At 41.1% G+C, this 286,534-nt stretch overlaps 9 protein-coding genes, 3 long non-coding RNA genes and 2 other non-coding genes across 32 annotated transcripts; 5 read left to right on the top strand and 9 right to left on the bottom strand.

The window, feature by feature from the left end:
• The first annotated feature begins 12,662 nt into the window (after window positions 1–12,662).
• On the top strand, window positions 12,663–26,187 carry Hspa9 (heat shock protein family A (Hsp70) member 9). Its single transcript, XM_005327259.5, has 17 exons — window positions 12,663–12,867; window positions 13,745–13,803; window positions 14,035–14,122; window positions 14,871–15,052; window positions 16,052–16,176; window positions 16,735–16,808; window positions 16,893–16,999; window positions 17,446–17,608; window positions 18,317–18,409; window positions 21,000–21,209; window positions 22,513–22,740; window positions 23,160–23,264; window positions 23,800–23,917; window positions 24,187–24,281; window positions 24,767–24,859; window positions 25,031–25,171; window positions 25,442–26,187. The coding sequence occupies exons 1-17, from the start codon at window positions 12,787–12,789 to the stop codon at window positions 25,517–25,519; spliced, it is 2,040 nt and encodes a 679-aa protein (XP_005327316.2). The 5' UTR covers window positions 12,663–12,786; the 3' UTR covers window positions 25,520–26,187.
• Window positions 22,789–22,860, top strand: LOC120885987 (small nucleolar RNA SNORD63). The gene has a single exon (XR_005728772.1). It is a non-coding gene; the product is annotated as a small nucleolar RNA SNORD63 (small nucleolar RNA).
• A 4,295-nt stretch (window positions 26,188–30,482) lies between the features above and the next one.
• LOC106144950 (uncharacterized) lies at window positions 30,483–35,201 on the bottom strand. Its single transcript, XR_001229819.4, has 3 exons — window positions 34,475–35,201; window positions 32,350–32,498; window positions 30,483–31,222 (listed from the first exon to the last, which is right to left on the bottom strand). It is a non-coding gene; the product is annotated as an uncharacterized LOC106144950 (long non-coding RNA).
• Window positions 35,202–35,362: 161 nt separating this feature from the next.
• Etf1 (eukaryotic translation termination factor 1) lies at window positions 35,363–64,450 on the top strand. 2 transcript variants are annotated; one of them, XM_005327257.4, is made up of 11 exons: window positions 35,363–35,520; window positions 35,681–35,784; window positions 54,344–54,519; window positions 54,820–54,959; window positions 58,105–58,243; window positions 58,453–58,643; window positions 59,648–59,777; window positions 60,360–60,515; window positions 60,852–60,916; window positions 61,585–61,732; window positions 62,145–64,450. In XM_005327257.4, exons 2-11 carry the CDS (start codon window positions 35,699–35,701, stop codon window positions 62,225–62,227), a joined length of 1,314 nt encoding a protein of 437 aa, XP_005327314.1. In that variant the 5' UTR covers window positions 35,363–35,520; window positions 35,681–35,698; the 3' UTR covers window positions 62,228–64,450. The 2 variants fall into 2 exon arrangements, with proteins under 2 accessions (XP_005327314.1, XP_040129613.1); XM_040273679.2 differs by lacking the exons at window positions 35,363–35,520; window positions 35,681–35,784 and adding an exon at window positions 35,859–35,982.
• LOC144377017 (uncharacterized) lies at window positions 55,545–80,300 on the bottom strand. Of its 5 annotated transcripts, none has more exons than XR_013437545.1 (6): window positions 79,980–80,300; window positions 79,012–79,732; window positions 76,855–77,045; window positions 75,081–75,143; window positions 74,797–74,985; window positions 55,545–55,801 (listed from the first exon to the last, which is right to left on the bottom strand). It is a non-coding gene; the product is annotated as an uncharacterized LOC144377017 (long non-coding RNA). The 5 variants fall into 5 exon arrangements; XR_013437548.1 differs by lacking the exon at window positions 76,855–77,045 and adding an exon at window positions 78,636–78,695 and having other exon boundaries at window positions 79,980–80,299; XR_013437546.1 differs by lacking the exon at window positions 76,855–77,045 and having other exon boundaries at window positions 79,012–79,504; window positions 79,586–79,732; window positions 79,980–80,296.
• Window positions 80,301–98,590: 18,290 nt separating this feature from the next.
• Window positions 98,591–102,543, bottom strand: Egr1 (early growth response 1). Its single transcript, XM_005327256.4, has 2 exons — window positions 101,796–102,543; window positions 98,591–101,125 (listed from the first exon to the last, which is right to left on the bottom strand). The coding sequence occupies exons 1-2, from the start codon at window positions 102,100–102,102 to the stop codon at window positions 99,798–99,800; spliced, it is 1,635 nt and encodes a 544-aa protein (XP_005327313.1). The 5' UTR covers window positions 102,103–102,543; the 3' UTR covers window positions 98,591–99,797.
• Window positions 102,544–113,406: 10,863 nt separating this feature from the next.
• Window positions 113,407–115,259, bottom strand: LOC120885805 (uncharacterized). Its single transcript, XR_005728532.2, has 2 exons — window positions 114,943–115,259; window positions 113,407–114,004 (listed from the first exon to the last, which is right to left on the bottom strand). It is a non-coding gene; the product is annotated as an uncharacterized LOC120885805 (long non-coding RNA).
• A 4,377-nt stretch (window positions 115,260–119,636) lies between these two features.
• Reep2 (receptor accessory protein 2) lies at window positions 119,637–126,430 on the bottom strand. Of its 3 annotated transcripts, none has more exons than XM_013359573.4 (8): window positions 126,203–126,430; window positions 124,379–124,507; window positions 124,006–124,082; window positions 121,969–122,089; window positions 121,636–121,749; window positions 121,145–121,292; window positions 120,917–121,047; window positions 119,637–120,834 (listed from the first exon to the last, which is right to left on the bottom strand). In XM_013359573.4, the coding sequence occupies exons 2-8, from the start codon at window positions 124,499–124,501 to the stop codon at window positions 120,766–120,768; spliced, it is 783 nt and encodes a 260-aa protein (XP_013215027.1). In that variant the 5' UTR covers window positions 124,502–124,507; window positions 126,203–126,430; the 3' UTR covers window positions 119,637–120,765. The 3 variants fall into 3 exon arrangements, with proteins under 3 accessions (XP_013215027.1, XP_005327311.1, XP_077902043.1); XM_005327254.5 differs by having other exon boundaries at window positions 124,379–124,451; window positions 126,203–126,425; XM_078045917.1 differs by lacking the exon at window positions 126,203–126,430 and having other exon boundaries at window positions 124,379–125,583.
• Window positions 126,431–127,973: 1,543 nt separating this feature from the next.
• On the bottom strand, window positions 127,974–205,810 carry Kdm3b (lysine demethylase 3B). Of its 3 annotated transcripts, none has more exons than XM_078045836.1 (24): window positions 205,509–205,810; window positions 186,579–186,746; window positions 183,181–183,294; window positions 181,995–182,100; window positions 179,557–179,681; window positions 177,231–177,305; window positions 172,643–173,242; window positions 167,732–168,980; window positions 166,717–166,918; window positions 162,302–162,516; window positions 160,862–161,014; window positions 152,919–153,026; window positions 150,773–150,900; window positions 149,460–149,739; window positions 147,925–148,181; window positions 143,159–143,425; window positions 141,895–142,066; window positions 141,395–141,485; window positions 141,120–141,250; window positions 139,935–140,054; window positions 137,362–137,501; window positions 135,274–135,450; window positions 133,195–133,329; window positions 127,974–129,379 (listed from the first exon to the last, which is right to left on the bottom strand). In XM_078045836.1, the coding sequence occupies exons 1-24, from the start codon at window positions 205,698–205,700 to the stop codon at window positions 129,299–129,301; spliced, it is 5,286 nt and encodes a 1,761-aa protein (XP_077901962.1). In that variant the 5' UTR covers window positions 205,701–205,810; the 3' UTR covers window positions 127,974–129,298. The 3 variants fall into 3 exon arrangements, with proteins under 3 accessions (XP_077901962.1, XP_077901968.1, XP_077901964.1); XM_078045838.1 differs by lacking the exon at window positions 127,974–129,379 and adding an exon at window positions 129,556–132,278; XM_078045842.1 differs by lacking the exon at window positions 172,643–173,242.
• A 3,269-nt stretch (window positions 205,811–209,079) lies between these two features.
• On the bottom strand, window positions 209,080–222,943 carry Fam53c (family with sequence similarity 53 member C). Of its 4 annotated transcripts, none has more exons than XM_040272060.2 (5): window positions 222,919–222,943; window positions 219,238–219,467; window positions 218,825–218,882; window positions 213,629–214,413; window positions 209,080–212,139 (listed from the first exon to the last, which is right to left on the bottom strand). In XM_040272060.2, exons 2-5 carry the CDS (start codon window positions 219,313–219,315, stop codon window positions 211,882–211,884), a joined length of 1,179 nt encoding a protein of 392 aa, XP_040127994.1. In that variant the 5' UTR covers window positions 219,316–219,467; window positions 222,919–222,943; the 3' UTR covers window positions 209,080–211,881. The 4 variants fall into 4 exon arrangements, with proteins under 4 accessions (XP_040127994.1, XP_040127995.1, XP_005327307.1 ...); XM_040272061.2 differs by lacking the exon at window positions 222,919–222,943 and adding an exon at window positions 222,465–222,708 and having other exon boundaries at window positions 213,629–214,410; XM_005327250.4 differs by lacking the exon at window positions 222,919–222,943 and adding an exon at window positions 222,465–222,699.
• Window positions 222,944–224,524: 1,581 nt separating this feature from the next.
• On the bottom strand, window positions 224,525–227,502 carry LOC101960488 (oocyte-specific histone RNA stem-loop-binding protein 2). The gene is made up of 5 exons (XM_040272062.2): window positions 227,341–227,502; window positions 225,943–226,038; window positions 225,733–225,837; window positions 224,981–225,133; window positions 224,525–224,837 (listed from the first exon to the last, which is right to left on the bottom strand). The coding sequence occupies exons 1-5, from the start codon at window positions 227,382–227,384 to the stop codon at window positions 224,627–224,629; spliced, it is 609 nt and encodes a 202-aa protein (XP_040127996.1). The 5' UTR covers window positions 227,385–227,502; the 3' UTR covers window positions 224,525–224,626.
• Window positions 227,503–227,823: 321 nt separating this feature from the next.
• Cdc25c (cell division cycle 25C) lies at window positions 227,824–257,126 on the top strand. 7 transcript variants are annotated; one of them, XR_013437467.1, is made up of 15 exons: window positions 227,824–228,062; window positions 228,483–228,678; window positions 229,519–229,613; window positions 231,065–231,110; window positions 231,972–232,005; window positions 232,112–232,201; window positions 235,471–235,569; window positions 236,984–237,139; window positions 241,577–241,729; window positions 249,574–249,675; window positions 251,364–251,426; window positions 254,102–254,200; window positions 255,239–255,394; window positions 256,118–256,229; window positions 256,426–256,444. XR_013437467.1 is itself a non-coding variant. In XM_078045853.1 (15 exons), the coding sequence occupies exons 2-15, from the start codon at window positions 228,494–228,496 to the stop codon at window positions 256,573–256,575; spliced, it is 1,518 nt and encodes a 505-aa protein (XP_077901979.1). In that variant the 5' UTR covers window positions 227,824–227,961; window positions 228,483–228,493; the 3' UTR covers window positions 256,576–257,126. The 7 variants fall into 7 exon arrangements, 6 of the variants coding, with proteins under 6 accessions (XP_077901979.1, XP_077901973.1, XP_077901983.1 ...); XM_078045853.1 differs by having other exon boundaries at window positions 227,824–227,961; window positions 255,239–255,372; window positions 256,426–257,126; XM_078045847.1 differs by having other exon boundaries at window positions 255,239–255,372; window positions 256,426–257,126.
• Trnaa-agc (transfer RNA alanine (anticodon AGC)) lies at window positions 230,633–230,705 on the bottom strand. Its single transcript has one exon. It is a non-coding gene; the product is annotated as a tRNA-Ala (tRNA).
• Window positions 257,127–263,611: 6,485 nt separating the features above from the next.
• Gfra3 (GDNF family receptor alpha 3) lies at window positions 263,612–284,491 on the top strand. The gene is made up of 8 exons (XM_021727733.3): window positions 263,612–263,845; window positions 270,765–271,052; window positions 278,378–278,470; window positions 279,924–280,236; window positions 282,703–282,806; window positions 282,971–283,105; window positions 283,477–283,565; window positions 283,768–284,491. The coding sequence occupies exons 1-8, from the start codon at window positions 263,770–263,772 to the stop codon at window positions 283,852–283,854; spliced, it is 1,185 nt and encodes a 394-aa protein (XP_021583408.3). The 5' UTR covers window positions 263,612–263,769; the 3' UTR covers window positions 283,855–284,491.
• Window positions 284,492–286,534: the final 2,043 nt, after the last annotated feature.

The raw sequence follows: 286,534 nt of genomic DNA, 5'->3' as shown, positions 1-286,534 counted from the left end.
CCAGAAAGGGTTGGCATGAGGTCACAGGGGGCTGATGTAAGGGTGCAGGTGAAGTACCCACTAAGTTTCAAAGGTTGAGGGAAAAAAGGGTTTTGATTCTATTTCTTTGATCCCAGAGTGTGAGTTAAAGCTGGTGTTCTGTGCAGCCTGGTTATCTACATGAAGATACCCTCACAGAATTGCCAAAAAGAGGATAACAGACATTCATGTTTATAACCACAACTTGTTGAAAGGATGATTACTTTGAGCAGGTGTCAAGGAGCTTGATTTGTTCAAGAGGGGTTTGGCTAGTTTGCATTTTTAACAGAGAAATCTCTGTTGAGGACTTGGCAAGTCAAGCAGCCTGCAAATAAACCAAGGAGAGCAAAACCAGAGTGACCAGTGTCCAGAGGAGCTCTGGCCCACATATTCTGATAAATGGAACTTTTACATCATTATTAGGGAAAATGCCTCTTCCTGTGCTGGCAGCAGGACACAGAGGCTACTCCTCAATGATACTAATCAGTGAAACAATCATGACTGAAAGGCAGTAATGAAACCTGGTCACCTCCTCTCTTCATTTTTCTTAATTTTCACTATATTACAGCACTGGATGTGCTCAGGAAGGGCTCCATGTCCGTGTGACCATCATCATTCATTAGCATTTAGTAAGTACCCTACACTATGAAGAGCCTTGTGATGGCTCAGGATACAAGAACATGGAGATCTGCCCTTGAGAAGCTCACGAATCTACATGAGGAGGTAGAAACAGATAGAAAATAAACCATAACTGCTATAGGATGTAGTGATAGGGGCTTTCAGTATCTAAAAAATTACCAAAAACTATTGTAGAACAATATGAGAAAAACTAGATCTTAAAGAAATTTACCTCAGAGTAGCATGGTGCAGGAAGGTACTCAATACATACTAGCAAGAGATTCCCTGGGACTGGGAATGATGATGGCTCATAGGTCCTGAAATGGGGAACCAGATCTTGCTTCCTGGAAGCACCTGAAGAGAGCACAAGGCTCTAGAGAGGGCTGCCTAGGAGACAAGACTCCAGGCAGCAGGATTCACACTTGCAAATGATACCTGTAAGATAAGGATGAAGAACATTTGGGATGGTACAAATGATGGGACAGCAGGTGTCTCAGCCATAACCAGCAACTCAAAGCCCCTTCCAATCTCATGCAAAGTGTAAGATCCTAGAATTCAAGCCTGAAGAAAAAGATAAGTGAGGTTAAATTTCCCACCATTCAGATGCAATCAGAGCATATAGTTGGAGTTTACCTTTATTTAAATAGATGTGGTCCTTCTTACATACATGAATTCATAAATTGAGAGTCACACCTGCTATAATTGCTAAAGTTTAAGTGTAAACAAATGACACTTAGATGAGAATGACTACAACGAGAAAACAAAGGCATAAAATTCTATTAATATGATGCAGGAATAGGGCTGGGTTTGTTGCTCAGTGGTAGATCGCTTGCCTAGCATGTGTGAGGCACTGGGTTTGATCCTCATCACCACATAAAAATAAATAAATGTCTATCGACAACTAAATTTAAAAAAATGATGCAGGAATAAAGAACAAGTCTTGATCTACCCCGAATATACAGAAAATCCCAAGGCACATAGAAAATACAGAAAGTTTCTCCTTGCTTCTGTTCTGTCTACCTCTAGGCATTCCAATAGGGGACTCAAGTAAATGCTTTACAATTTAGTCTTAGCATCTATAAATTATGATGAAATGTAACTTAAAAAAGCTTTGTTGGGGGGGCTGGGGGTGTGGCTCAAGCGGTAGCGCGCTTGCCTGGCATGCGTGCGGCCCAGGTTCGATCTTCAGCACCACATACAAAGATGTTGTGTCCTCCAAAAACTAAAAAAATAAATAAATATTTTTTAAAAAGCTTTGTTGGGGAGAACTATATAAAAATAAATAAATAAATAAATAAATAAAGGGATCGTGTCCATCTACAACTAGAATATATATAAAGTAAATAGGGGCTGGGATTGTGGCTCAGTGGTAAAGCGCTCGCCTAGTACACATGAGGCTCTGGGTTCGATCCTTGGCACCACATAAAAATAAAATAAAGGTTATTGTGTCCACCTACAACTAAAACAAATATTTTTTTAAAAAAGAAAGTAAAATGGTTTTAAAAAACAGCTTTGTTCTCTACCAAGGATGTATGTTAGTGCTCAGGTAAGCAGGGTAATATAAAAAGAGAATATTTAATTGCTGAATTTCCACTTCATGCCTTATACAGGGGGTACTAGCAATACTGAGGTTACTAAAATCTCTGTTCCTGTTCTTGAGATGCTCACCATCAGTGAGAGGGATGGATATGCCAATAAATTATTAAAACCCTTTTAATATGTCTGAACACTGTGGATGAATGCTCTAGAATCACAGAAAACCAAGTGTTAAGCTCTGCCTCAGGAAGCCAGAGAACTTTTACAGAGAAGGTGAAATTTAAGTGGGTTTTACAGGATGAGTAGAAGTTCAGCATTTGGATAAGGATAGAAGAACATTACAGATAGCTGGGAAAAGTATAGAAGCATAAAAAAATAGTGAGACTGCAGTGGGAAATAGAGAAATGAGGAATGAAGAAGTTGGCAAGAAATTATTTTCTCAGTGTTTTTGTAAGATAAATTCAATTACAGAAAGCACATACATGATTTTGCAAATTCATAAGTAGGAAAGGAGTTATTTACAAACCCCAGAGTTAGGACTCACAGAGTAAGTGGGATTATTGTACTATGATATGGCTCATTCATACAGTACCCCTTGGTTCTTGCCCCAGTACTGCAAAAACAAACAAACAAACATCTAATAGCCTCCTTCAAAACTAATTTTCTCTCTGTTTTCTTTATTGAGTGCTTCTCACCAAAAGTTGTAGGTTTTCCTTCCTCAATTATAGCCATCCTCATAGCTTTCTTCATCTACCAAGTGAGGAACTTTCAGAAAAAAAAAAAAAACACTTCAGTTTAATGTGCATGTTTCAGGAGTCTGTATAAACTATAGAACTTAGAAGGACTCATCCATACTGCCCAGCCTTGAGTGTCCTGGGGATCACATCTCTTTAGATCTACCCCGAATATACAGAAAATCTACTTCCCTTCATTTGCCTGGAGAGGCAGGCGGTGTGGAAGAGGACTATCTATACTCAACTCCTTGGTATATGTTTAATCCATGGCAACATCATATAAAATATAGAACAAGAAGAAAACAACCCCCCAAAACTCCAGGATTTTTTTCTAATAATGTGCCTCAAGATTTATTGAAAAGTCTAAATCTCATTTTCAGCACATTAAAGATCTGGATTGCAAATGTACAGGTAATGTATTTTGTGATGTATTTCTGACAGAATTCAGGGACCAGGGAAGAAAAGATATTATTGATTATTTGAGGGTGAGGAGGATATCAAAAAATTGACTTCAACTTTAAAAAAAAAGATAATTTGGTTTTAATCTTCAAATAAAAAGTGCATTTGATTTTGAAAAACAATCATGGAGACTCTCATTTTTGTGTTTAACAACCACCTTGAAATTGGTCTGCCTCAGAGGACAGCAGATTCTGGGCTACCTTAGCATGAATGATTTACGACATTCATGAACTTGGCAACTACATTAGTTTTTCTAAACCTGGCACCCAACATCACCTGCATGTTAAGTGAAGATTTATGATTTATAAAACTCACCTCATTATGCAGAGGTACATGAATTGTCTTATATGTATAGTCTATAACTCCCCAGATAGATAAGAAGGCAGCTATGTCACAGAATTTATGGTTCCTTCCTGCTGAAGCTGAAGTTTTGGAGAAAAACTAAAGAAATAACCAGCCCTTTGGAGAAAAATAGCTTTAGCTAACCATTATACCCTCAAATGATGAAATGGCTCTAGTCCACCAGTATATCTTATGAACAAAGAGGCTAACGGCAAAAGTCACTTTAATCACAGCATTGAACTATGTCTATGTTTTGAACGCTGCAGTAATAGACAGAACCTAAGTGACTCCTTCAAAATATCAAGCACTATGTCAGTTTAATTTTTTCCCCAGTATGGTGTATGAGCCCTCTTGCTGAGATTTCTCATCAAGTGATCCTGCCAGATCCACAGAGGTAGACTTCAGAGAAGACAATTAGATACCTTGTTGCATCCAGTGGCTTCCTGTGTACACCCTTAAAGTAAATCAAACACTAATTTGGATTCTGAAATGCACCCTTTTTTTCAGAAACATTTTAAAAATGCAGATCCCCTAGGCGTGGTGGCACATGCCTATGATCCCAGAACTTAGGAGACTGAGGCAGAAATGCAAGTTCAAGGAAAGCATTGGCAATTTAGTGAGACCCTGTATCAAAATAAAAAATAAAAAAGGCTGGGCATGCTGATGCACACCTGTAATGCCAGCAGTGTGGGAGGCTGAGGCAGGAGGATCACAAGTTCAAAGCCAGTCTCAGCAACTTAGTGATGCACTTAGCAACTCAGTGAGACCCTGTCTCTAAATAAAATGTAAAAAAGGGCTGAAGATGTGGCTCAGTGGTTAAATGCCTTGGGCTTCAGTCCCTGGTACCAAAAATAAATAAATAAATAAATAAATAAATAAATAATAAATGGGGCTGGTGATGTGGCTCAAGCGGTAGCGCGCTTGCCTGGCATGTGTGCGGCCCGGGTTCGATCCTCAGCACCACATACCAACAAAGATGTTGTGTCCGCTGAGAACTAAAATAAATAAATATTAAAAAAATAAATTAAATAAATAATAAATAAATATATATAAATATATATATTTATATATATATAATGAAAATAAAAAGGGTTGGAAATGTAGTTAGTGATAAAGCACCTGGTTTTACTCCCCAATACCAAAAAAAAAAAAAAAATTAATAAAGGACTGGGGACGTAGCTCAGTAGTAGAGTGCCCTTGGGATCAATCCCCAGTGCCACAATAAATAAATAACAAACAAAAGTTTGAAAAAGAAAAGAAATGCGGCTAGGGATGTGGCTCAAGCAGTAGCGCGCTCGCCTGGCATGTGTGCGACCTGGGTTCCATCCTTAGCACCACATACAAAGATGTTGTGTCCACCAAAAGCTAAAAAATAAATATTAAAAAAATCTCTCTCTCTCTCTCTCTTTCTCTTTCAAAAAAAAAAAAAAGAAAGAAAGAAAGGAATGCAGATTTTTTCCTATACCCTGAAAAAAAAAAGGAGGGGGGAGTAAACAAGATTCAGTGGAATAAACTTATGTATCTCAAGAAAGAATAAGATTATATAGACAGCCATTAAAACTGACAAGTATATGGGATCCTGAAAATTAACTCCCCAGCTCAGGCCAGAGATACGCCATAATGAAAGAAATGGGCAGCACAATATACATATACACAAAGGCAGATATCCCCACACATTCCAGGGAAGATTAGAATTTTTTCTGGGAAGCTATGCAAAGCTGCAGAGTACAGCAGCTAGATGCATCCACAGCCTCTGTGGAGTCTCATTCTGCCAATAGCTGGATGCCACAGCACATGCCTGTCACCCTAGCTACTTGGGCAACATAATGAAACTGATGAAACAGTCTCTTTCAAGAAATGAAGGGAAAAAAAAAAAAAAAACTAAGCGTGGTGGAACATGCCTGCAATCCCAGCAACTTGAAAGACTGAGGTAGAAGGATCCCAAATTTGAGGCCAGCCTCAGCAAAGTAAGACTCTGTCTCAACATAAAATAAAGTAAAATAGGTTGAGGATATAGCTCAGTGATAGAGAGTCCCTGGGTTCAATCCCCAGTATCCCTGCCCTGCAAAAAAAAAAAAAAAGAAAGAAAAGCTAGTTAATTATTCTATGGAGGACAGGTGTTCATGAGACCCTTGGTAGGTAGCTATCATGCTCACATATCCTCCCCAACTCCCAATAAGTGGTCATAGGGTTCCTTTCAGATAAACTGGCTTCCTTCAAGTTATGGCATGCACATACACAACTCCTTGCTCCACCCCACTGCACTAGCTACATAAACAAGGAATTGGCACTTAAACCAAAATCTGGGCTGAGGTTAACTCGGGGATCCTTGACACACCTTGGAACTTAACTGGACCTTTCCTCTGCCTAATAAAAGCACTCCATACAGGATGGTATAATTCAAGGGTGGTATAGCAAGAGTAGTACAAGTAACTTAGGAGATACATTGGGATATAGGAAAGAAATATCTAAATATATTTATATTTCTTTTCCATTTTCATGTATGTTTAGTAATGGTTCTATATACATGTAGGTAGTTTATAAATACACACAAACACACACACATCTTGGGGTATAAGTTCAAATATTTCTCTCTCTCTCTTTTTTTTTTTTTTTGTGTGTGTGTGCGTGTGCGTCTGGTGCTAGGGATGGAATCCAGGGCCTATGCACATACTAAGCATGTGCCCTATCACTAAGCAACATGCCTAGCTCCACATGTATTCTTCTACTAGGGATATGTAATGAAAAAGTTTAGAGGAAAGAAGATATCACAGTGCTTGAGATGTTTCTAAATAAGGTGTGGACTTTAATATCTACTCCTATCAAAATCCTTTGGAGAAATTTTTCCCCATATTTTTATTGGCACATTATAATTATACATAATGGTGGATTCACTGCTAAATATTCATACATGTACATGATATAACAATATAATTTGGCCAATATCATTCCCCAGTATTTTCATTTTCCCTTCCCTCCTTCCTGTGGAACTTATTAAACATGCAGATTCTTTGACCCACCTCATACCATCAGTGTCTGAATGTCGGGTGCTAGGGCTCTCAATGCTTAATAAGCTTCTGACTTCTACTGAAGTTTGGGGACCACTGCAGAAGAATTAGGGAAGACATGAAGAACCTGAGCTGGGACTGGTGGGGGCTAGTTTCATAGTAGAATACTTGCCTAGTATGAAAAAAAGCCCTGGGTTTAAACCCCAGCACCACAAAACAAAAGGAAAAAATCCAAAAAGTGCAGTCAGTACTGATAGAATACCAGGAGCCCATTTCTTTTCTTGGTATTGGGGATTGTACTCACGGAGCTATACCTTCATACTTTTTATCTATTTACTTAAAGACAGGCTCTCACTTGATTGCCCAGGCTGTCCTCAAATTTGCAATCTTCCTGCTTCAGCCTCCCTAGTAGCTGGGATTACAGGTGTGCACTACCATACCCAGTCCAGGAGCCCATTTCTGAGAGGAAATGGGTAACTGGCCAGTAGGGGTCTTGCTGGTCCCACCAAGGAGGAGAAGACATTCTCTGTTCTTTCAGAATTCTAGATCTGTGAATATTGAGACCATGCCTGTACTTCCCCAAGTAGTTTTCCATTAAGACCTTTGTCACCTGTAGAAATCTAGGCATTTCCTCTACTGATAGTTGAGAAGCAGGGGTGGGGAAGCTTAGAAACTATCTTGATCAATTCAGGTTATAACAAAACATTATAGATCAGGTGGCTTAAACAACAAAAGTTTATTTCTTACAGTTTTAGAGGTGGACATCCAGTATTAGGATATGGCTGGGTTCTCTTGAGAGCGCTCCTCGTGATAAAGGGAAATCTCTCTCATCACTCTTTCTATAAGGCCACTAATTCATTATGTGGGTCCATCCTCATGACCTAATTACCTTCCAAAGGATGCACCTCCAAACAATATTATGCTGGTAAGGTTTTACCATATGAATTTTGTGGGGACATAAATGTTCAGTCCAAAAGCCCTTCACATAAAGCAAGTAATCCATGCAAATTGAAAAACAGCTGACATAATTTCACTGATCATGTGCCTTAAGAAGTGAGGAAGTGGATATATGAACCAGGTTATCTGTAAACATTTGAAAAGATACTGTACTAATTGAGTGAAATCATGTGGGCGATTTCTAAAAAGCATTAAAAAAAAAAAGGAGATGGTAGAGCAGAAGCTAATACTGTTTGTGTGACACTGGGCAATTCATTGTTTCTCTTCAGTCTTTAAATGACACTTAAGGTCCTTTGTGTGTGTCTCTAGAACCCAAGTTCTGGCTCACTCCTACTTTAAAACTTCTTTTTGCTATATTATGCTGGACAAGAATGAATAATCATTCTGGCTTTTTACACTAAAAAATTTAGAAAAGGTCACTACATCCTTAAAAATTAAGCATTAAATGGATCTTCATAAAGAGCCAAATCTCTGGTTTTGTCAGTCCTACTGTAGGGGCTTCATGTCCTTTGTCTGTCCTATACCTGAATACGTATCCAGAATGAGACTGACTGCCTGTGTGTGTGTGTGTGTGTGTGTGTGTGTTGCCAGGGATTGAATGCAGAACCTTGTACATGTGAGGTAAGCACTTTGCCAACTGAGCTATATCCCCAGCTCCCAAGATTGTTTTCTACCTGTGCAATGTAACTGATTATCACTAGAATATAAATGTCCTATCTAATGAAAGTGACATCTTATTTTGATTTATTGTTCCTCTACTTTTCTTTCACGGTCATTCTATTTCTTTCCTTCTCCTACTAGAAAGCAGGCAAGTTGGTGGATTATTAGACATTCAACAGAGAATGAAACCTACTAGTTGTCATCAGCCCTGGGGACAGAGACATCACCCACCCACCCTAACACTTCCTACGTTTCACTGGGGCAAGCTCTGCTTGAGAGGAGCAACATCGCATAAGGCATTCTGATAGTGATGCCAAAGAAGAAAGGTGGGAACTATTTCCTGAAATCTGATGCAGCTATAAAAAAATTCAAGAACAAAGTGACAAATCATCATTTTAAGAGAAAAGTTTTTTTTTTTAATGTTGATGGACCTTTATTTATTATTTATTTATTTATTCATATGCAGTGCTGAGAATCGAATCCAATACCTCACACATGCTAAGCACTCTACCACTGAGCCACAACCCCAGCCCCTACATGCCTCATTTTTATTTTTGGAAGTTGGAAATTACCACATATGACATTCATCTTTCAGGAGACTGAATAAAATGTCTCCCGAGACATCAGTTTAGAGACTTTGCTTTAAAAATACAAATTTGATCCTTGAGTTATATTAATTTTTTTCCAACCTTTTTTTGTTGTTGTTTGAACAGTACTGGGGATCAAACTCAGGGCCTTGTACTGGCTAGGTAGGCCCTCTACCATTGAACTATATCCCTAGTCTGGAATTTTCTTTTATGTATGTATGTAGGAGTAGGGGTCCTACAGATTGAACCCAGGGGCTCTCTGACCCTGAGCTATATACCCATATCTTTTTACTTTATTTTTCAGACAGGCATGAGCTATCACACTTGGTTAGCCCCAAATTTTCCTTAAGGTTGTTTTGGAACCTAAACTACATTTTTTAAAAATATATTTTTTTAGTTTTAGATGGATACAATACCTTTATTTTATGTATTTATTTTTACGTGGTGCTAAGGATCGAACCTGGTACATGTTAGGCAAGCTCTACCACTGAGCTACAACCGCAGCCCCTTAAACTACATTTAAAAAATTTAAAGTATTTCTTTTTATTCCATTGTCAGAGTAACTGCTGTTAATAATGGATTAAGCCAGTGTTATAAAACTCAGATTTTATAAATGTAAATGTAGAGGTGAAACATCAGATCCTGTTTGTTTATGAGGCAGCAGAACAGTGGTTGTTGGCAGTGTAGATTCTGGAGTCAGACTGACTGACCCAGATTCTAACTTTACCATTCAATTGCCATAAGACCCCAGGTAACATATTTAATCAATCTTAAGCTTCAAATTGTACATTTGCAAAATGAGAATACAACCTTTACTTAGGTCATGTTTTGACATTCCACTATAAAATGTACATGAATCTAGAGCAGTTTGTGGAGCTTAAGTAAACACTTAACAGCTACTATTAATTACTAGAGAAAATTCCTACTAATGGCTGTAGCCCCAGAATATTATTAAAAGTATGATATGGGGCTGGGGTTGTAGCTCAGCGGTAGATCACTCGCCTAGCATATGCGAGGCCTTGGGTTTGATCCTCCGCACTACATAAAAATAAATACATAGAATAAAGATATTGTATCCAACTACAATTAAAAAAATATTTTTTTTAAAAAAAATGATATGCTGGACACAGGGGTGCATGCCTGTAATCCCTGTGACTGGGGAGGCTGAGGGAGGAGGATTGCAAGTTCAAGCCCAGTATAAGCAACTTGATGAGGTCCTGAGCAACTTAGTGAAACACTGTCTCAAAATAAAAAATTTTAAAAAACGGGATGGGGATGTAGCTCAGTGGTTAAGTGTCCCTGAGTTCAACCCCCTGTACTAAAATATATATATACATACATACACACTATGCACAGGTATTGGACAGCCACTTGTTCTGTTTAGTAAACATTCATGCAAATTATGCACCACTTCCTTCCATTTCCCAATTTAACAGTGAGATGCCAATCTCTATTTAGAGTTCTGTGATGTACACTACTTGGCTGAGGATTTGTCTGCTCTTATTCATTTGAACCCTTATGTTTTCTTAGAATCAGATTCATTTCTTCCAGCCTTCAGGCTGTAGGCTATGGTAATTTGCAAGGCAGTGCAGAAGCCTGTCTTTTATACTGGCAAATATTAAAAGCCTTCATTCTCAGGTTCATGCTTTGAATATCTAGCACTACCACATCCCCCTTGTGGTTATGGAGAATATTTGCAAGACGCCTGGAGAAACCACTGGAAAGTCATACCCACACAATCGTGGTCTCAGACACCCTTTAGAAAACATAATTTGATTCCAGAATTCTTTTGATTAGTACTTTGAGGCTTTTAAGTGTATGGAACAAAAAAAAAAAAAGCAAATTCTTAGCCTCTTGACTGCACAGAGAATTGAGAACAGTCTCTCCCTGTCATATACAACATAAAGATGTAATGTTGTTTCTATTTTGCTTCACTATTTAGTATTATTTCCCTTCATCAGCATTCTGTTTTAAAATGTAAATCTCTACAAATACGGTTCATGAGCCTATAGCTTTGATGTCTTAGGAAAGCCTATCTCTGAATCTTGAAAAAGAGTTTTTAAGTAGACTAGTGAGGATAATAATAGTTAATGCTTAGAAAAGAGGGTGTGGGAGGCTTTAAAAAAATCTTAGAATCTGCATAATCTATGACCAACATTACATCTGACTTTTTCTTTTGGGGGTGAGGGTACTGGGGATTGAACCCAGGGGTACTCGACCACTAAGCTACCTCCTCAGCCCTGTTTTGTATTTTATTTAGAGACAGGGTCTCACTGAGTGCTTAGCTCCTGGGTTGCTGAAGCTGGCTTTTAACTAGCGATCCTCCTGTCTCAGCCTCCCAAACCTTTGGGATTACAAGCGTGAGCCAAGTCCAGCACCTTTTCTATTTTTCACTTTCTTCCCCTCAGAATGTAAACTCTTCAATTATTTTCTTTCCTTCCCAATTTTTCCACATTTCCTTCACAATTCCTTGCAGTGATGACCACTTAATAATACAGTACTTATTTATAAGGAAGTAGGGGCTTTAAGCATTTTCCTCTTTTGAAAGAGGACTTCAAAGACAAATGGCTTCATCATCAAAATCAAGTTCAATCTCACTGTCCTCTCATCAACGAACACGTTTTGCTTTTACTGTATTCCCACCAACTAGAAAAGTGCCTAACACATAGTTTGTGGAATCAATGAATTCCTTTTATAAAAAATGTGAAACTTGTCACAAAGGAGTAACTGACATTTTACAACCAGCACAAGGTTTGAAATGGTACAGAGGAGGCCTTCTGCCAGCACAGTAAAAGGGGAAGAGCCTGAGCTCAAGTAGTTTTTTCCTTGATCGTTTGCACGATGATTAGTTTTAGGGCGACCCAAAACTCTGAACGAAACGCTGCTTTAGAGGCTGGAAACCCGAGACTCCCGAGGTAAAACACAGCAAAAGTTTTGTCTACGGTCTCTATACCTAGGTGTATTTCAAATTATGAACAAACCATGGCACTTAACATAGCCCCCAGTAGGGCGCGCAACGCACGCCTGTAATCCCAGCGGCTCCAAAGGATGTTCAAATCGCGAGTTCAAATCCAGCCTCAGCAATTTGGCGAAACACTAAGGAATTTAGCGAGGCTCCGTCTCAAAATAAAACATAAAAAAGAGCAGGGCATGTAGGTCAGTGGTTTTGCAACCTGGGTTCCAACCTCAGTACCAAAAAACAAAACAAAGCCCCAGGACAAGATGGCGCCCTCCGCGAGAGAAGGGAGCGGGGAAAACGTCCACGCGCACAGTGCACGCGCTCGGGTTCGCTCTCAGCTGTATTCGGCCCAAACTCGCTTGGGCGGGGGCATCCAATAAACACTGTTAATCTCCCACTCCGTTTTCCACCAGTCTCTGCGCGCATGCGTTCTCGAGCCTTAGCTCAATGCCACCTGCGTAGGCGCAACAAGCTCCTCCCTCCACGCAACTGACGCAAGGAGTCTGTAATCGGTTCGCAATTTATCCCGTGTGACCTTGAGTCTTTCTTGAAGCTGGGGACCGCGGCTGTCTGAGGCGCTGCCTGAATATCCATCTCCACCTCTTCGCTTTTCACTATCCTCTCAGCAGCTGCGGCCGAAACTGGAGGGCAAAGTGTTTTCAACAGTCATGCTTCGGAGCACGTTATGAGCACGCCCTAGTTCCGGAAGCGGCAGTCGGGTAGGTTCTGGTCAGGCGGCGCGGGCGACGCCTCATTGGAAAAGTGGCTCTCTGGGCCTCAGTGCCCAATCTCCGCCCCACGACCCCACGTGGTTGGAGGTTTCCAGAATCGCTGCCACCACCGCGCCGCTCTCCTCCCGTCCAGCCGAGCGCTTCTTTGCTTCTTCCTATTCCTTAGGTCTAGCCGCCATGATAAGCGCTAGCCGAGCCGCAGCAGCCCGCCTCGTGGGTGCCGCAGCTTCCCGGGGCCCCACGGCCGCTCGCCACCAGGTAAGAAACTGTCGGGCCTTCCCGAAACGGCTCACGGTCTCAGGACTCAGTAGGGCAGGCCGCGCCCTTCAGGGTCAGGTTCTTCAAGGGAAAATCACGAGGGAAAGAAGGTAACGGACTTAAGTATTTAGCGTTGTCGGCTTAAGGCCTAGTTCTGGGCCCTCTTCCTCTGCCCTTCGGGTCCTGCTGAGTCACACTACTCGTGATCTAGTCTCTTATCCCACGAATTACGAGGTGGTGGTCCTAACAGTCTGTTCTGTGTCTGGTTGGATAGGTTTCGCCTTGGGAGAGGGATGCAGCCTGTTGGGAGGGAGCCGCTAGTATAGGTTTCATTTTCAGACAGGTTTTCCTTTATGCAGAGTAGTGTGTGTAGGACCCCGGTGGTGTGGTGAATAAAGGAAGAGAAATGACTGAAGAAGTCCAAAATCAAATTTCAGCTTCAGTTTTCGTGTTTAGGAACAGAAAATCTTAAGTAGAAGATTGTACTCGTTTGTACATCAGAAAAAGTAAGGACAAGAAAGAAGGTTGTGGTTGCTCTTCATCTAAAACGAAAACTACATCTTTGGTGAATGAGAATTGAAGCTATCCACTCAGATGTGGGTTTAATGGAAGGCTTGAAAGTAGTCCTAGGTTAGATGTTAACAAAGTAATAAAACGTCTTTTATCCACATGGAAAGCTTCTGCCTAACCCCCCCTTCCCCTTTTTTTAATGGCTCTACAACATTAATACCTTGACAAGGTCAGCACAAACTTCTGATTTACTTAGAATCTGAGTACACACACATTCAGGCTGATGCATAAAACTCTTAAATAATTAGAACAAGCCTAAGTTTTCTTATGTTGTTGATGACTGATGCAACTGTTTTTTATTTTTTAGGATGGTTGGAATGGCCTTAGTCATGAGGCTTTTAGGTTTGTTTCAAGGAGAGATTATGCGTAAGTATAACTTAATTTCCTTTGACAGAGGATACATATTAACGGTCTCTATATTTACGATTAACTATTCCTTTTTTAATAACCCATCCTAGTGAGAAGCACTACTTCAACCTGCTTATTTATAATGTAGTGTACCACTATTTTCCTCCCATATCAAATATTTGTGTTTCCTTCTGATTTGGAGTCCAGTAATAAGGTAATAACTATGACATTGTTTTAAATATCTTACAGATCAGAAGCAATCAAGGGCGCAGTTGTTGGTATTGATTTGGGTACTACCAACTCCTGTGTGGCAGTTATGGAGGGTAAACAAGCAAAGGTGAGCATGATAAGAAGCTCTGGGTCACATGGAGTAGCTAGTGTCCACTCCAGAATTATGTGCTTTGGGGCTTAGATGGGAATTCTGAAGTTTGGTTTGCATTTTAAAAGCTGCTTTTGGTTTCTTAAGATTTGTGAGGTGAGAATCTTTGTGATGCTGATAACTGAATGAATTTCACTTCCCCATGGGATTGAAAAACATTCACCTGGGATAGAGGCCAGACTGGCTTGCAGTGTAATAGTGCAGCAGTTTTTTAAATATATTGAACCAAGATGAGAGGTTGCAGGCTAGAAGCAAATGGAGTCACACATGCAAGAGCTTTCTAGATAAAGGCCGTTACTCTGAACCTACTTACTCTTTGCATGTAACATCTTTATTCCCTCTGGGTTGTTACCAAGATTTAGAGCACCCGAATAGTTGTGAGTTCTTTCAAGTTAAAAGTTTAAAGATACCAAACTGTTAAATGCTTTCAAGAGTTGGTATTTGCTGAGTTAGAATTCACAGTAGTAAAGCATGCCAGTTAATGCTGTATTTAAGCCTTTGTGAAATAGTTGCTGTTAATATTCTGGTGGGCTGGAGTTGTAGCTCAGTGGTAGAGCACATGCCAAGTATGTATGAGGCACTGGGTTCAATACTCAGCCTCACATAAAAATAAATTTTAAAATAAAGGTATTATGTCCATCTACAACTTTAAAAAAAAAGATGCTGGTGGTGACTAGAATCTTAATTCTTATTTTGGGGACTTTAGGTGCTGGAGAATGCTGAAGGTGCCAGAACCACCCCTTCCGTTGTTGCCTTTACAGCAGATGGTGAACGACTTGTTGGGATGCCAGCGAAGCGACAGGCTGTCACCAACCCAAACAATACATTCTATGCCACCAAGCGTCTCATTGGCCGGCGATACGATGACCCTGAAGTACAGAAAGACATGTGAGTAATAGCAAAAAACATAGTTATTTGCAAGGGCCAAACAGAACACTCTTAGCAGTTTAAGATCCTCAAAACATCTTTCTTTAGTGGATTACATGTTGGGAATCAAGAGGGGAATCCATGCCTCCGAAATAGGGGTACATCCTTTCTTACAAAGGAAACTTCATTTTTGCCTTCTTGGATTCAATATTTGCTGTGTTGATCATGCATGTAAAGGTTTATGAGATATTCCTGAACTATGTGAATCAATGGCAGAATAAGTTAATGGCACAGGTTCTATCATGTATTGTTCAGATATATACAGATACAGGGCAGGGCGATGTGGGGTGGGGGGACGACACTTGAGTTTGCTTTTATTTCAGGTTAAAAATACCAGACATGTAGAGTTACCCGTTTTTGTATAATTTTTAAAAATATTTTTAGTAGATATTCATGGTACCTGTATCTTATTTTTTTGTTTTGTTTGTTTTAATGTGCTGGGGAACGAACCCAGTGCCTCATGCTTGCTAGGCAAGTGCTTTACCACTGAGTCACAACCTCAGCCCCAATTTTTTTTTTTAATTGGTTTGTTGAACTTTAATTGGAGTGTCAGTTCTATAGTAATCACTGGGTTTTGTGACTGTTTTTTTTCCCAGTTAGGGTAATTTAAGGTTCGTCCTTATCTCATGGCTTATATCAATTTTCATTTCTTTTCATGACTAAATAATATTCTGTGTAGATATACTAAATAATATTCTGTATAGATAAACATTTGTTTAACCATTTGTCATTTGATGGACATTTGGGTTATTTTCACTTTTGGCATCTGAATGAATGCTACCTTAAGCATTCATGTACACATTTTTATTATTTTCTAAAGATTTTCATTAAATGATGTTATAAAATTATCCTTTGTTCATGAGTCTCTTGTGGGGTGGATAGTGGACATTTGTGACATAACTTTGTTTTATGGTAGGTCGAACTAGCCAGTTATCTCATATAATTCTCTGTGGCTTTCAGTAAAAATGTTCCCTTCAAAATTGTTCGTGCCTCCAATGGTGATGCTTGGGTTGAGGCTCATGGAAAACTGTATTCTCCAAGTCAAATTGGAGCATTTGTGTTGATGAAGATGAAAGAAACTGCAGGTGAGTGTTCACATCTGGAAAAGTTTGAATATTTTGACTTACCTGAGATTACCCCACTGTTCTGTAGCTGAGTCATGCCCTTTGTACAGAAAACTTAGGAAAGGCACAACTCTTATTATTCACTATATCAACCTCCTAATTTCACGTTTTCCTGGTAGTATGTGGGCTTGCTGCTTTTGTCTTGGAGAGTTTAGCGTTCCATATTGAAAGTCAAAAGGCTATACCTTAAGCTTTTGTCCCTATTAAGTAAAGCTTATAACTTTTGCGTTTTAAAAACTAGTAGCTGTTTTAAGTCTAAAGGTTATTGTGACTTGGTGAACCTTCACTAACATACTAGAGGTGAGATTTTTTTTGAGTTTTCAGCCAGTGTCTTTAATTTTGGAGTATTTCTTAAAGGGTCTTGTCTCCATGTTAATTACTTGCTAAAACACTGACCAGTGTTGTGCGTTGTCTTTGGTCTTAAAAGGATGACACAGGTTGCGAGGCTATGTTAATAATTCTGTTGCTTGTTTTTTGTGGCATAATACCATGATTAAATTTATTCTGATTCTTTTCCAGAAAATTACTTGGGTCACACAGCAAAAAATGCTGTAATCACAGTCCCTGCTTATTTCAATGATTCACAGAGGCAGGTGAGATCAGTTAGCTTTCTTCTTTACAAAATGTTGCCTGGGTCACAAGGTAGGGGAAAATGCTTTTATCTTTGTTTTCTCTAGGCCACTAAGGATGCTGGCCAGATATCTGGACTGAATGTGCTTCGAGTGATTAATGAACCCACAGCTGCTGCTCTGGCCTATGGTTTAGACAAATCTGAAGACAAAATGTAAGTTTGTAAATACAGTCCAGCCTGGATGCATGAAACTAAGGTCATGTAGCCATGAGACTCATTCTGAATCCTCTTTTTTATTGATTTAGCTTTGTTTGTATTTAGAGTAAAAATGTGCTTCCTTTATCTTCAAGTTATTTAAGATCATTCCATTATTTACTTTGGGGCCTTGATCATTTATTTTTCTCTTGATATTCATGTTGACAAGTATTTCTCCAAAACCGGGTTGAGTGCTGTCTTACTGATACTAAAAATTGAGTTCATTTTCTCTCTGCATTTTCCATATTTTTTTTAAAATCGGGGCCTTGTGTTAATGTATGCTCAAATGTCACTTAGGCATGTATCATGATTATACTTTAATGGCTAAGTTTAACTTCCTTTGGTTGTTGAAATTCAGTCCTTGGGATAAGTTCTGTATCATAAGGCTTTCTTTTTCTTTCTAGCATTGCTGTGTATGATTTAGGTGGTGGCACTTTTGACATTTCTATCCTGGAAATACAGAAAGGCGTGTTTGAGGTGAAATCCACCAATGGGGACACTTTCCTTGGTGGTGAAGACTTTGACCAGGCCTTGTTACGACACATTGTGAAGGAGTTCAAGAGAGAGGTTGGTTACCATTGTGGTTAATAAGTGTGAACATGGGGAATTTGAGAATTTCTTTGTTCAGAATACTCTTGACATAGTACCTTTATTTTATTTATGTGGGTGCTGAGGATCGAACCCATGCCTCACGCATGCCACTCTTGGGGGTTTTTTTGTTTTGTTTTTTTGGTTTTTTTTTTTTTTTGAGATAGGGTCTCACTAAGTTGCTTTGCATATCTCTGTTGTTCAGTCTGGCTTTTAACTCTCAATCCTCCCGTCTCAGCCTCCTGGGCAGCTGGGATTACGGTCATGCACTATCACACCAGGATGCTCTTGGCTTTTTTTCTACAACTTTTTGCTCTTAACAACTACTGAAATAATTGTGTTTCACTTTCATGGGCAATGAACTATTCTGGTTATTATAGCTTTAGAATGGGAATAATGTCAATCACTATAGAGTATTTGAAAAGGCATTAAGGGATCCCTTCTTTGAATTAGGAGTTCTAGAGCCAGAAAGAGCTGAAAATCATTCATTTCAGTCTCCTGACTCCAGTCAGATAGATACCCGTTTAAGAATAAGTTCTTTTCTTCCCCACAGATTTTTACGGTTAATGAAAAATAATTTATGTTTGCTTATGAAGATATGGCTGCATTTCATGGTGTTTTGCATTGTTACTGCAACTTAAGTAGTATTTATCACCTCACTAATGGTAATGTCATATCACTTTGTAGACAGGGGTTGATTTGACCAAAGATAATATGGCACTTCAGAGGGTTCGAGAAGCTGCTGAGAAGGCTAAATGTGAACTCTCCTCATCTGTGCAGGTAAGATGTGGGAAAATCCTAGCAGTGTTTATGGTTGTACTTGAATTTGTTTGAATAGTATATTCTGTTTGTCCCAATGGAAGTGTAATCTCTGTACAGTTTTTTGGTTCGTAAAACCTTTGCCATGAACAAAGGAGCAATGCAGTCATCTAAGTTTTTATTTTAGTTTAGTTTTTGATAGACCTTTATTTATATGTGGTGCTGAGATTTGAACCCAGTGCCTCACACATGCCAGGCAAGTGTTTATTTAGCAACAGGGTCTCACTGAGTTACTTAGGGCCTCTCTGAGTTGCTGAGGCTGACTTTAAACTCAAAATCCTCCTGCCTCAGCTTCCTGAGCTACTGGGATTAGAGGCATATACCACCACACTTGGCCTAAATCTGAATTTTTTAAGTGGTTTGTATGGAGTAACAAAGTTGTGTACAGTCATCCTAAATGTTGTTTCATTTCTGCTTCAGGTAGTATGACCGAACTTCACAATGTGGTGATTAGAGATAGGGTTAAAATATTTGTCACTAAACTGCCAGCTAATGCTTCCCAGGACATTTTGAAGGGCAGAGTGCTCGAAGAGACTGGTTTTAATGTGACTATCCCATTGATAGTTGATATTATATATTAGTAAATGTCAAACCAGAAATGATATAAAGTGGAAGTTTTGTGTGATGGTTTTAGGGGCTGGGGGTGTTGTTGCTAAGTGCTCGATCACTTGCTGGCATGCACAAGGCCCTGAGTTGATCCGAGCACTGAGAAAAGCAACAGAGTGATGATTCTCCAGGCAAACTGCTGGGGTTCCTTATTTTATCAATTAACTGCATGATCTTGTATGAATTACTTATTTATCTTAATCTCTTGGATAATAGTATTACTTTTGCTGTTAGAATTGGTTTCAGTAATAAAAGTTGGGTATGGAGGTGCATGCCCATAATCCCAGTGACTTCTTAGATGATCAACAGTGTTGCTTTTTTTTTTTTTTTTTTTTTTTTTTGGTACCAGGGATTGAACTCAGGGACACTTAACCACTGAGCCACCTCCCAACCCTATTTTATGTTTTATTTAGACACAGGGTCTCACTGAGTTGCTTAGCGCCTCACATTGGCTGAGGTTGAGGCTGGCTTTTAACTCCTGCCTCAGCCTCCCGAACCACTGGGATTACAGGCATGCGCCACCACGCCATGTAGGAATTTTATTCTTGAAGGTCCATTCTGGGATACTTTTCAGAAAATGGTGGGGGCAGGGCTGGGAATTGAACTCAGGGCCTTGTGCATGCGAGACAAGGACTCTACCAACTGAGCAATATCCCCAGCCCTAGAAAATTTTTTGAACTTTTAAACAAAATATTCTTAGTAACACATTATAAGATCCCATGTTTCATTTGGGATTTATAAAATACTGGATGTTACACAATGGGACTACTCACTGCTCTGCATTAATGTAATGGCAGTGTAACTCAATTCTTGTAATCTCTAATAAGAGTATTTCTGCAGCTTTATTAACATATATAAACTTTCTGGAATGTATAAAGCTCAGGTTATTTGAGTGCAAACTTAAGGCATATGTACAAAGAATATTTTTAAAACTTGGTTAAAAAAATGTGTGCCCGGCATAGTAGCACATATCCATAGCTACTTGGGAGGCTGAGGCCAGGAGGATTGCAATTTTGAGGCCAGCCTGGGCAACCTGTCTAAAAATTTTAAAAAAGGGCTGTGGGCAATGAAGTTCAGTGACAGTGTCTCTAGGGTCACTGTCTAGTATTACAAAGAGGGGGGAAAAACACAAAACAGTGTGGTTTTAAATGTTAAGTGGAAGAACAATTCTTCCTTCTGAATGGGGATTTCCTTGTCCACTCCATTCTTAGTTGTCAATATATATAGACCTTTTTAAGAAGGATTTTGAAATGTTTGTGTCTAGAAAGATAAGTTGCAGTCACTGCCTTTGGTTAATCAATTAAAGTGGGTTTGACCCCCTTTTGTGGCATTTCAAGTTTTGTGTCCCCTTACTGAGTATTAAACTTAACTACAATTGGTCTCCCCACTAATATGCAATTTTTTAAATTAAAGCTTTATAGATATAGATAGTAGTAGGGCTCATCCCAACAAACTCAAATGCATGTAGTTCTATTTCGGTTCATGATTCCCCACCCTTTTCCTTCCCATCCTCCTTCTCTCTCTCCTTTGTAGTCTTGACTTCCCTTTGCTCATTTTTATTAATTTATATTTGATTGTTTTTTTTCCTACCTACACATAAAGGTGAGGTTCCCTGTCATGTGTTCATATATGCACATAATGTGATTTGGGGGGATTACCAGGGATTGAACCAGGGGTACTTAACCACTGAGCAACACCCCTAGCCCATTTTTAATTTTGAAACGGTCTTGCTTAGAGCCTTGATAAGTTGCTGAGGCTGATCTGAATTTGCAATCCTCTTGCCTTGGCCTCCCAAACCACTGCACCTGGCTGTTTTCTAAGAGTTCATTCTGCATTGCTTCCCCTTACCCATCCTATCATTTCCTCCCCATTTCCTATATTTTACTCTAGCTTCTACATAAAACATTAAACTTTCTAACATGCGATTTAAATATTTTGTTTGCAGACTGACATCAATTTGCCATATCTTACAATGGATGCTTCTGGACCCAAGCATTTGAATATGAAGTTGACCCGGGCTCAATTTGAGGGGATTGTCACTGATTTAATCAAGAGGACCATTGCTCCATGTCAAAAAGCTATGCAGGATGCAGAAGTCAGCAAAAGTGACATAGGAGAAGTGATTCTTGTTGGTGGTATGACTAGAATGCCCAAGGTGTGAACCCATGGAATTCTTGGCATGGAGAAAAGGGGGGCCAGCATGTAAACTGCCAGGGGGCAGTTTTAAGAGGGATGTGATTGTGTCCTCACTAGAGACTTTTTGGCTTTTTTAGTTAAAGGGAAGCAGAATGTCTTTGAGAACTGTCCCATAGAGTTGCTGTATCACTGAAATTATATCCCCATCTCTCTTTTTTTTTTTTTTTTGGTTAGAGTGAGAGAGGAGAGAATTTTTTAATATTTATTTTTTAGTTCTCGGCGGACACAACATCTTTGTTGGTATGTGGTGCTGAGGATCGAACCCGGGCAGCATGCATGCCAGGCGAGCGCGCTACCGCTTGAGCCACATCCCCAGCCCCCCATCTCTTATTTATTTATTTGGTACCAGGGATGCTTAACCACTGAAACACATTCATGTCTTTTATTTAGAGAACAGGTCTCCCTGAGTTCTGAGGCTGACTTTGAACTAGTGATCCTCCTGGCTCAGTCTCCCAAGCCTCTGAGATTAAGGCATGCACCACCATACCTGGCAGAATATATGTCTTTACAGTTTATTCATCAACATCAATCTGAAAAAGCATAGATGTATGGAGAAATAATGACTTAAGCACTAATCTATTGATACTAAGCACAGACTTCCTTGATAGTCTGAATTAGAATTATATTCTGGGTTCTGAATTAGTGATCCTTGGTATTTTCTTAGTTTTTCTGTTGAAGTATTTGTGCTCAGGAAAAGAGCACAAAATTAATGGTGGGGGGTTCTGGGACAAGAGGAGTCCTGAATTTTAACAACTTATTCATGGTCCTATTCTAGTTGTACTGATTAGTCCTAATAAACAGAAGAATGTGCCCCATGTTAGCAACAGTTCTATTATGTTGCTTCCATTATTTGGTCTTCGGTTAATAGGACTTGGATGACAAAATTTTAAGTTCCCTTGCCTTAACACCATCTGTTAAAAATGATTTCATTAATGTGCAGGAAACCAGATAATAAATATTAGGGATATTTAGGAATAAAGGAAATCAAATATAAAAGGGCAATAAGTGAGAAACTCTGGTTAAAGAATGCATTAACAAGAATTCAACTATGAAATAATTTTAATAGAATTCTGTCTTTAGATCTGACTGGCTTAATTGGAGAATTACGATATTCAGGTTTTTATTACCTACCAAATTAAGTTTGTGTTTTAATTGGAGAATATTGTGTTCTCCACTTGAGTTCTCCATCTTAAGTTTTCTGTCTCACTCTTATTGGGCAGTTACCCTAAATATTGGCTGACATTTTTCTTCTTAATGCTTAGGTTCAGCAAACTGTGCAAGATCTTTTTGGCCGAGCCCCAAGTAAAGCTGTTAATCCTGATGAAGCTGTGGCCATTGGAGCTGCCATTCAAGGAGGTGTATTGGCTGGTGATGTCACAGATGTACTGCTCCTGGATGTCACGCCTTTGTCTCTGGGCATTGAGACTCTGGGAGGTGTCTTTACCAAACTTATTAATAGAAACACCACTATTCCAACCAAGAAGAGTCAGGTAAGAGCTCTCCTTCTCTTTGCCTCATCACAGAAGTATTATCTCTTTGTGCAATGATGTTTTTGTCAACACATCATTCTGAAGGAAAAAGTATGTGATGACATCCTATGACTGAGCACATAATAACTACTGATTTTTGTCTTGACACCTTCTGTGCTAATGCTATATCGTTGTATAGTACATTTGCTTAGTTTGAACAATAACTATGCCATTTTGCTGTACCAATCCTACTCCTATTCCCTGAAAAGACATAGGCCTTTGTTCTGAGGATAGTGTACGTTGGGATCCTTCCAGAAATAAATTCACTGGATAGGAATAAATAAAATAAATTCCTATCCAGTGACTTTATTTCCCTTGTTTGCCTTCTATAAGGAGAGTGTTTTAATTAGATTGTCAACCTGTGATGCACTGTTCCCCAGGTGTTTTCTACTGCTGCTGATGGACAGACTCAAGTGGAAATTAAAGTGTGTCAAGGTGAGAGAGAGATGGCTGGAGACAACAAACTTCTTGGACAGTTTACTTTGGTAGGTATTGAAAAATCTGAAAATTGTGTTCTCCAATTGCTTCATTCTAAAGTTAGATAGTACTCCAAATCCTATAAACTGCTGATGTATATAGGATGAATTCTGCAATCCATGCCTTTGGTGTTTATCAGAGCCTTCGAAATTTCATCAAGTACTTTATAAAATGTTTCTTCTAATCATGTAAGAGTCATTTGATGATGTTACTGGCTTTTGATCAGTATTGCTTTGTTCTTAGTGATATGAACTACAATGGAGAGGTTTCCTATCATTTACCATGTCCCCGGATAAATATAGCCATTATAGTTATTATTCACTGTACATGTAACTAAACTTCACAAGTATAAAGCCCTGTTGATGCAGCAGTGAAGCTACCACCCTCACTTTTATAAACTCATGGTTTTGTGCACTGTGTGAAGGTATCACTTGTTCCTTCCAGGAAGCAAATAATTTGTTTACCTAATGATCATATAGTTGTGACAATAGTAGCACTAGACCTCCTGTTAAAGGATCTTACTCTGAGTATTGCTTACTTTAGATTGGAATTCCCCCTGCCCCTCGTGGAGTCCCTCAGATTGAAGTTACCTTTGATATTGATGCCAATGGGATCGTACATGTTTCTGCAAAAGATAAGGGCACTGGACGTGAGCAGCAGAGTAAGTCCTTATCAGTTAAGAGTAAGGTGAGGGACCTCTGTTGGGAATTAGATCCTGTTGTTACGAGCACCTCTTTTTCTTCTCTGTCCTGAGGGGAGAATGAGTCTTCTTTACAGAAGTATAATGTTTTTCAGGGAATGGGGGCAAACAGGTAAGCAGTGAGCCCTCTGGTGAATTTTAAGTAGGAAAAAGTAGATCAGTTGACCTTGGCCAGAGGAAGAACGGATATGTAATTTTACCAAAGAGCTCATAGATGTTTTTTCTTACAGTTGTAATCCAGTCCTCTGGTGGACTAAGTAAAGATGATATTGAAAATATGGTTAAAAATGCAGAGAAGTATGCTGAAGAAGACCGGCGAAAGAAGGTAATTACTTTGTTGGTTTTTTTTTTTTTTTTTTAATGTTGGTAGATGGGCACAGTACCTTTATTCGTTTCAATTTTATCTGATGTTGAGGATCAAACCCAGTGCCTCACAAATGCTAGGCAAGTATTCCACCACTGAGCTACAACCCCAGCCCATCTTCTTGGCTTCTTAATCTTAGTAAAGCTCTCACATGAAAGTAGAGTTGAACATGTGGCTGAACTTTTACCTCTATCTTCACCTTTCCTTATTACTCAGATCTCTTTTGCTTTCATATAGGGTCTTTTTATGGTCCCAAACTCTTGGGCTTAAATAATATCCCACCTTAGCTACCTGAGTAGCTGGGATTACAGGTGTGCATGACCACACCCTTGCTTGAAATGTTTTTTCTTAGTCTTCTATCAGAATTCTTATGAAAAGAGTCTAGCTCAAACCTCTCTGAGTTTTGATTGGAAAAACATTTATATTAAACTTCTCATTTCTCTAAGGAACGAGTTGAAGCAGTTAACATGGCAGAAGGAATCATTCATGACACAGAAACCAAGATGGAAGAATTCAAGGACCAATTACCTGCTGATGAGGTAAACTGTTCTCAAACAACTGAAAAGATTGGGGGAATTATCACCACTGAGTGAAGTTTGTTTTTCTGTATATCATGATACAAGTGATTGTTTTTTTAAGTGTTCTGAATATTACTGCAACACATAATGGGACAGAAGACCTGAGAAAATGAAAATTTTTGTCTTTTTAAGTGCAACAAACTTAAAGAAGAGATATCCAAAATGAGGGAGCTCCTGGCTCGAAAAGACAGTGAAACGGGAGAAAACATCAGGCAGGCAGCATCCTCCCTTCAGCAGGCATCATTAAAGCTCTTTGAAATGGCATACAAAAAGGTACAAGGGCTGACGGGTATTTTGATCCTGGTTACTTTTCTTAATTACTGTTACTGGTGTTCTCTCCATTGTCATTTATGGAATTGAGAATAGGATTTTAAAACATCTCCTGCCATCTTGATTCTATTTAGGGAATGATAGTGTCAAAGCAATCAAGGGAAAGCACTAGTGTAGAGGATGGAACAGGAGTGCACAGGATGACACTCCTTTGTTTTGGTGTTAAACTATTAGCTTAATATTCTAAATGGGTATCAAATGTTTTCTTAACAGATGGCATCTGAGAGAGAAGGCTCTGGAAGTTCTGGCACTGGGGAACAAAAGGAAGATCAAAAGGAGGAGAAACAGTAATAGTACATTGGAGCCAAAAAGACCACATTCTATATGAAGCTTAGGAGTGAAGGCACTTCCTGAGCAGAAATGGGCAACCTTCAGTCTTTACTGTATTTTTGCAGTATAATTTCCTTGATATGTAAATTTAGTGACCATTAGCTGATGAACATTTAATGGGCAGTACAAAGTTCACAATGTTCTCTCCCTGGCCTGTTAATTTTCAGCTGCATGTGAAAGGGTTAGGGGTAGACGATTTACTAATCATTATAAAGACTTCCTGTTAGTTTGTGCTAAAGTGGCAATATTTTCAAGGTGTGAAACTGTATCAAACGCAATGAAGGAGATGCACCATAATAACCTGGAATGAGACCATAATGAGGATGAAGATCCTAGTTGGTCAAGAGCACTGCTGTAATAGCCGATGTGTACTCGGGGTCCTTCGGCTGAGGCCTTGCAGTGCAAGAGAGCTAGCTGTGCTACAGTTGTAATAGGTGGGACAGAGGAAGCTGGTCAGTGGAAAACTAAGCTATTTATGTTAGGTAGCTTAAAATAAGGTAGTTCTTAAATCCCTAATGTTCCTAAGGCATACTTTTCTAGCTACCCTCTGGCGCATCTGGCACCTACATCCTTGAGATTGTTCTTTTTGATCCATTCTGGATTTTTTAAAAAATAAATATGAAAAAACATCTTGATTTCTTGTTTTTATGGTGTGAGCTGCAGTTTAGCTTCGGGACTATGACATGTCACTCTTTCCATATTTTCCAAGGAAGAAAACAGGATTTTTTAGCACTGGATAAAGGGACGAACAAATCCAAAGATTCAGAAGGATTGGTATAAAAAGTCACAGGCAAATTTTAGATGTCTATTTCAAAGCCCAGGTCTTTTATTCAGGTTGCTGTCAGCTTAGAAATGTATACAACCAAGCTTGGCTTAAGTTGAAGAAACTGATACGTAGTAATCATAAGATGTATTTTGAGTGATTTCAAAAATAAGGAACCCAGATTCTTGATATGTTTGTGATTTCCCATCCTCAGTGTATTGGCTTGTCCCAAATTTTGATGTACTTTTAAATATCACATGCCAATGACTTAAGTGATATTTTTCTTATGTCTCATTAAGTAGAATTATTTCCCATGTCTCTGAACATACTTCTCTTTGAATTTCATGGATACTGAAGTAAACTTATACCATGTGTAACATAGCTCCTTTATAATTGAATGGTATTTAGAAATATAGGGCTCTGTGGGGGGCTTGTATTTTAGATAGGGGTCTCACTAAATTGCTAAGAGCCTCAGCCTCTTATGATTACAGGCATGTACCACCATGCCTATCAGAAATTCCCATTTTTAAGGTTAATACAATAAAATGCCCTAATGTGGAGGAAGTGAGTGATTTCTACATTGCATAACTAGAAAATTCACTTGTCCACTTCGTAACACCCGTGTGAAAATTATTAGGATTTGTGTGAGTTGATGATACTCAGGTTTTCAGCCACATGAACACTTGATAGGAATCTACAATGGTTCTGTCATAAAAGATGGTTTGTTATATTGGAAGATGCTTTTCTGATTGACCTCAGCTTTTCTGATTGACCTCAGCTGTGTTCAGATCAGTATGGTAGCTAAACTGTCCTCCAAGATTTCCAAGTACCCCAACTAATCATTAATAGCAAGTTTTAATCAAGGTTTACCCTTGGGACTGAAGCATACCCTGAACAGAATCTGGGTTCTACTGGAAAGGGTACTTGAGTAGATGTCTATAGCAATTGACTTAAGGTGCCCAGTAGGAGAAATAAACAAATTGAACTGTAATTCAGTTCTCTCTCAATCTAAGCTGTAATAGCATTAAAAATTTCATTAGGATTTCCCAAAGATATAAACCAATAGGATATTATATGGTCTGAGGCTCACTATAAGAAATTTGCTCATGATTATGGAGATCCAGAAATCCTTTCTACTGTGTGCAAGCTGGAGAATACTAATGGTTTATCCAAGATGAATGCATCTGCTAAAGCAAGCAAAGAATTCCAATTTTCTTCAACCTTTTATATCCCATCAAGGCGCTTACTTCGATATTTCACACAATAGAACACAATTTCCTCTACTTGAAAGTCTCTTGTTATAAGTACTTGATAGGATAACAAGTGTAATTTGTAATTTTTCTGCTATTCCTTCTATTCCTTCCTTAAGTTGGTCTTTGCAGTACCAATATATGTATATTTTTTTAAAGTTGCTCAAACCAAAACCTGCAGTCATCAAATCTTACCAAAGTATGTAAAGAATTACCATCTCTACTACTTTTATTGTAAATTACCTTGGATTACCTGAGTTTTGACCAGTCTATCCACTTAAACCATTGCTATATTGGTACATTGGTATTTTCTCACAGCAGTGAGATGGCACTCCCCTTCTCTAAGCTCTTCCCAAGGCCTACAGCTTCACATGATGTGGCCCCTCATTACCACTTTACTCTTTTCTCCCAATTTTATCTTCTGGCTTTTATCCCTTGATGGAACAGTCTCAACATTTCCATTTGACTCACATCACTTTTTTTTTTTTGAGACAGAGAAATATAAAAATAGCCCCCCTTCTCAAGTTTGTCATTTTCTATTCCTCTTAGAATTTTTTACTATTCAATTTGTCCTTTCCCCACCTAAAATGTAAGCTACATTAACACCAAAAATTGTTCATTGACAACGTCTCTGCACCCAGAATGATTCCTAGCACATAAACACTAAAATATTTCAAAATACCTCTACTGTCCAAAATTCAGGGTGGTTTTACATTTCCATTTTAGAAATTAAAGCCTTTTGGTTATTGATTTATAAATTACATCCTTGTCTGTCAAACTCACAATGGGGGTGGGGGAGCTTATACCAAATTTAATTGATAATGTGCTGTGAATCAAATTTATACGTTCACGTATGCTTCTCTCCATCTCCAGGCCAAGATAAAAGGTGAATTTGGGTTCATTTTAAATTGGGGTCTAGGCTGGGGATGTGGCTCAAGCGGTAGTGCGCTCGACTGGCATGCGTGCAGCCTGGGTTCGATCCTCAGCACCACATACAAAGAAAGATGTTGTGTCCGCCGAAAACTAAGAAATATTTAAAAATTCTCTTTAAAAAAAAATAAATAAATAAATTGGGGTCTTCCACATTGCCCAGACTATTCTTATAATTTTATGAGCCCAGGTAATCCTTTCCCAGCCTCTGTAGTTGGAACTACAAGCATGTGTCACCATGGCCAACAAGATGAAAATAATTAGAAAAGGCTCATCTCAAACTTGCAAGTCTCCTTTCTCAGCCTCCCAAATAGCTAAGGTTACACTTCAGCTGGGATTATTGGTGTGTGCCATTCTTTTTAAGTACCAAGGTTTGAACCCAGGGGGCCCTTAACCCCTGAGCCACATCTCCAGCATTTTTCATTGAGTCTCACCAAATTTCTTAGGGACTCACTAAATTGCTGAGGCTGGCCGTGAACTTGCAATTCTTCTGCCTCAGCCTCCTGAGCCATTGGGATTAAAGGTGTGCACCACCCTGTTCAGCCATATTATTTTCCCAAGAATGTATGAAACTAAAAAAGAAAAAAAATCAACTGAGGTAAATGGCATACAATTTTTTTTTTAAGATCATACAAGGAAAGTCTGCATGGCTCATGAATTCACAAATGCCAGTTACGAGAGATTGAGGCTACAAGTTCTTTTTTCCTCTCTTGCCTGCTGCCCTTCTGTTTGGATTATGCAGCAATGCTTCCCCCCCCCCACGGCTCCCCCATTTGGTGACACTGGGGATTGAACCCAAGACCTCATGATAGGAAAGCACTATATATATACCTGAGCTAAACCCAGAGCACTTTTTAAAAATTTAGACCAGGGTTTCACTAAATTGCCCAGGCTGGCCTCAAACTTGTAATACTCCTGCTTCAACCTCTCTAGTAGCCAGGATTACAGGCATGCACCACCACACTTGGTATCAGCAAGGTGGCTCTTGATTCTGAGATTTCTCCACATTGCAGAATTGAACCAATATATTCATAATAAATTACCCAATCAGTATTGTTATAGCAGCACAAAGTGGACTGAGATAGGATTGCCATTTATTCTGGTCATTCCCATTCTGTGTGCTATCCAGAAAAACCTTGGGCCACATATTTGGTTTTAATTTTCCAGGATATAGCCCCCAAAATTGCTGGGATTACAGGTATGCGCCACTGCATCTTGCTGGGACTTACTGAAGTTGTAAGTGCCTTAGAGATAACCAAATCCACAGATACTTTTCAAACTATTTTTTTCCGCTCTACCACTGAGTATACCCCAGCCTCAATACAGAACTCTGGGGCTGGGGGCATAGCTCAGTGGTGGAGCACTTGCCTTGCATCTGTGAGGCCGTGGGTTTGATCCTCATCACCACATAAAAATAAATACATAATGAAGGTATTGTGTCAACTAAAAAAATAAATAAATAATAAAGGTATTGTGCCAACTACAACTAAAAAAACTTAAAAGTAATAATAAAGGTTTTGTGTCCACCTACAAGTGAAAATATTTTAAAATTTTAAAAATATATAGAACTCTCTGGACAGGCATGGTGGTGCACACCTGTAATCCCAGCAGCTCACGAGGGTGAGGCAGGAGGATGGAGTTCAAAGCCAACTTCAGCAATGTTGAGGTGTTAATCAACTCAGTGATATCTGTTTCTAAATAAAATACAAAATAGGACTGGGAGGGGGTTGGGGTTGTGGCTCAGTGATAGAGTGCTCACCTAGCACACGAAAGGCACTGGGTTCAAACCTCAGCACCATGTGAAAAAAAAAATGAAATAAAGATATTATGTCCATCTACAACTAAGAAATAAATATAAAAAAAAATAGGGCTATGGATGTGGGTCTATGATTGAGTGCCCCTGAGTTCAATCCCCAGTACCACCCCCTCAAAAAAAACTCTGATCAGGGGCAGAGCAGACAGACATATAACTATTAAGACACCCAGGAAAATGTTGTTCGTTTAATTTATATTAATGAAGAAATACAAATTCCATTTTTCTACCCTCAACACAGAATGCTTCTTTGGTCATGGTCAAATGGTGGGTTTTTTCCACACCAAGCACTTCAACTTTCTGCACACGAGCTGGGTATCCTATGATTCACATTTTTTTTTTTTTAAGAGAGAGTGAGAGAGGAGAGAGAGAGAGAGAGAGAGAGAGAGAGAATTTTTAATATTTATTTTTTCGTTCTCGGCGGACACAACATCTTTGTTGGTATGTGGTGCTGAGGATCGAACCCGGGTCGCACGCAAGCCAGGCGAGCGCACTACCGCTTGAGCCACATCCCCAGCCCTCACTTTTAACTTCTGATATTATCAACCTGGAATTTGAATCAGATCCCACAAGTTAATGGCTCTCCCCACTTCTGATGCCAATCACAAGTTCCAGATTGTGACCTGTTTTTGACTAAGTGACTATAAAATCAGGGATCCTTTAACCCTAATTGCGTTTGGTAATTTGCTATGGTGGTGGAACAGAGAATTCAGGGAAACTTTATTTCAATTTAGCCTTTCATTATAAAGGATATTACAACAGATGCACATGGACAGCCAAATGAAGAAGTACACAAGAGTTTGGTTCATGAGCGTCCTCTGAGTGCAGGAATTTCTATTCCTGTAGAGTTGGAGTACAGAATCTTCCTAGTTCAAGGATGCATTCACCAACCCAGAAATTCATTAAATCTGTGGCAGAAAATAAAGTTATGAGACTAAGATAAAGCAAATCCAAAGTATAATTCCTGGAGATTTGTTTATCCTGGTAGAAAGACGGAGTCTGTAGAATGGGTCTGTAGGATCTTTCATCCTGCATAAGAGGCTGATGTGTTAACAACTGTTAGGAATTTAGAGCCTTTCAGAATTACAATTTAAAGTACTGGGTCTTTATATACCCTAGCTGTGGTATACGATAAAGTTTTCAGTTCCATTGACAGCTCTTGAATCCTTGGAATTTTCTGAGTTTCTTTTGTTGTTCATATGAGCCTCTTCAGATGGCCGCAGTTTATATTGAGTTTAAGCACTTAGGAGAGGGGCCCAAAGGAAACCTCTGGAGAGGCTGATCACGAGAAAGACCAGCTGGTTAGAGGGCTGGAACTTTCAGCCAATGCAAAGACCTCTGGGAAGAAAGGATTCTAGAGATGTGAGGGTCAGGGAGTAGGAGTAATAGGGATTGAACCCAGAGTTACTCTATTACTGAGCTACATCCCCAGCCCTTTTTAAGACTGGGTCTTGCTAAGTGGCCCAGGCTGGTCTTGAACTTGCAGTCCTCCTGCCTCAGTATCCTGAGTAGCTGAGATTACAGAAGTGCTGCAATATACCCAGATAGGTTCTATATAATCTATAGTAAGTTTTATAAAAAACTCTTTTTTTTAATTTTTTATTTTTTTAGTTCTCGGCGGATACACATCTTTGTTGGTATGTGGTGCTGAGGATCGAACCCAGGCCGCACGCATGCCAGGCAAGCACGCTACCGCTTGAGCCACATCCCCAGCCCCTATAAAAACTCTTGAACAAGATTTGATAATCAAGAACAACTCCTTCATTATTCAGAGAATCAGAGGTTATATATTCTACTCTTACCATGTAGCAGTTTGAAAAATCAGCATCACCCTGACATCACAAGTTTCCTTCTCAATCCTAAATGATCATAGTTCCACTTTATTTTTTAAAATATTTTTTAGTTGCACATAGTACCTTATTTTAATGTGGTGCTGAGGATTGAACCCAGGGCCTTGCACATGCTAGGCAAGCGCTCTATCACTGAGCCACAACCCAAGCACCCCCATCGTTCCATTTTAAAAGCCTTCACTTACTAGCTTCCCGTTCCATTCCTTCCAAAATTCTCTCCTGTCAGAGCCTTTGCCTCTAATGCATTGATGGAATCCAAGTTTAAATGCAGAGATGGTGAATTTGCAGCAATTAGGCAAATGAGCTTTTGGGGATACAGTTGAACTGCCTGGAGCTGCAATATTGAAACACATTTCAAGAATTCAAAGGTTAGCCAGGCATGGTGGTGCACACCTATAATCCCAGCAGCTCACAAGGCTGAAGCAGGAGGATCACAAGTTCAAAGCCAGCCTCAGCAATGTAAGGTGCTAAACAACTCAGTGAGACCCTGTTTCTAAATAAAATACAAAATAGGGCTGTGTCAGTGGCCAAGCATCCCCAAGTTCAATCCCCAGTAACCGCCCCCCCCCCAAAAAATTCAAAGGTTGACAAATACCAATTCCACCTGAGATGTGACCAGATGAAACCATGAGCTGGTCTAAAAAGCTTGGAAAGTCTTCAAAGGAACCTAAAGATACAATATAAACATAACAAAAGGAAGGTAAAGCAAGGAAACCTAATATAGAAAGTAGGGTAAGGGAAATGAAGTAGAGAAAAGCTTAGGACACAGTAGACCCTAGTCAGTAAACAGCATATTTAAGAAGACCTCACTGGGGCGGAGGTTGTGGCTCAGTGGCAGAGCGCTTGCCTAGTATGTGTGAGGCACTGGGCTTGATTCTCAGCATCACATGTAAATAAATAAAACAAAGGTCCACTGACAAGTAAAAAAAAAAAAAAATAATAAGACCTTACTGCCAAGCACAGTGAATAACAGGCAGAGCTGGAGTACAATGTTATACAATGAGAGACAACATACTGGAAATTAAAACAGAACCTAAAGAGATTCCTTTAGGGGGAAAGAAAACTTGCCCCATAGAAGTCTGTGTTCCTAGCCTATGGAGAGATAGGTAATCAGATCATTGATATTATGCACTGAATAATGAATATGGAGCTGGGAAAGCACAAAGTAGCTGAGTGACTGAGCAAGATCTTTTACCTTTCTTTACCTCAATTTTCCCATGCACGAAATGGGGGTGACACTCCCATTTCCAAAGTGTAGACAAAGTTGAGAAAACATGCCAAAAGTATTTAAAGCCCAAATAAACAGCAACTGCATGACTGACATCACTACTTAAACATCTTATAAGCAATCTCAAACAGCAATAGTTATTTTGTGGTGCTGGGGATTGAACCACAGTCTCATACATGCTAGGAGAATGCTCTGGCACTGAGCTGCAAGCCAGGTTCCAACCATTGTAAACTTAATAGAGCTAAGATGAAATTCTCAATTATCCCCGAGCAAAACCTGTTCCTCCTCTTTCCTACCTCAGTAAATGTCATCATTTCAGTACTCTATGGGAACCTTTCTTCCTTTCTTATCCAGGCCATATATGGGTCCAATTCATACAGATTAACCTCATATATACCGTATCGTTATTCATTCACTTCCATCTGCACTGCCGCCACCCTCTTCTAAGCTACAGTCATCTTTCACATCGTACTGAAGCGACCAAAAGGGTCTATAGGTTTCTATTTTTGCCCTCTCCAATCCAGGCAAGGGCTCTAAAGTCTTTTAAATATTTAGAGAAAAAAACCAAACAGCTTAAAAGACCACTACGTGACCCCTTCCCCTGTTGCTTCCTCAAACCACACTCCCCAACCCCTGCTCCAGCACTGGTTAATTTTGTAGTTCCTCAAACGTGCTATGCGCCTCACTGACCAACTCCTATTCATCTTTTACGCCTCATTTCAGAGTTGGATCTCCCATCATCCACACTTAGAGCCTTAAGTACAATTTATCTGTACAATTAGATTATTACACCAAGATATTAGAAGCCGGGCGCAGTGGCGCACACCTGTAATCCCACAGACTTGGGAGGCTGAGGCAGGAGGATTTGCGAGTTCAAAGCCAGCCTCAGCAACTTGGCGAGGCACTTAGCAACTCAGCGAGACCCTGCCTCTAAATGAAATAGAAAAAAGGGCTGGGACTGTGGTCCAGTATGCACACCTGGATTTAATCCCCCGTACCCCGCCCCCGCGCCAAAAAAAAAAAAAAAAAAACGAGTATAAACCCAACTAGACAGTAAATTCCAATAGGGTAGGCACTGTTACCTGTCTGATGCACTCCTGTATCCTCAGGAAAACAGAATGTAGCACACGGTCTGGGTTCAAATATTTGAATGAACCCGAGATGAGAGGGACCAAATGGCCAACTAAAAAAATTTAGCTCAAATACAAAAAAGTTCTAATATATACAGCTACCAATTTTGCTCCAGACCAAACATACATGGAGTCAAGACTAGACAGCTCAGACCAAACTATATACGTGGAGTCAAAATACCGCAGGTCTCCTATCTCAGACACTCCTGCTTTCTTAAACCTCACACAGTTCCAAGTCCAGAGTGAACCCATACAGAGCGACAAGGAACGTGCCTCCTTCGCCCCTGTGGATGAGGGTCGCGGACCAGGTAGTTCAGGCTCCTGATCCGGGCTCACTGGCCAGGATTCTGAACACTAGTCCTCGAAGCAGTGACGCACACAGGCCCAAACACTTCGTCAGCGAAGTCGCTTAGCCCGAGACGTTCCTTTGAGCCTTCTGAAGCAACACTGGACGTGCGCGTCGAGCCCCAAGCTCCTCTCTTGTGTCGCAGAGCTTCAGGTGCCTACCCTGTTCACTCAAGAAAAAGCAAAATACGACGACCCCCGTGCCTCGCCCTTTAAGAGCCACCCCCATTGGAGCCTGGCGAAGCTCTAAGCAAATCGTCGCGAGAGCCGCTGGCTTCCGCCCGCTTCCTACTCTCTGCATGCCGGGACGGAAGAAACGCGGTACTTCCCGCCCCCTGCTTCTACCTCACAAGGCAGTGCGGCCGCAGCTGCAACCAATCACCAGGCCCGTTGTAGGCCGCGGCACAAAGGGCCAATGGAAAGTCGCGGCGCGCGCAGAGCTTCTCTTCATCAGAACCAGCCCCCTCCCTTCCGCCCGCCGCCTTCCACTCCGCCCCTGGCGGAGGAAGTGATATCACAGGCCCCATGTGAGCGGATTGCAACACATGCAGCTGCCTGGAGAGAGGGAGCCGGTGTCCTACGTCAGAGCCGCCGCCGCCGCGGAGCCGCCGCCGGGGAGGAGCAGCCGCTGCCGCCCAGGACTGGGCCTTTAGGTGAGACAGGGGAGGGAAAGGCCAGTGACCTATCCGGCGGTCCGCGCGGGGCGGGGAGAGGAGGGCCTTTCGGGGGTAGCAAGGAAGGGGGCCGCTCTGCCCCAGCGGCGGCGCTAACTCTGTGGTCTTGGTGTCTCCGGGCCCCGCCGGGCCGCTCTAGGGAGGAGGAGGCGAGAAGATGGCGGACGACCCCAGTGCTGCCGACAGGAACGTGGAGATCTGGAAGATCAAGAAGCTCATTAAGAGCTTGGAGGCGGCCCGCGGGTGAGCGCCGCGTCCGGCCCCCCCGTGCCCTCTTGGATCCCGGACCCCTCAGGATGGCCGCCCCCGCGCCGCATGGCCGGATGAGGAGAAGCCGGCACTAGCCAACTCCCGCCTTCTGGACCTCTGGGTAGTAGCCTCTGACTCAGGGGCGAGGGTCGGAGCTGTTGGCCGGAGAAGGGGTCTTTCCCCCACTTGGGGGTAAGGGGCCTGCGCTCCCTGGGCTCAGACCATGCGACCCCCCCCTCGTGATAAGCCACTACTACTTTTGTACCCCTCTCAGGCCCTTAAGACCTGCTCCTCACTCTTCAGGCTCCAGGTGCTGACACCAGACTCGACTGCTTTTGGGGAAAAGTACTTGGCTTTCCTTTCCGAACGTCCTTCCCTGGTTTCCTCCCTTCACATTCTTCAGCCAGGCCTTATTAAAATGGCCTCCCCCTCTTGGACTTTAAGGCCCGGGTGAAGTTTGGATGGGGCGAGAAGGAGAGGTGGACAGAGACATCCTCATTCTAGCTCCTTATGATTTCTGAGGGTCTCCCTCCTCTCCCAGGATGAGTTCCTTCAAGTCCTCTAATTATCCTGGAGCTTCCTGGTTTCTAGCTGTTCCAGGACCCGCCTATAAACTGAAAATGCCAACGTGTGCGGCATGGGTGGGTGGGGGCTGCTTTTGGTTGACAAACCTATATGTGTATATCCAGGAGAATTCCGGATAGTGGGACTGTTTGATATGGGCCATAATAATAGAGTTCCTGTTGACCTTCCGGTGGAACTTTTATGATATCACTGTAGAGGGTGCTTGTTGAAATTCAGAACTGAATTAAGTGAACTTCTTGTCTCCTGTTTTAAGTTTTAGTAAGAAACTGTAGGTGTATCCATTCTGAGAAGAGTAAACTAGATTAAGATTAGCCTTTTTTTTTCTTTTTTTTAATATTGCTCATTTGAGGAAGGTGCCAGAGTATTCCTGTTTCCTCACTTCCTGACTTTCCCAGTCGTAGAAAGTTTTTACTTACCGGAAGTGGCCCCTAAAAGTGGAACATTACATATTCTTAAGTCTGTGCATTCTTAGATTAGCATAGTGGTTTTGTCCCAGGACTTTGGAAAGTTGATTTCAGCACAAGAATCTGGTTTTCAGCTCATGCTTGTGATTGGCATTGAATTTGCAGTGATAGGATGAATATCAGATTTGCTTATTAATTTTTATGGGAATTTGTACCACAATAGAAGAAAAAAATAATTCCCAAAATGTAAAAGAGTAATGTAGGTCATGAGCCATTATGATGCTAAGTACTTTTTTGTCACTAGGATTTTCTGTCATGTTACTTGAAGCCTTCAGTTGTATATTGATTTTTGTAGATTGTTGTTTAAAGTATTTGTTCTCTTTGTTTGGAGGAAAGTTCACATTATATTCTCTGAAGCAGTCTAAAATATGAATTTATTACTAATCGGCCTGTTGTCTGAGTGAAGTAACATTGGTAATGCTACTTAATAAGTAACAATATTCCTTTCTATTCTTTGATGAAGAAAGCTTATTCTTAAATTTGTTCCTAAGCATGTCACCTAGCCATTTGAAAGTTATAAGCATCTCCTTTTAAAAGTTTGAAGGCTTTACCTCTTTGTTGGTAAAGTTTGAAGCATGCTAAAAAATGAAGCTATTAGGCACAGCTCTTCTTCCAAGTGATAGTTTGAACATTTTAGACATGATTAAACTGTCTAAAATAGTAGGGACTCTTCCTCTAAACAATGCGGTTAATGATCATGTCCTGTTTGCTTCTAGTCAGGCTTTGGTTGCATCTTGATTCCATGAAAACTTAAAATCTTAGCCATTTCTCATGTTGGTTAGGGAGTCAAGTTTGTTCTGTGACTCACAAGGTTCCTGGTATATGTCATTTTCTCTTGGGAAACAAAAAGATTGTATTTTCAATTCTTTTTTGTGTTAAAGTCAAACTCTAGTTTTTCATAGTGTATATAGAGAAATGTTTTTCTTCTTTACCTAAAGTTAATTATTTTAGGAGTAATTGTAATGAGCTTTAAAGACAAACTGAGTCAATTCATGTGTGCTGGTGTATGCGGGGCTACCGTGTAGCTTTCAGGAGAAAATGGGTTGTGTTAAAGTATGTTTATTAACACAAGACGGTGAAATTTAGAGGTGGTTAACAGAATGTAAAAATGACTTCTCCAGCGGTATAGAATTCTGAACATGAGAATCAGGAATTAGTTCATTTTTAACATTTCTTTCTAAAGTATGAGTGTTATTCTGAAATTTAGATAATAAATTATTATCTTTTGATATATGACCCAAATGTAGTGTAGCTTAAAAAGAACCACCTGCAAAATGATACATTAGAACAGAATGAGGTATCTAGATAAAATAATTTATTGAGCATTTAGTATATTACACTGTTTTAAACAATACATTGTATCATTCACAACAATAAATACTGCCACTGTTTGATAGACAAGGAAACAGACTGAGAAGTTAGATAACTTGCTGTCCATAATGTCATACAGTGATAATGTATAATAATCCAGCACTTGAACCAGTGTGCTCTACTGGATATATTTTATGTTTTCCAAAGTATGAAAGTCTGGATTTATCCAACATAATCTGAACTATAACAGACTGTGTTATGCCTGTGGAAGAACATTTATAAAGGCGACATTTCTGAAATGGGAAACTTTGCTAACATTCTTAGTATTATACTTAATCTGATTTTTTTTTTAAGTTGGGTGGAACATACTTTATTTTGGTTTTATATAAGTATGATTGAATGTTAGTCTATATTGACAAGTAAAATAACCAGCCAGCTCTTTTGCTAAACGTAAGCCTCACTTAAAGTTGATGGTAGGTTTTCCCTACTTATGATTGTTCCTGGTATATTCTTCACAGTTGGCATATGAGGACAAATGTGTACATAGCCTGAGAATAGGGCCATGTGAATTGAACCGTCCTTGGTTTCAAATAAGGAACTAAAGCAGGTGAACACGTCACAAGAAAGTTAGGTACAGATTTCTGGTTGTTTTTGTTTCCCCTGGTGTTTTCTGAGCAAGCAAGAGGTAGCCCCAGAAATGGTGTTGGAAGCTTTATAGTTTATATAATAAAATAACCAAAGCCTCATCTAATCAATGGTCATGAGGAATGTGACAAGGAAAAATATGGTGTTAGTTTGGGTTATGTCTGTAGGTCTTAGAATATTTTTCACTTATCTTCAGGAAGAAATCTTGTATATTTCAAGTATAAACTTATTGAGGCATAATTTGAATAACATGTTAAATGTGTCTTAGTACCTTCCCCAAGTTGACATTGATTCATCATCACCTAGTTGATAAAGTGAATACTTCCAAATCACTGAATTTTGGGTACTTCTTTTTTTTTTTTTTTTTTTTTTATTCCTCAGTATTCTTGGAGAGCTGATTTTTAACTAAAGTAATACCCTAGGGATTAGCAGTAGAATACATGCATAGCATGCATAAGGCCCTGGGTTTGATACAATCCCCAGCACTGCCAAAAATTATAATACCCTTTAAGGGATACCTTGTAATCTTTCATATAGATAACTGAACAATTCAGTGTTTGGGTTTTTGTTTATTTGTTTGTTTGTTTGTGCTGGGGATTGAACCCAGGCGTGCTAAATCACTGACCCACATTCCCAGCCCTTTTAATTTTTTGAGACAGGGTCTAGCTAAGTCCTTAGGGCCTCACTAAGTTGCTGAGATTGGTCTCAAATTGTGGAACTCCTGCCTCAGCCTCCCAAGCTGCTGGGATCAGGTTTTTAAAGAAGTTTTTGTTCTTGTTTTGTGGTAGGGATTGATACACGCAGATTCAATCCTCCCACCTCAGCCTCTTTGAGTCGATGCACCACCACACCTGGCTTAGCAAAGACTTCAGCTCTTCCTTCTGTATCCTAGAATCTCTGAGATTACAAGCGAGAGGACTTTTTTATCCTTTGTTCTTGCTCCTTCCATCTTCCACCCCCATCTCTGATGGGATAAAAGACCATTGAGAGAAAACTCAACGATTAGAATGTTTAAAAGTTTCTCCAAAAAAGTTGAGACTTCAGTGGCCCCAACTACCTATTTGACCTATGGCAAGTTATTCTTTCAAAGCTTTGGTTTTCACGCTTAACTATGAGCAATATCTTGGATTAGGTGGTAACAGTCAATGTGATATGGGTTTAAAAGTCAAATACTACATTTATCCCATAGAGTGTTCTGCAAATGTTAATTCTTTCCTTTGTGTACACAAATACTGAGCCTTTAGAAATAGAAGCCAGGTACAGTTGCACAGGCCTGTAATCCCAGCTACTTAGGAGGCTAAGGAGTGAGGATTGTAAATTTGAGGCCTGCTCTGGCTGCTTAGTGAGACCTTGTCTTTAAAAGAACTAGAGTTAAGTGCCACTGCATGCCTGTTCAAAGCCAGCCCTAGTAACTTAGCCCCTAAGCAACTCAGTAAGACCCTGTCTTAAAAAACACAAAAGGTCTGGGGGGTATGACTCAGTGATTAAGTGCCCCTGGGCACTCAACCCCTAATGGGGGGGGGCGGGGTCTAGGGATGTGGCCAAGTGGTAGATCACCCCTTGGTTCATTTCCCAGAACCAGAAAAAAAGTCTAAAAGAATTGTTAAGGGGTAAGGATACAAATACCACCAACAGATCTGAGCCACGAGAAAAGAGGTGATAAAGGGAAGAGGGAGATCAGAGTATATATAATGGGATGTGTTGGTGTTCCTCAGTCTTCATAAGTGTCATATAGGCTTCCTGTCTCAACTTAGAACTAGTTGTAACAGCTGTAGTATTCTGGCTTGTGTTCTGTGCATTATGGACTTAGGGAACAATCACTCTTTGAATTTCAAGTCTTGACAAACTTCTCATTGTAATAGCAGATACACTTATCCTTCCAGGGAAGGATGGCATTCTCTGAACACACTCCTAGGTAAAGCAAGAATAACTAATTAGAATACCATTTAAAGCAGAGTACATTGTAGGTTACAAGTTTGTCCTGCCCCCTGCCTCCACCAATTGGATCCTTTTGGGGGGGGGGGCTGGTTTTCTCCTAATTTGGGATTGAAGATATGCTCAGCATAGACCCCCTATCCTGGAAAGATGTGTGATTGTAAAAAAAAAAAAAAAAAACTACTAAAATTTTGAGATTCGCAGGACTAAATGGTCTTAGATCCTATTTGAAGAATAGGAAGGACAGAAGTTTCTTCTGAGTTCAGCCTATTCTCTAGGGATCTCAGAATAGAACCTTCTCCTGGGATACATTCTATAGCTGTCTCTCCATTTTTCAGCCTACTATCTTAGGGTAAGAAGAGATTGATTTTTCACCATGTTAGAAATTATGAATGTGAGGTTTCTCACTTGGCCTGTGTCCTCAGCATGATGAAAATGCCTCTGAAAACAGCTTTATCTTATGCTCTTTGGCATACTTAAGACTTGACGTTTTCAGGTACCCAGCAATTGATTCTTACCATGCAAATAACTTACATGCTAGAACCATATTTATTTCATATTTCATTTGATCTTCTAATTTCTCCTTTAGAAAAAAATTATCATTGTCAAAAGGTTCTTTTTCCTGCTATGTCTAGGTTTGACTTTGTAGTGCTGGGGATCAAGCCCAGGATTTTGACACAGGGCCTCATTAAGTTGCTGAGGCTGGCTTTGAACTTGGAATCCTCCTGCCTTGTCCTCCCTAGGATTATAGGCATGCTCTACCAAGCCCAGCACTATAATTGTATTCTTACTATTGACCAGTGAACCAACAGGATTCATCAAACACCTGCTCTGAGTTGGGCTAGACATTTTGAAAGAAGTGTGTAATAAAATGAGAACATGGTCAGCTACACATTCCTATAATAATAATACAGCCAGTATATGTTGAAGAGGTTTAGTATAAGCAGATGATTAGGATCTTGAATGAGGTGTTGAACATTGTAAAAAAGGAAAAGAGACTATGTATCTACTCAGGCAAAATTTAACAATTTCCTAGGCAAGGCAAGTGTCAAAGAATGTTACTTAGATGTTAGTATTATTGGACTGATACAGTGTCTTTGATACAGCAGTAAAGTAGAGCTATACCTGATCTGCAACTTTAAAATTGTAATTCATTCTTTTTTGGTCCTAGGGGTGTACCCAGAGCTGCTTGCTAATAATATTAGCACATGTTCTACCATTGAGCACACCCCCAGCCCTTTTTTATTTTGAGAAAGGATCTAAGTTGCCCAAGCTGGCCATGAATTTGTGATCTTTCTGCCTCAGCCTTCTGAGTAACTTGGATTACAGACGTGCCACTGTGCCTGGTACTAATGTTTCTGGTATTTTTACTGAAGAGCTTTGGTTCTGATATTTGTGGTATTTTAGGGTCTAACTCTGGTTGAGCAAGATAGACCCCCAGGAAAGATGCAGATTTAGAGATTTAGCTTGAGATGTGTTTTTGTGCTGGGAATTGAACTCTGCACATGCCAAGTGCACATTGTACCACTAAGCTACACCCACAGCCCTGAGATACATTTTTTTTAAATTTTTTTTTTTTTTTTTAGTTTTTGGCAGACACAACATCTTTGTATGTGGTGCTGAGGATCAAACCTGGGCCGCATGCATGCCAGACAAGCGTGCTACCTCTTGAGCCACATCCCCAGCCCCCTGAGATTATTTTAATCAAGTAATAAAACTACTTTTCCAAAGATAAGTAAATGAGCCAGGTGTGGTGTACATGCTTATAATACCAGTGGCATGGAGGCTGAAGCAGGAGGATTGCAAGTTCAAAGCTAGCATCTGCAACAGCAAAGCCCTAAGCAACTCAGACTGTTTCAAAATCTAAAAAGGCTCAGGGGATGTAGCTCAGTGGTTAAGCACCCCTGGGTTCAATCCCTAAGGGTGGGGGGGATAAATAAATGAGTAGCATACATTTTTGACTCCTTATAACAGATGTATGAGGGAAGATATTGCTGTTTCATGGTTGGAGAATATGAAGTATAGAAAGAGTAGGTAGCTGCCTAGTATCACAGCCTAGTAAGAGGCAGTGTCATATTCTATTCCTGATTTTCCAGTTTCAAAGCCTGTGCTTCTACTCCCTATCGCTCTTTGACAGGTATTACTTTTGCCGAATGGAAACATTCTCTTTTGAAAGGAGGATTTTTGTCTAAGGAGATTTATAATTTTCTAGAGGGAGCAGGTGTGCTGAGATTCAGGAACAAGATAAAAGGAAAACAGTCATGCCATTTGTACATCTTCCTTAGAAAGAACTTGGGTACCAAACATGTTTACTCTTAATGAGCATTGGTGATGAGGGAAATAACTTGAGGCTGCGCTGGATGTTCATTTGTATATTTTTTTTCTTTTAATATTTATTTTTTAGTTATCGGCGGACACAACATCTTTGTTTTGTATGTGGTGCTGAGGATTGAACCCGGGTCGCACGCATGCCAGGCGAGCATGCTACTGCTTGAGCCACATCCCCAGCCCCATCATTTGTATATTAAAAAGGTGATTAATGAGAAGGCTGATTTTGGGTTTATTTGAAAAGTACTTCGGTAGTGGTCCAGAAAAAATACTTTATGGGCTGGGGTCGTGGCTCAGTGGTTGAGCACTTGCCTTACGTGCCTGAGGCACTGGGTTTGATCCTCAGCACCTCATAAATAAATAAAACAAAGATATAGGGTCCATCTACAACTAAAAAAAAAATGTTTAAAAAAAAATATGACTCTATCATAGGGTCCAATGTTGAACTCTGGTAGTAAGTCCCTAATGTTGTTGGTGATTGCTGTTTCCTGGCTTTGCACTGTTGTGAGAAAACTAAAGGAAATTTTCAGCTTCTGCTGCTCCCTGGTGGAATATCCTACTAGTTTACTTTTATGAAGTTCTTTTAGTAAATGCCTATAACTATAGAAAAAGTAATACTCTACCAGATGTTACATTTTTATTTTAGATGACTGAGTAATTTTTGTGCTTTTGAGAGTAAAACACTAAAATGGTATTTGCAAACTTTCTGCTGAAATACTGGGAAATTTGAGCTATTCTATACCTGAGACAGAAGGCTGCTTTAATGTTTCAGTAAGTTCAAATCTTGATATTTCTCCCATCTGGCGGTAGTATCTGGTCAGTTTACAAACCAATTTCAGATAACTGGAATGGAAACAGAATACTCCCTTCTACATGCTATTTTAACCAAGTTGTTTTTATAAAAGGCAGCCCCATCTACCTCCTGACCTTCCTCATTGATGATTGCAGAATAAGGGTGGGGTGACATTATAGTGAAAGAATTCGCAAAATAAAAAAACACTGTTAGAAGTGATGGTTTGAGCTTTTTAATGAAGCGAATCTGGGGACAGTGAGTTATTTTTAAGGCGTGTGTGTGTTCCTTTGCAAGGAATAGAGGGGAGGGTTGTTTTTTATGACCGTTCTCACTATGTTGCTTGAACTTGCAGTCTTCCTATCTCAGCTTCTGGAAGAACTGGGATTATAGGAATGCACCACCATGGAGTGGCAGACTTTTAATTGATGTTTTATTTGGTAGTTTAGACTAAATTTCTGGGGTCTGCTTTATAAAACAGTATATAGAGAGCTGGGGATATAGCTTAATGGTAGCGTGCTTGCCTAGCACGTGTAAGGCACTGGGTTTGATCCTCAGCACCACATAAAAATAAATAAAATAAAGGTATTGTGTCCATCTACAAATAAAAATACCTAAAAAGGAAAAAGTTTATAGAGAAGACCCTAGTTTTGTTAGGAATTTTTTATTCCTCAAATGTTTAAGCACCATTATGTCCTAAAATTTCTGCTGTCAAGAAGCTTATGTAGATACAGTATGATCAGTGTTTCTTCTGTTTTTTTTTTTTGTTTGTTTTGGTTTTGTTGTTGTTGTTGTTTTGTTATTGTTGTTTATACAGGGAGTTGAACCCAGAGGCTCTCAACCTCTGAGCCATATCCCTAGTATTTGATATTTTTTTTTATTTTTGAGACAGGGTCTCACTAGGTTGCTTAGGACCTCATTAAATTGCAGAAGCTGGCCTGCCTCAGCCTCCCATTTTGCTGGGATTACAGGCATGGATTGCTGTGCCTGATGCAATGTATTTTTTCATTCTTTGATACTTGATGAAAAAGAAAACCGATATGAGGCTTCTTTGAAGTGACTGATGCACAAATAGAAGTTAACAGGACCTTGGTTATATCAAAATACTGAGCTCAAGCCACAAATGTAGAATAAGGACACTGAAGATTTTATAGCTATTTTAAAGGAAAGGAATCTCTTGTTCTCCCATCCCGTAAAGGTAGCTACTATCTACAACAGAGTCAACTCTTACCTCTTTCTTTGGGCTTACCCAAATTCAGATAAGACTTCAGTACCACCTGACATTACTCTCCTCCTCCATTATTGATGATTAAACTCAAGACCTCATACATTCCGGGCAAGCACTCTGCTACTAAGCTCCACCCTGCCTTTTTTAATTTTTTTGTTTTGAGAACAGGGTCTTGCTAAGTTATCTAGAGGTTGCCTTCAGAGCTAGGATTGCAGGTATGCACAACCATGCCTGACCTTCCTGACCTTGTGAAATAAGTAGATACAGAGACCCACACCACAGAGATTTATATGATTTGCTTTAGGTCCCAGAATAACAATAGGAGTACTGGGGCTGTAGCTCAGTGGTGGATCACCTCCTTCGCACACATGTGAGGCACTGGGTTTGGTCCTCAGCACCACATAAAAATAAATAAATATATTATGTCATATACAACTAAAAATAACAATAGGACGTGAGCCTGAATATTCATGATTCTAAAACCTGTATTTCTCCTAGTCTGTTCCCATATTTAACCTATATCTTGATTGTCTTGGTTTAAAAGTTTAAACTTAGTTTTGCACAATTTGGAGAAGAGGTAAAAAGATAGAAAACCTACAGTGAAGCAAATAAGGATGGAGTAGAAGTTGGAGGGGGATTGATTGATTTTTGTTTTGAGTTGAGCTTTGTGGGACAGGAGTAAATGTGAGTTTGGAAGAGGGAATGGTGAAAACCTTGTTCATCCATATCCTAGGCACAACCAAATTATTGAGCATTAGAATGAAAGCTTCTTAAGGTGCCTCTACTCTAATTTTTAATTTGGGATTTGGGTAAGGAGTCTCAAATGTTCCTGGTCCCTAACCTGAGAGTAATTCTGTTATTTAGATTTGATGAATTGGTTGGTATGATATTTGGCGGGGCATGGGTGTTCTGGCTGGTAAAAGTCAAGCATCTCTCAGCTATTATTCGGTGTGACTATGTTATATAGAGAGGGTATCTTACTTTGTGCTGCTATAACAGAAAACTACAGACTGGATAAATTATAAAGAAGAAAAACTTGTTTCCCCTAGTTCTGGAATCTGAGAAGTCGCAAATCAAAGTACTGTCGAGTTTGGTTGTCTAGGAAGGGTCCTCCAAGGTGGTGCCTTGAGTGCTTGGCATCCGTGGGGACAGAGTTTCCCAACACATGGATTTTGGAGCACATATTCAATCCATAGCACAGGGTAAGTGCAGTAGGTAAGTTCTTTGAGTTCCTCTTAAAGTGAGTATAGTGCTCCTGGAGGCTCTTTGCCTTTGGCAGATTATCCAGTACTAGGAGGTACAGAAAAAAGCCATCTTTTTTTAATACGAGGAATTGAACCAAGAGGCCCTTAACCACTGAGCCAAATCCCCAGCCTGAAATTTTTTATTTTGAGACAAGATCTTTCCAAGTTGCTGAGGCTGGCTTTGGTCTTGCAGCCTTTCTGCCTCAGCCTCCTGGGTTGCTGGGATTACAGGTGTGTGCTACTGCACTCAGTGGAACAGTAATTCTTGATCCTAGTTCTTCATTGGAAAATTTTTTAAATACTTTTATTTATTCTGTTTATATGTGGTGCTGAGAATGAAACCCATGTGCTAGGCAAGCACTCTACCACTGAGCCACGACCCAAGCCCCCCTGAGACTCTTATCCACAATTACCAACCCAATCAAATTTTACCTTTTTTGTTATTGATTTTGTTTTGTGTATGTGGTGCTGGGGATCAGCCCCATGCATACTAGACAAGTACTTTACTTCTGTGCTGCATCCCTAGCCACACTTTGCTTTTTAAGAAAGCTCTTCATAGATTCTGGGGTTCTGGTACAAACTGGTCAGTGTTTAAGTTTGTAGGAATCACATTTTTCTTTTTCACTTACCTTTCTTAAGTGTTCTTGAGAATCAGTAAGATGATGGGTATTCATCAGATCTTTGCAGGTAAAAAGGTAATTAGATTTTGTTTGCTCTTTTGTCTGTATATGTCAGTCCAGAGACTGAGACCCTGAGAGGCCTAAAGTTACTCAAACACCTCCCTGCATCCAGTGTGACCCAGGATTTGCTCAGATTGCTTTGAATTTTCTTCCTTAGAGATCTTTTGATCCTGGCAGTTAAGTTACCATCTAAATGTTTTCCCTGTCCACAGTGCTCAGGGACCATGAATCCTTGGATGAGTGATTGGTGGTACTACCCTATCCTCCTATCTTGGGAAGAGAAACTTTTCCTTATCAACATCCTCTTCTTGAGAGTGCAGCTATTTAAATCTTTTTTTCCTTCCTGAGTTTTGTTTCAGGTTTTGGTTTTTTGTTTTAATTTATTTTGCCTAGTTGTGATTATTTTCTGTATTTATTTTCAAATACTTCTTCCTGTTTTCCACTATTTGATTTTTTAGAAATTAATCCTCTGGATGTGGCATTGATGAAAATTTCTTTGATAAGGGTACCCCTAAACCAATGAGAAAAAGAAGGAATCTGAGAGCAGGGTCCCCTGGGAGCTTTGTGTGACATTTCGTTATATGTTGTGTCATGTTTCGTAAGAGGTTTTACTACCTGCATGTGAGTCATTGCTGTACCCCATGATTCACTGACTTTTTGGTGAGAGTCTTTGGATTTTGGAAAAGAAAAATAATGACAGCAGAAAATGGAGGAAAATTTAAGATTGCAGTTTGCCTTTGTAGCAAGCAGCTCTGAAGAGCTTTATGTATTTCTCCTCTGAGAGGTATTGGCTCTACTTGTCATTAAGCTTCCTTGACTTTATTTTGTGTTTACACAAACTGGTCTAACAACTTTGATTGGCTTGCCTGGGGGATAAAAGCATGTTTATCTTGTTTGAAAATTTTCCTAAAATTTTTAATCTTCTTGTATTAAAACAAAAACATAAAAAGTAGATGTTATTAAATAGCCTTTAAATTTTAAAAGAAGCCATATATTTAATAATCTGCATTTCTCCTCCCAGTCAATGTTTTATAATAAAGGTGAATTCAGAAACTTTAAGGTTTTCAACACAGAGTAGGGAGAGGCATGCAGAGAAAGTAATGAAAGGTAGTTTTGTGCCTAAAATTCAAAATTCTGAGAGTCCAAGACTTTAGCAACTTGGTAAAAACCTACCAAACAAAAAAGTTCTTATTAGTTACATTTCTGAATCCATTTTAAAAATAGAATCTATAACAAGATCATGTCCTTAGGTGTATTCACTACTTTGTCCTCTCTGAAATGTTAATTGGATTTGAGTATATGGCCTCCCAACTGTATTATATAGTAAAGTTGCTTAATGGATGTTTATCTTCTTAACCTATCTGCAGTAGGAAGTAAATAGCTGCTTATCTTTTTTTTTTTAAGTTGATAGAACCCAGTGCCTCACACTAGCCAGGCAAGTGAACTACCACTGAGCCCTAGCCCTAATAGCTGCTTATTATCTAAGATCTTTGCTGTGCACTCCATATCATTATCTTGCTTTAAGGATTGCCTTTAGGCATTTTTGGGTTCACTCAGTTAATTTGTCCCAACCTTCTCTTTAGCCTGAAACTTTCCAGTCCTTTGCGGTTTGGTGCCTGTTCTCACCTCAACTCTTAGCCTTCACCCCTGCCATTCTTAAGAGCCCCTTCTCATTCCATTCTTTATTGATTGCCTCTTTACCAGTTCCATCTCCTAGGAAACTACTTTGTAAATCAGAGAACGTTTGCTTTAAAAAAAAAAAAAAAACTGAGTCCTTAAGAAAGAATTCCCTTGGTCCCTACAGTTTCCAAGAGCCCCTAGGGTGGTAATGTATACCCCCTTTAGAATCTTTTATCAGAAAACAATCACAAGCCAGTAAAAGCTGGTATTAAAACTTTTTTATCTTCATTTTGCCTTCTTGTATATTTTCATGTTCTTGTGTGTATAAGTTGACATAGAAAATATGTGGCACTTGCAGTCTAGACTGGTTTGGTTGTTGTTGCTGTTGTTTAGGTGTTGGGGATTGAACCTAAGCTTCACTCATGCCAAGCATACACTCTAACACTGAGCTACTTACTCCTCCAGCTCCCAGACCAGACTTTTTTGGTACTGGGAATTGAACCAGGGGTACTTTAGCACTGAACTACATCCCTTTTTATTATTTTGAGATAGGGCCTCTCTCAGTTTCTGAGGCTAGCTTTAAACTTGATCCTCCTGCCTCAGCCTCCCAAGTCACTGGGATTACATCACCCTACCCAGTGATGTCATGGTCCCCAGACCATTTTTTTGTTTGTTTGTTTGTTTGTTTTCAGTACCATAGATTGAACTCAGGGGCACTTAACCACTGAGTCACATCCCCAGCCCTATTTTGTATTTTATTTAGAAACAGTGTCTCACTTCATTGCTTAGCACCTTGATTTTGCTGAGGCTGGCTTTGAACTCGAGATCTCCCCAAACCACTGGGATTACAGGAATGCACCACTCACTGTGCCTATCTCCAAATCATTTTTTTAGGTTAAATTTGCTTATTCAATATTTCCAGCCTCTCAGCAAATTCCTTTTCTACTCCTTAGTCTACAGAGTTTTACATAAAACTACAGAAAGGTATTTTTGGCAGTTTGGTTTTAGAAGCATACCAAGTGTGATGATAGCTGAAGCTGTTTATCATAAATTTCCTTGATTCCCTGGTTTGGCTGGAATACTTGCTCCCATATCCAAGGGGTGGCAGCAAAGTACACACCATACTCTCCACATTTATTGGCTTTTATCCAATTTGTAGTTTATTAGGAAATTTTTCATAAAGTTTATTATAAACAAGCCTTCTTGGTTTTGAGCAAACACTGCTGGTTTTGGAGATGTTGCTTGAACTCACAATCTGGGAGTAACCATTTTGATAGTGAAAAGGATTTGATAAGCAAATTGCCTGCTTGTAAATAAAACTCTGTCTAGAGGACTTGTAGAATTTACTGCTAGGAAAAAAACATCCTGGGCAAGGTCTTCTGGAAATGCAATCCCTTTTGAGGGAAGGAGGGTAATTTGGGATGGAACTCGGGGGCACTGAGCCACATCCCCAGCCCTATTTTGTATTTTATTTAGAAACATAGGGTCTTACTGAGTTGCTTAGCACCTTTCTTTTGCTGAGTGTGACCTTGAACTTGCAATCTTTCTGCCTCGGCCTCCCAAATTGCTGGGATTGCAGGTGTAGCCACTATGCCCATCTGCAGTAATAAAGTTAAATAAGGGAGCCTGCCATGGCATGGCTGCTTCAGAGGCCAAGGCAGGAGAATCATAAATTCAAGGTCAGCCTGTGCAATTTAGCAAGACCCTCTCGGAATAAAAAACAATAAAGAGCTGGAGATGGGGCTGGGGATGTGGCTCAAGCGGTAGCGCGCTCGCCTGGTCTGCGTGCGGCCCGGGTTCGATCCTCAGCACCACATACCAACAAAGATGTTGTGTCCGCCGAGAACTAGAAAATAAATATTAAAAAAAAAAATTCTCTCTCTCTCTCTCCTCTCTCACTCTCTCTTTAAAAAAAAAAAAAAAGACTTTAAAAAAAAAAAAAAAGAGCTGGAGATGTAACTCAGTGGTAGAGTACCTGGGTTCAGTCCACAGAACTGTTTAAAAAAGGAGAGCCAGGCGTGGTGGTGCACACCCATAATCCCAGCAGTTTGGAAGGCTAAGATTGATGATTGTAAATTCAAATTCAGCCTCAGTAATTTAACTAGGCCCTAAGTAACTCAATGAGACCCTATCTCAAAAGGGATGGAGGGGTGCAGCTCAAGGGATGTGGTTGAGTGCCTCAGGGTTCAATCCCCAGTAACAAAAAAAAAAAGTTTGCTTTTTGTTTTTATTCCCCTTACCCCTCACAGTCCCTCTTCTCTTTTTATTTATTATTTTTTTTAATATTTATTTTTTAGTTGTAGTTGGACACAACACCTTTGTTTTATTTATTTATTTTTATGTGGTGCTGAGGATCGAACCCAGGACCTCACATGCGCTAGTCGAGTGCTCTACCACTGAGCCACAACCCCAGCCCTCTCTTCTCTTAGTCACTTTCCATGTAAGCTCATTTGACTTGATGGTCTTAACTTTGTAAATTTTTTCTTGCCAGCTTCCACTGGATTCTGGATATGTGAGATTCTCTCAAGACTGGCATATTAGGCTACTGTGAAAATACACAAGCTCAGTAATTAGTTATAAAGCTTAAACATTCTGGCAGTCTTCCCAATTTAATGTGTCTTGATTTGACCCCACCAATTCCCCCATGACACTAATAATTATATAAGTATGAAACATGCTATAGTCTTTAAGGACCTGATCTATAAAGATCTCAAGAAGTAACTTTCTTATAGACTCACACTCAAGTATCACAGTTTGTAAAATGATGTCACAATTTTTTTAAATATTTATATTTTTAGTTGTAGTTGGACACAATACCTTTGTTTTATTTATTTTTATGTAGTGCTGAGGACGAACCCAGGGCCTCACACAAGCTAAGCCCTGAGGGCTGCTCTACCACTGAGCCACAACACAACCCCAGCCCATATTGTCACTTTTTTTTTTTTTAAAGAGAGAGGAGAGAGAGAGAAAGAGAATTTTTAATATTTTATTTTTTAGTTCTCGGCGGACACAACATCTTTGTTGGTATGTGGTGCTGAGGATCGAACCCGGGTCGCACGCATACCAGGCGAGCGCGCTACCGCTTGAGCCACATCCCCAGCCCCTTTGTTGTCACCTTTTTTTACATGCTTTGGTTCATATCAGATCAGACTTGACTCCTTGAAAGTGTAAATCCTCTCAGTTTATACTAATAGCTATTGTGATAAATAAAGTTAGCCTCTTTTTCTGGTCAGGGCAGCTTTGGGAATTAATTTTCAGTGTAATATAGTTTTCTTTTTATACAGCATTGGTAATTTAATGAGCACATTTCTCAGGAAAAAACACTTTGAGGGGCTGGGATTGTGGCTCTGGTAGAGCATTCGCCTAGCATGCGTGAGGCATTGGGTTCAATCCTTAGCACCACATAAATATAAAATAAAGACATTGTGTCCACCCATAACTAAAATATAAATTTTTTTAAAAAAAACTGACTTTTCTAGACTAAGCTGTAAAGTTAAAAGACTTTTAAAAAAAAAAAAAGAGCAATGTCTTATGTACTGTTGTTTTTCCATAGTTTTTTTGTTTTGTTTTGTTTTCAGTTGGACACAATACTTTTATTTTGTTTACTTATTTTTATGTGGTACTGAGGATCAAACCCAGGGCCTTGCATGTACTAGGCAACCACACCACCACTGAGCCACATCCCCAGCCTTTAAATAATCTTTAGTTGTCAGTGGCCTTTTTTTTTTTTTTTAAAGAGAGAGTGGGGGGGGCAGAGAGTTTTTTAATATTTATCTTTTAGTTATCGGCGGACACAACATCTTTGTTTTGTATGTGGTGCTGGGGGTCGAACCCGGGCCGCACGCATGCCAGGCCAGCGCACTACCACTTGAGCCACATCCCCAGCCCTCAATGGGCCTTTATTTTATTTATTTATATGTAGTGCTGAGAATGGAACCCAGTGCCTCACACATGGTAGGCAAGCACTCTACTACTGAGCCACCAACCCATCCCCCCCATATATATATTCTTTAATGGTAATTTTATTAAGATTTAATTTATATGCCATAAAACTTATTCCCTTTAAAATTCTCAGTACACTGATCTTTCAGAGTTATGCAACCATCACCATTAATTTTAAAATATTTCCATCAACCTGGAAATAAACCACATACACATATCCTTTAACAATCACACCCTGTTCCTTCCTCACCCCATCCCTGGCAACCACTAATCTACTTTCTGTATCTAGATTGCTTATTCTGGACATTACATATTTAAATAGAACTGTACAATATGTGATCTTTTGTGACTGGTTTTACTTATTATAATGTAAATAAAATCATGGGTTTTTTTGCTGCTGAATAACAATCCATTATAATTTTTTTTATTTTTTATAGTTGCAGATGGACAGAATGCCTTTGTTTTGTTAATTTTTTATGTGGTGCTAGGCAAGCGCTTTGCCACTGAGCCCCAGCCCCAACCTATAATCCATTGTATTTTATACCACATTTTGTTTATCCATTCATTCTTCAGATTTGTGGGTTTCTACTTTTTTACTGTTAAGAGTAATGCCTCAGGGCTGGGGATATAGCTCAGTTGGTAAGAGTGCTTGCCTCCATGCACAACGCTCTGGGTTCAATCCCCAGCACCCAAAAAAAAAAAGAGTAATGCCTCAGTGATCTTTCAAGCACAAATTTTTGTGTGTCACATATGTTTTCTTTTCTCTTAGGTATTTGCCTATGAATGGAATGGCTAGGTCATATGTTATCTATGTTTAAACTTTTTTTTTTCCTTCAAAACTCATTTTTTAAAAGATATTTATTTTTTAAGTTTAGATGGACACAACACAATGCCTTTATTTTTATGTGTATGGTGCTGAGGATTGAACCCGGGTCCCACCCATGCTAGGCGAGCACTCTACTGCTGAGCCACTATGTTTAAACTCTTAAAGAACTGCCAGACTGTTTTCCAAAAGGATCATACTAGTTTATATCATTTATATCTGTGATAAGGGTTTCAGTTTCTCCATTAACCAGTATCTTTTTTTAGTAACAGGGATTGAACCCAGGGGCACTTAACCTCTGAGCCACATCCCCAGCCCTCTTGTTGTTGTTGTTGTTGTTGTTGTTGTTTGTTAAGAGTAATGCCTCAGGGCTGGGGATGGTAGAGTGCTTTCCTCACATGCACAAGGCTCTGGGTTCAATGGTTTGCAAATATTTTCTCCCATTTCATAGTTTTGTCTTTTCACTTTCTTTCTTTTGGTCTCATAATTTGGATAGTTGTGTAAATTCTAGTGCTGTCATCAAAGCACTTAGGGTGCTAAGTCATTGTTTAGAAATGTTCAAGGCAAGCTTGGAATTTAAAGGATAATAATAAGTGGAATTTTGTCTAGACTTTGGAAAGACTTATTGTACTGTCCTGGCATAGTGTCTCCCACTGAAAAGCCCCAAATTCTAAGTCTCTGCCATGCAAAGGCCTACTTATAGCTTCTTTCTTCATCTTCGGGGAAATAAGATGTTTGCCAAGCATCCCCTTCAAATGCCTTCCTCACATGGCTAATCTTACTCAATATGCATTCAAATAATTAAACACTTTCAGTGTGAGCCAGTATATTACTAGTATAGTCATTGTCACATTGAGAATAACATTTCTATTATTACTTAAGGGCAGCTCACCCTAACTTGTGTAAATTCTGCTTTAGTGATCTTTTAACCTCTAATGAGTTATTCTTTCTTTCACAGCAATGGCACCAGCATGATATCATTGATCATTCCTCCCAAAGACCAGATTTCACGAGTGGCAAAAATGTTAGCAGATGAGTTTGGAACTGCATCTAACATTAAGTCACGAGTAAACCGCCTTTCAGTCCTGGGAGCCATTACATCTGTACAACAAAGACTCAAACTTTATAACAAAGGTAATCTGGAACTGGATCATTTTGTTCTCTGCTTTATCTTAGTTGCATTTTCCACTCGGATTCTGACATGGTGATTTATTCACTAAGGTTTCCTGCAGCCAGCGATCAACAGTGTCTCCATAGTGTTGCTGTTTAACTTTTTATTTATAGAAAGTTAACTTTACTTGAAGGAATAAATTCTACTGAAATACCTCAGGAGAATTTTTAAATTTAGGAGAGAATTCTGAGAGATTTAAGGATATTTCTGCTTTATTTTTGACTGGGAACATTTAAAGTAGAGAAATTGTTTGTTATTTGCAGTACCTCCAAATGGTCTGGTTGTTTACTGTGGAACAATTGTAACAGAAGAAGGAAAGGAAAAGAAAGTCAACATTGATTTTGAACCTTTCAAACCAATTAATACGTCATTGTATTTGTGTGACAACAAATTCCACACAGAGGTAAGAGTTTGAACACTTGGGTTGTTTCCACTGTTTGCCCTTTATAAGTAATGTTACTATGACCATTCATGTACTGGTTTTTGTGCGACCATGTTCTCATTTTACTTCATTCTATATCTAAGAATGGAACTGCTGGGTCATACAGTAACTGTATCAAACCTTTTTTTTTTTTTTTTTTGAAAAGTTGTTAGTTTTCCAAACTATGATGGGAAATAATGGTACATTTTACACAGCTGGCTATTTTTTAAAAATAAAATAACTCACATTTATTATGACACTAGTCATTCTTCATGTTCAAAGAATGTGCTAACCTGGAGAACTAATTAGAGATAAAGAAATAATTGGCTAGTTAATCTTTCTCTCCTCCTATTTACAGTGATAACTTGCCTATGTTCTCTATATGCTCAATTTTCAGCTGGCAAGTTATAATTTTTAATAATGGAAGTTTTTATGTTGTTTGTTTTTTTCCTTTACATTTTCCCATGAAACTTTTGAGTGACAGAGCTGCCATAAGATGAACTTTAATGGTGGAAAGGAAACCTCATTAGAGTGACCTAAATCAGTCAACAGTAGAACAATCAGGAATTCACAGCTGGCTCCCAGTTTATTCTCTTTCCTTTCATTGACCTAGGGAAAAATCTCTACAGTGGAATTAGAACTGACATTTGTCGACACTGTTTACAATAGATGATTTTTGCTAACTTGACAGGAAGTCCGGTTCCAGTTGAATCTTGTTTGACTGCATAGATGATCCAGACTTTTTTTTCTTAGATACCACAGTCTCCTTCTGGAAGAGGCTTTGTTGAAGAGATTCTTAGCCACTCTGGCACTTTTACCTGTATCTGGGTTGATGAAAGCAGATTTTTATTAATTTAAATAGTATATGCTACTTATGTTGTCTGCCTCCTAATTAATTTTTTTAAATCTCAGTTTCTCTTAAGACACTGTTTAATCTTATTGGCTTTTCATATTTTGGCTATAACTGATATGATATCAATAACTAGAAAGGATTGAGGTTATGTTGATGTTGCAATTTGTGTCCAGTTTAATAAGGTAATTATACATTCTTATAGAGAGTAATTAGCATGCAGAAGGCTCTGAGTTCAATTCTGGAGGAATTAATAATAATAATAAAATCCTTTTGATAAGCAGATTTGTTGAAAACCTTAATTAAGCTAACAGACATGATTATGATAATTCAAGGCTATTTTTGTTTGGGGGTATTGGGGGTTGAACCCAGGACATTGTGCATGCTGTACATGCTCTCTACCACTAAGATAAAACCCTAGCCTATTTTTAGCGTGCAGTATTCATGTCTTAATGCTAATTATTAAGCATGGTGTGGTTGAAAATAGATTCTTAGTTGGTTAATTTGGTTCCCAGACATTCCTTTGAAGGAACTATTTTCTTCTTCCTTAGTTAAAATGGAATGGATAATAATTCCTTATTTCTAAGTAGATTGCTGTCTGGCAATTAGTGATTACCAAGCCTGTAGTTTTCAAAAATCCATTGTGAAGATCAAGTACAGTGTCACGCTGCTGTATTCCTGGCTACTCTGGAGGCTGAGGCAAGAGGATTACAAATTCAAGGCCTATCTTTAACAATTTAAAAAAATAAAAATAAAAAGGACTGGGATGTTGCTCAGTGGTAGAACACCCTTGGGCTCAGTCTCCAGTGCTTGGGGGTGGGGTAAGGAATTCACCATGCAAACATATCTTATGTGGGCTCTAGGACTATATAAACATTTTTTCTTCAGAGAAATAGAAATAGGACATTTAATACTAACCCAGAAGTTTTCTGCATTAAATTCAGAATTGTTAGCCTTGAAACTATTTTGAAATTGTTTCCAGATAATATTAATGTTGCCTAAGACCACAGGAATTAAACATTTCAAAACTAGAAGATATTTTTAAAGATTGTTCATGAGTTTTGTGCTTATGTACTTCTGCTTTGGAGTTGATGGTACAGTATCGTCTTATTTGTTACGATAGATCAAGAACTCTGCTTTTGGGGTTTGGGATATATGTTACTCTGGTGGATAGCTTGCTTATTAGCATGTGTAAGACCCTGGGTTTTGTCCCTAGCACTGCTCCCAGAAAAAAAATGAAAATAAAGTCCAACTTTTGGAAGGTAGATTTGAATGTTAGTGTTCCACAAACTATCTAAATGAAATCAAGGAATAGGAAGAAGTTGAAGTTATAACCCTTGAGTTTGGATTTTGGATGGATTTTTGTTGTTGTTTTCTTTTCTCTCTCCTCTCCTCTTCTCTTCTCTTCTCTTCTCTTCTCTCTCTCTCTCTCTCTCTCTCTCTCTCTCTCTCTCTCTCTCTCTCTCTTTCTCTCTTTCTCTTTCTCTTTCTTTATTGTTGTTTTTGTTTGTTTTATTGGTACTGCGTATTGAACAGGGATGCTTAACCCCGGAGCCACATCCCCAGCCCTTTTTTATATTTTATTTAGATGCAGGGTCCCACTGAGTTTATAGCACTTCAGCCTCCCAAGCTCCTGGGATTTACAGGCATGTGCCACCTTGCCTTTCCTTTTTATGTGTGTGTGTCGGGGGTAAAGTACATAAAAAATTATTATGCCAGGCACAGTGCCACATGCCTGTAATCCCAGTGGCTGTGGAGACTTGAGATAGGATGATCATGAGTTCAAAGTCAGCCCCAGCAAAAGCGAGGTTCTAAGCAACTCAGAGAGACCCTGTCTCAAAATAAAATACAAAATATATTGGTTGGGATGTAGCCAAGTGCTCCTGGGTTCAATCCCTGGTAACCTGAAATAATTTAAAAATTGAATTAAATTTATCATAACTATTTTAAGTGTACAGTCCAGTGGTATTAAATGCATTCATGTTATTCAACCATTACTACCATCCATCTCCAAAGTCCTTTTCATCATGTAAAACTCTAAACAATAAACAAGAAATGACTCCCTATTCCCCTCTTCTCTGCAATCCCTGGCAACCACCATTTTACATAAGTTACATATTTATAGCTGAAGTCTACAAATTATTCCATAAAATGGTTTTACCACAGTATTTATACGATAGCAAGTTGGGTAAAAGGGCTCATATGTTCTCCTAGGTTTTGTATTGACCTTAGCAAAGCTATAGAGTTTATTATGTGATATTTATGTTTGTTTTTCAGGCTCTTACAGCACTACTTTCAGATGACAGCAAATTTGGCTTCATTGTAATAGATGGCAGTGGTGCACTTTTTGGCACACTCCAAGGAAACACAAGAGAAGTCCTGCACAAATTCACTGTGGATCTCCCAAAGAAACATGGTAATGCATGAGCCCCTTTAACTTTGTGTCTAGCAAGAAAGTCAGTTTCTGAAAACAAGGAGCATTTTATTCTGCTAAACATGTGGTTAAGGGAATGGTGACATTTATATTTCTCTGTTCATTTCTTGAATAGATTTTTTTGTTTTTCTCTTTTACTTTCACTTTTTGTGTTTGGATAACTTCTCAATAATCACCCTTTTGTGTCATAGGTAGAGGAGGTCAGTCAGCCTTGCGTTTTGCCCGTTTAAGAATGGAAAAACGACATAACTATGTACGGAAAGTAGCAGAGACTGCTGTGCAGCTGTTTATTTCTGGGGACAAAGTGAATGTGGCTGGTCTCGTTTTAGCTGGATCAGCTGACTTTAAAACTGAACTAAGTCAATCTGATATGTTTGATCAGGTAAGTGAGAAATAGATGGATCAATTTTTATGTGTCTCTAAGTGGGAGTAGGTAAGTCTTCTGTATTTACCCTGGGACATGCATATCTTTTTGAATTTACAGAAATATTTCCCTGGCTTTAAAAAACCTTGCTATGAGAGCTAGAGGTGTAGCTCAGTGGTAGAGTGCTTGCCTAGCGTCCATGAGGCCCTAGGTTCAATCTTGTAGCACTGCAAAGGAAAGAAAAAGAAAAAAAAAACTTAGCTCTGAATTAAACAGTAACGGGTTTATAGGCATTTATTTTAAAATGCCTCATTCTTTTCTGGATACTTTCTCTGTTGAAATCATTTTTAGGCAGATTGCCATAATTAGCTTTAAAATGGTTTGATTTCAGAGAAACTAGCAGCTCTTTTTCTTTTTTTTTTCTGAGTTATAACTGCAATTAAATCAAGTAGTGAAACTCAGCTGTATGAGACAGACAGACTTTTAAGACCAAAGCATTGCCAGGTGTGGTGATGCACACCTATAATCCTAGCAGCTCCAGAGGCTGAGGCTAGAGGATCTCGAGTTCAAAGCCAGCCTCAATAACTTAGTAAAACCCTGGGCAACTCAGTAAGACCCTGTCTCTAAATAAAATACAAAAAAAAAAAGGGTTTTGGATATGGCCCAGTGTTTGAGTGCCCTGGATTCAATGCCTGGTACCCCAAAAAAAGGATCAAAGCATTTAAATTCAGAGGATCTTTTGGTTTGTGATAGGGGTTCAGAAGTGAGAGCTGGGGGTGGGGCTGAGGCTCAGTGTTGCTTGCAACTTAAAATTTTTTTTTTTAAGTGAAAGAGCTAGCAAGACACAGTGGTACATGTCTGTGAGGAGGCTGAGGCAGGAGGATAGGAAGTTCAAAGCCAGTTTCAGAAACTTAGCAAGGCCTGTCTCAAAATAAAAAGGTCTGGGAATGTGGCTGAGAGGTTGAGCTCCTCTGGGTATTTTGAAGTGCTAATGTTTTTGTTTTTGTTTTTAATTGTATCAGAGGTTGCAATCAAAAGTTTTAAAATTAGTTGATATATCCTATGGTGGTGAAAATGGATTCAACCAAGCTATTGAGTTATCTACTGAAGTCCTCTCCAACGTGAAATTCATTCAAGAGAAGAAATTAATAGGTATCAATGAAATGCAACTATTTTGCTCATTATATTTGTGTGTAAATGTAGGTACGTACATAACTGTATGTATGAAGAGGCACTGAAAATATAGAAGATTTACCATTTTCATAAAATTTTCTGCCTTCATGGAATCATTTTTAATCTTCCTTAGTTGTTAGGTCTAATAAGTGTTTGTAGCTACAAGAGAAAATGTAATATACAATCATCCCTGAGTATCTGCAGAAGATTCACAATCTTGAATCTTCTTGAATGTTTAAGTCCTTTATATAAAATGTGCTTTAGTATTTGCATATAATCTACACACACCCTCCTGTATACTTTAAATTATCTCTAGATTATTATGTGTAATAACCACTACAACATAAATACTATGTAAATAATTGTTATGCTATGTATTGTTTAGGGAACAATATCAAAAAAGGTGTACATGTTCAGTACAGATGCATCCATCATAGACCTAAGTACATAATACACATAAGCAAATGTAACTTTTTTCTTAAATATTTTTTATCTGAAGTTCATTGAATTTGTGGATAGTCAACCAACTGTATGTTTTATTGTCCTGTCTCTATTCCACAGGACGATACTTTGATGAAATTAGTCAGGACACAGGCAAGTACTGCTTTGGTGTTGAAGATACATTAAAGGCTTTGGAAATGGGCGCTGTAGAGATTCTAATAGTCTATGAAAATCTGGATATAATGAGATACGTTCTTCATTGCCAAGGCACAGAAGGTAAGAAAACTAGAAAATAAGATTGTTATTTGTTACTTTCTTGTGTATACTGGAAATCTGGGGTGGGCATTTGGGGACATGTGGCTGATTTCAGAAGCAACCAGAAGGCAGTTGTATGTACCACTCTCTTTTAGTTGTTTGATATGTCTTTATGGTAGAAGTAGTATACCTGGTAGATGCTGAGTGCATGCTAAACTCTGTAGGAAAGAAGGTTAATACAATGAGTCTAAGAGACATTTTCTCATCTCATGTCACAGGGCTCATACCTATTAATACATGAGAGCCAGATTAACAAGTTCTTTTTGTTGTTGTTGTTGTTTCCTTTTAATAATACAGAGGAGAAAATTCTCTATTTAACTCCTGAACAAGAGAAGGATAAATCTCATTTCACAGACAAAGAGGTATGTGATTGTTTTCTTTGGTGATAAATGTAAGGAAGCACAGACTCTCAGCCTTGGGAGACCAAACCTCATACTAGTTAGGGAGTCAGCAGGAAGGGTCAGCTTCTATTTGCCATGCACTGATCTGATTCCAAGGAAGGGGGCCTAGGAATGGTTACTGCAGATCTTTTTAAGTAATTAAGCAGTCAGGAAAACATTGTTATCCTTGAAATAATTTGAATAGTTTCTGCTATCTGTGAATCTATACTGCTTTCTTTACTTTTATCAGTTCTTCCACTGCAATGGCTTCTCTGCATTTGATGTAAATGTATCACCAGTTTAAAATTCTGAGTTGGAGGACTTGGTCCTTTATGAAGCTGCTCCCAAAAGCATTTGTGGCATGCTTCTTCTGGGGTGTGAATGAGTGAGCAACAGCATGACTTCTGGAATCAACAGTAGGAATCATAAGTTGAAGAATTTGTTAATGTTTCATTAAAGGGTAGAGCCTGAGAAGTATTAATCAGAATTTCTCTGCTATTTCAGTTCTGTTACCAGAAACCAGAATTCACTTTATTTTACACACATTTTATACGTATGCATAATGAGTAGGAGAATTAGAGTGTTGGAAAGGGGGATTGAGAGGGTTAAGTTGTGTATAATTTTTTTGTTTCTCATGGTCGCATCTATAGACGGGGCAGGAACATGAGCTGATTGAGAGCATGCCCCTCTTGGAATGGTTTGCTAACAACTATAAAAAATTTGGAGCTACATTGGAAATTGTCACAGATAAGTCACAAGAAGGATCCCAATTTGTGAAAGGATTTGGTGGAATTGGAGGTGAGTAGCAAATCAGCAAATATAACTTAAATCAAGGGTTTCAGGCCAGGGCCTCTCCTGGATTAAGTAGTTTCAGGTAAAGTGTACTCATGATCTACTTGAGGCAGGTGGCTGCACAACTTGATTTGGATTTTTTTTTCCCCCTCCATTACTGGGGAATGAACCAAGGGGCTCACACAGCCCTTTTTATTTTGAGATGAAATTTAAGTTATCAATGCAGGTTTTAAACTTGGCAGTCCTTCTTCAGCCTTCCAAGTCAATAGGAATACAGGTGTGCACCACCACACCCAGCTGGAACAATTTTAGTCACTCTTTGCTTTCTATAATTCTGCAAATGAATGGACTTCCCTTATAGAGCAACCCCTCCCTATTCCATGAACTTTGGTACTTACCCTTTGATTTTTTTCTCTAGGTATCTTGCGGTACCGAGTAGATTTCCAGGGAATGGAATACCAAGGAGGAGACGATGAATTTTTTGACCTTGATGACTACTAGGTAGTCGACATGGGTCCGGCAAAATGTGCCTCACCCTCCAGCATCCAACCCAAGGAGCATACCCGTGGTGGAATCCAAACAGATCCCTGCCTTACAATTGGAACATTTCCAGAACTTAATCCATGAGCATTGGATACTGAAAAGAAAACCGAAACAAAACCAGACCCAACCCTGTACATTGGTTTGTCATGGTGTCAGCGCAGCAGCCTGCAACTAAGTTCCTAAATGCCACTTTGGACTAATTTAAAAAGAATCCCAGTTTTTACTTTTACTCGATGGTGAAATTGGTTGCTCTTGTATTTTATGAAAAAAAAAATGATTTTTTTAACCTTCATACATAGAAGCAAAATACTTTAACTGCTGTAAACCTTCAAAAGTTAATAGAAGCGAGATCATACTGGTTTGTTTCTTATTTTGATTGGAGAAAAATTAAATTGCTGCATTTCGCAGTGACCCATTTACATGGCATTCTCAGCTTAGACTGCATAAGAAGAAATACATGTGGTGAAATGTTGGAACCATTTCTCTCTTGGTCTCTGTTTAATGTTGAAAGGGTGAGCTAATAGGAGGCAGTTTCAACCTCACTTCCACACACCCCCTCCCCAAACTGTCAGTTTCAAGGATGCAGATTGCATTGTAAAATCAAACTGACTCATAAAGCATTGAGGCCAGTGCACTGTTTACTTTCATCTGTTTGGCAGACACATTTGTGCCCAATGTTCGGGAGCCCTTTGTATCATTTACTTTAACAAGGGTCCCCATAAACCTAGCCTACTAGAAATCAGTTCGGGATGGATATGGTGGGGCTTCTGTGCTATTTGCTGGGATTGGGAGAAATAAAACAAACAATTTTAGTGGAAGCAAAGAAATTTAAAGATTATTTTATTTTGCTTGGGTCTACCCTTGGTAAAAAGGGAGGTGGTCGTGTTTCCTTGTGTTGGGTGGCATGAGATTATGTGAATGTTTTGATTTTTTTTTTTTTTAAATGAACTGCAAGATTTTTCACCAGGACGACAGACAAGACATGTATGACTGTGCATGTAATTAAAAACCCCAGGTGGGGTTTGAGCATCTGTTTCAAATGTGGGACTTAAAAGCACCTCTCAGATGAGAAATTATGGGAGGAGGGTGGGAAGGGAAGGGGTGGGAAGGGATGGGACACAGCTTCTAGCACGATGGACTAAACCATGTTGGATCTAAAAAGTTGGCCTGAAAACCTGAAGCTTATGCTTCATAGCTAGGCTATAAGGTGGACTAGAACCCAGCCCATGCAAGGTCATGGCGTGCTCGATGTGGTGACATTGAACAAAGTGTATAGGATGTGCCCAGTGCTAGCAATGAGAAAGTGTATACCGAATGGACTTTGAAGGACCAAAGGTTTTTTAAGTCAATTGGTATCACCCCCACAGTGACTAGGGTAGTGGGGTGCATTCGGTTTTCAAATTGGGTACTTTCAACACTTAGTGCCTGACTGCTGTTCTTCACTGACTTGATTCAGTCACTCGTAGCTTTATTGGTCTGAACCAACTCTTTGTTCCCAGGTTACAGACCTGCCTATCGTTCCAATAATCCTGTTTCACTTGAATGAAGGGAGTATGTCTTCAATGTAAAGCTTCTGGTTCTCACACTGTGCTCTGAGGTCCAAATAACTGTCTGTCAATGTATAACCTGATGTCTCAATCCCCAGTGAGAAGAGTCAATTCTTTGGTGTTCACCGATGTGGGAGGCTTCACCGGAAAAGGCTTTTGCTTTGGGCTCTGCTGTTTGTTTGCAGAACGCCCAAGAGCAAGTAAACATGCTCTCTTCACAGCAGTACCTTAGGGTTTTGCCATTGTAAATGGGTCTAATGTGATATGACAAGACCAGAGAAATTGGATGTAAATTTACATTTTTGAATATGCTTGTTGTTTCACATGATACATTTAGGGTATGCAGCTCCTTTTGTAGTTTTTATTTTTACTATTTAAGTTTGGAAATGATGCCAAATTTTTGTATTTCTTTAATCAATGTGTTCTCTTCAGTGATATATATTGCATTATATATTGATGTGTGTATCAATATATACTGGTATGTATTACACTTACACATGCAAACATAAATAAGAGGGGGTGAAAAACGTAGCCTTTGCATTCTCTATAGCCTCTGCAGAGAGATCTAAGCAGTGAAATCTTGGTGTTGTGATGTACAGAAATGGAGAAGAGTATTAAACCATATTTAAGAATATACTTTGTGTGCTTGAGATTTTTTAGGACTGTTTCCTAGAAAAGTCTGAACTTTAGAGACAGTATGAGAGGTCTTTGAAGTTTATGTCAGATTAGTCATAGCTGATAAATTTGCAGCCTTAGACTTTAGTTTCTTCACTACATTGGCCTGTGCAAAGGTATATTCAAAGGATGTCAGGGGGTCAGGATCCCAAGATTATATTAGAGGAAAGAGATTCAAGTTGATAAGGCAAAACTATTAACAGGTGATAAAGGTAGGGAGTATGGCTCGGTGGCAGAGCACTTGACTAGCAAGCATGAAGCTTTAGATGCCTATCATCTAGGCACTGCAAAAAAGGGGGGGAGGGAAAAAATGGACCAAGAGGTTTTAATAGTGATAAAGTAAAAAAATTTAACCCAATTACAAAGTTGATTCTGCTTGCCTTTGAGTCCTATAATAGAACATCTCTGATAAAAACAGAAACTAGGCCTGAGCCTTTTCCTACTGCTTTCCCCTATCTTGAATAGGTATCTTTTAGGTAGGAGAATAAGAAGATCATCCAAGAGCAAGTTGGGCTGGCCCAGTAGAGCAAAGCTTCTAGACCAGGTTAGGAGAAGAGGATTTCTTTTCCTTCCCCAGAGTTCAAGCTGCTTGGAGCCTCTTCTGTTTAGCAGTTTAGGATGCCTGCCTAGTTGAGGAATCAAGATGGTGCATGGTTTACTTTCTCCAGATTTGAGATAAACTGCCATTACTGGTCAGTTTAACATTTTTTCTGTGACTTTCAGCATACTGTCACCCATTTTCTCATTTGATCCATAAAATCCCCTGATGAAACTAGTCACTCTGAGAAGAGGCAGGCATGCCTGTGCAAGTAGTTTTCCTTCTAATTCATCTTTAGGTGATGTTCTTGAAGCCAAATTGTTGGAAGGCAGCACAGTAGTGCCAGCCGGATGTGTGGGCTGCAGTGCTCACCTGTCTTGGCCTGCAGCTCTTGCCATCTTTTGTTCCCTGGCTCTAATTCCCATACCATGCACTCCTAGACAGGCCCAGTAGATTCAGGGCTGAATGCCAAGGTGGAATTAAAGCCTCATGCCAGCTTCTCCCTTGTTGCCAAGTTGAATGCATGCCATCTGAGACTTCTAGCTTCCAAGCCCCATCCTGATGGGACTGTGCCTAAAAGAGACCTAGGAACTGACTCCAGCCAAAGGGTGTGGAACTGATACTAGAGCCAGTGAAATAGGGCCAGTTATGTGCTCATTTTGTAGGTGTTTTGGTGCCTTAAGTTGCTGAGTATGTGGCTGAACAGAGGGACTGAGGTATAGGTGCGAACAGTTTCAGGTTGAGCCATCTTCAACAGAACTTCCCTGAACTTGCATGGCAGGTTCAGTTAAGAGGCCAGAATAAAGCCCTTTTTCTGGCTCTGCCATTAGCTGGACTTCTAACTTCAAACAAGTCCCTTCCTGTCCAGATTCCCTCTCACTATAAGGCAGGTCCTAAATCTGAAGTGCTTTTCCAGCTGTGAAACTTATCAGGCTAGCATGGTGGGGAGCAGGAGTTTCACATCTCCCTATGAGATGACTGACATCCTAACTCTCCAGGAGATTGGCAAATTATCCCATGTCCCTAAGATTCAATTTTTCTACCTGTAGTAATGCTGCCTTGGTAAGCATTAAATAGACAAAGACATATGAAGTCCACGGTACATGCTTGGCAACTTAGCTAGGGTTCAGATGAGAGCCTCGGTGAATGCTTTGTTTCCAACTGTAGACTTAAAGTGGCGAGAGTGAGTTTGTGCTGGTGGCCACAAGATGGTGCTAGACCACAATGGCAGTGGAAGAATTTTGCTTCATCTGAAGGAGAGCAGATTTCTAACAAGTTCTAAGACGTGCCTGGGACAGTTTGCTTTGCCCTTAAATTTTGGAGAAATGGAGAGGGCAGTCTACTAAAGAAAGAGGAGCACTTAGAAGTCTCACTGAGTCTGCTCAGTTTTCTTAGCACTCTGCAATCTGGGTTTTGAATTATCCATCTGTAAAATAACTACAGTCTGGGGCTGGGGATATAACTAAGTGGTAGAGTGTTTGCCTTGCATGCATGAGGCCCTGGGTTCAATCCCAGCACCAAAATAGATACATAGATTGGGTTCAATCCTCAATACCACAAAAGGGTGGGGAGGGTAAAACATTAATTTCTGGTGCTGCTGGGGACCAAACCCATAATTCTGGTGCTGCTGGGGACCAAACCCAGAGCCATATACATCCTAAGCATGCGTTCTACCCCTGATCTACAAGCCCAACCCCTTTCATTTTATTATTTTTGCAATACTGGGGATTGAACCCAGGTGTGCTCTGCCAGTAGATTACATCCCAGCCCTTTTTATGAGATAGAGCCTCACTAAGTTGTCCAGGCTGGTCCTCAATTTTTTGATCATCCTGCCTCAGTCTCCTAAACCACTTAGGGTTAAATGCATGTACCTCTATATCATCACCACCTGCATTTTTTTTTTTTTTTCCTTTTTAACAGATGAGGTCTTCCTACATTGCCTGGGCTGGGCTCAAGTTTGTGGGCTCAAGCAGTTCTGTCTCAGCACCCCGGCCAGCACGGAGTACCAGCAGGCACTACCCTGCCTGACTTGTCCCTGCTCTTAAAATTATGTCATTAATAGGACAATTAACAAAACTGAAATGTAGTCAGGCATGATGGCACACACATGTAATCTCAATGAGATAGGAGGATCACAAGTTCAAGGCCAACTTCAACAGTTTAGCAAGAACCTCAGCAACTTAGCAAGATCCTGTCTCAATATGAAAAAATAATAATAATTGACTGTGGCTGTGGCTCAGTGGTTAAAGTGTCTCTGGGTCCAATCCCCAGTACCAAAAAATGAAAACAAAACCTGACGTGGACTATAGGAAAAAGTATCAATGTTAAAGCTCCTAAATTTAAAAACTTCTGTGGTTATATATTACTTATTTCCTTAGGAAATATATATTAATGTATCAAGAAGCTTAAAATAAGACATATCCATTAAGGAAATTTTTGAAATATCAGAAATAAAGAAAAACAGCATCATTCCATTGTCTTTAACAGTTTAGGATCATTAATGAACACCCATTATAGAACCATGTGTAGTTTGGGGGTTGTAAATGGTTCACAAGTTACTTGACACTTTCATTTGCTTCTTCATGAGTCAACCAGTGGGCCTGGAGGATGAGACTTGGGAGTTGGGGCCAAGGCTGGAAGGGAGCAGGGGCAGGACCAATAAAGGAGATGCTATCATTGTGCCTTGGTGATAGAATCGGCCTTGAGGTTGGTCCAGAGCTGGGTGGGGAGATGGGGTACTATGAAATACAAGGGCTAACTGGGCAAGGGTTGACCCTTAGCTAGGTGATGGGAAGGCAAAGCTATACCTGGAAACTGAGCCCATTCTCAGAAAGGACAAGAATCTCTAAGAATCTGTCTACACTACACCCTTCTATAGTTCTTCTCTGTGGTACCCTAACACTTTCATTCCTTAAGAAATCATCATTTTAATACTGGAAAGAGCCTTGGACTTCATCCTCATCCCCTTGTTGAAGAGAGAAGAAAACTGAAGTCCAGAGAGGAACAGAATGAATGGCCTGTTGGCCCATTCAGCAAATTAGCAGAGCCAACATGAGCACCTGATGTTACAACTCCAAATCTGGATGGATGATCTTGTTATTCTTCTTCTAAGCCCCATTCTCTCCAGATACAGAAAAGGGAAGATCAGAGGGAGCAAGTGAATGGATAACACCAAAGTCAGTGCGGGGAGGGTAAAGGTGGCTGACATCTAGGTGGGGTTATGAAATCTATTTTGAAGTCACTTCCCTAAGTCAGGGTTGGCTTGACTATACATTAACTTGATTCTTCAGTCCCCAGGTTTCTAAAATAGCTCAACCTAAGTTTCCCCAACTGCCAGGTTCCCAGCACTGCTAAGATACCTTACCTGGTCTTTTCCATTCTGCTAAGATACCTTATCTGGTCTCAGGCTCTCCAACCCACCCTATGTCCTAGGGATTGAACCCAGAGAAAGTTTTAAGCTAGAGAGGCAAGATGCTCCTAAATTACAGGCAAAGCTGCAGATCTGCTGCTGCCTGGGAAAGAGGTAGGCTGGAGAATGCAGAGGAATCAAGGCTTGATGACAGGACACCTGCCCCATATTAATGGCTTTCCAGATCTAAATAAGTCCCCAGCCTAGGCTCTCTAGGGGGACAAGATGAGCCACCTGGAAGGCCTACACAATGGGTTCTGTAAGAAGATAGGAGTTGCATAAAGAGGTGGCCATACTCGTAGTAAAGTTGCATTCTGGGACTAGGTATGTGGTTCAGTGATAACAGCACTAGCCTAGCATGCCCATATGCAACGTCATATGCATATGAGTTCCATATACAACGTCAAAAAAAAAATGCATACTTGTGCTCCTTGCTCCAATTCAACTCTGAAGTAGCATGGTAATTCTGCTTCTCTCTGGGGAGCTGAGCAAAGACCTTCAGAAACTGTTTCCTCCAGCCTTCTGTTAGTGGCAATCAAGTCAGGGAACCTGCCTGGATCCTAGCTGGCCAAATTTGATCAAACTGCATAAAATCAATTTTCCCTTTGTATATCGTTTACCTATTTTTTTTTAATATTTAACTTATTTTTAGTTGTAGTTGGACACAATACCTTTATTTTATTTATTATGTGGTACTGAGGTTCAAACCCAGGGCCTCACACGTGCTAGGCAAGCACTGTACCCCTGAGCCACAGCCCCAGTCCCTCATTTGCCTATTTCTTATGTGGATAGATGGTCTAATCCAGGCAGTTGAGATCCAGGCATGCTCCCTGTCTAAACTGCTGGTAACACTTCTATCTATCCCACAAACATATCTCACTGCTACCACTACTTAAATTGGACTTGGACTTGTTTTTTGTTTGTTTCTGTTTATTTTTGGCCCTGGAGATTGAACACAGGGTGCTATATCCCCAGCCTTTTATTTTTTGACAAGGTTTTGCTAAGTTGCTGTGGGTCTCACTGAATTGCTAAGGCTAGCCTTGAACTTGTAATGTGTGTTTTTGTTTCTTTTCTGGGAGGCAAGTTGGGGGGGGAACCTGAACCGAGAGCCTCATGCATGTCAGGCAAGGGCTGTACCCACTGAGCCACATATATCCCCAGGCCTGGCCTCAAATTTGTGAACCTCCTGCCTAATATTCTCAATATTTTTTTAAAATACATCTGTTGGGTTGGGGTTGTGGCTCAGTGGTAGTGTTTTTGCCTTTTACATGTGAGGCACTGGGTTCAATTCTCGGCACCACATATAAATAAATAAAAATAAAGATTAAGTACATTTGTTATTGCATGTTTGGGTTCATTTTTATTGTTAGGTAGTATAATAAAATTATAAATATATTATCTTTTGTAGGTTAATGAAAGATCTGGTGATTGAGTGTGCACAGATAGATTCAGAATGGGGACTGTTCACCAAAAAGACTAATTGGAAACACAATCAGAGAGCTGAAATTTCAGCCTTCCACTTCCAAAGAGGGGACAGGGCTGGAAGTTAAATTAAACACTGATATCCAATGATGTGATCAATCACACCTAAATAATGAAACAAAATTTTTTGAGGAGGGGATTAAACACGAGGTGCTTATACTACAGGGCAACATCCTCATTTCTTTTTTATTTTTTATTTTGAGACAGGGTCTTGCTTGAGCGTCCTAAATTGTTAGAACTGGCCCAAGACTTGCACTCTTCCTGCCCCAGCCTCCTGATTCACTGGGATTATAGGCTGTGCCACCGTGACTCCCATATTGAAATTTTAAAACTTGACAATGTGGCACCTCCCAGCTACTCAGGAGGTCACAGCAGGACGACTGCAAGTTCAAGACCAGCCTGTGGGTGCTAGGTGGTGCATGCTAAAATCCCAGCAGCTCAGAAGGCTGAGGAGTTCAAAACCAGCCTCAGCAATGGCGAGGAGTTAAGCAAGTGAGACCCAGTCTTTTTAAAAAAAAAAAAAAGAGAGAGTGAGAGAGTGGGGGGGAGGGGGAGAGAGAGAGAGAGAATTTTTTAATATTTATTTTTTTAGTTATCGGCAGACACAACATCTTTGTATTGGTGCTGAGGATCGAACCTGGGCGCACGCATGCCAGGCGAGCGCGCTACCGCTTGAGCCACATCCCCAGTCCGGAGATCCTGTCTTTAAATAAAATGCAAAATAGGGCTGGGGATGTGAGGCTCAGTGCCCCTGAGCTCAATCCTGGGTACCAAAAAAAAAAAAAAAAAAAAAAAAAGACCACCCTGGGCAACTTAGTGAGACTCTGCCTCAAAATTAAAACTAAAAGGTGGGGGCTGGGGATGTGGCTCAAGCAGTAGCGTGCTCCCTGGCATGCGTGAGGCCCGGTTGGATCCTCAGCACCACATACCAACAAAGATGTTGTGTCCCCCGAGAACTAAAAAATAAATATTAAAAATTCTCTCTCTCGGGGCTGGGGATGTGGCTCAAGCGGTAGAGCGCTCGCCTGGCATGCGTGTGGCCTGGGTTCGATCTTCAGCACCACATACCAACAAAGATGTTGAGTCTGCCGAAAACTAATAAATAAATAAATAAATATTTTTTTTAAAAAAAAAATTCTCTCTCTCTCTCTCTCCTCTCTCACTCTCTCTTAAAAAAAAAAAAATAGGGCTGGGGATGTGGCTCAAGCTGTAGCGCGCTCGCCTGGCATGCGTGCGCCCAGGTTGGATCCTCAGCACCACATACCAACAAAGATGTTGTGTCCACCGAGAATTAATTAATTAATTAATTAATAGGTTTAGGATGCTGGGTGCAGTAGTGCAGCCTGTAATCCCAGCAACTCAGGAGGGAAGGCAGGACGATAGCAAATTCGAGGTTAGCACTCAGCAATTTAGCAAGGCCCTGTCTCAGAATAAAAATAAAAAGGTCTGGGGATGTAGTTCAGTGGTAAAGTACCTCTGAGTTCAATTCCCAGTACAAAAAAAAAAAAGGGAAGGTGCTTAGAATATAGCTCAATGGTTCAATCCCCAGTACCGAAAAAAACAAAACAAAAATGAAACCTCCCTAAAATCTCCTAAAGACAGTTCTCAGAGCTTCCAGGTTAATGAAGAACACATTAAAATGCTGGGAGGGGTCATACCCAGAGAGGGTGTGTAAGTTCTAAACCCCCATTTCCTTCCATATCTGGCCTTATGCATCTCTTCCAATTGGCTGCCCCTAAATTTTATTGCTTTTTTGGTACTTGGGATTGAACCCAGGGTACTTTACCATTGAGCGACATCCCTACTCCTTTTTTTTAACTTTTATTTTTATAGTTGTAGGTTAACAGAATGCCATTATTTTATGTGTTTATTTTTATGTGGTGCTAAGGATAGAACCCAGTGCCTTACACATGCTAGGCAAGCGCTTTGCTACTGAGCTACAGCCCCAGCCTTAATTTTCACTTTGAGACAGTCTCTTATTAAATTACTGAGGCTGGCCTTGAATTTACCATTCTCCTGTCTCAGCTTCCTGAGTCACTGGGATTCCTGCACCTCCTCACCCAGGACTTGTATTCCTTTATAATAAACCAGTAAGCAAATTTCATGAGTTCTGTGAGCTATTCTAGCAAATTATCAAACCTGAGGAGGGGGTCGTGGAAATCCATGATTTAGAGCCAGGAGTCAATCAGAAGTATAGCTGGACTGGGCACCATGGCACAGAGCTGTTATTCCAGCAACTTAGGAGGCTGAGGCAGGATCCCATGTTCAAAGCCAGCTCAGCAACTGAGCAAGGCCCTAAGCAACTCAGCAAGGCCCTGTCTCTAAATAAAATATTTAAAAAAGGGCTGGGGATGTGGCTCAGTGGTTATTCACTCCTGGGTTCAATCCAAGGTACCAAAAAAAGTATGGTTGGCAACCTGGGAGTTGTGCCTGTCTTCTGAAATAGAGGTAGTCTTCTGGGACTGATCCTTAAAGCCATGGGGTCTGCCCTAACTCTAGGTAAATGAGTGTCAGAATTTATTTGAATGGTAGGAAACCCAAATAGTGTTTGGAGAGTTGGAGAACTATTTAATATAGAAACAAAATCCCACATATCTGGTGTTAGAACTATGAATAAAATAGCAGAGAATTAGTATATCATTGTATGTATACCACATTTTATCTCTTCCATTGGTGGATATTTAGGTGGTTTCTAGTTTTTAGCTGGAAAAATTCTCATGCCACCATGAAAATTCACATGTAAATCTTTGTATAAATGATTTTGTTTGTTGTGGGTTGGCCATTTGTATATCTATAAAGAAATGTTTGTTCAAGTCCTTTCCTTGTTCTTAATTGGTTTGTCTTTTTGCTGTTGAGTTGTAAGAATTCTTTACATATTTCTGGATACTAGAATTTCACCAGATATATGATTTGGAAATATTTTCTCCCATTCTGTAAGTTGTTTTACTTTCTTGATTATGTCCTTTGATGCACAAAACTTTATATTTATTTTGTTGTGCTCTACTAGGGATTTAATTTTGGAACTCACACATACTAGGAAAGTGTTCTACCACTAAGCTATATTCCAATCCCAAAACTTTGTATTTTATTTATTTATTTTTTGGTACTAAGAATTGAATCCAGGGGCGCTCAACCATTGAGCCATATCCCCAACCCTTTTTTATATTTTATTTAAAGACAGGGTCTCACTAAGTTGCTTAGGGCCTGGCTAAATTTCTGAGGCTGGCTTTGAACCTGCCATCCTCCTACCTCAGCCTCCAGAGCTGCTGGGATTACAGGCATGTACCACCATGCTAAAACTTTGTTTTGATGAAATCCAATTTATCTTTTTTCTTTCTTTTGCCATATCTAAGAATCCTTTGGCAACTTTCAAAGTCATTAAGATTTACTTTTATATTTTCTTCTAAGAATTTTACCTTTTAGCTCATTTGTTTTACATGTGGTGTGAGATGGGAGGGTGTGTCTGACTTCATACTTTTGCATATAAATACGCCGTTGTCCCAGTCCCAGTTTTTGTTCTGTGATCCCAGGGATTGAACCCAGTGCTTTGCATATGCTAGGAAAGCATCCTACCACTAAGCTACATCTCCAGATTTTTATTTTGAAACAGGGTCTCATTAATTTGCTCAGACTGACCTCAAACTTTTGATCATCCTGCCTCAGCCTCCTCAAAGGCTAGGATTACAAGTATGGGCCACTATGTATGGCACAGCACCATTTGTTAATGAGACTATTATTTTACCATTAAATGGTCCTGACACTACTGGAGAAAATCAGTTGGCCACAGACATGTGGGATAGTTTTTAAACTCTGAATTCTATTCTATCAGTCTATATCTAATCTTAATAACAGTATATTATTTTGAATTATGTAGTTTTATAGTAAACAGTTTTTGTTGTTGTTGATACCGGGGAATGATCCCAGGGATGCCTTACCTTTTTATTTTTTTTGAGATAAATTCTCATTAAATTGCTCAAAATCTTCATATGTTGCTGAGATTGGCTTGAAACTTGCAATTTTCCTTCCTTAGCCTCCCAAGTAGCTGGGATTAGAGGTTTGCACCCCACACCCAACTGCATTGTTTTAAAAAAAGTACAAGCCCTCCAAATTTGTTCTTCTTTTTCAGTACTGTTTTAGCTATTTAGTGCTCTTTATAACTCCATATGAATTTAAGGATGGGCTTTACCATTTCTGCAAAAAAGGCCATTGGAATTTTGATAGGGATTTCAGTGAATCTATAGATTGTTTTAGATAGCAATTCCATTCTTAATAATATTAAGTCTTCCAATCCATGAACTTAGGACGTCTCTCTATTTAGGATTTCTTTAATCTATTTTAGCAACATTTTACAGTTTCCAGCGTATAAATCTTTTATGTCCTTGCTTAAATTTATTCCTAGTATTTTATTCTTTTGGATAGTACTGAAAATTAAATTCTTTTCATCTATTTTTCAAATTGTTCATGGCTGGTGTCATTCTGCTTTTGATTTTCATTTTTCTGATGACATTATCTTTTTATATGCTTATTAACTATTCAAGTTTTTTTTTTTTTTGGTGGAGTACATCTTCATTTGCATTTCCATGATTGGAGAGGGAACAGCCCCCTTCCTTTCCCTAACACCTTTCTTTTACCCTTCCTGTTTACTTTTAAAAGTACTTCAGGATTAACAATTGGACACTGGAGCCAGCAGTCCAGGGTAAAATCTTAATTCTTACACATACTTATGTGGTCTTGAACATGTTTTTTAACTTTTCTTTCCATTCAAGTTTAAATAGAGGTGTTAGCCTGGTAGATGTGTGGCCACACATGCCAATAATCCCAGTGACCTGTCGCTCAGCCCTCCAGCCCAACCACCTCCAGCCTCAACAGCAGCTACCTCAGGATCCTCCCACTGGCAGATGAGAGCAGGTCTTTCTCTCCAAAAGCTTCTTAGGATGAGGATTCCCTGGCAGCTTTCCTGGCCGTCTGAAAAGTATCTGCATCATTGAGCCAGGCCGGGGAACACTAATCACAAGACAGGCAAGCTTGGCAGGGAGAGGCTCAGGCTGATAGGGGACAGAAAGACCTGAGGGTGGGAACATGAGGTTAAGGGAAGAATTCTATAAAACCCAGCCCACTGTGCTGACCCCCACATTCTTTCTCTTTTGAAAAGCAATTTACCTGTGGTACTGCCTGGCTTGAGTCAACAGGATATGTTACATTCTTGAGCAAACCACCTGTTATCTGCAGAAGAAATGTAGGCATGAAATGTCAGTGATAAGAATACAAATTAGCTGAGCAAGGTGGTGCATGCCTATAATTCCAATGGCTTGAGAGGCTGAGGCAGGAGAATCACAAGTTCAAAGCCAGACTCAGTAACTTAGCAAGAACTTGTCCCAAAATAAACATGTATTAAAAGGGCTGGGGATGTGACTCACTGTTTTAGTACCCCGGGTTTAATCCCTGGTACAAAAAAAAAAAAAAAAAACACTGAAGGAGAGACCCTTACACCTGGATAATTCCCCCTAACCATAAAATCTGTAAGAACAGGTTCCAGCAGGGTCAGCATGGGCCAAAGTCACTTAGAGTGATAATGGCAGTAGGGACTTGAAAACCTGATGTCATCCTGCTGTCAGTCAAAAGTCAAGTGGTAGCAGACTGGGGCTATAGCTCAGTGGCAGAGCACTTGTTCACATGAGTGCGGACTGGGTTTGATCCTTAGCACCACATAAAAATAAACAAACCAAAAGACATGATGTCCATCTGAAGCCAGATTTACAGATAGGTAGTTAGTGTAGTTAGGTAAATCGGGTCTAATACCAAGTAAGAAAAATAAAATGGAGGCCATTATAGAGAATGGAGTCCAGGAAACCAAAGCAGCAATTGTGGAAATTGAAATATTAATGTCCCCAAGGCCCGGAACCCATTCTAAGGAATTGTTAATGAAACAGCTCCCAGCAAACAGGGAAATGCTAATCAAAAGCCACCCCAGACCCTTCCTGCCCAGATTAATCCTCCAGCCCACCTATCTCCCACCTTTTGGGGCCTTCCCACCTGCATTCTTTCACTGAAAGATAAAGGGAAACAAAGGACAGGAGTGTGGGAAAGCTGAAAGAAGACCTTAGTTATAAAAAAGGGAAGACCTCCCCCTTCCTCTGGGGAGAAGTCTTTTCTGCTGTCCTTTAATACAGCTTCCACTTTCCACTCTATAACATAACACTCGGTGTGCTTCTCTGGTGTTATACTTCAGCATTGGGGGAAGCAAGCAGCAGTAACACATCTATGGCTACAAAAAAAAAAAAAAAAAAGCCAAGCAGCACACCTGGGCAGGACTCTCTGGAAACCTCCCTGGGACCCTCAATAAAACTGGAGGGCAGAAACTCAGAAGGTCAAGCGTTGTATGTTTTTTCTCATTTGTGGATGCCAGAGAGGAAAAAGAAAAAGAAAGGTGGGAAGCCATGCGTGAAAAGCAAAGGAGATTAATAGAATGGGGGAAAAGGACAAAGGCAGGGTAGAAGGGAGGGAGAGAGGAAGTGCTGGGAAGGATATTAGCCAAATTATATAGTTATATTATACATGTACGAATATGTAATAACAAATCCCATCATTATATACAACTATAATGGACCAATTTTTTAAAATGTGGAGGAAAAAAACTGGAGGGCAGGAGAAGTGCACTGTCCTTCTCCTTTTCCCCATTCCTAACCCTGTTTTTTGTGTGATGCTAGGGATTGAACCCAGGGCCTGTGCATGCAAGGCAAGCACTCTACCAACTGAGCTATATCCTCAGCCCCATTCCTATCCCTTCTAATAAACTCATGCCTGTCACTCTAAGCAACATGTCTGAAATCTTTCTGATTTGATCACAAGAATCGGGGTTTGAAGAAGGTCTCTGTGTTGCCTCAGTTTCCCAGCAGAACCCAGCCAAATACCCCATGTGTCCCTCCTTACCCACCTGGCTGCTGTGCAGTCACAGGTACCAGGTTCTGACTGGATGCCAGCACGGAGGCAGCCTCCTCCTAAGCACTACTCTGAAGTCAGACACCAGGTCTTATCACAGCTTCCACTTAAGATCTATCCAGCTACTCAGGAGGCTGATGCAGAGGATCACAAGTTCCATGACAGTCAGGGCAACTCTGTGAGACCCTGTCTCAAAAAATTTTTTAAAAAGGCTCAGGGATGTAGTACAGTGGTAAATCACTTGCCTAAAATGCATGAGGCCCTGGGTTCAATCCCCACTATCACCAAAGGAAAAGAAAAAAAGATCTGGGTGAAGGCACTTAAAAATAATGATCAAAGCTAATCTTTTTTTCTTATGGTACTGGGAATTGAACCCAGGGGCACTAAGTCACAGATCCAGCCCTTTTGCTTTTTTATTTTGAGAGTCTCACTAAATTGCTTAGGGCCTTGCTAAATTGCTGAGTCTGGTCTTGAACTTGCGATCCTCCTGCCCCAGTTTCCCAGATTGCTGGGATTACAGGAATGTGCCACCACAGCCAATTTATTTTCTTTCTTTTGGGACAGGGTCTCACTACATTGCTTAGGCCCTTGCTAAATTGCTGGCTTTGAACTTGTGATCCTACTGCCTCAATCTACTAAATCACTGGGATTACAGATGTTTGGCACTACACCCAGCCAAGTTTATTTTCCAATCTATAAAACACTGATTAAATGTGACAATGAGCTGGTGAGGCACACATCTGTAATCCCAGTGGCTCGGGAGGCTGAGGCAGGAGGATTTCGAGTTCAAATCCAGCCTCAGCAACAGTTGAGGTGCTAAGCAAGTCAGTGAGACCCTGTCTTTAAATAAAATACAAAATAGGGCTGGGGATGTGGCTTAGTGGTTGAGTACCCCCAAGTTCAACTCCCGATACTAAAGAAAAACTGTGTTAATTAAGTATGTATCAAGCATTCCACAAGCAGAATTAGCCATCTCTGATTCATATTCAGTCATTCAACAATTGTTTACTATGCCACAATGGGATTATCAAGAAGGCAGATAAGTCCATATCAATAAGAAGTCACCAAATAGTAGCAAAACCAGGCAAGCAAAAGCAAAAGGCAATGGAAAGGTTTTGTAGGGTTAGGAAACAAAAGTTGCACCCAACCCAGTCTTGGTAAGGAGGGGTTGGTACCATTAGCAAGAGATTTAGTTCCTCTCTCTTTATTTCTATAGAGTATATAATTTGGTTGAGAAGGCAAGCATAGGAATACAATAAGAAAAATGCATGGAAATATCAGAGACCATCTTATTGTGCATCACATGGTATTCCCATCCCGCAAAAAAAGTCTCATTTTACCAATTCCAGTTTTCAATACTCCCCATGAGAAGGGCCTAAATGCCCAGTGCAGGGCAACTGGAGTACGTGTCCTATTTTTTAGGTCAGAAAACAGCCTAGGATCCTTAAGCTTCATAGAGCTTTCAGAGGCTCAAAGTACCCTCACCCAGAAAAGAACAGAAGGCCAGCCTAAGCAGAAGCCTGGGGTTCTTGCAAATTCTGTAGCAGCCTGCAGAAGCTCCACATCTCCTCTCAGGCCTTCCCCTTCAGTTAGGCTCAGTTATAAATAGCTAACTCGTTTCCAGCTGGGGATCTCCCAGCCTTGTAAGGAGCAAGCACCACCTCCTCACCCTGAACTGCCCTCAGCTTGGAGCAGGAAAGGGCAGTGGCCAGCAGGGGGCGGAAGGCAGGAGTAGGAGAGAGGGTGGAAAGAACCCCTTTGAGCCTGGTCTCTTACTCACAATCCTAAACAGCAGCCCAGAAGAGAAGACTTGGGGAAGGATTGGGGAGCTGCAGTCTAGGTAGAAAACAAAGCAAGAGGTACCATAGACAGTGGTTGCAAAGCCTGAAACCGGGTCTTATCTGAAATCCAATTCCTAGACCTTTGAGATCTTCTCTCAGAGGGAGTTGGGGAGACACATGAAACTCCTTAACTTTGGTGCTGTAGTTATAGCATGCATGTGTGTGTGCACACTTGCAAACTAGTACAAACTACAAGCCTGTGAGTCATTTTTATTCTGGATCAAATCCAGAGGCTACCTGTCACTAGAAGCCCCTGCTCTGGCATATTCCCCCTACCCAGCCCCAAGTTCTGCTTTCTTTCTGGTTCTCACCTGAGATAGAAAAATCAGGAGCCACAGGTTGGTCCAGCTGGCAAAATGGGAGCTAGCTTGTGTCCTCCCAGTAGAGTCTGGACTTTGATGATAGTTGTGTTGTTGGTCTCTGCTGAAGTCTGGTCCCTCTGACCTTTGCTCATGGCAGATCACAGTAACCACGTGGCTGGCCAAATTTAAGGCTTTGTAGGGAGCACCTGTGGGGGCCTGCTGACTCTTACAGAGGTGGATAGTCAGAGCTGTCAGGGTGCACAAGAGAGGCCCTCTGGGTGGTGAGGGCACCTAGTGGGCACTACCCCACCCCACTCCCAACATCCCCTACAGAGCCAAACTACTCTTGTAGGGTCCTGAGGCTTGTGAACCCCAGAGCACAGGGAGCCATGGCCAGAGATCCTGGAGACCAGACCTAAAGTGAAGAACCTCTATCCAAAGTGAAAACGGTCTGTAGAGGCCTGTTAACAGGGTCCTCTTCCTCTTCAGGCTTACTCATTTTCTGAGGTAAGAACAAGTTCAAAGATGAGTAAGACCAAATCAGAGTTGCAATAAACAAAAGATGTGTGACACTGGGAAGTACCTAGGTCTGTGGACCTATAGAGTGGGGTGGGAGGGATTTCCACAGGGCCAACGTCTGAATCAAGTAGAGGATGGGTAGCAGCAGCATTCATTTCACTAGAATGGTGCGGGAAGGGCATTCCAGCAGAGGAAACAGCTTGATTAAAGGCTGGGAGGAGTGAAAAAACGGAAAGAAAAGGAGAGAGAAATAGAAGCAATTAGATATTACCAAAGACCAACCTGCCCAATGCAAGGGGTGGAGGGTAAATCGAGGGCCAGCAGGCTGTGACACCACGCTTGGAGTGTGGGCTTCAGGTCTTGGGCTTCTGGCCGCTTAAGGATCTCCAACAAGGATGTGCTGCGTTCAGGGGTGGGGACAAATAGGAAAACGATAGAGGACAGTGGGAGCCTCTGACCTTAGCGGGGTGGAGGAAGGCGCCTTCCCAAGGGACTCCCAAGTCGGCCTGTCCAGCGTTTTCCTCAGCTGGGCCCGGACGGCGACGGGGAGAGGCCGCGCGTTCCCGGACCCTCCCGCTGGCCGCCCCCTCCTTGGCTGGGTCCCTTGGCCTCGGGCTCCCGGGCGCGGGCGGCCCCCGAGGGCTGGGCTCCTAGCCCGCAGCCGCCCGCGGGCCGCCAGCCAGACGCGCCGGGAAGGAAACGCCTTGTATGGGCCTGGGGCTGGAAGGAAGCGCCTTTTAGGGCTCGGGGAGGAAGCACCATACATGGCGCGGGGCGGCCGGGGCGGGCCGGGGGCGGGGATCCCGCCCAATAGGGAGGCGCTTCCGCCGCCGCAGACCTCTGAGCCAGCGCTGCGGCCAGAGCCCGGGACTCCAGCCCGGCGGGGGCTACGCGCACTGCGGACCGGCCCTCCGAGACCCCGCGCTGCCCTGACGCTTACGAAGCCGACCCGGAACCTCGCTGCGCCTCGCAGTCGCTGTGTTACCTTGGGCGAGAGCTTTCGTCTCTGAGCCACGGGCCCCTACTATGCGGAGGGTGGAGGGGATAAAATGAGAAGATGCCGCAGGACCACCCCCTTAGAAGGACATGGTCTGCGGTGGCCACTGGGTTATTGGAAGCTGTGGACGAGGACAGTCTGCCCAGACACCAGCTGTCTGAATCTCTTTAGCCTTTTTCCAACTAACTGGGCCTCTGGGAAGCCTAAATGAATGGGGAAACATGGAGCTGACTGCTTCGAAAAAGATCTTTCCAGAAGAAAATAAGGCACCCTTAAGGTTTGCAGTTTTTCAGGGTTCACACAGGAAGTTCCAATCCCAGCTTCTCCGCTTACCAGTGGATTGACGCTGGAAGAGGTGCTTAGGTCCTCCGAACCTCCAAGTCCTCAGTTAAATGGGGAAAACAATGCTTGTTTTGCAAGTCTGTTAGAATCAAATGAAAAAAAGTGTGTGCACTTGTGTAAAATGCCTAACCTGGAAATGCAGGCTTGTGCACATGGCCGCTCTTCTGGGAGCTTTGCCCTCCCTGGGTGAGCCTGTCCTTCTAGAAGTTTATTTTTCTTTTTTTCTTTTGATTTGGGAGATTGAACTCAGGGCCTCCAGCGAGCTAGACATGCTGTTCCACCACTGAGCCACACCCCCAGGTCTTGGGGACCTTATTGCCAAGATTTTAATGCCTTTACCAGAGCATGCCTGTGGCACTGACGCTCTTTTTCTCAGTTCAGCTACTGCTCTACCTATCTATTGTCCCTACCCTTCTCTACTTCCTCTAAAGCATAGGTGACCTCCTGTATGGTCTGAAAAGGGCAAATAGAACCTGGAAGAAGTTGAAGTTCCCATCACAGCCAGAACCTTTATCTAGGACAGCATCCCTTCCCACACCTGCTGTCAGTACCACACCCACACATTTCACCAGAAGATAGATATCAATCTCAGAAAAGCATTTCCTGATTCTCCCTCATTGACCCTGCCCTGCCCTCATCAGACCTGCCTGTCCCAAGTCCCACTGAAACCTAACCTGAATCTCCCTTGCCCTGTCTTGCTGAGCAGCAGTTAGCAGCCCCTAATAGGCTCCAAGCAAGTTTATGGATACACAATAGATGCCTTTCACCCATGGCCTTGTTTCCCTTCATCCCTGTAGGGCAAGGAAGCTATAGTTGGCATGGTAACCTTCCCTGCTAAAGTCGAAGCCCTCAAGGATGCTTTTCAATTCCAGCATGGATACAGCTCCCCAACACACACATACACACCACAGGGTGACATGGTAACTGCGTCATCCAGTCCTCCCCAGAACAGAAATGTGGCTCTGGTACCAGAAAGGAAGGACTGGTTCCTGAAGGGCAGCCAAGGACTCAAGGGAGATGCAGATTGGATCGCCTGCCCTGGGTGCCAATGCCCAGAGAAACTAATTCTGAGACAGAGAGTATCAGGGAGCCTCTGGGGATCCCATGGTTAATAATCGAAACATTTTCGCTAAAATCAAGCACCCACTCAATGATGTGATGCCCATTGCCTCATCCTATAGAATAAGCTGATAAATCACAAATCCTACAGAATCCAGTGATTTCCTTTTGTTTCAGCCTCTTTGTGGAATAAATGAACACTTATTAACCATCGCCCAGATTCCAGTTTCCTGTAGTTATTTCAACTAATTCTCCCCCACAGTTTTATGAGAAAGGTTTTTGACACTCGTTTTCTAAATTGGGAGGTTAGAATTTGAGCAAAGACACTAAACAACTTGAGGGCAAAAATCATATGACCAAGAAGTGATAATACCAGGATTGGGATTAAAGTCTTGAGACCCCAGGTACCAAATCCTTTCCATGATGTCCTGTGCTCTTTTGTATTTTCTTCTTGCTACTGAGGAAGTAATCCTTCACCAAGGCATCGCCCTTCTAGGGAGCGCTCAAAAAGGAAAGGTGCCATCAGCATCTGTCTCTGCATGTCCCTGCCTAGCTCTGCAGCAGCCCGGCAGCCTCAATCCAGAGGCTTCTCCCTGCCAGCTGCCTCATCTCCGTCATGGAGTTTCCCCAGCAGAGGGCAAGCCGAGGAAAAGTGGTTCCCAGCTGCCAGCTTCATCTAGGCAAAATCACATTAGAGCCAGCCCGGCTTCCCTCAGTCCCTCCAGAGCGAGCAGTCAGCTCCCCGGCAAAAGGGAGGGGAGAGAGACACAGATAAAAAGAGGAAACTTCCATTTCATTCTCTCCCTGGCTAGGAAGCCCTTGGCTTTGAGCTGCCATGTTATAGGTAGGGAAGATTAATACTGATCCTCTAGGGATTTCAGAAAACGCTAAAATGAACCCTTGGGCAGAGCTTGGCCCAAGAGAAACACTAATAAGAAAGCCCTGGGTTGGAGTGTTTTGAGAGGCAGATCTCAGGAAGGAGAGAGACCCCAGGATCTCCTCTCTCTACATGCTTTTTTTTTTTTCTTTTTTCTGTTTTTTTTGTACCTGCTACTGAACACAAGAGTGCTTAAACACTGAGCCATTTTTAATATTTCATTTAGAGACAGGACCTCACTAAGTTGCTGAGGCTGGCTTTGAACTCATGATCCTTCTGCCTCAGCCTCCCAAACTGCAGGGATTACAGGAGTGCGCCACCGTGCCCAGCTCCCTACATGATTTTTTCTAGATGTCATTCTTCTATCAGTGAGTCTTCCTTCAAAAAGATAAGAAGGGTCATTTCCTGGCAACTGGAAAACTTTAAGGAGGTAAGCAGTAGGAGGAGGAAACTCTTAAGCTGTGACCTTAAAAAAAAAACAGGGAGGTGTCAATAATTGATACTTATTCATAGTGTGTCAACTACTCTTCATTTATTATTTCATTTAATCCCCATCCCTCAGATAAATCCTAATCCCCAGTCAAGCCTCTGTTCCTCTGAACCATCCCTAACCCCTATTCCTGTTTTAAAGAAAAGTAAGGTTTTGGTTTTTTTTAAAGTTTGAAACAATTCTTTTTTTTTTTTTTTTTGAGAGAGAGAGAGAGAATTTTTTAAAAATATTTATTTTTGTTATCGGCGGACACAACATCTTTGTTTGTATGTGGTGCTGAGGATCGAACCTGGGCGACAGGCATGCCAGGTGAGCGTGCTACCGCTTGAGCCACATCCCCAGCCCGAAAAGTAAGGTTTATAGGTTCCTTTTTTTTTTTTTTTTTTAAAGATAGAGAGAGAGAGAGGAGAGAGAGAGAGAGAGAATTTTTAATATTTTTTATTTTTTAGTTCTCGGTGGACACAACATCTTTGTTGGTATGTGGTGCTGAGGATCGAACCCGGGCCGCACGCATGCCAGGCGAGCGCGCTACCGCTTGAGCCACATCCCCAGCCCCAGTTTAGAGGTTCCTTAATACTAATAACTCAATTAATGAGAGTGGGGACCCTATAGACATTGTTTCATTTATCCTCACAGCAAACCAATGATATGAACACATATGCCCACTGAGGCTCAGTGGTAGAACACTCCACATAAAAAGTAAGGCTCAGTGGTAGAACACTCGCCTAGCATGTATAAGACCCTGAGTTTGATCCCCAGTACTGCAAAATAGAAAACAAAAGGATAAAACAAAACTAAGGTTCAGTGACATCAGGAACTTGCCTACAATCAGTAAGTATGTAAGAGCAGAATGAAGGATTAGAGTTCAGATCTGTGTGAGCACTTGCAGTTTAACCACTTTGTCTTGTGCTTCCTGACTCACCAGGGCTTCTTCACTCCTGTGGGGGCTCCTATTCAGAAAGACTGAGATCACAAAAACCTGCCCACACTTCATTTTCCTTGTGCTCAGCACACGGATTTAAAAAAAAAAAAAAAAACTGTCCAGTGTCCATTTGACTTAATTCAAGACTCACCACCAGAGTGCTTATAGGATCAGGATATATAGGCATGGATGGGCCATTAGGGCTCTGGGTCTGGGTCTTTCTTAGAATTCAGTGTCAGTAGCCTCCCATTCCAATCGCAGACTCCTGAGGCAAGAGGCCTTGATACAGTTCCACTATCCTTCCCAAGCCTTGAGGTTTCCTGAGGGATGGATGCCAAGGTGTTGAAATTGAACAAACCTCCAGAGATCTCAGACCCAGGGAGGTGTTTCTTGAGGACAGGATGGAGAGCCCAGCAGATCTAGTCCAGGAGATGGGAGAGCTGTGCTCCTCTCTCTCTGAAGGCCTTTGGTAGCTTGATTCCAGAGCCCTTCTCAGAGCTTCTCTGCACTGATACAGGAGCATGACTCCATGGCTCCCACCCCCGCAGCAGGCCTGTGGGGGTGGGAAACACTTCAAATCCTGAGTCACAGGAAAGGTTCCACTCCACTTTCCCTGGAACAGAGAGTCAAGGATGCAGCAGTCTCTATGGAGAGGAAAGGAAAGTGGAAAGTGAGAAAGAACAGTGCTCACTTCCTTCCCTACCATCTCTTTTATTTATTTTTAAAACATCTTATTTATTTTTTATTACACCATATGTGATGCATGTTCATTGCAGACAATACATGTGATAGAAATAAAATTTTTAAGTGTGTTACTCTCTTACCCAACCACAGAAGGTTTCCGGCTTAGAATTCAGACCCACTCCCCAGTTGCAATGCTTGGCCTTTACCAGCTGTTTTGTAATGTAGATTTGAAAAGAGGAGTGCTGGGGTGCTAGTTTGTGAGAAAAAAAACAAGATGTGAGCCTAATAGGCCAAGAGGAAGGAGTGTTTGGGTAGAGAAGTTATATTGATCTATCTAGTAAAGAACAGGGAAGGGGAAAGGAATAGGGAGAGAGAGAGGTAAGCCAGGAAAGAAAAGAGGATGTTTAAAAGTATTGCTGTAGGGCATTAAGTGGACACCTGTTCAGAATAACTTTTCATTTTCTCACTCCAGAATCATAATTCTTTCTTTTCAACAATATGAAGAACTTTAACCATGTAGACACTCAAAATTTTATTAGGATTTCATACAGGAAAGTAAAAAATATCATTATTTGATAAATGAAAGGAGTCAAGTATTTATCTTGCCTTTTTTTTATACCTATGATTCAGTAGAGAAAAATTCTGGCTAATAAATGCAAATGGAATGATAGAATTACAAAATCACCATTTTGCAACTCCTAATGAGATAATGGAGTTAGACAAGTATCGTCAATAGTGGAGGAAGGCAGGTTGTGGTGGGATCCGCCTATAGTCCTAACACTTGGAGGCTAAAGCAGGAGGATCCTTTGAGTTCAGGAGTTTAGGGTCAACATGAACAACACAGCACCCTCTCTCTCAAAAAAAGTGGGGGAGGGCTGGGGTTGTGGCTCTGTGGTAGAGCACTCACCTCTCATGTGTGAGACCCTGGGTTCGATCCTCAGCACCACATAAAAATAGATAAGCAAAATAAAGATATTGTATCCATGTATAACTAAAAACAAATTTTTAAAAAGTGGGGGAGATACCTATAACTGTGGGCTGAAAAGTAGAGGGGCACTTTATATACTACCAATGATACCTGAACCCACCAATCAACTTTAACATCACAAAAACAGACAACCCCTACAGTAATTGAAAAAACATGCACATAAGGAAGCTTGTACATAAATGTTCATAGCAGCAGCATTATTCACAATACTCAAAAGGTGGAACCAATCCAAATGTTTATCAACTGATGAATGGATAAATAAAATGTGTCATGTCCATATAATGGAATATTATTTATCCATTGAAAGGAATGAGGTACTGACACATTCTACATAAGTGAATCTTAAAAACTTTATGTTAAATGAATGGAGTCAGACACAAAAAGCCACATACAATGTGATTTCATTTGTATGAAATTTCCAGAATAGACAAATCTATAAAGATAGAAAGTAGATTGGTAGTTGTCAGGTGATGCACTGATGGGTGGCGTAAGGAAAGGAGAGTGACTGCTAATAGGTAGCAGGTTTCTTTTGGAAGTGATTGTAATGTTCTCAAATTTTATAGTGGCAATGGTTGTATAGCATTGCAAATACACTGTAAATCATTTAATTGTGCACTTTAAAATGGAGAATTTCGAGCTGGAGTTGTGGCTCAGCAGTAGAGCGCTCCTCTAGCACATGCGAGGCCCTAGTTTTGATCCATCCTCAGCATCACATAAAAATAAATTAAAGGTACTGTGTCCAACTACAACTAAAATAAAAAAAAGATTTTTTTAAAAATGGAGAATTTAATGTTATATGAATTATACTGCAATTTTTAGAAATTATATCCAGGCTGGGCACAATGGCACACACCTGTAATCCTAGTGACTTGGGAGGCTGAGGCAGGAGAATTGCAAGTTCAATTTAACAAGGCCCTAAGCAACTTAGCGAGACCCTGTCTCAAAATTTTAAAAAATAAAATAAAAAGGGCTGGAGATTGGCTCAGGGGTTGAGTGCTTCTGGGTTAAATCCACACTACTGCCCCAGCCCCTCCCCCCACCAAAAAAAAAAAAGAAAAAAAATTATATCCAGGTAATTAAAGAGCTAGAGGAAAGAAAAAACCAAAAACTTATTATATAAACAAAGCATCACCTAAGTATTGCACATGAATCTGACCCACTCTCTAGGTCTAAAGTTAGTTAACAGGAAATTCATGGGATAAAAAGACATTAAACAAAAATTAAAATACAATGCAATATGACACATTCCAAAAGTGGAAAATTCTTCAGATAAATAACCCAGTTTTTTCAGTAAATAACAAGAGGAATTATTATGACTGAAATGAAACTTTAGACATATCAACTAAATGTAAAGTGCGATATTTTGAGATCCTAAATAAACAAAGGAACTTAGAATACTTATAAAGATGTACAGTCAAAGGCTGGAGTTGTGGCTCAGCGGTAGAGCGCTCACCTCGCATGTGCAAGCCCCTGGGTTGTATCTTCAGCACCACATAAAAATAAATAAGTGAAATAAAGGTATTGTGTCCAACTTCAACTAAAAAATAAATATAAAAAAAAAGATGTACAGTGAAGTTTTTACAGAAGAAATAATATAATGTCTGGAATTTACTTTATCATAATCCAGTGTGTAGAAGAAACAAGACCACATTTGAATTGATAATTGTTGAACTGGTTGATAGGGAGGTTCATTATGCATTTCCCTCCTACTTTTATGAATGTTTGAAAGTTTCCGCAATAAAAAAAATGAGGCTTGGGGTTGTAGATGTAGCTCAGTGGTAGAACACTTGCATCCTATGTACTAGGTCATGGGTTTGATCCCCAGCACCACATGAAAAAAAAAAATTTAAAAGCCCAGCATGGTGGTTCATGCCTATAAGCCCTGCAACTCAAGAGGCAAAGGCAGGAGGATTACAAGTTTGGGTCCAGACTCAGCAATTTAGCAAGACCCTAAGCAGCTTAGTAAGACCTATCTCAAAATAAAAAAAATAAAAGGGACTGGTAATGTGACTCAGAGGTTAGGCACACTCTGATACAAAATAAATAAATTATATTAAATAAAAGAGAAAGAAATGAAATGAAAGCATAGTTAGTAGGCATATCTTACTTGGAGAAAAATGAGTTAAGTTTGAATAATTGAGTTTGAGGTGGCTTATACTTTATTTGTTTATTTGTTTATTTATTTTTGGCAGTACTGATAATCGAATACAGAGCCTTGCACATGCCAGAGAAGTGCTCTGTCAATGAACTACATCCTTGGCCCTTCCCTTCCATTATTTTACTTTAAGACAGCGTCTTGCTAACTTGCCCAGACTGGACTCCATTTGCAGTCTTCCCACCTCAGCCTTCCAAGTAGTTGGGATTACAAGTATGTACTATCTCTGGTTTGTTCATACTGTATTACAAACCGAACATGAAAAGCATGCATAGAATCTGAAGTGATCAATCTCAATTAATTGTTGTTGTTATTACTGCAACAGCTGGATCAGAAGTGGAATAGGGGCATGAGGACCTCCTGAGAAGGAGGAAGTGGAAGTATGCAGCCTTTCACATACCCACAAACACAGTCAAACTAAATTGTCTTCTGGAAAAATACAACCCATTGCACTATCACTGAGGTCCTTCTAAATCTGGGCCTGACCTGTCTTTCCAGCTATTCCCTGCTCCTCCTATCCTAGTTTCCTGGCTACACTAGCTATTAATTCACCATTCCTGAGCACCTGAGCATTGTGGCCTTTCATACCTCTTTGCCTTCATGCTTTGCAGTTCCCTCTGCCTGGGAATCCTCTGTGGACTCCCAGTCTTCCTTCTCCACCCTGTTCCTACATCCCTCCTCCTGGACAGAATTAGTCACTCCCCGACCTGGACCTGTACACACCTCTAATATACCACACTGTCTGGTAATTATTTATTTCCAAATCCCCCCCCACCCAATTTTATGCTGCCCTACATTGTTTATCCTGTTTATCTTCCTGTGCTCAGTGCCTGACATAAAGCAGGTATTTAGTAAATGCTTTCTAGACAAAACTTTTTTTTTTTTTTTTTTTATACTGGGGATTGAACTCAGGGGTACTTGACCACTGAGCCACATCCCAACCCTGTTTTTTTTTTTTTTTTTTATTCTATTTAGAGACGTGGTCTTATTGAATTGCTTAGAGCCTTACTAAGATGCTGAAACTGACTTTGAACTTGCAATCCTCCTGCCTCAGCCTCCCAATCCAATGGTATTACAGGTGTGCACTACATCACCTGGACATACATAGATCTTAAGTTTGAATGGCTAAAAGAGCAACATAGACTCTGGATGGACCAGTACTGAGTGTGGTCCCAAGAAAGTTACCCAGTTACTCTTCCTTCCTAGAGATGCTCACTAAATTGGGGAACAACAAAGTAAACAGTCAGACCCAATAATCACCAGAAAGGCCACAGGACTAACATCAACTCAGCAATAAGCTGAAGAGAGAAAAATAATTTTTTTTCCCTGAGGATTGAACCCAGGGGTGCCTAACCACTGAGTTTTTTCAGCCCTTTTCAGTTTTTAAATTTTGAGGCAGAGTCTCACTAAATTGCTTAGGGCCTCATTAATTTGCTGAGGCTGGGCTTGAACTTGGCATCCTCCTGAGTCCCTGGGATTACAGGTATGTGTCACCACAACTGGTGACACCATTTTGAATTTTTTTTTTTTTTTTAATTTTGAGACAGGATCTTGCTAAGATTCCCAGGCTTGCCTTGAATTTTTAATTCTCCTATGAGCCACCTGAATAACAAATAATAGGCTGGCACCACTACACCTGGCAAAAGAAAAGGAAATTTAAGAGAAAAGCTTTGAGTCTAGTCATATGTGTGAATTGTATGTTGGAAATGGGGTGGAAAATTAATTCAGAAACACAGACAAGATCTCACCAGTTCTCTAAGAAGTAGTTGAGGAAGTTGGGTGTGTGTACACTTGAGGAGTACTTGGGCCCAGGAATTCAAGCCAGCCTGAATAATATAGCTAGACCCTCATCTCAATAAACAAACAAACAAATAGATAAATAAAAGAAAGGTGAGGGAGCACCATGAATTAACAACAACAACAATTAAAAAAAAAAAAAAAAAAAACCTTTCCTGTTTTGTTTTGTTTTGTTTTTGATACTGGGATTGAACTCAGGGATGATTAACCACTGAGCCACATTTCAAGCCCCCCTTTTTTTGTATTTTATTTAGAGACAGGGTCTCACTGAATTGCTTAATGCCTCACTAAATTGCTGAGGCTGGCTTTGAACTCACGATCCTTCTACCTCAGCCTCCTGAGCTTCTGGGATTACAGGTATGTGCCACCTCACCTAGGCCCCTTCCTGATTTTTATTTATTTATTTATTTTTTGGTACTGGAGGTTGAATCCAGGGAGCTTTACCACTGAGCTATATCCCTAGTCTTTTTTTTTTTTTTTTAAGTTGTAGTTGGACACAATATATTTATTTTATTTTATTTTACTTTATTTTTTTTAAAGAGAGAGAGAGAGAGAGAGAGAGAGAGAGAATTTTTTTAATATTTATTTTTTAGTTCTCGGCGGACACAACATCTTTGTTGGTATGTGGCGCTGAGGATCGAACCCGGGCCGCATGCATGCCAGGCAAGCGCGCTACCGCTTGAGCCACATCCCCAGCCCTATTTATTTTATTTTTTAATTTTTATGTGGTGCTGAGGATAGAACTCAGGGCCTCGCACATGCTAGGTGAGCACTCTACCGCTGAGCCACAACCCCAACCCCATATCCCTAGTCTTTTTTATTTTTATTTTGAGACAGGGTCTCATTAAATTGCTTAGGGCCTTGCTAAATTGCTGAGGCTGGCTTTGAACTTGCTATCCTCTTGCTTCAGTCTACTGAGTCAGGGGGTGTGTCCCACCACACTCTGCACCCTTCCTGGTTTTAAAAAAATCTACAGCCTAGATATTTAGAAGCCAACAGTGGCTGCCTGGTGCTTCTATTCTGCCAACTCCTAAAGACCATCCATTGGGATTAAACAGCCAATTTGCATCCAACCAGCAAAGAGCCTACAGCCCCAAATCTGTAGGAATACTTTCTCTTCTTTACTTTTAGTACTCTTCTTTCTTTCTTTCTGGTTTTGGGGTAGATGAGGATTGAACTTGGGACCTCATACATGCTAGGTAAGTTCTCTACTGCCGAGCTACATCCCCAGCCCCTTAGCACTTTTCTTTAACATATGATTATTATTATTGTTATTATTATTATGATTATTAGTATCAGAAATTGAACAAAAGTGTGCTCAAACATTGAGTTACATCCCCAGCCCTTTTTATTTTTTATTTTGTGACAGGGTCTTGCTGTGTTGCTCAGGTGCTCGATAAATTGCTGAGGCTTGCTTTGAACTTGTGATCCTCCTGCTTCAGCCTCCAGAGCCAATGGGATTACAGGTGTGAGCCTCATGGAGCTAACACCTTATTATTGAAGGAGAAGATAGTTGCAAGGGAAGAAAATAATCCATCAGAAGACCTTCATAAAGATCCCACATGGGGGCTGCAAATATAATAGCTCAGCTGGTACACTGCTTGCCTCACTTGCCTTGCTTGCACAAGCCCTGGGTTCAATCCCTAGCACCTCACACACACACACACACACACAAAAGAGAGCAATAAAGGCAAAGTGTCACGTGGGCGTGACACCAGATTCTAGAAAATTATAATTTGCGTAACTATTTTTGTTCTTCTTCCTTAAACAAAATGATTTTTTCTTTTCAAAATATATATGTATTTTTTTAGTTGTAGGTGGATACAATACTTTATTTTATTTATTTATTTGTTTATATTTATTTGTTATATGTGGTGCTGAAGATCAAGCCCAGTGCCTCATTCGTGCTAGGGCCACTGAGCCACAACCCCAGCCCAAGAATGATTCTTTTTCTAATGACAAAAACACCTGCTCATTTGGAAAAGATGGGAAAATATAAAAAATAAAATCAAGCTAGGCACAGTGGCGTATGCCTGTAATCCCAATGACTTGGGATGCTAAGACAGGAGAATCACAAGTTCAAAGCCAGCTTCAGTAACTGCAAGACACTAAGCAATTCTGTGAGACCCTGTCTCTAAATAAAATACAAAATAGGGCTGAGGATGTTGCTCCGTGGTCGAGTACCCCTTAGTTCAACTCCCAATACCAAAATAAATAAATAAATAAATAAAATTACTGCAAAATAATAAATAAAATTACTGCATTCCTATTGCCTAGATATAAAAACCATTAACATTTGATGTATGCTATAAGCATACTTATTTTACAAAACTGGAATAATGCCATGTAACATTTTATATCCTACCTTAATTACTTAGAATTATATTGTGAGTCGTTTTCAGGCCATCAATTATTTCAAAACATGATTTATAATGACTGCCTCACAGTCTATCAGATGATGTGACAATTTATTTTAGCTATCACCCATTGGACATTTATGCTTGTTGTCATTTTTTCTCCATTACAACTAATATTGTGATAAACAGCAGTCCTGGCAGAATGACGAGGAGAGAGGGCACAGACTTTATAAGGTTCTTGGCACATGCTGTTGAATTGACCTCGGGAAAACTGTCCCCTTGTAGCTCAGTGGTAGAGTGCTTGCCTGGCATGCAAGAGGCTCTGGTTCCTATCTCCAGCAACCCCCAAAATAAATCAATTCATTCTCCCTTTATCAGCCCTTAAGAATTTCATGCATAATGATTTGTCAAAGTTCTTCCCAACTCGCACCCTGTTCCCAGTACTGGGATTTGAACCTAGGAACACTTTACCACTGAGCTACATCCCTGACCCTTTTTATTTATTTTGAGACAGGATCTCGCCTAAGTTGCCCACATTGGCCTTGAATTTGACAATCCACCTTCCTCAGTCTCCCAAGTAGGTGGAATTGAAAGCATGAACCCAGCTCAGGATAATTTTTTGAATAGGTGAAGTCATCCTCTCTCTATTCAACTTCAGCACACGCTAGACTATCATCAAGTGCCAGTTTATTGATGCTAGGAACTCCGGCCAGACAGCTCCTCTAGCCTCAGTTGCACTTTATATTCTCAGGTGACTCCACAGTCCCAGACTCCCTGTGCCCATTGAGGAGAGGCACCCTCCCAGGACTCAGATGTGGAAATGTGATAGATTAGAGTCTGTGACAATTAGTGGGTGAGTGGGTCCAGAGTTCCAGAAAATCTACTGGGAAACAGAGAGCAATAAAGGCAAAGTGTACAGACAACCTCTCAGGACCAGTCTGCTGGGGCAACTCCTACACATCTGGTCCTTCACCCCTTCCTTTTTGAAAGAGGAGTGTCTTATCGGTTCAGTGGCTCACTCTCTATCATATACCTTTTCTCCATAGAAAAGTATCTCCAAAAACTTATGTATACTTGCCAAGTTGAATCAATATATACTTTGCTTAGCCTAGACATCTCATTACCAGGAGGATATAAACAAATAGGAAAGAGTTTGGAATAGAGCAATAAAAATGATGAAGGGATTGGCTCTGTTTACTCAAAAAAGATTAAAAGAAGCAGGCTGGACCCTGACTGTGATTGTGAGGGGAAATGGGTGATTATTGCTTCATGAACCAGGGAGGTGAATAAATAAGATTGTTGCGCAAAGAAGGAATCAGAAAGTTTTAGGAACACTTTGGAGTAAATGGGGACACATTCAACAAACACTTGTACTCAAATGTTCACAACAGCTTTCTTTGTAATAGTCCCGGAGGGAACCAACACAAATGTCCATCCATAAGTGAAAGGATGAACAAAGTGTGGTATAGCCATACACTAGAACACCACTCAGCAATAAAAAGGATTGAGCGATTAAGACACACAGCATCAATGACTCTCAAAAATAATGATGCAGACTGAGGATATAGCTCAATGGTAGAGTACATCACTGTACCGAGGTGAAATTGTAATATTTTTTAAAAATATTTATTTATTTTTAGTTTTCGGCGGACACAACATCTTTGTTTGTATGTGGTGCTGAGGATCGAACCCGGGCCACACACATGCCAGGCGAGCGCGATACTGCTTGAGCCACATCCCCAGTCCAAATTGTAATATTTTAAAAAATCCTTAGTATTGAGGAGAATGGGCTTGTTGGAGAATTTTACCCCCAAGGTAAATGACATAAAATTATTGGAACTGAGGAGCTGACCTACAATCTCAGCCCAAGAGATCATCTCAAGTAGGCTTAGCCACAAAAGTGTCTCCTAGATTCCAGCAATGGGAAAAGGAAGACTGGGTAAGAAAAATTGCTGAAGCAGTCAGCTAGATTTGCTACTTGGGTACAAAAATCTTATTATCACTCAAAGATTTATGGGTAAAATGTTGGAAATCTTATTTACATGACATCTGATTCTTTTTTAAAAAAAAAAAAATATTTATTTATTTATTTTAGTTATGGGCGGACACAACATCTTTGTTTGTATGTGGTGCTGAGGATTGAACCCGGTCGCACGCATGCCAGGCAAGCGAGCTACCGCTTGAGCCACATCCCCAGCCCATGACATCTGATTCTTATTTTTATTTTCTTTAAATATTTTTTTAGTTGTCAATGGACCTTTATTTTATTTATTTATTTGTGGTACTGAGAATCGAACCCAATGCCTCACACATGCTAGGAAAGTGGGACCTCACTGGGTCCAGTGTCTTCCTCTCACAAACTACACTATGTGTGCCATGAAGCTAGGATGGAGGTAGGGAGACCTGGCAGGGAATACCTCTGAACTTGTAGTACCATACCTGACTCCCTATCTTTCTGGTGGGGTTAGGGGCTGTGAGTTGGGAAAAGTAAGATGAAGCACACTACAAACAGTGTGACCACTATGCCTTCCAAAGTGCTTGGAACCTTTCAAAATGGTTGAGATTGAACACTCATGAAATTCAAGCTAAAAGAGTACTTCTCAGGTACTAGATGGAAAGGAAGGGTCAAGGGTTCTTAGGGCCTGGTTCTTCTAATTCAGCTTTAAACCTGTCTTCAGCTGGTCAAGTTTCCCCTTCCCTCCCCACCCCTTTCCACTCCACTTTTCTCCATCCTTCCCACATTCTTGAAGTCCTAGACAATGTCCACAGGTAGCAATCAATTGTTCAACATTCTCTAGGTCCTTTCCAAAACCTCAATGTTTATGATGATGAAAGATTTCTATCAGTATTCCCTGTGACTTTAGTTTCAGATTTCCCTCCCAGGAGTTAAAATCAACACTTTTGCTGGGCACTTGGTATCCATTTGACTCTGGAGGTTAACATCAAGTTCAAGGACAGCCTGGGCAACTTAGTGAGGCCCTGTCTCAAAACAAAAAATAAAAAGGGCTGTGATGTTGCTCAGTGGTAGGTCACCCCTGGTGCAATCTCCAGTACCCAAATAACAAAACACCAAACACCTCAACAATACTTTTGGGTGCTAGAGATCAAGCCTAGGGCTTCCTGCATCTAAGTGCTCTACGACTGAACTACATACCCAATCCCACATTTCACTATTTTTTTTTTAATATCAGTTAACATATTCACTATATTACAGGTCTATAAAATGGGACAAATTTTTTTTTTCGTACTGGGGATTGAATCCACGGTGCTTTACTACTGTTACATCCTCAGCCCTTTTTATTTTATTTTATTTTTATTTTATTTTTTTTAATTTTAATATTTATTTTTTAGTTTTTGGCGGACACAACATCTTTGTTTGTATGTGGTGCTGAGGATCGAACCCGGGCCGCATGCATGCCAGTCGAGCACGCTACCACTTGAGCCACATCCCCAGCCCCCTTTTTATTTTTTATTTTGAAACAGGACCTCACTAAATTGCTGAGACTGACCTCAAATTTGCTATCCTCCTGCCTCAAACTCTCAAATCACTGAGAATATAGGCGTGTGCCACTGTGCCTGATGGGGCAATTTTTTGAGTCATGCCCTATTTCAATCATGCAAAGGATATTGAGTTTGATATCTAAACCTAAAGAAAACCCTAGCAACAGGGTTAATAAAAATGGGCTGGCATGAGGTACTGTTTGGGATACTGAGGGAAGAAGATTCTGAGTGTGAGGCAGGCCTGGGCAATTTAGCAATAACTTGCCTCAAAATAAAATAAAAGAATATAAAATAGTGCTGGGGATGTATCAGTGGTAGAGCACTTGACTAGCATTTGTGAGGCTCTGGTTTCAGTTTCTGGTAACACACACACACACACACACACACACACACACACACAGTAGCTAGCAACTGGGGCTTGGTGGCACAAATCTGTAATTCCAGCAGCTTGGGAGGCTAAGGCAGGAGGATTGCTAAATTGCCAGCCTGAGCAATGAAGCAAGACCCTGTCTCAAAGTACAAAACCAAAAGGGTTTGGAGATGTGGCTCAGTAGTTAAGCGCCCCTGGGTTAAATCCCCAGTACCAAAAAAACAAAAAGTAGCTGGTGTCAGAAGGGCCTTTTATCAGGACTCCGTGCCAGATGTAAGGTATCAGTGGGATGCTCTGGGAACTGGACCTGGGAATCTCATCCTGATGCACTATAGTTTATGAGACTCTGGCTTAAAGGAATAACCTCTTAGATTCTTTTTTCACATATTACTCTTGCTGGGCTTTTTGTTTCTTGGGAGCCTGAAGTGAGATACTCTTAAGAATGTGTGACAGGCACAGACTTGTATTCCTGAGCTAATAGTGAGGACAGGTAGGTGGGGCTGGGAAGAGGTGTGTCAAGACAAATGTCCCATCTGGACCTGGCAATTTTACCAACAAGGCTTGCAGGGATGTGCCCTTGTCTAGAGAAAGTACCTGGTTCCCCCTGCTCCAGGTTGAGGAGTTAGGGGTAATGGGAAATAACAACAGTATTGGTGGGGGAGGGCTAGAAGGCAAGAGAAAGTATTGGGCTAGGGGCTGGGGATGTGGCTCAAGCGGTAGCACGCTTACCTGGCATGCTCAGGGAGCTGGGTTCGATCCTTAGCACCACATAAAAATAAAATAAAGATGTTGTGTCCACTGAAAACTAAAAAATAAATAAATAAAAAGAAAGTATTGGGCTAATACCAAGGGACTATTGAACTTCCCCTAGCCCTCAGAGGTGTGGGTTGAAACCTGGGGAACTCAGGAGAGAAGGGGTGGAATGGGTTGACCTTGATTTCACTCAGGGCCTGATAACTATACTAGATAACTATACTTCATTGTCACTCCAGTTCCAGGGCTCAGAGGTTGGGAGAAGAGCCAAGGTTTGGCAATTTCAGGACATCAAATCTATTGCACCATCTACCCGATTAATGGGTATATCTGACCAATCCACAAAACACTCGATATAAAGGCTGGAGGTAGCTCAGTACTCCATTTCATCCATACTCCTGGATTAAAAATTTAGCCAATGTCCTCTCTGCCTCCACAACAACCAAGGCAATTGTGTTGAATCTTATTCAGGCTTCTCATCTCCACTTTCCCACCTGTGCTAAGACCCTGGATGGGTTGGGTGCCCTTTTTTTTGTGCTTTCAAAGACCCATGCTTGCCCATATTGTATAACATAACATCTTGTTCTAATTTTTGGCTTAAATCTCTGTCTCTCCAACCAACAGATCCTATTCCTGGAATAGGATCTGTTCTTGCTGTGCCTGTCATGGCCAGGTTAAGCTCTCTCACAGAGTAGCCAAATGCTCACATATCCACAAGGATTGCTCCAGGGGGCCCTTAGGGAGGTGGGGCCCAAAGAACCTAGCACTGTCTGCCTACTCAATAAGGACAAATTTGGCCTGGATGAGAACTTTAGATACCAGGCTAGCTTCCTGCCCACTGTGCCCTATGTCCCAGGAAGCTGCCAAGGATGGCAGTTCCAGCTGGCAAGTGGCAAGAATTTCTTCCTGGAAGGATTCTTGGCTTGAGAACTGGCCCTTGCCTCTTCTAAGCTTCTTTGATGCCCTCAAATTGCTGGGGACATGGAGAAAGGGAGAAAGGAGTTAGTTTCAGCTTTGTTACTATTTCTCAAAACCCTTGTTTCCACCTCTTATCTACCTCAAATGCACATGGCAGGGATTCCCAAGAACAGACTTTCCATACTCTGGGTAGAGGTGAAAGGTGGCACTGGCCACAAATTTAATACCAGAGGAATGGCACTGCTTCTGGCCATACGTCCCATGCCCAGCTGTGACCTTCTTTAACTAAGATAAATCAAAGTGGAAGCCTATCAGAGTGAGGTAGAACAAGCCCAGCATCAAGAGGAGATCTTGCTTGGCTTGCATGAGGTGTGGGTTCAGTCCTCAACACCAGAGAGAGAGACCCAGACTCAGTCCTCATTAAGAATTTACTTCAGCGCTGGGGCTATAGCTCAGTGGCAGAATGCTCACGTAGCATGTGTGAGGCACTGGATTCAATCTTCAGCACCACATAAAAATAAACAAATAAAAAAAATTTCACTTCAGACCTGGTGCAGTCTCATGTGCCTATAATCCCAGGAGGATACCAAGTTCAAGATCAGCCTCAGCAATTTAGCAAGACCCTGTTTCTCAAAATAAAAACTTATAAAGCCTGGGGAAATGACTCAGTAATAGAAAACCCCTGGGTTCAAACCCTAGTATTATCCACCACCACCACCACCACCACCCCAAAAAAAATAAAAGAAAAATTCACTCCAGGGACACAGTGGACATGGTTCAGAATCTTGAGAACACCTCAAACCTCTCACTAAGAATGCGGAGCCCTTCCCTCAGCCCAGGAAATATACCCACTCACATCTACTTTATTTTCCTTTTAATTTTTCTGAAGGATATACACCACATATCCCATGGGCAATAAAGCGCATTCAATGTGTTTATAAGCCAAACAGTCACTTTGTTTAAGCAAACACAAGTACAAAGTAAAATAAACCACAAAATAATGAACTGCATGTTCATAACATACAAAAATTGCCGCCTACTCAGTAGGTAACTACAACATTCCAACTCCTGAATATATGTATAAATTTACATTTTCAGTTAAAAAAATAGACTTTTGAGAGTTCAGATTTTGTTTTAGATTGTTTTCTTACATTCTGGAGAACCAAGGCTCAGCTCAGCCCTCTTTCTTATTTTGCTCCCAAAGCCTCCCCCAAATCAGCACTCCCTGCCCCCCTTAAGGCTAGAGGTGAGCATGTCCCTCACAATTGCACATGTCAAGCCATCAGCAAGGCGCATCACACAAAAGGCACCAAGACGTGAAACTTTTTAAACCAAGAGGACGGAAGAAAATTTTCAAAAGAAAAGAAAAACCAAACCATATTTTGCCACATGTGAGAGTACAGTCGAGCAATATTTACAAAAAGGTTAACGGAACAACACTCTGACACATGCTCTGATTAATACCTAGGACTGCTGTTTCAAAAAAGCTCCAAACTTATTGTCACAGCATCATCACAAAATAGAGGATCACCATTGGTTTGCTTGGCTTTTCTTCCCCCCCACCCCAAGTGAGAATCTAACTCCAAATACAATAGAATATGCAAATTATCTTCACATCAAGAGTACCCCAAGAAAAACAAAATCCATGGCACAGACACTGTACAAGGGTACAGGGCAGGGCTCTACGGGGCCCAAACCCCATTTTGCCAACTCAATTTTCTAGCATTGAAGGGAGCAAGGGGTCAGGCATATGATGGAGATGATACTGAAATGATTTATCCAATATCCATGCAAATCAAGTTCTTTGGATAGAGGTGAAGAACTTGGACATGGCTGTTTCAGGCAGCTGAAGTCAAAGAGAACAGGAATTAGGGAGGAAGGGGAATCAGGAAGAAAGGATTGTTGGCCAACAGACCTTCCACTCTGAGTAGAGAGGGAGGACTTGGCTCTGAGAACCTCCATCTAGGAGATTCCTCCTCTTTCTCAACCATCTCCTCCTGCTGTCCTTTATGTCTCTTGTGTTTCTTTTTTCTCCCTTTTCCCTTTTTTTTTTTTTCATTTTTCCTTCAGCAAATTTCAATTGTCCTGGGAGAAAAGGTTGCAGTCATGTCCGAAAGACCTGTGGAGGCGCTGAAGGAGTTGGTGACAGCCGAGGAAGGGAAGCTGCTGACCTGGGTGGGGAATGCAGGGGGAACCGAGGCATAGGTGGTGGCCACAGAGGGTGAGGGGAAGCCACTGTGCACAGGGGATGGATAGGTTGAGGAGCCAGGAGAGGAGTAGGAAGTGGGCACTGGAGATGGGTATGAGGTGGTGGCAGGGGATGGGTAAGAGGTAGTGACAGGGGATGGGTAAGAGGTAGCAACTGGGGATGAGTAGGAAGAAAGGGAGGAGGTGGCCGAAGAGGCCACAACACTTTTGTCTGCTTTCTTGTCCTTCTGCCGCAAGTGGATCTTGGTATGCCTCTTCCGCTCGTCACTCCTGGCAAACTTTCTCCCACAGATGTCACAGGCAAAGGGCTTCTCGCCTGTGTGGGTGCGAATGTGAGTGGTAAGATGGTCACTGCGGCTGAAGTTGCGCATGCAAATGCGACACTGGAAGGGCTTCTGGCCTGTGTGGATGCGGATGTGGCGAGTGAGCTCGTCGGAACGGGAGAACCTGCGATCACAAGACTCCACTGGGCAGGCATAAGGGCGTTCGTGAGGGGGCGTCTTGCTGGGTCGGTTGGGGTACTTGCGCATGCGGCTTGGTTTGATGAGCTGGGACTGGTAGGTGGTATTGAGGGCCTTTAAGTCCTGAGAGCCTGACTGAGTGGCAAAGGCCTTTATAGTGGAGAGTGGAGTAAGTGAAGGCTGCTGGGTACGGCTCTCTAGGCCCTGGAAGGGCTTCTGATCTGGGGTGCCCAGGCCCAGGTCTCCTTGCTGCTGTGGAAACAGGTAGTCGGGGATCATGGGAACCTGGAAGCCACCCTTGGCAGCAGGGTAGGCAGGAGGCGGGTACTGAAGTGCTGTGCCTGCAGAGCCCGGAAAGGCCTGGCTTTGTGGCTCAGGGAAAATGTCAGTGTTGGGCGTGGGGAAGGTGGGTGCCGCTGAGTAAATGGGACTGCTGTCATTGGATGGCACTGCGCAGCTGAGTGGTGGGCTCTGGGAGGCAGAGGAAGAGGAGGAAGCCGCTGGAGATGGTGCTGAAGATGAGGAGGCCGGTGGGTTGGTCATGCTCACCAGGCCACTAACTAAACTGAAGAGGGGCTCAGGCCACAAGGTGTTGCCACTGTTGGGTGCAGGCTCCAGAGAGAAGCGGCCAGTGTAGGTGATGGGGGGCAGCCGAGTGGTTTGGCTGGGGTAACTTGTCTCTACCATCACCTTCTCATTGTTCAGGGAGATGTCAGGAAAAGACTCTGGCAGGAGAGAGAAAGGGGAGAGGCCTGGTTACTGGAGAACAATCACTGGAGAACAAGGAGGACTCTAGCTGACAGGCAAGAGGTCGGCAGGCTACCATTGACTCCTGAGCTGGTTAATAATTGATAGCAGCAGATTGCAATGTTCCTGGAGCTGCTCCAGTGGCAGAGCCCGTTTCAACAGCTGACGCAAATACGGAGAATCCCCCTCCACTGCAGCTCCCAGCGCTCCGCAGCAGCGGCTACGCGGGTGAGGGATTCCCGCCAGCACCCCCACGGCCAGGGCTAGTGCGCGCCCCCTACTCTGGGCTGCCGGGACATCCCAGGCCACAAATCTCGGCGCTTCCTTGGGGACAGGCAGTTGGCAAGGCAAGCCTTTCAGGAGGGGGATGGGGGCCCAGCACTGCTCATCAAAACAAGCCCTCCCCCTCTCCACCCACCCACGCAGCTCTAGAGCTCTCCATCCAAAAGCTCAGTCTTCTGCGCACCACTAGGGTCGAGGATGGGGGTTGTCTCCGGGCTTCCTTCTAACACATGCCCCTGGAGATGCACGAATGGAAGGGAAACCCCGATTGCATCCCTGTGGTACGGGAGCACTCCTGTGGTGAAGGATTGGCCATCAGAATGGTAGTAGACAAGGGGGCTCATCGTTGGCTAGGCCACTGCTTACCTGCGGTTAGGTGCTCATACGGCTGCTCGCCTGGCTCCCCCTGAGGATTGAAGGCGCTGCTGTTGCTGCTGCTGTTGCTGCCGCCCCCTCCACCTCCACCGCCCCCGCTGCTGCTGCTGCTGTTGCTACTGCCGTTGCCCTCGGGGGCCCCGGCAGCACCGAGAAATTGGGGTGCCCCGTTGCTCAGCAGCATCATCTCCTCCAGCTTGGGGTAGTTGTCCATGGTGGGCGAGTGAGGAAAAGAGCCGAACGGGTCGGAGATCTGCAGCGGAGACATCAGCTGCATCTCGGCCTTGGCCGCGGCCATCCCGAACGAGCGGGCTGGAGAGCCGGTGTTGGGGCGGGTGGGCGCAGCCCGGGGATGGAGCCGCCGGGGGGACACACTTGCGGGGGACTAGCCAGGTCACATGCGGGGTGTGGGGTGCACTGGGGAGAACGCAAGTGGAATCCCCAGGTTCGCCTTCGCCGCGGGCTGGTGTGGACGCGGCGCTGCTGCGGAGGCTGGGGCAGGGGCCGGTCCTGCGACGGCGGCGGAAGCTGGCAGCGGCGGGTAGCGGACGGCGGCGGCGGCTCCCCAAGTTCTGCGCGCTGGGATCTCTCGCGACTCCCCGGATCCGCCTCTATTTGAAGGGTCTGGAACAGTACGGATCCGCCTCCGTCGTGACGTACATGGCCATATATGGAAAGCAGGAAGCCCTAATATGGCAGGACCGGCGGGGAGGACCCGGAGTGACGTGAAGCCCCCAGCCAAGAGCGGTGGACACCTACATCCCGCACCCCGGGTCCCGCGACCGCTTTCTCATCCCCAGGGCCCAGGCTTCGGGGAAACTTAGTGCTCCAGCCGCAGCTGGCGCCTCCCGGACTCTAGAGCTTCGGAGTTCCCGACGTTACACCCGCCCCTTCCCTCCTCCTTTTTCCCCTCCTCCCAGAGCCGGAAGCTGCCGGGCCATATCGGGCCACTCCAAATAAGGCGCTGCCCAAATAAGGGCTGTTCCGGCGGGGGATCCTTCCTGCTCCTTATATGGCGTTTCCGGGTCGCTGCTGGTTGCTCCCGCGCTCCCTCCCTCCTCCCAGCTTCCAAGCCTGGAGACCCAACGCGCAGGAGCCAGGGACGCCCAGGAGGAGAAGGCGCTAGGCGGGTAGCTCTGGGCGCGCGGCTGTTCAGGCGGCCCCCGGGCGTGAGCTGGGCTGGGGAAACCCAGACACCGAGCGGAGGCGAGGGCCAGTTGGGCCGGGGTTCTGCAGCCGTCATCCAGTGCCCGCCCGCCCACCTCAGGGACCGTGGGAGAGAACTCGGAGCTGAGGGGAGGAGCGGCTGAGCCGGCTGGGGCAGGGGCCGCCCAGGATGGGCGGGGCCCTGATCCTGAGCCTCGACCAATAACATGGCGACTTTCCAGAAGTCGCTAGGGAAACTGAGGCTAGGAAATTATGGCCACATGGTTCTTGGGACACTGCGTAGCAGTCTTCTTCCCCGCTACCTGCCAATGGGCTGGGGCTGTAAGGGCTTGGGGTCTTCTATACCCCACCCAGAACCTAAGGCTGCTCCCTGGACCCTGCTGGAAAAGAACCCACCTTTGGGGGACAGTTAGAAGGAATTCGTTTGCCCTAGGACAGTCCTGAGTCCTATTCCCACCAGCTTTTGATGGATGGGCACTTCCCCACTTTTATCCAATCCCGGTGGAAGCGGGGCGGACCCTGCAGGATTCTAAAGAAGGGCTTCCCTCAGGGCTGCCTGGGGACCCCAGGTTTAGCGCGAACAGAGGACGTGCTTAGCGGCTTGGTGCTGCCCCCTAGAGGTCCCCTTGCCAGCTCCTTTACCCGGCCCCTGGCCGAGCGGGCTCTTCCGCCGCCTCCTCACTTGCCCTAGCGGCTGCTGTGCTGGGCGCGGAGCCAGGCCGGGGGAGCCTTAGACGCAGTGAGCGCGAACTGAGCAGGCGCCACTGTCTGGGCTCTCCCTGCAGTCCCTGGGGAGGCCGCTACTGCCAAAGCGCCCAGACTCCGGGATAACACTTCCCTCCTCGAGCCAGGCCAAGGGCGCGGGGGGGGGGGGGGGGGGTCGGGGGGGTGCTTGGAAAACGGTTTCCGCAGGTCTGCAGGGAGCAAGACGTAAACAGGGAAGCCCTCCCCGCCCCCACCACACAGTCAAATGCGCATCCCAAGGGGAACAAGGATTCTGGGAAGACAAGGTTCCTGCTCTAGCTCTGAATTTGGGGGAGGTAGCGTTTTAATTTAAAAAGAAAGCAGGTAATGCATGTGAGCGAGGGTGTTGACACTGGAGGGAAGCGGTTGGGTCAGGGTCTTCGTGAGCCCCAACAGCCTCAGGACACCGGGTTTAAATGAGTGTGCCTGAAACAGAGACTCTAGGCTTCATCTCTCTGAATTTGTCCTCTGCCACTGCCCCCTCCCCCGCCTCATTTTCTTATAAAATCAACTTACAGAATCCCGCAGTGATCCGAGATTCTTGTATTTGAACTCCTGGTCCTAAGAGCTAGGGCAAGGTGAGGGGCCCACTCCCATTGTTATCTACCTCCTGTTGTAGGGCAGGAGGGCCAGGCCAGAGAGGATCAGACGGTCCCCGTGTCTGCATGTCCATTTGTCACTCTAAGGTGGGTTACGCTGGCCAAGCTTTTTGTATCTCACTCTTTTCAACTGTAAAATGGGGTTAATATTCATGATATTCACAGGGTGGATTATTGTGAAGACTGAAATTTACATGGGCTGCCATCTGTTAAATCCCAGAGCACAGTGCCTGTCTTGCAGTTGGCATTCCATAAACAGTGGCTATTGTTATTTTCAGGAGCATGGGACCCACAGCATTAACCACCATTCACCCATGCATTTTGAGCCTCCAAGATAACCCCAGTGGTGATGATGATGATTCTCCTCCTCCTCCTCCTCCTCCTCCTCCTTCTTCTTCCCCCAAATATTCTTTTTAGTTGTAGATTCACACTATACTTTTATTTATTTATTTTTATGTGATGCTGAGACTCGAACCCTGTTTCTCACATGCACCAGGCAAGCCTTCCACCACTGAGCTACACAACCCCAGCACCCCCAGTGATTCTTTTCTGAAAAGTTGTGCTGATTGGGAAAAATCATTCCAGTCTTGACACAAGATCTTGTCCTTAAGAGGAAATCTAAATTTTTTTTACAGAATATCCTAACCTAGAGCAGAATATTTCAGTCTTTACTGGGCAGCAGAATCACCAGTCAGGCTCTGGAAAGGAAAGACCAACAGAATCACAATCTGTAAGTGATAGCACTAAGCAAACTCCTCAGCCTAGGATCCTTGTGCTGTCTCTGGGGAGCTGCCCACAGAACATCTTACTCCCCATGCCAGGGCAAACCAATTCCCCAATGATTCTAATGTGCAACCTGACCTGAAATATCTTCAGGTTCTTGCTGAAGCTGGACACCAGAAGTCATCACAGTCTACATCTTTGGTTTTGCATGCCCAATATCACCACCCTTCTGTTGGTAAATATTTTGCAGCCAGCAACTTCCGTTGGAACCACCCCAATTCATGTGGTTGGGGAAAGATAAGCACATTCAAAATCTAAGAGTAGGGCTGGGGGTATAGCTCAGTTGGTAGAGTGCTTGCCTAGCATGCACAAGACCCTGGGTTCAAACCCCAGCACCACAAAAAAAAAAAAAAAAACTAAGAGTAAATCTATAATCCAGGCCTGGCCATCCATCTAGGATGCTCTAGAAGAATTGCATTTCCTTCATCATAGATTGAGTCACAATGGGCACATGACCCAAACTAGGGAAATGAGATCTTGGGAAAGAATTTTCTTGGGCTGGGGATGTGGCTCAAGCAGTATCGCGCTCGCCTGCCATGCGTGCGGCCCGGGTTCAATCCTCAGCACCACATACCAACAATGATGTTGTGTCCGCCGAGAACTAAAAAATAAATATTAAAAATTCTCTCTCTCCTCTCTCACTCTCTCTTTTTTTTAAAAAAAAAAAAAAAAAAGAATTTTCTTTCCTTGATGGTAGTCAACCAATAAAACTAAAGACTGAGCCCGGTACAGTGGCACACACCTATAATCCCAGCAGCTGGGGGAGCTGACACAGGAGGATTATGAGTTCAAAGCCAGCCTCAGTAATGGCGAGGTGCTTAGCAACTCAGGGAGACCCTGTCTCTAAATAGAATACAAAATAGGGCTGGGGATGTGGCTCAGTGGTTGGGTGCCCCTAAATTCAATCCCAGATAAACAAACCCCCAATAATCCCCCCTCAAAAAGAATAAAAAAGAATGTAAACCTGGAGTGCATCTTGTCCTCTGGACTGGAGAGCCTGCTTAAGAATGAAGCTAATTCATAGGAAGTCAGCAGAGATATGCATGAGAGTAAATGCCTGCATGTGGCCTGTGCTTTTTAGTTTTGCAGGTCATTTCCTTTTTTTATTCAATAAAATCAACAGCCTCAGTTTGGTTTCTGTTATTTGTAGCCCAATAGATTCCTTTTTTTTTTTTTTTCTGTACCAAGGATTGAACCCAGGGGTGCTTAATCACTGAGCCATGTCCCCAGCCCTTTTTAAAATTATTATTTTGAGACAGGGTCTCACTAAGTTTCTGAAAGCCTTGCTAAATTGCTGAGGCTGGCTTTGAACTTGTGATCCTTCTGCCTCAGCCTCCTGAGTTGCTGAGATTATAGGCATATGCCATTGCACCCAGATCAGATTCCAATTAATGTACCCTTTAATGGCAACAACCAAAAACTTCTCTGAGGAGTTACTGTTGGCAAGATCTGGGAATAAGGTCTATGACTTAGATCCCTGCCTTTAGGAGCTTGCACTTGGGTAGAAGGGAACCTGGATTATGTGTTACAAGAAAATTAAGAATAGGAAGAAAGGAGTTTTCTAGCCACCAAAAGTTGGTGTCACTAAGAGACATAAGGGATAAAAGGAGGAAGACACTCCGGGGTTCTAGAAAAAGAGCAGAGTCAAAGAAATTTTGGAGAAAAAAGAACATGATTTGGACCTACCGATCTTTGGTGAGGACGTGAAAAATTGTTTCAGGTTAGGCTTGGGGGTGAAGTGGCCAGGAGGGCCCATGGGTGGTCTGTTTGGAGAAAATGGGGTGTAAGGTGGGGAAACAGGCTGGAGTAGAGGGTTTCTATTGGAAAGTGGCAGAGGTAAGGTTAAATAAAACTAATTTTTTGTTGTTGTTTTTTTGCAATGCTGAGGATCAAACCCAGGGCCTAGAGGATGTTAGGGAAGTACTCTACTAATGAGTTCTATCCCAAGCCCATGCAGTACTAAGTCTTACAGAGTCTTTGCCCTTGTGGAAGCTACTAGTCAATAAAATAGATCAAAAATAAATAGTTATGCAAATAAAAAGAATAATTCCATATTATAGTAAGTACAATTCATATACTTGGGAGGTGAGGGAAGGCATCTTGGAGGAGGCCAGGTAGACAATAGCCTTGCAAAGTCTGTAAGAGAGAAATAAATTGGGCCATGATCAGAGTGGACAGTGAGAATGTCCAGGGTTAAACTGTACCCCTCCATCCTCACTCTCTCCTATTTTACCCTTGAGGCTCATACATGGAAGTGGGCTTTCTTAACTGTCCAGCTCCATGGCAGAAGCCCCTGTAAGACAGCTTCTGCTGGGAACCGTGAGAGGAGCTGAGCTCATCGCCCTGCACACTGCCCAGGCTGTAGCCCTCTGTGGAGGGACAGTCAGCAAGAAAGACAACCTGAAATTTGCCCCCTGGAGAGATTTATGTTGCTGACCTGGCTTCTTAGCAGCAGTGCGGAGGGGCATCCCCATTCTAATCTGCCTTTTGGCCAATGGCACACTTAAGCTTGTTGTGATTGGGGCAGTGGGAGAGGGGAGGAGACATAGTAAAAAGAATTGGCCCCTCCCAAGGAACCAAATCTCGGCTTGGGCTTGTCAGTATCCAACTTGTGCCTAAAAACCCAGATGGAACAACTGGCCTTGGGCCTATGGGAAACCATGTTGGAGGTAAGGAAGGCTCTGAGTCACTCCTGCACCCTGGTCTGATGGGCTACTGGGCCTCAAGGGATGGTAAGGGATGACCTGGGGTTCTCAAAATTGCTGGCCAGGTGACTGGTGCAAGGAGCCCTATGGAGGGAGGCCCTGGGAAGGTCTACAAACTGGAGAGGAGGAGAAGGTAGAAGTGAGAGAAGGGGCTTGTCCAGACAGCTGAAGCTCCAGGAGAAAGCCAGTGCAGCTATCTTGTCCCAGACACCCAACCCGGGGTTTAGCAGGTGTAGCGTTCAGAGGAAAACAAGTCCCTTTTTCCATTGCCGCTTCCTCCTCCCAGCGCTGTGCTACGTCAGCACCCACATGTGCTGCTCGCTGTGGTTTGCCACCACTGTGGTTGTCCCAGGGCTCAGGAAATGACTCTCTCTTGGGTTCTATCTGGGTTGCCTGTCACACTTTCCGATGGCTGATGGGCTTCACTGGAAACATGGGGGGCTTAGCCTTGAATGGGTCTAGGAGCAGCTCCATCTTGTAGAGGATTTTGCTGCTTGAGTCAAGTCCTCAGAGTCTACCTCAGGACCACTATGCCAAACAATTAGGTTAGGCCTAAAATATTATAACTTGGCGGGGTGGTTGGCACAGTAATCTGTCTTCAAGAGGGACTATAAAGGGAAGAAGGGCAGATGAGGGGTCGGTTTGAATACTTAGGTAGGGCTGTCTGGGTCTCCTCTGCCTGAGGGTGCCTTGAAGATTCAGAAAGAGGCTGCTGCCTGTCCTTGGATGTCAGTCCCTCTGCCCTGTGCTGGGTAGCCCCTCTCCCAGGTCTGAGGCTGGCAGGATCCTGGGATCAGAGTACAATCCAGCCTGTGGTGGCTTCTTTGCTCCCCCTACCCCCTGCTGAATGTGCAGCAAAGCCAGCCTGGCTGCAGAAATCTCTGGAAGCTCGCTGGGCAGGAGAGGGAGGGGAGCATTACATAAGAGCCCACTGATGTGCAGGAAGTTGAGAGCAGCCTTTAGATTAGAAAGGCAGCGTTTCCATCCAGCACAGAAAGGCAGGAATAGCAACAGCAGTTATTTCTGGCCCCTCACCACCACCCATTTCTGGGGCTGCTCAGCTTCTTGGTGGGTGAGCTTAGACTCTGCAGCCCTGGCAGGAGGGGGAGGGTGGGAGGAGACAGGCAACCTCTGGGATTACCCCATTCTGGCAGTGGCCTCACCCATCCCCACTCTAACAAACCCCAGCATGCTGGGGATACTAACAGTATCAGTGATGCTTATTTCCTCTGGTTTTCCTTAATCTCTGGATGCATTCACCTTGCCCATCTTGACCCCAGCATCCATTTACTATGGGACAAGCTCTGTGCTAAACACTCAGACAGGTTTTTGTCTTCACTATTGCTGAAGGGACTATTCTCATCCTTTTATAATGGAGAGGAAACATGCTCAAAGAGGGCAGGTAAGATCAACAGTAGAGCCAGAATTTCAATCCAGACAGTCTGACTTCAGAATCCTCTGGATGAACCAAGAACTGTTTTCTGGGGTCTCTTAATGGATCAGGCAAATTTTTCACTTGGAAAGGATCTTAAGTCAAGTCAGAGAGGGGGAATAGACAAGTGAACAGCTCTTTCTACTCATTCATTACTCATTTATTTAATATTATCTCTGCTGTATGCATTAAAGACAGAGAATTAAGGAGAGTCTTTTCTCTTTCTCTCTCTCTCTCTCTCTCTTTTTTTTTTTTCTTTCTCTTTTTTTTGTACCAGGGATTGAACCCAAGAGTGTTTAACCACTGAACCGCATCCCCAGCCCTTTTTATTTTTATTTTTTATTTTGAGACTGGTTTCGCCAGGTGGCTTAGGGCCTTGATAAATTGCTGAGGCTGGCTTTGAACTTTGATCCTCCTATCTCAGCCTCCCCAGCCACTGGAATTCAGATGTGCATGTGCATCTTCTCTCACAGCCTAATGGGGGAGACAGAGAAGTAAATAAGCAATGACAGACATGTGACTCATGCTTTCATGAGTCATAATGAGTGGAAGCCCCTAATTCAGCTTCCAACCACTGAAGTGCTTCCCAGGTAGTCAGAGAGCCAACTTGCAATTTTATAATAATCAAAGGAGGATGGGTGGGGAAGGGCAGATGGTGAGACCAGTGGACAACCAGGCCAAAGTCCAGGAGAGAGGGGGAGGTCTAGATGCATCAGTACCAGTTATCACAGGGGTTCCCAAAGGGGCCTCCCACTCAGAAGCTGAAAGACTCCTAGAAAAATTGACACCTAGGGCTGGGGATGTGGCTCAAGCGGTAGCTCGCTCACCTGGCATGCGTGGGCCCGGGTTCGATTCTCAGCACCACATACAAACAATGATGTTGTGTCTGCCGATAACTAAAAAATAAATATTAAAATTCTCTCTCTCCCCCTCTCACTCTCTCTTTAAAAAAAAAATATTCTTAAAAAAAAAAAAAAAGAAAGAAAAATTGATACCTAAATTCACTGACAGGCAGCTCAGCCCAAAAGACCATCCATTTCTCTTGGTACAGTGATAATGGATACTTGGGAGGCTGGATGGAAGGGGCTGTTTTCTTTCCTTCTTCAACCTCTTATCATTTTTTTCCATATGGGAATGCTGTTTTAGGGCAAAGTCAAAATAAGTGTGTGGAGAGGAAGCTGGCAGCTTGCACCAGAATGAAGAGCTTCTGTCCAGAAGATCACATTGACAAGTAGCAGTAGAAGGGAGAGTCAGCTGTTGTCCCCAGGTCATTTGTGGAAAAATCTATGTCTGCGGCAAATGGAGGGGGTCTTTGGAACTTAAAGGACCCAGTTCCCCTCTAGTTCAGTTGCCTAGAAGGACAAAATGGCTGGATGACAATGTCTTAAACTGACATTGGATATATCTTTTAAATTTAAATTTGATTAATTAATGTTCATTTTTGGGCTGGGATATCTCAGTGGAAGGATGCTATAGAGGGAATTTAATGTCATTGAATTATACACATAATGTTCACATAGTTCATCCATATTGTAACATGTATCAAACTTTCATTCTTTTTTTTTTTTTTTGTGGTGCTTGGGAATTAAATCCAGGGCCTTGTGCATGCAAAGCAAGCACTCTACCAACTGAGCTATATCCCCAGCCCTCATTCCTTTTTTCAAGATTTTTTTTGGTAGTTGTAGATGGACAGAATGCCTTTATTTATTTTTATGTGGTGCTGAGGATTGACCCCAGTGCCTCACACATGCTATGCAAGTACTCTGCCACTAAACCCCAGCCCAAAATTTCATCTCTTTTTAAGACTGAATAATATTCCAAGTACATATATACCATATTTTGTGTATCCATTCTTCTGTTGATGAACAAATGGTGGTTTCCACCTTTTGACTATTGTGAATAATGCTGCTGAAAATTGGTGTATAAGTTTGTAGACTCAGAGTTTTAATTCATCATCTAAGGTAATAATCTAACTATGGACAGAGGTATTAAATTCAAATTTAGGAGAATTTTTAGAAGAATTTGGGGCTGGGGTTGTGGCTCAGAGGTAGAGCGCTTGCCTACCATGCATGAGGCACTGAGTTTCATTCTCAGCACCACATAAAAATATATTTAAAAAAAAGAAGAATTTTGTAGTTTTCCACTACCAGTGACCAAAGCAGTAGCAGCAGCATATCTTTTTCTGTATATATATATATATATATATATATATATATATATATATATATATCCTATAAGTGACAGCACTAAGCAAACATCTCAGCCTAGGATCCTTGTGCTGTCTCTGGGAAGCTGCCCAAAGAACATCCTCCTCCCCATTCTAGGGCAAACCAGTTCCCCAAGGATTCTAATGGGCAAGCTGACCTGAAATATTTTATATATATATATATATACACACACACACACACACACACACACACACACACACACACACACACCTAGGATTGACCCCAAGGGTGCTTTTTCACTGAGCCACATCCTCAGCTCTTTTTATTATTTTATTTTGACACAGGGTCTCACTAAATAGCTTAGGGTCTCACTAAGTTGCTGAGGCTGGTTTCAAATTTATAATCCTCCTGCCTCAGCCTCCCAAGTTTCTGGGATAACAGGTGTGCACTACCTCACCTGGCTATATATTTTTTCTTAGGGTCTCACTATGTTGGCCAGTGTGGTCTTGAATTCCTGAACGCAAGTGGTCCTTTCACCTCAAGCCTTCCAAATAGCAGGGACTACAAGTGCATGTCATCATGCCTGGCTGGATAGTTTTAATAACCAAAGACCATTCTGCTCCCCTCTGATCCCATCCTGACTGAGGATATGCCCAATGGCTTCTCTGGTTATAGGAAAGTGTCTTTCTAGATCCCCCTGGGGTCAGAATTCTGGGTGGTTTATTTTTAGGAGCAGGTGGGGGGATTCATGGTTTTCTCTGGGATTCTGGCTAGGTTTGCCACCATCTCCCAGCCCCAAACCTAGCCTTCTCCTTACCCTGGCAACATCCAGGCTGTCTCACTTTTTCTCTCCCAGGCTAAATTGGGAGTGTGAAGCTGCTCTTCTTCCCAATTTAGCATTTGAATTAAAGTGAGAACTGAATGTGGCTGGAAAGCTGACTCCCATCTGTGTGTGAAAGAAGGAAAAGGGGAGCGAGCGTGGGCACCTGCTGGGGGAATCAGAGCAAGGACAGCTTCTGTGTAGCTCAGACATCCATCTTCAGGTACAGGCAAGCAACTCAGCAGAGGGAGCTGAGCTTTGAAGGTTGTTTTTCCAGGCGTGAGAGAATGCTGAAGGGATATCATTCAAACAATCCACGAAAATGTGCTGAATGCTTATTGTGTGTCCAGCTAGATGTTAGAGAAATGGTGGTGAACCAGCTGGACCCATTGCCTATACTTGGCATTCAGTCTGGTGGGGAAATAAGACTTGAAAACAGGCGATAACCAAATAGGTTGATGGGTGCTGTCAGCAGGTGGCAGATGCTTGGAGGGGGCATCTGACAGCTTGGTGATGGGGCAGCGGGTGTATCTGAGTGGAGATTTGCACTGCTCCGGGGAGCTGACCTGGTGAAATAGGAAGGAAAACAAGGGTGCACCTGCAAAGATTTTTGAGTGGGTGTGGCTTCTGCAGAGCCGGGGCTCCTACTGGGTGAGTTGGCTCCAGAGCTTTTATTGCCTCCTCTTCTCCTCTCTACGCTTCTCTCCCTTCTTCCTAGAGAACAAACCAGATGAAGTGACCAGGGCCAGAGAAGTCTGCAGGCACATGAGTGCCTTGTGCTTAGGCTCCAAATAGTCCACATGGGTCCTGGAAGGCTGCAGTCAACTGAGTTGGTCACTTAGAAAGCTGGATCTGATAGGTCCAATATGGACACGGAATATAAGAAATGGCATCTGGATCTCAACATGAGAACCAAGGGGTCAGGAATCGGCTCTGCTTGCTTTAGCTTACCACATCCTCCCCAAGAGGCTGGCTGAGTTGATCTCTGGGGTTTCTTCCTCTTAGTTAATGGGACAGAGTCATGATTGTGGCTGAGATGAGATTGGGTAGAGATCTTGGCAAAGAAAGACCCTATGTTGTAGGGACAGGAAAGAGCTGTCTGGGGAGCCATGCATTTCCCTGTCAGCACTCAAGTTTCCAAATGATAGACATAGCTTAGGGATGCTGGTATAAAACTCGCCATCAATATTTCAAGCAGCATTATTTATTGATCACTCATCTGGCTGGGACAGAAAAACAGTGTAATTAATCAAGGATATAGGGCTGGTGGGGTCAGTTTGGGAGAGAGGTCAGAGAAAGATAGGTCACTGGGAAGCCCCACCCTCAGCCCCTGCAAGAATACTTGGGGATTTCAGAGTTTGGGGACTAGGGACTTAGTATTCTCTTTCAACTCCACAGTACTCTGGATGAAAACAAGGGCAGGGAAGCCTGAAGCAGGTCTCAAGAGGCCATCGTGGCCTAGTCCAGGGAACACTGCAGCCAGGTGAGCTTCCCTTCTCCTGAACCCAACTCCCACTTGAGCCCCTTTTCACTCCTGATCAATAAATAGCTCCATCAGCCTTTCCAGATGTCATTTCAGAAGCTCAGGTTGGAACCCTTGGTCTGTAGGTTTTCCCAGGGTCAGCCTGGCAATTTCCCTGCTCCCTGCTCCAGGGAGGGTACCTGACCCTGGTCACAAAACGGTGCTTTCTAGGTCTGATCACTTCTGGTGGGGAGTTGGCAGAAGGTGTGCACACATGCTGGACTTAGGCAGAGATTTCTTGAGAATCCACAGCCATTTACCTGCAAGAGATACACTTTATCAGCCTCGCACTTCACGCAGAGGAGTAGGAGGCACTCTGTTCACCAGTCTTGAGCATCTGACTGCAGGAGGATTGTCCTTTAGTCTCAGAATCCCACATTGGGAGGAAGCAGCTCCACCTAGTGGCCTTTCCCTTCCTTGCAGTCAGTCCTCTCATCCCTGCCTCTAGCCCACAGGTGGGACAGGCAGGACAGACAGGACCCAAACTGAAACTGATGCCCAGCTCTAAGAATTTGGGGTGCCCTTCTTCTCCTGGCAGGCATAATTCATCACAGAGGAAAAAATTGGGGTATTTGGAATGAAGATGATGCATTGTCTGAAATTTAAGGTAAAGTGGAAGGGTACAGAGGCTTTTGACCTGGAAATAGCTTGTCTATCATGCAGGATGCCACAGATCCCAGGATGCCACCTGGCTCAAAGCCCACAAACCCCTCCCACCTCTGACTGCCTCCTTCCAGGCGGAGCCTGGGCTCTGCTCTGCTAATCAAGTGAGAGCTGGCACAAGCCGATGGAGCTTCTGGCTTTCCTCTGACATCATGGCTTGGAAATCCCATTTTAAACAGGTTCTCTGGGTGTGGGGAGGAGGGGCCTGCTGAAGTGGCTCCAGGCCTGAGGCAGTCCTAGCTTGGGACCTCAGGTGGCTGCATGGACACAGTGCTAGATCCAAGCCCCAGCCCCTATTCCAAAGCTAGTACCTCTCAAAAACCCCTGGTGACCCAGGAAGTGATCTAATACCCTCCACCTGGTTCTGGCCATAAATCTTTGTTTTGACATCTCTTTTCCATTCCTTTGGCCTGGAGAGATCTACTGAGGCAAAAAGGAGAGGAAAGGTAGTTTAAGGGAATGAAGGGACAGCAAAGGGTCACCTAGACCCAGATGTGTCTCATCAGCCCGCCTCCTCCCAGGAACCTTTCCATACCTTCTTTCTGTCACCCTTCAGCTCTCTTCTCCTCCTCTGCACCATGGGGGGCAGGCCCTAGCCCAGAGTTCTGGAAGCCTGAGTGTTTCCATGGCAACAGACCAATGAGCTTGGAAACGCTCCTTTTGACACAAGGAAACTCAGATGTGCCTGGAGAGCCTGGCAATACAGAATTTGGCAATGACCTCCTTAGTCATTGTGGGTACAAACATGTACCTGAGTATGAGCGTGTGTGTGTGTGTGTGTGTGTGTGTGTGTGTGTGTGTGTGTGAGAGAGAGAGAGAGAGAGAGAGAGAGAGAGAGAGAGAGAGAGAGAGAGAAGCAGCTAATGAGATTTAGGTAGGGAGCTTAACCTGGTTTCCTGGCCATATGGTAACTACTAGTATGGGGCCACAGAATCTTACTCCATGAGGATATTTCTAGAATGAATCTCTCCCTGAGTTCAATCCTGGCATCTTCCTATCTCTCTTTTTGGTGGGGGGCAGTTACCATGGATTGAACTCGGGGGTACTCCACCATTGAGCCACATCCTCAGCCCTATTTTGATTTATTTAGAGACAGGGTCTCACTGAGTTGCAGAGCACCTCACTTTTGCTGAGGATGGCTTTGAACTCTGGATCCTCCTGCCTCAGCCTCCTGGGCTGCTGGGATTACAGGTATGTGTCACCATGCCTGGCCTTTCTCTTATTTTGAATAGAGAAAGAGACCAAGTTGCTCAGGGGTCAGTGGTGAAAGGGATGGCCTTCAGAGAGCTGGTTTCTTTTGGAGGAATCTAGGAAAGAAATAAGGGACCTGCCCCCACTATAACCTCAGTTTAGAAGGTTCTTGGTAGCTTGGCTTAAATGTGGTACATGTATGGCTGGGGATATAGCTCAGTGGGTAGAGTGCTTACCTAGTATGCAAAAGGCCCTGGGTTCAATCCTCAGCATCACCAAAAAAAAAAAAAAAGGCAGGTGGACATACCCTGTAATACAAAGAAATCCTTGTGCAGGGTTATTTTGCCAAACCTGGGGAGCCTGGCCTCTATCTCACCCCCAGGTTTGTTTCCTCCATTTTCCTACCACAGGCTGAGCTATTATTTCTCTCTCTGCCCTCTCTCCCTCCAAGCTTTTTTCTTTTGCTAATTTCTCTGCAGTCACAGCGTCTACCATTCTTTCCCTTCTCCTGGGTTTTGGCCTTCCAGGCTCTCTTGCTCAGCCAACTGTGTTTCCCAGGCCCTACAGCCTCTCTTCTCTCTTCCAGCCTAGCCCAGCACTTCAGGGCTCTGTCCTTCTCTTTGCTGATGCTACACTGAGCTCTCCTTAGGTCCTAGCCCAGCCCGTAAGTGTCTTGTTTCCCTTGTTTGTTCCCAAGGCAAAAGGGGCTGGTTCTTCCACAGTCCATCTTCCTGTTCTCTGCCCCTTCCCTCTACCCGCTTCAATATTTCTGACCTTTCCAGACACTGTGACCACATATTCTAGCCCCACCCAGCAGATCCCATGTCCTACCTATCTCCCCTGGGGCTTCACTGGGGTCTCTGTCCTTAGAGCTTACATCTGGCACTTTCTGTGTAACATCAGAGGATCTACTGGAGTCTTGGGACAGGATTTTGAATGAAAAGACAACTCTCACAGGCTGGGCCCTCTTAGATACCTGGCTTTATCTTGAACACCAAAACCAGTTTCTCAGACAGAACCAACCCAAGAGTGTCTCTTCCCTAGAGATCAGTGTTAACTGGGTTCATAGTCTGGCCTTTTTCATTTTCTACCACCCCTCCCCCAAGCTGGGCCTGTTTCTCACTGGGAGTCCTTTCAACCTGTGTACTGGATGGGTCAAGAACAATACAGAGCTACTGTATTTTACATCTTAAATTTCTTTTTCTTTATTGATTTAATTTCAATTTTTTTTGTCATACATGACAGTAGAATGCATTTTGATATATAATACATACATGGAATGTACATACATCAATCATATTGTCTATTCTATTCTGCTGCCCTTCCTATCCTCCCTACTCCTCCCCTCCTCTCCCATCCTTTTTCTCTATCCAATCTAATGTGACACACTTTTTTTTTCTCATTACAACATCATATATGTATTCTGTATAACAATGAGGTTATCCTTTCATCTTCTATGCAACTCCCCTTCTCCCTCTTTTTCCTTCCACCTCTATTCCTTATTTAGTGGTACTCTTCTTCTCATGCTCTTCCTCCCTATCCCATTTTGAGTCACCCCCTTTATATCAGAGAAGATATTTGGCATTTGTTTTTTAGGGATTGGCTAATTTCACTTAGCATAATCTGCTTTAATGCCATCCATTTGCCTGCAAATGCCATGATTTTATTATTTTTTAGTGCTGAGTAATATTCCATTGTGTATAAATGCCACATTTTTTAATCCATTCATTTATTGAAGGGCATCTAGGTTGGTTCCACATTCTAGCTATTGTGAATTGTGCTGCTATTAACATTGATGTGGCTGTGTCCCTGTAGTATGCTCTTCTTAGGTCTTTTGGGTATAGTCCGAGAAGGGGAATAGCTGGGTCAAATGGTGGTTCCATTTCCAGCTTTCCAAGGAATCTCCATACTGCTTTCCAAATTGGCTGCACCAATTTGCAGTCCCACCAGCAATGTATGAGTGTAACTTTTTCCCTGCATCCTCACCAGCACTTATTGTTGTTTGACTTCATAACGGCTGTCATTCTTATTGGAGTGAGATGGTATCTTAGAGTAGTTTTAATTTGCATTTCTCTGATTGCTAGAGATGGTGAGCATTTTTTCATGTATTTGTTGATTGATTTAAATTTCTTTTTAAACATTTTTTTTTTAGTTGTCATGGACCTTTATTTGTATGTGGTATTGAGAACTGAACCCAGTGCCTCACACATGCTAGGCAAGTTCTGTACCACTGAGCTTAAAACTCCAGCCCCATCTTAAATTTCTTTTTTTATTATTTTTATTTTTGGGGGACCAGGGATTGAACTGGGGGCACTCTACCATTGAGCCACATCCCCAGCCCTATTTTGTATTTTATTTAGAGACAGGGCCTCACTGAGTTGCTTAGGACTCATTTTTTTTTAATTTTAATTTTTTTAGTTGTAGATAGACCTTTATTTTTATGTGGTGCTGAGTATTGAACCCAGTGCCTCACATGTGCAAGGCACGTGCTCTACCACTGAGCCACAATCCCATCCCCTAGGACCTTACTTTTGCTGAGACTGGCTTTGAACTCATGATCCTCTTGTCTCAGCCTCCCAAGTCACTGGGATTACAGGTGTGTGCCATTGCTTCCCATGGGTTTTGCTTATTCTCTGTATTCTTATTAGGTCAAAAAACAATGAGCTGGGCTGGGGATGTGGCTCAAGCGGTAGCGCGCTCGCCTGGCATGCGTGCGGCCCGGGTTCGATCCTCAGCACCACATACCAACAAAGATGTTGTGTCCGCCAAATACTAAAAAAATAATAAAAAAAAAAAACCAAAAAAAAAAAAAACCAATGAGCTATGGCCAATGCATGGCATACACTTGTAATTCCAGTGTGCCAGGAGGCTAAAGTAGGATTGTGAGGTCAAAGCCAGCCTTAGCAACATAGTGAGGCCCTAAGCAACTTAGCGAGACTCTGTCTCTTAAAAAAAAATATAAAAAGGGCTGGGGATGTGGTTCCGGGGTTGAGTGCCCCTGGGTTCAATCCCCAATACAAGAGAGAGAGAGAGAGAGAGAGAGAGAGAGAGAGAGAGAGATACACTTTCTTTTAAAAGGTATTTTATGTTTTAAAAGAGCCCTCCTAAGCTTAATGCATGATATATGAAAATATTTCAAAATAACATTTTTACTAGTATGAATGTCATATTAACATTGAAAAACTTAGCAATATATTAGTAAATAGATGTTACCAATTATTTTATTGTTACTTTGTTTCCCAGTATATCATTATTATTTTTTTTTTTAAGAGAGAGTGAGAGAGGAGGGAGAGAGAGAGAGAATTTTTCATATTTATTTTTTTTTAGTTCTCGGCGGACACAACATCTTTGTTGGTATGTGGTGCTGAGGATCGAACCCGGGCCGCACGCATGCCAGGCGAGCGCGCTACCGCTTGAGCCACATCCCCTGCCCCCAGTATATCATTATTAATATGTTCTTGGTGTGGTTTGTTTACTGACAGTTATTACTAGTTATCTTATTTTTAAAAAATATATTTATCTTTTGGTGTAGCTGGAACAACATAATGCATTTTATTTTTATGTGGTGCTGAGGATCAAACCTGTGTCCTGCATGTGCTAGGCGAGCCCTCTACCGCTGAGCCACAGTCCCACCCCAGTTATCTTATTTCTGTAAAATGAACCTCATTGTAAAAAAAAAGCTGGAAGATTAAGGTACATTTGGAAATAAAATTTCAACTTATATATGCTTACAAACAAGGTATAATTACTTTATACCTTGTTTGTAAGCATTTATATTTCTCTAGTGGACAAAATCAATGTTTGGTTATAAATTGAATTTTGAGCTCTGAAGGATAAATTATATATTAACACATTAAAGAATAATATGTCTAATGCAGTGTAGTTTCAGCCACTTAAAACATGTTTTTTTCAAATGTTGATTTTTAATTAAATACTAATTATAAGAACTTAAAGTAAAAGCCTAAATTGATGAGTAAAATGATATTTGAAACCTTAAAAACAACAACAACAACAAAAAAACACAGAGGCCGAAATAAGTGAGGTGCCAGAATTTGGTTTATTGGCTCATCTAGTGCCAAAGGTCCAATGGCACTATCTTTCCAAGGAATTGAGAGTCCCTCTGCTCCTGCATTTCTTTTGTCACAGGTTTCTCTTGGCCCTGATGGAAGCCACAGCAGAAATGGGAGGTGGGGTAGGGTTGGAGCTGGGCTCTGACAGGGGTCTGTTTGGCCTAAGAATGGGACCCTGGGGCAAAGAAGGACCCAGTGGGAAGAGGAAGGAGCCAGCTCAGCGGGGCTTCTGCAGTGACTGGGATCTAGGAAGTCAGGACAGGAGTGGGTGAGGCAAAAAGGATCAAGGATAGAGGGGGAGCAGAGAGGTCCCTTAGAGCCCCATCCTGACCTGGGCTGGGATCCTCTGAGGCTCAGAGACTAGCAGGGAGAGTGAAGAGGGGGAAAGACCAGGGCTGAGAGTGGAAGGAGGTGAGCACTGGAGGGAGAGTCCTTCACCCAAACTGGCTCCAGCTCTAGACCCAGTAAAATAACACTCAACACTCACACACCGAACCCCACCCTCTTTTTTCAGGGGAGACATGTAGCACACAGCCTTACCAGATGCAGCTCTGATCAGGGCATCTCAGTCATTTAAATTCACACAAAACTCATGTCCTTCACTCAAAAGCTGTGTCTAGAAGCCCCATCCAGGTCCCTCAAGGCCTGTCCTATTTGCTCCCTTTCTCCCAGTGCCTTCAGGCCCTTCCTTGGTACATCTGGCTGTGACCTCCCTAACCCTCATCCTGGGGAGAACAGGGGGGCATGTCAGGGCCTCAAAGAAGGGGATGGCCATGGTCTTCAGCAAGGCACTGGGTGGGCAGGACAGGACTGGAGTGGGGAGAAGAGCAGTGTGGGCTGAGGAGCCCTCCCCTCCTTGGGAGCTTAGTGCTCAGCTCTGGGGCCACCTCTACCCACAACCCGCACAGCTGGGCCTCTCTCCTCTTTTCCAAGCCCCCTCCAGAGTGGCCACTGGGTGGGTCTCAGGAACGAGTATCTATCTGAGGGAGCCCCAGAGCCTGAGACACCTAAGCTGGTGGCACAATATAGAGCAGGGGCTAGGGATGTGGCCCTTCCTTGGGCTCCCTCTTTGCTCCGCAGCATGGGGGCATGGGGCCTCAAGCTGAGTCACCCCCGCCAGAGCTCTTCTTCTTAGGCCTGGTCTTTAGTGTCTTGGAAGCCAGTGGCTGTGGAGTGTAGAAGAAGACAGGACTCAGACCAGTGCCACCACCCCTTCTCCACTTCCTCAAGCTCAGCCCACGCTCTCACCTCAGTTTTGGGCACTTTTTTGATGGATTTGACCCTCTTGGGGGCCTTGTCTCCCATGTCATCCTCTGAGGTCTCTGTCCGGGGATCTGTCTGGTTTGTGCTAGACCTTATACTCAGGGCAGCGTCATCAGCTGGTTGGTGGGGAGGAAAGGAGAACAAAGGTCCAGGGTCTCCCACCTGGCTTCCTCCACCCTGTTCCTCCCCCATGGCCCTGACCCCTGCCTGTACCTAAGTCCTCAATGGTGTCTAGAAGGCCACCAGGGGCAGTTCGGAGACGGCCATCAGTTCCCTGCAGAGGCAGTGCATCCTCGTCTCGGATCAGCGTCAGGTCCTGCATGCTGAAGCTCCGGAGCTTCTCTGACAGCACCCCCTGGCCCTAGGGTCACCACCACACACCAAGACAGCAGGGGTGTGGGGGTGGGTTTGAGACAAAGGTCACCATGGTGCTGGCAGCAGCTCCTGGGTTCAGTGCTTTCCCCACACTGTCCTTACCCAGGCTCACTGAGAGGCCGGGTCATACTTTCCCTGTGGTCAGCTGAGGAAACTGTGGCTGGACAGCAGAAGTGACTTGGCTGGACACAGAACTAGGACTGGTAGCCCAAGCTGCTCAAGACCAAAGTCTCTATGGCCTTGAGGATAGGGTGGATGCCAAGGGACTGGCCAGGAGCAGGAGACAAACAAGGTGGGGGTCCTTGAAGTCTAGGCCCACCCCATCTCACCTTGGCAGCAGCTGTGACAGCGGCATTGGCAGCCAGGTTCAGGCCTCTCTTGCCCACTCTCATCATGGTCTCGTAGCTCTTGTCCCGGGCCTGTGTGATGTACTCATCGATCTCCTGAGAGATTTGAAGGGAAGGAGGAAGAGGTCAGGGGTGGGTACTGCTGTGGAGGCCCTGCTCTTTGCTCACTCCAGGAGGCTGGGGCATTGCCAGGTCACTTTAGGTTCTGGAGACCCAAAGGGAGGGCCAGGAATGTATGGCACAGGGTTGTGAGGCTGCAGGTGCAGGGCTGCCTTGGCTTGGGGAGGCTGGGAAGCAAGCTGAATGGGGCCAAACCTTCTCCTTGTTGGACAGTGTTGGGTGCACAAACTTGCGGTAGAGTACGCTGGAGCCCTTGGTGTAAGGGGACAGAAGCCATATCACAAAGGCAATCTTGAGCTCAAAGTAGAAGGGGAACCTGGGGGGACAGAGGCAAGTATAAAGCATGGGGCAGGGTGTCAGGGGGATACGCTAGGCTCAGCAGCAGTGATCTCTGCTTAACCCTGGAAGTTTCCCACCCCTTAGTGCACTGGAGTTCTCATGAGGCTCCCAAGGGGATTAGGAGACTCAGCTGAGAGTTCACAAAAAATGGTAAGATGTGATTTCAGAAGAAATTTACCCAGCAATGGCTCTCCTTGCTCTCTTCTCTCTTCAAGTCCTGCCCTCTCATTCCTATAGAAGACCCCTATTTTTCTGCCCTGGAGTCAAGATCAAGGCAGACTCCCTAACCTTTCAGGTTAATGTCTGTTCCTCACCCCCTTCTCTTCCTGCCCCTTCTATGAAGAGAGCTGGGATGAGTTCTGAATCCCAGTATTTGCAGCTGTGATACACATACACACATACTCACACCTATATATATTTTTTCTTTCTTTTAGTACTGGGGGTTGAATTCAGATGTGGTCTACCACTGAGCTACATCCTTACCCCTTTTTATTTTGAGACAGGGTCTCACAAAGTTGACAAGGCTGGTCTTGAATTTGCGACACTCCAGCTTCAGCCTTCTGAGTCATTGGGAGTACAGGTGTGCACCACCATGACCATCCTCAATTTTCTCAATTAAAAAAAAAATTTTTTTTCCTTAGGTTAGGAGCAGTGGTGTATGCCTGTAATCCCAGTGGCTTGGGAGCTTAAGGCAGGAGGATTGCAAGTCAAATTTAAGACCAGCCTCAGCAACTTAGTAAGACCCTAAGCAACTTAGCAAGACCTTGTCTCATTAAAAAAAAAAGGGGGGGGTGCTGGGGCTAAGTGGATAACTGTTCCTGGGTTCAATCCCTGGTACAAAACAAAAACAAAACAAAACAAACAAACAAACAAAAACACTCCAAGGCTCAAATGATCCTCTTGCCGCAGCCTCCCAAGTAGCTTAGACTACAGGCAGACACACCCAACACTCCTCACTCTTAAGGACTGTTTTCCATTTCCCCCACTGCCAAACTTTTTCAAGAAGACTCCAGTGTCCTCACAAAGCCCTCATTAAAGCCCTCTCCTTCCCTGTGTCAAAAGGATCTAGACTTACCACTATCCTCAATCTTGAAGACATATCTTGTCTAATTACCAATTTTATTAATATTATTGTTCTCAAAAAACAAGGGGCTTATCTATAAATGCTATGGTCTTTCTGTCTCCCACCCCTAGGCAAAACTCTCTTGACTTGCAGAGTACTGTTTTATTAGTTCTCCTTTCCAAGAGGCATTTGCTCATTCAGCATATATTTTTGAGCTCCTGCTGTGACTATGCAGATGATTCAGACATATTCCCTGTTCTCAACTGCACACAGTCTAGAATTACCTGGGAAATGGTTGGAAATACAAGCATCCCATGTCTATAGGATTGGATTCCATGTCTATTTCACAAATAAGGAAGCCAAGGCTTAGAGAGTGATTTGCCTAAGGTCACAGTAAGTATAACAGAAGTAAGGTTCCTAAATTCCACTACGGCTTTGGCTGCCCCCAGAAAGAAATGTGGGGGTTATGTTTTTTTCCCCCCCAGTAGTGGGAATTGAACCCAGGGGCACTCCACCACTGAGGTACATCCCTAGTATTTTTATTTTTTATTTGAGACAGCACTTCACTTAGTTTCCCAGATTGGCCTTGAACTTTAATTCTCCTGCCTCATCCTCCCAATCACTGGGATTACAGATGTATGCCACCACACCCATCTATTTGCTCTTATTCTGCTGATCAAGTCAGACAAGGAGTGAAATATTAAAGACCCCGAGAGACTGTCAGGAGTTGGGGGGACTCCACTGTGGGGTCCAATCTTCTGTCTGTCTGTCTGATGAGAGAAAGAAAGAGGCCTGGGCCCTAAGATGCAGAGAAGGATGCTGGACCTCACCAGGAGAGTACAATGTCCGTCAGCGTCTCAGCTGTAGTGAAGAAGGCAAACACGATCCAGTACATCATCCATTTCACCTGAGGGGACAGAGGGCAGCATTTGCTGGGGCCGAGGGCTAAGGGGTCAGGGACACCTAGGACGCCCCCATCTACAGACTCCTCACACCAGGACTGTGGGAAGGAACACCCAGGAACCCAAATTTGTGGGCCACGCCAAGGCTGGGCAAAAGGAACACCCAGGAACCTCCTTTATCCAGGGCCTTGTTAATGGCCAACAGTGCTGACACAAAGTCACCTCCATTTGTAATATGACCCATTGCCCTTTCCTATCTCTACAGTGTGGGTCCGATAGGGGGTTTAGGTCATCCACTCACATATTCCTTCACGTTTTTGGTCTTCACGGCCTTGTAGGAAGAATAGGCTGGGTACAAGGTGCCAAAGATGAGCCTAGGGAGGCAGGTATAGTTACTGGGCCCCTCTCCCTCCCAGCTCTGCATTGGCCCCTGGGTATAATGGGGAAAAGGTGGAGTCTGGTCAGGGGTTAGGGTCAAAGCTGTCAAGACTCAGGAGATACATAAGCATGGGGAATTCAGCCAGCAAGGGAGATGCCCCTCCCATCCACTGTTCATTTCCTCTTTTGCCCTGGAGGCCCACAAAGACCCAGGAGCCATAGTGTCCAATGTGGTCCCTTTAGTCACGATCCTTGGTTATGGACAAGCATGTCATGAAGAGTGGGGGAGTCCAGTCACTGCCATGGAACTATCTTCCCTCCTTCTGGGCTTCATGCTATTCAACCTATCAGCCCTTACCTTCTACTTCCCTGTTTCAGAGCCAGGCTGGGTAGGACCAGCTTGGCAAAAGAACCTGACACCACCTAACATGATACTCAACCTGGCAGTTAGAGGCACTATTGTGGCCCTGGAGACCAGAGGGCACAGGGTCAGGAGGCCCTGGGAGAAGCAAAGACATTTATTCCCCCATGTCAATTCCTCCAAGATTAGGTTTAGGGAAGGGCCCTAGGCTCAAGGCCTTGGCTGATGATTCCATTACAGGCCACAGACAGGACACAGGTTAGTTAGGAAGAAGAGCAATGCCTCTTGGGGGCTCCTACAGGCCACAGAGAAGCATCTACCCTGAAGGCCACAGAGAGGTAATAAGGCCTGTAGATTCCCTCTGGGTTAGAATGGGGAAAAGCAAATGGGTAAGAGGAAACAAGCACATACATGACAGCATTGAATGAGAAGCCAGTAGGGTGGGGCTGCAGGGATGTCAGTCCCCATGGTGGAGGCTGAGGAGCAGGGTCCTGAGCTAGGACAGGGGTTGGCTGAGGCCCACAAGGAGCTTCCTTGACAACGTGGGGGTTGCCTGATGGAGGCAGATTACTTCCAAACCAGCCTTTGCAGATGGGATGTGGAGTAGAATCCTCAAGGACGAAATTTGGGGTTGTGTGGGTTCAGTTTGGAGTTTAAGGGTGGTGCTAGGGACCTCGCTTCACAATGTGGCTGGCGGGTGAATGAAGGCCTACAAACATCCTTCCCGCAGTGGTTTTCACAACCCCAGGCTGAACACACGCCTCCTTTCCCAGTTACCTCCTACACTTTGTCCTCCAAGCATCTCTGCTTCCCCTCACCCAGTCTTCCTTCCTGGGGCCTTTGGGGCAGGTGTCCTCATCCTCAGTCTCCAGGCAGTGAAAGCGGGAGGAGGGCGGGAGCCCTCTGGGAGGCCCAGGGAAACGGCCATGGCTCCTGAGCTATGGAATGATGAGGCCCTGCCTCGCTCCCCACTCTGTCCTACTCTCCTCTTTACCCAGGGAGAGGAGGCCTCGTTGGAGGGGTTTTTCCAGCCCAGATCTGGAGGTGGAAAAGAAACGTGCCCACCTCCCCTTACAAATCAGCCGCTGCTTAGCCCCTAGGATGGGGGAGGGCACAGGAGCAGGGCAATTAAAAATGAAAAAAGGTTATGAAAAAATAATGTGGGTGAGGTCCCTGGGAATTCAGGCCTGCTAACTCCCCTAGTGTCCCCTTTCCAGTCCTGGGTCCTACATCTCTGGGGACCCCAAACAGAAACGATGTGCCTTTAGATGACTGTTGCATGAAGCCCTGGGATAGTCCATTCCGGGGATTTAATATCCCCGCCCTCCATCACTGGCCCCCATAGCCCCCAACCCGGGCTCGCCCTGCCGCCGCCTCCGCACTCACACCACCAGGCGAGAGATGATCCAGGACACCATGGCTGGGCCGGGCGCTGTGTGGGGCGGGGACCCGGCCCGGGTCGAGGATGCAGCTGTCTGAGGCCGAGCGGCCGCAGCAGCAGGAGCTGCAGTAGCAGCAGCAGCCGCCGCGGGGGCAGCGGAGCTCGGAGCTGCCACTGTTAAAGGGGAGGTCCCTGCCGCAGCGGCGGACCGTGGGCGGTGGCGGCTCTTAAAGGGGAGGCCGCAACAGCGGCGGCGCGCCCCTCTAGCACCTGCTGTGGCTGGGCATGCGCCTTCACCCTCTATGCCTTGCCTCTCTCTTAACCGCTTGTTCACCTTTCTAGGGCCTTCAGACCTGTGGCCGCGCTCCTGCAGGCCTTCTTGATTCCAACCTGATAACAAAGTCCTTTCCCTGCCCACATCAGGCTGAGGATTTACTCATAACAAGGAATAACAACTATGATTTGTTGAGTGTTTATTGTGAGGCAGGCCCTGTCCTGAGAGCTTCACATGCACTATTTATCGAATCCTCCAAACACCTTAGAAGTTATATTTATCTTAATTTTTAAGATAACGACCTGGAAAGTTCAGGAATATTTAATAAATTGCCAAGGGTCACAAAACCACTGAGTCACACGGCTGAGATATGAACCCAGGCAGTTTACTTCAAACTGACTACATAACCTCAACTGCTGACTAGCGAATGCTCCTTCCCCATTACAGGCAGCGTAAAGACATTCACCTGAGCTCCTGAAGTCAGAGACACAACCACACCTGTCCACCCCACCCCTTCTCCACAATCACCAATCTCTAGTTCAAAAAGGCCCTGCCTGAGCTATCTGTTTTCCCAGGTTGTCAGTAAGCTTTGCAGGGGAAAAGAGCAGGGGCTGGAGAGATGTGAGCCTTAAATTTCAAACAGGGGCTGGGAGAGGTACCTGGGTCCCAGATCAGTGATGAGTCCAGGGGCTGCAGTTCCACCCCCATCAGTAAGCACTGAGGGCAGTGTATGTCCTAATTCTGAAGACATTTATATCCAGAATGTAGGCTAGCCTGCCTCCTGATTTTCACCAAAGCAGCCAACTTCAATGCACCCCCAATTGCTCTCCTTTCCTGTTCCATTTTAAAGTTTTGTCATTTCTTTACCCTTTATGTCGAGGTGTAATCCTTCTGTTGACCACAACATGAACCTGTACCCATCCAGACTGAATGGACATGCTGAGTTCTATATTCAAATAGAGTTATGGTCTTGTTCAAACTTAGTATCCTTGAACTATGATATATTTCAACCTGGTAATTCCATTCCCCGGCTAAAACGTTCCAGAGAAGCAGCCTCTAATGACCCCTCTTGTTATTCTTTACAACTTCCCCTCTAAAAGGCCTCTACTAATTGGAATGCAGTCTGTCCTTACCACTCAAGCCTCTTTGTTGTTTAGTAAACAAACAAAAATAAATCTCAGTTGGGCCATTCTTCCCAGACATTCTGCCTAGGAAGGTAAGACTCCACTGTTCACAGAGCATAAACTAGGAAAATCCCTCTCTCTATCCACCCTCTAACTCAAGTGGCTCCTTGCCTTTTAGCCCCAAACCACACTGACTTCACCCTGGCACTTTTCCTTTCTCCCAAATGGCAATAAGTTCAGGAAGCAAAGAGCAGTAATCAGGTGCAGTGCAATAATAACAAAAACCTGGAAATGAAAACCCACCTCTAAACCAGCCCTCAATATGGCCTTGACTTTAAAAGGGTTGGTCCACAGGAAGAATTTAGTCCACTCCAAACAGATTTGTTAGATTTTTAATAAGAACATGGAAATCCCAATCAGCCCTTCGACAAAATTAAAATACAGAAAGTGAAATTAAAAGTATTCTACAGTAAATGACTTTTATTAAAAAAAAAAAAGTAATTGTGAACATATAAACAAGCCTGCAGGGCACTACAGTACAGCTGGAAAGAGATACATTTCCCAATGTACCTATGGGCCAATGAATTCCATCATTTTCAAATAAATTTTTAATAAAAACTCCACTGAGTTGGAAAGTTTTGCTGAAAATATTTCAGGACAAAAACCCAAAAAACAAAAACCTTCATGTTGGAAATCAAACTTTCCTTAGCATTTGTAAATAAGGAGTCCCAAGGGAACGCTGGTAATAGGTGAAAATGGTTCCTGGAGTCACCAGTGTGTATATGTGGGGACACACCACAGCTCAGACATGACAAAGTTCTTTCTCAGATGACTGTTCCCTCAAGATAAGACTGAGAGGGGAGAGGGAGAAACTAAAAGAATTCTAAAAAGCCAATTCTTTTAAATTCTGCTTTGGCTAATTTTGTGCTATAATGGGCAACTGATTTCTAAAAATCATATTTCTTCAAAGAGTTTTATCGAAAGGAAGACTAAATGTAATGTGCCTTTCCTCATAATCCAGGAAAACAACTGTGGTATTTCAAAAATTCTAAAAATATCTACTTTCATGAAATAGTAACTATTTCACTACAAACCTATTTTTCACTAAATACACACATTTCCTAATCCTGGAGCCTCCTGGGAAAAGCAGTGGGTTCTCCCTGGGTCCTGTAAGACTCCAGTGTTCATGGGAGAGTGTGGGGAAGAGCTGTACCCCATCTCCTGGGGCAGGCCATGTCAGAGGTCATGTGCAGAGACAGTCAGGCTTCCACCAGGCATATTTAAGCAGTCACCCCTACTTGTACCAGTTACATGATTCCCTCTACCTCCAAACACATCCCCACTTACTGAGGCACAAGAGGAAAAGAAAAAGTGTGCCCACATTCCTGGATTCCATGATCTCAAGTCAGAGAATAATGCAGGAAAGCCTAGCGATGTTCAGGCAATCCGGGTTCCCAAAAGGCCACTGGCTGGGGATGTGGCACCCTTGGCTTGGAGTCAGAAACTGTGTGTGTGAACAGTGCGACTTTCCTGTGTCAACCTTCAGTGTTGAGGCAGCGTAGAAAGAGTGGCTGGAGAGTTTGTAATACTGACCACACTGGCTCCAGGTGAAGGGCCTCTGCTCCAGCAGAGAACCCTGTGGTTCCCTGTAAGTGTTGAGTGAAAAGACCTGCTTCACAAGGGAGCTTGGAATTTCTCCGTGCCTAAGACCTTGCCAGTTTGGATTCATGAGCCTTGAGGGTACCAACAGCATCTTTCACTGCATGGTAAATGATGTTCTTCACCTGGAGAGTAATTAGCACTGTCAGTTGAATGCAGCTCCATTTTGTGTTCCACAAACACAAATGTAAAGTTCTACTCTGATTCTAAGCCAACTGGTGAAGAAATGACTGCATGCTTCCTAAATCACTCCCCACCAGGATTTATAAATTGTGCACAATGTAAGTTTTCCATGTATTCATTTTCCTTGCATTACCAGGGACTGAACACCCTGTAGCTACCCTCTGCCCTTTCTATTTTGAGACAGTCTTTCGAGGCTAGCCTCCAACTGGTAATCCTAACTCAGCCTCCCAAATCACCAGGATTATAGGTGTGTGCCACCAAACCCAGCTACAGGTCTGTATTTAAGAAAGAATGATACAGTCACTTGAAAGGCTATACAATCACCATTATCTATGTGCTGGGTACTATTACTAAGTTATTTATATGGATTTTAATTTAATCCTTGCCATAATCCTATGAGGTAGATTAATATCTATTATCATCTCCATTTTATAGGTGAGAAACTGAGGAAATACAGGTTCTAAGGTAAAGAATCTTGCCAAAGTCCTAAAGCTAATAAGGATGCAATGAACAGTGGAAGGGGAAGGGGGAAAATAACTTATAATGCTGTTTAGTTTTGTACTATTGGTATGTTGAATTTTTTTTTTTTTGTACTGGGGATTGAACCTAGGGTGTTTAACCACTGAGCCACATCCCCAGCCCTTTTTTGTATTTTACTTAGAGACAGGATCTCACTGAGTTGCTTAGTGCCTTGGCATTGCTGAGACTGGCTTTGAACTCATGACCCTCCTATCTCAGACTCCTGAGCCACGGGGATACAGGCATGTGCCACCAAGCCTGGCTCCTTTATATCTATTTTTCTTAGTTGTAGTTGGACAACACCCTTTATTTTATTTATTATTTATTATTTATTATTAATTAATTAATTAATTAATTAATTAATTATGTGGTGCTGAGGATCGAACTCAGCACCTCCCATGTGCTAAGGCGAGCATTCTACCCCTGAGTCAAAATCCCAATCCTATATGTATTTTTTAATTTGTCTAAAAGGAACAAGTGTTACATGTGAAGTTGGAAGACACAATTAAAAAGTTATTAAAATAAAGCAAAAAGGCAAGCACAATAGTACATGCCTGAAATCTCAGAGGCTGAGGCAGGAGGATTTAAAATTCAAAGCCAGCCTCAACAACTTAGTAAGGCCCTAAGCAACTCAGTGAGAGAGACCATGTCTCTAAATAAAATATAAAAAAGGGCTGTGTTGTTGTTTGTTGTTGTTCAATGATTAAACACCAATGGGTTCAATCCCCAGTACCAAAAATAAAAAAAGGAAGCAAGCAAGCAAGCAAGCTAAAGACAGTTTTTTTTTTTTTTTTTTTTGGGGAGGATACCAGGGATTGAATTCAGGGGCTAAGTGCCTCCCCATTACTGAGGCTGGTTTTGAACTTGTGATCCTCCATCCAGGCTCAGCCCCTCGAGTTGCTGGGATTACAGGTGTGCACCACCTCACCCAGCTTAAAGACAGTTTTTTAAAAAGGAATGATATGATGATTGTGGTTATCTCCTTTTTTTTGGTGGTGTTGGAGATCAAACCCAGGGCCTTGTGCATGTGAGGCAAACACTCTCCCAAGTGAGCTATATCCCTAGCCCCAAGACTGTGGTTATCTCTATGGAGGGAAAATGGAGAAATGGAAAGGGGAAGAATACATTCAACAATGTGACTGTTGTAGGTTGTATATATATATAATATCATTTCATAAAACATAAGGGGCACTTTGTAGTGGGCACACAAATCTCCCTTATGCTAGTCTCTATTAATTTTTTTATTACTTCAATAAATATTTACTGAGTACCTACTATGTGCCAGCCATCATGCTAAGGACAGCAGTGAATAAAATAGCAAAGCCAGGTGTGGTGGTGTACACCTGTAATCTCAGCTACTTGGGAGGCTGAGTCAGGAGGATAACAAATTTGTGTCTAGCCTGGGCAATTTAGCCAGACCCTATCTCAAAATAAAAATAAGAGCTGGAAATGTAGCTCAGTGGTAGAGTACTTATTACTTAGCATGTGCGAGGCTCTAGGTTCAATGCCTAGTACCGCAAAAACAAACAAAACGGTAAAATTCCTGCCTTCACAGAGCTTAAATAACTTACATTTGAGAAGGAATAGTGACAAACAGATAAAGTATATACCATATATGATGAAAACTACTACAGAAGAAACTGAGACAATAGAAGGGGATTGGAGTGGTGAAGCAGAAATCAATATAAAAAATAAAGCAAACAGGAGGGCACAATAGTGCCCAACAGGGTTCAAGAAAGGCCTTACAGATAAGGTGATATGTTATAAGTAGAGACTGAGGTGATATCTGAAATACGTATGTTTGAATATTTGTATTATATCTATAATACTAATGTGATTATACTTTGTGTAATAATTTAATGGTTGAAATGTTCCTTGAATTTTTTCCCCTGGTACTAGGGATGGAACCCAGGAGCACACTGCCACTAAGCTACACCCCCAGACCTTTTTAATGTTTTATTTTTAGACAGGGTGTTGTTAAGTTGCCCATGCTGGCCTTCAATTTACAATCTTCCTATCTCAGCCTCCTGAATGGCTAGATTACAGGTATGTCCATCACCCAGCTGATGTGTTTCAAATATTGAAAAATGAAAAGCAGATCAAGCTCAGAGTTGAAGGTGATTAAACCTACCAGCAATTAAACAACAACAACACAACAACAACAAAATTTCTTCCAACCTGATTTGTCATCAACCAAAGAAGACAGAAATGAAACAGGCATAACAGAAGAAGAGGCCAGAAGTGAAAGACGGGGAGAGTGTATATTCAAACTATTAAAACTTCTTCTGCATGGAGAATCCTGTTTCTTTATTCTTTTTGTTCCTAAAGTGAATTAATAATGAAATTGTCCTTAAAATTCGAATCCATTTCAAGACTACAAAAATCCTAATCTGAACATCCAGTTTAATTATACAAGGGGAAAACAATTTTCACCCCTACAAATGCAATTCTCAGGGATAGGAACTGCAATCCCTAGGACAGCTATAACAATTTGAATCTGCACAGAACTTTGCTATAAGGAACAGTTTTAGGTTCTCTCTTCTTTACACTGCCTTAGTGCTGACCAGGGAGGTGTGTCTAAGTCAGTTACCTAAAGTTCAAAACACTATACCTGGGCTGGACTGTGGTTTAGTGGTAGAGTGCTTGCCTACCATGTGTAAAGCACTGGGTTTGATCCTCAGCATCACATAAAAATAAATGAATAAAATAAAGGTATTATGTCCATCTATGACTCAAAAAAAAAACCCAAAAAACAAAAAAACAAAGAAACATTATACATTCCAAGGGTAGAGAAACAGGGGCTGTCATGCTGGAAATGAGGTTTTTTTTGGGGGGCATGGGGGAGGTAGTGGGATTGAACTCAGGGGCACTTTACCACTAAGTCTCATCCCCAGCCCTTTTCATGATGAGATAGGATCTCATTAAGTTGCTGAGGGTGGCCTTTTGATCCTCCTGCCTCAGTCTCTCGAGCCACTGGGATTATAGACATGTGGCACCATGCCCAGCTGGAAATGATTAGGTTAAAAGATGATTAGGTTAAGAGCACAACTGAAGAGAACTGAGGACTGATAAGGTGTTTCTGAAAGGAAGACTCCATAGGTTGAGGTGGAATTCCCTGAGTCATTCTTCCTCCTATCAGACAACTAAAGAATACCCTCAGAGAGGAGAATGTGCCTTCTGTGTAAGTATGTGAGCATGTGATGAAATGACAGTGTGAGATGAAGGAGAAGTTATTTACCTGCAGTTTATCCTCATGATTTGTATGAGTGTTGGAGAGATGCCTGAATTCCTGAGTCAGGCGGAAACAGTGCTTCACGTGTTCTGGAGATACAAAGTCTTCTGCTACTTTTATGCAACTGTATAGATTGTGAACCTGGGGGCAGTGATAGGGGTGGGGGAGTACAGAGGTAAAACATCAGACATTAGAGATCAATAACTCATGGAAAATGTCTATGATAACAAAACATCCACATAATATATCCATTCCCTGCCTTTTTTTTTTTTTTTTCCTTTTCTTTTTTGGAGACTCTTACGATGCTCAGGCTTGCCTTAAACTCCTGGGCTCAAGTGACCCTCTGACCCCAGCCTCCTGAGCAGCTGGGACCACCACATCTAGTTCTTAATTTTGATAATAAAAATACAGAGACATTGTAAGTGCAAACATAAAATTATAAATAAAAATGTTTGCTGAGTATGATGGTGGTACATGTCTGTAATTACAGATACTCGAGACCAGTGTGGGCAACTTAACAAGAGCCTGTCTCAAAATAAAAAATAAAAGGTCTGGGGATATACCTTATGGGTAAAGAACCTCTTGGTTTGACCCCTTTGTTTTAAAACAAAAATTTTAAAACAAAGGAGCTAGAGACTCAGTTCAGTAGTAGAGAGCCTGCATAGTATGTGTGCAGCCCTGGGTTTAATCCCCAGCACTGAGGAGGGGTCAGGGGAAGAAAAAGTCAGAAAATTTTGAAATAAGACTTAAAATTACAAGGAATCTTATTTATGAGCTGCTCAGAGCAGATTAAAAAGTGTGTTGACAATACAATTTGCAAATTAACTATCAACAGGCATAAAAATACTAATCAAGACAATTGCATACATATCTTTGGACACAAGAGGACCATATATTTTCTAATCTTACTTTCAAAATTAAGTCCTTTTGAAAGAGATTAATCCCACATTATCTGCAATCTCATTGTTTCAGATGAGTTCCTTTACAATTAATTTTGGACAATGCAAGTCTTAACCTCTCCCTCCAATACTGGGGAATAGAATCCAGGGCCTCACAAATGTGAGGCAAGTGCTGAACCACTAAGCTACATCCCCAGTCCTTTATTTTTTGAGTTATTTATTTTGAGACAGGATCTAGCTGAGTTTCTCAGGCTGGCTTAAAACTTTCAATCCTTTTGCCTTAACCTCCTGAGTAGCTGGGATTATCAGGCATGCACCACTGTGTCTGGCAACAATGCTGGTTTTATTTCTGCCACATAAAGTCAAATTTCTCATCATAATCTAACAGTGACCTTTCTTCCAAGCCTCACTTATCTGCCCTACTCCAGACACCCTATATTGCATTCCCTACTACCCACTAGGTATTTGCCTCTTAAAAATACCTGTAGCAATCAATCTCTAAAATAATCCCAACCTTCTGGTAGTCACAGCCTTCATACCTTTGTGTATGTAGTACTCTCATAAATAATAAGATTAGTCTGTGACCAATATAATGGAACAGATCTGTTGTAATCTGTTCCTGTACACTCCTGGGTGGCATTTTACCATATTGATAAACTACAACTGGATTGTACATTTACCTACTGATGAATATTAGGGTAATTTCCAATTTTGACAACTCTGAATAAAACTTCTGTGAGTACAGGCATACAAATCTTTTTGTGGGCATATGCTTTCAAAAATTAATACCTAAGGATGCAAATTAACTAACATCAACAGGTATAAAAATACTAATCAAGCCAATTGCATACATATCTTTGGACACAAGAGGACCATATATTTTCTAATCTTACTTCCAAAATTCAGTCCTTTTGAAAGAAAGAATGAATGTTGGCTGTCTATACTACTGCCCATTAATCACCCACTAGCTCTCTGTTATCAAAGGAACTATCACAGTATCATTGTGCTTATGTTCACATACCTATGAAAATAAATAAAATTATAAGAAAATTAAAAAGCAAAATATGGTGGTATGGTGAAGCAATCAGTCGAATTTTGCCATTTATCTCTCTTGCCAGATTAGAAAGAGAAGCAGACATAAAAAAGCCCATGGAGCTGTAGAGCCCAACCCCAATTTAGAAAATACCTGGTGTGGGGCTCCTGCAGGTATGAAGACAGCATCACCCAGGAACTGCACAATGGCCCAGCCTTGCACACCATATTCCTCATAGAGACGCTTACGGAGAGTCTGGTCCAGGTACCAACTTTGGTCATGAATTGGGTCATGATCGGGGGGATTCTCTTGGCCTTGTTCTTCTCCAACCTGAAGCCATGATCAAAATGCAAAAATAGAAAGATTAATAGTCACTTATTGGGGCTGGGGATGTGGCTCAAGAGGCAACGCACTCGCCTGGCATGCGTGGGGGGCTGGGTTCAGCACCACATAAAAATAAAATAAAGATGTTATGGCCACCAAAAACTGAAAAATTAAAAAAAAAAATTCTCGGGCTGGGGATGTGGCTCAAGCGGTAGCGTGCTCGCCTGGTATGCGTGCGACCCGGGTTCGATCCTCAGCACCACATACCAACAAAGATGTTGTGTCCGCCGAGAACTGAAAAATAAATATTAAAAATTCTCTCTCACTCTCTCTTAAAAAAAAAAAAAAAAACTGAGCTTTAAAAAAAAAAATTCTCTGTCTCCTCTCTCTCTCTCTTTAAAAATTAGTCACTTAGTCATAGTTTTATTTTCTGTGATTCTAGCTATCCACAATCAGTCATGGTCTAAAAATATTAAATGAAAAATTCCAGAAATAGCTGGGTACAGTGGTGTACACCTGTAATCCCAGTGGCTCTGGAAGCTGAGGCAGGAGGATCTCAAGTTCAAAGCCAGTCTCAGCAAAAGTAAGGTCCTAAGCAAGTCACTGAGAACCTGTCTCTAAACAAAATAAAACAGGGCTGGTAGTCAAGTGCCCCTGAATCTAAGTCCTAGTACCAATCAATCCAGAAATAATTCATAAGTTTTAAATAGTGTGCTGTTGTGAGTATTGTGTGATGAAATCCACAGCTCCATGCCACCTTGAACATGAATCATCACTTTGTCCAGAGTATGAATGTTGGCTGTCTATACTACTGCCCATTAATCACCCACTAGCTCTCTGTTTTCAAAGGAACTATCTATCACAGTATCACCATGCTTGTGTTCACATACCCTTAATTTTATTTATTTTACCTAATAATCACCCAAAGTTCAAAAGCAGTGATGCTGCCATTCTGATATGGCAGAGAAGCCATAAAGTGAAAAGGTAAAGTACAATTAGATGCCAGGTGTGGCGTTACATGCCTATAATCCCAGCTACCTGAGAAGCCAAGGCTGGATGATCCCAAGTTACTGGCCAGCCTTAGTAACTTAGAGAGAGTCTAACTCAAAATTAAAAAATTAAATATAGTACGTTGTTATACTCTTTTATTTTATGATGAGTTATTGTTAATCTCTTACTGTGCCTTGTTTGTAAATTAAACTTTATCATATATATGTATGTATAGGCAAAAACAAAAATATATAAAGGGTCTGGTACTATTTGTGGTTTCAAGTGAGGGTCTTTGAATGTTTTCCCTTTGGATAAGGGGAAACTACTGTAAGTACATTTTTTGTTGTTGTTGTTGACACTAGGAATTGAACTCAGGGCCTTGTGCACACTAAACAATACTCTAGTGCTGTGCTTTATCACCACCCTCATTCATTCATTCTTTCTTCCTTCCCTTTTTTTTGGAGACAGGGTCTGGCTAAATTGCCCAGCCTGGCCTTGAACTTGCCATTCTCCTGTCTCAGCCTCCCAAATAGCTGGGATTTCAGATGTGCATCATTGTGCTGTCATACATAAAAATCAGTAACAGCATAAATTCAACTTGCTACATTAGTGTTTATGGCAAAGCCCAAAGTTTCTAGTTTACTCTATTCAATATGCTTGAAGTCTGACTCAGATTTTCTGGTTATTCTGATAAGACGTACATGGCCACTAGGTCTTTAATACCTAGGGACTCCACATGAAAAATCTTGGACAGGTTGTCTCAAGTCTCTACACTCTTTTTAGTTTATTTATTTATTTATTTTGGTGCTGGGGATCAAACCCAGGGCCTTTGCATGCAAGGCAAGCACTCTAACAACTGAGTTATATCCGCAGCCCCTCTAGACTCTTAATTTGAGAGTTGGGAGCACATTTCACCAAGAGGCATACCTTTCGAAGCAGCTCCCGGATCTTCTCTGCATCCTTGGCTGCATAGATGTGCCATAAAGCGCCTGGCTTCTCTTTTCCATCATGGATCCTTTGCTTCGTCACCTCATCAGCATCCCCCTCATCAATTGTCTTGAGTACCTCTGAAACGAGCAAAATGACAATTTCAATGTAACTAGTCATTTCAGTATTTCTGAGTGAAATAAAATGTCCAAATCAAACAAGTTTGGTCTTTTCTCTATCTCTCTGGAGTTATATAGCAAAGAATCAAAACTCATGAGCTGGGCACAGTGGCACATGCCTATAATTCCAGTGACTCTGAAGGTCGACTCAGGAGGATCTCAAGTTTAAGGCCAGTCTCAGCAATTTAGCAAAACACTATCTCAAAAATAAAAAATTAAATCAGACACAGTGGCACATGCCTGTACAATGCCTATAATCCCAATAGCTCGGGAGGCTGAGGCAAGAGGATCGAAAGTTCAAAGCCAGCCTCAGCAATTTAGCGAGGCCCTAAACAACTTAAAGTGAGATCCTGTCTCTAAAGAAAATACAAAGAAGGAGTAGGGATGTGGTTCAGTGTTTAAGCACCCCTGGGTCAAATCCCTGGTACCAAAACAAACAAACAAACAAACAACAACAAAAAGGACTGGGAATGTAGTTCAGTGGTAAAGTGCCCCTGGGTTCAATCCCCAGCACCAAAAATAGAAAGATAGAGAGATTGGACTTGGAATGTAGCCCAGTGGTAAAGCACCCCTGGGCTTAATCCCCAGTATCCCCTTCTTCCACCAAAAAGAAATAGCAAAATTTGTATTGGTCTAAGCTCCCTACACACAGGGAAGAATAACTCTAAACCTTCTTTACTTAAGAGAGACTCAATATTTTTGGTAATCTAGTGTCTTCTTCTGCAGTCCTGGGGAATCATACTCAGAGCCTAGAACACTAGGCAAATGTTCTCCAGCTGAGTGACATACCCAGCCTGTGGTAGTTTCTTTTTAAAAAAATATTTGTAGGGCTGGGGATGTAGCTCAGTTGGTAGAGTGCCTGCCTCACATGCACAAGGCCTGGGGTTCAATCCCCAGCACCAAAAAGAAAAAAAAAAAAATTATAGACATTTTTTGTTTATTTTTATTTTTTCTGGTGCTGGGGATTGAACCTAGGGACTTGCATATGCTAAGAAAGTGCTCTACCACTGAGCTATCTCCCCAGCCCCTGTGGTAGTTTCTTTAAAAAATGTTTCTTGCTCAAAATGAATACCTATTTCTTATGTTTAACTTGTGGGTTATTTCCTACTGAAAGTAGGGGGATTCTATATATTTTTGCAAGACCATTTGAAACTCTAGGATTTTGCTGATTTAAGTCCACAAAGCATAAAGCTTCTATGGCAAATTAAGAAGGTTGGCTTCTAATACCTGTCTATTATAATCCACAAGAAACCACAACATAATGGAAAGGCCTACAGGTGTGTAGCATCAAATCCAACAACAGAATAAGAAATGCCAAAGTAATAATACTGATTATTCCTAAACCTTGACATTTCAAGTTATTTTTCAAAACTGTTCTCATTTTTCTGAAACTTCCACAAGGAACTCATTTATTTTATTTTATTTTATTTTTTGGCCAAGGATTGAACCCAATGGTGTTTAACCATTGAGTCACATCACCACCACCACCACCACCACCCCTTTTATTTTTTATTTGAGACAGGGACTCACTAAGTTGCTGAGGCTGGTCTTGAACTTGGAATTCTCCTGTCTCAGCCTCTAGAGCCACTGGGATTACAGACATGAGCCACCATGCCCAGGCACACACATTAATTTGGAAAGGCAGCAGAATACAACAGACACTAGTATGGCAATATGTAAATCAATGGAAGTGTAACTGATGTGATTCTGCAATCTGTATTCGGGGTAAAAATGGGAGTTCATAACCCACTTGAATCAAAGTGTGAAATATGAAAAAAAAAAATTTAACACTGAGATTTGAGCTGATCTCCAAGATGTCCTACCCAACTGGCCCTTAAATATAATGGAGATCACACCCTTTTTAGTGTCTTGAGATAAACATTTAGGCAGCATAAAATATTGCAAAAGAGGGCAATTACAGCAAAATATCACTTTTATGCTTCACTTTTTTCTTCTTTTTTTTTTTTTTTGTGATGCTGGGGATTGAATCCAGGATTTTGTGCATGCAAGGCAAGCACTCTACCAACTAAGCTATATCCCCAGGTCCTTATGCTTCAGGTGACCCCCCGCTTTAACATCTGTCACTCCAGAGCTGATGGATGGGCCAAGTAGATGGGTTTGTCCTTTCTTCATTCCTCATGTGAAGCTACCCCTTGGTCAAAGATACACAAGTAGCACTCTTCTCTGCTAGAACTTCTTTTTCTCTAGCAACATTCACTAGGTACCTACTACATATCAGGCCTGGTAGAAACTTAAGAAAAAGTCACTGGGGAAATAAAGAGAAAGAAAGAAAGAAAGAAAAAAAAGCCTCTGTTCCTGACTAAGGAGGAAAACACTCAGTTCTACCCGGAGGCCAAGTCGCATCACCTAAAGCAGTTTTTCTAGAAAACATACCTTCATCATGAGCACCCTCCCCGATGGGGATCCCAACATACACCATCACATTAACGGCATCAGACACATCTAAGTGTAGATTTGTTGTGCCAACTCTTCTATCTTCTGCAGTTATCAAGCCTAAAGGGTTAAGGAAAATATGCAAGGTGAAGGGGAAATATTCTGAAGAATCCACAGAGAGCCTAAAACTGAAAATATACTCAAGGACATTCTCAAATGAGTACCACTGGAGAGTGAAGTATATCTGTTCCATTTATCAAGAAATCCCAGGGGCTAGGGGTGTAGTTCAGTGATAGAATACTTTTCTAGCAAGCATGATTCCCTGGATTTGATACCCAGCACCATAAGCAAGCAAGCAAGCAAACAAAAAAAATCATTCTTCTCATCTCTCTTATACTGTCTAAGATTAATTTCTAGCATGAGTGATACTACCATAGAATTAATCCACTCCCTGAAAATGGTCCCTCCTTTAAAAGCAAAACAGATATGGGCATTAGGGACATTCACTATGGGCATTAGCTCAACTTACACAGCGATTTAGTTTATTTCTATACTTAACAAAATAATAGAAAAGCAAAATAGATAAACAACAACAAAAAAAACCCCAAAATATCTGTTTTTTCATTTTGCAGTTTTGAGATTAGACCCAGGGCCTTGCTAATGTTAGCAAGCTCATGCTCACTACCTTGTTGGCTCGTGCTAGGCACACACACTAACAATGAGTCACATCTCCAGTCCTTGGTATTCAGCCTTTTTTGCTGCTATTTTATCAAGTTTTTTTAAAAAAAATATTTATTTCTTTTAGTTGTAGCTTTGTTTTTATTTATTTATTTTTATGTGGTGCTGAGGATCGAACCCAGGGCCTTGCACATGCTAGGTGAGCGCTCTACTGCTGAGACACAACCTCAGAGCCTTATCAAAACTAAGAATACGTCTCCTTGAGTACAATTTTTGAGAGGAAATGGTCTAATTCCTGGGAACATATAGCTTATAGACTAGGCCCTCATACATTTTACACAAATCAGTTTGACAAAGTAAACATATTCAAAACCATCCTGGATACCTTAACTTCTGTAGTACCTGTCACTTGCCCTCAATCACCTTTACTCATGACCCTGACCAAAGATCTTCTATAAGTGAAATGAGCAATCCCCCAAAGGGTCAATTCTGGCCTCTCCCTCATACCATAGGCGTTGTACATCTTGGGTCCCAGATCAGGCCTTACAAAGTAGCTGGGTAGCCTAGAGGCCAGATTGAGCCTGCCATCTCGTTTGGTATATTCCGGCAGGGGAAGGTTCTCCATCAGATCTTCAAACCTACAAAACAGTAGGATAGAAAACTTAGCTATTATAGGGCAAGAAAGCAAAGAGGCAAAATTCACTTCTCTGGGATTATGTAATTACTCTGTGATGGCTTTGGCCAGGCACAAATCTCAGAAGATGGCCCAGACATCAACTTACCTTGTTGGCATCATGTCCCGAAAATCTTCCCCAGGAGGCCAGTCCTTGAGTTTGAGCACCATTGGCTGCCCATCTTCTGATCTTAGTCGTTCTGGAAGAGAGACAGTATTCTCATAAACATCTGTGGGGTTGGTTACTCCCCAAATTTTTCCAGTGACTATGTATGAGATAAAAGTTCTTATTTCAGATTTATAAACCTAGCCCACATAATGGACTAGATTAGGTGGGCTTTGTTTTCCTACCCACTTGCCATGTTTCTCCATTTTATAAGATTATATCTGGTTTTCTCTGAGTAAAAATGTTCCACATTCCCTATGGTCTTACAGGCTAAAGCCTGGACTATTTTGGGAAGCCATAGGATTGCCATGCAAGCTAAATGTTTAGCACCAGACAGAAAGTTCCTTCCACCAAGAGGATATGATCTGTTATTGCAGGGACAGAGCTGGCATATAGATGCTTCCCACTCTGCCATTAGTCAACTAGATATCAATGCTACTTACTGCATATTATCTCAAAGCCATCCCAGAAATCCCGAACTTTCACATCAGAAATTATAGCACAGTTCCTGCAGTTCACCAAATCCACATCCTGGTCTCCAAATTCCTGGCTAAAGGCTTCTGGCTTCCAGAGTTCAGACTTGAGCTTTTTATGTACTCCTGAAACCAGCACTGGCTGTGGAAACAATAATATAATCAGGGGGCTGGGGATGTAGCTCAAGCGGTAGCGCGCTCGCCTGGCATGCGTGCGGCCTGGGTTCGATCCTCAGCACCACATACAAAGATGTTGTGCCCGCCGATAACTAAAAAATAAATATTAAAATTCTCTCTCTCTCTCTTTAAAAAAAAGAAATATATATATATATATATATATATATATATAAAATCAGGGCCATTTAGAAAGTACTGGTAATTCCATGGCTAAAGGACTGAACAGGTAGGTTTCCTAGGGAGAGCTCTTCTCCACAAAACTATTGTTCTTTTACACTTTTAAGATTTATGGATTTTTAAAAAATATCTACTTTTTAGTTGTAGTTGGACACAGTACCTTTATTTTATTTATTTATTTTTATGTGGTGCTGAGGATTGAACCCAGGGCCTTGCACCTGTTAGGTGAGCGCTCTACCGCTGAGCCACAATCCCAGCCCAGATTTATGGATTTTAACACATCAGCTAAAGTGAATGGAAACTGATTCTACTTATTATTATATTAGATTCTTACTCTGGGAGGCATGCCACAGAAATACTTCTGTTGCTCTGGTATCTACCACTATTTTGAGGTAAGCAAACAAATTCAACACTTCCTCAAATGGTAAGTGAAAAACTACCTAGATAAATCCATAATCTCTTCCTTCCTTAAGCAGCTGCTAAAGTATAAAAATCACAATTGTTATTGCATCAGTTTATGGGACACCTTCAAACACAGACCTAGAAAAGTACTACCCTTTTCTACCCATTCCTTCACCCTAATAACACATTTAAGGATTCTCCTCTTAAGGTATTGTCAGTTCCAGTTTAATACCTTACAGTAATTTCAGCTGCCCTTTTAAGAACACAGAGTTGTGCAGCTTAGAAATAAAATGATACTTGATTGTACTTTTTCCTTTAGAAATTCCTTCATTTTAAAAATCTAAGATACTTCAAAGGACCAAGGAAAATCAACAATACACTTATTATGTATAAATCTCTCTGGCAAAAGATCTCCCACAGAAGCCTAGAATTATTCTGATAGCTATGCCAGGCAGGCAGAAGTTTTATTTTTACTTACCTGGCCTTGCTTCCAACACTCTCGAAAAATCTTCCAATTGTTTTTGTTGCTGGGATCATGGAGACACAGAAGCCTTCCATCACAGAGCCAGGAGTGTGAAGTATGGGGGTCTAGCACATTTAACCCCATCACCATCTCCTTCACTTCCTTTTGGGTATCAGTCAAGTTGCAGGCCCGCTTTGAAGCATCTGAGGTTTTCTTATTTTCTACCACTGAGGCAATGATGTGGTCAAGAAAGTTGGGTAGACTGGCCTTACTTTTTACTCCCTGCCAGACACAGGTAAGCTTGACTGAGATGCCATAAGAAAAGCATTCAAAAAAAACCATATCACAGTTGTCATTTCTAAGTTCTTACCTATCTGATTAAATTCCACAAAAGTTATCAGAATATCTTATACAATTGGAGGAGGAACAAAAAGTTGATATTTTTAGTACCTTAAATTCCTTTATCTTTGATATTTATCTTGCATTTATGAAAGGAAAGTATAAAAAGAACCCTTTGCTTCAAGAGACTTGAGACCTAAGAAATACCTATGGTATGTAGATTGCAGAGTTCACAAAATGATATAACTGATTGAAAAAGATCATTTAATTTGGGGAGGAGAGTTCCAAATTTTTTTTCTGGCCAGCGGAGATATTTCACCTAAGTAACTGAAGAGAATTATCATGCATCTCTCATCTATCTCAGCTGATAGCAAAGCGTAAGCCCACAGATGAAAGTGACATTTCTAACATCACAGAATGAAAGGGGGTGTAGATTTTGTAATATTGATAATCCTATTGCTGAAATATTACTAATCATAATCTCTATCTAAGGCATGTAACCATATAATATTCTGGAAAAAAAAATGTGAAATTAAGGGGCCGTGCTTGTGGCTCAGTACAACAGCACTTGCCTTGCACATGTGAGGCAATGGGTTCGATCCTCAGCACCACATACAAATAAATAAATAAAGGTACTGTGTTCATCTACAACTAAAAAGTATTTTTAGAAAAATTTTAGGGCTGGGGATGTGGCTCAAGTGGTAGCACGCTTGCCTAGCATGCGTGCGGCCCGGGTTTGATCCTCAGCACCACATACAAACAAAGATGTTGTGTCTGCCGAAGACTAAAAAATAAATATTAAAATTCTCTCTCTCTCTCTCTTAAAAAAAAAAAAGAAAAGAAAAGAAAAAAAATTTAAAAATAAAAAAACTGAGAATATGAACAAATACAAATAAAATAGTAATTTTTGCCAGGCATGATGGCCCAGGCCTGTGATCCCAGTGATTCAGGAGGCGAATGCAGGAGGATCTTAAAGATAAGAGGATAGCCTGGGCAACTTAGAGAGACCTGTCTAAAATGAAAAAAATTTTAAAGGGGCTGGGGTTGTGGCTCAAGTAGTGGAATGCACGTGTGAGGCACTGGTTAGATCCTTAGCACCACATAAAAATCAAATAAAGATATTGTATCCACCTAAAACTGAAAAAGATAGTTCAGTGAGCTGGGGATGTGGCTCAAGCCATACGCGCTCGCCTGGAATGCAAGGGGCGCTGGGTTGGATCCTCAGCACCACATAAAAATAAAATAACTCAAAAAAAAAAAAAAAAAAAAAAGGACTGGGTCTAATCCCCAATATGGGCAACAGGGGTTAGGAGAAGTAACTGATTTTTTTTTTTTTTAAATTAGAGAGAGAGAGAGAGAATTTTTTTAATATTTATTTTTCAGTTTTCGGTGGACACAACATCTTTATTTTATTTTTATGTGGTGCTGAGGATCGAACCCAGCGCTCTGCGCATGCCAGGCGAGCGTGTTACTGCTTGAGCCACATCCCCAGCCCCCCCTCCTTTTTTTAAGTTACTTTTGCAGAAGAGAAGCAACCCAATTGTATAGGCTCAATCACTTGCAGTTCATCAAATTTTAGGCATTAATCATAACATAGAATGAGAAACATATTTATATACTTGTTTGAAATGACCTGCAAGAAATATAAAGTGAGAGAGAGAAAAGCAAGTTGTAGAACATTTATGTAAATGGGGGGGACAGCATATATGACAATATTTCTGAAATGACACTCAAGAAACAATGGTGGTTGGGTGCAGTGGTACACATCTCCAATTCCAGCCATGCAGGAGGATTACAAGTTCAAGATCAGCCCAGGCAACTTATGGAGACCTTGTTTTAAAATAAATATAAAGGGCTGAGGATGTACCTCAGTTGTTAAATGCCCCTGGGTGTAATCTCCAACACTGAAGAAACAAAAGAGAAAGATTACCTCTAGAAAGGGAAATGGGTGGCCTTATCACTATAACTCTTTTGTATTTTTCAACTTTTTATATCTTGTGAATTCATTTATTCAATGTTAACTAAACATAACTATGGATCAAATACTGTGGTACTAGGAATATACTGGTGAATAAAACAATCAAAAGTGCTTTTAGGAAAGGCAAAAGACAGACAATAAATAAAACATAGCTAGTAAGATGGTAGTTAGTGATATGAAAACAAGCAAAGAACATAGTTATGAGTGGAGTATGGGACTGTGATAAACTTTTTTTTGGTGGGCGGGGGGCGGTTTAGTGCTGGGTATTTTATTTTTTTTGGTACTGGGGATTGAATTTAGGGGTACTCAACCATCAAGTCACATCCCCAGTCCTATTTTTGTATTTTATTTAGAGACAGGGTCTCACTGAGTTGCTTAGTGCTTCACAGTTGCTGAGTCTGGCTTTGAATTCTCAATTCTTCTGTCTCAGCCTCCCAAGCTGCTGGGATTACAGGTATGCGCCACCTCGCCCAGCCTGGTGCTGGGTATTTTTAACCCAGGGGCAATTTACCACTGAGCTATATTCCCAGGCCTTTTGCCTTTTAATTTTTAATTCTGAGATGGGATCTCACTAAGTTGCTTAAGGCTATGCTAAATTGCTAAGGGTGACCCTGAACGTGCAATCTTCTTGTCAGCCTACCAAGCTGCATGTACCACTGCGTACTGTGCCTAATGTGATAAACTTTTTTTTTTTTTTTTTGGTGGTGCTAGGGCCTCACATGTTAGCCAAGCCCTCTACCACTGAGCTACATCCCTACCTCTACTGTGATAAACTTTTAAAGAGTGATGTATAAAGAAAGGTTTTCTGAGGGTGACATTTTAGGAGGGAAGAAAAGAAGTTGATGATGAAGCCAGCCAAATGGTTACATAGGAGGAAAATTCTGGGGGAAGAAAACAAGTGCAGGGGCTGAGTTATAGCTCAGCAGTAGAGCACTTGCCTTGCACTTATGAGGTACTGGGTTCAATCTTTAGCATCACATAAAAAAATAAATAAATAAAGATATTGTAAAAAAAAAAAAAAAAAAAAAAAGAAGAAGAAGAAAACAAGTGCAAAGGCCCTGCAGAGGAAGCATGCCAGGTTATGTTCAAGAAACAGCAAGCAGGCAGGTATGGCTGAAGCAGAATGAACAAGAAGGAAAGAGGGGTAAGGTCAGAGAAGTGAGAAGAGGCCTAGAAAGAGTCAAAGACTTCTAGTACATTTTGAGGACTCTGTTTAGCTTATGAAAAGAAATAGGAAGTTCTTGGAGGATTTTAGGCAGAGGGAACATGATTTGACTTACATTTTATTTTTAAAAAGACCACTTTAGCTGCTGTGTTGAAAATAGACAGTGGGCTGGGGTCGTGGCTCAGTAGTAGAGTGCTCTCTTAGCACATGTGAGGCCCTGGGTTCAATCCTCAGCACCACGTAAAAATAAATAAAATAAGGTACTGTGTCCAACTACAACTAAAAAATAAATATTTTAAAAAAGAAAAGAAAATAGACAGTAACGGGCAGAATCTATTTCTCACAGAATTCTGGTGAGGAATTTACTTCAAAAATTTAGGCAAGAGAGGATATCAGCTCAGGTTAGTAAGAAAGGTGGAGCTGGAAAGAAACAGGTAAATTCTGAATATATTCTGATCAAATAAAGGGATTTACTGATAGATTGATATGAAATATAAGCAAGGAGAAGCTGGGCATAGTGCACATTGCCAGTAATCCCAGAAATTCAGGAGGCTGAGGCAGAAGACTAGCAAATTCAAAGCCAGCCTAACAACCTAGCAAGTCTTTAAGCAACTTAACAAGACCCTGCCTCAAAATAAAAAAATAAAATAAAAAGGACTTGGGATGTAGCTCAGTGGTTAAGTGCCCCTGGGTTAAAACCCCAGTACCAAAAATAAATATACGAGAGGAAAGTACCAAATGATTCCAAGATTTTGGGGACAAGTAATTGAAAGGATAGAGATGCTACTAACCAAGAAAGGGATACTAAAGAAGTGTAAGTATATTGGCAGAAGATCAAGAGTTCGTTTTAGATGTGTTAAAGATATAAGGATATCTATAAGATATCCAAGATAGTAACATTATAAATGTACTGGCTAAGTTAAAAAAAATTAATGTCTGAGGGGCTGCGGACATAGCTCAGCTGTTAGAGTGCCTGCCTTGCATGCATAAGAACCCGAGTTTGGTTGCCAGCATCATAAAAAAAAAGTCTGAAAGAAAATCAAATGGATCAATTTATTGACTTTTCCACTGATGACTAAAATATTTTAATGTTTTAATTTTACTAACTTCCTAACATGGTACAAAAGGTTCACTACTTAAACAGATCTCAAACACCCTAAAACTTAAAAGAGATATGATGTCAGCTTGATAATATAGAGAACACAAATCACCCACATGACCTCTAACCTAATTATCAGATCTTTGATGGTTCTTTCATAGAAAAGCAGCAAAGCCTAGAATTGTAGAGAGGACACTTACCGATGAGGATGTAGAGAAGACTGGGGGGAAGGGTATGCCTGAATCCAAGGGGGTTTGAGGAAGTTTTCCGGGTCCGGAGTGAAGGAGGTCTCGAAGGCTGGAGCCTTCAGTTTTGTTGTTGGAGGCAGTGGGACCCAGTAACAGACTGTTAAAAAGCTTTGGAGTCAACGGAGAGACCTTTGCAGTAGAGTTGAAAGAGTCCAGCCCAAAGGGTGAATGAGATTCTTTATTGAGCACCGATCTCAGGGACCCTGCTTCTGTAAGAACATAACCAGTAATAGCTTTAGGCACAGCAAGAAATACCCATCAGACAACTGACTCCTAAAAATCAGCCAAGCGGAAGGGGCAAAAGATGCTCTCTTTTACCTGACAAACTGTGTAAGGTTTGTTGGGACCAAACCTGACAAGCTATGAATATGGGAGATCTCAGGGCCAAAGAGACACTCTCCTATTTCTTCCTTTCTTTTCCAGATTTGGATTACTTTTGTTTCCATCCACTTCTCTTAACCCTCATTTTCTAAAACTGTTTTTCAAGTGGGTTTCCAGGGGACAGGGATATAGCATAGCTCAATGGTAAAGTGACTGCCCAGCATGCATGAGGCCCTGGTTTCAAAACTTAACCACCAATACCCCCCCCCCAAAAAAAAAAGAGAGAGCGAGTGAGTGAGCTACTCAGGTGGGTCACCAGAACATGGATATTGGAACCATCTGGAGTCCCTGTTAAAAATGGAGATTGTTGGACTGGGGTTATGGCTCAGTGGTAGAGTGCTTATCTTATATGTGTGAGGCACTGGGTTTGATCCTCAGCACAATATAAAAACAAATGAATAAAGATACTGTGTCCATCTACAACATTAAAAAAAAAAAAATGGCGATTGTTGGAGCTGGGGTTGTGGCTCAGCGGCAGAGTGTTGCTTAATACGTGTGAGGCACTGGGTTGGATTCTCAGCACCATATGTACATAAAGGAATAAAATAAAGGTCCATTAAAAACTAAAAAATATATATTTATACTTATTAAAATACATATATATACATAAACACACACACACACACACACATATATGAAATGGAGATTACTGGTGTTTTTGGCTGAAAAACAGAACCTCTGGGAAGCTTGCTAAAACTTTGCTTCGGGCTAGAGTTGTGGCTTAGTGGTAGACCACTTGCCTAGCATGTGTGAGGCACTGGGTTCGATTCTTAGCACCACATATAAATAAATAAAATAAAGGCCTATTGACAACTAAAAAAACAAAAACAAAAACAAAACAAACAAACAAACAAAAAACCCCCAGGAAACAACAAAAAACTTTGCATCAATTCTCACTAGGGAGGCCTGAAGGTGGGCCCGGTTATATGTCTTTAGAAAAGGTCTATTTCTAGAAAGAAATTGAAAGAGATTCCCTCATTTGTGTGATTAGCCAGAAAAAGCAAGACGCGTGTTTCATTAATGTGTATGGTAATGTGTGAATCTGAAGAATCCCAGAAAAACCTTCAGGTTCCTCCCATAGGAAGGGCAAAAGGTGTTTACCTCACCTTTTGTTTCTTCTTTAGCCTTCTGAGTTGCTAAATCTGCCAACCAATGCAGGGCAGAGGAGGGAGGAGCCGTGTCAGGGCACGGGGGCCTGATGGCTTTTAGCTCACTATTGCTATTTGATGCTGAACTGTCTCCCTTCAGGGGCTCTTCAGATCTGATGTCAGTGCCCTCAGGTTTGGAAACATGGTCAGTCTCTGGTGCTGTGACTGTTGCAGTTCCTCCTCCACCTGAGAAAGTAGTTTCGTTTCCAGAAGAGGCACTAGGGTTTATGCTGGGAAGCTAAAGCATGGAAAGTTAAAAGTACTTGTTAAAAGTGTGATTAAAGTTGCTGGTTTAGGTAGAGAAAATTAAACATGACTAGTAATGGCTGCTGAAAATAAATAGGTCTGGAAGAATAATTTGAAACAGTCCCATAAACTGTTATTTTACCAATTTTTTAATTTGATGTATATAGTTGTACTATGCACTAGAAACTGTGCTAGGTTCTGTGGAAAATACAGTGATAAGACTTAAAGTTTATAATCTAAAATAAAGATTTAGCATGCCCGAAATAATTTCCCCAATGACATATTGGTGATTAAAACTCATTAAGTTCTTCTGGGGGTTAAATGAGATAGCATATAGAAAGGGCTTAGCATAGTTCTGGCACACATAAATGCTTAATAAATATTATCACTCTATTACATTACTGAATTTTCCAAATTATTTGCTCTGATATAAAACCTGGCTAAAAATATATCTCTAGATCTCTTAGCATCCATCCCTGTGCCTCTTTTCAAACAAACATGGTATTCCGAGAAAGACTTCAACTGCTTGTTCAAAATAGTCACCATCAAACCAGAATGGCCCGTCTCTGAGAGGACAGTGAGAAAAATCACTACCTCTCTGGAGGATTACGATTGCTTTGAGGGTAGAACCAATCCAACTCTTCAAATTTCTGTCCTCTGTACCTAAGATGAACCCATTAATAGGACCATGTACCTTCTCAGACAGGACTGAAAAAAACCACAAGTATTCCTAAAAACCTTTTCTGTAGTTTTCACTCATAAAGACCCTGAGATACAGACCTTGACAAGATACAGAGACTCTCCATGCAATTTATCAACCAAGAACTGGTTTAAAGATGAATGAAAAGAAACCACACCTTAAAAATCCCTTCAGTAAATTTTTTGGGCTCTCTACAAAGGTTTCCCCATTCCCTAATTCCTCAGAAACCTTGTAAAAGCCTGGACAAACACTGTTGAAAATGGGGCATATTTCCTGTCAATAAGAATTGAAATTTCACTTAGTTATACCACACATACCACTTTACCTGTGACATCCCATTGGTGACAGCAGGTCTCAACACAGATTTGTTTTGCCGACTGATACAAGGGCAGTTTGCTTTAATTCCCCACTTGCCCCGGGCAGCATGTACCATGTCTCCAATATTGTAAAGAGCTTGGAAAAAATATAATAATTAATATTGGAACACTTGTATGTGAGACATATTTTGCTAAGAACGTTCTTTATATTATTTCCCTTGATCCATACCACATTTCAATGTGTTAACTGCATTTATCCTTAATTTTTGATGATCAATTGAAACTAAAAGAAGTTAGATCATTTGCTCAAGTACATAAAGTTAGTAAAAGGAAGTATTAAGACTTCAACTCACATATATAGCCCCAAAATTCTTAACCACTGAGCCACACTCTCTCTCCTCTATTAAGAATTAACAAGATTTCCTTCAGAAGATCTTGAGGGGTATAATCCTTAATGATCTCGAGTACAAACATTCTGAATTATATATACATTTTATTGTAAATTATTATTATTATTATATTATTTTTGTGTGGTGCTGGGGATTAAACCCAGGGCCTTGTGCATGCAAGGCAAGCACTCTATACCAACTGAGCTAAGTCCCTAGCCTGCAAATTATCTTTTTAAAAAAGGTGAAGAGCCTGACATAGTGGTGCATGCCTGTAATCTTAGTGGCTCAGGAAGCTGAGGCACTAAGCAACTCAGTGAGACCTTGTTTCTAAATAAAATACAAAATAGGGCTGGAGATGTGGCTTAGTGGTCGAGTGCCCTTGAATTCAATCTCTGGCTCCCCTAAAAAATAAAAATAAAAAGGTGAAGAAAAAATAGATCAATGTAAATTTTACACAAGTACATGTATAACCATGCTAAAACCAGCAGGGAACAGACATCCTACCACTGTACCCAGGAAGCCCTTAATTGAAAACAATGGAGATACCCCCTAAAGCTTCCTTTAGGAGTAGATGGGCAGTGGTTTGGCAAAATCAGAACTCCAATACATGTATGTGAAAGCTGGAGATAGAACTTCTGGAGGAATCACTGCAGAAAACTGCAATTGTGACATAAATATCATCATTTGTTCTTACTATTAAGCTAGCCAGCTTCCTCAAGGGTTCAAGGGGTTTGATTACCTTCAGCTGGATTATTATAAGCCTAAAACCAGAGATCTTTCTGGAACCCTAGGGACTGGCTTTTTCATTCTAGTCCAGCCAACCATAGGAATGTGAAATGATATCTAGAAACCCGATGAGCTATGTCTTATGACCAGAAAGACAGTACAGAATATGCAGTTGCTGCATGCACTACATATATATCTAAAGATTCAAATTCTGAGAAATCTGGTGAAGCTTTTTTTTTTTTTTTTTTTTTGTGGTGCTAGGGATTGAACCCAGAGCCTTGTGCATGAGAGAAAAGCACTCTACCAACTGAGCTATATGCCCAGTCACCCCCCCCCTCCTTTTTTAAATTTTGAGATAGGGTCTCTCTAAGTTGCTAAGTCTGGCCTTGAACTTGCAATTCTCCTGCCTCAGCCTACAGAGTTGTTGGGATTAATGGTATGTGCCAGTAGGTTCAGTTTAGGCTTAAAAAAACAAATAAAATTAAAAAACAACCAAAACCCCTCACCAAATTTTATGGAATGTGAATATTTCAATTAAAAACACTTTTTTTTTCCCAGACAGGAATGGTGGCATAAGCTGTAATCCTAGTTACTAGGGAAGCTAAGCCAAGAGGATCCAAATTCAAGGCCTGCTTGGACAACTCAGGGAGACCCTGTCTCAAAATGAAAAATAAAAAAGGGCTTGGGGGTGTAGGGTGTAGCTTAGTGGTAAAGTGCCCCTAGGTTCAATCTTCAGTAGCACAAAAAACAAAGAAAGAAAACCCCCAAACACCAAAAAAGCAAAAAACACTAGGCAGAGGCAGGAGGATTCCAAGTTTGAGGCGAGACTCAGCAAATCAGCAAGACACTGTCTTTATAAAAAATATAAAAAGGGCTGGGGATGTGGCTCAGTGGTTAATTGTCGCAGGGTTCAATGCTGGTACCAAAAACAAAACCCAACAACGTACCTCTTTTTTTTTTTTTCCCATTGCTTATATTCGAACCCAGGGCCTTATGCATACTAGGGAAAAAAAAAAAAAAAGATAAGAAATTTCCTTACCTGTGCCAGGGATGATCTGTGTGGGCATGAGATTCTCCGGTTCATGTGACTGTCCCTTTGCACATTTTAACCAGGAGAAAACCTCTTCATCACCCATCTCCTCTGTCTCTGAAACAGAAATGAATGATTTCATTTATTTTATTAGGCTCACAAGATGGATCCCTCTTAGTGAGACAAAGCTTCAAAGACTTAAAGGTAAATTTTCTCATGGTGAAAGAAGGTAACAGCTAACTTTAAAAACACCTGCTTTACTCTGATATAATTTATATAAAATAAACCAACAATTTAAAATGGTACCTCAATGAGTTTCAACAAACATTCATTCAGTTGTACAAACTCTGTTACAATCATGATACAGAACACTTTTATCCTATATCTTGAGCTAATACTCATTGTTGAATTTTAGCTACTACTGATCCATTTTCCTTCCCACATTTTTATTTTTTTTTGGGGGGGGGGCGCGGGTATGGGGAATTGAACTCGGGAACTGAGCCACATCCTCAGCCCTATTTTGTATTTTATTTAGAGACAGGGTCTCACTAAGTTGTTTAAGGTCTTGCTAAGTTTCTGGGGCTGGCTTTGAACTCCCAATCCTCCTGCCTCAGCCTCCCAAGCCAATGGGATTATACGAGTGTGCCACTGTACCTGGCCACTGATCCACCTTTTTTTTTTTTTTTTTTTAGTTATAGGTAGACACAATATCTTTATTTTGCTTATTTTTTTTTTTATGTGGTGCTGAGGATTGAACCCAGTGCCTCACATGTGCAAGGCAAGTGCTCTGCCACTGAGCCACAACGTCAGCCCCTCACTGATTCACTTTTTAATACTAAAGTTTTATATTACTAGAATTTCATATGAATGGAAGCATACAGGATGTAGTCACTTGTGTTGGGTTTTACTCAGCATACACTTTTGACATTCATCTGTATTTCTGTATTGTTTGTACCAGTAATTTTTTTTTTTTTTAAGTTGAACCCAGGGCCTTGTATATGCTGAGCAAGCACTCTACCACTGAGCTATATCCTTAGCTCTTTATTCTTTTTGGGTGTATTCTAAGGTATGGATATATAACAATTTCCTTATCTATCATTTAGTAGACTTTTGAATTGCTTCCAAGCTATAATGAGATAAGTGGTTATAGATATGCACGTACAAGTCTTTGTATAGGCATGTTTTCATTTCTTTTGTTAACAACCTAAGAGAGTGAAGCTAATCATATGATTGCCTAGGTTGACCTCGAACTCATCATACTCTGCCTCAGCCTTCTAAGTAGCTGGAATTTGCAGGTGTGAGCTACTACTGTGGGGTTGATTTTTTTGTGTGTGGCGCTAGGGATTGAACCCAGTGTCTTGTGCATGCTAGGCAAGCACTACACCACTAGTACCACCAGCCCTCTTGATCTTCCTTTTTGGATCTTTTGCTCATTTTAAAACTTGGTTGTCTTGTTATTGTGCTGTGAGAGGTCTGTAGGTATTACAGACAAAATTCTTTAGTGAATATGATTGATAAATATTTTTTCCCAGTCTGTGGTCTCTCATTTAATTTTCTTAAGAGTGTCTTCTGAAGAACAAGTTTTTCTTTTAAGTCAACTTTTACATATATATATGTATATATATTTAGCTGTAGATGGACAGAATGCCTTTATTTTGTTTATTTTTATGTAGGGCTGAGGATCGAACCCAGTGCCTCATGTATGCCAGGTGAGCACTCTACCACTGAGCTACTGCCCCAGCCCCTGAAGAACAAGTTTTAAAATTTGATATTAAATTTTTTTTTTTTTGCTTTTCATGTCCTGAGAAATATTTGTCTAACTCAAGAACACAAATACTTTCTTCACCTTAACCTTTAAATTTAGGACTATAGTCCACTTACAGTATTTTTTATAATGATTACTTACAGCATTATGGCAAGTCTTGGAATGAACGCACAGGACAATCCTTCAACTCTGTTTTTTCTTTTTATATTCGGGTTATTCTAGGTTTTGCATATCATATACAATTTTAGGCAGTACTGGGGATTGAACCCACGGGCATTTTACCACTGAGCTACATCCCCAACCCTTTTTATTTTTTGAGGCAGGGTCCCACAAGTTACCCAGGCTGGCCTTGAAGTTGTGATTCTCCTGCTTCAGCCTCCTGCTTCAGTCACTGGGATTAAAGGTGTGGACCACCATTCCATGCCCTATGGCATTTCACTTAAACTTTACTTATTTATTTGTCATTTCTTCCCCATATTTTTTATTAGTACATTATAATTATACACAATGGTGAGATTGTGTATAATTTGTACATGCACCCAATATAATTTAGCCAATATCATTCTCATCACATAAATTTTAGAATCAGTTTATCAATTTCTACAAAAACACCCACTGGGTTTTTGATTTTGAATTGTTTTCAATTATACATTATTTTAGAAGAACTGACATCTTTGTATTCAATCTGTACATGAATATAGTACATATCTCCATTTACTTATTCTATGTCTTCTATGGATATGCTACATTTATCCCTAAGGTGTTTTTTTTTTTTTTTTTTGGTGGTGCTGGAGATTGGCCTCAGGCAAGCATTGTACCACTCAGCCTCAACCCCAGCCCCATTTCATGTTTTTTTTTTTTTTTTTTTTGTACCAGGGATTGAACCCAGAGGTGCTTAACCGCTGAGCCACATCCCCAGACCGTTTTATATTTTATTTAGAGACAGGGTCTTGCTAAGTTGCAGAATCTGGCTTTGAACTTGGGATCCTCCAGTTTCAGCTTCCTAAGTCACTGGGATTACAGGTGTGCACCACAGTGCTCAGCTAACTTCATGTTTTGATGCTATTCTAAGTGATACTGATTTTAAATTTCAATTTCTAAATGTTGACTGCCATCACTTAAAAATAAGATAGATAAACAGATTCTGTAGGTTGACTTTTCTATACATTTCTTAGGATTTTCTGCATAATCATTCCATGTGAGATTAATCATTTTTTCTTTCCAATCTTATGTCTTTTATTTCTTTATACTAATCATTCCAGCACAATGATGACGACTAGGAATTCTGAAAGTGGACATCCTTGCTTTCCAGTCTTTCCAATTATGTATGATGCTCCTACTGACACTGGAGTGTTTTTCCAACTTTATCATCCTTTCAAAGAACATTTTTAAGCTTTTTTTTTTTTTTCTTTTAACTGTGCTTGCCATCCTAAGACTTTAATACCACATATACTATATGTCTGCTTATGTACTGTGGTCCTCTGGACAGGCATGAACCATTGTCACACATGTTAAGCAACCCTAACTGAAACTTTATGTGTGCTCAAAATTTCTTGGGACTTTCAGAGGTTTTTTTTTTTCTTTTCAATGCTGGGAATCAAATCCAGGACTTTATGCATACTATGTGAGGATCTACCACATATTCCTAGCTCTCAGATTCAAGATTTTCAGATTAGGAATGTTCAATCTGTAAGGTCTATGGTAAACACTACAAAATGTTTTTTAAAAAAATCTAAAATTGGAAACATTTTTGTCTCAAGGGTATTGAATTAGGGTTAGTCAACCTGTAACTTCTTAGATTCCCCTTCCCCTGAAAGAACCAATTCTCACCATTTGAGAATACATGATCTAATTTGTTGAGAATCTAGTCTATCACTTTAACCAGTTGGCCATGACCACTGCTGTTTGCTGAGAATCTTGAGAAATGTTTTTTTCTGCATTTCTTGAAATAATTATGTTTAGTGTTTACTGATAATAAATTGTATTGATTGATTTTTTAACTGTTAAATCTATACTCATGAGAGATATTGGGGGCTCTAAGTTTCCTTGCTTGTTATATCTTCATCTGGTTGTGGTATTAGTGTGTTGTAATGCTAACATCATAAAATGAGTTAGTGTTTTCTCCTATTTTCTGAAAGAGTGTGAGTACAATTGATAGTATTTTCCTTCTGAAATGTTTGTTATAACTTACCAGTAAAACCATGTGGGCCATAAGTTTTCTTCATTGGAAGTTTTTTTTTTTTTGGTGGGGGTGGGTACCAGGGATTAAACTCAGGGGCACTCAACCCCTGAGCCATATCCCCAGACTTATTTTGTATTTTATTTAGAGACAGGGTATCTCATTGAGTTTAGCTTAGCACCTCACTGTTGCTGGAGCTGTATTTGAACTTGTGATCCTCCTGTCTCAGCCTCCCTCAACACTGGCATTACAGGCATGAGCCACCACGACTGGCTTCATTGGAAGTTTTTTTAAACTACAAATTCAATTTATTTGTCCTCCCTTACTCACTACTTGGGACTGAACCTAGGGACCCTTTTTATTTTTGAGACAGGGTCTTGCTAGGTTGCTTAGGCTGGCCTTGAACTTGGTAATCCTTCTGTTTCAGCCTCCTAAGTAGCTTCAACTTCTTAAAATATTGTTATTCAGGTAATGTATTTCCTCTTTTCTCTCTCTTGGGATTGAGCCCAGGGGTGTTTTATTACTGAGCTACATTCACCACCTCTTTTTTATTTTTTATTTTAAGATAGGGTCTTGGGGCTGGGGTTGTGGCTCAGCAGTAGAGTGCTTGCCTGGCGTGTGCGAGGCCCTGGGTTCGATGCTCAGCACCACATAAAAATAAATGAATAAAAATAAAGGCATTGTGTACAACTAAAAGAAATAAACATTAAAAAAAAAAAAGATAGGGTCTCACTAAGTTTCACAAGGCCTCACTAAGTTGCCCAGCTTGATCTTGAACTTTCAGCCTTAATTTCCTTTTTTTAAAATATTTTTTTAGTTGTCAATGGACTTTTACTATTTTTATTTTTTATTTATTGATACGCTGTGCTGAGAATTGAACCCAGTGACTCACACATGCTAGGTAAGCTCTCTGCCACTGAGCCACAACCCCAGCCCCAATAGCCTTAATTTCTTAAAATACAGTTGAGTAGCCTCAACTACTTAAAATAAGGTTATTCAGGTAATCTATTTCTTCTTAAGAGAATTCAGATAGTTTGTATCTTTCATGGAATTTGTTATATTTCTTATCAAGTCTATTGACATAAAGTTCATAATTTTATTTATTATCCTTTCTAATTTCTGAATGATCAGTGGTGAGGTCATCTCATTCTTTTTTTTTTTTTAAATATTTATTCTTAAGCTTTAGGTGGATACAATATCTTTATTTTACATTTATGTGGTGCTGAGGATCCAACCGGGTGCCTTGTGCATGTGAGCACTCTACCACTGAGCCACAACCCTAGCCCTCATCATCTCATTCTTAATACTGGTAAACTGCATATTTTCATTTTTTCTAGTTTCTTTAGGCAAATGAGACATTTCTAATATAGGTGTTTATTTGATAAAATTCCCCACATTAGCTGCATACCACATTGTGGATGTTCTTATTTTCATTCATTTCAAACATTTTCTAATTTCTCTTGTGATTTGTTTTTTGACCTACAGGTTATTTAGAGTATGTTGTCTAATTTCACCAAGCTCCAACCCCAGCCCTGTTATTTTCTTGTCAATGAACTGATTTCTACATTATACCTACCAATATTTATTTGCTCTTCCTTTATTATTACGAAATGACCTACATTATACTTACTAATATTTATTTGCTTTAAAGTGTACCTTGTCTGACATTCACAGTTAACTTCTTTAAAGTCATACTAGCCATGGATATAATTTTCCATCTTTTTTACTTTTAAACTGTGTCTTCACATTTAAAGTAGGTTTCCTATAAGCTGTTTTCTATTTGTTATAGTTCATTTTAGTTTCATTTTTCTTGACTTCTTTTGAATTACTTGAAATTTCCCCACCAGTATTGGGAATTGAACCCAGGGGTACTCTACCATTGAGCTACAACCCAAATCCTTTTAATTTTTTTTTTTTTTTTTTTAATTTGAGACAGGGTCTAGCTAAGTTGTCCAACTAGTCCCAAACTTGTGATCCTCCTGCCATAGCTGGGATTACAATCACGAACCACTATGCCCAGGTTTTACAAATCTGCTAATTAAAACTAAATAAAGAATTTGTGACTTTTATGTTTCTGGGCACTGATTTTATTGTAATCTCTTAAAAAGAGATGTTGGGCTTTAGTCTAGTGTAGTTAAGTAACTTGCATGTCAGTTTGATTCTTCTGAGGCTTGTTTTACACTTTGCTATGGCAGGTCCAGAGAAGTTTTCATTCTGGTGCTATATTAAGTCCAGTATTAAGGTGTTGTTCTTTTGGACTCTACCAAGTATTTCCTTAACTCTGGTTGATGGGAATACAAATTGTAAGGTCTACAAATTACTCAGTTATTTACTAAAAGTTCACTCTTGGGCCTTGAGGAGTTTCATCTCATGCATGTGCAGATCAGTATATGACAAAAAATTGAAGGGACCTCTGTAGATTTCTCATGTTCTCTCTGCAGCTCCCTTCTCTTCAGATCTACGCTTATTCTTCTCAGACTCGGATCTCTGTCTCAATGTAGTGAGGTTGCCAGATTCTGTTTTAATTCCCTTTCCAGGGTTACAGCCTGGAAAATGGCCCTAGGTAGTAAGCTAGGATAATTGCAGGAACCACCGACTCTCCCCTTCTCTCAGGTATCATAGTCCCACACTGCCTAATGCTCAATATTTGAAACTGATTTATCTATGTTATCCTGTTTTCTTTTTTTTCAATTTGGTACCAGGGATTGAAGTTAGAGTGCTTAATCACTGAACAACATGCCAGCAATTTTTATTTTATTCATTTTATTTAGAGACAGGGTCTCACTGAGTTGCTTAGGGCCTCACTAAGTTGCTGAGGCTGGCTTTGAACTTGCAATTCTCCTGTCTCTGACTCCTGAGTTACTAAGATTACAGACATGTGCCAATACATCTGGCCAATTATTATTTTTTGAGAGGTGGTTTTGCTATGTTGCTTAGGCTGGCCTCAAACGAATGGGCTCACGAGATCTACCCACTTCTGCTCCCAAGTAGCTGCGCTTATAGGTGTGTGTCACCATGTCCAGGTACTCAAAAGGTTAAACGTATAGTTATCCTATGACCCAGTCATTCCACTTTCAGGTGTATAACTAAGACAACTGCAAACATATGTCCACACAAAAACTTATATACAAATGTTTACAGTGGCACTATGCATAGCAGCCAAAAGTGAAAACAACCCACATGTACATCAGTTGATAGAAAAAACAGTACTATATTGATACAATGGAATACTGCTTGGCAATACAAAAAAATAATTAAGGGGCTGGGGTCATAACTCAGTATATCGCTCACCTCGCACATGTGAGGCACTGGGTTCAATCCTCAGCACCACATAAAAATAAAATTAAAGTATTGTGTCCATCTACTATAAAAAAACATTTTCAAAAAAAAAAAATTAAGGGTTGGAGATGTAGCTCAGTAGTACAACTCTTGACTAGCACTCATGGGCTCTGAGTTCAGTCCTGAGTACTGAAAAAAAAAAAAAAAAGACTGAAGAACTATAAATGGATGAAACTTTAAAGCATTATGCTAATAGGCCAGTCACAAAAGATCAAATATTTTATGATTCAATTTACATGATATGACCAGAATAGGCAATCCTACAGATAGAAATTAAATTAGTGGTAGCCAAGCTGGGGGAGGTAGGAATGGTGAATGGATTCCTAAAAGATATTAAATGGAATTAATGGTGATGTTTACACAATCTTATGATTTAAATCATTTAATTATACATTTTAAAAGGGTAAATTTTATGGTGTGAATTATACTTCAATAAAGATATTTTTAAAACCAAACAGAACAAGGAAAGATGAGGAATGATCCTTCTTTCCTGGCTTTTTTTTTTTTAGCCTTCCCAGATAAACTGAGCATTGGAAATTTTAAGGTCTTACAACAAAGACAAATGGAACTAAGCAGTACAAGCTGATTACTCCTTCAATTTCTAAGTTTCACAACTCAACTGATACATAAAGGTTCCCTTTAGAATTTTATCAGACAATATTTGCTCACCACTCCGTGGACGGCTTTTCCTGAGCCGGTAACAGTCAAGGCAGACCCCAAATCCACATTTGCGACAAACCCAATGGATGTTGAACAGAGTTGTTTCACATACATCACACATCTCCCGCACACCACGCACAGCTCGCTTCCATGCAACTTTCTCTGGTGGAAAGAGAAAAATAATAATAATAATGTTAATATTATAAATAATAAAAATAATAATAATGTTGGCACTGATAATGCTAATCACTAGCAAAAGACCCTGATTAGCTGATCCCTATTCAAACCATTCTGTCTAGTAATAAAACTCAAAAGATTTATGAAGTTTGTTTCTTTCTTTTTTGAAGGGGGTACTGGGGATGGAACTCAGGGGTACTTGACCACTGAGCCACACCCTCAGCCCTAATTTTTTGTATTTTATTTAGAGACAGGGTCTCACTGATTTTCTTAGCGCCTTGCCGTTGCTGAGGCTGGCTTGAAATTCCTCCTTGCCCCTCAGCCGCCCAAGCTGCTGGGATTACAGGCATGTGCCACTGTGCTCGGCTGAAGTTTGTGCTTCTATAATTTTAAGAGGAGGAAAAAAATATATGAGGAATGTCTAACATTTCAAAGGTTTGTGGTAATACCAGGTTATGATAGCCTGGTGTTAATGCTACATGTTGTCACTTAAGACACTACAAAATTTTAACCTGGGGAAAGCTTTAAGTAAGAAGATTTGTCTCTTGAAATTTAGGACATGATTTCATGTATAGTCTTTCCTGGTCTGGGGACAGTGTATAGTAACTATAGATATGGAACTACTATAGTAGTAGTATTAATTATTATTAATTAGTAGTAGTATAATTATTAATTATCTTAATAATTATGGGAGTTCTAGGTAAAAATATGGTAGGTAGTCCACCTCATCTATTCACAAACCAGAGTATTACTTTTTAATACAAATATGTTTAAAGCAAACTAAAAATATTCAGGATAAACCAGCTGGGCATGGCAATACATGCCTGTAATCCCAGTAATATGGGAGGCTGAGGGAAGAGGATTACAAGTTTGAGGCCAGCCTCAGCAACTTAGCAAGGCCCTAAGCAATGTAGCAAGGTGCTGTCTTGAAATTAAAAAAAAATAAAAATAAAAATGGAGATTCAAATGTGTCTTATGGTACCTGTGTAACAAAAAATGACAGGCAGGGAAGGAACCTCTATTCATTGCTGGTAGGATTATGAAATGATAAAATTATTTTGGTAAGTTTTTTTTGGTTAATTGTTAAAGACTTGAAAGAATAAAGTCTGCTGGATATAGTTAAGGCCTCAGCTATAGTTACTACAAAAAGAAAACTTATTGGTCTTAATTCATTCACAGAAAAATGTCATCTTCCACTTTCACCCTCCTTTAAAGTGAAAGAAAACAGTTTACAATGAAAAGTATCTGGAAACAAGCAAGAGAATGTCTTACGGTGTGGCTCCACCATCATCATGGCCTCCTTCTCAGACATTACAAGCTGACAGAACTGGTCCCCAACATTGGCCAGAATGTATTTTGAGGTTTCTAGGTCTATCCCTTCTGCTAGGGAGGAAGAAGGAATCCACAAGTTCATGGCATCAGGGTCACTTTGCTGAGGGCTTAGAAACCCCTCCACACGAAGCACCCCCTTTCGAGTGAAGATCAACCTGAAAAAAGAAAAGTAGACAGTCAAATACCGTTGTCCTTGGGATCCAAGGAGGTTTGCTTTCAGGCCACATCCCTGCCCTGCCCCAGCTACCAAAACCTGTGGTTGTTTAAATGCCTCATTTAAAATGGTATAGTACTTGCATAAAATCTATGTATGTCCTCCTATATACTTTAAGCCATCTCTAGATCACTTACAATACTTAATATAATGTAAACACTATGTAAATAATTTTTATACTATATTAAGAAATAATTAACAAAGAAAAGAGTGTTTACATGTTTAATACACACACAGTTGTAATATTAAATATGTTTTCAATCTACAGTTAGTTAAATCTGTGGATGTGAAACCAGTAGATATGGAGGGCTAACTGCACATGTTCTCAGCTAATATGAAGGCTTAATACTTAGCAGGTATTGATTCTTTAGAAAGCTGTCACCAGTTTTTCTGTCTACCTGTTCTACACCTGCATCCATGCCACTGAATGTGAATAGAAAAAAATAAAGTATCATCATCACATTTTAAACTCATGTATAGGGCTGGGGATGTAGCTTAGTGGTAGGGCACTTATCTACCATCTGTGAGGCCCTGGGTTTGATCTACAGTACCACAAAAAATAAAATTAAAAAAAATAAATAAATAAAATTCCTGTATACCTACCTCAGGAGGATTCCCTCTCCTAGATGCCTATTTTCATACTCTCCTTCTTTTCATACTTCTGAAATTACATTCCCTGTGAGAACCTCACTTCCTGTTCTACTGGTACAAGCCAGAAGAGAATGTTCACAAGCTCCCATCCCACATATTCCAAAGTGTGGATACTCTCCTGCAAATGGGCTCATGTTCTTCATTTGATTTCCTGCTCTGAATGAGGTTCATTTGAAAGTTAATATCTTCACCTACACCCTAGTCCCTTTTCCCCAACCCAAAGGCACTCCCCTCCACTAATTTTTCTCTTTTCTATATCATCTAGCTTTTTCTCTACCAATCTTTTTTTTTTTTCTTTTTTTCTTTTCTTCATACTGGACACTGAACTCTGGGGCACTTGAACACTGAACCATACCCACAGCCCTATTTTGTATTTTATTTAGAGACAGGGTCTTACGCTGTTGTATAGGATGGCTCCTGTCTCAGCCTCCCGAGCCACTGGGATTGCAAGCATGCACCACCAAGCCTGGTTCCAATTATCATTTATTAATGCTCTACAAAATCAGCATTTAAACTTGCTACAATAACCATTACAAAAATACTCTCAACCTCACATCCTCCTCCATGTTTTTTGGCTTGTTAGACCCAAGTTTCCTTCAAGTCTGCTACCATTTCCTTTACGTTTTCCCTAATCCAGTACAATAAGACATTCTGCCTACCAAACTACCAAAACTACTTTTGACAAGGTCATTTCATCTTGCTATCAAAAGGTCACTTTCAGTCCTTACCTAACACAACCTGCCAGCATTTGACATAGTTCCTTATTCCTTTCTGGAAGTGCTTTCTTCAGTTGTCTTACTCTTTCTCTCCCTCTTTTGTACCAGGGATTGAACCCAGGGGAACTTAACCACTGAACCACATACCCAGCTCTTTTTAAAAATTTTAATTTGAGACAGGTCTCCCTGAGTTGCCTAGGGCCAAAGTTGTTGAGGTTGGTCTCAAACTTGAAATCCTTCTGCCTCAGCCTCTTTGAGTCGCTAGGATTACAGGCATGTACCACCGCACCGACCTTCCTGTTTTTCTGTCCTCAGTGGCTGTCTTTTCTCAGTCCCCTTTACTAATTCCTTTTAATACTTCTCACTTCTGGAGAATGCCAGAGCTCAGTTCTCAGACTGCTTCTGGTCCTAAGACTCTTTTTTTATTTTTTATTTTTATTCTTTATTTTTAGATGGACACAATATATTTTACATTTATGTGGTGCTGAGGATCGAACCCAGTGCCTCGTTCATGCTAGGCGAGATCTCTACCACTAAGCTATAACCTAGCCCTGCTTCTGGTCTTTATCTACATGCTGACTCCTGAGGTCTCAATTTAGACTATGGGCTTTAAATCCCTGGTGATATCTAAATTTGTATCTCCAGGTTGAATCTCTTCCCTTAACTCTAAAGGTGTAGATCCAGCTGTTATTTCAATCTCTCCAGCTGGGAATTCTTTCATACTTCAAATTTAGCCCATCAGGTAATTCTGAGTACTCTGCCTTCAATAGTCTCTCAACTTCTCTGTGCTTCTCCCCTTGCCCTCATATATAGTCTATTCCCACAAAGGTAGTCAAAGCAGTGGGTGGTAATTGGGAATTGAAACCAGGAGTGTATTACTACTGAGCTACAACCCTAGTCCTTTATTATCTGTTTTGAGACAGGGTGTCAGCAAGTTGTCCAAGTTGAACTTGTGATCCTCCTGCCTCAGCCTCCCAAGTAGCTATTATTATAATGTGCACCACCATGCTCAACTTAAAGTGACATTAATCAGTGTTACTCATCAGCTCAAAACCTCTAATGACTTCTTTTTTGTTTTTTCGAATAATATCTTATTTATAGTAAAAATCAAGGCCCTTAGAGTAGCCCCATTAAGTCTAGACTCATCATTAATTCTTTGATCTCAACTCTATTACTCCCCTTGCTTACTCTCTTTTAGCTATACTAGTTCTATGGATGTATCAAGAATATTCCAGTCTCAGAATGACAGCACTTGTCTGGAATACTTGTCTCCTGAGTAATAACTGTGTGGCTTTATTCTTTCACCTCTTATAGGTCATTCCTTAACCTGCTCTTTCTCAGATCACCTGGTTTAAAATAGTAGCCTCTCTAGCTTACCGAAATTTCAATCCTCTTTCCCGCCTTTATTTTTCTCAAGTTACTAATTGACATAATATTTACTTAATTTATTTTTCCTCTTATTGTCTATCTGCTTTTTTAATTCCTCCCCCTAAACTTTCTGAGACCAGAATGTAATGTTTTGTTCACTACTGAATCCTTAATATTCAGAATAATGATTGGCACATATTAAATGCTCAATAAATATTTGCCAAATAAGGTCATCCACACCAATAAGCCTTTATGTATTTTATTTTATTTTTTTGGTGGTGCTGGGGATCAAACCTCAGGTCCTCCCACATTTTTGTTATATAGGCAAATGTTTTACCACTGAGCTACACCTCTAGCCCTGATCAACAGCTTTTCTTTTTTTAATTTAGAGACAGGGTCTCACTGAGTTGCTTAGTGCCTCACTTTTGCTGAGGCTGGCTTTGAACTCACGATCCTCCTGTCTTAGCCTCCCGAGACATTGGGATTATAGGCGTGTACCACTGCGCCCAGGAGCCATTTAGATTTTTTAATTTTAAAAATGAAAGATTCTTAGCTGGGCATGGTGGTGCACGCCTGTAATTCCAATGACTCGGGAGGCTGAGGTTAGAGGATCATGGGTTTAGGCAAGCCTCAACAACTTAGCAAGACCCTGTCTCAAAACAAAAAGGGATTGGGGATGTAGCTCCACACCCCCCAGGTTAAATCCCCAGTATTGCCAAATAAACAAAAACAAAACAAAATCAGCCTTGAATGATCCTAAGTTTCTCATAGAGGAAGAGGAAAAGTGATTAGATATTGCTGTTTTCATTAGTTATCTCTATTTTAAAAATACTCCATTGAGCCAAGTGGGTAACAAGCACCTATAGTCCTAGCACTCAGGAGGCTGAGGCAGGAGGATTGTTTGAGCCTACAGGTTCAGGGATAGCCTGGGCAACATAGTAAAAACTCATCTCCAAAAAAAAAAAAAAAAAGAGAGAGAGAGAGAGAGAGAAAATAAAAAGAAATGTGCTTCACATCATCTCCTAACCTTTCTTCTCTTAAGTGACTCAAGTCACCCTAGCACTGAAGAAGAAGAAGTGGTCAGGCAGATTCCCAAAATAAAATGAAGTTCTTCTGCTTATACCACTGGTTTCAAATGGAACCCAAGTTAGGAACAGCTTAGTATGAATAGCACATGGCAGCAGCTAAAACTGCTCCACTTCAATCCTGCAAGGACCAACCCACGGATCATTTTATAATGATCCCAACAACTAAGTAATTACTACAACAAAGCCTCAGCATACACCCTGTGAGCAGAGGGGTTATGGAAAACTGAGAAAGACAGATTTATAGATTTAGAGAAAGAGTGGGAGTTATATGGCACTAGTGAAAACTGGGAATGACATCAAGGAGAGGAACTTAGGTACCTCCGGAAGTGAAAGAAGCGGCAGGCTACAGTAGAATCATCTTGTTCCTGTTCTTTAAACTTCCGATACCGCTCCAGGCGGCACTCACGACATTTGTGCAGGTGAGGTGCCACATTGATGCATGACCCATCCTGTAGAAAGGGCTCTCCAGACTGCTTGAGCTTCTTCACTTTGCTCACATCTTTTAGCACTGACTGGCCAACTGTGGCAAGGAAGGGAGGAGAAAAGGCTGTCATAAGAAGCATAAGTAGGGTCCACTAACAAACTCCTCATGTGAACAAACAATGGTCAAAGGGCTATTCCTCTTTGCACTGCTTGGGCACATAATCTACTATGAACCCAGAAAGGGAGAGCAAGGAACAAAAAGGCTTTGGTTGGGAGATAAGGAGAACTGTTATGTGCCTCATGCAGCAGAAGGTAGTCATCACCTGCCCTTAGTCACTCAGTATATGCCTACTGTTAATCTAGGCTTTTTGGGCTCTCATAGGATATCAATTCCTAATGAAAGCAGCTACTTTTACCACCAGACTTTCTCTTATACACTTCTAGACCATAACCTCACATCATAAATTCATAGATTTTTGGTAGAGGTGTAAAAAATCCTTACGTTTCAGAGAGGAACAAACCAAGGGAGTGAATCTTTTTAGTTCATCAAGTCTTCAAAGGGATGAAAACTAATATGGGAATGAAAACTAATTCTTAGTAACTCCCTGGAAGCAAATTAAAGATGATGAAGTAGAAAGGAATGAGATCAACACAAGGACATATAGTTTCTAATTAAAAACAACAAGCTAATGAAGATGAATAGTCCTCTTTTATGAGCAGATAACCCTTTTACATTGCTGGTATAGAGGCAACCAAGTTTGATAAGGTGCCTCTGCCAGGTTCTTTGCCTCTATAATTCTATGAGATTCTAGAACTTTCCTTCAATATGAAGGCATCTACCACACAAAAGCACAAGCATTTTGAGGCAAGTGCCAGAGCAAAGCCCACGTATAGTTCCCAGCAGGATCACCTTTCAAGGGCGCAGTCCGAGGTCGGCCTTTAGGGGCCTGTTTCCCTTTGCCCTTGCCCAACAACAGCTCCGCACTACGCTCCCCATTGGGGCCCAGCTTCCCCATCAGGTGTTCTGGAATCCCCTTCAGGCCTGTCTTGGCCTGCAGCTGTTCCTCTGAGTCGCTCAAATCTGACAGGTCACTGTTGGTGCTGGAGTCTGAGTCCTGTCTGCAAGCCAAGCTTCGCTCATCCAGTGAGAACCTTTTCACAGCTTCAAAAGGAGCTTTGTTCTCCTGCGAAAAATCTACTGGGGAGGACAGAAAGCAGCCCGAGTGCCTGCCAAAGACGTTACTAAAGGTTTTGAGGAGGGGATTGTCCTGTTGCCCAGGTCCCACAGTTGGCCTCTCCTCTGTGGGGCTTGAGGAGAGAGTAGGCATCTCAATGGGTTGGGTGAGGCTACTGGTGGGTGAGCTGGAGCGGCCATTCCCCATGGCAGAGAGGCTTGGACCCCCAGTGGTAAGAGTTGAGCCCAGAACACCAGACACCAGCTTGGAGGAATCAGTTGTAATGAAGAGGGTTTTCTTCTTTGCTAAAGATGCTGAATCTGCAGACGAGTGAGGCTCGGGCCAGCCGGTTGCTGCCTTGGAGGTGACAGTGGTAGCAGAGGAAGAGCTACCTGATGCCTGAGATGCAAAGCTGCTGAAAGGACTGTGTTCAACTTTCTCCACAAATGCCAGGAAAGGGTTAGAAGGCTCTTCTCGGGACAGTTTAGGGGGCTGTAAAAATAGATTTTCATGACTCTCTGGGGTGCGGGTATTTAGGAGGCTCCGGGGGAAGGCTGGAGTAAGGGTGGGCATGGACTCTGCAGGCACTTTCCGGTCCACAGAGCTGCCAGCCTTAGAGCCTGGCTTAGTGTCTGCTCCAAGAGTGGATCTGCCTTTGCACAGGCCTGAGCTCAGACTCTCAAGGCTTTGTTTGAATGAGTCCCGACTAGAGGAATCATCAGCCAAACTCTCTGAAACCGTAGTGAAGTAGTTACTGGTGGGTAAAGTTTGGGACATGCATTGAAAAAACAAGTTTTTGGAGAGATCAGAATCTTTCTGAGACTCTGGAGCAGAGCTACAGCCAAAAGAGAAGCCCAAAGGTTTGTTCTCTGTAGCTAAAACCCCATTGGACTGGCTCCTTCCACTTCCAAAAGTCAATGGTTGTGATAAACTTGGGAGAGATGTTCCAAATCCAGAAGAGGCCAGAATAGAATTTCTTGAATTCTGAAAGGAAGATAGCCTGAATTAGTGACACTGGCTTCAGATGACAACCTAATGAGCTCTTTCTTTGTCCTATCATTGAATCAATATTTCTTGTGGGTCAATCAACTTTTCTCTCCTACAATTCTACTTATTTGCTCTTCTGGATTTCACCAGCAATGGAAGGGAAAAAACTTGCCATAAACCACAGAGGGCATTTTAACTTTAGCAAGATGAGCCAGAGATGTCATTCAACCTGCCTCTCCTTTGGTTGTTACCCAATGGGTCAGTTCTAGAAAGGTGTGTAGGCTTTTTAGTATTTACAGTATTTGAAAACAGAGACTCTGTTAGGGAACTGTGGGAAGATTCCTGATGACAGCTTTTACTTTGAAATTTACCTACTGACCTCTGTAATATCAATCTATCTGAATGACCTTAGAAACTATAAAGTTTTGATTTATGTAAGCTATTGCAAATATCTTCATCTTATAGAAAGTAACTTCACTTCTACGATAAGCCCACTTATTAGCCTAACCAATTGGAAAATAAAATGTTATATAATGCTTTCCATGTTAACTTCTGCATGTGAATGATTATATGTATAAATAAGGGTAGGGGCACTTTCATATACATTATGTACGCATATGCACACACAGAGACACTCTTAGGTAGCTATAAGCCCTTATGTAGTACTCGTTAATTTAATAAAACTTAGATCCTAGCACTTGACTTGAAATATAGATTAACTAAAACAAAACAAAACAAAACAAAACAAAAAACACCAACCAACTTTCAAGTAGTAGAGAATGATACCTAAGCATTCATTTGTAAACATTGGAAATAAAAAATTATTCCATCACTGCTGAATGAATATGGGGTTTTATTTTAAAGGAGAAAAATTTCTGGATCTTGTAGTGGTAGTGGTTTTATAACATGGTGAATGTACTAAATGCCAAAGAATTATACATTTTAAAATGATACAATGCTAAATATCCTTAAAGGTGGCATAGAAGAACAACTAGGGACACTTCCTATGGCTTGCTTGCAGTTGACATCTGGTACAGATTTTAGAGTTAAAAAATTTTAGATTTTAGAGTTAAAAAGTTCATTTTTTTTTCTTACTAACTACAAAAGCATTGATTTAAGACCTCCCTGCCCCCACCCCCCAAAATAAGACTGACACAGCCCTGAGGTTTTGCTGTTGTTTCACTAGCAGGATTGGCTCAGAGCCTTGACATCTGTATGACTGCAAGAAACCTGCACGAGTAGCTCATGTTTTACTACTAACATTATCCTTTAAAAATAAATACACGCATGAATTAAAAATAATTTGGATGGTCTTTCATTTTCTTTTAAATGATTAAATTCCAAATCCTTTCCTTATAAGAAAGCGATGACAAACTGATTTCAACTCTAGCTTTTAGGGCAAGAAAGTCCTAGTAACTATTTCTCTATTTCAAATTAAGAATTGTAACAGAAACATTCATGTCTGTAATTTTAAATCATACTGCAGAAAAAGACAGGCTAAAACATGAGCAAAATGATATTCACAGAAGTTTCTACAACCTATTTGAAAAAAATATTGACTCCACATTTCATCTATCAGCTTTGCTACTCTAATACCAGTGACACTCACTGGATCTTTTCTTGTAGGACACAAATTTGGTTTACTTTGTAATTCTCATTTACATTCATACTGCCTTAACACAGAGTTGATTTTAAATGGTGCCGAAATTATGAAGCTTTTTTTTTTTTTTTTTTTTTTTACACATTGGAAACTCATCTATGATCCTCACCTGGTTCTTTGGAACTATAGGTCAACTAACTGAGGAAAAAATCACAAACAGTGTGAAATTTGCATTTACAGTCCTCTTTTACCTAGGCATTTCATCTCGCTCTCTATTCTTATATATCAGGGGTTAACACATTATATTTGCTAGAATTAGGAATTAGTCAGATTAAATTTATATACCATGGGTTTTTGTTTGCTTTGTTTTGTTCTTTGTGGGGCTGGTGATCAAACACAAGGCCTCATGCATGCTAGGCAAGATTTTTTTCTATTAAACCATATCACCCAGTCCTATGTCATGCTTTATCTGTGTTGTTACACCTGAAATGATTCTATTTTGGTGTGTGGGTTCCTTTAAGTAGTGATTTAAAATATTTATAATGCACAGTACTTAGCACACAGTAGTTTCCTATATATTATTTTGCTTTTTTTTTTTGGATGGGGTCTCATTGTTGTCCAGGCTGGCCTCAAATTCTTCGGCTAAAATGATCCTCCTGCCTCAGCCTCATGAGTAGCTGGGCCTACATGCACGTGCCTCCATGGCTGGCTTATGTACTTTAAAAAAATCATTATGCATTTCATCTTTTCATTTCATACTCTAGCTTGAGTTGGCCTATTGAATCAGTTTGGTGACCAAAATTAGTAAGAAATTCAATTTTTAAATATATATATTTTTAGTTGTAGATGGACCAAAAAAACCCCCTTTATTTATTTATTTGCTTATTTATTTATGGTATCAGAGATTGAACTCAGGGGCACTAGACCACTGAGCCAAATCCCCAGCCCTATTTTGTTTTTTATTAGAGATGGGGTCTCATTGAGTTGCTTAGTGCCCCACTGAATTGCTGAGGCTGGCTTTGAACTTGTGATTCTCCTGCCTCCGCCTCCCAAGCTGCTGGGATTACAGGAGTGCAACACCATGCCTGGCTTTTAGTTTTTATTTTTATGTGGTGCTGAGGATCAAACCCAGTGCCTCACACGTGCCAGGCTAGTGCTCTACCATTGAACCACAGCCCCTAGTCCCAAAAGAATAGATTTTGATACTGTCTTAAATTTGGATTACAGTGTCAACTTGACAATAACTTACATTTAACAAAAGTTCCATTTTAGCAAAAAAAAAATTCCTATCAGATAAAGACCAAAGCAATAACTGTTATGATTAAATCCATCAAGTAAGGCTTATTAAAAGAATGAAATTAGTGAGAGAAAAACTTTTATGGCCATACTAAACGATGGAAAGTAACCTAGACTCAAGGGAAAATATCACAGAAAATGATGAACTGAAAATAGGGTAATGGTAGCTTGGACTCACAGCCTTAATTATAGTGTTCACTATTACCAACACTATAATTCATTAACCTTGCCTCTCAGATTTGGTGGAGGTTCAACTACTTGGTGAACTAAATAGATAATTGAATTAAAAAGATTCCCCATCAGATCTATTTTAAATCTCATTAAATTGGGTTGTATAACCAGTTTTTGATTAGCCTAATTGTTCAGGTGACTTTTTTTTTTGTACTGGGGATTGAACCCAGGGGCACTTAACCACTGAGCCACATTCCCAGTCAATTTTTATTTTGAAAGAAGACCTCACTAAGTTGTTGAGGCTGGCTTTAAACTTGTAATCTTCCTGCCTCAGCTTCCTAAACTGATGGGATTACAGGTATGTGCAGCTGTGTCCAGATGTTCAAGTGGCTTTTAAAAACTGACAAAGTTATTAAAATGTACACATTTGCTCAAGGAGAGCAGTAAAGGCCTAGCCACAGAATATAATTTAAGGAATATCTCAGAAATATTCCTTCCTTAGGGCATTTGAGATGTCTGTGAAGGTGTTAACAATAAGGAAGGATGAGAGAGTAAACACAAATCTAGCAAATCTGCCCCTAGAGCAACTCACCTCTCCTGAGGCCTGTGACCGGCTGCCTTTCTGTTTTTCCGGCCCAGTCCCTGCTGCAAGGCCAGTGTCTGAGATCCTCACCGTGGTTGGGGTGGAGCTGGTGGTAGTGACCACAACTGCTGAAGCCACCATGCCCTGGCCAACTTGTTCCAGTGTTTTTCCTGACTCTTTGTTTTCGGCTCCACCCACCTCTGAGGCCAAAGGTGTCTGACCTGTGGCTGTAGAATATGGAGTGAAAGGTACAGGTGTGTCCCCACCTACAGGCTCATCCTGTACCACCAGAGTCCTGCCGTTTTCTTTGGTGTAAGTGGCAAAGCGAATGTTGCGGTTAATTTGGGGAACAAATGTAGATGGTGGCTGCTTGGCTCTCTGATCCAGCCCTGGCTCTCCACTGGCATTACCTCCTTTCCAGGGCCCTCGGCTTGCCTCACCTCCATCGCTCCCATTACTGTCTACTTCACCCCTGTCTCCTTTTAATTTCTTTGATGCAGAGTCACACCCAGAGTCCGAAGCACTTTTCCTCCTCCGGCCATCTTTCCCCTCTATGCTCTCTCTCTTCTTCTTTCCTTTGGAAGATTTTACTGCTTTTAACGTACCCCCCTACAAAACAAAATTCAAAAAAGATTTATTATAAAGAACCTTTCATCCTGTGAAAACCATAATCCATTAGCTCTTTCCCATCTCTAGAAACAGAAAAAGCAGGCAAAGATTGCCAAATTCTGATGCCAACTCTAAGACTCTTTGTCAAAAAGCTCCAATCTCCCTGTGATCCCATTTATACACACACATTCAAGATAACAGTTACCAGAGGTTAACTCTCTTGGCAAATCTTCTCTTACAATAAATAAACTACTTCAAATGGTATTTTATCTTTTATTTTTTGATGGGTTTTATAATTTGTGGAACTTATTTTTACAAAATAAAATGCCAGGCTAGGCTGGAAGCTTATTTGTACACTGATGAAATAACTTGCTTTATCTCTTGGTTTTGACAGAAACTTGTACTTCAAGTATTAACATACAAAATTCCTTCTAACCAAAAGTCACTAAAACCAGTATTTGATTACCAGTATTTGTAAATATATGAGCAAAGGAAAAGTGAAGCTGATAGAGAGGTTTCGATTGCTCACAGACACTACAAAGATTCAACTGATCTCCAGACCTTATTTCAAAGCATTAAACAGAGGAAAGGGGGGAAAAAAGCTGGCTACCACAGGCCAAAAATCAAATCTCTTGTATCTTCTGGTAATGTCAGACTATCTATCCCAGAAAATTTTACTTGCACCTTAATTGAAAGGCCAGACAAGATATGGATTAAAAGAGAAAATACCCATTCTGAGTAAACTCCTTCCCTGAGAAGGATAAGGAGAATGGGGCATGAGGTGCAGCTAACATTCTCTACAGCAATCTTTTTTGTGCATCAAGGACTTATATGAAGAAGGTATTTCAAAAACATGTGCTAAGATGGTTAATAAGCTAGTGAAACATTGTTATCTAGGTATTAATATTTATAAACTTCATTAATTTATTCTTACTGTCCTTAATACTTTGGGCAGTATTATTTGTAGATCTATTTTCTTTCTTGTAATCACTACTTACTATAGCTTTTCAATGGAAATGTTTTATGAATTTTAAATTTCTTATCTTCTTAGTAATAATTTCAGTACTTTTCCTTTTTGCTGTCTTCCTATCCAGTGTTTCTCCTACAAGTCATTCATATATATAAAACAGCCCCCCATATATTGGGGGATACTGGGTATTGAACCACTAAGCTACATCCTCATCCTTTATATTTTTTATTTTGACACAGGGTTTCGCTAAGTTGCCAATACTGGCTTTGAATTTGTGATCCTCCTGCTTCAGCCTCCTAAGCCACTGGGATTACAAGCTTGCACCATTGTACCTAGCTTCCCCTACAAGTCTTTATTTTATTTACTTATTTTTATATGGTGCCAAGTATCCAACCCAAGTGCCTCACACATGCTAGACAAGCGCTCTACTACCAAACCACAATCCCAGCGCCCGTCCAAATCTTAAGGCTCAAGATTTACTTCCATTTTTCCCTACTTCTGAATATTATCTATTTCTAAATATATAGTATTAAGTAATGTAATAATAAGTAACATACTTCTGGCAATATTACCCAAGTTTTTCAAATCATTCATTCAAAAACTGTTTGCTAAACGTTGTTTCATTTCATCCTCTTTGAGACAGGCTCTTGGTATGTTGCCCAAATTGGGCTAGAACTCTTAATCCTCCTGCCTCATCCTCCCAAGTAGCTGAGATTACAGGCATGCACTACCATGCCCAGCTTAAATTCATCCATTCTCTTTTAAAACTTTATCTTTTCTTCAACCTGGATTACCATCAGTTTTTTATTTTTACTTTCTTCTTAAATTACATGGTAAAGTACAGGTGGCTGAGGCAGAGAATTATTATTTCAAGCCAGCCTCAGCGATTTAGCAAGGCCCTAAGCAACTCAGTAAGACCCGGGCTCTAAATAAAATAAAAAAAAGAGCTGGGGATGTGACTCAATAGTTAAATGCCTCTGGGCTCAATCCCTGGTACCAAATAAATAAATAAAAAGGGTAAACTTGAGGATGGGCATTTTTTGTCCTTTATTTTATTTCTGGTAATGGGACTTGAACCCAGGACACTTTACCTCTGAGTTACATCCCTAGTCCTACTTATGTTTTGATAGAGTTTCACTAAAATCCTGAAGCTGGTCTCAAACCTGTGATTCTCTTGCCTCAGCCTCTGAAATCTGAGATTATAGGCTTGTGCCACTGAGCTTAGCTGAAATCTTTCTTTTCTTTCTTGCTCATTCTCTTATATTCACTGTTAAAGGAGATGAGGCAATCACAGATCTCTAAGAAGGGTTACTGGAAAACCTGGCAAACTGTAATTGAACTTGGCTAGCCAAGAATATAAGTCAAGTTAGGCACAGTGGCGCATACCTGAGCATGCAGCTCAGGAGGCTGAGGCAGAAGGATCCCAAGTTCAAAGCCAGCCTAAGTAACTTAGTTAGGCCCTAAGCAACTCAGTGAGACCCTGTCTCTAAATAAAACACGAAAAAGGACTGCGGATGTGGCTCAGTGGTTAAGTGCCCCTGGGTTCAATCCCTGATACTGGGGAAAAAACAAACAAACAAAAGAATATGTCACATCATGGCAAAGCCAAAAAGGAAAAATCAAAATTTACTGCTAAAAACCACACTTCCACTTCTAACTCATGTAGTCAACTTGAAGAACCTGGCTCATAGCAACCATTCCCAAAATAACTTATAATGAACTACTCACATGCAAGAAAGTAACCTAGGACACTGAGTATAGTACTTTTCAGTTATACTGGGCTAGCTGAATACTATTTGGCATACAACAGGTGCTTAATGAATGAGTGAAATAATGGACTAAAAATAGAGCCCAATGCAACATCAAAGTAACAGGTTTTTCAGCCATGAGAAACATAGTCAAGGGACTTAACCTATTCCTGATTAATATAATACATAAATAAGAAGCTATTAAATTTAATACTGATTCTTCCTTTCTTAGTCTGATCTTTTTCTTTTTAAATCAAGTCAAGAATAACTATATAAAAAAGATGATGAAGGACTATATACTCAGCAAGACAGCAGTATTTATAGAGGTGATAAGATACTATGAGGCATGTGTGGACAGTTTATTTACTGAAGGATACTCACACAGGATTCCTTATTGGTTCAGGTAGAGATTTATAATGCACATATTTATTTATTTTTGGCTATAATAATTCTGAATGAACCAAGTGTTGGCTTAGTCTATAATTATAGAATAATCCACTGTGTGCTAAGCACTGAACTAGGCACCTGTTTGTTTGATTCTACTTGGGAATATATGAGCATGTATGAGGTCCTGAGTTCAATCTCCAGTACAATAACACACACACACAAATTTTTTTTTTACTATGTATATCTATTAACTTAGCAATTGCAAACCAAGGAATTTATTCCAATAAATTATAAATGTGAAAGGATGTTCAAGTATGTTCACTGTGTTGTCATTTGTATTAGTGAAAATACTGGCAATGATTTAAATGTCCTCTAATTTTAGATTAAATTAGTTATGATATATTCATCTTTTGGAATAGCATACATCTATTGTGGCCCATGCCTCTAATTCCAGCAAGTTGAGAGACTAAGGCAGAAGAATTCTAAATTCAAGGCCAGTCTCAGCAACTTAGCGAGATCCTGTCTCAAGATAAAAAGTAAAAAAGACTGTTGGAGCTCAGTGCCACCTAATAGGAAAAAAGAGGATGTAGCTTTTCTTCCATATCTAGTTACTGGTAAGGTCATGATTATTACTACCATTTATTGCAGTTTTAACTACTATCTCTTTCAAATATACTTAAGAAAATATAAAAGAAAATTAGGACTTAAGACTTTACAACAACTATAGAACAAGTCAAATTGAAAGGGTTTACTCAAACTAGGTCTCTTTCTTGACACCATCCCCCTTACCAAGATAGTCCATCTGAACAACCCAAGGGGCACCCATGTAAAAGGAAACTACATAACAAGAAAATGCAACTCATGACTCAGTTGTTTACTGTACCTCATTTTGCGGCGTTGTGTTATCCATCAGCATCACATGGATGAGTCTGGGATCTACTGACTTGATCTCACCACTCTATGATAGCAGCAGGATAGCAGAACATATGGGAAAAGGGTGGGGAAGAGAGATTATTTCATGCCTTATTCACCAAGACTTAACACTTTCCTAATCTATGTAAGTATCTCTTTATTGCTTCTATTCCCTTACTAGAAGAAAGCTCCATGAGAGAAGGGATATTTACTGTCTCAATCAATTCTAAAGTAAGGATATCTGAAACATGGTGTGGAATATGGTGAGCATTAATATATTTGTTAAGTTCATGAATAAAAGGAACAATTGAGTTTAATGCTCAAGTATGTCTTTTAGGGATTTTAATTTGAAATATTTCATATCAAAAACATTCCTATTCAGTGTATTATGAAATCAGAAATCTTCAGAACCAACAATCATTACAAAAATCATTATATAGGGCTGGGGATGTAGCTCAGTGATAGAGCATATTTGAGACCCTGGGATTAATTCCCAGTACCACAAACAAAACAAAACAAAAAACCCCAAACCCACAAAAACCAAAACAACAAAAAACACCCAAAACAAACAAACCTACTTTACTACTAAAGAATACAAACTTTAGGAGAGGGAGTACTTTGACATAAAACATCAAATTTACTGTGTAGGGCTGGGGATATAGCTCAGTTGTAGAGCACTTGCCTAGCATGTATGAGGCCCTGAGTTCAATTCCCAGTACAACAACACACACACACACACACAAAATTTTTTTACTATGTATATCTTTTAACTTAGCAATTACAAACCAAGGAATTTATTCTAATAAATCATAAATGTGAAAGGATGTTCAAGTATGTTCACTGTGTCATCATTTGTATTAGTGAAAATACTGGCAAAGATTTAAATGTCCTTCAATTTTAGATTAAACTAGCTATGATATATTCATTTTGTGGAATAGCACACATCTATTTTAAAGGAATAAGTCAGCTGGGCACAGTGGCACATGTCTCTAATTCCAGCAAGTTGAGAGACTAAGGCAGAAGAATTCCAAGTTCAAGGCCAGCCTCAGCAACTTAGTGAGATCATATCTCAAGATAAAAATTTTAAAAAGGCCCAGAATATATAGCTCAGTGAAAAGAACTGCTGGGGTTCAATCCCCAGTACCATAAAGGAAAAAAAAAAAATTCACATCTCTATATTCACAAATAAAGATTAAAAATGCTTGTTATAAACCAAGTATAGTGGTACATATTTGTAATCCCAAAAACTCAGGAGACTGAGGCAGGAGGACTGCAAGTTTGAGGCCAACCTTTGCAATTTAGCAAGACACTATCTCAAAGTGAAAAAAAAAAAAAAAAAAAGCTGGAGATGTAGCTCAGCAGTAAAGTGCCCCTGGGTTCAGTCCCCAGTATCAGGAAAAAAAAAAAAAAAAAGGAGGTTATATAAAATTAAGTAAATAAGATACACTATATAACCTACAGAAATACATATATATAGAAAATATTTGGAAGAATATGGAATATAGCTTAATGGGAGAGCACTTGTCTAGCATGTGTGAGGCACTGGGTTCCATCCTCAGCACCACATAAAAATAAATAAATAAAATAAAGGTATCGTGCTCATCCATCTACAACTAAAAATAAATAAACAAAAATTAAAAAGAATATGGAATATATACCAAACTGTTAATGGTGGTTGCCACTGAGTGACATTTACGTAGGGGAAAGATTGGCTTTCATTATATAGTTTATGTATGTATGTTTTTTGAAATTTTTAAATGAAGATTTATTTAACTTTTAAAAAAATTAAATAAAGAAATAAATAACAACTACAACCAAAAAAATAAATAAAAAAAAGAAAGAAAGAAAGAAACTCTCAACTACTGTTTCTCCTAATAATTCTCCAGGTATCTCTTAGGTGTTAGGTTCTTTTCTGTTCATTAAAAACAATTTTTTTCAGCATCTAGGATATAGTGGCAAAAGTAATACAGAAGCCAATGCTAACTAATTGGTCTTTAATACAAACTGTTATGAATATGATAAATACTACCACCTTACAACTGCATATTGTTTTACAGATTTCAAAGCACTTTCAAATATATCATTTCAGTCTTCAAAACAGTATTGTGAGGTAAGTGGGGTTTTACACAATTACTTCTAACTTAAAGATGAGAATAGTGGGATGATAAAGTTGCACACCCCTTCTAAGGGTCATACAATCATTAAATGATAAGAGCCAGGGATAAAGTATTCACATTCTTTATACCATGCTCTGTAAGGGGACTGATAGAATTTAGATGGAATTAACACAGCCTCACCTCAGTTATAGACACATCCATAAGACGGGTGATGGAGTCCTGATGGCTTACGACACCATAGATCCACCCTTCTTCCCCCTCTGGCTGGTACACTTTGACCCTGTGACCTTGAACACTGTAGGGACCTAAAAAAGAGATCAGTCAAAACTGTATTTTTGGCTAAGCTATGTTTCATAACTGTTTCTGAAAGCAAAAGGAAAATTACATGATGTAAATACTTGACACTTTCAAATATCTGCCCCTTGACAGAGCTAACAAAGTAGCAATTCTAGATTTACCACACTTAGCATTGAGTCTTTTTGAGATGTTGGGATAGAACCCTTGTCCTCATACATCCTAGGGAAGCACTCTGATATTGAGCAACATCCCTAGCCCCTATATTCAACAATTTAATAATTATAATATACAAAAGGAAAGAAACTTACAAATTAAATAACAACAAGTAATATGGAAATTTACTCATATACCTGACATGTACATGAAAAAAGTAGGAGACTACTAAGTTGAATGTACTCTTTTTCTTTTTTATTTGTGCTGCAGAGGATCAAACCCAGAGCCTTGTATATGCTAGGCAAGTATTCTGCCACTAAGCTAAATCCCCAGTCCCATTGGATGTGCTATTAGGATAAATGATCACTGGAATGATACATAATCATTAACATTCTGCTATCTGACTTTCAATAACAGCTGAGAGTTCAATTTATGAGGTTTCTAGCCTCTGCACTAATAATAGTCTGAACAAATATAGCACCTGTCTTCCTAAGAACACAGAGTTTCAAAGATATTACTTTATCAGCAGGTAATGTTACCCTGCAATTTCGCTGGTCTTCCCAAGGACATTTTCTCTCTCCCACATATCATTCTACATTTGAGACTATATAGCTAAAGCATTACTAATTTTAGATTATTTTCTTAGAGCTATAATTAAGTTTCCTTAATTTTTCTGTATATACTCACATATCACCACCTCTCATTTTGTCCACTCAATTTTCTTCTGTTACTAATTTTTCCTCACATTCTTTCTTCCTCTATATCATTCCTTGTTTATTAAACATCATTTTATCCTGATATCTTTATTTTCTCCATTAGGTCAGTATTCTTAACTTTACCTGTTTAGATTTATTTGACAAAAATAGAACCAAGGACACTACTTCACTAAAAATAATGATTATCATAAGGCCCAGAAATGAAGGTGAGTGAATGCATGACATGAAAGGAAGAATAAATGAAGTAGTTTACCCTTCGTGTAGACTCTTGAGGCAAAACTGGTACCTGAACTTGAAAGCTAATAATTCTTCTTTCTGTTTTTGTTTGTTTGTTACTAAGGATCAAACCCAGGGGCTATGGCATGTTAGGCAAAAGCACTCTACCACTGAGCTACACACTATGTTCATTTATTTATACTTAAAGCATACTATTCATGTGAATAAGTCTGTGGATGCATTTGCACTCTAAGTTATATGTTGGTGTTAAGAGTCTTTAGCTTTTTCTTTTTGGTAATGAGGATTGAACACAGAAGTGCTTCATTTCTGAGCTACATCCCCAGACCTTTCTATTTTTTATTTTGCGATAGAATCTTACTAGGTTACTGAGGGTTTCACTAAATTGCTGAGATAGGCCTATAACTTGCGATCCTGCCTCAGCTGTCCAAGTTGCCCAAATTAGCGGTGTAAGCCACTACACCCAGCTAGTCCTAGTTTTTTTAGAAACCTGCAGATAGTAAATTCAAAAAAAGCAAAGAGTCAGCTCTAGGCACAATGGCACATGTGTGTAATTTCAGCAACTCAGGAGGCTGAGTCAGGAGGATTGCAAGGCTCTAAACAACTTAGTGAGTCTGTCTCAAAATAAAAAATAAAAAAAAAAGGGCTAGGGATGTGGCTCAGTGGTTAAGCACCCTTGGGTGTATTAAAAAAAAAAAAAAAGGTAAAGATTTTCTAGCTACTGGCTAGATCATTAGTGCCTTAACATTGTTTCTAGTGCATGTTTTTAAATAAATATTTCTAGTGTCTTTAATAAATATTTTAAAAATGGGGAAAAAAAACTAAGCTTACAACAAAACTATGTTTTATGAAAAGAACAATGAAAACAATGGGAGGCTGGAGTTGTAGCTTAGCAGTGGAGCGCTTGCCTCGTACATGCAAGGCACTGGGTTTGATTTCCAGCACCACAAAAAAATAAAATAAAATAAAGGTCCATCAACAACTAAAAAAATATTAAAAAAAAAAAAAGAGAGAGAGAGAGAGAGAAAACAATAGTCTGGGAGAGATCCTATTTTTCTAGTTTATTTGGAGATTTAGCTAAATGGAGATACTTTTGTCTCTACTCACAAAAAGAGGATGAGGACAAATGTTTAAAGCTACATGATGTCCCATTATATCATTCAAAACTGACAATTCACCTGATTCAGAGTTCAGGGACAGAAGACTACCTGTTCTTACCTCGGCTGAATATCTCTTGTAGCTTTTGGTCACTGATCAAAGCATTAACTGTTTCTCTCAGAGCAGTATGTTCTAAAAGAATCTGGTTTTGGCTATCTGTTCCCATCTGGAAAGATAAAACAACTGAATGTTAAAATAAATAACAATAACATCTAACTAAATAAGAAAAATCACATACCAAGGAGTTCTATATCAACACTTGCTAAAAATGCCTTAAGAATTCTAGTCTCATGAGAATCTCTGCAAGAATTAAAAATGCTAGTATAAATGAGGCTTAGAAAATATTACATATTATATCTTTCTACATGCAGGACATGATATTTCCTAAGCCTAAATTTATATATGTTTCTGTATACGACATCATACTCAAGGTTCAGAGAAATCATAGAGAAAAGAAATATATTTAAGTCAGAGTTTCACATACTTATATGACCACAAAACATTTTACTCCATATAAACCTTTTTGCTTATTTTGGTGTTTATCCAACATTTCCTGAATGCCATTCTCATATAAACTCTGGGATTATAAAGATGAATAAAGCAAGACTGCTGAGAGTGAGGTCTCATGAGGACTATATAACAAAAAGAAATATACATTAATATACATAAAACAGTTTAGGAAACACTGTTCTTGGCTTTCTTGATAAGAATAAAACTCTTAGAAGTCTCTCAGATTTTAACCTTCAGATAGTAACCCTTACAAGTGAGAATTAAACAGTACTTTGTTAAATTCTGAAACCCAAACTCAGAAGCTAGTTTGTTTCAACTATTTAACTTATCCCATTTTTTTTTTTTTTTATAACTAAAGATATACCAAAAGCTCTTCAACACTTCACACTACATGGGACCACTTCCTCCCCACTTCCATGCCACTAAGGTATGCACAGGGCCCCTAGGACTCATACTACAGAAGCAACCAACTCAATGAAGCCACCTCTTCTGAAGGGACCCTCAGAATTGTGGTCGTAAGTCTTCAATGGCTTTAGTGTGGAGCAGGGTTATACAGAAAAGGAAAGAAGCCTCAGTACTTTGCAAGGAAGCAGAGAAACTTTAAAAGGCACAGGGGAATTTATTGAAGGAAATCAAAGAAACACTAAGAAAAAGGGAAACACCAGTATTTGTATCAACAAAGAAATTAGCAAGGAGAAAAATAATAGGGTAAAGACCAGAGTTAAGTGTAAAGTACCTGGAACAGATGCAACCCATTAGCATCTGATAGGAAACGAAGTTCTCGATCCAGAAGGTATTCAACTGGCACCACAGAACCCAAACCCAGTTTATCTACTAAGGGAGTGAAAGTCTGTGAAGCACAATAACAAGACACTGATTAGAACCTGGAAATGAAAACCAATAACAATTCAATAAATCCCTACTTCAGAAAAAGTATCCATTATTATATTATTTTTATATTTTCACCCTAGTAAATACAGATTAACTAAAGTTTAAGTCCTTGGAAACATTTCTAGCCTAGCATCTGTCCCTCAAATAATGATAGGAAGCAAACCAAAGTAGAAAACTTTGCTCAATACTGTTTTATTATGATCATTATTATCCAAAGTACATGTATGAAGACACAAATTGGTGTGGATATACTTTGTGTACAACCAGAGATATGAAACATTGCGCTCTATATGTGTAACAAGAATTGTAATGCATTCCACTGCCATATAAAAATAAAAATAAAAATTAAAAAAATACTTTTATTTATGGCTAAAAAGGACAATTGAGATTAAAAATTCCTCATTTTCCTTAGGGATCTGACTAATCTTGTCAGCCTTCAAGAGGACTAAATTTCAGTAAATGCCCAGAATACCAGGGCTGGGGTTGTAGCTCAGTGGTAGAGCACTTGCTTCACATACATACATGCATGGGTTTAATCCTCGGCACCACATAAAAATAAATAAAGATATTGTGTTCATCTACAACTAATCATATATATATATATATATATATAGTTATAGTTATAGTTATAGTTATACCATTAGTCCAGAATTCCTGAAATCTTCATGAAGTTTCTAAAAATAATTACTGGTATAAACATGCACAGGTAAACTCTTACTACTATTTCATAAATAAATAGTCTAAAAAAGATATGCCAAAACTCCATATCCATTTATAACAGACCTTCTCCTAAAAGTGAAATTGGAAAGTAGCCTTAAAAACAAATGAATCCATGGGCTGGGGCTGGGGCTCAGTGGTAGAGCACTTGCCTAGCAGGTGCGAGGCACTGGGTTTGATCCTCAACACCACATAAAAATAAATAAAATAAAAATATTGTGTCCAATACAACTAAAAAATGAATATTAAAATACAAAATAGGGCAGGGGATGTAGCTAGTGGTTGAGTGCCCCTGAGTTCAATTCCCAGTACCAAAACACAAAAACAAAACAGGTATTTTCACCATACCTGAAAAGGCCAGGTATGGTGGAACATGCCTATAATCCCAGTGATTTAGGAGGCTGAGGCAGGAAGGCTGCAAGTTTAGGACTAGCCTCTCAACTTAGTGAGACCCTGTGTCAAAATTTAAAAAAAGGCCTGGAGATGTAGTTCAGTGACTAAGTGCTCCTGGGTTCAATCCCTGGTAACAAAAGATAAATAATGAAAAGAGCTGGGGATGTGGCTCAGTAGTAGAGTGCTTGCCTAGTATGCGTGAAGCTCTGGGTTCAAACCTCAACACAGCAAAACAAAAACAAAACAGTCAATCTTCAGTACTGCAAAACTAATAACAAATGAAAAAATGCTGGCAAGGATATGGGGAAATGCATACATTCTTAGTGGGACTGCAAAGTGCCAACTAGTACAACCACTTTGCAAAGCAGTATGGAGATTCCTCAAAAGACTAGGAATGGACCCATCATATAACCCATTCTATTCCATTCCTTGGTATTTATCCAAAAGAACTAAAATCAGCATACTATAGCAATACAAGCATATTAATGTTTATGTCAGCACAATTCACAATAGCCAAGTTATGGAACCAGCTGGATGTCCATCAACAGATGTGGTATATGTACATAATGGAATTTTACTCAGCCATAAAGAAATAAGCCAGACTCAGAAAGCCATGGGTCAAAATATTTTCTCTCATATGAGAATGCTAGTGGCAAAATAAGGGAAGAAAAGGTGGAGGGTGGGGAGAAACTCCATGAAAACAGAAGGAAGATCAATGGAATAGAAGGAGGTTGAGAGGAAAGGAAGAGGGATAGGAAAAAGGAGGAATGAAATTGGCCAAATTATGCTATGTACATATATAAATACTCCATGTGAATTCTCCCTTTATGAATACCTATTAAACACGAATTTAAAAACACAATAATCCAGGCAAAGTGGCAACAAATGAAACTTAGCAACTCAGCAAGTCCCTAAGCAACTTAGTGAAACCCTGTCTAAAAATAAAATATAAAAAAGGGCTGGGGATGTGGCTTAGTGATAAAGTACCTCTGGGTTCAATCCCCAGTACCAAAGAAACAAAAACAGGTATGAGGGTACATGTCTGTAATCCCAGTGACAGGAGGATAACAAATTCCAGGCCAGCCTCAGCAACTTAGCAAAATCCTGTCTCAAAATAAAAAATAAAAAGGGCTGGGGATGTAGCTTAGTGGTTATGTGCCCTGGGTTCAATCCTCAGTATTGAAACAAAAACAAACAACCCCCCCCAAAAAAAAAACCAAAAACAAAAAAAACAAAAACAAAAACCCAACAAAATAAACCAATAAGTAAATAGAAGGAAGACCAATAGAAAAAGGAAGGAGGAATGAGGGGAAGGAGAAGAGAGGGAAAAGGGAAGTACCAAGGACTGAAATAAAGATAATTATATTCCATGTATGTATGATCATGTCAAAATACACCCCAATATAATGTATAATTATAATGCACTAATAAAAACATAAAAAAGAAAAAGCTAGGGATGTGGTCAGTCGTACAACATTTGCCTAGCATGTGCTAGGCCCTGGGTTTAATACCCAGCACCCTCTGACACATACAAAAGAAAAAAACAATTTAGTAAGGAATAATATGCATAATCAATAGGTCAAATAAATTTGCTTTGAATATTACTTATTAATTTGATTAGCCACAGGAGAATTAGGATTTTTTAAAAATTGCCATTTATCTAACAGGATAGATAAAAACAAATGGATACTCTCAGAATTTTATAATACTATTTCATTTCATTTCAAAAAACAAAACAATTACAAAATACTTTTGAGGATTACACTATTTCAAATCTTGCTATGAGAAAAGACTAAAGGTGAAAAAATTATTTAGAGATAAACAGTATCAAATATTATCTATATTTGATATTATCAGAGTGTTTTGGAGAACACAGAAGAAAAAAGCTCTCTCTTAATTTTTATGTTAGGAAAGCTCAAATATGTTCCTACCCAATAGGGGCCACTCAGGGACCAAGGGTATATATAACTCAGTGAAATCACTTGCCTAACAAGTACCCTGGCAGACCTGAGGTAGTAGCAGGATTTGGGGGCTACAGGTATGGCTCATTAGTAGAGATCTTGGCTAGCATGAGTTAGACTCTGGAATTAAGCCCTAGGACCAAATAAAAAAATAATAATAAAAACTACTCACCAGGGCTGGCCACTGTGCAATTGAGACTCGAGTGCCCTGCAAAAGGACTGGGTCATTCCGGGGTGCCCATACAAGTGACCCTTCCAGCAAAAGCACAATAACTTCTTCAGCATGAACTTTAACCCAGGAGTGTTGCTTCCAGTTACAGCCATCAAATTCTACAAAGATCTGCAAGAAAAAATAAAAAGTAGCTTGGAAGATACATTTGATGAAATCCCATACTGTAACACATAAACAAAACAACTTTGAACAAGTGACTAGGAAAAATAACTTTTTTAAAGTTATTTTAAAGGGCACCAATAAAAATGAAGTTACAGCAGGGTGTGGTGGTGCACGCCTGTAATCCTAGCAGCTTGGGAGGCTGAAGCAGGAAAATCGCAGGTTCAAAGCCAGCCTTAGCAAAAGGAACTTAGTGAGACTCTGTCTCTAAATATAATATAAAAAGGGATGGGCATCAGGTGTTCCTGAATTCAATCCATAGCACCCCCCCCAAAAAAAAAGATGTTACTTCAAAGCCAGGAAGCTGGTTTCAGCCTCATTCTAAAACAGGTGTATAGAGTTAAAAGGGGCATGAGTTATACACACAATTCTTTAATATCTGGTCATGTCCCTACTGAAACTTGCAATTTTCATTTACCAATTCATATCTACACACATTAGCTGGGGGCTTATATGTGTAAAGTACTGTGCTAGATTCAGGAATGCTGAGATGAATCTCACACACTTCCTAGTCTCCAAGTGCTCATAGTCTAATAGAAAGAGAACTTTTTAGTACTTCTACTAAAGATGACTGAGAAATTATTTTATTAGTTTTTTGAATAGGTGATGTATGTATACAAATGTATGGTACAAATTTCAAAAGGATAGGCAATGAAAGAAAAAGAAGTTGTCTTCCCACACCCACCTGTGGATTTATTAAGTGTTACTGCCAGCAATAATCTCTAAATGCTGGCCAAGGCGTGCGGTAGTCACAATGTTTTGCTTCCTTCCTGAATAGATGTATACTCTATTTCTCAAGATATGTTTAATTGATACTGTGAAGAGTTCTTGGAAGTGATTTGTAGCAAATGAAAGTACATTTTTCTTTTTTTAATATTTATTTTTTAGTTATAGGTGGACACAATATCTTTATTTTATTTTATGTGGTGCTGAGGATCGAATCCAGTGCCTTAAGCATGCTAGGCAAGTGCTCTACCTCTGAGCCACAACCCCAGCCTGAGACTACATTTTTCTAATTACTTCTGAATGTAATTAAACACAGTATGAAGAGCAAGATATACACATGTAGGCATCACTATATAAAATAGATATGTCCAGTGCCAAACATGGTCACAAATGAAGGGCTAGAGATTTATTTATCTCCTGATTCACCTTTAAAGAATTTTAGATGGCTTTTGGGAAATACATGCACTAAAATGATGAAAGATAAATTTAAAAATCACAGCCAAGAAAATGACAATGGGAAGTCACTATCAAAGTGGAAAAACTTTATTATGCAGAAAAGATCAATACAATTGCTACAAATGAGTGACATATTTGGTTCTGAGCTCCCCAAATACCAATGTGAAAAAGGAGACAAGCTCAGTTGCAAGCCAAGTTATTCAAAGAGAAATCATTCAAAAAGCAATTATTCAGGGGAGCAAAGCTATTTCAACTTCTTGGTTCTGTAAGAAATTTCTCACATGAAATTTCCTATGGTAACACTGAGTGATTCAGAATAATATCAGTATCCCTGCAGATATGGATCCCAACTGGCAACTTGGAGTTACCAAAGAGGATCTGCAAGTATTAGGAGCACCAAGCATTGCCTGTAGATGGAATACTAGAGGTCTTGTATGTCTATGTATTAGCAGTTTTCATTTTTTTCTTTCCTTTTTTTTTTTTTTTTTGCTGGTTGTGGAAGCAGTGGTATACACAAACACATCTGCAATCCCAGCAATTCAGGAATATGAGGCTGAAGGATCACAAATTTCAGGCCAGTCTCAGCATCTTATTGAGATTGTATCTCAAAATAAAAAATAAAACAGACTGGGGATGTAGTTTGGTGTTAAAGTGCTCTTGGGTTCAATCCCCAGTACTGGAAACAAAAACAAAAACAAGGACAGCAATGGAGATTCAACTCAGGGGCTCTCAACCACAGAGATACATCCCCATCCCACCTCCCCTTTTCATTGCAACTAAATTCATTGCCCAGGCTGGCGTGGAACTCGTGATCCACCTGCCCTAACCTCCTGGCTGGCTAAGGAATATACAACCACAGTGGGCAAAAATTCAACCAACATTTTTTTTTTCTTTTGCCTTCAATGCTGGGGATCAAACCCAGGGCCTCACACATAATAGGCAAGTGCTCACCAATGAGCTATAGCCTCAGTCCTCCATTTAAAATATATGTAGATAGCCAGGTGTGGTGGCGCATGCCTGTGATCCCAGAGGCTCAGGAGGTGGACGCACGCAGGAGGATCCCACATTCAAAGCCAGCCTCAGCAAAAGTGAGGTGCTAAGCAACTCAGTGAGACCCTGTCTTTAAATAAAAGAATAAAATATAAAATAGGCTGGGGATGTGGCTGAGTGGTCAAATGCCCCTGAGTTCAATTTCCAGCACAAAAATAAACAAACAAATAAATAAATAAATGTGATATAATAAAATTTAAATCCATTAAAATGGTTATGAAAATATTGTGTACTTCCCCATAATAAAAAATGGATTTTTTTTTTTACTCTATTCATAATAGCTTTTTGTGTGTGTGGTGTGCTGGGGATTGAACCCAGGGCCTTGTGCATGCGAGGCAAGCAATCTACCATCCTCAGCCCTCATAATAGCTTTTGTGGTATGTTCTCATGCAACTAACATAAAAATTATAAAGTTATGAGAAATTCATGATATTTATAATACTTGAAAATGTAGAATGATGGCTCAGTAGCCTAGCTTTTAATCAATTTCTTCAGATACCTTGTAAATTGAAGTACATTAATGAAAAGATCAAAAGTTAAATTCATTATATAAAATAGTAGTTTTATTATTTATTGTACACCAAATAAGTTTCCTATCTACTTTAAAAAAAAATAATGGGGAAGCACCACTCAGGGGAAGGCTGATTTTTCAGAGAAAGAGAACATTGAACTGGACATGAACATGCTCACTCGTATATACACATATATATTCTAGGGGAATAAGGCATAGTACCTACCTTCAAATAGCTAACAGTCAATTGGAAAGAGAGAAATATTCAAACTTATATTTACGTGCACATTCAGATTCAGACACTCAGAAAGGTAGTAGAAGCATATTATATAAAGCTTAGGGCTTATGCACAGGAGACATGGATGAGTCTTAGTGCCATGCTTTACTAACTGCAAAACTTGGGCAACTTACTATTCCCTCATCATATCTTGGCTTAGTTTTCCTCACTTGTGATAAGACACTGTCTTATCTTACCTAATAGACTGTTGTGAAAATTAAATAAAACAGATTCAAATGCACTTTAGTCAACTATAAAGCTCTTTGGGGGCAATAATATGACATAAGATAAATAAAAATAAAGTATGGTGGGCTTCAGAGGTAAAGAAATCATTTCAGGTATGCAGAGGGACTGGTAGGGACTGAGGCCAACCAAAGCCTTGGTAAAGTTCTAGGATAGCCAGGAACTACATAGCACTGTGGCGGGGAAATAAAATTAAAAAAAATTAGGAGTTGATACGAAAAATACCTGAATACTGAGATAAAAACTGAGGCCATGGGCTAGGGCACAATCACACATGCCTGTAATCTCTTCTACTCAGGAGGCAGGAGAATCACAAATTCAAGGTTAGCCTGGGAAATTTAGCCAGACTGTCTCAAAAAAGGGAAGGTGCTGGACTTGGTGACACAGGCCTGTAATCTCAGGGGCTCAGGAGGCTGAGGAAGGAGGATTGCAAGTTTAAAGCCAGCCTCAGCAATTTAGCTAGATCTTGTCAAAATAAAAAATAAATAAGGGCTGGGAATGCAGCTATGAAGTTACGTGCCCCTGGGTACAATCCCCAGTACCAAAAAAAAAAAAAAGGGATATAGTTCTGTGGTGGAGCACCCCTGGACTCAATGCCCAGTACTGCAAAATAAACAACACAAACTAAAAACTGGGACTACAGTTAGATACAATGACACAAGCCTGTGGCCCCAGATATGAAAGAGTCTGAAGCAGAATAATTGTTTGAGCCCAAGAGCTTGGCAACATAGCAAGATCCCATCTCTTTAAAAACAAAACAATTCAGTGTAATAAAACTATGCTATGTACACATATGAATATATCACAATAAATTTCAGCTTTATGTGTATCTGTAATGCACTAATTTAAAAAAACTATAAATAAATAGAAGCCAAGTAGTATAGAGGAAAGGGAACAAGGGAGTGAGGAAGGAAGAGTAAAGGAAGTACTGGGGACTGAATGGAGCAAATTATATTCCACACTTGTATTAATCTTGTCAAAATAAACCCCAATATTATTTATAACTATAATGCACAAATAAAAAGTATTTTAAAAAAATTGTGAGTGTGGAAGCCAACACAACTGCAATTAAAAGGTTAAGCATTTGTGGGCTAGGTGGGGCAGGGCAGAGCAGGTGTTCTTATGTGATCTAGAGTGGGGATAGACAAAGATGGAAGTGACTCAGGTTTGTAAGAATCCATGAACCTTATTACAAAGCTTGGTGGTTGGCCTACATAGAAGGGAGAATTTAAAAATGATGTGGTGGCACACACCTGTAATCCCAGTGGCTGGGGAGGCTGAGACAGGAGGATCAGAAGTTCTAGACCAGCCTCAGAAATTCAGCAAGGCCCTAAGCAATTTAGTGAGACCCTGTCTCAAAAAATAAGAGGTCTGAGGATGTAGCTTAGTGGTAAAGTGCCCCTGGGTTTAACCCCCAGTGCAAATAATTAATTAATTAATTAATTTAAAAATTAAATGAAATTTAAAAAAAATGACTTGGATTTTTGAACCAGAGACTAGATGAAGACAAACTGATGGCAGGAGGTAGCAACTGCTGGAGGACAGAAAAGAACCAAAGGAGCATAGACTATTCAGTGCCTAGGCTGGATCTAACCTTGAAGGACAACGATATTTTTCAGGCATCACTCAGAAAACCAGAGGTTGAGGCTCTATAGTAACTGACAGGTAGGTGTCATTCTGGAGTTCTAATCTATCAACCACTTTAAAACTCAACATAGAATCCACGTAAGGTGGCAGATACCTATAATTCCAGTCCCTCCGAAGACAGAAGAGGCAGGAGGAATGCAAATAAAAGTCCAGCCTTGGGACCTTGGAGACACCCTGTCTCAAAAAATAAACTGGGAACAGCGGCACATAACTATAATCCAAGGGCTCAGTGGTTAAGAGCTCCTGGGTTCAATTCCTAGTACCATTTTTCAATTCCAGCCAAGTATGGTAATGCACATCTATAATCCCAGCAACTCAGGCAGCTTAGGTAGGAGGCTAGCAAGTTCAAAGCCAGCCTCAGCAACTCAGCAAGACCCTGTCTCAAAAACAAAAACAAACAAACAAACAAAAAAAACCACATAGAACTTAAACACAGCATTCTATCATGACATATGAAAACATCAGGAAATGTTTCACTTAATTTGAAGGCAATTACCTCAAACTGCCTGGACAAAGGATGTGGAATAAGGGTTTATTAAAAACTGACAATAACCATGTACTATACATTATGGGATCAAGCAATTGCTCTAGGATAATGATAAGAATCTGTTTTGTGAACAATGTGGACCATGGATACTTGTAAACATGTAAGACAGACTGATTTCTGGCTCTCTAGTATTATACTTTTCTTCCCAGTTAAAGAAATAAAAGGAGTTGGAAAACAGAAGGTAAAGAAACATTTTAAATTAAAGCAAATAGAACACAAACTCTCAAAATGGTAGAAGGTTAGGATACAGGATAAGTAGAAAGGATATAAAATAATGTTCAGCCAGAGATGACCAGGGAGATGGATAATAGAATAGGACAAACACAGTTTGAGATGATTTTTACAAGTCTGAATAAAAGTAGCAAATAGTTCTATACATACGATAGAACCCAAGGATTAGACGTGAAGTATTTCATGAGTTAAGGTGAGTTAGTATTAAAACTCGTGCTTTCAAATTTCCCTTTAAGGTCTACATGTGATTTATATTAATTTTATCAACACTGAAATAAAGCTGTGCCTATACTCCTATCCCCCTATGCTTGGGATGGAACCCAAAGCCTCAAGCATGCTAGGCAAGTACTCTACAACTGAGCCTCATCCAAGCCTTTTTTTTTTTTTAATCAAATAAATTACCTTTATTTTTGATAAAATCTGGAATTAGTAATCTGAGCAATATAGGACTTCATGTTTGTCATGTAGCCATGAGTTTGGATTCTGGCTTTCCACAAGGTCATTCTTACTACCGTTAATAAGATTATTCATTTATTGACTCAATCAATAAAAACAGAATGCCCCTTACATGTGTGCACTTGCCAAGCCTAAGAATATCAAGGCAAATAAGGTAGCATAAGAGGGACTCACCCCAAATGAGTTAAGAGAGGTACAGAAATTCTTACAAAGCTATGTAATGAAAAGCAGTAATAAAGATCTAAACTGCCATTAGGCTAGACTGACATCTGTCTTGGGCAACTCAAAACAGTTTCACAGAAGAGGTAGGAGTATGCTAGCAAGTCTTAAAGGACAAGCTGTATTCTCCTAGCAGAGAAGGAGGGAAAGATTTTCCAGCACAGACAAAGGCAGAGAAACATAAAAGATAGTTTGTTTTGGGAGAAAAGGAAGGTGGCTAGTAAGTAAGCTGTAAAAGGGCTCTGTAGTACACTAATGGATAACAAACTGAAATTTGTTGGCACTCTCAGAAAGCTGAGGCAGGAGGATCACAAATTCCAGGTCAGTCTGGGCAACTCAGTAAGACCCTATCTTGAAATACAAAATAACAAGGGCTGGGGATGTAGCTCAGTGGTAGATCATCCCAGGTTCAATCCACAGTATGGTGGGGGAAGGGGGAAAGGGGGAGGGGGGAGGGAGGAAGGGGAGGGGGAAGGGGAGGGGGAGGGGGAGGGGGAAAGGGGGAGGGGGAAAGGGAGAGGAGGGGGAGGAGGAGGAGGATAAACTTGTTGGCAAAAGTTTCTTATTTGGTCATCAATGTTTTTCTGTTTTGTTTTTAAAGTGCATTTTAACATCTTTAGGCAATTTCTACACTCTCTACCAACTGTCAGTCCCACTACACCTTTTGGTCTGTCACTCAATTTTTTGTAAGTCACTGGAGGTCTCTGAGTATATGATGCCCATTATAGAGCTTGAAAGAGCCACTGATGGTTTACTGATGGTTTTAAAATTATGGGAAAAAAATATTTTATGAAGATAATGCCACCTGGGGAATAAACTTCTCAACCCTCAGTTTAAATAGGAAATCAAATGAAATTACAAAGCAATTCATAATTAAACTAATGAATAAAAAATACAACCAATACTATGGAATAAATAACACAGAGTTTCAAAAATTACATCTATTGAGCCAGAGTAATAAAGCACTTGCCTAATATGTGTGAGGCCCTGGGTTCAACTCCCAGTGCTGAAAAGAAGAGAGGAGGGGGGCGGGGGAGGGAAGGAGGTGGGGGGAGAGGGAGAGGGACGGGGAGGGGGAGAGAGAGAGAGAGAGAGAGAGAGAGAGAGAGAGAGAGAGAGAGAGAGGGGGGGGGGGGGAGAGGGAGAGAGATATCAATTGATTGATTTGTCTAACAAACTTACATAAAAAGATTTTCAAGATACTTGGAGAAAAAAGCAAGTTGCAGACTATCCAGGTTGAGGAAATTATAGGGAAGAGGAGGATTGGAATGGGATGGTTAACAGTATTTCAGGCCTTATTTCTTTTAACCTGTGTATTATATATTAGTTATACAATTAACTTTTTTTTTTTTTAAGGATGAAATTAGTGAGGCATTGTGATGCAGGCCTGTAATCACAGCAGCTCAGATGCTAAGGCAAGAGATCTCAAGTTTAAAGCCACCCTCAGCAATTTAGTGAGGCTTATAGAGAACCTGTCTCCAAAAAAAAAAAAAAAAAATGGCTGGGATGTGGCTCAGCTGTTAAATGTCCCTGAATCAATCCCTGGTAATGAAAAGTATATTTGAGAAATTAAGAGATAAAAACAACAGTATTAGCAGTGATTGTCAGAGGATAAGGGAATGGAGATGAACTTTTGAGGTTTCTAACTTCTCCAATTTTCTTAAAAAAAAAAAAAGCTAAAAAAAGCATGAACTGTTATAAATGATTTTCAAAATCTATGGGATATCTCGACAACCAAAATGGGGAATGATACATGTCTAGAATATTATTATTTTCAATAATATTTATTTTCTTTAGAGTGCCTTTGGTAAAGAGCACTTTCTACCAAACTATCCCAATTACCCCTCTTCTTTGCCCCTGCCTATTTTCTAACAGCCTAAAGAAATTAAAAGTAAAGTAGCTAGGTATAGTAGTGATAATATGAATAAAAATTCAAACATGTATAGTGATTTAGAGGCTGTGGAATCATAAAGATCTGGATTTACATCTCAACTCCTCCATTACCTGTGTAGTCTAAAGTAAGTTACATTAGCTTTTTTTTTTTTTTTTTGGTACTGGGGATTGAATCCAGGGGTGCTTAAGCACTGAGCCACATCCCCAGTCCTTTTTATTTTTAAACAGGATCTTGCCAAGTTAGGGTTAGGGCCTCACTAAATTGCTGAGGCTGGCTGTGAACTTGTGATCCTGCCTCAGCCTCCTGAGCAGCTGGGATTATAGCTGTGTGCCAGTATGACCTGGCTACATTAGACTCTTTGAGCCTCACCTCCTTTACCTAAAAATAGAGACAATAAGGACCTCAAAAGATGTCTATAGGGGGGCTGGGGATGTGGCTCAAGCGGTAGTGCACTCGCCTGGCATGCGTGCGGCCCGGGTTCGATCCTCAGCACCACATACCAACAAAGATGTTGTGTCCACCGAGAACTAAAAAATAAATATTAAAAAAAAAATTCTCTCTTAAAAAAAAAAAAAGATATCTATAGGGATTACATAAATAAAGTTGTTAAATGCCTAGCAGAATATAGGGCCCTGATAAAAATACTCATTCCTTAAACAAATTGACAGTATTAGTAAGGATATAAATTGGTATAACTTAAAAAATAATTCTATGAAATAATCCATAAAAAGACCTTACTCATAAAACATTCATCATCACCTTATTAATAAAGCTTAAAATATGAAATAACTTCAATATTTAATGAAAGAGAAAGTTAAATCACTGAGCCAAAAAATACATTCATAAGATTTTTGTTTTTTGCTTTTTCGAATGTCATATGTTGCAATGGACTGGCCTTGAATTTCTGGGCACTAGCATTATCCTGCCTTAGAATTCTGAGTATCCACTATGCTCAGCCACAAGATATATTTTTCGGTACTGGGGATTGAACCCAGGGGCGTTTTACCACTGAATTACATCACTAGCCTCTTTTTAATTTAATTTAATTAATTAATTTATTTATTTTAAACAGGATTTCACCAGTTTACTGAGACTGGCCTCCAATTTATGATCATCCTGCTTTAGCCTCCCAAGTTGCTGGAATTACAGGTGTGCACCACCATGCCTGAAGCCATAAGATATTCTTACAGAGCATTTATTGTTTTACTTTCATGAAAGCAATATAATATTTGTGAAAAATTGAGAAAAACACCAAGAAAGTTAAAATCACCATAAACTAAGTTTTTGATAATAAAAATAATTGCCACATTAAATGAAAAGCAAATATCTAAATTTAAAAATGCAGTATGAAGGGCTGGGGATGTGGCTCAAGCGGAAGGGTACTCGCCTGGCATGCACGGGGTGCTGGGTTCAATCCTCAGCACCACATAAAAAAATAAATAAAATAAAGATGTTGTGTCCACCGAAAAATAAAAATATTTTAAAAAATCTCTCTTAAAAAATGCAGTATGAATTCAACTATATTTTTTCTAAAATTAAAAAAAAAAAAAAAGATTGAAGGAAGACCTAGTCACTGACCTAACCAACTCCATTTTGTCCTTTTCTAACTCCATTTGCCTTTTATACTTTTTTCCTTCTGAGGCCCTTTCTTCTACAGTTACACCTTGGATTCCAGGAATTATAGTCTTGTTGATAAGCACCTATAAAACGAGGAATAGAAACCATCCCCAAGCTACAGCAAGCCTCCCAGAAACAGATCACCCTAAAATGAGTCTGCACCCCTGAGGAGCAATCATCCCAGGATGCAAATCAAATCACCCCATCAAACATTGATGAGAAAGATCAATCAGACCAGGAATAACCAAGAACCAATTATACCATCAATATAAATGCCTCAGGCATTCAAGCCCCCCAAACTTGCCTTTCTTCTCTTTTTCTATAAAACCTCAGGTGCAGCCACACAGCTTAAAAACTCTTTTCTTGCCTTTCATCTCTGCTGTTTTTTTGATTACCAGTCACACTGGGAAAGGTTGCAAAGCATGGTCTGTTGGAATCACCTGGGATGGAGCCTTCACCAAGGACTTCAGAAATAAGATTAGATCATATATCAAAATATAAACAGTAGTTCCTAATAGGTTGTGAAACTACAGGGTCTAGTTTTTTTTTTTTTTCCCCTTTCTTCATAATATTGTTAAAATGATTTCTACCCTTTGTGAGTCTGGGGTTGTGGCTTAGTGGTGTTTGCCTAGCATGTATAAGGTACTGGGTTGGTTCAATCCTCAGCACCACATAAAGAAATAAAGTTAAAAAAGAAAAGACTTACACATTTTGTATAATAGGCAGGTATTACTTTAGAATAAGAAATATAAAATATCAAATGCTTCCAATCTAAGAAAACAATCCAGATGTAAATCACAAAAAACAAGAGACAATGTAGCTTGGGTTGGAGTCCCAAACCTGATCCAATAACACCAAGACAAAATTAATTGCTAAGTCAATATATTAATAAAAATATGTAAAAGAAAAAAAGGACTAATTATAAATACCTTATTTTCAGGGCCATGGTGTAGAATTCCATAAAAAAATCAGAAGTGAATGTAAACTGAATATAGGCTTCTAAATATTTTATTTTTTTAGATAGGGTGGTCAGAAGGCCTTATAAAATAGTAATAGAAAAATTCAGGTGTTCTCTGTCTTCCAGGAACTTTCAATCTATATAAGAGATAAGCAAGCTATTTCTCTTGCTATACAGCTACAACAATAAAAACTAAAATAATAGTCCAAAAGTGTGCTAAAGGAACAAAGAATAAAAACAATATGGTGAGGACTCAGAAAGACTTTATAGAGGCAGCAGCTCCTAAAATGGACAGACTGGAAGGATGGGCAAGGTCTCTTCCTCTTCGTGGGATTTCAGTGGATGACAACATTAAAATCAAATGGTAAAGCAATGGAAGCCCAAAAGTACTAGGAAAGTGGAGAATCACCAAATTAGGGCTGCTGCTGTAAATATCCTTTTTGCCACACCCAATTTTCCCTCCCCTGACTCTTTGCACACCAAGGATACTTCTTATCTATAATTTGTCTCAAGTAGAACAGGTGTGAGCTCTCATGCAGGTCTCTGTATAGATATATCTCCCACTGAAAATTAATAACTCTGCATATGGATTTTTGATTTAGTCTCCAGAGGGTTTGGTTAGTGAGTCTGTCCCCTAGAGCCTTATTACTTCCACACAGACAGACAGACAGACAGACACACACACACACACACACAAAGGAGTTTCTGCTCTTGCAAAATTGAGAGAAGTCACACCTAAACAACCAGCAGTAGAAAGTCACTGCTAAAAACTTAGGAAGAGCTGGGCATGGTGTTGCACACTTATAATCCTAGCATCCTGGAAGATTGAGGCAGGAGGATGGTAAATTCCAGGCTAGTCTCAGAAACTTAGTGAGATCCTGTCTCAAAATTTTAAAAAAAGGGCTGGCAATGTAGCTCAGTGATTAAGTGTCCCTGGGTTCAATCCCCAGTACCAATAAATAAATAAATAAATAACCAACCAACCAACCAGGCACATTTTTTATATTTTGGCAGTAAGGGTGGATGGCAGATTTGGGAGGGTTTAAAAATCACCAATCCAGGGGCTGGGATTGTGGCTCAGCGGTAGTTGCCTTGTATGTGTGAGGCACTGGGTTCATGTCTCAGCACCACATAAAAATAAACAAACAAAATAAAGGTTCATCTACAACTTAAAAAACGAAAAACAAAAAACCAATCTGTCAAAAGCAATGGAAAACTGAGAAGCAACAACAGGTGTTATGTCCCCTAGGCCTTGAGGAAGCTAAGCCTACAGGAACCCACCCCAGCTGTTGTTAAGAAAATCACCAAGAGAAAATGTCATGTTTCTTACCTACCATTTGTTTATAGAGGAAAAACAAAATCAACCAGAAAAGGTTAGAATGAGAAGCAAGCAAGTAAAAGCAGTATACTAGGGAATGAGCCCTAGGCAGGTGGGAAGTTAGTGAAGCAAATTCTTATAAACAAATGGATAATTAAGAGGAAAAACCTGACTGTGTAGTAAAAAGAGAGAATGTAAGACAAAATGACCAATGTATAGTATGATCATTGGTGTACATACTGTATAGCCCTGAAGAAGAATGCAGAGATAAATTAAGATAGAGCTTTTAGTGGCTGGGGCTCTACTTCAGTGGTAGAGTGTGTGGTTGGTACAAAGCCCTGGGCTCAATCCCCAGCACCCCAAAAAATAAAAATTAAAAAGACAAGAGTTATTAAAAACCACACATAAAAGCCAAACCTGGGAACACATGCTTGTAATGCTAGCAACTTAGGAGGCTTAGGCAGGAGGACTTCCAAGTTTGAGGCCAACCTCAGCAACTTAGTGAGACCCTGTCTCAAAGTAAAAAAAAAAAAGCTGGGGATGTTGATCATTAGTAAAGCTCCCCTGGGTTCAGTCTCTAGTACAAACAACAACAACAAAAAAACATATTTTTTTTTAAATGCACTTTGTCAGACGTGGTAGCACACCCTATACTCCCAGCTACTCAAAAGACTGAATCAGGGGGATCCCTTGAGCCTAGTAGATCAGAGACTAGCTTGGGCAATACAGTGAGAATCTATCTCAAAAATAATTAAGAAAAAAAATTAGAGTTAAGATACATGTGCTTAGAGGAAGTGACAATTGAATAGTATACATTCTTATCATCAAATAAGTACAATCATTTTTATTTAAAGTTCTATAAGCCATAAAAAACAGCATAAGATGTCATGATATCAAATGTTTTTGTGTGTATGTGTATATGGGGGGGGGGGGCTGGGGAATTAAACCCCAGGCCTTGTATAGCACTCATATTTTTATTTAACTTTTGAAATGGTAAAAAAAAAAAAGGACACTTAAAGATAACCATTTTAAAAGCCACAAACTCCATTTCGATTAGGTCTGAAATTCTAGGCTTGAACATAGGTAGAAAATAAAGAATGGATTGTACACTAGAAATATGGTATATGATTATAATTACATTACTTAGAAACAAGGTAGACAGGTATTTTGGAGTCTACCTATTCTACACCCTGAGACAAAGTGAAAGGTTGATGTAAAAAAATAAGGCAGATACACTTTCATTCCTCTTGGAAAACTTCCAGACAGAAGTAACACAGTACTAGCCTGAACACTGCTACAATTATTGCATTATCTCCAATCAAAGGAAAGGAATATTTTAGAGTCCCCCTTCCTCTGAAATGGAGATGAAAGATTAAGGGATAAAAAATTAAGGCAGATATACTTCCACTTGCTCTTTCAAGTTCTAGATATCTATGTTACACATTCAAAACAAATCGATGCTGCACTTATAGCATCATTTAATTCTACCACACAGCAAGAAAGATTTAATAAAAACTAGTGCTGACACAATTGGTTACTTAGTAGGAATAAAAAAAGTTATCCCCCTTTTCATATGCCAACTAAAACAAGATTCCAGATGGATCAAAGATCCAAAGATAAAAATAAATGAAATTATTAGGAAATTTGAAGAAGAGTTCTAAAACGGGCATTTTGGTGCATGCCTATAATCCCAGCTACTTCGAAGACTGAGGCAGAGGGATTTTTAAGGCCAAGGCCAATCTGGGCAACTTTGTGAAGCACTGTCTCAATATAATAAAATGTAAAAAGGGCCAGGAATATAGCTCAGTGGTAGAGCACCTGCTTAGCATGCAAGAGGCCCTGGATTCAATCCCCAGCACCACACACACAAAGAATATAAAAATTTAACATGGAGAAGTCCTTTCCAAGCATATTGTTCTGATGAATAAGAACTATATTTTCACCAGAACAATGGGATCCTCAGTACACTCCATGTATGTATAATATGTCAAACTACACTCAAAAAGAACAAATAAAAAAAAATCTAGCATAAGAAAAAGACTTTTGTATGAAAAGAAACCGATAAAGTCAAAAGACAACTGAGACAAAATAAGTATAACACTCTATAGACAGGTAATTTAATCCATGCCAGAACTGATAAAGTGATAGGACAATCTACATTTTCTCAAATGGGCAAAAGATACATATAAATAGCTTAAAAATAGAAAAAAAAAGAAACATAAAAGGTTAATACTCAGAGGAAAAAAAAACAGTAGTCATGAAAATGCTAGATACTATTTTCATTTATCAGACTGGCAAAAATGAAAAAGACTGATGATACCGGTGAAGGAAACAGTATATACACTTGCTGTTGGTGAGGCTGAAATGTTATTATGCTTAGGAAAATAACCTGTAATACAAGGCTGGAGGCACAGCTCAATGGTAGAGTACTTACCCAACATGAAGAAGGCCCTGGTTTAATCCCTAACAATGTGCATGAGCATGCATGTGCACGTGCACAGACACACACAACAGGAAAAGAAAAAAGACATTTTTGGCCAGGCACAATAGTACACACCTGTAATATCAGTGTTTCAGGTGGCAGAGGCAGGAGGATCACAAGTTCAATTCTAGCCTCAGCAACTTAGTGAGAGCTCATCTCAAAATTTTAAAAAAATTAAAAAAAAAAAAAAAAAGAACTGGGGACATAGCTCAGTGGTAGAATAGAGCACCTGGGTTCAAAACCTAGTACTACAAAAGGAAAACAAAACAAAAGAGGCAAAACAACATCAAAACACATAATTCAACCTAACAGTCCCAATTGTGGATGTCCAAAATACAAAAGGAAACCTAGATCACTTAAAGCTATATGTACAAGTATATTAATAGTACTATTGTTTTTAGTGCCCTCAAAAAACTTAAATAACTTGAATATTTGCCAAAAGGAAGAATGAGTAAGTTATGGTACATCCTTTCTATGGAATATAAAGGACTTATCAAAAATGTTTTTGGCATTGCTCAGTATATAGAGTACTTTCCTCTCACTTGAGAGGCCCTGGATTCCTGAGGTGGGGGTGGGTAGGTGGACTTGGGGGTGATGGTTAAAGTATGTCACTATAAATGCCTATGGTATAATGTTAAATTAAGAAGGAAAAATAAGGGCTGGGGGTGCTGGGGTTGTGGCTCAGCAGTAGAGCACTCACCTAGCGCATTCAAGGCCCTGGGTTCAATCCTCAGCACTACATAAAAAAATAAAGGTATTAACAACTACAACTAAAAAATAAATATTAAAAAAAAAAAAAAAAACAAGGGCTGGGGTTGTGGTTCAGTGGTAGAGCACTTGCCTAGCATGTGTGAGGCACTGGGTTTGATTCTCAGCACAACATATAAATAAGTAAATAAAATAAAGGTCCATCAACAACTAAAAAAAAATTAAAATGAAAGGAAAAACAAAAAGCAGCCTGCAGATATGGTACAGGAAGATATCATTTAAAAGAAAAAAAAGCAATATTTTGTATACAGATGTCTTCATATTTTGTATAAGTATTAATAAAGACTAGTAAAGATATCTTACCCTTTTTAGCAAAGGAGGGCATATAGAGATGGCGACTGATGAATTTTCATGTGAATAACCATTTAACACTATGCAAATAGCAAGTTTTGTTTTTATATCAACAAAAAGGAAAATTCAGGGGCTGGGGTTGTGGCTCAGCAGAAGAGCACTCACCTAGTGAGGCCCTAGGTTCGATCCTCAGCACCACATAAAAATAAATAAATAAAATAAAGGTATTGTGTCCAACTACAACTAAAAAAAAATTTAAATCCATTTTTTTTTGGGGGGGAGAGGGGGATTGTTGTCTGTTTTAGCTATTGTACCTACACACGTGAAGATCCCAAAGTCTACACGACTTACCTCAATCAATAAATGACTTAGAAACACAAACTGGACAACTGGTTTAGAGAAGAACCAGGGATAAATGCATAAAAATCCATGAAACTTATTTCTGCAACAGGACTTTTCTCTTTTTAAACATAAAAGGCCTAATTTAAATAACAAAGCTGTTATTCTACTGGGTAGGGGGTGTTTTTCTATTTTTGGCTAAAAATCTTAATAGTTATTTGTCAGGAAAGATTTAATGGGTAAGAGGGCCACCTATAAGAACATTACCAACAAAATACCCAACCAACAGCATCCTGAATTAACTTTTTTCACATCACATTTTAAGGTAGCCCATGGGTTTGGTATTGTTTCCCAATAAAGGTTTCTTTAAATATATCAGTATTTTGAATGACTTTAGAATCAAAAAGTATTTAGAAGAAGATATTAATGGAGATTAAAATTGAAAAGTGTGTTTTTTAATCATTTCAATCCAACCCTCAATTACTCATCCTTAACAGGGGGCGCCCTGCCTAGTATTACTCAAAACCAAGCTTGCCTGAAAACATCTTAAACATAACTGAAAGAAAATCTGTCCAATCGTGAGGCAGCTGCTTGCAAACTCCACCCTTGAGTACAGGAAGAACACTTGTGATTGGAAGATAGTTGTGTTTACTACAGAGTGTGGTGCAAATTGGAAAGGTCCACATGCCCAGGGTCCAAAGGAAATTTCAATGAAAAAGGAAAACAAAACTGCTAGTTCTGATCCTCTATTAGTCACTGTCATTAATAGGACCTCGACATAACAGCAATTCTTGGGTAGCAAGCTGGTTAAAATAAAATTAAAAGGCTCTGAGTTTTGTTATGGCTGTTTTCTCATTAACACCCCTTGGATATATGTACAAGACAAGCACAAATGTATTTGCAAAACTCAAACTTGCCTTTGCTTCTAAATTCATGGCCTCATATAAGAACTCAACAGTTTGTAAGAACACTTTGCTTTTTTTTATACGGATTGATAACCCAGTTCCACGTGCCCAGTGGTAAAATTATTCAGTATTTAGCTTAGATGTGGTCCAGCATCTCAGTGAGCTTCAAACACCTCTGCCCTTAGGGAGCCCAGCAAACAACAAAGTGAATGGGCAGCCATTTCAGGTGCAGAGCTCATTAGCAATTCAACTGATGGAGGAAACAACCATTGGAAGAATTAGAAAATAAAGTCCCAACTGAAAAGAGAGCTGAGGATGCCTCTGGTCAAAGAATGCACATAAGGGTGGAACTCAAGTACTTTTTGCTTACCAGGTTGAATTACTGAATCTAAGAAGCATACCTCTCCCCCATCCCAGTCACCTTCTAAAGAAAGCACAGAAGAATTTATATCCAAATTCCTGTCTTAACCATGGATCCCCCTCTCCCTTATATTCCTGGTATCTTTTTACAAATTCGCCCCACTAAAGCTTCATAAATGCCCTACCAGCCTTTCTTATAGGGCATGGAGAAAAATCAAAGCAAGGGAACTCAAGAAGCAGAATCAAAACCTAAGCAAAACTACCCATAAAGCTTGTGTATCATAATAAAAGACAGTTTAACACTGTTGATCAATAGAAAAACATCAGAAACATTACTCCCACTCTCACAAAATGAGTTCCCGTTTAGAGCGAAGAAAAGGTTTGCAGAAGGAAATTCATCAACATTTACATTCGGCTTGTTGATCCTTTACATTCCAAAAAGTCCCCCGCCCCCATTTTTCTTAGCCTTATCTCACCAGAGAAGGCTAGAGCTACGCTATCAGAATGAGGAACTATAGAGGTTGACTAAAACTCAAAGACAGTATTTTGCCGCCACATTAACAAAACTAACACATTATGGTCCCCAATGCTGGCAAAGTTTTTTGCTGAACAACTTTAATCACAAAATACATGAAGGCAAGCGTGCAAAAGCAGCCAAGCCCCGACAAAGTTTCAAAACAAAACCTCTCTCAAGGTTGGGGGAACAGGCAAGCTGGGAGCAAAAAAGCACCACCCTGCAGCCCCATTCGACTAAGTCAGATCTCAAACTTATCAAAAAGCCACAACAGCAGCTCCTGTCACCCAGAAGCGCAAAGATAGGGGAGCTCTAAACAGTCCTGAGAGCTGGTCTTTCTGAAGAGCGCCAGGCCCAACACGGCTCAGACGAGGAAGTAACTGCCAGATAAAAAAGCCCCAAGCAGCTCAAACTGCCTTCCTACAACTGCCCACTTTCTCGCCCCACTAGAGACTCCGGGAGGAAGGGAACAGGGCGCAGGTCTCCCGGGAGAACCTGGGGATTACAGGTCCGCGTTTTCTAGGGGAAAGCGGCAGCACCGGCCGAACTCTGCGGGGGCCCGGCACCAAGGTTCGAGAGCCTGCTCCGAAGGCGTGTTGCGGGGGGGGGGGGGGGGGGACGCCCAGCAAAGGGTCGCTCAGGAGGCGGGGCCTGCCGGCTAAAAGCAGCAGCTCCTGGCACCCAGGCCGCCCTCCGGGGGTTAACTGGGGCGCGCACCCCGACGCGGAAGCCATGCAGGCCAGAGCTCGGGGTGCCGAAGTGCCGGCGGGGGGCGCTAAGGAGATCCGGGGGTGCGGAACTGGGTCACCCCCACCACACCGCCCCCTCACAAAGGCCCCCGGGGAGGCCGCCCACAGGCCCTGCAGCCCCGGCCTCGAGTGCACGTCTCGACCGCCACTCACCGCTAGGTCCTGGGGCACCGCCCCGCTCATGGCCCGCACCGTGCCGGCCCGCCAGGCCCGAGTGCGCAGCGCAGGCCCCGGATCTCCGCTCGCCACCGCCGCCGCGGGGGCCGAGGCTGAAGCTGAGGCCGCGGTGTCCGCGAACAGAAGCAGCAGCCGCTTGCCCACCGGGGAGGCCGCCGCGTCCGCCATCGCCAGGGCCGGCCAGACCTGCGCTCCCGCCCGCCGCCTCCCACCACCTTCGCAGCCGAGCGCCCGATCCGCCCGCAAGGCCTCCCTCCGCACCACCCGCGGCCGCCGCTCCCCCCCACCCCCCCCAACAGCCACCACCAACCACCGGCGCTGCGCAGCGCCCCCCGTGGCCGGGAGCGGAGCCGCAACCCGGGGCCCGCACAGCGCCCCCCGCGCTCCGGAGCGGGGCGGCAGCTCCGGGCCCCTCGCAGCGCTCCGCCCCAACCTCCCCGGGGCCTGCAGTGCCCCCTGCGACCGGGAGGGGAATTGCAGGTTCTGCTCTGGGGGTAGTGGACGGGTCCGTCAGTACCCCTTAGCACCATCCCTGGTCCCAGTCTTCCATCAGGGGGTCCCCTATCTGACCATGTCTGAGAAGGTTTTAGCTACCCTCCTCAAATACCAAAGACTTTTAATGGTGTGGGGTGATGAAGGGCAAGGTATCTGGAGGTGAATGTTTTCAGCTAAGAAGTTAGTGTCCCTAATACCCCATTGATTTCCTATCCTCAAAATACAAGCTACCCTCCCTGTCATCTTTTAGGAAATGTTCCCTTCATTGGTCCATAGTACACAATATCTTCCTTCTCATTGGTCAATGACATGATAATGTCCCATTGTATAGTACCAGTACTTCATTGGTTCTTTTCCAGTTAGCCCATATACTATATTCATTGGATGTGATAATGTAATTCTTTGCATTGGTTGAAAACCAATGTGCCTCCAACATCTTGGTATTTTGTTTTGAGCCTATGGCCCTTCTGTCCCTTCCCAGTCTGCCAGTGTTATTAAGTGTAGGCGTTTCTCAACTAAAATTTTTGGGAATTGGAAAGAGACCAGCAGTAAAGGGGTTCTCTTCCCTGATTCTAGCATTTCATCTTACCGTGGAAGTAGTGGGGCTGAGGGCCCTAACTCCTAACTGAATTCATGGTATAGGATATTGATTTCTTCTGATTAGAAAGGGAGGCTGTAGAGAAGGGAAGATGTGGAAATTTTTTACCAATTGGTTTTCACAATGCACTGGGGAACCTCAATTATTTAATATTGGTAAATGTCAGACTAGCATGTTCCATGATCTCATAGATAAAGAGACTTGAGTATATACAATACAAACCAGAAAAAGGGTCTAGTAATAAGGTATGACTATGGCTCTAAAAGTGGCTTATTTCATGAATTTGCCCTACAGACAGGTAAGAGAAGTAGCTGGTTCTTTCTTGAAGTCTTCTGTGCCTATCCCATCTTACCTACTCCATATACCCTTGACCTACTTTTCTTGTAGCAAAGGCTGGGGTGGGGGACAAGAAATATACACGTAAATAAAAATCATCTAGGAAACTCATTCTAGAACTATCCCTATAGAGCACCAAGAAAACATTCTCTCCCCATCCTTGTAACTTCCATCTCCACAGTCAACCTCAGGCCTGAGAATGTTTTTTGGGGGCTGAGACACCACTTAAAGCACATAACATAAATTGTAGTTCATAGGAGGAAAACAAGGGTGAATCCATACAGGACCTTTTTGCTTTGCAGCTTTTCTATCAAAATTAACTAAAACAAAAACAAGACAAAAAGGAAAAAAAAAAGAGGGGCGGGAGGACTGCAGTTGTAGCTCAGTGGTGGAGCGCTTGCCCTAGCATGTGTGAGGCACTGGGTTCGATTCTCAGCACTACATAAAAACAAATAAATAAAGGTATTGTGTTCATCTACAACTAAAAAAAAATTTTTTTTTTAAATTAACTGCTGGGACTGGGGTTGTGGCTCAGCGGTCTAGCTCTCACCTAGCATGTGTTTGATCCTCAGCACTACATAAAAATAAATAAATAAAATAAAGGTACTCTGTTCAACTACAACTAAAAAATAAATCTTAAAAAAAAAAATTAACTGCTGGGATTTTCTCCCATATGGAGCTTTAATTACTGCCCCAATCTCTAAGGCTGGTTTCTCACAGCAATGGAGACAGAAATGTACTTAAGCTCAGGAATGGGAAGGACAAAGGGGAAATTCATTCAACAAATATGTCAGACACATTTCATGTGCCAAGAACTTTCCAAAGTGTTGCAGACACAACAGAATAAAACAAAACCCTCGCCCTCATGGAGTTTACATTCTTTTCTATACAAGTGAGGTTTCAGGAATGAAAAATGATATCACACTTAGCCTCACATTAAATAAACAGTAGAAAAACCCAATTATAGGGCTGGGATGTAGCTCAGTGGGAAAGCATTTGCCTAGCATGTGCAAGGCCCTGGGTTCAGTCCCCAGCATTGCCAAAAACAAACAAATCCAAGTATAAAATTCAAAAGAAAAGGGAGACAGAATCATTTTAGATGTTCAAACTTTAGCTCAACAACAGTTTTGAAGGAAGAAAAAATTAATACTAAGCCACTTTTAATCACATGCCCCGGTCCTAACCCACCTCCAAAGCCCCTCCTTTGTTTCCAGGGAATTTGATAACTCCCATACTTTCTAAGGTGTATTTTCACCTTTGCAAAGGCTCCAGGTAGTCAAGCCAATCCTGTCCTCCTGTGCACTTCATCAGTATTCAATGATGAGTGTCACCAATTTGAAGCAGGAAACTAGGACATAGGCTAAGCAACTTGACTCTTGCTGCCTGGCTAGTCAACACCACCACTGATAAAGAAAGGCTACAGGGCTCTTGCCTGATCTCTAAGCTACTACATTTCACTCACACACATTAGAAGATGGTTAACACAGGGAGAAGAGAAAGGGTAGAACAGAAAAGTCAAAGACTTGAACCACACAGCTTCTTTCAGCAAACACTCCAAATTGAAGTATTAGGGAAAATACCCATCCCCTAGGACAAAAGAGAAGCTTTGCTGCTGGGATAATTTTCCAAAAGCAGTATTTTTAGGATGGAGAAATTGCCCAGGTCTTTGGAATCTGAAATCTGATGACTACATATCCATCCCTCAGTACACAACATGTGAAAGCTCTTAAGAAAGGAAGAGATTCCTGGCTGTCTCCCACCCTGCTTTCTCCCTGCACCCAAAGCCTGTAAACCAATCCAGACCAAGTTTCTAACCATACCATTAAGCACTTCTCAGGGAACTGAAATGTATTAATACCTGACTTCAACCCACTGGAAGTGAGAGTAAAAGCAAGGAAGAGGGGATAGGTATAAGTGCCAGGGACAGAGAACAAAATCAGACTGCTAGAAATAACCAAGGCCTTGACAAAAGTCTGGGCCGTAGGATCTGATCTGCTGTGGTAAAAGGCCTAATCATGTCTTAGAAAAAGGAATTGGAAGCTAGCTAGGTGACCTGCTCCCTGCCTCTTCCTTGCCTTTCTTTGTGGGTAAGGGAAAAAGACACTGTAGTACACAAGATTGCTTGGGAAAATGGATTATTCTAATAAAACTTTATTTTTTCAAACACAGCCACAGAGGCAGAACCTCATGTTTAACACACACAGACTTATGGATTTTTTTTTTTAATATAAAACAAAGTTTACGAAAAATCTTTTTCCACTTTTTGTTTTTGTAATCCCATTAGTACAGGGACTTTGGCAGCAGGTGGGAGTGAAGGGCAGCTGGGCTGCCACTGGGCAGTCACCGGGCACAGGAGGAGAGCACCAGCCTGGGAGTGGCTTCACTCACACACGCAGGAATACTCACCTACTGGCCAGCCACACCACACACACAGCACAGATGCAGACATCAACCCAGCGTCAGCCACAAGCCCTGGAGTTGTGTTCCACTCTGGGTAAGCCCAATATGTGAAAATCCAAATATTCAAAACAGCTAAAGTAGAGGGAAGTTGCTTGCTTTACAAAAGAAGCAATCATGGCTGCTTTGAAATAGTCAGCAGTCCAAATGCATTAAAAAAAAAAAAAAAAAAAAGCATCTGGCTTACACAGAACTGTTGGAACAGACCTATTGTGTAAAGCAAAATGAACCACTTCTTAAAAGGCTTGTTCCAGGGCCACAGGTGCTTAGATTAAGAAGCAAGATGATAGTTCTGACTAGTTGAACTTTCCAGACTTAAAGTAATGGAATTAAAATACAACAACTGTAGACCTTCTCCCCTAAGGATGGTGCCCTAGGTGCTAAGGAAGCCAGGATGGAGCTGAATCACTGCTCTCATTTCTTCAGTTTAGGGCCTGTAGAGACCCTGCTGGCATTGCCAGTGAACTACTGGAAACTGGCACAGCCAATCTGCAGCAGAGAGCCCAGGGATGAGGATGCCCCAGGAGAAAAAGAAGTCGGCACCAGGGAAATTATGGCCTGAAGAGGGAGAGAAGAACCAGGGGAGGGATGAAACCAATGATGGGCAACTCCTGGGCTCACAGTTTCCCTGGATTCTCTAGAGAGCCTCTCTCAGGCCCCTAGAGACCTGGTAGCCCAAGTGGCAATATGTGGTAACTAGCAAGGAGATGGGAGGAGCCCTGGAAGGGTAGAGCCTCTGAGGGCCACAGGCTCAAGAAGACATGGCCACCTCCTCTGAAGTGGAGGCAAGGAGGCCAAAGCCTCTGATTCTGACACGATATATAAAATGTCAGGCTCAATTCCATAAGGAAGAAAAAACAGAATTTGGTCTTCTTCCCTATCATGAGGAATTGGGTCCTAAGACACCCTGGAAATTGAACAGAAAAATGCTCTTCTTGCAATAAACAGAAAGAGCAGGTCCAATTTGGTCATGCAGGGTCTAACCAAAGCTGGACAAAACCTTATAGGCTACTATGGCAGCAGCTTCAGTATGCATGTTCACTGGTGCCAGCCCTAACAAGGTATCTATAGCTCTATAGTCCTCAAATCCACCACTGAGGCCACCGAGACCTGCTGCCCTGGCTCAAGTTGTGGATGAGAAACAAAAAAGGAAATTCAATCCAACAACAACAAACTCCCAGCTGCTTCTCACAGCCTTTGCTTTACACATCCTTAGCCAATCCCTCAGTGAGCCCCAATCTCCTTGTGGTCTCTCAGGGCCAATTAGAAGAAAATAAACATTTCCTGGCAGAAGTAGAAGGTAAGCAAACTATTAAATGCTGATCACCCCTTCTTCTTTCTCAAGCATGTCAGAAAATAGTCTGGGCCTGGTTCTTATAAGAATAGGTCTCCTTACAGACTGCTTCCAAAGGGCAGTGCTAGGGCAAGTTTACCCCTTTCTGCTGGGGACTGAATGCTACTACTCTTGTTGCAAGTCTGCCTCAACAGATGGTGGGGACCAAGATAGGGCCTTGCTATCTTGTCTCTAAACTGGATGGTCAGAAGATGAGAGGAAGAGGTCCACTCAGTGAAAAAGAGACAGAGCCCTTCAGCCCAGTCTCATGTTGCCCACATGTTGCATCTACACAGAGAGCCAGAGAGGCAAGTTGTATATAGCCTAGACAATCTGATGAGAAAAAACAGGCCAGCTAAGAATAAACATGGCAACCCCTGCAGCCCTCAATACTAGATCTAGTGGGGGGGGGGTGGGACTGAGGAAAAGACCATTAGCTGAGGTCACATCACTTAAAAGGCCCTGGTATACCCCCAAAACAGTATCCTTTGCAGAGCCAGTGTTGCTATGGATTACAAGCCTGGTTCCAGAGCTCTTTAGAAAAAAAGGAAAACTTGGAGCCATCCTCTTGGCTCCTTGAATAAGCCCACTGTCCCCTTAAAAACTCAAGATCCTTGGGGTATCATGATGCTCTGTTGTTAAGGAGCAACTGCCTTCCTTCCCTAAGGCTATGCAAACACACTTTTCTCCTCAAGTACACTCCCATGCACGCACACACTCTCACACAATTTCTCTGAGGAGGCTGACTGAACCCCCCACCCTGGCCAAATTCTAAGACACAAGTGCCCTTTGAAGCAAAGGGGCTAGTGAAATTCCCCGAGCTGGGGTCAGCAGACCCCTTCCTTCCCTGCCCATTGCTCTCTCAGCGGCAGGGATACTCACACTCAGGGCCGCCATGGAAAGGGTCTGCTCTGGGGCTGTCCCTCCCGCCACCAGCTCCGTTTATCTTGTCCCGGCCAGTCTCTTGGCATGGTCGAGCTTGCTGGAGCGAGAAGATTTCCGGCTGCCCTGAGTCGGAGCCCTCCACTCACCCCCATTCCCAGGCTGGGCCCTCAGCCTTGGGGCCTCGACACTTGTTAGTAGCCATAAGAGAGTCAGTCTGTGTGGCCCCAGGAAGTAGCCTCTCAGTTTTAGTTCTCCTCAATCAGATTCAAGTCCAGGTCCCCAAAGTCCTGCTGGCACAGTGTCCGCTTGCTCAGTGCCTGCCGCCCCCACCGCACAGCCCCCTCCTCCTCCTCTTCACTTTCACTCAGCACCTGGGAGGAACCCTCAATGGGGCTGCAGGAAGCCGAGAGAGGTGGGGGGCTACAGGCCATGAACCATGGTGGAGAGATGCTGCTGCCTTCCCGGTCTGTTTCTTGGAGACAGAGACCTCCTGAGTAGGGTTTCTGTCAAAAAAAAAAAAAAAAAGACAAAGTTAGAAGATGAAGAAAAAAATACTATTTCCTACAGCAACTTAAGATATATTTCAAAGTGTCCCTTCTCAGTTACACTTGAAGGCAGGAATTTTAGGTTTTAGGGTGAGGTTGATAAGCATCCTGATAAAAAATTTGGAAAATTTACTATACAAACACAAATTTCTCTGAGGAAAGAGAATCTGGTTTCCAATAGATTCAAGGATAGAAGCTCATTTATAAGGTCCATGCAGACAGGAACATCAGTTGACTGTTCTGCTAGTCTGTTCTGCCAGTGCCTAGTCAGAATCAAGTAAGTACGTAGTGGGTTTTCAATAAGTGCTTGCTGTGTGGTTGGATGACTGTTATGAATAAATGAACAAATTCTCAAAGAGACTTGTGACCCAATGATCTAGAAAGAATATGAAAAAAACAGGCAAGTACATACAACAACTGCATTCACATTAGGATGCCAGAAAACACTGATTGAACAGATAAACATCTGTTTAAGCCTCTCACGGGCCCATGTGAAGCAGTGAAAGGCAAGTGTCAAAACCAGTCCAGAGGGCTAGGAGGAATAGGGCACTCACTGGTGATGGGACTTTTGTGATTTATGCACTCTTTATGGGGGGATTGGGGGTACTGAGGATTGAACCCAGGAGTGCTTTACTACTGAGTTACATCCTCAGCTCTTTTTATTTTTTATTTTGAGACATGGTATCACTAAATTCCTGAGGACACACTAAGCTGCTGAGGCTGTCCTTGAACTTATGATCCTCCTACCTCAGCCTCCTGAGTTGCTGGGATCACAGGTATACACCACCACACCTGGCTTGTGGTTTATGTACTCCTAAAGAGGAAGCAAAATGCCTCTGACAGGACAATCTGGGATCCCTTTGGAAGGTGTAACAAGGGTTGCACTCCAGTTTCTCTGTGACCCCTAGGCCTGAGGAATCTCACAAGACTTTCAGGGAGCTGGGTTGTAGCTCAGTGGTAGAAGCACTTGCCTAGCATGTGTGAGGCACTGGGTTTGATTCTCAGCACCACATATAAAGTTCTATTAACAACTAAAAAAAAAAAAAAAAGGACATTCAGTGCTAAAATTGAACAGTCCCATGCAAACCAGGTTGGTGGATCATCTTACCAAAAGCTCAGACAGGCCAGGTATGATGTCACATGCCTGTAATCACAGACTTAATCACAGCCTCTAGGGAGGCAGGGGTAGGAGGATCAGGACAACCTCAGCAACTTAGTAAGGCCCTGTCTCAAAATAAAATAAGGGCTTGGGATGGAGATCAGTGGTAGAGCAATTGCCTTGCATGTATTAGGCCCTAATCTCCAGTACCATTAAAGCTCAGACAGAAAAGAGCTTTCAGGGAAGCTCTAACAAGGGGACGGCTCAAAAGGAGTTATAAACAGAATGTCCCGACCCCCCACACACACACACATTCCTATCCAACCTCTCCCATCATATTGGTCCCACCTGATTCATCTTGTCAAAGTCCAAGGAAGGCCGCAGACGCCGGGGATCCTCCTCGTGGCGCCGCTTGACCCCAGTCTTGCGGGCATCCAGATCACAAGGCTGTGAGCGGCTTCGGGGAAGGTTACGGAGACCTCGAGGTCGCCAGGGCAACTCCGGGGAAGAAGCAGGGGAGCTCCGGGCAGACGGCAAGAAGCGATTTGCCTGTGGGCCCAGGCTGGGTGACAGGGAGAAGCGGCGCTGGGGTGGGCAGGGTGACAGGGACTCAGCATCACTCTCCCAGGAGCCACTTTGAGGGGAGGTGGCACAGGGTCGAGAGGAATCTTGGGTCAGGGCCAGACTGAAAAAAGGGGGACTGTAGGGTCTGTGGGCTGGGGCACATTGAGAAGAGGCACTGGGAGCTTGGAGGAACCTGAGGCTGGAGACCCGCTTGGGGGGGCTCTGGTGAGGCACCTGCGGCCCACCCCCTCCACCAGTGCCCCGATGCTTGATGGGAGTCCACAGCTTGGAGGGGGCGGGCCGCCACACTGGCTGCCAGCGAGACAGGTCCACGGGCACTGAGAGTGAACGGCAGTGCCTCTTGGATGGAGGGGCAGGGGGCACAGGAAGCTTCTCTGGGTCTGGGGGCTCAGGGCTTAGGACTTGGGAGAGAGGTTGCTCCTGTGGGGAGCTTCCCCGACTGGGTGGTCTGAGGTGCAGGCTCAAGCCTGAGGGGTGATAGTTGAAGTTGAGGCTGTCTTGGAACTCAGCACAGGAACAGTGGGGCAGGCCCCTCCAGGAAGCACCTTCTGGAAGGCATTCATAATAAAATATTAATGATAGCTAACACTTTCTGAGAGCTTATCTGACATACAATGTACTGAGAACTTCATGTGGTTTCCCAAAAACCTCTATAAGAGAGGTATTATGATTATCCTCATTTCACATGAGACAAGTTCAATAACTTGCCCTAAATTGCTTAGCAGTCAAATGACTAATGCAGCTAGGCATGGAAGTGCACACCTGTAATCTCAGCAACTCAGAAGGCTGAGACAGGAAGATTGCAAATTCAAAGCCAGTCTCAGCAACTTGGCAAGGCCCTAAGCAAATTACTGAGAAATTGTCTCAAAATAAAAAATAAAAAGGGCTGTGGATGTGGCTTCGTGGTAAAGTACCTCTGGGTTCAATCTCCAGTACCTACTAAATCAATCAATCAATCAATCAAACAGGATTCAAATCCAGGTCTGTGTGATATCAAGTTTTTTTTTCCTTTTTTTTTTTGTATTTAAAACCCACTCTACTATACTGCCTCTATTTTGAGAAACCACCCAGAATCAAAAACATTTCAGGCTGGGTGCAGTGGCACACGCCTGTAATCCCAGCAACTCAGGAGGCTGAGGCAAAAGGATTGGGAATTCAAAGCCAATCTCAGCAGATTAGCAAGGCACTTAGCAACTCAGTAAGACCATAACTCTAAATAAAATATAAAAAAGGGCTGGGGATGCTTCTCAGTGGTTAACATCCCTGGGTTCAATCCCTGGTACTAAAAAAAAAAAAAAAAAAAAACTATTTGAGGGCTCAGAGGTAGAGTGCCTGCCTAGCATGTGCAAGGCCCTAGATTCGATTCCAAGCACTGCAAACAAAACAAAAACCTGTATTTCTTATGCTGCCTTCAACTCACTTTCAAAGATAAAACGTCACATGAGAAACAAACACGTCTGTGTGTGTGCCAGGCTTACCCTCACTCCACTCCATCTAACCCTATTACTAACCACTCCTCCTTGCTCCCTGCCCAGGTTCTGAAAAGCAGGTCTATACTTTCTTTCCTTGGCCTTCTCCCTTCTCATATGTCAACAGGACGAACAGAATTTCAGGGTTGCCAAGAAATAAGAAGTAATTAAGCAGGTGGGAGATAACTTTTATTCCTAAGGCCTGTTTATTGTTTATTCCTAGAGAGGAAAAACAGAATGGGGAAGACCTTTGATGATGGAATCTGTGCTTGGGAAACCAAACTGTTGATGTTCCGTTCTGTCTGGCTACCCAAATACTCTGATTCCCTTCTCTTTGGCCTTCTCTTAAAGCCAAACAGATGGGGCCAAGGGAAGGAAGGGGAAATGGGTTAAAAGGAATGATCCAATCAAAAATCAACTTTGGGGATATAGCACACTGAGAAAGGGCCTACTTCAAGCTCCTCTGTCTAGTTGGCTAGTATATGAAGTCAAACTTGATGACAAAACTTTTAGCTAACTCAATTTAGCCAATAATTCTTCTGTTTGTAACTTCCATGAAAGCAGGGACCACAGGTCTTTAAGGGTACTTATGGCATAATACCTGGCTTTCATCAAGTGTTTAACAGTAGGAAAAGACTGAATGAAGATGCTTTTCCCAATCCACTTTCCTTGCCAACTATCCCAGAAAAGAAAATGAGATGCTGAATAACCCAGCAGCATGGATTAGAGATTTCTGGCTGTCTATTAGTTATGCCTATGAATAGGCCCTAGTTTATAACCTAGGAATTTCCACCTCAGATATATTTTCACATGTGAAAAATGACTTATGAGCCAGGCATAGTGGCGCATGCCTATAATCCCAGATATTTGGGAGGTTGAGGCAGGATGGTTGCAAGTTCAATGCCTGCCTCAGTAATTTAGTGAGAAGCTTGTCTTTATATAAAAAAATAAAAAGGGCCAAGAATGTAGTTCAATAGCAGACTACCCTGGGTTCAATCCCTGTACCACAAAATAAACAATTAAAAATAACCTGTGTACAGGTTTCATATAGTGAACAGAAGATTAGATAACCTAAACTGCCAGTAACAGTAATCAAACCTGTAATCCCAAAATTCAGGAGGCTGAAGCAAGAGGATCACAAGTTTATTTATTATTGATCACAGCCTCAGCAACTTAGCAAGCCTGTAAGGAACTTAGTGAGACCTTGTATCAAAATAAAAAGCAAAAAGGGCTGGGGTTATAGCTCAGTGGTAAAGCATCCCTAGGTTCAATTTCTAGTACTAAAAAACCCCACAAATTTATATACCAAAAAATAAATAAATAATAACCTAACTATACATCAATAGGAGATTAGTTAAATAAACTATGGTATATTTTTTTCAGTATAATAAGATGCTGCTACATAAAACAAGGAAATGCTCAGCATACTGATAGGGAAAGATTTCCTAGTTGTATTTTGGAAGGGGGCACTGGGAAATGAACTTAGGGTTGCTTTATCACTAAGCTATGTCCCCAGTTCTTTTTAACTTTTTATTTATTTTTATTTTTTGCAGTACTGGGAATAGAACCCAGGGGTATTTTACCCAGCCCTCTTTATTTTATTGAGACAGGGTCTCCCTAATTTGGCCAGGCTGGTCTCAAACTTGCAATCCTTTCTCAGTCTCCTGAATCACAGGGATTACACACATATACCACTGCATGTGGCTTCTTTTTTATTTTGAGAGTAGGTCTCACTAAGTTGTTGACAGTCTCTCTAAGTTACTGAGGCCTTATACTTAGAATCCTCTTGCTTCAGAAAACCGATCTTGGCTATATTAAAAAAAAAGGGGGGGGGGCAGGAGTGGTGGTGGCACACACTTGTAATCCTAGCAACTGGTGAAGGTGAAGCAGGAGTTCCAAGCCTGCCTCAGCAACTCAGGAATACCTGGTTTCAAAATAAAAAGAGCTGGGGATATGATTCAGTGGTAAAGCCCCTCTGGCTTTAATCTCCAGTACCAAAAAAAGATTGTAGCATAACATATATGTTTAAAAGTGGGAATAAATAGATGCATTTATATTTGCTTTTAACTGTATAAAGAAATTCCAGTTAAGTATATAAGAAATTAATAATAGGAGTGGCTTTTTTTTCTTTTCCCCTTCAGTACTAGAGATTGAACCCAGGATTTCATGCATGTAAAGGCAAGTGCTTTACCAATGAACCCCAGGTCTAAGAGTTATTTTTAGGGAGGTGGTAGGAGCTGGATGAACAGAAGATAGGAGAAGATGATTTTTTTATGTGTGTGGTGCTGGGGGCTGAACCCAGGAGTGCTCTACCACTGAGCTACAACCTCAGCCTTTTTTATTTTTATTTTTTTTAATTTTAGACAGGATCTCACTACGTTGCTTAAGCCCTCACTAATTTGCTGAGGCTAGCCTCAAACTTGCAATCTTCCTGCCCCAATCTCCCAAATAGCTGATATTATAGGTATGCTCCACCTTGCCTGGTAAAGAATATACTTTTATCAGTATAAACTTTTGGTTGGTATTCAAAATTTTTTGAACTATATAAATGTACTACCTATTTAAAAATTAGATTAGCTAGGTACGATGGTGTATGCCTGAAATCTCAGGGACTCAGGAGTCTGAGGCAGAAAGATTGCAAGTTCCAAGCCAGTCTCAGCAACTTAACAATATCCTGTCTCAAAATAAATAAAAAGGGCCAGGAGCACACACCTTAATCTCAGCAGCTCAAGAGACTAAAGCATAAGGATCACAAACTCAAAGCCAGCCTCAGCAACTTAGTGAGACCCTAGTTCAAAAACTATAAGACTGGGGATATGGCTCAGTGGTAAAGCACCTGGGATTAAAAAAAAAAAAAAAAAAAAAAGATTTAAAAAGTCTCCATAAGCTATAAGCTATATAAGCTAACTAAGTCCCCAAAGGCACAAACAGAAAACTTTTATTCTAAGGCAGTAAAATGGAGACATATGCCAATCTCAGAGTGCCCCTGGCAAGAAAAAAGTTCTAGAGGTAGGCTACTATTATGGTTTAGATATGAGGTGTCTCTCAAAAGCTCATGTGTGAGATACATTTGCAAGAAATTTTAAGAGGTGAAATGATTGGGTTATCAGCCTTAACCTAATCAGTGTGATAACCCACTTGAATGGATTAAGTAGGTAGGGTATGGCTGAAGGAGATAGGTCGCTGGAGGTGTACCTTTGGGGTTTGTATTTTGTTCCAGGTGACTTGGTGAGTGGTATCTCTGCTTCCTGACTGTCGTGTTCTGAATTGCTTTCCACTGTCATACCCTTCTACCCTGATGTTCTGCCTCACCAGAACAATGGAGTGGCCATCTATGTATTGAGACCTCTGAAACTATGAGTACTAAATAAACTTATCCTCTTCTAAAACTGTTCTTGCTAACTAAAATAGCTAGTTAGTCCTAGTCACTAGAAACCAGTGAAAGAAACATGGATAGAGGCATACACAAAACACACACATGATGCCTTACCAGACACAAGCTGGAAAGGGTTCCCACAGTTGGAGATGTCTGCATGATCAGGCAAAGGCTAAGAAAGAAAGAATAGCTATCATGATTTAGGTTCAGGGCACACTGACAAATTTCTAGAAAGCCCTCTTAAATTCTTTCCTGCAATTCATTCGCTATAGGGGTGTTAGAGACAGTAGAACAATCCACATCTTCTAATTTCTCAAACCCTTTTCCACCCAATTTTGATATCCCTTCTCTATCAATGGAAAAATCCCTGCCCCCTTCCTTTTGGGCTGGGTTCTAAGCCATTAGTGGCCTCTTTCAGTACAAGTACAATAATTATACACTACAGGACAAGGGTAAAGTAGTAGCAACAAACAGCCTCAGAAAAAAGGGGGAGGGGCCATGGAGAAGCAGGAAGACTGGTCTTTTACCAGACTGATGCTGAAGCGTGTACATTTCAGCTCATCCAGAGTCTGTTTCTGTAGCTGCTCAGTGATCAAGGTTATCATGATTCTCCCCAGGATTTTACTTGCACACTTTGGAGCAAATGATGGATGTCTTCCCTGTCGTTCTTCCAGACCTCACTCGTGAGCCGTCTTCTGCCACTGCAGCACCATTCTAGCACCATTGGGACTTCCCTCTCCAGTCATGCCTGCTGAGTCTGCCAATTACAGAGGGACCAGCCCCAAGTGATATTAGAGATATATCTGGTCCAGTGATGGAAAATGCATGGCACACATACCACAGCACCGCTATGCCAAGCCTCTGGCAGACATCATTAATTGATCACAGCTCGCTCCTGATAAGCCTCAACATAGCCTCAGAAACATAATGAACGTGGAACTCCAGATATCCAGTAAAATAAACTGGAGTTCTCAAGCAATAGGTTGAAACCTATTTACCATTCCTAACCTGGTTCATGCTCTGCCATTTCTATCTGGAATACCAGAACCACTTAGAAAAGAGCCCAAATGGTTATTTCCATCCTGATTAGCCTAGTATTTTATCTTCCACTCAGAAACTAAAAGAGGTACCTTCTCCTAAACTACAAAATAGAATACAAGGAGGGGCAATGGCTATAAGCATGACTTTCTATTTTAGACCAGAGTAAATAAGATTTTATGTCCTCTCATAGCCTGAACAACTAACTGATATATTATTATTTCATAGATATCTTTGTGTATTCTCCTATAAATGGTTAGGATAATTCCAATTATATTTCAACTACACAGATTAAAAAAAAAACTTCATGACTTTATTCAACTAAGTTGTTAGAATATCTGCAAAAGACCATGAATATAATCAATCAAGATTCTTTCCCATGTTTGAATTCTGATGAGGAAGCTAACTCACTCTTACTAGAGAACAGGCTTCAAACCCACACAATTGCTTAAGGAGCCTTGCTCAAAGGAAAAGGGCAGGATAACCCAGGTTCTTCTGTTTGTTACTAGAGATTTAACCCAGGGGCACTTTACTACTAAACCATATCCCAGCCTTTTTTATTTTGAGATACAATCTCTCTAAGTTGTTGAGGCTGGCCATGAATTTGTGAACCTCCCGTCTCAGCCTCTCAAACCACTGAGATTACAGGAATGTACTACCATGCCCAGCTTAACCTAGTGTCTTGAGGCAGGGAGAACCAGAAATGACCAGCACAGAGATAGCTCACCTGAAAATGTATGTAGCATTAGCTCATGTAACAATCAAGAAATCTGTCTTAATCAAATTAGCTGAGGCAGTTTTGGCAATCACTTCACATTCTTCAGTTTACTCATAAGTAAAATGGATACAATAATCTTAATCTCTCATAGGAATGATATAACATCATATATCAAAATATACAAAAACATACCATCTGACCTATAAAAATCAGGAGCCCACACAGGCTGCTGTTTCTCATTCTTTCTGTTTGTTGTTCTTCAAAGCCTTGGCATGCCAGAAGTGATGGTATCATTAAGATGAAGAAGGCAATAGGGTCTCTCTCTGGTTGGATGCCATCCTCCCTTACCTGCTCACCAAGGAAGGAAGCCTAAGGCAGTACTTCCTTCTGTGACCTTGGGGGCAGATCACACTCTACAAAGGAGGGAATTATCTCTACCCAATTCTCACTTCAGAAGGAGGCCACAAGGAAAAGCAAAGAAATACACTTTTGAGTTCTTTGGAAGAAAGACGCAGAAATCAATCATCATCATAGTTAACTATAATTTTCATGCATAATTATTACTACCACCCTGAACAAAGTTCCTGCTTCCTTCAAGCTCCTTTCAGTTGTTTCTCCCATGTTCTTGTGAGAGAAACTAAAGCTCATATCACTTCTGCTCCTGGTTTCTTAACTCTGCTCTCAAAGATCAACCAGAGAGGAACTTAACTGCAGGCTTTTACCCTAGAGACCCCAGGCCTCAGGCTGACCAGTCAAGAGGAGCACCGAGTAAAGCAAACTCTTTCAAGCTTTTCATGAGGGCTTTGAACAAGCAGCAAACTCCCACCCTCTCTAGGATCAAGTGAAGTGAGTGATTTTGTGTTTTTCTGCATTTTAATTATTGGGATGTGGCCACACACAGCGGTAACTGGAACAATGCAACTACTACCACACAACTGATACTCTCAACCTGAGTTTCCTAAAACAGGCCAGGCTGAAAGGGGGAACGGAAGCCATAAGGAATCAAACCAGGACACAAAAGAAGGCAAACCAGCTCCGCGAGGGGCCTCCTCTTTCTCAAGCAGGCACTGAAAAAAGTGTTAAGAAGCTCTCTCTTGTCGCCTTCCTACCCCTTCCATTTTGTGTATCTAAGAGGTAGAGACAGCCCTGAATGTTCACTAAACTTAAAACTTCTCAGCCTAACTGGCAAGGGGCTCAGCCCTTTACAGACCAGCAGGCCGCTAGGCCCTTCCAGCAACCCCACCAGGCCTAACAGTCTAGGCTCTTCCAACACAAGCCCCCTAAAATAAAGATTAGACCCCCACTCCACTGCTATTGGTCAGTAGTAACCCCTGACACTTTTGCTTCAGGGATGCTTGGGTTGTGTGGAAACCTGAACAACCCAGGATCAAGTAAGGCCAAGGGACAGGAGAGTCACAAATCCCCTGGGGATCTCCCCCCCCCCCCCCAGGTCCAAGCACCTCGCCTCTGGTGGAGAATGAAGGAAAACACGAGGGAGGAAGGGAGGTACAAGAACAGGTAAGTGAGGATCTGACTGCTCTTTTTCCATATGGTTCTTGTGGGGATAGGGGTGACAAGTGGGGAGCACCCCTCCCCCCACCACGATGAAGAAGCAAAAGGCTAGGCCCCCTCCAATCTTCAACCTCTCCCTCTGTTGCCCTGCCTGTCCCCGCGGGGTGGGGCATGGGGCGTACGCTAACCCCCCCTCCCACGGGGGGGAGGCTCTTTCAGAGGTAGGGGCTGTCGCTGGCCTCTTCCCACTCGGGTTCCAACATCTGGCCGCGGGAAGCGAACTCAGGACACTAGGGATGGGGAGGGTCTGGGACTTAAGACTCCGCCAACCCCTCCCCCACCAGGTCCCGTGCTCTCCCCGCGGAGGCGGCCTGCGAGGCCGGGCCGCGCGGACGGCTGGGCTGGGGGAGGGGAGCAAGGGAAGGAGGAGGGACGGCCGAGGTGCCCGCCCCGAGGCCCCAGCGCCACCTGCCCTCCGCCACCTACCGCGGCTCCACCAGCTCCCAGGGCCGCGGCCGGAGCAGCTCTGAGCGCTCGGTTCGCCCCACGGTGCCCTTAAAAGGCGCCGGCGTGAACCAACGGGCCTCTGAGGCGAGTGGGGGAACACTTGCGTTCGCAGAATCCCCCTGAACCTTCTGCGGAGTCCAGAGCCCTGTGTCGTTTCTCTCTTAAAATCTTCCTAGTGTAGCACTGTCGGGAACGAGCCTGAGGCTTTGATTTATTAATGGGGCGGTTTCCTCACTAATAAGTCAACCCCCCTCCAAAATATTACTGAAGGTGGAAGGGTCCAGTTGGAAGCATATCTTGAAACTCGTGGGGGAGGCCATGTCGGACGAAGGTAAACAAAGCCGTCGCTCTCGCCCTCCAGGCCTACATCTAGTCAGCTTCAGTCTCTCACAACCTTCGGGCCGCTTAACAGAATTAGCGACTTGCTTCTCACCTGTTTTCTCGCCCAGACCGATACAGTCACCTTTCTGAAAGAATCCCCCTTCCCCCAGCAAAGGACCGGTCCGTGGCGTGAAGACTGCTGGGAAATGTAGTCCAAGCGCCGATCAGGGCCTGCTCTGAGTCCCTGGAGCCCCTCTTCCAGCAGCCAGATCGGCTCAAACCTTATAAACCAGGAGTTAACAATGGTTGCGGAGATGTGCTCACTTGATTCTGTAATTTACCCTCACCCAAAACACTTTGTAAAGCTGAGGAGGGCCCGTGGCCGTTCACCTCCTCTCCTCCCTTTACGCACCCCCCCCAGCAGGATGAGGTAATGGGGTTGTGATTATGACATCATAGGCGGTTCAGTTGCTTGCGGGGCGGGGGGGGGTGAGAGGGGGGGAAGTACGGTGGTTACAGCTGGACGACTCTCTTTAAGACAGAAAGGGAGGAAACGAGGAAACGAGCAGATGGTGTTGACGGGCGCTATATTTCCTCTTCAGGAAAAGGAAACCACCTTTTTGTTAAGTCTCAGCCACTACCACCACCTCCCACCTCAGCCAAAGTTTGTGTCCTTTTTAAAGAGACTGAATGTAGACGAAAGTAGGTGAGAGATTGGGTTTCTAGCTTTTCTGTAAATTTGAAAATTTGAATGTCAGCATCAGTGAGATAAGCCAAAAAAAAAAGGGGGGGGGAGAGTTTTTAATGCCTTCATTTTGTGATCTCTTTGTAGGACAGAGTTTTAGATTTTTGAATTGGTTAAAAAGTAGTAATGTAATTAACTTCACTATTAACATTTAACAGCAAGCCCCCTGAAGGACATCTGTTTTTTTCTAAACATTTTGTGCCGTACTCAAGTCTGGGACAAGTAAATAGCTGTGATCCTGTGATTGGCTAGAAAGCAGAATCATTCTTGGGGATCTTCGGGATCTTCAACATTGAGCTTGGAAGGGGAGGACAGAGGAACCAAGTCTAGAAACTGCAAAAGTAGAGGAAAAGTGAGGTATTAGTTAAGAAAATGGGAGTAGATAGATTTTTTTTTTCACTGCATATCATTTCTCCTTGGCAAAGAGAAGGAGCAGAGGCAGGAGCCATAATGTAGGAATATATATTTACCTATAATTACCCATATTATGTGCTAGGCACTGTGCTACACACTTTAAATAAATATGCATTCACATTTTTTTTTCTTACAATCACTAAATGAAAAAAAAATCTTATTTTGGGGCTGGGGTTGTAGCTCAGTGGTAGAGCACTTGCCTAACATTCGTGAGACACTGGGTTCAATCCTCAGCACCACATAAAAATAAGTAAATAAAATTTAAAAATCTTATTTTGGTAAATGAAACCTCCTGAGGGGTTTACTGCCTATGTGGTAGGTAAAGGTTGTAACCAAAAGCCTGAGACTGTAGTCCTTGTTCTTCATTACTAGATTGTTCCGCTTTTTATTACGAACCATGTTTACTAAAGTTGAATAGTTGCGTAAAAGAAGTTGGCATTACTATTTGTAAAACATTGAAAAAAACAGAAAACACACACATCACTGCAAGTTAGTTTTCAGGTCTCATTTCAAAGGAAGGTTACATCCTCTTTCATCAAGAAGAAAATAGCCTTCCAGTGCAGCCCAATACTCCTGTCCATAATTAAATCTATTTATGCCACTTTTAGTTGTCAAGTTTTTTCACTCATGTTCTGCTATTTTTTTTCCTGCTTCACTTCCTTCATTTGTCCTTGGGCCACTTCTTCAAACCCCATCTGACATCATGGGTCAGACCCCCATCTTTGACTCCACTCCTTTCACTTTTGGTATAGGATACTACCTGGGCCCCTTTCTTGCATTCATCCAGATTCTCCAAGGGTTGGACCCAGTCACCCAGAAGGTTATCCAAAGGGGTAGAATCCATCAGCTCTAAGGGGCTCTGCATTCCCTGCCTATGGAGGAAGCAGAGTAAGAGATCATACATTCATGCAGACCATTTTCCCTTTCTACCTAGTAGAATCTAACCCTTTTCAAAGTCAGGAGAAGTAAGGTGTGGCCCACCACTCATAGAAAGAACCAGTAATAGTGAACATACCCCTGAGCCCCCCTGCCCTGTAGAGGCTGGCTGGGGGGGTCCCAGGTATGTAGGGCTCTTCTCCATTGCCTGATCTGGGCATCCCAGGAACGACGGCTGTATCTCCTGTTCTTGTTTGGTGTTTGAGGGTGAAGCCCTGGCTGTCTCTGTGCCCTGGCAACAATAAATATGGATCAGATGGAAGTCAAAGTGAAAGGACACAGCTCCCTGCTTATTACAACAAATCAGGAGTCTAGATAGAGAATTACCAGGATAGATGTAGAAGCAATACCTTCAATCCAACAAAAAATCTTCAAATCAGATTAAGCACCAAACTTCACACCTCCCTAATATTCTCCTAAAAGGGTAAATTACATATAACTTCCTCTAAGTTAACATACAAGACAATATATGACATATCTTTAAAATAAAATACCTCCTATGTTTTCACATTTTTTGGTATGTATACATATAAACATAATTTGTCAAGTATGTTTCAATTAGCCAGCTTGGCTGGAGGCATGGGGTGTTGGTCAAAATTTTAGGGAGGAAAACAACCTCATTAGGAAACGGATAAAGCTGTAGAAGGCCTTATAGGCGAAGTACAACGTTTTCTCTTTGAGAAAAAATCTCAGAAACCTATTTTGGGACTATATTACAGGAGAATTAATAATACCGCAACATTGTCAGAGCACTCAGATTCTCTCATCCCTCTATCACCTGACATTGAACCATTGGTTGATACTCTTGTGACCACCCACAACTATACTCACTTGGGGACCTGCTGTAGAAAGCACCGGTAACCAGGTGTGCACTTGCCATAATCTATCTGCTTTTGCCTCCTCTGCAAGACAACTTCATCTGTCTCTACTTCCCACCTGCAGGAAAGCATACAGTGACCCACAAAGTGTGATTATAGTCATTAAGACAGAAATCAATGTATTCCACACTCCCTTACTCCCCAGCCTGACTTTCAAGCTTACCTGGCATGACAAGGCTCTGTGCTGACTGCCACACTTACCATCTCTATTCTAGAGAACAGAGACTCTTCACACACCTCTTTTCTGGTGAAGCAATTTCTACAGATGAAAAGGGATTCAGATAAAAACCAGCTGACTAGTTTGCACCTCTCAGCCACTATTAACACTAAGATCCTGATATCAGGTGAAGTTTACATATTTTTTTTCTTTGATAGTGGGGATTTAACCCAGGGGTCTTTACCTCTGAGCGAGCTTTCTTTCTTTCTGTATTTATTTATTTTTGGAACTGGGGATCAAACCCAGGGCTTTGCAAATGCAAGGCAGACGCTTTGCCACTAAGCTACATCCCAGCCCTTTTTAATATTTAAAGATTTTTTTTTAGTTGTTGATGGACCTTTATTTAATTTATTTATATATGGTGCTGAGAATTGAACCCAGTGCCTCACACATGCCAGGCAAGCTCACTACTGCTCAGCCCCAGCCCTACATTTGTTTTTTGAGACGGGTTTTTTTAAAGTTGTTGAGGCTGGTCTAAGAACTTGCCATTTTCCTGCCTTAGCATGCTGAATTGCTGGGATTACAGGTATATACGCCATCACTCCTGGCTAAAATTTGTATTTCTGACTTTTTTTTTCCCCTCAAAGTGTGGTCTGCTAACCATCTGCATGGGTGGCACCTGGTGGCCTTGATAATTCCTGGGCCCCACTCTATACCTATTGAATCTTCATTTTAGGGGTCTACGTTTTAAACAATTTTTAATTATGAAAAATTTCAAATATACGCTGAAGTAAAAAGTATAACACAATGCCTTGCTACTAAAAATATGGTCCTGGGACCAGAGACATCAACATTAGCTGGGAACTTGTTAGAAGTGCAGAACCTCGGGCTAAAATCCAGATCCACTGAATCAGAATCTGCATTTTAAGAGTATCCCCAGGTGATTAGTATACACATTAAATATTAAGCACTAAAATAATGGACATCTCCACCCACACCATCGTCCAACATTCCTGACCAATTTTGTCTCATCAATACCTACCCCAACCCTAACAGGATTGTTTAAATGTAAATCCCTAATATTACGAATTTCCAGAGCTGGGGAGTGGAGCTCACTGATACAGGGCTCTCCTAAGCGTACTCTAGGTTCAATTCTTGCCACCGCAAAATAAATAAGTAAGATATTTTTTTTCAAAATATTACCTTGTCAATATTTAAACTTTCATAAACTGACAAAATTTAAGGTCCTTTGGGCTGTGGTAAGAATTAAAGGAGATGATTCAATTTCTTTCTCTAAAAAGGATTTTCTATCTACCCACCTAGTATCTCTGAGATGCTGTGCACTAAAATCGGATAACAAGGAAAGCTCTCAGAAAGGACCAATGCCGCTTAACATAAACACACCTGTCACGCCCCAACATCCGCCGCCCTGGCGGCAAATGTTCCATCTTCAGCGGAAGGCTAGTAAAACCAAAGAGAAACGATACAAGAAAGAAGCAAGGAAAAATAAACACTTCCACTCAAATTAATCTTTCATAGTATTAGCTTAAGCGAACGGTCATCGCTAGCGAGCCGCAATTTAAATCTCCCGGGGTTCGCGGGGTCTAGGGAATAGTGAGTACGGGGAGGGTGTGGCGATTGGCCAGAGGTAGAGCCAATGGTGCGCTGAGTTCCTAGCAAGGCAAAGCTTACTTAGCAGCTTTGCGAACGCTGATGGGCCAATTGCTTTTCTTGCTGTGGCTCTGGGGCGGGACAAATATGGCCACTTCCAGAGAAAGCTCACGCCTCCGGGTGATGGATGAGCAAAACTATTGGCTGTGATGGAAAGGGTGGAGTCTTGAAGGCGTGCGACGATTGGCTGACGCAACTTACAGGCGGTCCGGGATAGGTTGCTGGGTGGGCGGAAGATTTGAATGATCCAGCCTGGGGCTGTTGGTATTTACTCGAGCTAAACCTTCCCCTGCTACGGAGAGAAGTTGCTAGAACCTGTCCTCATCCTGTCGAGTCGAGCGAGAAGCAGAACCCGTAGGTAGTCCGGTTTACTGGCTGTTTTCCTCAGATTTTCCTATCGTTCTCTCGAATCTTCGCTTGTATCCAGTCACTGCCCACTTTCCTTTCTCCTGAAAGTAAGTCTGACTCGACGTAAGCACTAGCGGTTTCTACCACAGGGTCACTGAGACCTGGTTTTTCTGGTAGGGTCTGTTCAGGCCGAATGGGCATTATCGCGAGTTAGGAGTCCCGAGTTTCTTCCGGTTAGAAGTGTGAAGCTGTGTGGCCCCAAACAAATCAAAGCTCTCTCTTCATCCCACCTTTAAAGTCCTCAGATTGCGCATCCTCGGTAAATTAAAATTTCAACAAAAAGGCCTTGTCAAGTGCGATTTAAACTTAAAACTGAGTTGTGATTCACTCTTCGGAAAGCCTCCCATCCCCTTTTGCCAATCCACTGGGCTGGATAGGGTGGAGGGTGTTGGAAAAGCTGAACGGTCTGTGATGTTCTCCTAGCAAGGTGTTTTGTTTTGTCCCCCACCCTCCTCCCATTTGTGAAGATTCAGAGACCATGTCTACAGAACTCTTTTCATCCTCAAAAGAAGAGGGAAGGTCTTGCTCAGGACCCAGTTTTAGGTCCAATCAGAGGAAGATGTTACACCTGCTCCTGGAGAGAGACTCTTCCTTTACCATCTGTCCAGGTCTCCCAATGGACAAACTCCTTGGCGATTCTGCAAATCTAAGCATTTTGTCTGGGTAAACCCACTTTTATTTCTATATCTTATCTCCTTTGCTTTACAAACAGGCTTGTTTGTTTAATTATCCTAGCTCAAAGATCAGGATTTAGGTCCCAGCTCCACTGTTGACTGTGTGACCCTTTTGAATCTCAGGCTGCTTTTCTGTGTAAAACTATCTCACTAGGATCTTGTTTTTTTGTGTGTGTGTGTGGTGTTGTGAGTTGAACCCAGGGCTTTGTGCATCGAGGCAAACATTCTACCAGCTGAGCTGTATCCCAGCCCCCTCTCACAGGATCTTGTGAGAATCAAATAATGTAATGACTGGGTAAAGTCTGAAAATATTCTGTTATGAATTGGCTGCTTTATTAGCATTAATATTAATGTTATTGTTCTTGTACTTTAAATTCTGGTCATCTGGGTTCCATCCCTAGCACCACCAAAAACTAAAACAAAACAAAAAAACCAAAAACTGTCATGATGTTTTTATGCCTCACTAGCAAATAAGGAGAAGTATTTGAAAAGTACTAGAGACTGGAGGAAAAAATCAAATCTATGTATTCATCATAAACTGGGTAGAGGATATGGATTCAAGATTTCACTCAGTTAATAAACTTTGGGCCTCATTAATTTTTTTTTTTAAATCCTGTCTCAATATCTTGATGAAGAGAAAATGAGGCACATGATGGAATAGAGAAAAATTGAGAGATTTTTCTCAATGAAGTCTGATATTTCCAGAAAGCAATTAGATACTTTTTAGATTTTTGTGATGGTCATTGAGAGGTATTTCAAATGAAGGATCTTTGCCTTTCAAGATATTACAACCTAATGGGAATCTTGATGTACTATTATGTCTCAACAGAGGAACTCCAAAACGTTGCCTTGATCTTACGAATTTCAGCAGTGGAGAGATGTCTGCCACTTACCTTACCACTTCTGCAGACCTTGATGAAACTGGTAGGGAAAAGGGAGGTAAAGGCCTCAAAGGGAAGAATAATTTAAGGGAGAAGACAGGGAAGTATGATAGAAATGGAAGATGGTGAAAGTAGGTAGACAATCTACCTGAAGAATTGGAATTTTGAGAGTAATTAGAGGATTTTTTTTTTTTTTTTTGGTTCCAGGAAGTACCAGGAATTCAACTCTGGGGTGCTTAACCACTGAGCAATACCCCTAGTGCTTTTTAGTTTTTATTTTGAGACAGGGCCTCACTAAGTTTTTAGGGCCTTGCTAAGTTACTGAGGCTGGTTTTGAAGTTGTAATCTGCCTGAGTCAGCCTCCTGAGTTGCTGGGATTACAGGATTGTGCCATTGCACCTGGCAAGGATTTTTTTTTTTTTTTTTAATAAGACTGCACTTTGAATGCCTCTGGGTACATCTGCAGAGACCAAGCAACATCCTCAGCCCTTTTTTGCTTTATTTTAAGGCAGGGCCTCACTAAGTTGCCTGGTCTGGCTTCAAATTTGCAATCCTTCTGCCTTAGCCTCCTGTGTAGCTGGGATTATAGGCGTGTGTTACTGTGCCAAATTTAATTAGAGAGTTTGAGGTGAATAATTAAGCCAATGAGAAAAGAAAAAGAATAACACTAATAGGAACACTAATAAAAACAATAACATTCTACATTTGAAAAAGTTAGATAAAAGGAAATATATTTTATTGACAGATTAGTGGTATAAAAGAAAGTCCAGAAAAGTTTTGTTTCTTGGTTTAATTTCATCAGAGGCAAAGAAATCAGCATAAATAAACACTTTGTCAGTTAATTCTTATGCTTCTATAGGTCTATACCCCTAAAAATGCTTCATTACTCAATCATTCTAGCATTTCCTCTAATTTTGGATTTCCTGCATAATAACCTTTCTTTTCTACTCATGAATAAAAAAAACTCCATCACTATTTCAGAGGTTTTCTGTTTTGTTTTGTTTGTTTTTTAAAGTTTTTATATTTGTAGATGGACAGAATGCCTTTATTTCATTTATTTTTATGTGGTGCTGGGGATCGAACCCAGTGCCTCATGCATGCTAGGCAAGTGCTCTGCCACTGAGCTACAGCTACAGCCCCTTTTTTGTTTTTTTGAGTCAAGGTCTTGCTAAGTTGCTGAGGCTGGTCTTGAACTTGTGGTTCTTCTGCCTCAGCCTCGCGAGCTGCAGGGATTACTGGTGTGTGCCACAGCTCTCCCAGCTTTCCCAGTATTTTTTCTTTGAGTAGTACATGTAAATTTTTAAGTTTCCATGAAATTGAATTTTGTACCCTGGTATTTTGTTCCATAAGATGGGTAACAGTTAAGAGCTTTGTGTTCTAGAGTTTAGCCTTTGAAATTAATGTGGCATACTGGTAACAAAGAAAATCAGAGGGGAAAACAGGATGCATGGACAAGAATAATGGCTCTTACTGATTCTTCATATTTGATTTCAGGTCACTTGGATTCTTCAGGGCCTCAGGAAGTACAGTTAGCTAGGATGTAAGTTCTGTTGCTAAATGAACCCCATGCTTAAAATCTTACAGCACTGTTCATAGGGATTTTATCTTATGCAGATTCCACATAGTATGAATTTCACTTTGGGTATAAGTAGGCTTCAAGGCCTCAATGCTGGACTTGAACAACTTTTAAGTTTTCTAGATCTAAATAGTGGTGTTAAATGAAGGCTATTCATTTTAACCATCACACACAATCAGAATTACTTCCCCCCCCACTATGCGGGGGATTGAACTCAGGGCCAAGTGGTAGACAAGTGCTCTACCACTGAGCTATACCCTGAGCTGAGTCAGAATTATCTTTCAAAAATAAAGGAAAATGGTACATGTGCATATGAGTTGGCTTCTATTTACATGTGAAAAGTGTAAGTCTTAGTAATTAAAAGTACAAGTTACAGGGTCTAGAATGAGAGTGTCTGGATTCTAGTAGATTGCAATATTACTATCTATAACGGACAACTTTCTTAATTTCAATGGACCCCAGTTTCTTTATACAAAACATGGAAGTAATAATAGCACTTCTCACAGGGCAGAGCACTTGCCTAGTCCCTGGGTTTGATCCCCATACCTCAGGAAAAGAAAAGAGAGAGGAGGAAATAAAGGTAAAATAAACTTGTGCATCTTTGGTACACCTCTTTAGATGTAGTTATGCCCATGAAATGAGAGCCTTTTTCTTGGGTCTTACTATTTACCACAGAGAATATGTATTGTTATAGGAAGAGACTTATCTGCTAGGACTAGGGCTAGTTGGAAGAAAGGAAGGAAAAAGTTGGATGCCTCAACCTATTGAATAATTAGAGAATTTGAGGTGTTTGGGGCTTACCTAGTTGTTTGCTTTAATATACAGGAATCACCACCAGTATGCTATGAAAGGCAGCCCAGTGAGTATCTCTTTTTTGGGTTTGTTTCTTGGGGGGGATGCAGAGGGTTTCAAATTAACTCATGGCTCAAGGATGCTGGATGTTCTCAGCAAAAAATGTCTTTTAGGCACAGCTGCTTTGTAGCACTCCCAATGCTTTGGACCATGGCTATAAAAAGAAAGATGCAATGTGTAGTTTAACTGCAAATAAAGAAAATGTGAGTATTTAATGGAAATATAGTCACATTATTCTATATTTATTCATTATTATTATGATACTGTGCTGCAGTCTGGCTAGACACAAAATCACGAGCCACTCAAGCAGGAACAACCTTTATTATTTGAAAATGCCGCCAATGCCCCTTAACGCCCCCACGCGGCACCCCCCCCCCCCCACACACACACCAGAGGAAGTTCCTCCCCCGGAATTCCCTCCTACTGTACTTCCCCAACCAATGGGAACTCTCCAGGAGTCCTGGAGCAGGCCAAGGTGAACAGCAGGAGTCCAATATCCATATGAATGCAAATCTTAACATAATCATATCATCTCAATGGCTAGCTGGCTGTCACCTTTCAACCAAAAATGCCATGCATCATATTACTTGGCTGTGGCTCTTAGCATCTCCCGCCTTCTGTTAAATTAAGCAACAAGCAATGTGGCTAGGGACGTGCCTGTTAGGTTTGTCCAATTCAACATATGGTTCTTACCCGTCATCGGAAAACTGAACTCTAGACGTCAGCCTCCTGTCTTAGGTTGATACCACTGCAATTGGATCATACCCGCCACTGACTACCGGTCCACCATACCTGTGGATAGGCCTATGCACCAGTGGAGAGGGTGAGGTTCTTTGCCTCACCTCTGTTGGCCCCCAGATTTGGCCTTGGTGCCGGTGGTGGGGGGGGTGAGGTTCTTTGCCTCACCTCTGTTGGCCCCCAAAATTAGACCATCACTAGTAGAAGGGAGGAGGATACAGAAATGCCATGACACCAAGTCCATTGACAGCTCTTTAGGAAAAATTGCAACACTGGTGACACATCAGCAAAGATACGCCAGCACTACCATAATTCGCTGCATCAACAGATAGAGCACAATGCATACAAGTGATACATAGTCCATGCAAGTTTTGTAAGCAGTTCAAAGTGGAGGAATCTATCAATATGTCCATTTCCTCCCAAAATAAATCGACTCAGTGATTGAGCATTACTTGTTGAGTTATTAATCATTGATGCATCAGTTTATACAGTTTGTTGTGATAACTATCGAAGAAACTGTAGTTTGGTTTCATCTTGTCTTCACTGGCACTGGGATGAAGATAGGAATTCTGACAATGATGCTAAAAAAAATTATGTAACATTCCAACAGGTACTAAGAAAACAATTTTTTGAACGATTTACAACATTGCTGAGACTGTCCTTGAATTTGGGATTCTCCTATCTCAGTCTCCAGATTAGCTGAGATTACAGGCATGCACCACCTTTCCCAGCTCTATATTATTATTTTATTCCTTTGAGAGAAGTAACTTACTGGTTTTGGGAGACCTATAGCTATTTATATCTCAGTATATTAGACAAGCAAATTATATCACCATAGGTGGAGAAAAATCTTTGTAATTTTTTTTTTCCCCCTGTTAAAACAAGAATCCTAAATCCAAATCTTCCATAGCAGGAGTTCTTGATTACTCATATTCCGTTGATTACATTAAGGACAAACATTGTTGTTACCATTGTGTAAAGAATTTATTTCTTAAGCTGGGTACGGTGGTGAATGTTTGCAATATTAGCTACTCATATAACTGAAACAGGAGGACTATAAGTGTGAGGCCAGTTCAGCAACTCAGTAAGACCCGTCTTAAAAGTAAAAAAGAAAAACGTTTATAGTGATAACATACATAACTTGTTCAAAGATTCTTTTCTTTTTAAAATATTTTTTAGTTATAGATAGACAGAATACCTTTATTTTATTTATTTCTATATGGTGCTGAGGATTGAACCCAGTGCCTCACATGTGCCAGGCAAGTGCTCCAACACTGAGCTACAACCCCAGCCCTCAAAGATTCTTTACATGAAGTTTTATTTATTTGTATAGGTATTTATTTACTTGGTACTGTGATTGAACCCAGGGTTCTTTACCACTGAGTTACATCCCAGTCCATTTATTTATTTTTTATTTTGAGACAGAGTCTAAGTTGCTGAGACTGGCCTCAAACTTACAATTCTGCCTTGGTCTCCTGAGTCTATGAGATTACAGGCTTGTGCCACTGCATCTGGCTTCATCATCATCATCATCATCATCATCATCATTTTCTAATTTGTGGATTGAGAATTGAACCTAGGGGTTTGCTATGCTAGGCAAGAACTCTAAAATTCTTTTATTTTGAGACCAGATCTCCCTAAATTGTCCAGGTGACCTCAAACTGTGATCTTCCTACCTCAGACTCCCAAGTAGCTGACATTACAAATGAGGGTACTGCACCCAACCACTTTATTTTTAGTGCTAAGGATTGATAATGCTGAGGACTGAACTATGCTAAGAGCATGTTATATCACTAGCTATATCCCTTTAGTCCCTATTCTGAAGAAGTCATTGTTTTTTCTATCTAAGCCTTTGACCATCTTTCAGATCCATGTTGAAATTTTCCTATCCTAGATACCTAGTCACTAAAATAATTGTGTAATTAATCCCCTTCCTTTTTTTTTTTTTTTTCTAAACTACCTTCCATCCCTTCTCCCAGGGTCACTGTGCATAAAAGAGTTGTTGTTTTGTTACACTGACAAAGATATGTTCATGTTTTTGACTGTTCTATTCAGATTTTTATTGATTTAATACTGTCCTTCTAATCTCCCTTTATAATCAATCACTTTTTTTTTTTTTTTTTTTGAGATTGAGTCTCACTATGTTGTCCAAGCATGCTTCCTTGGATCAAATGATTCTTGGGCCTCAGCCTCTCGATTATCTGGTACTATAGGTGTATGCCACCAGGCCTAGTTTATAATCAGTTTTTCCCTGCAATGTGCTGGAGACTGAACTCAGGGCCTTACATGTGCTAGGCAAGCATTATAATACTGAGTTTTACACCCAGACTTTTTTGAAAACTTTTTTTTGAGACAGGATCTTGCAGAGTTGCCCGGACTAGCCTTGAACTTAATGTCCTTCTGTGTCAGTCTCCCAAGTTGCTGGGATTACAGGTGTGTGCCTATTGTGCCTGGCCTTATAAACACTTTTTGAAATCTTACCATCTTCTTCCCAAGCAGGTTCTCCTCAACTCCTCAATTCTTTTGTTTGTGATGATAAAATTAATATCCTACAAGCAAATCTAGGTGCCAGACATCAAATTCAAACCATTATTTGCATCTTCAGAGTATACATTTAATGATTACATTTGATGTGTTTCATGAGGGTTATTCATAGTTTGATTAGACAAAATGTTTTTGTCAGGGCCCAATTAGTATGTCTCTTCCTCCAGCCAACATAGTTTTTCTTATGCAGGATAAAAACACTTTTAAGGCCTTGGAGTGGCAGACACCCAGGAACCTGAGGTTTCCTAAAAGATCAGGAGGTCCTTACATGTCTTCCCCTTCTGTGCTGGTGAGTCATTGAATATCATCATTAAGGGTAGGTTGGGGTATTATGAGCTATAGGATAGCAGATTGTGACCCTTGACTTTTTTTAATCTGGCTGTGTGAGACAGGGGTGGACAAGTTTGAACAGAGAGGAAAGAGCTATATTTCCTTCAATCATTTTATTTTAATTTTTTTTTTATATTGGGTATTGAACTTTGGGGCATTTTACCATCAAGCTACAACCTCAATCCTTTTAATGTTTTTATTTTGGGATTGGGTCTCGCTAAGTTGCTAAAGGTTTTGTCACATTGCCCAGGCTGATCTCAAACTTGGGATCCTTCTACCTCAGTTGTTATGCACTGCCATGATTGGCTTCTTTTCTTTCCTTTCTTTGAGATAGGGCTTGCTGTGTTTCCCAGGCCAAGTTTGAACTCCTGGGCTCAATCACTCCTACCCCAGCCTCCCAAGTACTGGGTTACAGGCATGAATGACTGAAGGACCATGCCTGGTGACAGTACCTTATTCTTTTTTTTTTTTTTTGATACTGGGGATTGAATCCAGGAGCGCTTAACCAATGAGCTACATCCCTAGCCCCCCCCCTTTTTTTTGAGACAGGGTCTCATTAAGTTGCTTAGTCCTTGCTAAGTTGCTAAGGCTGGCCCCAAGCCACTGGATTTACAGGCATGTACCACCACACCTGGATATATTTAGTTTTTTGAAGAACTGCCATACTATTCATAGTGACTGTACCACTTTACATTCCTACCTGTAGTGCATAAGCACCTATTGTCCTTATAATACTTATTTTAATGGGTATAAAGTGGTATCTCCTTTTGATTTACATTTTGATTTCTCTGCTAAATATGTTGAGTATCTTTTGGTATGCTGTCAGGCTATGTATATGTCTTCTTTGAAATGTCTATTCAAATCCTATTTGTTTTTGTTGAGTTCTAGGAGTACTTTATATATTCTGATGTTAATTCCTCGTTGGATATATGATTTGCAAATATTTTCTCCCATTTTTTGGGTTTTCTTTTAATAATATCCTTTGGACTGGGGGTATAGCTCAGTCTTAGAACGTTTGCCTAGTATTCCCAGGCTCTGAGTTAAAAAAAAAAAATTTTTTTTAACAAAATGTACATCCTTTAAATAAAGATAATGTCCTTCAATGCATAAAATCTTTTACTTACTTACTTTTTTTATACTGGGATTGACCAAGGGATACTCTATCACTGAGCTTTATCTACGGCACTTTTTATGTTTTGAGACAGGTTCTATCTAAGTTGTCCAGGCTGGCTTTATACTTATGATCCTCCTGTCTCAGTATCCCAAGTCACTGGAATTACAGGTGCACACCACCACAAATGGATCAGTTAATTTTTTATATGGTGTAAGGTAAAGGTCTAAATAGGTTTTAATATTGTTGTTATCCTTGACAGGACAATGGAAAGTTTGCAGAAAGTGAAATGAAATATCTGGGCAGTCCCATTACTACAGTTCCAACATTAGATAAAATTCCAAAACTTGAAGATCAGGTAGCAGAGATTTCAAATGTGTTGATGGAATTTTCCCTAGAAGATCAAGAAGGCACTGAGGTATGCTGCTCCCCAATGATATATTTGTGTTTCTTCATTCTTTTTTGGTACTGAAGATTGAATCCAGGGGTGCTTTACCACACTACAAAGCTACAAAACCAACCCTTTTTATTTTTTTATTTTGAGATAGGGTCATGCTAAGTTGCTGAGGCAGGCCTTGAACCATGATTCTTCTGCCTCACCCTCTTGAGTTATCTGGATTACAGGCCTGTGCCAACATACCCAGCTCTTCATTCTCTCTCTCTCTCTCTCTCTCTCTCTCTCTCTCTTTTTTTTTTTGGTACCAGGGATTGAACCTGGGAGTGCTAAATTACTGAGTCACATCCTCCAGCACTCGCGTGCGCAGGTGCACATGCTCTCACTCTCTCTCTCTTTCTTTCTCTTTTTTTCCCCCCAGAGGGTCTTTCTAAGTTGCTTTGGGCCTCACTTCTTGAGGCTGGCTTTGAACTTGGGATCTTCTTGCCTCTGCTTCCTGAGTTACTGGGATTACAAGTGTGCATCACCATGCCTGGCTTCATTATTTTTTGCATAAACAACATTGTATGCCTAAAATTTTGCAGTCATTGTACTAAATGTTAGGGCTGCAGAGATCAAGAAGATATAATCTTAAGACAGGTGACTTTGGAGACTGAGGCAGGAAGATCTTAAATTCAAGGACAGTTTCAGCAATGTAGCAAGACCCTGTCTCAAATAAGAAATAAAAAGGGCTGGGGGTGTAGATTAGTGATAGAACGACTCTGGGTTCAATCTCCTGTAACCCTCCCTAATAATCATAAAATAATAGAAACTAATAGAAGGGAAATTTTATTTTCACAGCAGGGATATTTAGTTAAGAATAGGGTGTTGAACTAAACTGTTCCTAGATTGTGGGGTCTTATATGATAAAGCTGGGAAAGTCCTAGATAAACTGAGATAAAGTTGATTACCCTAGTTCTGAAGGGTAACATACATGACAAGTAGAAGCAAGAGTGTACTTTGATAAGAGTATGTGGCAAGTAGAAAGTTCCCAGTGTTGGAAAGTTCTTTGGGTTTTCAAGGACATGAGAAGCCAATGTGAGTGAGGGGAGATTTGCATGAGTTGGGAAAAAAGAGGTACTCAGGAGGCAGGACATAAAGGGCTTTTTAGACCATGGTGAATGTTTAGATTTTATTCTAAGTACAGTTGGACACTATTGGGGGCGGTATTAAGCAGGAATAGAATATGCCCTGATTTTTGTTTTGTGAAGACCATTCTCAATGCTAGATGGGGAATAATGGGTAAAAAATTAAGTTGGAAATAGTAAGAGAAGGAAGCTTTGCTATAGTCCTGGCAAGAGTTGGTGGTAAGCTAGGTGTGGTGGTGTTAGTTCCAGCTAATGGAGAGGCTGAGGCAGGAGGATCAACTGAACCCATGAATTCAAGACCAACCTGACCAACACAGTGAGACCCCATCTCAATAAAAAAAAAAATTAGCAGGGGCTGAGGTTGTAGCTCAGTGGTAGAGTGCTTGCCTAGCATGTGTGAGGCCCTGGGTTTAATCCCCAGCACCACATTAAAAAAACTAAATAAACAATAAAAGTATTGTGCCCATCTAAAACTAAAACTATTTTTTAAAAAAATGGCAATAGCCTGAACTAAGGTAGAGGCTATAGAGGCAGAGAAATGGATGAATTCAGAATATATTTTAGAGGATAGACTCAACAGAATTTAATAGGTTGGATGCGGGCTGTGCAAGAAGGAGGAGATTAAAAATAAATTTAAACATGTTAAGTTTGACAGTTTTTTTTTAAAAAATATTTTTAGTTGTAGATGGACACAATACCTTTATTTTGTTTATTTAGTTTTATGTGGTGCTGAGGATCGAACCCAGAACCTCACACATGTTGGGCAAGCACTCTACCACTGAGCTTCAACCCCGGCCCCAAGTTTGATAGGTTTTGATTCAAAGAGAAAACAGAAGCAATCAGAAGAAAACTACCTTCTTTTCTTGCCAAATATAGCAAATTATCTGCTTTGATACTTACATAATCTGCTATTCTGCAGATATCCCTGCTCCTATCTAAAGCTCTCCCTTCGTACCACATCCTATTCATTCTATTTTTGGAGGATACAGTAAGGAGCACACCAACACAATAGAATGCTACTCTCATGGAGCTTACATTCTAGACAAGAGGAAACAAATAAACATATGTATAAAATGGCAGATGCTAAAAATACTCTGATGGTAAAGCAGGCAAGGAGGAGTATCTGAGCCAGGCATGGTGGCACATGCCTGTAATCCCAGTGGCAGAAGGATCGCGAGTTCAAAGCTAGGCTCAGCAACTTAGCAAGGCCATAGGCAACTCAGTGAGACTCTGTCTCTAAATAAAATGTAAAAAAAAAAAAGGGGGGGGGCTAGAGATGTGGCTCAGTGGTAAACCACTGCTGGATTCCATCCTTGGTTCAAAAAAAAATAGGAGTATCTTGATTGGGGTTGGGTAGGGCTAGAGTTGATTTTTCAGTATGTTAGATCAGAAAAGACCTTGTAAGAGTGACATTTGAGCAGACACCTGAAGGAGCAAGGGAGCCAAACAAACAAAAACAGGGTGAGTATGGGAGTGAGTTATTTCAGCCAGAAGAAAAAGCAAGTGCACTCTACACTCTATATACCTGAGCTTGGCACATTTGGGAATAGTAAGATCAGTGTGATTGGAGCAAAGTGAACAAGTGGAGAATGGTAGAAAATGTGGGCAAGATAAAATTAGGAGGACAGATCATGTAGGTCTTTTTAAGTCATTGCAAAGAATACAGAAATGCTTGAGGCTGTTGGAAGCATCTTTCTACTCTTACTTTATTTTTATTTCCTGTATTAATTTTCCCTTCTTCTAGATTAATAGTTCTCAAGTTTTTTATTTTTTGGGACTCCCTTATGATTTTTTTTTCTCCCCCGACTCCTTTACAGTCTTAAAAATTATTGAGAACCCCTTGCCTTGTATTTGATCTTAGGAGAAAAGCATTTAAAAAAATTTTTTAAAAATATTTTTTAGTTGTAGTTTACACAATACCCTTATTTTATTTATTTTTTTTTATGTGGTGCTGAGGATTGAACCCAGGACCTCAAACATACTAAGTGAGCATTCTACTGCTGAGCCATAACCCCAGCGCGCATTAAATTTTATATATTGAATATGATGTTTACTATAGGTTTCTTGAGATTCCCTTCATCAGGTTGAGGATGTCTCTTTGTAGTCCTAATTTGCTGAGAGATTTTTAGCAGGAACAGGTAGTTAGATTTTGTCAAAGGCTTTCTCTGTGACTATTGAGATAAACATGAGTTTCCTCTTAACCTGTTAATATTATGAATTACATTGCTTGATATTCAAAGATTAAAACAATCTTGTGGGATGGGAAAATAACTCAGCTAGTAGAGTGCTTGCCTTGCATGCACTTAGGCCCTGGGTTCAATCTCCAGCACCACAAAAAAAAAAAAAAAATCTTGCAAGCCTGGTGCAGTGTGCTATATAGTCTCAGTTCTTTGGGAGATTGAGGCAAGAGGATTACAAGTTTGAGGTCAGCCTAGAAAACTTAATGAGACTGTGTCTCAAAATTAAAATTATTTATTTATTTATTTTTAAATTAATAATTTTTATTTATTAAGATACCATAAATAGAGGAAACACAAGCCATAGAATGCAAGATGTTTGAAATGCATTATGCAATAAAGGATTTGTATATGGAATATATAGAAAGGACACCAAGAAATAATTGAATCTAAAGAACAAATTTTTAAAAAGGGACCAAAAAAAAAAACTTTGAAAGGTGCCGCAGTCCGGCTAGGCACAATTCAGGAGCCACTTGTCAAAAGAAACGAACTTTATTTTTAGAACAACACATGCCAAACAAAATAGCTCCTCAGGAAAACCTTCAGAGCCCAACTGCCACCACCAGCTTCCCACAAGCCTCTCTCACAACCACCAGCCTCTCCACCTCCCACAATCCTCCTGCTCTTGAGGCCGATTGGCTGGGTTGTGTGGGCGGAGCCAAAAAAGTCCCCCAGTGAGCAGCTCCGTGGTCTGAAAGGGCAGGGAAACAGCCCAATGAGCATCTCTAATGAGCATCACTCAGCTAGATGTTGCTGGGGCCGCTGTGAGCCAGTCATCAACTGGCAGTCTGAAAGTTTGCTGGGGCCCCTTTGGCTGTGGCTCTCAACATCTCCCCCTCTCTGTTTAAACAACAAGCATGTGGCTTAGGGACCGTGCCTGCCTTAGGTTGTCCAATAGTACATATGGTCCTTACCCATTATCGGATGAGCTGACCTTAAGGTGTCAGCCTCCTGTCTTAGGTTGGTACCATTGCAATTGGATCTTACCCGTCACTTACTGTCGGTCCAGTATATAGCCACACCTGTGGAGAGGTCTTTGTACCAGCAGGGGGGGGGTGAGGTTCTTTGCCTCACCTCTGTTGCCCCCCAAATTTTAGCTGAACGATCATGACAAGCAGAAGGGAGGAAGATACACCAAGCCAATTGACGGTTCCTTTTGGAAAAATTGTACCACCGATGACATCATCAGCAAAAATACCCCAACACTGCCACAAGTCGCTGCACCAACAGATAGTTCACAGTGCATACAGGTGAGTTCACAATGCATACAAGTGATACATAGTCCAGGCAAGTTCTGCAAACAGTTCAGTGATGGCTATTGCAGAAGCTGTAGATTGGTTTTATCTTTGTCTTCACCGGCACTGGGATGAAGATAGGAATTCTGGCAATAATGGCTAAAGAAAAAATTATGTAACATTCCAGAAGGCACTAAAAGAAAACAATTTTCTTAAGAATTTACATTATCTTGAAGAGAATTATTAAATATAATGAAAAGAAAAGGTGAAAGTAAACAAACAGATCTGTTAACCTTTTTTTGTTCACATATTGAAACAATCCTCAACAGCTGTTTACCCAATTTAAATTAAACCATTTAAATCATGTGAAAAAAAAATTTGGATCCATTTTTTTCATGAGTGCTCATCATATATGATATATGGACATACGTACATTCAAACATATAACACAAAACACAAGTGTGCACACATAATATAATACATACAACACATAACATAATAGTAAAGGTCTTATAACTTTTTACAGGTGAAATCTCCATTGCAATGTTTTAAAACTCTAGTCAAAAAATAGAACTGATCAGCAAAACATTAACCTAGGTCTGTATGAGCTCAAAAAACAAAATAGAACTTCATGATATGGGAAAGGGCAATAATAAAATAGATATTGAGAAAAGCATCCTGGTTCTGTTGCAGATGTAAGAATAGCCAAACTGGAGTTCTGGATATCAGCTGTTATGGGTTTGAGCCAAATCATTTTCTTTTTGGTCTGTAGAAATCGCTTTAGTTAATCTCTCTGGAATCCAAATTGGCTGCTGTTCTCCCTGTGGAAACACACAAACAGACCTCCGACTCCAGGCAATCACTGGGTCAGGACCTTAGTTAATCTCTCTGGAATCCAAATCAGCTGCTGTTCTCCCTGTGGAAACACACAAACAGACCCCCGACTCAGACAATTACTGGGTCAGGACCTTTCCATTGTCCTGTTAGAATATCCTTCCAAAGTACCTTGGGCTTATGTACATTTTTTGGACACATATGCCTTTTCACAGCACTAAGCCCTGATGAATCCAAATTTAAAAAGTTTAGAGTAAAAAAGGTTATTTTAAGTTCATCTTTGGGGAATATATACCCCTTCCCAATTCCTTCTTTTTGCTTTAATAAGTACATTTTAATAGTTTGATGAGCTCTTTCAACTATGCCTTGTCCCTGTGGATTGTATGGGATTCCTGTTATATGAGTAATGCCAAATGTTGAGCAAAATTGTTTAAAAGAGGTAGAAATATAACCAGGGGCATTATCTGTTTTTAACTGTTTTGGAACGCCCACAGTGGCAAAATTTTGTAAGCAATGAGCTATAACATCTTTAGTTTTTTCTCTGGCATGAAGGGAGCCCATCAAAAATCCAGAAGAAGTATCAACTGTAACATGCAAATATTTTAATTTTCCAAATTCTGGCAAGTGTGTGACGTCCATCTGCCAAATATGGTTAGGTATCAGTCCTCTAGGATTGACTCCAAGATTAACTTGTGGTAAAAAGGTCACACAATTTTGACATTGTTTTATTATTTGTCTAGCTTGTTCCTTAGTTATTTTAAACGCTTTTGTAAAGTATTAGCATTGACATGGTACTTTTTATGAAAATTTGTAGCTTCTTCTAGTGTAGAGAAAATATATATGTCATGTGTAGTTTTATCTGCTAAATCATTGCCCAAACTAAGGGCTCCAGGCAATCCTGTATGTGCCCTGATATGTCCCATAAAGAATGGATCTTTTCTGTCCCAGATTAGACTTTGTATAGTGGAAAGCAAAGAGAAAACAGTAGAGGAAGGGGAAATCCTACCAGCATCTTCAAGGGATACTATAGCATTAACTATATACTGACTATCAGAAAATAAATTAAATACAGAATCTTTAAACATCACAAAAGCTTGTAATATTGCATTAAGCTCTATCTTTTGAGCTGATTGTTTGGGTACTAAAAATGTAAAAGTTTGATCAGGTGTAACTATTGCTGCTGTACCATTATTTGACCCATCAGTGAATATATTTGGAGCATTCATGATAGGTGTTTTTCTTGTCATTTTTGGAAAAATTACAGGATGCGATGACCAAAAAGACAATAAAGGATTAGATGGTAAGTGGTTATCAAATGAAACATTAGATTTGCATGTGATTATTGCCCAAGTATTTAACTCATTAGCTAACTCATCAATTTGATTCATAGTATATGGAGTAATAATTTTATTGGGAGAAATTCCAAATACTCCCTTTGCTGCTTTTATTCCTTTGAGTATTAATTGTCCTACAGCCTCAGGATACCTAGTAAGAATAGTGTTAGGAGAATAAGATAAATGTATCCATAATAATGGACCTTCTTGCCAAAATACTCCTGTAGGAATATTTTTTGTTGGTAGTACAATAAATAATAAAGGCAAACATATCAATTCTATCCAAATGCATATTTTCCATATATGTTTCAATGATTTTTAATGCCTTTCTTGCTTTAGGCGTTAACATTCAGGGTGAATTTGGATCTGATGGACCTTTTAGGATATCAAATAAAGGTCCCAACTCTCCTGTTGGTATACCTAGATAAGGCCTTATCCAATTTATGTCTCCTAATAACTTTTGAAAGTCGTTAAGTGATTTGAGTTGATCTACTCGTATTTGAATTTTTGGTGGACGGACCATGGTTGAGGATAATAGAACTCCTAAATAATTAATTGGAAAATTTAATTGTACTTTATCTATTGCTATCTCTAGATTATAATTTTTTAATAAGTTTGTAAGTGTGGCATAACATTCTAGCAATGTGTTTTTAGCTTTGTGTGCTAATAATACATCATCCATATAGTGAAATATTTGTAGTTCAGGATTGATACAGAAGGTTGTATATGTCCTTCCGCTAATTGTTGTTTGACCAGGTCATGGGCTGCTTGTATCTTTTCTTTAGTCAAGGGCCACTGAGGAACCCATACTGGTCTTTCCAATTTCCAAGTAATTTTTATTGTCTCAGTGGCCCTTTCTGAAAATCCAACCCATGTCTGTCTGTTCCTTGATCTATTTGTTTTGGTGCTGATAACGCCAAGGTCTCGGGTTCGATCCCAAATGCCACAGTCTGGCTGGGCACAATTCAGGAGCCACTTGTCAAAAGAAACAAACTTTATTTTTAGAACAACACATGCCAAACAAAACAGCTCCTCAGGAAAACCTTCAGAGCCCAACTGCCACCACCGGCTTCCCACAAGCCTTTCTCACAACCACTAGCCTCTCCACCTCCCACAATCCTCCTGCTCTTGAGGCCAATTGGCTGGGTCGCATGGGCAGAGCCAAAAAAGTCCCCCAATGAGCAGCTCTGTGGTCTGAAAGGGCAGGGAAACAGCCCAATGAGCATCACCGAAGAGGAGCCAATTAGCTAGATGTTGCTGGGGTTGCTGTGAGCCAATCATCAGCTGGCAGTCTGAAAGTTTGCTGGGGCCCCTTTGGCTGTGGCTCTCAACAGAAAGGTGCTTCATAAAAGAGGGAAAACAGGTGCTGAGTTTGTGGCTCAACAGTAGAGCACTTGCACGTGCGAGTCCCTGGATTCAATCCTCAGCACCCTAAAAATAAAATAAAGATATTGTGTCCACCTAAAGCTAAAAAGTAAATATTTAAATATTTTTTTAAAAAGATAAACATGGTTATTAGACCTATGGTCATTAGGGAAATGCAATTTAACAACACAGTGATATATCACTATACACTTGCTGGGGTATTGAAAACAAGCATGTTGAGGAGGAAAAGGTGCAAGGGGCAACTTGAATTCTCATTGCTGTTGTTTTTAAAATATTTTTAAATATATATTTGAGTTGTTGATAGATAGACCTTTGTTTTATTTATTTATATGTGGTGCTGAAAATTGAACCCAAGTGTACCACTGCTGAGCCACAGCCCTGCTGCTGAGTTTTTTTTTTTTTTTTAAGAGAGAGAAAGAGAGTTTTTAATATTTATTTTTTAGTTTTCGGCAGACACAACATCTTTTTGTTTGTATGTGGTGGTGAGGATCGAACCCGGGCCGCACACATGCCAGGCAAGCGCGCTACCGCTTGAGCCACACCCCCAGCCCCTTGAGTTTTTTAATTGGTTCAGTTGCTTTGGAAAACTGACAGTACTCCTATACCTAAGCATTTTATGACCCTGAAATTCATTCTGGATGATAAGCCAGGGGAAAATGAGTGCATATGTCCACCAAAGACATGTACAACTAAGTTTATAGAAACTTGATTTATAACAGCTCAAGATAGGAAATGACCTAAGTTTCTATCTAGAGTTAAATGAATAAATATCGAAATAAAATTTAAAAAAGGGCTGGACATGTAATTCAGTGGTAGAACACTAGCCTAGCCTGCATGAGACCCTAGATTCCATCCCCAATACTGCAAAATATAACAACAACAACAAAAAAACTTTGGATTCCTGTGATAACTTTACTAAGTTATGATATATGATATATTATTCTTTTTATATTTATTTAGTTAAGAATAGGGATTTGTACTTTTTTTTTTTGTACTGGGGATTTAAGTTAGGGTCATGATAAGTTGAACTTGAACTTGTAACCTCCTATTTCAGCCTACCAAGTAATCTCTCTGCTGGGATTACAGACATGTGCCACTGCACCTGGCCTGATTTGCTAAAATTTCATTGAGAATTTTTGTACTTATGTTCATGAGCTTTATTTCTCTTCAGTGTTTTGTTTTTCTTGTAATATCTTTTGGTGTTAGTATCAGTATAATGCTAGCATCAGTAAACCATTTGAAAAGAATTTTTTTCAGTTTCCTAAAAGAGTTTCTTTTTTAAATGTTTGGTACAATTCACCAGTAAAGTCAGCTGAGCATTTCTTTGTGAGAATGTTTGCAACAAATTCAATTTTTTATATAAATATGGAACTATTCAGCTTATCTTTTTTTTGATTGAGTGAATTTGGTTGTTATTGTCTTTTAAGGAATTTGTCTACTTCATTTACATAGTCAAATATATTGGTGTAAAGTTCTTTATAATATTACTTTAATACCCTTTTAGTGTCTTTTTAAATTTTATTTTATTTTTTTAGTTGTTGATGGACCTTTATTTTATTTATTTGTATGTGGTGCTGAGAATTGAACCCAGTGCCTCATGTATCTAGGCAAGCGCTCTACCACTGAGCCACAACCCCAGCCCCACCCCTCTCAGCTTTTAGTGTCTTTAGAATCCATAGTGATATCTCTCTTTCCTGATATTGGCTATTTGTGTCTTTTATATCTGGTTAAGTCTGCCTGTAGTTTGATCAATATTGATCTTTTCAAAAAAAGAAAAATCTTTGTTTTCATTGACTTTATCATGTTTTTGTTTCATTGATTTTTTTTTTTTCCTCTAATTTGATCTTTTTTTTGGGGGGGTTTGCTGAGTCTGAAGCTGAGGTCATCAATTTGAGACCTACCTTTTGTATTATAAACATTCATTGCTTTAGCTGCATCTCACAAATTGGAATATGTTCCATTTTCAATTTGAGTTCAAAATACTTTCCAGTTTCCATTTAGATCTCTTCTTTGACTCATGATTTGTTGTTGTTGTTGTTTGCTTTAAATTTTGTGTTATTAGAAATTAAACCAAGTGCTTTGTACATTGTAGGTGGGTGTTTTCCCACTGAACCACATCCCAGCCCAACCTATGAATTATTTAGAAGCATGTTATTTAGTTTCTTAATATGTTTAATAGGTTATGGTGGCCCATGCCTGTTATCCCAGTGACTTGAGAGACTGATGCAAGAGGATTGTAAGTTCAAGGCCAGCCTCAGCAACTTAGCTATGCTCTGTCTCAAAATAATGAATAAAAAGAGCTGGGGATGTAGCTCATAGCTCAGTAGTAAAGTGCTCCTGGTTTTAATTTCCAGAACTGCAAAAAAGAAAGAAAGAAAAAAATAGTTTCTTAATTTTTAAGAAATTTTCCAAGGACTTTTCAGTTAATTTCTATCTTAATTCCAAGAATATACTCACTAAATTGCCGGGTACAGTGGCGCACACCTATAATCCCAGTGACTTGAGAGGTTCACATGTTCACAAGTTCAAAATGTTCTTAGAAATCATCTGGGCATCTTGTTAAAAATGCAGATTTTAATTTAATTAAGTAGATCTGGGGTGTGCATCTGAAATTCTGCATTCCAAACAAGCTTCTAGGAAATTTTGATGCTACTAGTCTCCAGACACACTTGGAGAAATAAGAACTAAGGGGTCTGATATTCTTTCTCAAACAACCATCACTGAACAGAAGTTGCCAGGATCATTCACCCTCAATGCCAGAGAATTTGAACAGGGCAAGAATAAGGCAGGTAGTAAAAGTTAAAGACAACTAAATACCAGATAAGTGAAAAAAAAAAAATATTGTTCTGACCAGCAAGAGTTCAGGATGCTAAAATAAACTTCTGTCTAATTATCTTCTCTGCTTTTGTAGCTTTGGCATTGCATTAGTATGCCTTTTTTGAATTCATCCTCATTACTTTTTTCTCTCTTCATTTTTTTCTTTTCTATAACTGCAACCATTTATAAAATATTTGAAAATAAATATCTGTTAGATTATACTTTTAGAAATGATGTCATCATATTATCTTCCAACCGTCTTTTTTTAAAGTTCTGAGAGAATTCAAGGGAACTTGGGTTGGTATGGATACTTATTGCTGTTTTACATGCAATCTGGCAGAAACAACATCATGTGGCAGATTGCAGATTGGTGTGGTAGAAAGAAACTTCAGAAAAACCTAGTCCTTGTTCCCTATCCTGTTTTTAAAAAAAATTCTAAATTTTTTGTCATTTTATAAATTCAGTATGATATAAGAGACTGAGCACCTTGATACATGCCTGTCATCCCAGCAGTCTGAGAGACTGAGGCAGGAAGATACAAATTTGAGGCCAGCTTGGGCAATTTAGCAAGACTGTCTCAAAGTCAAAAGGACTGGAGATGTTGCTCAGTGGTAAAACACCACTAGGTTCAATCCCCAGTACTTTCAAAAAAGAAAAGAAGAAAGAAAAAATACAAATAAGCAAAGAGAAGTCAAAGTAAAATACCTATAATCCCACAGGCCAGAAATAGTGCTGCCAAAAAAAAAAAAAAAAAAGTGGAATTACAAACTACATATTTTCTAACTTACTTAGAAAATATGTAGTTTGTAATCATAAATTTATTTCTATGCCTGAAAAATTAATCCACAATATACTTTTTATTATTATTATAAACCCTGTTATTGAATATTTAATTGGATAGTAATTGTACTCTGTTATAAACATGCCAGGATGATCCATTCTTATAGCCAAGTCTTTATACATATTGTTATTTCCTTGGGGAAGCCAGTGAAAGTATGAGATCAAAGGGTATGCATATTGTTAATGAGACTCTAATCTCCCCATCCTCAAGAGTTTTTATGTGTGTGTATTTTTATTTTTATTTTATTTATTTATTTATTTTTGCAGTACTAGGGATTGAGTCCAGAGGCACTCTACCACTGAGCTGCCTACATTCCTGAACCTTTTTGAGACAGGGTCTTATTAAATTTCCAGGGCTAGCCTTGAATTTATACTCTTCCAGCTTCAGCCTCCTGAGTCACTGGGATTATAGGTGTGCACCAGTGCACCTGGCTTCCATCTTCTGGTTTTAAACCTTGAACATGGGGCCTGGGGTTATGGCTCAGTGGTAGAGCACTCGCCTAGCATGTGTGGGGCACTGGGTTCGATCCTCAGCACCACATAAAAATAAAAAATAAAGGCATTGTGTCCAAACATGAAATATTAAATACAAAAATTAAACCTTGAACATGAAGATTGGAGGAATAAGTGGAAATCTTCTCATTTCAGGGTTTATGTTTAAAGAAGGAAGTCTCTTTCTGTGACACTAATATCACTCAGGTCCTGGAAGAAGATTATAACCAGAGGCCTCTGATTGGTGATTTTTCCAAGGTGAGTTTGGTTATATTCATCATTTATGTGTGTATGTGGGGGTGTGTTTGTACAGGTTTCTTTTTTTTTCCTTATGCATGCTTGGCAAGCACACTACCACTGAGTTGTATCGTCAGCCTCTTCCTGTATTTTAGTGAGTTGCTTTGGATTTTAATATTTTTCCTCTGTTTTCAGAAGATGACGGGTATAATTTTACATGGTCACAAAGTACTCTTTGTTAACTTGAAGGTATGTGCAGGTAGATCTTAGTCTTATGCCTTTCCAGAGAGAAAGTATTTCTTATTTATCTAGGAAAATCCAGAACAATGGGGAAAGTATGATACTTTTTATCTTTTTTTTTTTATTCTAATTTGTTATATATGACAGTAGAACGCATTTACAATTCATATCATACATACAGAGCACATTTTTTCATATCTCTGGTTGTACTCAAAGTAGAGTCACACCATTCATGTCTTTATACATGTACTTAGGGTAATGATGTCCATCTCATTTCACCGTCTTTCCTATTCCCATTCCCCCTCTCTTTCACTCCCTCCCTTTTGCTCTATCTAGAGTTCATCTAATCGTCCCATGCTCCCCCCCACACTTTTTATCTTCCTATTGTTAAAAATCTTTTTAAAAATTATATTAATAATACTTGGCCAATTCTGAAAAAGTAGAAAATGAAGAAACTTGTTCTAAACATTATCAATCAGAATAGTTATTATGTGGTGTATGTTCCCATAGATTTTTCTTCAGTATACTTACACAAATAACAAATACATTTTTTGTTTTTCTACAAAAATTTCTTATGCTATTTTATAATCTATTGGGCTTTCATCCCCAATTTTATATTATATAATGGGACTAAAGATATAGATCAGTGGTAGAGCACTTATCTAGCATGCAGTACGGGTTTGATCCCAGTGCTGCCAAAAAAGAAAAAAATTACGTTAGGAACATCTTTTCATGTCCACAAAACAGTTTTATTTCATCATTTTTCATCCTCAGCCATTTTGGATTTTTGGTTTTGTTTTGTTTTTAAGACATGATTCCACTAAATTGTTAAGGGTTTTGCTAAGTTGCTGACATTGGCCTGTAACCTTCTATCCTACCCTCAGTGTCCCAAGTAACTGGGATTACAGGCATATACCACCCATACCAATCCTTTTATCATTTTGAATAGCATACATTATTTAATATTTTGGCTGATTATAATTTATTCATAAGTTTCATCTTGTGGGATATTTAGCTTTATTTAGTTTGATAATTTTTCCTTATAAATGAAGTGTGTGTTTTGTAAAGAAATCTAAAACTTCATACACATCCTTCATTAGTTCCTTGGTATCAGTTCTTAGAAATAAAATTATAGGTACAGTTACACACGTCTATAATTCCAATGAGTTGGGAGGCTGAGGCAGGAGGATCAGCAACTTAGCCAGGCCCTAAGCTTAGTGAGACCTTGTCCCAAAATAAAATACAAAGGGCTGGGGATGTAGCTCAGTGGTTAAGCTCATCTGGGTTCAATTCCCTAGACCAAAAAAAAAAAAGAAAAGGAATTGCTGCATATACATGTTATAGAGACCATTGATTTTTAAAGCTTTGGGGTTTTAAGAATCTTTTGAAAGGAGGACAATATATGGGTCTTTGATCTCAGGCTTGGTTGGGGAATACTTGCTGTTATTTCAGCTTTTGGGTATTTCTAGGTATGTGTGCTGCCAGTCGTGTCAGGAAGACACCAGGATCTGAAGTACATCAACCCAGAAACAGTAAGCAGATTTCTGGAGATGGTAACTGGTTGGTTACATAAGCTACCATCTGGTCCATTCTGTTACTAAAATCCCATTTCCATTTGTATTTCTTTCATTGTGTTCATTCACATAGGCTCCTTATTCAATTGAAACTGTATTAAAGTACTCCCTTTTTTGTCCATTTTTCTGATTTTTTTGTTTTAAACAAATGATGCATAAGTATTTTTAAAAAACAGGAAGGAAGGAGGGAGGGATGCAAACACAAAAAGGAAAAAAACACCACTTACCTAGGGTCTCAGATAAAGTAAACATAAACCTTGTCTTTACATATTATAATCCCTTTTATACCTATTAGGATAATTATTAATAGTGTTCTCTTCCCTCCCACCCCCACCCCCCGTACTAGAAATTGAATCCAGTGGTGATCTACTATGAGCTGTATCCCCAGCCCTTTTTTAAATTTTATACTTTGAGATAAAGTCTCACTAAGCTGCCAGGCTGCCCTCGAACATGTGATCCTCTTGCCACAGCCTACTGAGTAGCTGAGATTTCAGGTGTGGGCCACTGTACCCAGTTCATGTTCTCTTTTATTCTCAGAAGTTTCCCATTATGTACAATAATTATGTGGTCCCTTGACTCATAGTCTTACCAGCAAAGATATAACCTATAGAGATATTTTCTAGATTTAATAATAGTATGTTTTATAATAATGGGAATTATGCCAGGCATGATGGCACGTGTCTATAGATCCCACCTACTTGGGAGGTTAGGGCAGGAGGATCACAAGTTCAAGGCCAGCCTGGGCAACTTAGTGGGACCCTATCTCAATATAAAATTTTAAAAGGGTTGGATGGTCTAGCTCAATGGTAAGTTCTGGCCTACTATGCACAAACCCCTGGATTTGATTCTAGTACCAAAAAAAAAAAAAGTGTTGGAATTAGAAAGACATTATAATTGTCTCTTTCTTTTCTTTTGAATCTGGGGATTTGGGGTGCTCTACAACTGAGATACATCCCTATGCCTTTTTTTTTTTAAGAATTTTTTTAATATTTATTTTTTAGTTTTCAGCAGGCACAACATCTTTGTTTGTACGTAGTGCTGAGGATCGAACCCGGGCCACACGCATGCCAGGCGAGCGCGCTACCACTTGAGCCACATCCCCAGCCCCTATGCCTTTTTATTTTTTATTTTGAGACAGGGTTGCTCAGTTGCTGAGGCTGCCCTCAAATTTATGATCCTCAGGCCTCAGCCTTCCAAATTGCTGGGATGCCACCACACCTGGCATATACAAATTTCTATATCAATAAAAAGATATATATAGTATCATTTTAACTGCTATATAATATTCTGCTGTATGACATGTATAATTTACTTAACCAACCCCTTATTAAATATTTTTAAAAATATTTTTTAGTGGTAGTTGAGTACAATACCTTTATTTTATTTATTTATATGTGAAGCTGAGGATCGAACCCAGGGCCTCATACATGCTAGGCAAGCGCTCTACCAGTGAGCCATAACCTCAGCCCCTTATTGAATATTTAACTTATTTGTAATATTTTGATAATGTAAAACAATGTTGTATTGAATATCAAATTGTGCCTACATCTTTGTGTATTTTTCTATTTACTTAAGATGTTAGAAGCCAATCATAGTGCACATCTGTAATCCCATCTACTCAAGAGACTCAGTCAGAAGCATCACAAATTTGAGGCCAGCCTGGGCAACTCAGCTACATCCTATTTCAAAATAGGAGTTGGGGATGAAGCCTAGTAGTAGAACACCCCAGGTTCAAGTCCCTCCCACTTCAAAAAAAAAAATGTTGGAAGAGAAATTTTTATTCACAGTGTTCTCTCCATTGTGAACCAATTTATACCTCTGTAAGTAGCTTAAGTTTCTACCTCTAAGTATGAATTCTTTTTTTCTATGTCTGAAAGACTTGCTTTTTTTTCTTCTTCTTCTTCTTTTTTCCCTTCATTTTTTTTTTCAGGGCCAAGGACCAAATCCAGGACCATGCATATGCTAGGCAAGCAGTCTGCCTCTGGCTAAATCCCCAATCCCAAGGCTTGCTTTTGAAATTTTTATTTACTGAGGATTGAACCCAAGGCCTTATGCAAGCATTTTTTTTTTTTTTTAAATAATGGCAGGTGGGGAATTTTTTTCCCCATATCTTGTAAAACTGGTATCTCTAGCTGCTAACTCTGCTACTGTAGAAGTCTTTTGAAATCTCCTAAGAAGCTAATTCCAGCTATTCCTACCTCTAAATGGGTAGCTGCAGTAAGGTCTTCCTTGGTGTCCTGGCAATACTAGCCATTTTAGAGCCTTACAAATGCCACTTCCATTTCATAATCTTTTTTTTTTTGAGAGAGAGAATTTTTTTTAAAATATTTATTTTTTAGTTTTCGGCGGACACAACATCTTTGTTTGTATGTTGTGCTGAGGATCCAACCTGGGCCACACGTATGCCAGGCGAGTGTTCTACCGCTTGAGACACATCCCCAGCCCCCATTTCATAATCTTATGTGGGGTTAGGATGAACCATGGCCACATTGCACATATGGGTTGACTCTGGACTGTTTGATTATAGTGGAATCCTGGGTGACTAATGGGAGCGTGCACATAAGGAGCAATGTGATTGACACTTCTCTGTCAGAGGGCAATGAGCAGGGTATTCAATCATTGTTTCTGTGTAGGTGGCTGCCTTACTGTCTGGAAAATTCCAAGATCTGATTGAGAAGTTTTATATCATTGATTGCCGCTATCCATATGAATACCTGGGAGGACACATCCAGGTAAGGTTACATTGTGAACATTAGCAGGGATAGGCTAGATATGGGACTTAATTTCTTTCTTTCTTTCTTTCTTTTTTTTTGTGGGGGGGAATTGAATGCAGGAGTGCTTAACCACTGAACCATATCCTCATCCTTTTTTATTTTTATTTATTTTAATATTTTTTTAGATGTTGATTAATCTTTATTTTATTCATTTATTTATATGTAGTGCTGAGAATTGAACCCAGTGCCTCATACATGTAGGCAAGCACTTTACCACTGAGCTACAACCCCAGCCCTAATTTTTCTTGAGACAGGGTCTCTAAGTTGCTTGGGGCCTTACTAAGGTGCTGAGGCTGGCCTCAAACTTGTGATCCTCCTGTCTCAGTCTTCCAAGTCACTGGGATTACAGGAGTGCATCACTGTACCTGGCAAAGATGGGACTTTCTTGAAAGGAGTCTGTGGATAAAGAATCCTGTGAAGTTTAAAACCAAAGCAGAGATTATAGATTTGGAACACTTCCAGGCTGAAATTCTCATTCCTATTTTAATTCTGTATACCTTGAACAACTTACTTTTCTTTTCCCTTCTCAACCGATCTCTTCTATCCACAGACTGAAAACTGTGTATGGACATTCCTTGCAATGATCCCTACACTCCAGGTGATTCAGTTCTATGTGTATTTATTGAGAATCTACTACATACCAAGTTCTAAGCCAGGCCCTGGAGTAGATACAGAGATACACAAAGGTCCCTATTTGAAAGTTCTTTTTGTCTACTTTTTCTGACCTAAGTGTCCCAGGATGCTATCTATACTAGTCATTTCTAGTATTGATACTTTACACAGGCTCTGGAGGGAATACTAATTAAAATTCCTCCTTGGGCTGGGGATGTGGCTCAAGCGGTAGCGCGCTCGCCTGGCATGCATGCGGCCCGGGTTCGATCCTCAGCACCACATACAAACAAAGATGTTGTGTCTGCCAAAAACTAAAAAATAAATATTAAAAAAATCTCTCTCTCTCTCTCTCTTTAAAAAAAAAAAAAAATTCCTCCTCTACAGGGAGCCTTAAACTTATATAGTCAGAAAGAACTATATAACTTCTTCCTGAAGAAACCCATTGTCCCCTTGGACATCCAGAAAAGAATAATCATCGTGTTTCACTGTGAATTCTCCTCAGAGAGGGGCCCCAGGATGTGAGTGTCTACATGGGATAAGGTGGGCAATAGAAATGGATTTTTTTTTCCCCTAGTAATGGGAATTGAACCCAGGGGTGCTATACTGAGCTATATCCCTAACCCTGTTTATTTATTTATTTATGAAATAGGGTATCACTGAGTCATGCCATCATGCCTTGAATTTGTGATCCTCCTGCCTCTCCCTCCTGAGTCCCTGAGATTATAGGCATGTTCCATGGCATCCATGTAAAAATGGATGGATCTTGAGGTGGACGTCTCACACTAGTTTAGATGGAGATTGACTGGATGCTCTCCAATACAATTTGAAGAATGTTAGGAAGGTTGAAAATCAAATATGGAACAAGCCAGTCACAATGGTACACTCCTATAATCGAAGCTGCTTGAAAGGCTGAGGCAGGAATAGCTGAAGTTCAAGGCCAGCCTTGGCAACTTAGCAAGACCCTGTCTCAAAATAAAAAATAAAAAGAACTTGGGATATAGCTCAATTGTAGAGCTCTGGATTCAGTCCCTAGTGCCACAAAAGAAAAGCAATACAGGGAAAAGGATTGAAAATGAGGTCCCAGAAGAGGAAAGGAAGAAGAGGGGTGATATTTGGACCTTGTTTTTTCAAACACAGAAGGTTTCACTTTGTGTGTGTGTGGTGTTGGGGATTGAACCTATGGTTATATGCATGCCCAGGGGATTCTGACCTTGCTTCTTTCCAACCTACCCACCCCTACAATCTCTTGATTTTTTCCTAAAGGTGCCGCTCTCTGAGAGAAGAAGACAGAGCTCTGAACCAGTATCCTGCCTTGTACTACCCAGAGCTATATATTCTCAAAGGCGGCTACAGAGATTTCTTTCCAGAATATGTGGTAAAGGGTAGGGCACAGGGTGGAAGGCAGACTAAGGGAAGTTAGCTCTAGCATGCAACACATAGAGGCTGCAAAGCCTCTGAGAAAAAAAACTTCTGTTTCTTTTTAGTCATAGCCAGCAGCAGTATCTCTGTTATACTTAGTAGACAGAGTTCAGGAATCTGGGGAATCCCTTACTCTATTCTCTGCCTTTCAGGAGCTATGTGAACCCCAGAGCTACTGCCCTATGCATCACCAGGACCACCAGGCTGAGCTGCTGAGGTGTCAAAGCCAGAGCAAAGCTCAGGAAGGAAAGCGGCAACTGAAGGAACAGATTGCTCTCCTATTGAAGGACATGGACCTGTGAGAGTGGATGAAGAAGTGGCAGCAAGCCGGGTGTGGGGGCGTGTGCCTGTATTCCCAGTGGCTCAGGAGGCTGAGTCAGGAGGATAATGAGTTCAAAGCCAGCCTCAGCAAAAAGCAAGGCACTAAACAACTCAGTGAGATCCTGTCTCTAAATAAAATACAGAAAAAGGCTGAGGATATTGGAAAAGAAAGAAAGAAAGAAATGGCAGTGAGCCTTTTGTGGTGGCGCACACCTGTAATCCCAGTAACTTGGGAGGAGGAGGCAAGAGGATTTCGAGTTCAAAGCCAGCCTCAGCAACTTAGCAAGGACCTAAGCCATTTAGTGAAACCCTGCCTCAAAAATTAAAAAGCTGGGGATTTAGCTCAGTGGTAATGTGCCCCTGAGTTCAATCCCCAATACCAAAAAAAAAAAAAAAATGGCAGTGGGCTGGGGATGTGGCTCAAGTGGTAGCCTGCTCACCTGGCAGGCGTGCAGCCCGGGTTCAATCAGCACCATATACAAACAAAGATGTTGTGTCTGCCGAAAACTAAAAAATAAATATTAAAACTCTCTCTCTCTCTCTCTCTCTCTAAAAAAAAAAAATGGCAGTGAAGGAGTCACCAAAAGACAGCCTCCTCCTCAGGGTTGCATACTATCTTTTATATGGCTAAGCCCAAGATTGTTTCAAAGATGCCTGCAAACCGCCAGGTGTGGTGCATGCCTATAATCCCAGTGGCTCAGGAGGCTGAGGCAGGAGGATTGTGAGTTCAAAGCCAGCCTCAGCAAAAAGCAAGGCACTAAGCAACTCAGTGAGACCCTGTCTCTAAATAAAAGACAAAACAGGGCTGGGGTAGTGGCTCAGTAGTCAAATGACCCTGAGTTCAATCCCCAGTAGTGGGTGTCGGTGGGTGGGGAGTCTGCAAACCAATAGGCTGTTCCACTAATGAAATCCTAGGCTTGGGAATTAGTTAGGTTTAAGTAGAGCTTGCTAGCTGGTGGCTGAGTCCTGAAGCTGGATCTAGAAAGGTCTAGTCTTGACTTGCATTGAGATTTGTGTTGCTTCGGGGAACTCTTACATTTTTTTAAAATTAGTTTTTAGTTGTAGATGGACACAATAATTTTATTTGTCTATTTTTATGTGGTGCTGAGGATCTAACCCAGGGTCTCATGCATGCAAGACAAGTGCTCTACCATTGAGCTACAACCCAGCCTCTCTTACATTCTTCTTACAAGTCAGAAAGATCTTTTTCTCCCTGGGCTTATGGGTATGCAAGAAAGTTGCCTACCTTCTTTCTTGTATTTTCTTTGTTTCCTCCTGGGAAAGTAACTATTGCAGAATGAGAAATGGGTTGTGAGCCCAGAATGCTCCTAGATAATCTATATAAGGAGATGATCACCAAATTAGACTTCTTTAAGGGGGACAGGGATACAGCTCAATGGTTGAATGCTTGCCTAGCAGTCACAAAGCCCTGGGTTCTATCTCTAGCTCCACGAGAATATTCTAAATTGGTCTCCTTTAGACATAAAAGTGTTGCCATTTTTATTCATACCTGAGGCCAAAGTGTTTTCTTCAAAATTTGTTCTAAAACTTTGGATTCTGGACCATCAGCATTATCTGAATTTTTGTGAAATGCAAATTTCATGGCCCACCTCAGACTTTGTCAGAACCTCTGAGGTTAGGGCTCCAAAATTTGGGTTTTAAAAAATTTCCCTTTTCAAGTGATTTGATATAAGCTAAGTATGAGAACCACTGCTCTGGAATTAAGGAAAATGCTTTAAATTGTATTCTTAGCAATATCCCAGGTGTTTCTTTCCTTGACCATTCCCTGGTATGAGTTGCTTAAAAGTGTTCCCAGACTTGGCACCGTGTGATCTCTAGGCCCAGAAAGCCAAGATGAAGCTGGGTGCAGTGGTGCATGCCTGTAATCCCAGCAGCTTTGGAAGCTGAGGCAGAAGGATTGCAAATTCAAAGTCAGCCTCAGCAACTCAGTGAGACTCTGTCTCTAAATAAAATACAGAAAAGGACTGGGGATATAGTTAGGTGGTTAATTGACTCTGGGTTAAATCCCCTGTACAAATAAAAAAAGATGATTAGCATTCTCCAAGGTAGCAGATAGATCTGAATTAGATTCAGATTTCACTTGTTTATAATGGGATTTTGACTTTTGCCATTTCCTATATTCTCTCTTCCATTTTACATCTCATAAGGCAAGTTTAGGATTCAGGGAAGTAAGAGTAGAGATCTGTGTTACGTGAAGAAAGGAATAAAAGAGAATAAAAGTATAGTATATCAAATCAGTTAGATCCAAGGAAGACCTTTTAAAATGCATTCTTCAGAACATTGATTCCAGATTTTCCTTTCTTGGAGCTCTTTAAAATGAGTAGACTGTATGTGTGTTGAGTTACAGCCTTACTTGACCTGAGATAACTGAGGGATTCACTGAACATGTCATTTTCTTGCATTGACCTAATATTATTGAAAGCCCAGGACAAGGGAAGGACAAAGTACCTTAGCTTAGAGCAGAATAGACCCCCCCCCCCAAAAAAATTCTTCCTGGGTTCTAGAGTAGGGCAACATCCCCCCCCCCCTTCAATGAGAAAGGAGTATTGTAGCCATTGGGCGACGCATCATATCTGAGCTGCTGAACTGATTTTTTTTTTCAAGGTTCCCAAATGTTCTTGCCCTAGAATGCCACTTGTGTGCCTCACAGCAGAGGGCACTGCTGTATTTTCCAAGACAGCCAGCTGGAGTCTGCAGCCTCCTGTGCTAGCTACTGCTTCTCTGTCAGGATGAAAGTTACCTCCCTGGCCTTCTCACTAAGTTTAGAGCTCAGAGCTCAAAGGGAGTGTGAACTTAGTTCAGTGGAAACAGCTGAGGGAAAGATCTGCTACTCTGTTCCACCTGCACATGAGCCCCGGTCCTCACTCCCACAAGCAGTTCTTAGTAACCTGTGGAAACATCTGGTTGAAACACCCCTCTCCTAAGTGTAATTAGTGGTCCTGAACTCTCTGCCTTTATTGGTATGTCATTTCCTGATTATTTTTCCCAGAATGGTAAAACCATTCCTGACTCGATAAGCAATTGGTGTCCATGTGTTTACATTTCAATAATTTTGTTTAAGAGAATTTTTTTAATATTTATTTTTTAGTTTTTCAGCGGACACAACATCTTTGTTTGTATGTGGTGCTGAGGATTGAACCCGGGCCGTACGTGTACCAGGCAAGCACACTACCACAAAGTAAGGATAAAGTACCTTAGCTTAGAGCAGAGCCACATCCCCAGCCCTACATTTCAGTAATCTTAAGTGGAAATTCTGATTAGTAAAACAAAAAAGTAAGGCATGATTATCTATGAAAAATTATATTTTCCTAAAAGGCAAACATTTCCCATATAATTTTTTGTAATCTGTTTTTGGGGGTGATTGTGCTGAGGATTGAACCCTTGGCTTATGCCAAGCAGATGTTCTACATTGAACTACATCCCATTTTATATGTTTTTTTTTTTTTTTTCAGTACTGGGGCCTCATACATGCTAGGCAAGTGACCTATCATTGAGCTGCATCCCCAGCTTTCCCATATGTATTGTATAGGGACTGTGATTTGATTCATGTTATTTTCAGGAATAATATTAGCTACTGCATTTTAGGTGCCTAACTGCATATAAGACTCATACATACAAACATTTTCACAATAGTTTCATGAGGCAAGTACTCATTATTTGTATTTTTGTTTTATGTGCATTTCTTTATTGCAGATGAAGTTGAGACTGGGCTGGAGTTGTGGCTCAGCGTTTCAGTGCTCACCTAGCACATGCAAGGCCCTGGGTTAAATCCTCAGCACCACATAAAAATTTTAAAAAATAAAGGTATTGTTTAAAAAAGAAAAGAAGAAGAAATTGAGACTAAATAATTTAAGACCACAAACTGTAATACCAGGAACTCTAGAGGCTGAGGCAGGAAGATTGCAAGTTTAAGGCCATTCTCTACAACTTAGTGAGACCCTGTCTCAAAAATAAAAGGAACTGGGAATGTAGCAGTAAAGTGCCCCTAGGTTTTGAACCCCAGTACAGCAAATAAAAAAAGCTAATGGTAAAATTGAATTTGAATCCAGACAATATGGTTCCAGAGTCTGTACCCTTCATGCTTGGATTTTGCTATTACCAAATCCTCATCAAAGAACAGTGTGGGAAGCCAGGGTATAGCAGCTTAGTGGTAGAGGGCTTGCCTAGCATGTGCAAAGCTCTGAGTTTAATCCCAACAACAACAGAAAAACAGCATGTCAGCGTGTAGGGAGTTGGCTCTCACTGGTGCCCTTAGAATTTGCTCATCATGAGGTCAAGTAATAAAGCATAGAAATCTTTTGGCCTAACAATTGACTGGTTATCATAGTCCCATACCTGGTTGACTTTATCAGGAGTATAAAGTGGGAGGCATGGAATATTCTCTCCCCATTCAATTCAAGCAAATGTTAAGGAAATACCAGTTCCTTTAGACATATTTGAAGCTGTCAATCCTAAATACCACAGATATTCTAATGTGATACAATACCTGCTTTTAAGAGAAGGTAGAAAATGATTCTCTGTTCCCATCCCTACAAGCACTCTGTCCTAGCACAAAAAAAGGAAGAAATACTGCAGCCTCCAGCTCTAAATCAGAAGGTCAAGTGGTGGGGGCTGGCCAACTTCATAGAATAATTAACTCCTACATGCCACCTGGGATGACATCATTTACTCAGTGCAATGTTACAGTTACAATGTTAACTATGCTAAACCCTATACTCATTTAATCCTTATAATCTTTACATGAAATGGATACTATTATTCTTAATTTTACAGATGAATAAATGGAAGTATAGAAAAATTAAGGGATTGTTTAAGGTCACTAGCACAGCCTTTGTCTTAACTATTCACTAGGCTGCTGTAGACCCAGTTTAGGATAGCAGTGGGAATTAAAGCCCAACAAGGACAGAGGACTTGAGAGAAGGTAGAGTCCATAAATTGTGACCATAAGAGGAGGAAATCAACATTGCAAATGGAAATACAGTAAGACACAGGTACTCTGGACCTTTGAGTCCCAATTAGTAGTTTGTAAGCCTCACTCAGGGCAGGGTTTGTGCCATTTCGCACCTAGCATAAAGACATTATTGAATTGAATTGATGGCTAATATCTTGGTAGAAGAAGGCTCATTTGTTATCCATAAGGTTCCCAGTGGCAGTGTTTTTTCTATCTGGCAGGTGTTGGCAGTCACAGCAGCACATGGTTGGTGGGGAGAGGATATGCTGGAAGGGCTGTCAATATTAGCCTTGGAGTCATATTTATTTGCAGAGGCTTCTTCAACCGTCCCCTAGCCTTGGTTACTAGTCCCCATTAAAGAACCTATGATGTTAGGCTTTCCACCCTAGTACCCAGACTTCATTTAATCAAAAAGGCTGATCTCTTACAGGTGAAATTGGACATTGCTCTCAGCCTGTCAGCTTGACCCTGTTCCTACATTCCTTCAGGACATCATTTGATAAGCAGTAGGCACTCTCCTACTCTGAATTTGACCTGATGTGGTTGCTGGAGGAAGGGGATATCCCTTGACTACTCCACATCTTTGTGGGTTTATGGGTCTTAGGCCTTTTTTTTTTTTTTTTAGCATTTCAATCACCTGAAAATATTTCCTTTTGCTTTGTAAATTCCTTATGAAATTATTGTCAGAGTGGAGTGGAAAGTTGAGCCTAAGAGCAGCCCTGCTACAGGTTTTCTAACTGCACTGGAGGCTTGGGAAAGTTCCACAGAGGCAGAAAAGCTGGGAGAAAACAGGGTCTGTACAATAGCCGGATAGCCAGATGTTCATTTTCGCAACTCTCCTGTAAAACTGGCAGGGCAGATATAGATTAAAAAGAAGCACAAACTCCATTTAAAGTGCATTACAGCTTAGGAACCAGCTCCCCCTGGGCAGGAGAAGGGAGGGAAGGGCACAGAGGCCACATCAGTCTCCTTCCTTATCTAGGGCCACATGTCTCTTTCCTAGCTTTGTGAAGGTTGATTTACACCCCTGGCCAGAATGACTCTCTTTCTGGGCTGATTATATCGGCAAATGCCCCCCAGAGGCCACAGCAGGATGGCCATGTTCAGAAGCAGCAGCCAATAAATCTCAGAGGTTTATATTGCACTTTGCAATAGCCTCCCTCCTGGCCTTCTGCCAGGTGGACTGTGGAAGTAAGGATAGGGCCCAGGTTGGAGTGTTAAGGGATGAACCTCCACACACTTTCTTTCATCATCCTCTTTTTTTCTTCTGGGCACTGGTTAGCTCTTATTCTTCCATGTGGTTCTATCTTTACTCTGGGAGCTGGTGGGAATTAAGCCCAGGTCTTATCCTTTACGGGTAGATTCTGGATTCTGGGCACAGCTGAGTTTCTACCTAGTTTAATCCTGGCAGTGGAGCTTCCTCTCTGAAACTGATCATCTGAAAATGATGGGGCTTCTGAATGGTCTCTCCAATCACCTTGTTCTGTGATCTTGTTTGGTCCAAGGAAATCTCTGCTATTTAGCTAAGATGGGTGGAGGAGCTGAATTTTGAAGCAGTTTAGTCAGGTAAAGCTCCTGGGAAATCGTCCCAGTTATGCTCCCAGCAAAGTCATTTCACCTTTCTGGGGCCCATCTTTTAATGAACACCATAGAATCTCACTCTGGAAGATACTTGAGGGGGCAAATGAGATAACAGATGTGCACATTCTCAGAGGAAAAAAATACTAGAAACTCAGGTACCCTTGTTTGTTCAAATTTTGTTACAAGATTTCATCTGTGGCGATTGCTGATGTTCCTGAGATGAAGAGGCGGGGTTGGGAAAGTGAGAAAGGGTGCTTTTATGGGGGAAGAAATATTAACCTGGGAGAAGAGTCTCCAGCGGTAGCTTCCACAGTCTTGCTAAGCGAAGTTGTTAGCAGGTGGGCAGATTCGGGTGGAGCACCCTCTTGGGTGCTCTGTCTTCTCGGTCCAGAAGAAGAGGCGGAGTGGTGTAGACTCGCGCTTCGGGGTAGGAGGGCGGCGCCCCGGACCCTGGTGGGGAGAGTGCCGGCGCCGCCCGCGAGGAGGGGCGGGAGGCGGCGGTGGGAGGCGCCGGCGGAGGGAGTCCCGCTTTCTGAACTCAAGCTCTAGGAACCGGGAGACAGCGGTGTCCGGCATAGGCAGAGCGCCCTCGGAGGCGGACACCTGACACCCACACCCCGCCATGGTGCGCTCCGCCAGCCGGCGGCTGTCGCCGGTGGTCTTGCTGCTGCTGCTGCTGTTGCTGCCCCTTGGAGCTGGTGAGTGTAGTCTGTGGGTAGGTGCAGCTGGAACCCGCCGGTGCTGCAGGGAGGGGCAGGTGGAGGTGAGCATGTAGGCGGGACACAGTGGGTGCAGCTGCCTCCAGGTCCCGTGTTTGTGTCAGTTCTGGAGTCTGGGAAACTGGAGGAGGAAGACCAGAGGGCCCTGAATACCATGCCTAATACGGTGTCTGAACTCATATAGATTGAGTGCCAGCATTGACCTGGATAAGCAAGCATCTCCTTGCTCCTTGTTCTCCCCCTTCTCTCTTTTGTGACTCATCTACACAATTACAAAATAACCTGCAGCTAGTCTACTATAAGACAGCATCTCTAGGAAGCAAGAAGAATCTGATCATGGGCTGGACTGCCATTTCCTCTAAGCGGCCTTCAACTTCTCTTCACGCCCTTTGAGGTTGTAAGCTGGCCAGAACTTGCTAACATCATCATTTGGTTGTGTGTTGAGAATTTGAAAACTACCCAACTCCACCATACCATATACTTAATTATTATTGTTACTGTTTTTTTTTTTAAACCAGAGATTGAACCTAGAGGATTTACCCACTAAGTCACACCCCAAGCACCGTCCCCTTTTTAATTTTTAAAAAATTTGAGACAAGGTTTGGCAAGTTGCTTAGAGCCTTGCTAAGTTCCTGAGACTGGCTTCATACTTGAAGTCCTCCTGTCTCAGCCTCCAGAGTCTCTGGGATTATAGGCTTGGTCCATCAAGCCAGGTTAAATGTTTACTTTTTAAATTGGTGCAGAAGACACCTTGTTGAGCCAGATGATCTTTTCCTACAAGACACAGCCTGGCTTTAGCACCATGCCATTCACCTAAAGAAGAGCAGTCTAGGCTCCAGCATGCCTAGAAAAATGCCCCATGGCCTTGGGAAATGGGATTAGGTACATGGACTGTCATTCTGGGGCTCCTACCAGAACCTGAGTGAAGAGAATCTCAAGGCAGAGGCCACACTCATTTCCCATCATCTTTCACATTGTGGGATTATAGAAATACAATCTTGGCTGTGAGACAGTTAAGGAAGGAAGGAGAGAAAAGACTGGTTTGTCAAGATAGGTTCAATCAGTGAATCTGGAGAGCAAGACATCACCAATTTGAATTAACTGCCTAGGAAATTTCACTAACCCTAATGTATGGCTTTGTGTCAGGATCAGGGATAAACACTAAATAAATGCCTTCCTCATTAACTAATTCAGGGAAACAGTATAGTTGGCAGATCCATATTTTATAGTATTTGATAGCAGTGATTTCTGATTAAGTGGCTTTGTTGAAAATCCTTAACACAATCATCCAGGAGCTGCTATGTAGGGTCAAGTGCTGCCCAGACCAATTGCTGGTTTTAACAATTAGGTAAAAAATACCACTGCTTGGGCCCCAGTAGAGTCAAGAATAAAGGAGACAACTAACACCCAGGAAAGTAGCATCATGTACTGAAAATCATTCTAAAATAGGTTGGAGCTAGGACTTCTTGGTTCTAACCTCAATCTGGTCTTAGCTTGCTATATTTCTTAATGCATCGTACTTTTCTTATTTATTCATCCATAAAATGGGTGCCCAAGCTATGGGCCTCTCTTCTTTTCTATGGAGAAAAACAAATGAGGATCTTGTGCATAGACTGATCTTCTTCATTTGCTGCTACTCATTCTCTAATGAACCAAGAAGAACTCAGGAGGTCAAGCTGCTGACTAAGTGAGAAATAGACATAGCAGTGGTAGTATAAAGGAGGAAGTAGTGAAGGTATGGTAGAGAATGTAGGGACTGTGACAAATTGAATAGTGCATGACTTGCTGAAAGGAGGCATTCATCACACAACTCCATTTGTTATATTGTGGGCACGTAGGCCCACAGTGTTTTATATTTGAAGAGAAATTGGGAGTCCATAGTTTTATGTGAAATCTTCTGGTTTTTTAAATGTTGGCCACTAGACACAACTTTAAGAAGACCAAAACCCTGTCTCAAATTTAAAAATAGCTGGGGGAGAGGGTTGGGGCTATAGCTCAATGGCAGAGCACTTGCCTTGCATGTGTGAGGCACTAGATTTGATCCTTAGCACTACATAAAAATAAACAAAATAAAGGCATTCTGTCTATCCACAAATACAAAAAAATTTAAAAAAATATTTGGGGGGCTGAGTGCGGTGGTACATGCCTGTAATTTTAGCAGCTCAGGAGGCTAAGGCAGAGAGATTGCAGGTTCAAAGCCAGTCTCAGCAATTTCCCCTGGGGTCAATCCCCAGTACCCCCCAAAAAAGAAAAAAGTTAGGTTTTTTTTTTAAATGGTTGTGATTCAATATTTAAGTTCAGATAAGTATTTACTTATTCCAGTAACAACAATGACTTGAACCTATTTCTTTCAGTGACCTTTTACTGAGTACATACCTGGAGTAGCATCTTATTTCTTTTAAATATATATATATATATATATATATATACATATATATATATATATATATATGTTGTAGTTGGACATAGTACCTCTATTTTGTTTATTTTTATGTGGTGCTAAGGATTGAACCCAGGGCCCCACAGAATTAGAGCGCTCAGCCCCACAGAATTAGAGCGCTCACGTGCGAGGTGAGAGCTCTAATTCTGAGCCACAACCCCAGTCCTGGAGTAGCATCTTAAAGTTTTAGAATTTCTCAACCTATTTAAATTCATGTCCCCTTTTTGGTTAAGGTTTTAAAATCTCATACTTAAATTTCAACTTCTAGCCCTTTTAAATTTACTTTATGGTACCAGGATTGAACCTGGGGTACTTGATCACTGAGCCACATCCCAGCCCTTTTCTTTTGAGACAGGGTCTCACTAAGTTTCTTAGGGCCTTACTAAGTTACTGAGGCTGACTTTGGACTTGCAATTCTTCTGCCTCAGCCTCCTGAGCCACTGGGATTAGCGGCATGAACCACAGTACATGGCCCTTTTATTTTTTTATTTTGAGATGGGCTCAACACTAAGTTGCCAAGATTGACCTTGAGCTTGCAAGCCTCCCAAATCTCTGGGATCTCTATTCTACCATGGCTGGCTAATATATATTTTTTTAAGAGAGAGAGAAGAGATGGGGGGGGGAGAGAGAGAGGGGGGGGGGAGAGAGAGAGAGAAAGAGAGAGAGAGAGAGAGAGAGAGAGATAAATTTTTAATATTTATTTTACAGTTTTCGGTGGACACAACATCTTTATTTTTTATTTTATGTGGTGCTGAGGATCGAACCCAGCACCCCACGCATGCCAGGCCAACGTGTTACCGCTGAGCCACATCCCCAGCCCTGGCTAATATTTTTTTGAAATTTGAAACTTTTTTTCATCTTGCACATATAAAATTACCAAATATGCTTTTTATATTCTCCCTCCCTCCCTTCTTGCTTCTCCTTTTATTTTTATTTTTCTTTCCCCTCCCTCCCACTTGAAATGATCCTCCTATCCTCCTTCCTGTGTGGCTAGGACTATAGGCACATACCACTGCATTAGGCTTAAATATGCTTTTTTAAACTATGTAGTCCCTTTAGAAATTCTGATATATCCCTAAAAGAAAGCTATCATTTCTTTTTCATCCCTTCCATTAAAGGATAGAATCCAGTATCTCTCTCACTTTTATTTTCTGGGAAACAAACCCAGGGCTTCATGCATGCTAGGCAAGCACTCTACCACTGAGCCACATCCCCAGCCTCAGTTCCCCATTTTACTATTAAAGAAACTAAAGTCCAGGGCTGGGGATGTGGCTCAAGCGGTAGCGCGCTTGCCTGGCATGCGTGCGGCCCGGGTTCGATCCTCAGCACCACATACCAACAAAGATGTTGTGTCCGCCGAAAACTAAAAAAAAGAAATATTAAAAATTCTATCTCTCTCTCTCCTTCTCTCTCTTTAAAAAAAAAAAAAAAAGAAAGAAAGAAACTAAAGTCCAGAAAGTGAATTGTCCCAGGCCAGGCTGAGACTAGAATGAGGCAAGTAAAAGAAATGTCAAGAAACTGAAAAACAAAAAATAGAAAGAAACTGATTAGTCAGGTGATGGTGGTACATATCTGTAATCCTGGTGGCTCAGGAGGCTGAGACAGGAGGATCACAGGTTTGAAGCCAGCCTCAAGAATTAGCAAGACTGTATGCAACCTAGTGAGAACCTGTCTTAAAATAAAAAGGGATTAAGTCTTATAAAGGTCTTATAAATCAGAGTATATAGCCAGGCATGGTGGCCCATACCTGTAATCCCAGCAACTCAGGAGGCTGAGGCAAGAGGATCACAAGTTCAAGACCATCCTAAGCAATTTAAGGAGACCCTGTTTCAAAATAAAAAAAGAACTGTGGATGTAGCTCAGTACTAAAGTGCAGTGCCCCTGGGTTCAATCCCTAGTCCCCCCCAAAAAAAAAACAACTAGAATTATGCTTATATAATGGCATGCTATGCAACAATGAAATTAGGCTATTTACTACTATCCTTGTCAATACAGGTGAATTTTACAAACAAAAGAATCCAATGTCTAGCACAATGGAACATATCTATAATCCCAGCTACTTAGAAGGCTAAGGCAGAAGGATCACAAGTTTGAGGCCAAAATGGCTAACTTAGACCCTGTCTTAAACTAAAATTGAAAATATTTGGGGATATAGCTCAGAGATAGAACACTCCTGAGTTCAATCCCAGTGATGAAGAAAAGAAAGCATATTACTAAACAAAATGTACAAATGGATAATAAGAACATAAAAATATGCTCAATATCCTTAGTTATTAGGGAAATGCAAATAAAAAACACAGTGAGATAACACTTCATACCCACAAGGATGGCCATAATTTTAAAAAGTAGAAAACAATTAGAGTTGTCAAGTAAGTATAGAAGCTAGGCTCTTCATATATTGCTAGTGGGAATGTAAAATGTTTATGACTACTGGCAGATCCCCAGAAAGTTAAACAGAAAATTACTGTATGACCCAGCAGCTCTACTCCTAGATAGATATCCAAACAAATTGAAAACAGGTGTTCAAACAAATGCTTGTATATGAATGATACCAGTTACATATAACTAAAGAAGCAGTCACAATATACAAAGGATAGAAACAAATGCCCATCAATTAATGAATGGACAAAAAAATGTGGCATACCCATGCAATGAAATAGTCATCTATAAAAATGAATGAAGCATTGACACAAACTATGGATGGACCTCAGAAACAATATGCTAAACCGGGCACAGTGGTGTGCGCCTGTTACCCCAGTGGCTTGGGAGGCTGAGACAGGAAGATCATGACTTCAAAGCCACCTCAGCAATTTAGTCAGGCCCTAAACAACTCAGTGAGACCCTGTCTCTAAATAAAATACAAAATAGGTTTAAGGATGTGACTTAGTGGTCCAGTGAAGGCCTCTAAATTCAATCCCTGGACCCCCCCCCCCCCCCCCCGCCAAAAAAAAAAAAACTAATATGCTAGGTGAGAAAAGCCAGATATTAAAGATCAATTGTGTTAGCCAGGCACTGATGTGCACACCTATAACCCCAGCAATTGGAAGGCTGAGGAGGAAGGATCATAATTTTGAGACCAACTTTTAGCAATTTAGTAAGACTCTGTCTCAAAAGGGCTGGGGATACAGCTCAGTGGTAAAGCACCCTGGGTTCAATACCCAGTACCAAAAATAAAGATAAAGCCAGACACAGTGGCTCAACCTGTAATTGGAGGATGAGGCAGGAGGATCATGAGTTCAAAGCTAGCCTCAGCAAAAGCAAGGTGCTAAATAACTCAGTAAGGCTCTCTCTAGATAAAATAAAGAAAAGGGCTGGGGATGTGGCTCAGTGGTTGAGTGCCCCTGAGTTCAATCCCTGATACCACCCCCCCACACACACACAAAAAAAAGATAAAAGATCAAGCAAAATTGAGTAATACTCTTTCAATGAAATATATAGGATAGGGCTGGAGTTGTGGTGGAGCACTTGCCTAGCATGTGTGAGGTCCTGGGATCAATCCTCAGCACCATATATAAATAAATAAATTAAATAAAAGATCCATTTACAGCTAAAAAATATTTTTAAAAAAAGAAAAAAGAAATATATAGGATAGGTAAATCCATAGAGACAGAAAGGAGACTACTGGTTCCCAGAGGCTGCTGGAGAGAAGAGTGAATAACAAGTGCTTGTTTAATGGGTATGTGTTTCCTTTTGGGATGAATGAAAATGTTTTGGAATTACAAGTGATAGTTCAACAACATTGTGAATATTCTAAATGCCACTTAGTTGTGTACTTTAAGAAACATAATTTTGTGTGAATTTTATCTCAATAAAAAGCTTTCCAATTAAAATTTTTTATTAAAAAAGATATTAAGGGGCTAGGGTTGTGGCTCAGAGGTAGAGTGAGTACTTAGCATGTGTGAGGCACTGGGTTCGATCCTCAGCACCACATAAAGTAAAATAAAGACACTGTGTCCACCTATAACTAAAAAATAAATATAAAAATAAAGATATTAAGATTGTGTGAAGGAATGAGTTTGGAAGATGAAATCAGTGAGACCAGTAAAGAGGTCTGGCTAAAGAGACAGACATGAAAAAAAGTAAAAAAGAAATATCACCATATTTTTCCAAGACTCAAGAGTATGGAGAGCTTCTATGCATGAATCAGTAGATGAATGATGGGCAGGCGATAGCAAAACTGAACAGAACAGGCAGGGGCAAACCAAACTTAAATAAAAAAGTAGACAGATTCCACATAGGTTGGGGAGTTAATGGGACTTTTTTTAAATTGAATTTAGGATGTAAAGGAGGTTCTGTGGGACTTCTTTCTCTCCACATCATTCCTAAAGGCAATTTGTGCTACCCTTGAGATTTTCTCAAGGTTTCATCAGGAATCTCCCCAATCCTACCTCACAACTGGCTTAATACTCCCAGACAGCTACTCTGATCATATGTGACCCTCATCTGATCTCTCTACAGGAGACTCCCTTCCCACAGAGAGCCGGTTCAGGAACAGTTGTATCCAGGCCAAGAGGAAGTGCCAGGCTGATCCCACTTGCAAGGCTGCTTACCACCACCTGGGTTCTTGCACCTCTAGTCTAAGCACCCCATTACCCTTAGAGGGGCCTTCTTTCCCTGCAGACTGCCTAGAGGCAGCAGAGAAACTCAGGAATAGCTCTCTGATGGGCTGTACATGCCACCGACGCATGAAGAATCAAGCTACCTGCCTGGACATCTATTGGACCATTCATCCTGCCCGCAGCATTGGTGAGACCTCCATCCTAGAGTGGACTAAGCTGAGGAGGATGGCTCTTGGAATTTCTTTTCTTCTTCTTCTTTTTTTTTTTTTTTAATATTGATGTGGGGTTGAGGTTGTGGCTCAGCAGTAGAGTGCTCACCTAGAACATGCAAGGCCCTGGGTTCGATCCTCAACACCATAAATAAATAAAGATAAATAAATGGCTACCACTAAAAAATTTTTAAAAAATTATATTTGATGTATATACCTAAGCATTGCTTTTTTTTTTTTTTTTTTTTTTTTAATGTGGTGCTAGGGATTGAACTTAGGACCTTGTGCATGCAAGGCAAACATTCTACCAGCTGAGCTATATCCCCAGTCATCTTTTTTGTTTACTACTGGGTATTGAGCCCAGAGGCATTCTACTACTGAGTGATATCCCCAGCCCTTTTTACTTTGAAACAGTCTTACTAAATTGCCCAGGCTGAGGCAGGACCTGCCTTAGCTTCCTGGGATTACAAGTGTGCCCCACTTTGGGAGTTGTTTTTCAGTTCTGCAGGATATGGGCCACATAGTAGATTCTGATGGTGATGACAATGAACCTCTGCATTTGGCACCAGTAAGAGATGGAGGGAAAAATTGGCAGTGTCCCTTTGAGCCCTCAAAATACTGCCCTCACGTTTTCCTCTTTTTTTTTTTACCTGTGGTTTCCTCTTGACAGACTTCTAATCCAGGCACAGGCTCAACCTGGGGAGTTCCTAGAGCAGAAAGATACAGAGAGGAGTAGAGAAAAGCAGTTTTAACTCCAAATATCATGTAATCCACAAGTTCAGAGACTGAATGGTATCATCTCAGGCCAGCCTTTAGCAGAAATGATATGATTAACAGAACTGAAGATGGATGATAAAAGTCACAAAAAAAGCCAAAGAGAAGCACTACCTTTGACTCCTTCTATAGGCCGTTTTCTATATTAATCAGCTTTTATTGGACTGTCTTGCAAAACAAAGATTTAGTTCTTGCTCATGTTCTGAGCTGACTGTTTTCATGTTCTGAGCTGACTGTTGTCATTCTGGGATCCAGGCTAAAGGCACAGCCTTTTGTGGGATGTTCCCTTCTCATGGTGAAGGAAATGAGCATTGGTAAACTATACAATGCTTTTAAAAGCTTCTGTTCAAGCCAGGCATGGTAGCAAACACCTATGATACCAGCTACTTAGGAGGCTAAGGCATGAGGATCACAAGTTTGAGCCTTGCAACTTAGTGATCACCTGTCTCAAATATAAAAAGGGCTGGGATTGTAGCCCAATGGTAGAGCACTCTGTGTTCAATCCCCAGTACCAAAACAACAACAATAGAACCCTGCTCAATTGTTACAAATTCCAAAGAGAAAATAATCTGACCAAGCCTCACATTACTAGATTAGGGAAATATATTCCTCCCATAGGGAGACATCAAAAATAACTTGGCAAAACTGGACCTGGTGGCACATACCTATAATCCCAGCAACTCAGGAGACCAAGGCAGGAAGATTGCAAATTTGAACCAGTCTTAGCAACTTAGTGAGACCCTGTCTCAAAAAGGCCTGGAGATATAGCTCAATGGTAAAGCATTCCTGGGGTTCAATTCCCAGTAGCAAAAAAATTAAAAAGTAATAAATAAATCACATGACAATGAGTGAAGATATTTAATCTTATAGGCAAGGCAAAGAATAATTGGAAACAATAATACAATTTACCACAGTTTACAGCTTGATAAAAATATTAATTTCCCCTCCTTCCACAAGTAATATATATCCACCTAATTTTCCAAGGAAGATGTCCTAAAAATTCTATCAGAACATGACATCAAGCTCCAAGTCTAGGATCTTAGGATCTTATGATAGTTTCTATATTGGTTTCTGTTTGTTTGGTTGTAGTTTGAGATAGGGTCTCCCTAAGTTGCTGAGACTGGCTTCAAACTTATGATCCTCCTGCCTCAGCCTCTAGAGTTGTTTCGATAACAGGCATGTGCCACCACGCCTAACCCTAGTTTATATTTTTTTAATATTTATTTTTTAGTTGGAGGTAGACACAATATCTTTATTTCATTTTTATGTGGTGCTGAGGATTGAACCCAGTGCCTCACGCAGGCTAGGTGAGCACTCTACCACTGAGCCACAACTCCAGACCCCCTAGTTTATCTTTATGAGCTAAAAAGGTCATTTGCCTCCCATACATACTCAGTGTACAATAATAGAACAGGCTCAGGATAACTACAACAAACACTTTCAGAATGGGAAGGAATGGGAGGCACACAGCAGACATTGATTCGAAGAATTCTAAAATTTTGCTAGGCATATTTTGCAAGGATCCTCTTCTCTGGGGATCAAACCCAGGGTCTCACACATACCAGTGTCATCCACTGACCACATTCCCAACCCAGGCTTATTCTATAAGAAGACCCCCACACACACACCTTTTTTTTTTTTCCTCTGTGGGAGTAGCTGCCCTATCCATTGTTCTTCAAGGTTCTTGGCTCAACCCTCTGGGAGATCCTGGCTTTTCCATTATTCTCTTTACCACATTTGAAAAGGGCATTGGAGACTACAACCTCTGGGACTGGAGAAGCATTCTTATCCTATTTCCTGTCTGAGGAATGTTGGGGCATTTTTAAGTCTCAAATGGTTACAGTCTTTTTTAATCCAGGCTGTTAGCTGTTAGAAGTACAAGTCTCTCAAAAAGTAATTGCTTTTTATATCTTTGATTCCTTCATCTCATGTGCCAGTAGCCTTTCCCACAAGACATGCACCTCTTTCTAAACCTAATTAGAAGTTCCCTGTCCCTATCAGACCTCTATGGGAGAGTCACTACTTTAGTTTTCTTTCCCTGAGTACATTTGTCCAACTGGCAGATCTATTTGGTACCATCTTAATCAATTGAGAAATCTTCATAAACTCCAGGATAGCCACATACTTAATTTGGTCTTTCCCCCAAGCCTGACTGTTATCAACTTTATCACTCAAAGCATTTTCAATTTTATCTTTTACCATTTGAATATGAGATATAGTTGCTGCATCTCTTCATCCTTCAAGTCTTGGAATTTCTGGATTCTTTTGTCCATATCCTCCCTACTTGCAAACCAGCCAATTCTTTTATTTTTTATTTTGTCAAGACACCTTTTCACTACAACCAGGCTGGTCTTGAACTCCTGGACTCAAGGAATCCTCCTGCCTCAGCCTCTCTAGTAGCTGGGACTGCAGACAGGCACCACCATGCCTATCTGCTAAACTGGCCAATTCTTTTCTGAGCTTCTGTTTTTCTCTTAATACCTTGCCAAATGCAGCCAGTAACAATCAAGACATACTAGTAACCTTCTGCTTCTCGGCTTCTTCCCCTTAAAACACAAGTTCGTTCAGCATAAGCTCATCTTCCTTCCAAATTATTAGGGGAAATAATTTACCAAATGCTTTGTTACTGCATAATGAAGACTACTATTTTTCCAGCCCCCAGAAAGCTTCTTCTCTATCCACTGCCCAGTTCCAAAGAATTGCTACATATTTGGATTTTTGTTCCTACAGCAATCTACCTATAGGTAAAAATTGCATTTTTTCTTCCCCTTACCCCAATTGTTTTTGTTTTGTTTTGTTTTTGTGGTACTGAGAATCAAACTCAGGGCCTTAAGGGTACTAAGCAGCATTCGACCACTGAGCAACACCTCCTAACGCCCTAATTGCATTGCTTTTGTGTGATGGGGGTCCTGGGGATTGAACGCCAGGGGCACTTTACCGCTGAGCTACACCCCAGCTCTTATTTTTTATTTTGAGCGGTTTCTCACTCAGTCTTTCTGAGTTAGTGAGGCTAAACTCAAATTTGCAATCCTCTTCACTCAGTCTCCCAAATTGTTGGGATTACAAGTGTGTGTGTCACTATACCCAGCCTCCAGTTGCTTTTTTGTTTTTGGTACTAGGGATTGAACCCAGGGACACTTTACCACTAAGCTACGTCTCCAATCTTTTTTACTTTTTATTTTTGACTGAGTTTCACTAAATTGCTGAGATTGGCCCAGAACTTGCAATCCTCCTGCCTTAGCCTCCCAAATTGCTGGGATTATAGGTGTATGCTGCCACACCCTGCTCCTTGATTGCATTTCTTTTTTTTTAATATTTATTATTTTTTATTTATAGTTGGACACATTATCTTTATTTCATTCTTATGTGGTGCTGAGGATCAACCCTAGGGCCTCACACATGCTAGGTGAGCGCTCTACCACTGAGCCCGAGCCCCAGCCCCTCCTTGATTGCATTTCTAATAAGAATTTGCTAGGGGGCTGGGGATGTGGCTCAAGTGGTAGCGCGCTCGCCTGGCATGCGTGCGGCCCGGGTTCGATCCTCAGCACCACATACCAACAAAGATGTTGTGTCTGCCGAGAACTAAAAAATAAATATTAAAAATTCTCTCTCTCTCTCTCTCTCTCTCTCTCTCTCTCTCTCTCTCCCTCCCTCCTCTCTCACTCTCTCTTTAAAAAAAAAAATAAGAATTTGCTAGGTTAAACTTTAGTTACAACCAGCCCACCCCATCCCCATCTCTTTTTTAACAATAAACATTTATTTCTTGCTCATTTTATGTACTGCAGACTTCCAAGCATTGGATTTGTCTCTGTTCTATCAATTATCTTCATTTAAAGTAAGAGAGGAAAAAGTAATAACGATATAATTGTTCTTTTTTTTTTTTTTGGTATTGGGGACTGAACCACTGAGCCACATCCCCCACCTTTTTAGTTTTTATTTTGGACAGGGCCTCACTAAGTTGCTTAAGCCTTTATGAAATTGCTGAGACTGGCCTCGAATTTGCAATCCTGCCTCAGCTTCTCAAGCTGCTGGGATTATAGGCATGTGCTACCATACTGGGCAATATGATGGTTCTTAAAGCTTCAGCTCAGCCTGGGCACAGTGGTGCATGCCTACTTGGGAGGATGAGGCAGGAGGATTCCAAGATCAAAGCAGCAACTTAGATCCTAAGCAGCTTAGTGAGACCCTTTCTCAAAATATATTAGAAAAAGGACTGGAGATGTGGCTCAGTGGGTAAGGGTTCTTGGGTTTAACCCTAATAGCAAAAAAAAAAAAAAAAAAAAAAGCTCTGCTTAGATGTGATTTACATCACTTCAATTTATAGTCCACCAGCCAGAGCAAATCATGGGACCAAGCCTGACTGACATTGAAGTACGATCCACAGGGGCTGTGAAAAGTCACATGGCAACAGATAGGGAGGTATAATCCTCCCACAGTGTGGGGGACAAATAATTGAATGATAAAACAATTTTACCACACCACTTGTTCTCTGTTTCCTACTCCTAATTTCTTCTCTTTTTTAACTTCCCCAGAGACTTCTTCCAGGATTCTCCTGTTTCTCTGTTTTCTTTCCCCTTTGGAGCTCTCAGGTCTTCTGATATATCTAGCCCATCCTCTCTTGTTTGCCTGATAACATCCATATACCTGCCCACCTGAACATGCATTTACAAAGGCTTCTTGGATGACATTCCTGCAAGCTTATCTTTCTCATCTCTCTCTTCCAAAAAGATTTATTAACCAATATTTATTGAGCCCCTCCCAAGCATAGGGGCAATACACTGATTTGATAAGACTTAGTAAGTCCCCTTAAGGAGTCTGCAGTCCCTTGTGGGTGTCTGAGAAAGATGCATATACTTTGAGATCATTTTGTCTCTCTCTCTCTTTCTTTTTTTTTTTTTTTTTTCTCAGTTAGTGCCTGGCCTCACTTCCGTTTCTCCAGAATGCTATACATCTCCATAGTCAAGCATTCAGGCCTATAGCAGAGTGCCCCATTGTCCCTTCTATAATAGCAAGGGAAAACAAGGCAGAGTTCCCTTGCCTGATTCCAAACAAACAATATGTCTGAGAGCTAGGATCCAGAAACTCTGAAATTGTTGTTGGAGTATCCAGTTGGGATCCAGGTCCTTGGTGTCCCAAACAGAGAAATGAGGAAGACATATAGAAGCAGCTGGGCATGCTGGCACAACCTATAATCCCATTGGCTCTGGAGGGTGAGGCAGGATGATAGCAAGTTCAAAGCCAGCCTCAGCAATTTAGCAAGGCCCTAAGCAATTCAGTGAGACCCTGCTTCTAAATAAAATACAAAAACGTGCTGGGGATGTGGCTCAGTGGTTGAGTGACTCTGGGTCTCTGGTACCAAAAAAAGAAAAAGAAAAAAGAAAGAAAGACAGACACAGAAATAGCAGGAAATAGCAGATTTATTACAGGTGAAGATAGCACTCCGTAAGGTAGAGAAGAGTGGGCTGACCGAGAGAGAGGCTCAGGTCCCAATGTCTGGAAATCAGCTGCTGGGCTATAAGTCATTCTCTTTCCTATACAGACTAAATTGAAGACCTTACCCTGTTTGCTCCTATTGGTTACCTTATGATACCTGATTAGAATATTCTCTAATCACCCCCCACAGCATTGGTTACTTTAGAAACCTAATTAGAATACTGCCTACTTTACTGCCATTGGTCCATTTAAAATACTGAACCTGTGGCAGGAGTTGTCATGGTGATAAGTCCTCAGTGTCAGGAGTTGTCATAGTAATGGGACTTATTGTAAACAGAAACATGACTTATCTCCCTGTATTGTCCAGTGGCATCTTTTTTTTTTAAATATTTTTTTTAGTTGTAGATGGGCACAACACCTTTATTTTGTTTATTTAGTTTGTGTGGTGCTGGGGATCAAACCCAGTGCTTCATTCATGCTAGACAAGCTCTCTACCACTGAGCCACAACCCCAGCCCCCAGTGGCATCTTTCTTATACCCTGTCTCCACCATCTTGATGTCCCTGAACTTCTACTTACCAGAATCAGATAGTTCAGAGTTCATATCTCGGCAAGTAACAATTAAACCTCTCTCCTCCTCAATTTCTTTTTGCCTACCCAAAGGCTTCTATTCTTATCAGTTTATTTGTTGGGCCAAATCCATATCTTTTTTTTTTTTTTGGTACCTGGAATTGAACTCAGGAGCACTCGACCACTGAGCCATACCCCAGCCTTATTTTATATTTTATTTAGAGACAGGGACTCATGGAATTGCTTTAGTGCCTCGCCATTGCTGAGGCTGGCTTTGAACTCACCATTCTCCTGTCCCAGCCTCCCAAGCCGCTGGGATTACAGACATGCCCCACCATGTCCAGGACAACCCATATCTTTATGGCTCTGCATTTTTCTTATCTTTGCACACCTTGCAGCTAGTTATAGGTTGTGCCTTTTCCTTTGCTGCATAGAGCTTGAGGTCTGACCCAGCAGCCTGAGCCCCTCCTCCTGCTCCTACCCCTCCAAGGTCCTTAGCATTCTGGTGCTCCCTACCTTGTTTTTAGGTGATTATGAACTGGATGTCTCCCCCTATGAAGATCCAGTGACTAGAAAACCCTGGAAAATGAATCTCAGCAAGCTGGACATACTCAAACCAGGTGTGGAAGGCAAGCCTAGGATGGGAAACTGGGAAGTGGGAGGCTGAGCTGGGCCAAGGGAAGGGTGGCTGGGGGAAGCACAAACTTAGGGGCTTACAGAGTAAGTTTCTAGCCTGCCAGGTGACTGAATAAACACTGTGTCAGCGTAGAAGTCTGAGTTGTCTTGCATGGTCTGCTTTCATGGGAATCATCAAAAAAAATAACAATTATTAGTCAGGCATTCAGAGAAAACCCATTAGGTCCCCCTGGTCCCTACAAAGAGGATGGTGGGAGTGGCAGTAGTTACAGAAAGAAAAGTACAGAAATGGAATATTTAGACACAGCAAGGAAAGTAGCCTTTTTGTCCATAAAGACTAGAAAATTGTTTTCAACCATTCTAATGGAATGGGCGAGGTGTTGGGCAGAGAAAATAATGAGGTTTTGTCTCCCCACAGGGGTGACTAGGGTGGAGAACCATCAGCCTGGCAAGGACTACAATGCATGTTTTTTCAGGAGTGTAAGGTCGAGAGTTAATTGAAAAAGAACACACATATATGCACTATTTTTTGAGGAGAAGAAAGCTTTGTTGTATGGTCAATTCTGTAAAAATTAGAATTTTGAAGCGAGCTTTGTTGTATAGCTAGTTTTATGTATTAGAATTTTAAGGGAAAACTAGAGATTTATACATGGCAAATTCTTAGTTTCAAGGAATCAGTGAATGACCTGTTTAAGTTATTTAGTTGTTCTGGGCTGAAATATTCTTTTTATAGAAAAATCATCAGGAAGCTAGTGATGGAGCTTAGCAGTAAGGTACATGCTTAGCATGCATGAAGCCCTAGGTTCCCTGGATTTGATTCCCAGCAACCTACACTGAGTCCTGAAAAAAAGAAAGGAAAAAAGAGGAAATATCGCCATACTTTTCCAAGACTTGGAAAAGAACTTTTATGCATGAATCATTAGATGAATGAAGGGTAGGTAATAGTAAAACTGAATAAAAAGGTACAAACCAAACCTAAATAGAATTTAGTTGCATTTGTTTCCAGCAGTTCAAAAACTGCTATGGAATGTTGCAAGACCTCTAGGTTATGATTTTCACTGTGGGATCATACTGCACAGCATTGAAGGAAGTATTTTGGTTATTTGAACTTTGTGGATGCTTGGTTCTAGATAAGTGGTTATTAGATATATAGAGATGATGATGATGATGATGATGATGATGGAGGATGATGTTTACCTAGTCAAGATAAGGAACAGAATAGAAAAGGCTTCATAGTACCAGATACAGTTTGTGGGGAGAGAGAAAACCTTGAATTAGCAGTAGCTTTATTCCGGACTTGAATTCAAGTCCTCCCTTTCCTCCTACCCCCATTTCTTCCTTGTTAAATTGGGTTTGCTGGGGTTCCTTAGGGATACTGAACTACAGGTGATGCAGAAAGGATGTGGTCTAGTGATTTAGTGCCCTTCTTCCCTACAGACTCCGATCTCTGCCTCAAATTTGCTATGCTGTGTACTCTTAATGAGAAGTGTGACCGACTACGCAAGGGTTACGGGGAGGCCTGTTCAGGACACCGCTGCCAGCGCCAAGTCTGCCTTGGACAGCTGCGTTCCTTCTTTGAGAGGGCCTTAGAGCCTCTTGCGCAGGGCCTGCTGCTGTGTCCCTGCTTGCCCACTGACCGCAGCTGTGGGGAGCGTAGGCGCAACACTATTGCTCCCAGCTGTGCACTGCCAACTGAGGCCCCCAACTGTCTGGATTTGCAGCGCCTCTGTTTCACGGATCCACTGTGCAGGTAGGTGCAGGGTCTGGGCTGCAGGATGGGCATGGGTGTGACATGTTCCATTCCTTCTGGCCACCTTCCTGCACCGGTTGGATCTAACTGCCCTCAGGGAACAGTGGACCCACAAGGTGCTTCGCCTTAGATATTTTGTGAAACTCATATTAAAAAGATTATAGCTTTTGACCTGGTGCGATGGTCACACCTGTAGTCCCAGCTCTCAGAAGCTGAAGAGGGAAGACTCCTTGCGTCTGAGTGTTCTAGACCAACCTGGGAAAAATAACAAAACCTCCTTTATGTAATAACTTCAGAAAACATAAACATGTATAAAAAATACCACTTATGGGCACAGTGGCACAGGCCTATATAAAAAATACCACTCAAAATTCCCTCACCTAAAGATAATCTACCATAATTTGGGAAGCATTTGCTTCCAGTTATTTTTCTGGAAAAATGAAATGAAGACCCAGTGACTAGAAAATCCTGGAAAATGAATCTCAGCAAGCTGGACATGCCCAAACCAGATGTGAAGGACAAGCCATCACTTTTAGTTCTCCACAAAAACTGGAATAATAATACAGACCTCTAGTCATGATTATATTACTTATGTAGAGTACTTAGCCTACTGGGGCAGAGTTAAGTCCTCAATAAATGGTAATGCTAATTTTGTCATTTATTGTCCTTTAAGAACTCCATGTATTTATGTAGGGAGGTTTGCATTTCATTGCTGGGGTTTGAACCCAGAGCCTCACAAATGCTAGGCACTGAAAATCTGAAATTCCAATCTGGTTTTCCTGTGTCTTCTCAGTACAAAACAACAAATTGAACTTATCATCTGTTCAAGTAACATTTTTGACAATAAATGTCATACCAACCATGGTATACAACTTAGATCTATTGCTTAATTTTTTGTGACAGATGATGCAGTAAGGAAAGTAGTTTACCTCTTTGATTACTACTTTCCTTATCTGCAAAGTCAGGGCTCTCTATAATCAGAATATTAGCATTTACTAAGTACTTCCTATGAGCCAGATATTGATTTAAGTACTTAACATGTATTAACTCATATAAGCCTCATAAGAACTCTATAAGATAGATGCTCTTGTTTTAATCATCCTCAGTTTACAAATGAAAAAAAAAGAAAAGAATGGTTAAATAACCATTTATAGGTACACAAGGAACACAGCTAGTAGGTTAGGTTTGTTAAGTTTGGGGTAAACAGGTCTGACTTAGAGTCTATGCTTTTAACTTTTCTGCTGTACTGCCTATTACTACACTAGTAGCTAATACTATTATATAACAGGTACTAGGTTAGATGGCTAAGATATTGTCTCTATCTTCAACGAGTTCATAGTAGAGTGGAGGTGACAGAGAAGTAAACCATTGACCCAACCCAGAAATGTATTGAAAACTGCAGAAAAACATATAGAAAGAAAAACACCCACAATTACATCACCCAAACAGAACTAGCCTTACGTATTGTGGAATGAATGTTAATAATAATATCTGACTGGGTACTGTGGTGCACAATTGTAGTCCCAGCTACTTGGGAAATTGAGACAGAAGGATCAAAAGTTCCAGACCAACCTGCGTAACATATCAAGCCCCTGTCTCGATATAAAAAATTTTAGTATACTTCAGTGCCTAAAATGTGCAAGTCCCTGGGTTCTATCCCCAAAACCACAAATGATAGTAATAATAATAACATCTAATATTTATTTATTTATTTGGCAGTACTAGGGATTGAACCCAGGGCTGCTCTGCCACTGAGCTACATCCTCAGCCCTTTTTATTTATTTAGAGGCAGGGTATTGCTAAATTGCCAAGGTTGGTCTTGAATTTGTAATCCTCCTGCCTCAGCCTCCTGAGACACTGGGATTATGGGTACATGCCACCACACCAAGCTCATATCTAACATTTATTAAACAATATGTGCCAGGCACTATGCTGGATGTGATACATGCATTCTCTTATTTCATCTATGAAAATCTGCCAGGTTGTGCTTTTATCCTATTTTACAGTCTAGGAAACTGGGGTGAAAGAAGCTGTCTAAGATCTCATAATTAGAGATTATGAAGCCTAAATTCAGAGTGATGTGCTGAAGGCCCTGGGTTAAAAGTGACAGGGGCAGGCTTCACTGAGGATAAGTTGGGGTGGACCAAGCACTGAAAGCAGAGGAGGAATTGGGGTGACAATGAGCTTGCCAGGCTAAAGAGCAGCAAGGATAAAGGCTGCAGGGCAGATCTTCATTGGGGACTCTTGAAATTTCCCTTCTTGATCCAGGCATGGTAGCTTATGTCTCTAATCCCAACTACTTTGGAAGCTGAGGCTGGAGGATCACAAGTCTTCAAAATTGTGATTTTTAGACCCTTCTCAAAATTAAGATAAATAAATAAAAAGGACTAGGGGTATAGCCCAGTGGTACAGTACCCCCTTCAGAACTGCCAAAAAAAAAAAAAATTTTTTTTTCCTTTCTTCCAGATCACGCCTGGTAGATTTCCAGACCCACTGCCATCCTATGGACATCCTGGGGACTTGTGCAACAGAACAGTCCAGATGTCTGCGAGCATACCTGGGGCTGATTGGTGAGGCTGGGGCATATGTAGAGAACCCACAGGATGGGCTCACCCTAAAGGTGAGAATACTCTGAAGACCCGGATGGTATGGTCCTGAGATGGGTGGGAGAGGGTTGGAGCTAAAGGAGGGTTAGCCTGGGCCCTGACAACTGCTTCCCCTTTTCATCCCACAGGAACTGCCATGACCCCCAACTTCATCAGCAACATCAACACTAGTGTTGCCCTAAGCTGCACCTGCCGAGGCAGTGGCAACCTGCAGGAGGAGTGTGAAGGGCTGGAGAGGTCCTTCTCCCACAACCCCTGCCTCAGTGAGTATACTCTTGCTCCCAGCCCCTGGGTTGGATTAGCTAAAGCCGAGGTGATAGGATGGGGTCAACTCTGGCCCAGATTGGTTTCATCCAGCTCCTCAGAGCAGCCCAATTCTGTTTTAATTTCCATACCCCCAGCCCCAGCCTTTCTTCCTTCTGCCCCTCTCTGAGTAACCCCTAACACTGCCTGTTCAACCTGTCTGGGCTCCTGAGACATCTCCAGCTTGAGGAACAAGCAAGCAGAAGGAGATATTCCTACCCATCTGTTCCCCTAGATCCCAGGGTCCCCATGGCATTCCCTTTCCTGCCTTGGGAGTCTAGGAATCTGCTTCTACCATGTCTTTCCAATCTTCCTTCTTTCCTCTGCTCAGTGGAGGCCATTGCAGCTAAGATGCGTTATCACAGCCAGCTTTTCTCCCAGGACTGGGAAGACGCCACCTTTTCTGTGATGGAGCAAAAGGTAGGGCCTCCTCTGCTGTACCTCTTAAACGTTTACTGACCATCTGGGGAAAACTCAACTAAGCAAACAAAGGGATGGGGGCACTATTCTATAGACCTCTAATGGACACCTCAGGGGCAGGGGGCAGTCTTAACTGAGGCTGAGGTAGTGAAGAGAGGTAAAGATACCTCCCTAAAAGAACTCTATTCCATTTCTTTCACAGAAAGACTCTGCTCTGAGGCCACAGCCCTGGATGCCCTTTCTTTTTTCCTGTACATTTACCTTGATTCTACTTTGGAGCCTCTGGTAGCTGAATTTTACCCAGAGGCCTTCTTCCTCACTACCACACCCAGCCTGATTGCCACCTATGAAGGGTGAAAAAAGAACAGCATCCAGAGGAGGTGCAGTGTACAACATGGCAGCCCCAACCCTACCTAGAACTTGCAGTTGGCTCCAGATGAGGCCATAGTAGATGCTACGGGCTATGACCTCCAGATCCTAACTAGTTAACCTCATTCCTCCACCACTTTTATCCTCATTTCTGACTCAGGCTGCCCTCCTTAGGATTTAATGGCTATCATTTAGCCATGTCTTCTGGTGGTGACCAGCTCCACTAGGCTCTCCCCTTCCTTTCTCCCATCTACCCATAATCATCCAGAGTCTAACAAATCAGTCATTCCTTATTGCATTCTTCAGGTAGGCAGGGCTGAAAGTTCTGAGGCAGCCTAGAAAGACATTTTTCTTGTGAAGAAGGCTGGAGCAATACTCCTGACCCCTTGTTCCATCCTTTGAATGGAGGATGGAAACCTTCTGCCTGCCCTGCTCTGCCCTGGGATCCTGGAGAACATTTGGAAATCAGGAGCTGAAGCCTTTGGTCTTTGCTTTATTCCTACTGCTGTTCTAAAGCCCCCTGACCTCTTGGATCATAATTAAACATTTTGACCCAAGACTTATGCTCTTTTCCCATTTTATCAAATTTTGAATTTTTCCATAATTTGGGATGTTATAGATACAAGGATACAGGCCAGATGGTGAAGAGACACAACTGCTATATGACTTCAGGCAAGGCTCTCAGCCCCTGTGTTCTTTTTAAATATTTATTTATTTATTTATTAGTTTTTGGCAGACACAACATCTTTGTTTGTATGTGGTGCTGAGGATCGAACCCAGGCCACACACATGCCAGGCGAGCGCGCTACCACTTGAGCCACATCCCAAGCCCCTCAGCCCCTGTGTTCTTGACATGAATTGGAATGAAAAATAGCTTAGAGGGGGCTATAGACCTGTATCCATCCCAATTTTAGCCATTTCTGGGATTCTATATGTGATTGCCACAGCACCTGAGATGGGGGCCCTCCAGATTATATTGGGGGCCAGAGAAAAGCAGAGACTGGCCCGTGATTTCAGGAAATTTGTAATCCTATTGGAGTAAGGAAACACCCACCCATGCAGTTAGAAGAATTTATTTGTAGTACTATGGGACTGGGTGCAGTGACACATGTTTGTAATCCCAGCTACTTGGGAGGCTGAGCATGAAGGATTATGAGTTCAATGTAGTAAAACCCTATCTCAAGACTTTTTACCAGGGGCATTTAAACACTGAGTCACATTCCCATCCCTTTTTAAATTTTGTTTTTATTTTGAGACAGAGTCTCACTAAGTCTCAGCTTTCAAAATATTTTTTTTTTAAAAAAGGAAAGAAGCTGAGCATGGTGGCACATGCTTGTAATTCCAGTGACTCAGGAGGCTAAGACAGTAAGATTTCAGGGCTGGGGTTGTGGCTCAGTGATAGAGTGCTCTCCTAGAATGTGCGACACCCTGGGTTTGATCCTCAGCACCACATAAATGTAAAATAAAGATATTGTGTCCAAGGGCTGGGGATGTGGCTCAAGTGGTAGCGCACTCGCCTGGCATGCGTGCGGCCCGGGTTCAATCCTCAGCACCACATACAAACAGAGATGTTGTGTCCGCTGAGAACTAAAAAAAATAAATAAATATTAAAAAATTCTCTCTCTCTCTCTCTCTCTCTCTCTCTCTCTCTAAAAAAAAAATATTGTGTCCACCTAAAACCGAAAAATAATTTAAAAAAAAGAGTATGATTTCAAGTTTGAGGCCAACCTCAACAACTTCGACCATCAGCATCTCAGCGAGACACTGTCTCAAAACAAAAAATAAAAAGGGCTGAGGATGGAATGTGGCTCAGTGGGTTCAATCCCCAGCATCAAAAAACAAACTTATGGCTTATGATTCTGGTCCAAGGTTGAGGGGCCACATCTTGTGATGGCCTTCTCACTATCAGAGTCCCAAGGTAGCACAGAGTATCACAAGGCAAGAGCCACACGGAGCACACATGTATGTCTGTGTCTCTCTTTTGGGGACGTTCTCTCTCTCTCATAAAGTTACCAGTATTCAATCATGGGGACTCCACCTTGATGACTTTATCTAATCCTAATCACCTCCCAAAAGTTCTACCCTTTTAATATCTCACAATGGGATTACACTTCAATATGATTTTTTTCCAGGACAAACCATGTTACTCTGCATTTTTCTCGAGCCAAGTTTTAAGGCAGTGAGGGAGGTAACTGGGAATGGGATATGTATAAGAGTTGCCAGAGTGATGGGTGGAATGGGCAAGCCTCTCCCTGCGAATTCTTGTATCCCCATAGCCTGCCCAGCCCCAGGAAATGCTCAGCCAAGTTGCCTCCATACAAACTCCAGTGGGGCACTGGGTCCACTTTTCTTCCTCCTCCCTCCCCTCCCAGGAAGATCTCTGAGAGTCAAGGCCTTTCTATTTGCTTGGTTCCATTAGCTTGGGGCTGGGGGTGTGAACAATACAGACATTCCTTGCTAAGTGCTTGAATTAGACTAATAGGTCATCTATGCTTTTCTCTGAAGAAGGTCCAGATTGCTGGTAAACAACCAGACCAGCCCAGGGCCCAGAGCCAAGACCGGGATGGGGGTACAATAGCTAGACTGAAGCTTTTAATGGT

Source organism: Ictidomys tridecemlineatus, chromosome 1 (genome assembly GCF_052094955.1).
Source record: "Ictidomys tridecemlineatus isolate mIctTri1 chromosome 1, mIctTri1.hap1, whole genome shotgun sequence".
NCBI lineage: Eukaryota > Metazoa > Chordata > Mammalia > Rodentia > Sciuridae > Ictidomys > Ictidomys tridecemlineatus.
This window is presented reverse-complemented; position numbering and strand designations above follow the sequence as displayed.

Bases quoted from the DNA above. Each gene is read 5' to 3' on its own strand.
- Cdc25c (XM_078045853.1), top strand. From the start codon at position 228,494: ATGTCTACAGAACTCTTTTCATCCTCAAAAGAAGAGGGAAGGTCTTGC. The intron at 229,614-231,064 runs GTAGGGAAAAGG...ATTTGATTTCAG, and splicing joins TGCAGACCTTGATGAAACTG to GTCACTTGGATTCTTCAGGG. The intron at 249,676-251,363 runs GTGAGTTTGGTT...GGGTATTTCTAG, and splicing joins TGATTGGTGATTTTTCCAAG to GTATGTGTGCTGCCAGTCGT.
- LOC101960488 (XM_040272062.2), bottom strand. From the start codon at position 227,384: ATGGAACATTTGCCGCCAGGGCGGCGGATGTTGGGGCGTGACAG. The intron at 226,039-227,340 runs GTGTGTTTATGT...TTTCATCTGTAG, and splicing joins CGGATGTTGGGGCGTGACAG to AAATTGCTTCACCAGAAAAG. The intron at 225,134-225,732 runs GTGAGTATAGTT...TATTGTTGCCAG, and splicing joins TTTCTACAGCAGGTCCCCAA to GGCACAGAGACAGCCAGGGC.
- Etf1 (XM_005327257.4), top strand. From the start codon at position 35,699: ATGGCGGACGACCCCAGTGCTGCCGACAGGAACGTGGAGATCTGGAAG. The intron at 54,960-58,104 runs GTAAGAGTTTGA...TTTGTTTTTCAG, and splicing joins ACAACAAATTCCACACAGAG to GCTCTTACAGCACTACTTTC. The intron at 59,778-60,359 runs GTATCAATGAAA...TCTATTCCACAG, and splicing joins TCAAGAGAAGAAATTAATAG to GACGATACTTTGATGAAATT.
- Kdm3b (XM_078045836.1), bottom strand. From the start codon at position 205,700: ATGGCGGACGCGGCGGCCTCCCCGGTGGGCAAGCGGCTGCTGCTTCTG. The intron at 140,055-141,119 runs GTATGAGGGAGA...TTAACCCTTTAG, and splicing joins CAAGATGTACAACGCCTATG to GCTTGATAACTGCAGAAGAT. The intron at 133,330-135,273 runs GTATTTTCTAAA...CACTGCCCCCAG, and splicing joins CTGCAGGAGCCCCACACCAG to GTTCACAATCTATACAGTTG.
- Hspa9 (XM_005327259.5), top strand. From the start codon at position 12,787: ATGATAAGCGCTAGCCGAGCCGCAGCAGCCCGCCTCGTGGGTGCCGCA. The intron at 12,868-13,744 runs GTAAGAAACTGT...TTTATTTTTTAG, and splicing joins CCACGGCCGCTCGCCACCAG to GATGGTTGGAATGGCCTTAG. The intron at 18,410-20,999 runs GTAAGATGTGGG...TTTTGTTTGCAG, and splicing joins AACTCTCCTCATCTGTGCAG to ACTGACATCAATTTGCCATA.
- Reep2 (XM_013359573.4), bottom strand. From the start codon at position 124,501: ATGCAGAGCTGGGAGGGAGAGGGGCCCAGTAACTATACCTGCCTCCCT. The intron at 122,090-124,005 runs GTGAGGTCCAGC...CTGTCCCCCCAG, and splicing joins ACGGACATTGTACTCTCCTG to GTTCCCCTTCTACTTTGAGC. The intron at 121,048-121,144 runs GTACAGGCAGGG...CCCACCAACCAG, and splicing joins AGACACCATTGAGGACTTAG to CTGATGACGCTGCCCTGAGT.
- Gfra3 (XM_021727733.3), top strand. From the start codon at position 263,770: ATGGTGCGCTCCGCCAGCCGGCGGCTGTCGCCGGTGGTCTTGCTGCTG. The intron at 271,053-278,377 runs GTGAGACCTCCA...CCTTGTTTTTAG, and splicing joins TCATCCTGCCCGCAGCATTG to GTGATTATGAACTGGATGTC. The intron at 283,106-283,476 runs GTGAGTATACTC...TCCTCTGCTCAG, and splicing joins CTCCCACAACCCCTGCCTCA to TGGAGGCCATTGCAGCTAAG.
- Egr1 (XM_005327256.4), bottom strand. From the start codon at position 102,102: ATGGCCGCGGCCAAGGCCGAGATGCAGCTGATGTCTCCGCTGCAGATC. The intron at 101,126-101,795 runs GTAAGCAGTGGC...CTCTCCTGCCAG, and splicing joins GTATGAGCACCTAACCGCAG to AGTCTTTTCCTGACATCTCC.
- Fam53c (XM_040272060.2), bottom strand. From the start codon at position 219,315: ATGATAACCTTGATCACTGAGCAGCTACAGAAACAGACTCTGGATGAG. The intron at 218,883-219,237 runs GTAAAAGACCAG...TTTCTTTCTTAG, and splicing joins CACGCTTCAGCATCAGTCTG to CCTTTGCCTGATCATGCAGA. The intron at 214,414-218,824 runs GTAAGGCATCAT...AATGCCTTCCAG, and splicing joins CCCTTTCCAGCTTGTGTCTG to AAGGTGCTTCCTGGAGGGGC.